General features: G+C 40.8%; 16 protein-coding genes, 3 long non-coding RNA genes and 3 other non-coding genes across 77 annotated transcripts; 10 read left to right on the top strand and 12 right to left on the bottom strand.

The window, feature by feature from the left end:
- Positions 1-476: 476 nt before the first annotated feature.
- LOC145428943 (uncharacterized) lies at positions 477-1868 on the bottom strand. Its single transcript, XR_013909298.1, has 2 exons — positions 1683-1868; positions 477-777 (listed from the first exon to the last, which is right to left on the bottom strand). It is a non-coding gene; the product is annotated as an uncharacterized LOC145428943 (long non-coding RNA).
- Positions 1869-4439: 2571 nt separating this feature from the next.
- Positions 4440-6949, top strand: cd8a (CD8a molecule). The gene is made up of 6 exons (XM_026166445.2): positions 4440-4682; positions 4798-5118; positions 5212-5310; positions 5414-5524; positions 5686-5725; positions 6153-6949. Exons 1-6 carry the CDS (start codon positions 4634-4636, stop codon positions 6202-6204), a joined length of 672 nt encoding a protein of 223 aa, XP_026022230.2. The 5' UTR covers positions 4440-4633; the 3' UTR covers positions 6205-6949.
- A 9-nt stretch (positions 6950-6958) lies between these two features.
- On the bottom strand, positions 6959-38217 carry cast (calpastatin). Of its 43 annotated transcripts, XM_026168567.2 has the most exons (38): positions 37219-37323; positions 36924-37123; positions 36182-36271; positions 21235-21303; positions 18774-18887; positions 18330-18410; positions 17822-17932; positions 17087-17233; positions 16681-16725; positions 16496-16597; positions 16288-16368; positions 15613-15651; positions 14865-14948; positions 14618-14689; positions 14402-14521; positions 14091-14213; positions 13913-14017; positions 13678-13794; positions 13349-13459; positions 13202-13270; positions 12935-13051; positions 12703-12807; positions 12491-12607; positions 12255-12365; positions 11980-12093; positions 11718-11792; positions 11488-11592; positions 11158-11274; positions 10916-11026; positions 10722-10829; positions 10519-10623; positions 10327-10419; positions 9849-9893; positions 9617-9754; positions 9178-9264; positions 8878-8907; positions 8499-8605; positions 6959-8395 (listed from the first exon to the last, which is right to left on the bottom strand). In XM_026168567.2, exons 2-37 carry the CDS (start codon positions 36951-36953, stop codon positions 8507-8509), a joined length of 3387 nt encoding a protein of 1128 aa, XP_026024352.2. In that variant the 5' UTR covers positions 36954-37123; positions 37219-37323; the 3' UTR covers positions 6959-8395; positions 8499-8506. The 43 variants fall into 43 exon arrangements, with proteins under 43 accessions (XP_026024352.2, XP_080158091.1, XP_080158096.1 ...); XM_080301965.1 differs by lacking the exon at positions 8878-8907; XM_080301970.1 differs by lacking the exon at positions 17087-17233.
- Positions 38218-41808: 3591 nt separating this feature from the next.
- Positions 41809-45064, bottom strand: LOC145428942 (uncharacterized). The gene is made up of 2 exons (XR_013909297.1): positions 44930-45064; positions 41809-44799 (listed from the first exon to the last, which is right to left on the bottom strand). It is a non-coding gene; the product is annotated as an uncharacterized LOC145428942 (long non-coding RNA).
- Positions 44691-58374, top strand: pcsk1 (proprotein convertase subtilisin/kexin type 1). Its single transcript, XM_026168564.2, has 14 exons — positions 44691-45119; positions 46100-46204; positions 46291-46413; positions 49246-49392; positions 50476-50552; positions 51334-51422; positions 52315-52487; positions 52914-53126; positions 53218-53318; positions 53408-53641; positions 54805-54962; positions 55048-55181; positions 55334-55495; positions 56277-58374. The coding sequence occupies exons 1-14, from the start codon at positions 44937-44939 to the stop codon at positions 56685-56687; spliced, it is 2310 nt and encodes a 769-aa protein (XP_026024349.1). The 5' UTR covers positions 44691-44936; the 3' UTR covers positions 56688-58374.
- Positions 58375-60236: 1862 nt separating this feature from the next.
- On the top strand, positions 60237-63151 carry LOC113022780 (globoside alpha-1,3-N-acetylgalactosaminyltransferase 1-like). 3 transcript variants are annotated; one of them, XM_080301963.1, is made up of 4 exons: positions 60243-60576; positions 60851-60916; positions 61201-62115; positions 63050-63151. In XM_080301963.1, coding segments are annotated over exons 1-4 (1017 nt in total). In that variant the 5' UTR covers positions 60243-60542; the 3' UTR covers positions 63052-63151. The 3 variants fall into 3 exon arrangements, with proteins under 3 accessions (XP_026024346.1, XP_080158089.1, XP_026024348.1); XM_026168561.2 differs by lacking the exon at positions 63050-63151 and having other exon boundaries at positions 60237-60576; positions 61201-62788; XM_026168563.2 differs by lacking the exon at positions 63050-63151 and having other exon boundaries at positions 60854-60916; positions 61201-62788.
- Positions 63152-63463: 312 nt separating this feature from the next.
- On the bottom strand, positions 63464-66549 carry LOC113022781 (uncharacterized). Its single transcript, XR_003272450.2, has 2 exons — positions 66419-66549; positions 63464-63719 (listed from the first exon to the last, which is right to left on the bottom strand). It is a non-coding gene; the product is annotated as an uncharacterized LOC113022781 (long non-coding RNA).
- ell2 (elongation factor for RNA polymerase II 2) lies at positions 66439-79857 on the top strand. Of its 2 annotated transcripts, none has more exons than XR_013909296.1 (12): positions 66439-66667; positions 69603-69650; positions 70149-70273; positions 70388-70551; positions 72825-73084; positions 73347-73471; positions 74157-74235; positions 74336-74999; positions 75477-75549; positions 76070-76691; positions 76798-76842; positions 77946-77972. XR_013909296.1 is itself a non-coding variant. In XM_026168560.2 (12 exons), exons 1-12 carry the CDS (start codon positions 66536-66538, stop codon positions 78060-78062), a joined length of 2004 nt encoding a protein of 667 aa, XP_026024345.1. In that variant the 5' UTR covers positions 66441-66535; the 3' UTR covers positions 78063-79857. The 2 variants fall into 2 exon arrangements, 1 of the variants encoding a protein (XP_026024345.1); XM_026168560.2 differs by having other exon boundaries at positions 66441-66667; positions 76070-76241; positions 77946-79857.
- A 4413-nt stretch (positions 79858-84270) lies between these two features.
- On the top strand, positions 84271-90514 carry glrx (glutaredoxin (thioltransferase)). The gene is made up of 3 exons (XM_026168559.2): positions 84271-84787; positions 86099-86231; positions 90140-90514. The coding sequence occupies exons 1-2, from the start codon at positions 84581-84583 to the stop codon at positions 86210-86212; spliced, it is 321 nt and encodes a 106-aa protein (XP_026024344.1). The 5' UTR covers positions 84271-84580; the 3' UTR covers positions 86213-86231; positions 90140-90514.
- rhobtb3 (Rho related BTB domain containing 3) lies at positions 89623-118415 on the bottom strand. 4 transcript variants are annotated; one of them, XM_026168557.2, is made up of 13 exons: positions 118295-118415; positions 117040-117271; positions 116017-116209; positions 113688-113845; positions 113299-113407; positions 110211-110406; positions 109875-110071; positions 99544-99653; positions 98148-98253; positions 97299-97472; positions 92657-92823; positions 92406-92502; positions 89623-90281 (listed from the first exon to the last, which is right to left on the bottom strand). In XM_026168557.2, the coding sequence occupies exons 2-13, from the start codon at positions 117208-117210 to the stop codon at positions 90163-90165; spliced, it is 1797 nt and encodes a 598-aa protein (XP_026024342.1). In that variant the 5' UTR covers positions 117211-117271; positions 118295-118415; the 3' UTR covers positions 89623-90162. The 4 variants fall into 4 exon arrangements, 3 of the variants coding, with proteins under 3 accessions (XP_026024342.1, XP_080158081.1, XP_026024341.1); XM_080301955.1 differs by having other exon boundaries at positions 118310-118414; XM_026168556.2 differs by lacking the exon at positions 118295-118415 and adding an exon at positions 117658-117795.
- Positions 118416-120089: 1674 nt separating this feature from the next.
- rfesd (Rieske (Fe-S) domain containing) lies at positions 120090-122615 on the bottom strand. Of its 4 annotated transcripts, none has more exons than XM_080301958.1 (4): positions 122465-122615; positions 121461-121634; positions 121224-121258; positions 120090-120686 (listed from the first exon to the last, which is right to left on the bottom strand). In XM_080301958.1, the coding sequence occupies exons 2-4, from the start codon at positions 121615-121617 to the stop codon at positions 120396-120398; spliced, it is 483 nt and encodes a 160-aa protein (XP_080158084.1). In that variant the 5' UTR covers positions 121618-121634; positions 122465-122615; the 3' UTR covers positions 120090-120395. The 4 variants fall into 4 exon arrangements, with proteins under 4 accessions (XP_080158084.1, XP_026024338.1, XP_080158085.1 ...); XM_026168553.2 differs by having other exon boundaries at positions 120090-120683; XM_080301959.1 differs by having other exon boundaries at positions 121461-121631; positions 122465-122594.
- Positions 122616-123182: 567 nt separating this feature from the next.
- Positions 123183-125967, top strand: nudt2 (nudix (nucleoside diphosphate linked moiety X)-type motif 2). Its single transcript, XM_026168555.2, has 3 exons — positions 123183-123287; positions 125038-125180; positions 125274-125967. Exons 2-3 carry the CDS (start codon positions 125054-125056, stop codon positions 125594-125596), a joined length of 450 nt encoding a protein of 149 aa, XP_026024340.1. The 5' UTR covers positions 123183-123287; positions 125038-125053; the 3' UTR covers positions 125597-125967.
- A 5325-nt stretch (positions 125968-131292) lies between these two features.
- On the bottom strand, positions 131293-138369 carry ube2r2 (ubiquitin-conjugating enzyme E2R 2). 2 transcript variants are annotated; one of them, XM_026168551.2, is made up of 6 exons: positions 137747-138369; positions 137166-137358; positions 133848-133934; positions 133623-133720; positions 132698-132832; positions 131293-132588 (listed from the first exon to the last, which is right to left on the bottom strand). In XM_026168551.2, exons 2-6 carry the CDS (start codon positions 137340-137342, stop codon positions 132303-132305), a joined length of 783 nt encoding a protein of 260 aa, XP_026024336.1. In that variant the 5' UTR covers positions 137343-137358; positions 137747-138369; the 3' UTR covers positions 131293-132302. The 2 variants fall into 2 exon arrangements, with proteins under 2 accessions (XP_026024336.1, XP_026024337.1); XM_026168552.2 differs by having other exon boundaries at positions 132121-132588; positions 137166-137355; positions 137747-138363.
- A 2318-nt stretch (positions 138370-140687) lies between these two features.
- Positions 140688-146524, top strand: ubap1 (ubiquitin associated protein 1). Of its 2 annotated transcripts, XM_026168549.2 has the most exons (7): positions 140688-140856; positions 142606-142652; positions 142769-142893; positions 143082-143924; positions 144480-144638; positions 145162-145263; positions 145395-146524. In XM_026168549.2, the coding sequence occupies exons 2-7, from the start codon at positions 142613-142615 to the stop codon at positions 145533-145535; spliced, it is 1410 nt and encodes a 469-aa protein (XP_026024334.1). In that variant the 5' UTR covers positions 140688-140856; positions 142606-142612; the 3' UTR covers positions 145536-146524. The 2 variants fall into 2 exon arrangements, with proteins under 2 accessions (XP_026024334.1, XP_080158082.1); XM_080301956.1 differs by lacking the exon at positions 144480-144638.
- Positions 146525-148714: 2190 nt separating this feature from the next.
- dcaf12 (DDB1 and CUL4 associated factor 12) lies at positions 148715-160997 on the top strand. Its single transcript, XM_026168548.2, has 9 exons — positions 148715-149140; positions 150820-151110; positions 151365-151643; positions 154114-154174; positions 155688-155881; positions 156429-156494; positions 156664-156826; positions 159731-159909; positions 160028-160997. Exons 1-9 carry the CDS (start codon positions 149081-149083, stop codon positions 160184-160186), a joined length of 1452 nt encoding a protein of 483 aa, XP_026024333.1. The 5' UTR covers positions 148715-149080; the 3' UTR covers positions 160187-160997.
- Positions 160998-166052: 5055 nt separating this feature from the next.
- Positions 166053-178487, top strand: ubap2a (ubiquitin associated protein 2a). Of its 2 annotated transcripts, none has more exons than XM_026168544.2 (27): positions 166053-166181; positions 167984-168121; positions 168428-168505; positions 168671-168781; positions 170886-171048; positions 171136-171216; positions 171300-171363; positions 171736-171833; positions 172003-172061; positions 172157-172227; positions 172377-172536; positions 172651-172921; positions 173044-173348; positions 173554-173780; positions 173985-174270; positions 174660-174699; positions 174823-174997; positions 175267-175318; positions 175606-175924; positions 176047-176138; positions 176254-176304; positions 176418-176511; positions 176590-177006; positions 177109-177213; positions 177287-177354; positions 177442-177633; positions 177736-178487. In XM_026168544.2, exons 2-27 carry the CDS (start codon positions 168026-168028, stop codon positions 177829-177831), a joined length of 3771 nt encoding a protein of 1256 aa, XP_026024329.2. In that variant the 5' UTR covers positions 166053-166181; positions 167984-168025; the 3' UTR covers positions 177832-178487. The 2 variants fall into 2 exon arrangements, with proteins under 2 accessions (XP_026024329.2, XP_026024330.2); XM_026168545.2 differs by lacking the exon at positions 166053-166181 and adding an exon at positions 166343-166719.
- A 794-nt stretch (positions 178488-179281) lies between these two features.
- nop56 (NOP56 ribonucleoprotein homolog) lies at positions 179282-185170 on the bottom strand. Its single transcript, XM_026168546.2, has 12 exons — positions 185053-185170; positions 184294-184383; positions 184095-184209; positions 183595-183759; positions 183191-183389; positions 182322-182509; positions 181810-181961; positions 181513-181613; positions 180806-180954; positions 180475-180596; positions 180070-180189; positions 179282-179825 (listed from the first exon to the last, which is right to left on the bottom strand). Exons 1-12 carry the CDS (start codon positions 185053-185055, stop codon positions 179511-179513), a joined length of 1719 nt encoding a protein of 572 aa, XP_026024331.1. The 5' UTR covers positions 185056-185170; the 3' UTR covers positions 179282-179510.
- Positions 180288-180355, bottom strand: LOC113023115 (small nucleolar RNA SNORD57). The gene has a single exon (XR_003272509.1). It is a non-coding gene; the product is annotated as a small nucleolar RNA SNORD57 (small nucleolar RNA).
- On the bottom strand, positions 182055-182173 carry LOC113023121 (small nucleolar RNA SNORA26). The gene has a single exon (XR_003272514.1). It is a non-coding gene; the product is annotated as a small nucleolar RNA SNORA26 (small nucleolar RNA).
- Positions 182859-182994, bottom strand: LOC113023116 (small nucleolar RNA SNORA51). Its single transcript, XR_003272510.1, has one exon. It is a non-coding gene; the product is annotated as a small nucleolar RNA SNORA51 (small nucleolar RNA).
- mlnl (motilin-like) lies at positions 184292-191156 on the top strand. Of its 2 annotated transcripts, none has more exons than XM_080301962.1 (6): positions 184292-184432; positions 187466-187643; positions 188058-188183; positions 190477-190578; positions 190799-190904; positions 191042-191156. In XM_080301962.1, exons 3-6 carry the CDS (start codon positions 188070-188072, stop codon positions 191047-191049), a joined length of 330 nt encoding a protein of 109 aa, XP_080158088.1. In that variant the 5' UTR covers positions 184292-184432; positions 187466-187643; positions 188058-188069; the 3' UTR covers positions 191050-191156. The 2 variants fall into 2 exon arrangements, with proteins under 2 accessions (XP_080158088.1, XP_080158086.1); XM_080301960.1 differs by having other exon boundaries at positions 188052-188183.
- A 256-nt stretch (positions 191157-191412) lies between these two features.
- Positions 191413-203860, bottom strand: LOC113022770 (retinol dehydrogenase 11). Its single transcript, XM_026168547.2, has 6 exons — positions 203309-203860; positions 195956-196195; positions 193864-193953; positions 193504-193692; positions 192697-192806; positions 191413-191776 (listed from the first exon to the last, which is right to left on the bottom strand). Exons 1-6 carry the CDS (start codon positions 203466-203468, stop codon positions 191597-191599), a joined length of 969 nt encoding a protein of 322 aa, XP_026024332.1. The 5' UTR covers positions 203469-203860; the 3' UTR covers positions 191413-191596.
- Positions 203861-209158: the final 5298 nt, after the last annotated feature.

Here is a 209158-nt window from a genome sequence, read left to right as displayed (position 1 = left end):
GAAGACATTTCATTGACCAAATGGATTTACACTGGCTGAGGATGTTACACATTTAATAAATGGAAATACAAGAACTATTATACAAGAAAATTAAGGAATGCGTTTGAATTCTTGTAAACTGAGGTAACACTGGTTGAGAAGACTTTTAAAAACACATCCTGTATCAGCACTATGCAAAAGTATTACTGCTTCACAGTCAAAGCCAAGTAGACCAAGGTCACAGTACACTGCCACCTTAAGAAAAGCAAAAATGTAAGTATGAGATAATCTTAAGACACAGCAACACAAATCATAAAGGTGCGCCAACTCATTGGGTAGAAAACTTAATATTGTAATCTTTGTAGAGTTTGTTGTTTGTATTTGCTTTTAATTTTAACATGTATTAAAAACTTATAGAACCCTTACACGTTATTATCATATGTAAGTAAATTCATTAAGTTATGTGATGTATGCTAAAAAGAATGGATTTCTTCAGCTTTCTGTTTCTAGATAGATTTATTTTAAACATTGAGACACAGTTGAAACTAAATGCTCACAGATATGATGAACTGTAAACATTATTTTTCTGTTATTTTTCAGTTTTCTGATGTCTCCTTCATTTGTTTCCTGTAATAGTAGAGTCAAATCAGACATACATTTTTTACATTTACTTTTTAAAAAAACAAAACAAACTTGTTTGCAAATGATAATGTTTGTATAATGTTTGACCTGCAAAATAACAATGTCTTTGTGAAGTCTTGTAAACGTCCATTCATCCATCCATCTTCTTCCGGTTATCTGAAAATACACACGATTAATTTTTTGGATTAAATTTTTTTTTTTTTGGTGGGGGGGGGGCAGCATAAATCATGGAAAACAAGTGCTTACATCCCAAAAAAGGGAATTTAATCCAGTACTTTTCTTCTTAAATATTGTAACAGCCATAAACTATAACAGCATGCAATTTTTAATCTAATGATGTGGCAGTGCTATACACTCAACTGTTTGTGGTGAAATCCATAACTATTATCTCATGTTACGTCTTGCTACAGATACAAAATACATAAAAGCCACATATTTATATATTATTTAATTAAATATAGGTAATATGCACATTGTGACACAATTAGGATAAACTAAAATTGAAACTGCAGTTTTCTAATATTAAGTACAGTTTCATGCATGTAATAAGAGTCAATACACAGAAAAATTGAGCTTTATCCTTTCATGTGTACAGAAAGTGTTGTGCACTATTTTCAAAACTCTATTGAAAAGTGCAACAAACAAAATTATTCCAAGCTCTTTAGTAAGAAGACACGTACACGTATTATTTCCAATTTGTCACATTTGTATAAACTATTTCAGCTTCCTTCCCAAAAAATCCCAAACAGTATATGTAAATATATCACGTCTTCAGATAGAGAAACATTTTATATGTAAAATGGCCTGAGTGTAAATTTAGCCCATTCAGGACAAATTTGTGCTGCTTGTAAAAAGCACACAGCGTAGACCTTTTTGAGATATCAGTATCAAGGAGATGTAACTTCTTACTTTGCAATATTTCGACAGTTTACTTAGCAAAAGCCAACAAAGTAAAGCGAAATGAAAGTCGTAACAGGAAGCATTATCCACAAATTATGAAAAAAATTCTGACCAAATCACTTTAACTTTGAAGTCTTTTAGAGCGCTCCATTTCTACTTACTCCAATCCTCTTGATGCTCTTGGTTTCCACTTTACTCCTTTTTCTATAATGCTTGAAACCAGACCAGCCAGTTGAGCAGCAGAGCAATGATAACTGAGCCAAAGTGAACAAAAAAATACTATTCAAATGTGTTTACTGGTAATGAAGGTGGCATTTTCAGAACACAAGGATATTCAGCATTATTGTGCTGAGTACCTTTTTTTTTTCACTGGCTTCCCCTGGTCACCCACCACATAATCACACACACACACGCTCAGGTTTCAGGTTGGAGATCCCCTGTGTGACTAAGATAGGGAAGCCCATGCAGGTGTGTTTGTGAGTGACTCAACCCTGAAACAGAGAGATGGAAAGGTGAAGTGGGCTAATTGTGTGCTTTTTGACTGGGTCTTCCCTTTGATACAATGCATCAACAGAATCCCCTATTTGCTGAAAACAATGCAAGACTGAAACTTGATTTAATTTGTAATAAATATAAAAGTGACTTATTGAAAGCAAAAATAGGGTCAATGACAATCTGAATTTCGAGGAATTATTGTAACAGTTGAAAGAAAGACAAAAAAGACAGACAGACAGAAAGAAAGAAAGAAAGAAAGAAAGAAAGAAAGAAAGAAAGAAAGAAAGAAAGAAAGAAAGAAAGAAAGAAAGAAAGAAAGACGCTAAATGAGATTAACAAACCAAACAAAACTGTGTCCTCTTATTACTCTCACTCCCCCCTCTTTTTCATTCTTTCTGTCTCCTCCCACCCATGGAACAGATCACCCACAAAAGCGCAAAATGTCAGCACTCAGTGCCCATTACCAAATTGCTGCATTTATTTTCCAGCACTGAACCGGAAAAAGGGCTTCGAGTTGCGCCATAGCAGCTGTTGCTCTACTCAGTTTATCTGAAGGGGGTTTCACTTCCGTACAGCTCTTAGACAACATTTCACTTGAAATGATACAAGCTGTAACGCTTTATGGTTGCTACGTTCTTCTTTCCTTTTGCTAGAGTTGTTAGCTCAATATAGCTTTATAAACTGTGAATAAAACTGATAAGATTTAAACTGAAGCAGGTAGGAACACTCTTTGAAATGAATATTCTAGAAATTTAATGAATTCAAATTCCTGTCTTTTCCCATAATGAAAATTGTAGTATCTTTTGTTAGCTCACAAGCGGTTTCCTTTAAATTTTCAGTCCCCCAAGTTCCCCAAGACCGAAAAAAAAGACCTGATAGCCATTATCTTTAAGAATGACTTCATGCTGTTGCTCATGCACAGCATAACAAAACAATAAAAACATTTTTTTTTTAAATGTTACTTTGTTCATTTTTCACAAGATTAAAATCATGCGCTGTACCCTCCATCCAATAGAAGAAGTACTTGTATGAATATGTGTGAATGGATGAAAGAGGCAAGTTAAATAAAGCGCTCTGAGTGCTCAAGAAGAGTAGAAAAGCACTACGAACCAGTCCATTTACCATTCAGACCAATGTCACTGAACATATTTTCCATTACTTGTTTCAGCAGGTGTACACCTGTAATAAAATGAATTATTCAGGTTTGACTAATACTTCAAATTATTTTACATAAGTTTGTGTCTTTGCTCAGAAGTATGTCTTGATGGATGCTTAATCATTCAGGTAAATAAATCCCAAAAAGTTGATTCTGTTCATCTGGACTGGGCTGTGAGTTGATCAGATCCTGACCTCACAGCCCATTGTTCATTCAGGGGACTAGTTTCAGTAATTGTGCAAAGGTACTGTTGACGAAACGTTTCTCCCACTTAAAACGCTACGTCCAGATGAACAGAATCAGCTTTTTGGGACGCTCAGAAGTATGTTTTGTGATTTTGTTCAAGGATTCAGTGCACTGACAGCAACATGGCGCTAAGTCATTTTGCTGCCATCTAATGGTGTAAATATCGGTCTTGTGGAAGCGTTGTAACACTGCGCAATCGCATGCCTAACATTGGATTTTAGGGGTGTTTGCCTGTGCAATACAGTACTTTTAAATAATTTGGAACAATGAAAATATTGGAAATTGTCATAAATTAGTCGAGTATAAAGTATATAAATCTTAAATCTTAAATATAACATTCACAGTGATTATAAATCGAAGAGGACAACAATCTTTATCCAGAACTTGAGAAGATGGGAAATCACTAAAGTGAATATTAGTTTATATAATAATAGTATATTTTATTTTATTTTTTAAAATTAATTTATTGACGTTATATTTGTGTTATATCTTGTGCTTGTTACAGTTTCAAGGCTTTTTGCCCGTATTTCAGAACATGGTGATGTTAAAAACTGGGGTGTAAGATGTAAGATAATGTGAAGTCTTAGAAAAGGCCTCTGAGAGACCCTGATGCTTTCTGTTTTACTCTTAACTAAACTGTTATATTTCTCTAAACTAGTTTAATCTGAGAGATTAAAATATAGCAATGTTTGCAATCTTTGAATGTTTAAATTTCAGCAATCATTCACCAAAGGCAGGTCAAATTCAAATTACATAGCAATGACAAAGTGACTGTTAGGAGTTCATGATGAAACTTCAACAAAGAAAAGTTTGGTATAATGCACCATTTAATTTGTGCAGAATTTGGTGTAGAGTTGCGTGAACTATGTTTGTTGTGCATCGTTTTCACTTCCTATCTCATCCATTTTCAGCCTACATACTGCGCCCTGCTGCATTTGTGTGCCAATAGTTTGTGGATGAAGTAGTGGTGTTCAATGCTTCAAACCAGAGGTAGAGGAGTGAAGTGCAGATCGGGTGGGTTACAAACATTGTGCAGACCACGATCGTGTTGCAGGAGGTCTCTGCAAGACTCTGCTGCAATGGTCCCATTTGACAGAGCAGAAAAGAAGGTTACAGCTGGGGCGGGGTTTCATATCACGCTGAATTATCTCCCAGCAGACTTCAATAAACACGAAAAGGACGTGTTTAGCTCCTATTCTCGTCTGCAAGATTAAAATGGACCAAAAATGGCTTCTGATTCTGGTGATTGTGGTGTCATGTCAGAGTAAGTTGAACTTAATTATTAAGTATTATCTGATTTGTTTGTTTTTTTGTTTATTGTGTATTGTTCGCAGACACAGAATGTTTTTTTTCTTCTCTCATTTTATAAAATCTTTTAGAATTGACTTCAGGGACTTTCAAAGACAAAACAGCAAAGGAAGGGGATAAGATTGATATCAGCTGTACAGCTAAAGACACAACAGGGGCCAGCATGATTGTCTGGTTTCGAGTTCTAAGCAATCACATGGAATTCATTGGGTCTTTCAGCAAATCTGGCATAAAAAAGGCCTCAGCAAAAAACTTTGATGAGCTCTACACTTACACAAATGATCATCTATCACTGAAGTCCTTCAAAAAAAACGACGCTGGCCTATATGGCTGTGCGTCACTTATCCAAGGTAATACACTGGTGTTTGGAGACACAACACAAATATCTGCAGGTAAGTTATGTTTCTTTGTTTGGTTTAATTTATTGTTTTGTTTATTGTTTTAGTAAGTTTACACATAACTTTGACTTCTTCTTTCTTTTTTAGATAAAACTGAAGATAAAACTGAAGCACCACCAACATGCACCACCAAACCGAGTGTGCCCAAAATTGTAACCTGTGATTGTGAAGGCAAGACAGCAGGAGGCAAGTGTTCAAAATCACAGTGATGTGTTATAACATTTATCATATTCATGTTTAAAATTCTGTGAGTAGAAAAAGTTGGTAAACAAGGATGGTTCATTTTCAGAAGGGGAGTCCAGTTCTGCTTTTAATTGTAGTCCAATAATGCTGGGAGCTCTTTCTGGTGGCTGTGGCCTTTTTCTTCTGCTCCTCATCGTCACCATATTGTACTGCAATCGTAAGTGCATCTTCAATATGAAATCTACATGATCTTCACGTGCATAAAATTTGGAACTGAATAATATATAAAATTCTGTCATTTTCTGCACTTGGAAAGCTAAAAACTATTGTAAAATCTATATTTTCACCTCAAGTTTAAATCATTTCAATTGCATGTAGGGATAAGGACACGGAGATGCCCACACCATCACAAAAGAAGGTAAGTTATTCCTTTATTTATTTTTTTAAATTTAACATTATTGTTCCATTTTAGTCTAGGAATACAGTCCATGAATAAATGAGGAATACTTAGTTATTAGTCCAACATCAGGAACCACACCCAGACAGCAAAAATGACATTTTAGACTTTATTTTGTTAATATTGTTCAGCAATTTTCTTTCTTATTTTCATTAATATTTTATTTTTGAAAAAAACTTATGTAATATTAATATTTGAATAACAAAATTAAATACCTATACCCATAGTATATTATGATTGTTGTTGAATGTTTCTCCCTATTTCCAATTACACTTGCAGTCTATTTGAAGAAAACAGTCCCTTTTTACATTAAAAAAGACAAAGGTTACTAATTATTATTTGTATTAATCATCTAAATTTACATCTCTTTTTGTCTTTTAAAATTTAGACCTCGAACGGCACCTCCTGCAAAAGAAGTGATGCCCGGCAGATATGTTTAATCTAAATGGTGAAATTTCAGACACTTCTTTTTTTCTTTAACGCTATTGCTGCATCTTCTCATCCTATTTGCTAAAGTCAGCCTGAAACATTTTCTTTGTTTGTGAAAATATGAGATGGTTTTAAAGTGGTTGTGTATTCAGCGCATAAATGGAAAGCCTTTTATTGCCAACATTGAGTTATAATTTTCATGTGGCTTGATGGCTAACAACACTGTTTTGTCACAGGTAGATTGAACCCTTTTAATGATAATTGTGTGGTTTAAAGAGTTTATTTTGCAAATCCACATCAATTCTTATGGTTACGGGTACGGCTGAAGATGATCCTGAGAAGAATTCATTTTTGTTTCTGAACTGTGAGCAATAATTGTATATAATTCTTTTGAATTTAAATATTTTTTATTTAATTTTTTGGGAAGTTTTAAAAGCAATAACAGCGTGCTTTTGTTTTGCATTCTGCACACACTATTTGAATTGCTGCACTCGCATTTAGTCATCAAAACAATTTAAAGCAGATTTTTTTTTTTGGCTTGTTTAAAATTACACTTACTCGAAAAGCATTTGATTTTATTCATTCACATGTTTTTAAGACTGTAGAGTAATACTGAAAAGAACAAATATGGCACGTTCTTTTGTTTTTGCTTTTAACCGTTGCACATCCTCAAAAAAAAAAAAAAAAAAAAAAATTCTCGTTTCTATTTTCAACATAAAACGCTGTACAAAATAAAAAAAATAAATAAAACCACTCGGACAAGCATTCCTTCTTCAATGAACTGTATTTGACTTTATTAGATTTTATTTTTCCACACATCAAACCCACTCATTTGGATTCCCATCAGTCATTCAGGGTCTTGGCACCAAAGTAGATTTGAGCAAAAGACATTTGTTTTTTAAGCCCCCCCCCCTTGAGTCTAAAGGAAGTGGGGTGCTACAACTGTAAGCAGAGCGCAAAACCACAAGTCAAGAGCGGATAAAAAAATTCTTTCATAGGAGATTACACTCCCACGCACTTTAATACATACACATTTCCCCTTGCACCTTTACAAACACATTGTTTGTTCACCTTTCCTACAATATTTAGTTATTTGCTCCAGCATATTAAGTCAGTTAATGTTATCTTTTGTTTCTCTTTTAAGGTACAATAATAATAAAATGATACTGCATGATTTATTTATGTATTTATTTTTTTCAATTTAGTTAGCATTTCCCCTTATACATCTCATATCTTGGCTTAACTCTACAAAAAAAGGGTGGAATTATAGTGACTAACTTTACAATTGAAAGCAGTAGCCCTTTGCAAATTACAGTGTTGTGTTACGTAGAGCAAAACTCTTTTACAGCTCACAAACAACGGCAGTTTACAAAGCTTGTAAACATCCTGCTTCAATAAGTGCACTTTTGAACGTCTTTTTTTTTTCCTTTCTGCAAACCCAAAAACACAGAAAAAGACCTACTTGACAGATATTGCTCTGTTTAAATGTGAGGCATTTGCAAAAAGCTCTCCAATACAGAATTAATTAGAACACCTCCTGGGAAATCCACATATTCAATAATGTAAACTATGTATTGTTTAAAATATAAGCGAACTAAGCTGTACACTAGTGTCTTATGTAATGGTGTCCAATCATGATAGAAAAACTTTTTGTGTGTGTGTACATCTGGATTGCACAAAACTTCCCGGTGCTATACACCTACTCCATACTGCTCTCACACAAGTTGACAGTCTCCACTGCTCCAACTAATGTCACAACACCAGCAGGTTTAGGTCACCGGTGTTGTAATAGAAGTGTTTTGCTGGAGGAAAAAGAAAAAAACGAAACAAAAAAAACCCCACCTGTCAACTGTGATGTACATGCGTGATTCTTGGCACCCAAAAACGTTTTCCCACAGTTTCACGTCTTTCATTTCCATCCAGTTTTTAAAAGTCTCTTTTATATTCTCTAAAAAAACCCAAAAAGCCCAAAACAAAACTTCTTATCTTTGAACTGTAAAGCAGATAGGTGTTTAAGTGTGCGTGCATGTCCGTTTGTGCTTCTATGTGTGTGCATTGCGTAAATGTTATGGGTATGTGTAGGTTTTTTTCTTGACTCCAATATACATTCTTAACAATTTACAAAAATAGAATCGTTATCCAGAGAGCAGCTCCCTCACCGATGCGTCCACGTGGCCTGGAGGACAGATTTAAAGCGACAACCTGTAACAAGTGATATTCAGCAGTCAGTTTAAAGACTTGATATCTATCCTTCTAATATTCAGGGTTTTTTTTTTTTAAATCACTTAAATATGACAGATCTTACCATGTGACCTAGCTCTTGGCTCCCTTCTTTGTAGAAGTTGGCACAATGTCTGAGCTTCTCTGAGCTGATAGCTGGCCAGGGGCAGATGGTTCCTCTGCTTGTTGTTTCTGGTGTTTTTAACAAAGAAGTATTAAAAATGATAAAGAAGAATTCATGCCTTTGCAGTATTACAGGCTGAAATCAACATCAGGCAAAGCAGCGTGAGGAGCGTGAGCAGCTTGTCACATGCCACTATGTGGAGGCCCCTGCAGAAATTAGAATTCAATAACTGCTTCTGCTGTGAGACTTTGGCTCAGTTATAAGTGCACAGATCCAGTGTGTCAGATACGTTGCTTATTCAGCCTAAATTAGGTCTTCATGCAGCAGACGATTTGCTTACTTTAGATTTTGACTTTGACTTGCTCTTTCCCTGTAACAAAGTCGACACCTTGATTAGGCTCTACAACTCACACTGCTCCATGACGTAGTGAGCACAGACACAGTAACAGCTAGAAAGGAAACCTATAGGGGGCGCCATGTACCAATGAGAAATAAATGTTCTGCAATCATTCTTCTGAAGTGCAGTTTAGTCAGAAGCGTTTTTCTTAGAAGCGTCCAAGAAAAAGATGTACATTTGGTCCTGTTTCTTATAGTAAAGTGTAATATTTAAACACTTCTAAATAGTCATATAGATTTTTACCTTTGGTTTGTCTGTTTTAGATTTGCCTTTTACTGGATCTGGAAGCAGGGTATCAGACAGGGACTCCAGAACAGGACCAGCCATCGGCTAGAAAAGCAAGAATAAATAAAAAACAGTTAATAAACTCAAGAAGATCATAAGAAAGCATTTTCTAGAAGTGGTTTCAGGTACAAAGATGGTATAAAACAACTAAGTAAGGACCATTTTTAACACTGTAAGTAATCATCAGTGATAGTCGCAATCACAGCCTATTAGGTGGCTCTCCCTGGTATGAGCTCATTGTTCCTTTTTCAGGATGAGCAAAGATTAGGATTATGGTCGTCACCAACTATGAGTCAAACCTCACAACGCTCAGTTAAGGTGAGACAGGCACATGTCTCACACCTTGATGGAATTTAGCTAGAAGGAGTAGAAATGGTAGGTTTTATTTCTCCACTACCTTCAGAGGAGCTGAGTCCAGCGCAGGAGGTTCCAACTTTGTTGTGGCAGCACACGAGGTGACCGGTGCATCAGGCTTGGGTGCATCAGAGAAGTCACTGGACAGCATTTCTAAGGCTGTTGTGTCATCCATACTCTTCTACAGAGTGTTAAAAAGGGAATGCTTTATTGTCATCTTTCACATATATCATTAATGTTTATTTTATTTTAGAAATATTGTGTGAGGAACTGACCTCTTTGGGGATGTTGGCAGCTTTTTTCTTTGCTTCTTCCATTTTCTTTAAAATGAAATTCATGAAGTTTAGACTCTCAATAAAGCAACAAATGCTATACTACACTTTATAAATGTCCCTGTCACATGTTGCAGTCTTCAGTAGTGTATGGATGGACTAGTGGACTAATAACAAGATTATATAATGTAAAAGACTTCTGTTTTCACAATATTACACACCGACTGAAAAATACAGTTAAATGAATGAATAGTGTCCCTGATCATGTTTTGTATTGTTATTACTTCACAATATTTAATGTAATTCTCATTACCCAACCCAGCTTGCAGCAGACTATCAAGAGGAAGAACACTCTATATGTTCACATCTTTAAAGTAGGAAAGTTGTACTGAGTAAATGCATGGATTGGTAGAGAAATTGATGGACTGCTAAGTAAATGTACTTCACTTTTAGGATCTCATTTCAAAGGCTGTCAGGTTACCTTACGGTCTTCCTCAGTGGGTCGATACTCTGGTGGTAGTGTGTCATCTCTCTCTCCCATTTTAATAAGCTTCTCCTCAGCAATCGTTTTCTCCTGCAACAACAAGGCAAATCAAAACAGCTGAAGTGGCATGCAGATTTTTTATTATTATTTTAAATTATTTCTATTATTTTTTTAAACCATGCTGGCTACCTTGACGGGATCTTTAACGGGACCTGGGGCGGGCTGAGGAACAGGTTTGATATCCCCCAAGGTGTCTGACAGAGCATCAAGGGCATTGTCTGCTCCAGCTTCCAGCTGAATGTGCAAAAACCCCAGAAAAAAATATGATTTTGATGTAGCTGCAGATAGTTGTATAAAGAGTATAAGTAGATGAGAAACACTTGAGCCTTTACCTGTGGCTTTGTTTGTGTAGGAATACGAGGTTCTGACTTCACTGCCGGTGCAGCGCTGGAGGCAACCAAGTCTCCGGCCAAGGACTTAAGAGCAGCGTCTGCAGAGGCCTGAGGGGGAGACAGAATACAATCCTATGCTTAAAATCGATAATACTCAACTTGAAATTAATACTATTGCTTTTCGTGATTGGTACCTGTGTAGGAGGAGCTGACGAGCAGACGACAGGAGCCTGGACAGCAGGAGCGGCCGAAGAGCTGAAGTCTCCAGACAAAATATCCATAGCATCATCAGTATTTATCTTGGGCTACAGGAGAAGATAAAGAGAGAAAATAAGCCGTTATTTCAATTACTAAATGTACATATTCTTTATGGCTTTTTATCCATTAATAAATATCTAACTTTTGTTGCTTAGAAATAGATTTGCCCTGGGCTCACCTCAGGTTTGGGGGCAGGCAGTTTTTTGAGATCTTCCTCTTTAAATCTGTAATCTGGAGGAAGTGTATCCTCCCTCTCTCCTACACGCACACCCTTCTCCTTTTTGACTTTGCCCTCCTGAAAAAGGGGAAAAGGGTGAATGACTGGCTGGTCCAGACACTCTGTTTCTCCTAAATACAGATTTTTTTTAAAGGGTTCTAAACAGGACAAGTGTTTAAAAAAAAACCCAAATATGTGCACGGATAATTCAGTTGTACTGGTATACCATTACTGGAATAAAATGTGTCACTCATAACAAAACAACACTATATGTTTTTAGGCACCACATACCGAGACAATATCCTCAGGTCTGAGTTTTGGAGACTCTGGCTTTGGTGCTTCTGTTGGCAGTGTTTCGCTGAGAGCACTGAGAGCATCCAGAGAGATGGAGTCACCCTGAGGGGTGAGAGAAGAGGAACTTCATAGGCCAGTTTTAGACAAGGCATGTTATACAGCTCTGAATGATAAATGAAGAACTAAAGCCAAAAGAAATCAGAAGACTTTTGATTCCTCACAGTTACCTTCTCAATTTTGGGCTTTGTCTGTTGTGCGCTTACATCGACTTTTTTAGGTTGTTCCACGGGACAGACTGTTTTCTGCAGAAACGCAGAGATGGAAAAAAGGAGTGAAAACAAAGACATGAATGTAAAAGGGCACAATGACAGCCATGGTGGCAAAAATAAAAACAAAATAATATTTATTTATTTGCTTGGCAGGGAAATCCTCTATGGAAGGAAAAAAAATAGTTTATGCAAAAACCCGCATTCACACCAACAAGTTTACCTCTGGTGGCTTCTTTGATGGAGGAGGGACTGGTGCATGAACTCCAGAAGCCTTAGATGAAGCCACAAACTCTCCAGAGAGTACATCAAGAGCTGACAAATCCTCTACTTTTGCCTGAAAAGCAGAGATGAGAGTTTGAAACAAAGCACTGAAACGATGCAGTTTTATATTTTGTGGAATTTTGTAGGGACTCCAAAAAAAAGATGGAGGCTTTTCATTTTTAGAGATACGTGCGCTGTTTATGTGCAGGAACAAATAACTGATTCACAGTGTACCTGTGTAGGAGGAGCTGAGGAGCAGACGACAGGAGCCTGGACAGCAGGAGCTGATGAAGAACTGAAGTCTCCAGACAAAATGTCCAGAGCATCAGCAGCGTCCATCTTGGGCTGCGGGAGGAGACAAAGTAAAGCTTAAATCAAGTTACTAAATGTTCAACAGTTGTAGATCTACGAGTTTCATAAGCTTAATGTGCTGAAGTTTAACCCATAAAGTAAATTTCCTTCAGTCTCACCTCGGGTTTTGGAGGTGGCAGTTTTTTGGGGTCTTTATCTTTAAACCTGTAAGCTGGTGGAAGAGTGTCGTCTCGCTCTCCAACACGTACACCCTTCTCCGCCTTCACTTTGCCCTCCTGTACATAGAGAAAGAGAACAAAATCACCTGGTGGAAAAAAAAAAAGTTATCAAAAGCTGTGAATTTAATGCTAGGGTGTAGCTTCACTCTTACAGAGACGATATCTTTAGGTTTGAGTTTGGGGGATTCAGGTTTTGGTGCATCTGCTGGTAATGTGTCGCCCAGAGCACTGAGAGCATCCAGAGACATGGAGCCACCCTGAAGACAGAACAGGATTTATCAAACTATTAAAAATAAAATGTCTGTCTAAAGAATATGAAGTGAAACAAGAACAGGAAGAAGGGCAAAAAAGAAGAAAAATGACTTCAAACATCTTATGTCAAACCTTGTCGGTCTCTGGTTTGGCGTCCTTCCCAGCAGCAGGTTTGTGTTCTTGTGCTTTCTTCTCAGCAGAAGGAGCACCGGGCCCAGCCGCAGGAGGAGCTGCAGCTGATTCCACTTTCTACACCACACAACACAGATGGCAGTAAAGAAAAAGCCCAACTCAAAATAAATCTTGCTATTTCACTCAGTATATAACTTATGCCATGATGTACACTGTTATTTTACAGATCTCTTTAAAAAAAAATGATTGGAAGAAGTTCTGCTGTACCTTAGCAGTAGTTGCTGAGAGTCCAGCCTCCACCTTGGCTTTCTTATCAGTGGGAGGAGCGGGAGATTTCTGCAGCAATCACAAAGCACCATTAAAACTGGATATTAGATTTTATACAGTGGTGTCACTGATCGAGACAGAGCTTACCTGCAGAGGAGCAGCTGAGGAGCAGAGAGGAGCCTGGACAGCAGGAGCTGTTGAAGCAGTACTGAAGTCCCCAGACAAAATGTCCAGAGCATCATCAGCGTCCATCTTGGGCTGCAAGGGTCGGGTCGGGCAGATATGACGTAAAGAAAGAGAAGATATTTGACATTCTTCAAGATTCCTGATATTACCCTCACAAAATGTGATGTTATGTGCATACAAAGAAAACAAACCTATAAAATCTGTAACTTTTTAAATATCAGTATCAACACTGGCCTCAAAAATCTATCATCAATGGAGCTCATCGTTAAATGAATTCACTCTGGGCTCACCTCGGGTTTTGGAGGAGGCAGTTTTTTGAGGTCTTCCTCTTTGAACCTGTAATCTGGAGGAAGCGTGTCCTCCCTCTCTCCTACACGTACACCCTTCTCGTTCTTCACTTTTCCCTCCTGTAGAAAGTAAGGGGGACAAAGTGAGACATCGTCTAGCAATGAATCTTATGTGTAACTGAACTAAAGTGACTGCAGAGTTGCTGCTTAAGACAGTGCAGCTGTTTGTGCCTCTTACCGATACAATGTCCTGAGGTCTGAGTTTGGGGGGTTCAGGTTTTGGTGCATCTTTTGGTAGTGTGTCACACAGAGCACCGAGAGCATCCAGAGACATGGAGTCACCCTGAAGAGAGAACATGGCGTTTATGACAAGCTAATGACACCCGTGTTGTTTAACCTCATCTCCTGCATCTCACCTCACTGGTCTTGGGCTTGGTGCCTGCTTTGGTATCCAATCCAGCCTTGACAGAGACATCGGGAGTGGTTTTATCCATCTTGGCTTTCTTATCAGCAGGAGCAACCGCAGGAGATACCGCTTTCTACAAGAGCAAACAGACAAATGTTTTAGTTTTCACTGATCCATGCAGAATAACAATGCAACTTTAATCAGGTTTATTTTCAGTGTAGTAAAATTTTGGCTTTAACTTTAACAGCCATAAGAAATTTACTTATTAAAACATTTTAAGACAGAGCTAAGATCTGTAAGTAACCATTACAGTAAAAGTACCGTGCTGGAAGAAGAGAGTCCAGCCTCCAGTGAGAAGTCATCTGAGACTTTCTCCATCTTAGCTTTTTTATCAGCTGGAGGAGCCGCCATAGGAGGAACTGCTGCAGGAGTTTCAGCTTTCTGCAACAAAAGGGACAGCAAGGACGAAAAGGCATCAGCCTCTGCAGCCAGACTCTGCTGTAATGACACATCAGGGACTTAAAAATGTAAATTTACCTTCACAGGAGGAGGAGCAAAGTTCGCAGGGCCAGCAGAAGAGGCACTTATAGTCTCAACATGTGCCTTTTGCTATTTATTTTATGGATGAAGATGAAAAAAAACACAATGAGACTTTTTAGACCTTTAAGACAAAAATGATATTATTGGAGCCAATGCAGTCTACAGCACAGGTGCCATACTAGGAGTGTGCAGCACATACATCAAATGGAAGTAGCAGCTAAGTGCTTCATGCTTAAAGACTGACCTCTTGTTTCTTGGGTCCAGGCTGACCAGTTGATTTAAAATCAGCTGAAAGGGAATCAAGGGCCGCGTCTGTGCTCAGTGGTTTCTGAAATGAAAAATACTGTGCGTTACACCAACCTAAAATAACTCAGTCAGAAAGAATTGCTCCAAAGTTCCACTAGAGGGCATGAGTGACCAAATCAAAAGGCAAAATAATGCAAACCAGACTTGTACCAACAGTGAAGGAAAAGTACAGACACACCCTTTACATTCCACAGACGCCAAAAACTCAAATACTCTCTCTAAAGAGATGCAGGTGACACAAATCATGTTGACTCCACAAAAATATGACCAACACAAAATTGAAACCATTAAACTCACACAGGAAGAAAGAACAGAAAGACTTGGTGAGACACTGAACCAAAAAAGCTTCTTCGATGCCAGGAGGCCAAAGTGGGAGTCGGCTATGATGCAAATGTGGGTGTGTTAGTAACTGTGAGTAACTATGAACACATTCCTTGGTTTAACTGGTGTATCACTGTGCGCAATGTAAGTGTGCATGTGACAGGGCACATATATTTGTGAGTGTTTGGGTTTGGTCGGACAGGAGCCAACAAGCTCAAACGGAGAAGGTGGTTTCTTAGGACAACACCCAACACATTCTCCACCCAGGAACGGGTAGATTATACAGTGGAAACAGCACTTCCTGCATGTGTGAGTTATCTGGACTACAAAGAACTGATAGCAGGAGTTTGAAAAGCTTTACTTACAGGGACATCCACAGGTTTAGCATCTGCAGGAGCTCCACCCTAGAAAGTATAAAGTAGTTTTACACTTGGTAAGAAAAATAAAATGGTGAAATCATTTAAGATCTGAAAAGGCCTTCTAATTCTAAGTAATAAACATGCCAGTAGTAATTGTTGATTGGTTTGGTTTGTTTGCTTCTTTTTGTTTAACAGGATCATTTTTTAATACATTGCTGATGGATTTGCATGAAAATGTTACCAAAAAAGAAATGGAGCTTGGTTTTTCTTTAAAGCAATTACATTTTGGATGTAATCTGGATTTGAGATTTTGGCAAGATTTTATATTGCAAGGTCAAATTGGACATTTCCTGCCATAGTCTCAGGAATAGGAAAAGGCTAAGACATATCCTCTTGATTTTCACATGAAAACCTCAGACTAATCTGGATCAAATATCCTTCCAGATGCAGGAGTCAGCCACTCTTGCTTCATACTAACAAGTTATCAGTCCTAAAGCTTTAATTTGGTGTCAAAGTCATGCCTGTAAAGCAACTTTGTCTAAAGAACATAAGCTAAAAGTGACAGTTTCCTACCAACATAAAGTAGTCCCTACGAATTTGTCAGCGAAGCACGCAAAAGCAAAAAACAAGGTGAGGTTGGGTAGAAAGTTTAGAAAGCAGTGGAAAGTGGTGCACACTGACCGTATTTTTGAATCTGTAGTTTGGAGGCAGTGTGTCGTCCCTTTCTCCACACTTCTGACCTTTCTCAGAGGTGATGTCATGCTGTGACACATGCATTACACGGTTACACACTAAAGGCCCATGCAGCTTGCTGCTCACTTTCTAAAGCATACACACACACACACACACACTCCAACATGTATGCTTGCACACTGTGGCTATGCTATACCTCTTTGACCTCTGGCCCCGTGAACACAGGCTCTGGGCGAGCGAACGGATCAGTTGATGGTAGTATGTTGGCCAGCTCGTCGATTGCATCCACTGGAGGTGCCTGCGCATGCAACACAGCTCAGCACACAAGCGCAAGCGACATGCTTTTTAAAGGAAACTAGCACTGCTACATTAAGTCTTTACCTGTTGGGCTCCTTTAGCTGCTGTGGATGTAACCTCCGCCTGAACCTGCAACACAGATCCAGAATCAGGCCACAGACCTTAACAACACAATATATCCATTGTGCTATTAGGAGTAAGGCATCATGAAATTATCAGCCATAAAAAAAAGAAATTCCAACTCTTTCTTAGTTAATTGCTTTAATGAAATGACTTTTCTTCTTTAGAATTTCCAGAAAAAAAATGTTTGATTGGTGTGAAAAATTCCTGCTAGCCATGACAACACCTCATCACAACATCCTCATCCATTCATTAAACACAGAGACCGAGAGGATGAATTGAATTGAATGCAAAATCATCACTGTGCAGAGTATACGGAGGGCAGAGTTGACACACAGCCTCTGCCATGTTTGGCTTCAGGAACATCTACCTTTGTTTGCGCTGATTTAGCTTCTTCCTTTTTGCCTTGCACAGACACATTTCCAGCCGCAGCTGTGCCTGCTGCAGCTGGCTTTGATGTTTTAGCAGGATCAACTTTAGGAACATCAGCTTTGACTGCTGTGGCAGCAGTGGCACTCTAAAATGCAACAAGATTTGATTCTATTACAGGCCAAGTTCATGTCAAGTAAAAGTGCAGATCTGCTACATACATGCAAAACACCCAAAGAAACAAATGAAAGACAGGAAGTCACTTGAGGAAAAGAAAGCCTCCACCAACTTCTTTCACCTAGAAGTGTTGTGCAATGAAACTGGGGTCAGAAGGGACATGAGTAAACTGTATGCCTCTCCTCTTCATTTGTTTTTTCCTCACTGACTCGGAGTGATGATGCATGCGATGTTGCAAATGGACGGGCGTCGACTATGACGAAATGCAACAACGAGCAGAGGCATGCTGAGCAAAGAGCTGCAGTGTAAAGAATGAAAGTCCTTGTTCTTCAAAAAAATAAAAAATAAAAATCCGAAAAGGAATTCCAAGGCACTCCAAGAAACCCCTAAAGCTAATAAGGTATCTGGACAGTCTCAAGTAAGCACAACCCCAAAAAACCTGATAAGACTACAAGGAAGAAAAAAAGAAGAGCGAAAGGCAAGTAGGCCTTGAAAGATACACCCCAAGAGTCATGGAGGCAGTGAAGACTCAGAGTGGCATTAGTAGTCAGGCTTATACCTTAGCCGTGTCCTTAGGTGACTCTTTAGGAGCGGGCACAGAAGTGGCTGCTGCAGTGCCAGCAGTGGGAGGAATTGTAGGTGCGACTTTGGCTTGGGAGACAGGTGCAGTCTACAAACATGTCGCCAAATGATTACTCAAAAACACAAGGAAGCCAGTAGATGTACTGACACAGTGTAAATTTTTAAAGTGTTAGTGAAAACGAAGCAGAAGAACATTTACACTGATCACTGGTCAGCTCAGTCACAGTTACCCAAAAGATCTCAAAATAATATGAGGGCTGAGACTGATGACCAGTGATCAGTAAGGGTTCAGATGCTGGAGCTTTTTCATGCCTTAATCACCTTGAACTTTGGGGATTTATTTGCATTCATGAAATATTCAAATACCTCACACACAGTTCACAAAATTTCTAATAAAATAATACAAAAAACATTATCATTTAAAAGATTGTTGGATTAAAGCAAAGAAAAAGCACTAGCTAGAGTTTTGGCCATGATGGCATTACCTTTAACACCTCTCTAGTAGCGCCACTCGCCTCTGCAAACGACATGTCAATAACAGTAGCACCGGCCAGCGTAGTGTTAGTCTACAATCGAGAAGCATGTGTTTAAAGAAAGTGAAAAGAGACAGTTATTCTTTAAGTTAGTGTCACAGTTTGTGAGGAGCATTCATCCCATGCAGGTCATATCAGATCTTTTATGGTGGCACGGTGACAGTCCAGCTTCTGATGCAAGATGAGTGAACGGCCGTGCCAGAAAGACGTCACAGACAGACAGGTAAGATGTTGCGTAACGGTGATGACCAAAGATGAAGCGCGTAAAGAGATGACTAGTGATGAGCACACATGAGGTGCTGAGGCCAAAAGAAAGAAGCAGAGATTCATGTTATGTCACGCCAAAGCGCTGAAAGCCTCCACCACTTTTATTCATACCCGCCAGAGTTTATCTACCTCTGGTTTGGCTTTAGGTGCCGCTTTCCCTGCTGTTGCAACATTAGAGCTTCCTCCTGTTGTCGTGGTAACCGCCCCAGGCTTTGTAGCCATTCCAGATCCCGATGTTGGCGTCTGCAATGCACCAGGTGAGGAGAAGTTGATCAACTGCAATTTTTTACAGCTCTATGGATGCTAGAATTGCCTGTGTGCTTGGCTTTGCACATGAAAGCTAGTTAACTTATCGTCAAGACAGCCACAGAGACTGTGAAACCTACTGTAATATATCTTAGCCTGATATCTTAAAATGACATCTTCTTGGTTACGCTTGAGGGTGGTGAGCAATTAGATATGTTGGTGATTGCAACAATACTCCGTTTCATAACGTAGCTCCGCACATCAGCTGGTAATGTGACTGTGGTTCCATGTTTTATACCTTCTATTGCTTAAAGGAAGGCATCACCAACTGATTTAAGCCAAAAGGACACATCCTCAGCAGAAATACTGATGCGACTGCTAGCAAGCTGGCTAGCAGCATTATCATTTCACGTGCTGTTGTATTGTTTGGCATTTATGTGTGTTAAACTGTCATGCTCACTGTAGAAGAATGTATTATTATGTGCAATCAGGGACTTAATAAGTTAAAAATGTTCACAAGATGCCATGGCTAGCATGACAATCCCAGTCAAATGTGATTGTCATTTCAGGTAATTGCACAACTTGCAACACTGCTATGCCATTACGTGTACTACAGGGAATTGTGGTAACAAAAGTATCCAAATTGAGATGTAGTAAATCTTTCAGCCTTTTTTGCTTCCATTATAACCTGCTTTTTCTGAAAGTCGTTAAACTTGCAGAAAAAGCAACACACAAGTAAGATTCCATATTTGTAAGGTTAATAGGTGAACATTATAGTTGTGTTTTTATGTGACAAGAAACTGGCTAATAGTAATTACCATACATTCTGCAGGGACATATTTTTTTTATAGCACAGTAGATTATCTTTCCCATTGCACATGGACACTGAAACACAGGCAGTTGTACTTTACTGTGGCAAAGCAAAAAGAAGGAAGCAGGGCAATGAGATACTTACAGTGAAGGTTAATGACTGAGTAATATAAGCTCAGTGTGTGAATAGGTCTAAAATAAAACCATGTAATTCTCTCACTTCTAAATATCCGACTAAACCTTATCTCTACAAGCCGGGCACCAAACTATACACCGTCTAAGCCCCGCTGCTGAAAGATGTGTGAAAACAATTCAGGCTGGCACTATGGCTCTGTTCAAACATTATTTGTATGCAAGTAAAAGAGATAAATGACAGGCAATGGAGTGTACTATTACTTTGAAAAAAAATAGTCATTAAAAGTGTTTAATGAAGTACACTTTATATAAAATACAGTTATGGTCAGAAGTTTACGTACACTCATCATAAGCATCAATATTGTGGTCATTTAGTTTGATCGGATATGTCACTACTTTGTCATGTTGTGGAAGAAGACCCAAACTGTCACCTCCAGATGAAAGGGAATGGAGCAGGATGTTAAGGAACAACCTGTGAACCAACAGGCTCAAGCCTGCCTTCAGCTGGAAACTGCTGTGACACCAGTGTTATTGTCCACGGTGATGTGAAATTTATGTAGTTGTCATGGACAAGCTAAATGCCTTCTGGAGAAAGGTTTTATGGGATAAATGAGACTCTATGAGACAAAGATGAACTATTTGGCCACAAGAGTATGCTTGGAGGAGTAACTGCTTTCCTAAAATACTATATCTGCTGTTGAGCATGGTCCTGAAGCAACACACTCCAGAGCTGTTATGGTGCCGGTGGTACTCGTACATTGCATGAAGTAATAATAAAAAATTCAACTTAATCTCAAGTCAACAGCTAGAAGATTGACACAATTGTTGTTTGGAATGAATAAGACAAGTTAACATTAAGCTTCTCAAATGGTCTCTCCAAAGCACCCACCTCATCCCAATTCTTCTTTTTTTTAAGTCATTAAATATATGTGCTGTGCAATCATGCAAACCTGGAAACCGTTTACCAACAAAATGCTGATGTTTGCAACATTTTTTCTACCAATAGAGTTCATATACATGCTAATATAGTTACATTCCACTTAATTTATGAGTTCCTGATTGAAATACTGATGAAGTCTTTTAACATTTCCATTAGTCTTCCCTGGAGAATATTCCAGTCAGCATTCAAGCAGCAGTTTGACAACCTTGGTTTGCGAGCAGCATTAATGGGTTAAACAGGGTGTTACCTGCCTTGAGTTTGAAGGAAGGAAAAGGAAAATGTTCTTTTTGCTATTAATCAAAGAGCTGTGCTGGAACAGGAAAGAAAGTAACAATGCTAGAACAACAGAAAATGCTGGGGGGTCAGGGGTCAAACTGGCAGTCAACAAATGAGTTTCTTTTGACAGACTGAGGGAGGAGAAGAAGAAGTTAAACAGCATTACAGGGGAATGTCTAATACCTCAAACTGTGCAGGCTTTCCAGTAGAGACCTGAGCTGCCGGTTTGGGTGTTGTCTGGCTGGACTGCGACTGCAGAGAGAAAGAGACAGAAGTCAAATATGTGCAGGGAACACAAGAAACCACCCAGCAACATGTTGATTTCACAACAGCAATATTTTTGGAAAACAAAACGTTCCAGAAGACTTATTTCTGGATAAAGCTGAAATCGTAATCGTTACAGGTTCAGGTCAATACAGTCTCCTTTTCAAGTTGAAAACAAACATGGGGAGAAATGCAGGACTGTAAACTGCTCACAAACACACCCATCACACAGCAGTCAGAAGTGTTTGATTCAAGTCCTACATTCCTGACTGTGCGGTGGGACTGTTTGACAGCAGTGCGTCAACGAGACTGTCGTCTGTGGTCACCTTAGAAACTGACAAGAAGAATGCAGGATTCACATCTCCAGCCAGTGGCATCCAGTGCAAGCTGAACGCTAACATAGCTCACATTTTTCTGCTTAAGGAACCAGGAGAGATCGGCCTTTGCCTCCCGTGGCTGAAGACATGCAGCCAGTATTCACACACATGCATACTGGATGGAAGTCATATTTGTTCTGCACTGCACTTCTTCACATAGAAACAATTAGTCATACTGTATCACTGATGCTTTGATCTTTGTCTTAAATTCCCCATAGCTGAGCTGTAATAAAACAATCTATAGAAGCCGTGTTACAACGCATGGGATATTATTACTTTTTATCATGTGTACTAATCAAAGCAAACTTTCCTGGAATGATAGTTGCAGGACCCATGGTTTATCTGTGGGTGCACGGCAGTAGTTTATCATTTAAAACTGTCATCTGAAATATTGATCAGTTATTAGCCTGTTTTTTTACAGTACTGGAAATCCTTCTGCAAGGTAGAATGTCATAAAGATCATTGTTCTTAATACATTTGAGAGAAATATACAGGCCTTCAGAAGCAAATAATGTTTCATTTTGTTTTGTTTTTTTAAACTACAAAAATGTACAAGAAGTAAAGCCTTACACTACTACTCAGTTTCCCCCTGTAAAACATGTGACCTTTATCTGGATAAGGATCGCACGTCAATGAAAAGGTGTTACTGCAAGCAGAATGCACTGGGATTGGAATCTGACCCGATCAGCCCAGTCACATTTGGAGATGGACTCTGTAAAGCCAACTCTCGGGGTCATCTAAATCGCACTCTTTGCGTCTACTCGCACAGGCTCCAGAAAGCTACAGGTAATATATCAGCACAACCTCGTAACGTAGAGCGGAGACAGTAGCACTGCTCCCCTGGACTGTTTTTCCTGTTTGTGCAGTCATTAAATGTGAGGCTCATCCAGACGCCTTGATTCTACCTGTAATAAGCTTCACAATATTGTGAAGATTGTGCTTTTAGTCTAAAATATGCAACCGTGTACAAAAATAAACTTTCTTTTGTTAACAATTATACATGTTGCGCACGTAGTCCAGTATTTTAGAAGCATATACTGATCTCCAGGTGGAGCACAGTTTGCTGCAGAGCCCAGCCCAGCTCTTTTGAAGGTGTGAATACAGAGCAGTGAACCTCCACCCTGTTTAATACTGCTGTCCGTTTCACATTCAGCTCCATATATTGTATGCAGTTGTATCATTGTAGACTCAGACCCAGCCCAGCCTGTCGGCGAGCATTACTGGTTTTTTTTCCATTTGTTCATAATAATAATAATAATAATAATAATAATAATAATAATAATGATCATAATAAAAGAATAAGTGTACAGAAGTATCCATAACAGATTAACAGATACAATTCTGTGGGGAAACCCCCCAACTATATCTTCCAGTTATTATGCTACTTCTAATCACACGTAAGCTTCTGAGCGAGTTAACCAGCTATGCGTCCTCTTTTACAGCTACACAGGTAGGATGGAGGTAAAGCACATATGTATGCTTGTGAATGACAGTCAAGGTAAATAACATACAGAGACAGAGGACATGTGAATCATCTGCATTAGGTGAACTCTGAGTTAGTAATGATTGCAACTTGGCATAATCAATGATTTCCTCACGCGCTCAAATAGTCACACGGGCTCACAAAGTCATAATCCAGGTCGGGATTAGCACACACAAGTCACATGCCTTCTGCCTTTCACACTTTTCAGATATGAACCGACAGCTTTAAGAGTCAACTTCATATTATTTAGATCGAGAATAAAAAGGAAGTGGCACAGAGGAGGAAGTGAGGTCACAAGCAGCCAAGGGGAAGTTGTGTTGATCCCGTTACCACTGTAAATACTGAACGTTGCCAAGTTACTTAAATAACCAAGAAACAGATGAGCTGTACTGCATGATGTGTCAGGCGCATTTTGCTGCATGTGAGACAACAACTCCACAAGCTTGGATTTTCATGACAAAATGATAAAAGTAGCATTGGATATTTGAAGCCTTGTATTCTCATGGCAGTGATCTGTTCTGGAAGCAGAATTTGCAAACATCTATAGAGCACAAGAGATTGCTGAAAACTTCTAGAACTAATAGACACACTCAAGCCATTCTAGTGGCGCTAGCTTTTATTTAGTTTTTTTAATGTGCCTGCAGTGTTTGATTCAACACAGGAATAATTTAAAGAAACAGTGAAAAGCACCTCTAATTCCATTTGATTAAAGATGTTTAGGCAATCACAGTATTGACTTCCCCCTTCTTATCTACAAAAGGTATTTTGATGTGTCATCAGAGTAATCATACTGACCACATGAATGACATCATTACTTCATCAAAACTTTCTTTTGCAGAAGCGTACATTATGGCAAACCCTATAACAGATTTGTGAGTTACAACAAAGAGTAACACTGTACGGATCAGAACAAATGACATATTTCCATATCACTGTATAAATTAGAATCATGTTCATGCGCTTTTGCATTTACCTCATGAGGGATTCTCTGTTGAAACTATTCTTCAAAACCACACGCAAATAGGTGACTCATCACCACTGCAGAACTCCGACAACACCGACAGATGCCACTTGACAAAGGCCAGGAAGCACGACCCGCTTTTATAATTGTACAGTAGGCAAACAGACAGAGCTCTTAGTTCATTTCCAATCGATTAAAAGAAGCAATACACTGAAACATTAAGTAGTAAATAGTTGAGCTCATCAGTATGTTTACAGTGTCAATATCAGACGATCTTGAAAACATTTATTAAAGAGATAAAAGAAATATCCTCTTAAAAGGAAGCCAACACTGGAAGATGATACAAAAGAAAGAAAGAAAGGATTTCTATTGTAAAATAAAAGTGAACAAAGATGACGAGGGCAGAAACCTGCACTACGGTTAGGAATCAGAAAGGTTAAAAAAAAAAAAAAAATCATCAACTTTAACTCAAATAAAATAAAACCTGAAGCATGAAACATTTTGTGGATTAGTCCTACTCACTGATTTAGGTAAATTAAAAACAAATGTTTGTGTGTAACCTCTGTGTTCACCTGAGACCAACCCAAACTCTCAGGAAGTCTGTAGTGACTCCAGACTTCTGCATTCCTACATTCCTCATGACTACGGCAGCAGCAGACGCACACTGCAAGTACACGTACACGCATTAGGTACTGGGTTAAACCCACTTTCGACTTTAAAACTGCCCTAATTTTTCACGCCATTGACTCAAAGAGCTGGAGTTTTTCCCTTTTAAATTTTGATGCATATTGACATGATAGAATCAATATTGTTTCAGAACCTCTTGACAAAGAAAACCCAATTGTGTTCACTCTTATTCGACAACGAGTGGGGGGAAAGGACCACTTTCTTGGTTAACACAAACCACAACGCACCACAGAAAAAAAGGAAGTAGCAACAAGTCTTCCCACAGAGCAGACACATTTGGATCAAACATAGTAGACACAGTTGTTTTCTACAGACCAGGTGTTGCATAAATGTCATGAGCCGTGCTTGACGTGGTTTATAGCAGGTGCTGAGTCTTCCAGATGTGCTCGGTATTTGGTCGACCTGTGGCTCATTTGAAGCTGCCTTATGGTGCCATGAGGTCAGGCAGTGTCAAATGTGGCCCAAACACGATTGCAGATGCTGGCCACATTTTTTCTGGGTTATAGTTTCAGAATAATTTTTTGGGAGGTATTTACTAATTTTACCAAACAACCGGAAGAGGCCTAACATCCACTCTTAGGAAATCTCTGCCGTCTTGATAAAGTATTTATTGTATTGATCTGAGTACATATTGGACTGTGTGAAAGTAAAGTGAAGTTGATGGAGGTGAGTTATAAGCTGTATACGTGGAGCATACTGCATAGCAAAACTTAAAAGGTCCAAATGATCAATAGTGCCTTTATCAGAAGATGCACTCAATAGTAGAACTGACAGTATGCAAGATGTCACTTGCCATTCTGTCCAGCCTTAAGTTTTGGCTCATTCTTTATACACACAACAGGTATACAAGTTTGATAAAAAAGCCAATAGAGCAGAAATAACCTTTGCACGCATCATATATGAAAACTGTGCAGATAATACAAACTTTATGAGACCTTCTTTGGTTGAACCCGTGACAGTGAACTAACTTCTGCAGCTTGTGATGTTGTCTTCTTAAACAGCACTCTGTGTTTCTGTTATGCAGCACAGAAATGCACAAGACAGTAAAAGAAGAGGGGGGGGGGGGGCGTGTCATAAAAATGATGCAGGGTTCCAAATTTAGTCGAAGCGTGGAAAAGACTCAATAGTTAGCATGGATCTGCTTTGCAAAGGACATATTGATTTTGTCAGACACATACAGTACATACAGTAGACTGGGATTCGGTGCAGTTGTAGTCTGAAACACAACAGTGCATATAAAGATCGTGATATGTGAACATATGTTGTTGAATCTTTTATTCCATGTAAGACACATGACGTATGCAAACACTGACATGCCGTGCATGTCCATAGATAGAGCCACTGGGTAAGCAGCGAGGACACTGCCTGACGTAGTTGATAACGGGACACCAGTAACATCATGGTCATTCTGAGAGAGCTAGACGCAGTGCTGGGCATAGTTTAAGTGAGTGTGTCCAAAATAGATGCAGCACTTTAGATCCACACCATTTCTGTCACATGACTTGGGCCAGCAGTGACAGTGTGGCAAGGGCGGCGCACTGCCATCTGAAACCAACAGGTTTTGGTAGTCTTTCAATTTAGCACGACAGGAAACTGCCTGTCAGCTTGAGGTTTATTGCTCAAGTCTTTGTCTGCTGTCAGATATGAATGATAGAAAAACACACGCAGGCATGAAACGCCAAGACTGCACCCCATATTGTGCATTTGTCACTGGTCAAGGAACAATGCAGTACATATATCCAGGCCCTACCAAACAACAGGGACTGAAGCAGTAGCTTTGCCCTCTTATGAAAACTGATGACTAATGCTGGCCCCACCCAACACACCACAGACACGCATATGTGAAAATGGCTGGAAACGACTCCTCAGCTTTCTGTTTTAAAATAGCACTGGCAACTTGTGGAAAAAAGGTCAATAGTGATAAGTGGCTCACGTCTGACCAGTGGTGGAAATGACGAAAGCTGCAGTCAGCTGCATAACAAGGAAAGAAAGTGGAGCAATAGTGTGAAAGTTAAGCGTTTCAGTTTTAGCACAGAGCTGCAGCAGGAGGAGCATTATTGCTGGAGGGCAGATTTCAAGAGAGCTGGGTGAAATCAGGAGTAATGGCGTTGACTAAACGTACTTTAAAAGGCAACCTGTTCTGATGAGGTGGTGACGCATTTAACTGTCACATCAGGCGAGGACAAGAAACAGGACAACCATGGCAAAATTACAACTGCAGCCAAACAAAATCCTAATCATACAAGACAAACAAACCAACCCTTGTGCTTCAGTGTTTGTACTGCATTTTCCCATCAGGATTATTGTATCACACGTTTACAGTGAGAAAACCCAGTATGGAGAGCACAAAAAGATGATATAAAGCCATAAAGAGCCAGGTGTCAACCTTGAATGCCACATACATAAATAGTAATGAAACATTTGATTGCTGGTCGTTCACGTTTACTTGGAACAAAGTTTTTGTTACACTAGCAACAACTGCTCTCAAGGCCCATTTGAGAGAGACTAACACAAAAATCTTTAGTCCTTTAGTTCCATAATTTGAGGCTTAAAGGGAAGCACGCTGATCTTACCACAACATGAAGGATCACATGAGCGATAAACTGTCAAATGCTGATCTGAACAAACGTTCTGCTACACACCAGCCACCAAAGTGATGTGACAGGTATCAAACAGGAAGCTTCTCCACGCAAGCATTTACAAAAGAGCAAGCATAAAGGGAAATACCATCCAGATACATACCATAGGTCAGACTGTGAGTGTGTATCCTCTTTAAATGTTGCTGTGAATACTACCAAGAGGCTCTCTTCAGGCTGCTTAACCTAAGACCCCTGCTTTAGGAACACTTTAGTTCGAACTTTATGTCATGCACACGCACACATGTAAACACATACACACACCCAGCAGTGAAAAACTTGCTACTCCGCCCTCTTTGAATCAGCACAACAAGACGCCGCTGCATCAGGCTCCACCCCTTCATCCAACATGGCAGAGCAGGCTCGGTCGGATTGGGCAGTTGAACACATGAAGCCCCACCCACTGCTCGATGGGTGCCAGGAAAACTGAACAAGCTTTGGGTCGGGCTGGGCTAGGTGAAGACGCATGATGCAGCTCAGCACGCGATAGCCTGCATCAAGCCGGAAGAGGTGAAGAAGAGAGAAAGAGTTGAGGGGTGACGAAGGAAAGTAGATTTTCTGCAGCAGTGCTTTGGCAGGAGTCTGGGTGTGTCGGGTAGACTCACAACTTTGGAATCTAGAATGCAAAGCTACAACAAAGGCAGAAAAGAGGAGAGGGAGGGAGGAGGATCCATCACATGCAGCTCAAACCACACCCTAAGGCAGACAGAGAGGAACATTAAAATGGGGGAGAACGACAAAGTTTAAAGGGCAAGAGCAGTGATGTTCAGACATGTTTGTTTCCATCACAGGTCGTCAAAAAAGGCCCCGAACAACGGAACAGACAGGAAATACCAGCCAGAGGTTACAAAGGAATTTGGGGGGGGGGGGGGGACAAGAGAGAGGGGCATTTAACGCTTCCCCTTTCTTTAAACAGGACCTTTCAGCAGTGGCAGCGTTGATTGGCTGAAAGGTCAATAACTTCTAAACTTCATCCTTATTATGTTAACTTCTTCAAGCACTCCACACCGAAAAACATGTCAAACGCGTTAAGAGGCGAGTGCTCTGGGGAGCAGCGCCCCCTCGTGTCACAAAACACCAAAAGCACATAGATGAAACTTAAAAAGGAGCATTGTGTTCATGTGTGTCATCTGAAACCGTTGTGCATGCCTGTTAGCTTGCAGACTGTTGTTTGGACACAATGTCGGCCTGTATGCGTGTCGTGTTTGTTCAGTCCCAGTACTTTAACGCTGCGGTTAAAATGGGAACTCAAACAGCTCTAAATACTTTGCATTTAGACTTGGCATGAAATTTAATGTTATTATAGATGTGCTAGAAAAGGATTATAGGAAATATTCTATGTGGAAGCTGCTTTGACACAAGCTTCAACAGACTTGGTTAAATATCAGCCGAAGCCAGCTGACAATCAAGCACCAGGATAATCAGCTCGAATGAAGATAAACAGCAGAGCGTAAGCATGATCATGACATATCGCTGTATTCTTCGAGAGCTATAGTCTGGTTTTTATCGGCTTGGCTTCAACCATGTTTCTTTTAAAATGTCTTTATAAGAACAAGCAGACAGACTCCTGATGTCTCCTGCCCTGGCAGAAATTCTTGTGTCTGTCCTGGGACCCTTCAAAATAAATCACTTAACAGTTTTCGCCTGACTGACTCCAAAAACACACCAGAGCCTGCCCCCTTTTCTGAAAGATAACATGCTCGTGTTGAATCCAAATGCCTTAGTTTGCAACCCCTGGTAACAGCTGTCTTTATTGACAACATTAGACACACCCTTTCATGGAGATCAACCAATAGAAATGGTAAACCTAGAAGCTGGAGGTTTCTAGTATAAAAGGTGGGCTCTGTTCATAGAAGTTTACAGGCAAACTTGGTGGGAGGCTGCATGCAAACTAAGACTTTAAGCAAAGACTAATGTGGGATATTTACATTGGCAAAAGTTTGCAGTCAAATCAATTGGAACTCTGCAGAGAGATTAGACTAGTAGAAACGTGTTTTGCCAGAAAGTTCTAGCTGTTATGAAAGAGCGTGTGAATCAGGTCTGATTAGGAGCAGGAGCAGCCATACACAATCTGTGCGCTCAGTTTGAACCAGATACAAGGAAGCACTTAAAAGTGCAAATGGAAAACAGTGAGTGTTGTGCTGACTGTGCACAAACAGCCAGAAAAAAATGCAGAGGAGTGGCCTGAGGAACTTGACAAACCCTAATCGTATATTTTTTAAATAAACACAGTGAAGTCAAATCAAAAGGATGCATTTGCTTTTGTTGAGATTAACCTAACCAAACACAACAGTTTTGCATCTCCTTTTAGCTCATTGTTTTGGCAGCAGTGTTTTCAGGAGCAACAGCCTGCAAGTTTGACCGAGGTAAATCTGAGAAACACACTTTGCTCCCAGCCAGAAGCATGACAAGTGGTCAATGCTAGCAACCAGTGGTTACTGCTTAAATAGCACACTTCTACTCGGAGCACACAAATCATTTTACTACAAGCTTCATACCACAGCACCTTGTCTAACATTTACACACACACACACTCGCACACATAACTTGGGATTTAGTGTCTTGTCCAAAGATACTTCAACATGCAGACTAGAGCAGCATTCACCGGACTTCCAGTTGTAAAGCGAGCCACACTTACTGTGAAACATTTCAGTTACAGAGACATCAATAGGGACAGTTTAAAAAAAGTGAAGCAAAAAAGCTTCAGGGAAAACATTACATCTGCTCAAAGTTGCTTTATTTCTAGGAAAAGTAGAGAAATATTTGTAATAATATTTTTAAAAAATAATATGTTAGCTTGTTGTGACTGCCAACAAACCACCGATTATTAGGTACAGGAAGTGTGCTAAATCAAGTGTCCAGATTGAGGCTATTTTAGCGAGCTGAGCTTCAGTTTCAGACTTGTATCATCTTCAGCACAGGTTTGTTTGCTTCAGCTAAAATTACTTCTGCATTAGCTTATCAGGTTCTACCATGAATTTAAACTTGTGTGTTAGCCATGCAATGATGCTATACTATACTATAACTAGATTTTCAGACAGATTAGCCAGATACAAATAGAAATATCATCACCACAAAAACGACTAAGCTATAAATGTCTCTTGCTTAGCTGCATTTCCACATTATGTCATCAATCTATCCAGCCATCCACTTCAGGGTCATGGAGGGCTAGAGCCTATCCAGAGGAAACAGCTCGACTCTGTCAGCCACATGACAGAATAAGAACAAGAACTACAATAACACGATTTAGTTGGGACTTGTCAGCAATTACCAATAATCATAGCATGCCTGCTAACATTTTTACCTCTCCTGCGTGTTTATGAGGAGCGATACTGAGAATCTCAATCATTGCATCACATTACAGTTTCCAGCAATCGTGAGTCTGCTGCCTTCACATTACTTATCCGGACAAATGTCATCTGGCTCCAAGTACAGGCTGTTGCTCGAGCATTGCAGTAAACAGACAGGAGGACGGGTATACCAAAACGGACATAACAAAATTCAGCGAGCAACATTTAGATGAGGTGTCAAGCCAAACTGAGAGCACAGTGTCAAATCTGAAGGCACGAGTTTTGAGGAGTGATGGAAAGTAGCACCGTACCTACCAACGGGATAAACAACAACAAACTCAACAGGAAATGGAAGGCTGATTTAGCTGAGAGGATATGTGTCAACAAAGTTTCTGTGTATATATATGGTCTCATACACAGTGTGTTCCTCCACTCCAGTGCAAACTGGGCTTTAGTACCGTGGTCTGAAATGATCTTTTTGAGGTGTGGCTTCAGAAGGCAGTCAGAGGTGGTTATGACGTATGAACTGAAGCAATCGGGCACTGTGTGTCATGATGTCATTAGTAACCACCTTAGTTGAACTGTTTGTGATTTGCTGAATATTAAAACATGAAAGATGGAAATTTGAGTGTCAGCATTTTCTGACAGTGGGGGCAGATAGGTGCACGCTTGACATCAGACTGTGATTTAATAACATGAGTCAGTTGTGTCTCACTGTCTCAGTGATTGCTCAATACTTTGTATTCTGGTTGCACACAGTGCTATAGTCCTTCATAACTGAACCGTACAGTGTAACTCACTGTTCAAATGCCCAACCGTAAAACCGAGGGGATCATTTCACATGACTACATCGAACTTAAAGATGAAAAATACATACGGAGGCTGAGACGTCTCAAGAGGATAAAAGTCAAAAACCTAGAATAACAAATACTGCTTAAGCCAAGCTAATATGAATAATACAACAGTAACACAGGTAACTTCAGGCAACAGGAAACAGCATGATATTGTATTTAAAGGTGCCTTATAGCGGTTCTATGAAGTGACACTTTTCATTGGGTCTTAGTTTTGTTTATCAAGCACTAGTAGCCACATGCATGATTCATTACACAGCGTTCCTACCAGCAGGGTTAGATTTTCCAACTAATAATATGTCTCAGAAAAAGAGTTCCCAGTTCTTTTTTTTAAAATAGGTAATTCATCATCGACATTCCTTATTTAAAAATAAAGAATGTGTATGATAACAGTTGTTTGTAGATCAAACTTTTTCTTTGACAAAGCAGATACAAGCTTGAAAAATGCCAGTCCAGAAATCTCTTTTTAGCTCTGTTTTTCATTTCCAACACTATTGTCTCTTTATCTTTGTCCATCTACTGAGAGCAGGTATGAAGCAGGTATTTATAGCATGTTCGGCTACACGTTGCAGCCAAGGACAACAAGACAAAGCTCTGTGAGCGTGAACCAGAACAGTACAGCAGTGAGCCGAGTGACTAAACAATGGACTGAAAGTGAGCCATCAGTTTCTGTTTAGTTTAATTTAAAGATATAAGTTCACGCTATAGTTGTAAAGCCCTCTAATGTACCACACCATGTAAAAACAGGTATGTCATGACTAACTTGCACAGTATCCCCTCCTGCCTGTTTATGCCTTTTTGTCTTTGACTTTGTTGTAATGGTTATGCATGTGCAGGCAAGATATATTTTCCCAGTGGCCATTTCCTGTTAAGTTTTATGATAATGCTGCCAGACCCCAAGGGAGGGTGATCTCTGCAGCCCAGAGCTGGGAAAATGCAACACAACAAAAATGGTCTGACCAGAAGTCCAAAGGCTATCTGTGTGCAGTCAGCCTCCTGGGACACATTTATTCTTTGACCTTTAACACATAAAATGACTCAGAGCAAACGAACACAGCCCTGATAACAGAGCACTGACATGAGGACAGCCAATGCTGAACTGTCACACATCAGCATGCAATCACATTCTCTGCCAGACGAGTGAAAATTTAACAAAAGCCTGCAGCATATGACCTACATTGCATTCAACTTTAACTTGTCCAAATAAAAAACAGAGCACTTAAGCTCATTCCAGCTAAACACACCCTTTCAGACAGCTCCATCTGCAGCTTTGGATTATCACAGGAGAATGCTATTTGGGGTGGGAGCCTTCACAAAGAAAAAACTGGTATATCCTTCAAAACAACCATTATCACTTATAGGAGTCTATCAGTTTCCCATGTAGTTTGATGGTTTAAGCACCTCATAGCAAATACTGGAGGCCTTCCTGCAGCCTTGGTTTAATATCCCACTACAGTAAGAACACTGAACTCACAGAGGCTGACCGGGAGCCTCAGACATTCCAGCAGAGAGAGCGTGTGGCTGGATTTGGACTGGCTCCAAGACAGTTTTCCTCCTTGTGTGAGTTTCCCTTATAAGTCCTTTGTTAAACATACAGTACACAAAAGACTAGGACAGCTAACAAAACAGTAACAGCAGACATGCTTTTATATCTATAGAGATGGGGGTCACAAACAAAACAAAACACACGTGGATACTTTTGTTACTCAGCACAAACCATTACACAAGCACACAGACACACTTTTACTACACACCTGCTCCTCCACTGCCACATCCTGCAGAGCCGGGGTGTCCCGTGGGCCTCGGATCCAGCTCAGTATCTGACCCATGTTGGCTGAACGTGTCGTTTGTGTGAGTGTGTGTGTGCGCGCGTGTGTCAGCCTCTGCCTTGTCTGTCGGCTTGCAGCATGTTTCCCTGCATCAAACGGGGAATGGACCCAGACAGAGAAAAGGGGAGGGCAGAAGGACTAAACTGGGCGTAGTCAGGGAGAAGAGGATCTGATGTGGAAGTCACAACCGGGAGGGGCGTAACTCTCCGGGCTATACTAGGAAGTGAGCTGACCATGGGCTGACACCCACTTAAAAGGGGGGCAACATGTAAGCTTCTGCTTGGGGAAATAGATCCTTTAACGCACACGGGGGCACACATGCAAGAAGATATGCACGCAGTGGTGTTAAAAAATTTACTCAGCATACCTAAAACAGAACCGGTTTTATTTGGGACAATGTTCAAGTTACACATTAGCAAGAACACATTTAGATATATGATAGTGCACGAGCCTTGAGCACACATGGGCGCATACGTCTATCCACACTGCATATATAAAACAAGAGACCAACTTTTATATTCTGCCTGTGTCAGCTATTTTCCATGACAGAAGAGGCCGAAGCTGAAATCTTCAATTCTTTTCTGCATTGCAGTAATAAAATCTGCGAAGGATAATAGCAGGAAGAGATACTGATTAGATGCAGGCTAATCTCAACATCTAGTTGAGCCAAAGAAAACCTGTCTAATGACAACAGAAGAGATTTCATCATGTCTCTCTGCACCACGGCCTGAGCAACAAACAAGGTGTGTTAAAGAGGAATGTAGGGAGTGTCTCTGTGAACACATGACTGAAGCATGAAACACGGGTGTTGGGCTTCTGAAACTTCACCAGTGTGGTCCCTTTTTTTAACTTTATTAATAAGAATTATCCCAGAAGAACTGTGGAAAACATGAAAAGTAAACTGAGAAACATCGGAAGGCAATTAAGTTGCAAAGGTGATGAAAACCAATGAAAGTGCAATCCCATCCATACCTATGGGGCTGTACCTCACCTGTAAAGTGTGAGTTTATCTGTCTCTCTGGGTAGTTCTTGGGTGGGGTGTGCAAACAGTGCAGCCCCTGAGTGAATCACTGTGATGGAATCAGTTTGACAGGCAAGCCTTTCACTTTTTGAGCGTTTTAACGGCACACCTTGGAAAAATATGACAATCACGCACCCTACCACTAATCACTTTAAATCAAACAGACAGAAACTGACACTCCTATTTGATCTGCAAAAAGCTACAAGTGGTGAACCGGCCCTTTATGCACAAAGCACACTTTGAGGATAATCCGCTTGTTTTCAACAATGCAATGCGATACTGATGATAACACTCTCGCCTGAGAAACCCCATCACCTCTTTGTTTTTTTAAAAAGGACATAACATTGTAAATGCATACCATCTGACACTATTAAAAACAGATTAAATCAACAAACACTATGAGCTAGAGACCATCTGTACCTGTGAATATTTATATTATTGTACCTAATATATTATTGGGAAAGTACTCAGGGAGATATGAGGTGTCTCCAGGATCATATTGTGCAATGATGGTGCATGCACAGAGACACACAGGCTGTCCATAACTCATTACACACTCCCTCTGAGACTGACATATCTCTTTCAAAGTGTCAACTGATCAAACCTGCAAAACTAGCTCATCGGCCATGTGAAGCAAACTATCCGTTCCCATAACCTCACAAAAACTGGTGTGAACCTGCAGCGGTTGTGTGGCATGTGGTAGTCTTTTTTTTTAAAAACTCTTTTTCACCTAGACTGAGGTTATCAGAGAATCAGCAGATAGCAGTATGCTCAACATATTTAACTGTGTCAGAAAACAAAATAGCAGATGTTGTCACCAACGTGCTGGTGTAAGAGAGCATAAAGTGGGTAACTGGACTCCCTGTGACCAAAGTGGCATTCATCTTTATATTTAGATCCACGCTGCACTTCAGTCACCTATAAGCTCCTCCTGTCGAGCTGCATCAAATGTATGGACCATGATCAGATGTCGACAGAAGCCTGTATTTTGTTTTTCTTTTCTTTTTTTAGAAAACAAGAATAACAGAATTTATATTGTGCTGCAGCTAAAGATACTTAAAAGTTATTACAGGTAAAAGTGATCCTTGATAAATGGCTTCACGTGTGATTCCTAAAGTTGTCAGTCACAGTAAATTACTCTTAACAATCACAAACATGTACATTTTTTTTTATTTATGTAGCAGGTTAAATAAGCGTGCACGCTCATTGTGTCTCCTGATTTTTGGGTAACAAAAAAGACATGCAGTCCTTAAACATCTGCAGCCAAAAGCAGCACTGCCCTCAGCAGAGGGAGACAAACACAAAGAGTTGAGTTTTGTTCCCATCCATCCTGCAACTCCAACGCTTGACCCACAAAGAAAAACAAAGATAAGATAGATGTGAAATATTCAAAATGTCTGGAAAGATCACAGTCTAATTTTGAGGCTCTGATAGCAACTGCAGCTGAAAATTCAAACTGTAAATATTGTCACCTACTTGTTTGCATCTACATTAACAGGCCAGTGGGTTCAGCGGTGATTCTTTTTTACAGCTACACTTCTACTTGTATCCACTCTCAGTTACTGGGCAGTGTTGAGAGACAAAAATCACACAGCAGCCCCTATCTTTTAATGTATCCTGTGAGGTTTACATGGAGCAAAGTAGCTGACTGCATCCCCGCCCTGTTTTAACCTTGAGCTGCAGAACATTGCTGAAGGCATTGTGTCATTCAGGAGAAAATGAAGTCAGTACCTTGCCATAGTAGGACCCTGCAGTGGGATAGAAGGCTGAAGTCTGTCTACTCTTTTTGACTTCAGCTGTGCAAGGATCTGCTTTTCCATGCTACAAACACACACACACACAACAGTTTGTTAGGGCTTTTAGGGTGAGTCAGTTGTTGGCATTAAATTAAACACAACTTCTGGACAGGAAGCAGTGATTTCAGTCTATTGTGTTACTGTGTTGGTGCCTTATTTTCTAGCTTTTCCTCTTTTTCTTTTTTTTGGTAACATTTTTGTAATATTCTTAACTGTGAAAAAGTTCTGCTCAAATAGATTTTCATAGTTTGTAGCATTAAGGTATGTAAGCAAGGTAACACCAGCTCATTAATTGCATTAGTTAACATGCTAAAATGTTCATTATTGATATGCAACAGTACCGAGACACAATAACTGGAGATAATCCAGATGTGAAACGTGAGGGCTGAAGGCCGTTTAAACAGCCACACGCCCTCATGTATGAATAGTGTTTGACAAAAAGTGGGCGAAGTCTTTTCAGCACTTTATTTCGGTTCTAACAATATCTTGTACAGCCCACAGAGCATCCAGAACCGCTCCTACACTTTCAGACTAGCTGTTCGGGTTTTCTGCAATAAAAGCACACCTGGCGTCTAAAAGGGTGCCAAGATTTACTTTGAAAGTGCTAATGCCAGAGGCTCAAATAAAAGAAAGAGGGAGAAGAAGGTGAAGGGGAAAAAAGAGGGCGATGTACTCACAGTACTGCTCCAGTATGCCGCATACGCCATGAGAGAGCAGGAGGTGAAAACAACTGTCCGAAATAAAACTTCCACTCTGCTACAATGCCGCTCTCTCCTGTCTTCACTGACAGATATCTTTTCTCATACCTTGCCGAACAGAGCGCCACTCCCAGCAGACACCAAATTATCGCCACACACTTCTGTCCGGGGTGCAATTTCTGACTCAGAGAGATTACAAAAGAATTTCACTCTCTAATTTTTTTTTCCAGTGAAATTTTCTGGTTCGCATAAACAAAAACAATCCAGCATTAACCTGTAGGCCTGGCATTAAACCACCCCACTGACTCACATCACCACACACACACACGGTTTTATTTCCAAAGAAGGAACTTCGTAGATCTCTATTGTGCTTGTTTCTGGCTCAGTGGTGCGCGCTACCAAGGGGGGCTTTACGCAATAGCCCATAGTTACAAAAGATGACATGAAAGCCTTATAGGCATTTGGCACCGGCAAATCATTCGCGACGCCGAGTAAAACCAATTACTGACATTATAAATAAATCAACGAGCCCTGAGCAATTCCTCTGCAAACGATGACACAGCCAAGCTCTAACATGTGCAGAACAGTTTCTCGCTTGAGCACATATATGGCAATGGGATGCAGTTTATCAGGTTAAATCAGTATCAACACTTCTGCAGCTTTGTCTAAGAATAATCAGCTGTGATATATCGGAGATGTTTACATCTTTAAACACATTAACTGAATTCCGCATGTCTCTAAAAAACGGAAAAATCCTACCTCGTCCTTTGCTTCCTTTGTAGCTTTATGATGGCCATGGCTTCTCTTCTTATGTGGCATCTTCAAAAATCTAAATGGATGAACTTCTATTCAAAGTTTCGTTAGTGCCCTCAGTTCTGTTTGGGAAATCAAACTCTACAGACTGACACACAGCCTTTGGTTTTAATTAGGCTGCCCCTCCCGCTGAAAGAGCTTTCGTCCTTGATGATTAAAGTAGTTGGCAAAACCAGAAAATTTCTCAACGTGGAGTTTATTTAATCGCGTAAGCATGTAAGGTCTCGTTGGTCTGCTGCTTTTTAGGATTTATAGTGCAGACTGGTTCAGAAACTAAGCCAAAAGTTACCAAAGTACACACAAAACTCTAATTTGATCACGTGAATGGGAAAACTCAGTGTTCAGCGGAAATAACTGGGATCGGTTGGCATTCACAAATGTATTCTTTTGCATTTTAAACAAGTATCCAACACATTCGCTTCAGTTTGGGTGTGTGAGAGGAAACGCCCCACAGCTCCAGGAAGAGTTGACTCACCCCTGGTTATTTTTCCCTTCCCAGCAAGATGTTTTTCTTGACACAATGCTGCCCTCTGCTGGCTAAACCGAGTACAGTCTGGGTCAACACGAAACAACAGCAGCAACAGCAGGTTTGAATACAGTGTTCAGTGACGAAATTAGCCTTTTCTATGGCGATGTTACTGGTTGTCCATTCTGATCTAGTTTCTACGTGACAGAAAAAATGTCCAGTGTTAAAATTTATTTACTTATAATTGCATTTAATCATATTATAAGTAATGCTCTTATTTTGAAAACGCTGCAACGCTTTCAGTATAATGAATAATGCGAATGTTTGACAAGAGGTTTTGGTTTTGGCCTTCACCCGAGTGAACATAAAACATTTAACAGACAACATTTTCAGGGGGGGGGAAAGAACAAAGGCTTATTTTGATTGCTCTGAAAGAATCTCGTTTGAATTTGAATCGGCAGACACCGCATGGCCTTCACGAGGCAATCCTCCGTGAGATTTGTGTCCCTTTTACGGTTTTGTGCCAAAAAGTTCTCTTTAGAAAAAAAAAACTCCATATTTTCTTCTAGATAGCATGTAGTCATCATGTTTTATGAAGGGATTATATATAAAATAAAGAGATGTAGAAAGTATCTTTAAGACTCTTTTTCAAAATCTACATTATAATAAATTCAGTGTTTTTTGGCCATTAAAATTCTTTATAGAACTGTGATAATATATTTTTGGGAATTTCTGCTTCCCTGTTGGCCAAACCTTGAAAAGAAGTGTCAGTGGCACTTCTTATCTGTATAAATAAAGGACAAAATCATGTTGCAAAAAACTGCTGCATCTTTTAACTTGACATGAATATTCTTTCTGGCTCACAATGACTTGATATTATTCATAAAGGATGTGTGTGACTGCTCATAGGTCAACAAGTCATTTACAACAGTTTAAATAAAGGCAAACACTTTTTGGCACAAACTGGGGTGCTTCACATGTAGGGCAAATGTGCAAACCAACACTCAGTCATGTTCAGTAAATATCAGGTGATGGGGCTCCTTCAATGACGTGACAGCATGGAAAAATATTTTGTTTACACAAGCACCAACTCACTAGGGTTTAGCTATGTCAGCTTTTTTCCACCCTTTAAGCACTAAGTTGGTCGTAGCATTAAGAAGGTTACTGATCACACTGCAAATGAAATATCACACAAGATGAAGACCGTTTAAAGATGATCTGTTGAATGCACTTCTCTAATGTATAATATAAATATATATCCTTCTTTGAGAGTTGTTTTTCCATAATAGGCAGTAATGATAACGTTAAAACTGTCAACAATACATACATAGATACATACTGGCATAAACAAAATTTTGTATGCAGCGGACATGCAGATTAGATTAAATGAGCCTGAATTGGATATTCTGTAGTCTCTTTTATCTATTTGCTTTCTCCAGCGACTCCTAATAACACATTTTCTGACGTGCTAGATGTTGAATTTTTTGCAGATTAATGCGAGATTGTTCTCCATACCTAATATGTTCATGTCTGTGACACATCAATTCAAAACATTTCGTTTTAAATGTATGGATCATTACAGGGTAATTTTTTTCAGGACTGCTTTTGTGTTTATGAAATTGTTTACTTTAAAAAATGAGAAACTATCAGAACAGACGATTTGACTGACATCTTCTTCTGTAAATTAAAAGAGACCACTAGATAAGACACCAAAGAAGTCTACAAAGACGATTGCACCCCAATGAGTTGCACTTCCTGTCTAATCTACCCGTCAGCACCAAGCCTTTTCCACATTTTATCTACTTCCTGTAAATCTATGCTTCCCGCATCTCTGTTTTTCAGTGCTGACATCCCTGAAGTGACGTGACTGACTAACATGTCCGAACAACACTCTGATGGCCTTTAGAGACAAAGTCCGTTTGACACCTGCACGTCCCGATAACAGTTTAAACTCCATCACACCCCCACATCAATCAACTGTTTCCTCACTCTATCAATCTCAATCTGTCTGACACCAGAAAGAGAATTTCACAGCACCCTCTGATAGCACATGGCATTTGTGCAGCGTTGATTGAACTTTGGGGACGTGAATGATTTAATCAAAATCTTAACCTTTGCTTTGGTTAACAGTTTAGGTTTTCTTATATTCATTTACAATAGCTAAAAGATTACGCCAAACATTGCGTCAAAATAGTGCAACATTGCCTGCACAAAGCAAGGTTCAGATTGCAAAATGTGGCTGGGGACATTTCTCAGTGATGACTAGTTAAATTGCACTTGTAGTGTTTTCTCCTAATAGCAACACAACACCGCAGTATCTCCTAGAAACCAAACTAACATAGGTAAACTTTTGTTTCGGCCAAGAGCTTTATCTGAAAATCATCATTACAGATTACATTACATTTTGGGATGTTCAGTAGTACATTTACAGGGCAGTATTACAGGTCTTATTAGCTTTTGTCTGCACAGCATGTCTGTGTAAAAATGTCGCACTATTACTTCAGCTAAGCAATAATCTGACCAACACATGACACATGCAATGTAATAAAGGAGACACTTGTGAACTTATTTCAAATGAACTGTAGTCCTTCTAGACAACTTATTGAGACGTGTGGGTGAAGATGTGTCACACGCTTGTAATGTGGGTTGGCATGGCAACCATGTGTCACAGCCTGCAGATTCCATTGGTTACTAACTTGTATAACTTGTAAGGCATCTCCTCATGTCACAAGTATTTGCTTTGTGTTTGCTGCATAACAGACTTCAGCTGAATGGACTATGAATATAATTCATCATTAAACTATTTCATTATTGTTCATTTTTTTATGTGCTTGAAATTTGATCTGTGGCTCTTAAAAAGTAACATGCTCATAAATCACTAAACAACCTAGAATATTGTTGCTGCCACTGAACCATGAGAGGGACAGGAAGTGCAGCTCAAGTCGTCACATCTATTTGCCACGCCTAATTGATTCGGGGCTGAACATTTGTGTGTTGAGGTGGCTCTACAGCCCCCTCTGCGTCAACCTCCAGCTAAAAGCTCCTGCTTTCCGTCACTGCCTGTCTGTAGAGCTGGAAAAATAATTAGCTGACGAAACACGGCGGGACCTTTGACCTCATTTCGATGAACTCATTGTGCATATCTTTTTGGTAAACTGGTGTGAGTGTCCGCTCAGCGGAATAAGGAAAGGAGGAGGAGTAAGCTCACACCACTCACTGAAACACGCACACATCCCAGAGATAAAGGCAGAGGATGCAGAGAATCGATGACAACCAAGTCAAAGATTCAGTGATCTGTAATGAAACCATAATCCCCTGAAATAAACTGCCCAGCTTGCTCATATTCCTGCAGCTCTTCAAGTGTGTGTCCGCCTGAGTGTGCCTCTGTGGTCAGAGCAAACAGTGGTTGCTAGGTAAAGATGGATTATACTGCAGATCTGGTGCAGACCTGTTTGCACACTGCCAGATGACCAGACATATCAGTCATTATCAGCTCTGACAAGTTTAGAGCACAATGACTAACAAGCTCACTCTATAAAAAAAGAAAAAAGAAGGGAAAAAACAGTGTACACTGGAATGAATAAGTCCATTACTATAGTAGTGTTTTTATTTTCATGGTTCTTTTGTGGTTCTTTATTTATACAGTTTGTGTGCCATGCACTGCAGCTAAACAATTTCTATTATGTCCATAATCATGGTACTTTTGCCTCTGGGTCATTGCACCTAAATGCAATCAGAGCACACTAAAACAGATTTTCCATTAGTAAACAAACTCAACAGCATCTGTGGCTATATAACTGTTACAAATAGCTACCTGCAGTCAGTGGGGGCAGAATTGTATTTTTACATGGAAAAACTATTTTCTTTCTAGATTGTGCAAGACAACATTTACAACCCATATGCTGGTTTGGATTTGTTTTAATGTACCTCTGCATGTGTCACACCGTGACGACAGAATCTGAGGTTCACAGGATTTATATTAATTATAAATCTAGCAACTCTGATGATGCTTCACGCAATTATTAACGCCGTTCCACATAACAACAATTCTTTCTATAATACCAAATGTTGCATGGTTTGCCTCTTTTAAAAAAAAATGTATTGTTGCATTATCTTTGACAAAATCTGTAGATAATTTTAGGGACTCAACACTGTCCAGTGTATATGGATGTATTTTTGCCATATTTGCGTTTGATTTTATATTTACCAGACTAACAAATACAATGAACTCTGTAGCTCACAACTAGGGCTGCCACAAACGATTATTTTGATAGTCGACTAGTCACCGATTATTTAGTCGACTAATCAGATCATCATCCACTGGACGTAAAACGTACAGCTTATTGCACCAGCAGCATCTGCTCTATCATTAGCTTACAGCTTTAAGTGTTTAAGGTATGTGCTAACTAAAAATAAAGACATGCTAGTTTATTAAATTTTAATGAAGTTTGCAGATTGTTTAGGTGAAGTTTAATAAATTCAGCCGTCTGCTCCTTGCTATCTAAAATATAACAGGACACCAGAGTATGTTCTCCAGCATCTCACACTTCTGATAATCAGCTGTCTGCTTGATGTTTACTCAGCTGTGTAAGAACTATAACTTTAATCTCAGCCAAACAGATTTACTCAGGAACAAATAAAATACTGAAAAAAGCCAAACAATAACATTTTAAGTTATCTAAGTGACTCATACATCATGTTTGACCTGAGAAGCGAAAAACGATTTGCCGGGAGTCCGGTGTTCTCACGGGCTCTAGTGACCTAGCCCCCGGCTAGCTATCGAGCTAGTGGGTAACAGACGTCTCCGAAAACGTCGGAGCGCTTTTGAAAATATGTGGTGTCTTGATAAACTGAGCAGATATTTGAGGTTTACACAGCTACATTCTCGCCTGAAAATATGTTAAACGTTTATTTTGTGACCCAGAAAGAATAATAAGAGTAATATTAAAACTAACTAGCTGCCGCCATTGTTGACAACTGAGCTGGGCTGCGCTATGAATTCTGGGACAGAGCTACTTCTTCTTCGGGGTTTAACGGCAGCTGGCATCCTTGTACATGCAGTGCTGCCATCTTCTGTTTCAGTCCGTTATTACACTCTTAAATCCTACTACTTATTCCTGCGTCTTTTGTGATCTTACAAAGCTTCAAACTACGCCTCGACTATTAAATCAGTCGTTGACGATTTGACTAGTCGACTAATCGTGGCAGCCCCTCATGTGGCCAAATATACACATATAAAACAAATATTCAGAAAAAGACTATTTAAATCACAACTAATCAAAACTGCAAATAGACACTAAAAACATAACCAGACTAGAATCAACGCACAATAACCTTTAAATATTCTCACTTAATGGCAGCACTGTCAAAACCTTTGTATCATCTGGTTTAGATACAGGGTGAAAAAAACACAAATATGAGAATAATAAACATTTACATCCTGTGTGTGCTTATACCAGAAAGATGCTACTAATGTCACCTGTCTCTGAGCAGCACTGCTGTTTCTGTGACTCTCAGATCTTCAGTAACTATCAGATTTCCTTAGAAGCAGTTTTATATAATATTTATGTAAAAATAATTATAATTATATACAAGAAGAAAGAATTAAACCACGTTATTGTCTCAGCAGCTTTAAATCAGAATATTGTACTATTGTGAGAGCAGTCTCTTATATTTAAAGTATAGCTTCCTTTTAGATTATGATTTCACTCTGCTGTCAATGGACTTACGAAATATGAAACATTATTACTGTTGTTTGACAGCCATGTCCACCTCCACCTGCTGCACTAAAGCTGTATCAGTCATTACGCTGTTATCGTGTAAGCTGAAATAACATAATGCTGAGCTAATAAATAATAAATTGTCTGGTTCCATAAATATAATGTTGGGATTTTGTCCTCAGTTAGTGGAAGAACCATTTCCCCCTTACGGGCAGCTCCGTGTTTGCTTTAGTTTTATCTCCTCGTTCTCTGACGTGAATCAGTGGTGTGGACGAGGAGCTGTCCGCGGTGCTGAAACCGCTTGCGTGTATGTGTGTGTTGGCAGAGTGGGATGTTTCGTGAACTGGGACAGATTTCCCTCATCCACGCTACGAGGTGCATCCAAAAGCACACGAATAATGGCACAAACAAATGCGTGTACGAGAGACTGCGAGGACATTTGGCTCATAAGGATAAGCCACCTTAAAGGGGATCACATAAGACTTCTGTTATTGTTGTTTTCTTCCCGGTGTCTCCTCTTTCTCCTCCTCCTTCTCTTCCTCTGGTTGGGGTGGGGGGGCACTGAGAGATATTTTTAGTCCGAGCCCCCCACCCCCACCACAGTTTGAGTTACATCCTCGGAGACTTGCGCTCACATCCCACCAAAGGTAGACGCCAAATTGACGTCAGAGCACCAGTAATTTGACGTGTGATCACCTCCCTCCTCCCCCCTCCCCCTCCCCATCCCGACCACACGCACACCCATGCAGCGCACAAGCCATCCCTCCCCATCACCAGTATTTCCTCTCCTTGGCGGACCAATAACGCGCAGTTTCACTCTCCCTCCATCTCAGCCAGCGGTTTCTTCAAGAATAAACTAAAAAAGAAGAAGAAGATTTATTTATTATCACTGCACGGCGTTCATATCTGAGAATTCTGGCTGCTTATCCTGTCTTGGAGGGAATCAAAGCATCTTTGTAAATATTTTTCCTCTCTGGTTGAATTACCTCTGACATGGAAGTGAGATGTCGTCCGGTGGTGATGTGCTGTGTTTTTGCCGTTCTCTGCTCCGCGCTTCCCCGACAGTCTTCTTACGGGGACAGACAGTACCTGAACGAGTGGGCAGTGGAGATCCCGGGCGGGCTGTCCGCTGCGGAGGCGATCGCCAGAGAGCTGGACTACGAACTGGTCCGACAGGTAGGCACCAACGCCCAGCGGCAATATGCGTGAACGAGTCTAAAATTAACTGTGTATTGGCAGTTTCCGTATTTGGCAAGAAATGAAGGCAAACTGGAACCAGTACAGAATTGTTGCAGGCTCGTTTTCATGTAACAAACAGCTCATTTAACAGTTAGAAATCTGAAAGCAGTGAGTGAAAAGGTAATTAAACGTGGTGCCGACAGTACAGGCTGTGGGCTGTGCTCAAACAACAGACCAGCAGGATATAGCTCTGCCAGTTACTCTGGTTTTTCTTGGTAAAGCCATTAAAGTTGAAGCTTATTGGTTTAACGATAGCCCTAAAGCACACACTGCATTTTTCATTAGAGGAAAATTATTTAATCAAGCTATGACTCACTGTTTACATCCTTCTGGTAACCCATACCTGGGAGTCAGGGTTTTAATATCCCTGCTGTGTGCATCACTGCTTTTCCTGTTACTGGAGACTGACTAATGCAGACCTATGCAAACATATTACACTGAGTCTCAATTAGAAACTCAATTCATTAATTCTTAGTGATCCCCTGACTTTGAAAAGCAGCGGTCAATGATTAACTGATCTTCCGTGTGTAAATGTTATAAGCAGTGTTCATTTGTGCAGTTTCTCCTACGTGAATTCAGTATGTTAGTCTACACGTTTCCAAAGAAGTTTGAAATAATTGCATTCATCCTCATTGGAAATGACATGTGATTGGTTCAGCTGTGGAACAGACTACGAACAGTAATCAATAAAAGCTTTAACAACCTTAAAGATCAATGTAATGTATCCAAATGTGAGCTTTCATAGCTGTAGGCCCCTTTTCTGTAGGCACTGCATTTTATTTGCTTCCAGCTGTAAATATTAGAAACAAAAAGTGTAAATAGGCTGATTTCTAATGATGCAGTTGGTCACATGCTGTAAAATGAAATAAATGAATAAAATATCACTCCTATCGCACATCTTGTCTTCTCCTCGGCAGATCGGGGCCCTGGAAGACCATTTTTTGTTCAAGCACCGCAGCCATCCTCGCAGAATGAAACGCAGCGCCAGCCACATCACCAGGCAGCTGTCCGAGGATGATAGGGTGAGTGGATTGTCTCTCTCCTAGTCTAACCTTTAAAGACTGAAAAAAACAAAATCCAATGCCTTCATCTATCTGTGTATGTGTAGGTGTTGTGGGCTGAACAGCAGTATGAGAAACGGCGCAGCAAACGAGCATCCCTCAGGGAGTGCAGGGACTGCCCGGTGGACAAGCTTTTTGATGATCCCATGTGGAACCAGCAGTGGTACCTGGTGAGTTACACTGAATTAAGTCTCAAAGTATAAAACATTAAAACATTTTGTACTCACTAGAACTCTTTAAACGCCAGATCTAAGTCGGCAACCACACTTCAACTCACATTGTGTTGTGTACTTTGGGCTTGGTTTGGCCTTCTGTTTGCATGCACCCAGTCTGTCTACCCATGAGACATATATCCCAAAGCCCTGTGAGTGCTGGACAGCTCCCTACAGTTTCTGCTCTGTCCCCACAGAGCCCTTGTGCTTCGAGAGGGGCATTAATGCATAAATATATATGCAAAATTTGCACTCTCCGGTCTACAAAATGAACAGCAAACGCTTCCATTTGTTCCCATAACCTCTGCCCAAAGAGTAGAGGAAAAACATGACAACAGTGAAACAATAGCATGGTATCAAGCAGTTCTTGCCAAAAGAGCCATTTGCTTAATTGGTTATCCAGTCCCTCGTGGAGATGAGAGGGATGGAGAGACTATAATCCAGCGGGATGGTGTAGAGTAGAACATTAGGTCTCAATTTACCCTCAATTGGATGTTTTAGCCCTGTGAGGCCAAGTAGTAGCATACAACAGTAGCATGTCACAGCATCATATCCCTTTCCAGATCCATTACTACCATATTCATTTAAACCCTGAGCACAAACTGACCCCAACATCTTCATAGAGTTTGATCCATAAGTTCAGGACTTTTAGCATGGTTGAATGCAAAGTGCCTACTATTGCAGCTGCTTGGGTTTTTGTAAGCTTTTCAGGGCAAAACACAGCTTTTTTCTTGCCTCTTTTTTAAAAAGAGATGTCTGGCTTTTTTTTACAAAAATCATTCAAATTCTGATTAATTGAATTAATTTTAGCTGATCAATTGAGTCACTGCTTTTTCTCTTACCCAAAAGGAAAAATAATAACCCTTTTTTTTTTCAGAGCGGTCCTTTTATCAGCAAAGTAGGTGAACACAAATGTCGCTGATCATAATAATTAACTGACCCTAACGCTTCTTTAAAGCGATCTGCAACACCTGCCTTACCTACGTCAAAATGGCTACATAACTGTGTGCGGCATATGTGCTGGTGTGTGAGTTTAAGGTGAAAGAAATAGAGAGCAAGGGATGTGCATTACGCTTAGCCCCGACTTTTTTGCACCTGCACTAACTGAACATGAGTCACACGCTTGTACAGAATAAGAAAACAAATTGAGATGAATCATTTTTGCCGATGAGGGATGATGACACTAATGGAATTGGCCTTAAAGTGCCGCTTAGTGTATTTCCACATCAGCCTGTGTCTGTGCTGCTGCACGGCCCACAAGATATTCCTCCTCAAGCATCATGATTTATTCACTTCCTCCACTCAGCACGGACAAAAGCAGAGGTAGACAAAGCGATGGTCTCAGCCACTATAGTATAATATGATTGGGTTTTTTTAGCTCTAGTGTATGCACACACAGACACACACACACACATAATAAGTAGATAATAAGCAAAGAAAAAAAGAGTGCTGAATGGTAATAGAAGGTTGCAGTGTGTGAGTAAAGCAAAGAGGTGCGACAGGTTACAAGACTCGATGATCACTGATGCTGGATTTGAGGTGGAGCTGTGTGACGGGGGCAGAGGCCAGCATAATGGCAGGGGAGGAGAGCTGGGATGAGTGTCGTTATCTATCGTGAGTGGGTGACTGCCTGAATTTAATCAGAGAGTGACTCATACTTGTAGCCTGAAATCCCCCCTGTTTGCGCGGGTGTGTGTGTGTGTGTGTGTGTGTGTGAGTGTGTATCCATGGCTGTACATGTGTCAGTCCACTTTAATTGTGCATCGAGGGATCTTTGTTCTGTGGTTTTAAGTCACCACTCATTTGTTATATGTGCAGTGAGCGTGGAGAGACTTGAGAAAGCTGCTGCTGTGTTTACCATTAAAATCAATGCATTGCAGGTTACTGAAAGACCCCCTCAGCTGCTGTCAGCATCAACAAGTGAGTCATTTGGTCACACTGAGACAGGCGATGTGTAACTATGTGCTGTCTTGGGCGTACAAGCCGTTCTGACAAACTGCTGGTGAACAAATGTTATGTAAAAGTGTGACAGTTGTTGTGTATTTTCTCTGAGATTTGAGTTCTATTCATTGTCAGCTGCAACTGAGAGGATGGGGTGAAAACAGGGAACTGAGGTGGAAGTCGGGGAGGGAGGGGGGAAAAGGGAATATATCACAGGGATGAGTCACATCTTGGGGAAGCGTTCTGCAGTGTCTGTGCATAATGCACAAAGAGCAAAAGAGCAGAGTTCTTTTTTTAGGTTTAACTGTCTCCAGCTCTGAATCATGCTCTTCCCAAAGCAAACAGGCTTCAGCCCTGCTCCCTCTCCATCCACCCCCTGCTGATTTTCCATTTAAAACAGGCTTGATGCACTCCACACTGTGTAATGTTATACAGCCGCAGAGATGGATTTCTAAATATGCCGAATGTGTGTCGAGGCAGGAAAACCAGAAAAACTGTGGGCTGACACACACTTCATCTCCAGATATTGTTAGGCACTTTGAGGGTTAGGCTAATCAGCCGATTTGATGTTTTTGAAAACACAAAAGCCTGAATTATATGACCTTCCCATAGCAATCTGTTTTCAAGTGGCCCAGCAGTGAAAGTGAAGTGACAAAGGAAATGCCTCCAATTCGGTAATGAATTTCGGTAAAGGTCAGTGGAAGAACCAGGAGACTGGAGAACTTTGACTGACCGTTGCATGATAATGCTTTAACAGCCTGACTAAATGAAGTGGTCGTAGATATTTCCCACGTAATCTAATTTGAAATTACTCGTGTGTCATTTTGTGATGTCGTGCCTCTCTTCCAGCAAGACACGCGGACGTCCTCCTCGCTGCCGAAACTCGACCTGCACGTGATCCCCGTGTGGCAGAAAGGCATCACGGGGAAAGGAGTGGTCATCACCGTTCTCGATGATGGGCTGGAGTGGAACCACACAGACATCTACTCCAACTACGTAAGACACCGTTTCCATGGAGACAGCCTCCGTAGTCTGGGTCTGTCGTTTCCATAGCAATGCTGCTGGTGACACCTTGCAAGACGACTCATAAAGGCAGTATTAAATCATCTATATGATAATGCCTACCTCAGAGGAGCTTTATGAGCTTTCATTTCTAGACCCGAAATGGGCGTTTAACTGTAATGATGATTTCACTGCGAATGACTGCACTCCTAGCGAACAAGGATGCAAAATTTGAAAACATTTGTTGTTCCTCCGTGAATGTTTTGACTGTCTCGTAATTATGAGCCGATGAGACTGAGGGCGACTGAAAAGAAGCTCAAAGAGACGTTTCAGTTTGGCATAGTTTCTCTTGTTGAGAAAAACTCTAAAGGCTCCATCTGTGGTTTGGTTTCAAACAGTGCCGTTGCTGTCAGAAGCGAGCAGAAAGCAAGAGAATGAAGGCGGAAGAGACAGGGATTGAGCAAGAGAAGAAGAGAAATGATGTGTGACAGGGGTCATCCACAGGCCTGATGGAAAAGACTCCCACTGTAATCAAGTTAACACTGGTTAATCAACTAGGGCCAATCAAGTGAGACACTCATCCTCAGCGATCAGGGCATATGAGTGGCATGCATTTGCATTTACTTAATGGCAGTCCATTTAAAGATGACAGTCACGGCCATTAAGTTGATGTTAAAGCTGCTGCTGAGAACCAGAAACTGAAAAGAAGCTAAAACAGCTCTGTTTGACTTCCCTTTCAGCTAGAGGATCATTTCTATGATTGACTGCGCTTGTAATGCAGGAGAATGACAGGAATGAGAAAAATGGAGAGCAGATATATCTTGCTATAAATAAAAAGGGCAGTTTGTAAATTCATGCCGCAACCTCCTGCCAAGAGCAATAATTCAGTATGTGTGGTTTCACTGTTTGACCACAACACCTCTTTTCTCTGAACGCAATCATATGTGTTACCATGACAGGAGGTAGGCCATGGCGAATCTGTGTTTGAAGCGTGTGTCGTCACTGGCGTGAACCGACCTCATCCCATCTTTTCAGAAACGCCCCCTGACTGTTGTGTTCCCTTGTCACTTTTTCCAGGATCCAGCAGCCAGCTATGATTTCAATGACAATGATCCCGACCCTTTCCCCAGATATGACTCCACTAATGAAAACAAGTAAGTTAATGGCACTGGTATTCTCACTGCTTCATCTGTCTTTCCTTTGTTTTTTTAACAAAATAGGACTAACTCTTCCTCCTGTCACAACCTGGCTTGTAGAGCCGGGACAAAAAGATGGACACACCGTTTGCCAATTTAAACATTATCAGTTACAACAACTGAAATACAAGCTAATGAGGTGTGTAAATCAACAGGATCAGTGGGGTAGGGTGTGCATGTATGAAAAGATATTGCAAGTGTTGTAAATTTAGTAAATAACCAAAAATGAAAGAAAAACAAGTGCAGCGCACAAGCGGGAGTTGAGAGAGTGCCAGATTTATAGTCTGGAAACACAAGGTCCAGGTGTAGCAAAGACTTGAAACACATGAGAAAAGACTGAAAACAAGGGGCAGGGGTCGTCATACGTAGTTTAGCAGTGTAAATCCTTTCCATAAACAGAGTGTTTCTGCAGTAGCTTCAGATAACGGCAAGAAAATTGAAAAACAGCGCTCACGTTGGACTCACTTTACTCCTGTTTAGGTTAACAATCCTCCCTCTGCCAGCTGCCGCACACGCATGCACATCCACACACTTTATCCTCTGCCAGCAACCCCGAGCTCCTTTGTTATCAGAATACTCCACTCCAGTTCAAAGCCTCCTGGATGAATTGGAGCCAGTCAAACAAAAACACCTCTGTTTTAGCCTCTGCTCTAAATATGAAATTCAATGAGATAAGTTATGTAACTAAACAAGGTAGTGGGTAATGAGTGTTGTTAATTAATTGTGTTTTTCTTCTCAGGCATGGCACTAGGTGTGCTGGGGAGATTGCAATGCGGGCAGACAACAATAAATGTGGGGTTGGAGTGGCCTACAACTCTAAAGTTGGAGGTAAGAGGTTTAGTTTCCCTTTTTTTAGATCCACAGTAGACAGATATTTAGGGGAAGGAGGGAGGGGAAATTTATAGATTTATAGATTTATAGCTAGACTGTTGTAGATCTCTCCTCTAAGAGAGGGGACAAGGCTCATGAGTGCCAAGAGTAAATGATGATATTTGTTCTCTATTCAGGATTAAAACATCACTCTTCCCTTTTAAAATCCCATTTGGGCTTTTTTTTTCTTTAGATTTCCTGATGTTGACACTCTGCTGAGAGATGATTGAGGATTTTTGTCCAATGACAAAAACATTTTGACCCAAGTTTAATTATTCATATATTTATTATAAGCCATCTCTTACAGCATCTTTGTCTTTGTGTGTAAAACAGATATTAACCCAAATGTTAAAAATATACCACGTTAAGAATCTCAACAAAGTTGGAACACATGTACCACTGTGAAGCAATCCCGTCCTCTTTTAATGTTCTTCTTAATGTTCTTAGTCAGGATGCAAAAGAGCAGAAATGGCCGGGGTTTTTTTTCAGTACTCTGGCTGCTATCCTGGGATTTTTGTTGTTTTGGTTTTATTTTAAGCATGTGTGGAGGAAAGACTTCCTGATGGAGGCCTGATTTTGATACCAGATGGTTACATAATGTCAATCTACAAAATTACTCAGCTCCAATCCACTGAAACAATGATCTGCATATTATGGCTCAAAAAATATGAATGGGCAGCAGCAACATCATCTTTAAAATCTAAAGAGAAGAGTTTTATTCATAGCAAATTAATTAAAGTCTTTGACTTTTCTTTCTTTGTTTTAATTAAACCATAATGAATAGTCAGTAACTGACAGTAAGCCCAAGAGTCTGGACACCGCTCTGACCTTCCCGTCTCACTCTGCTCAGGGATTCGTATGCTGGACGGGATTGTGACCGATGCCATCGAGGCGAGCTCTATTGGGTTCAATCCGGAACACGTGGACATTTACAGTGCCAGCTGGGGACCAAATGATGACGGCAAGACAGTGGAGGGCCCTGGTCGTCTGGCGCAGAAAGCTTTTGAATATGGCATTCAGAAGGTATATGATCCAACTGGGAGCTTTGAAACACATTTGGCATTCCTAATAGGAGCTGCTATGTGCAGCAGAAAGGAAGTGTGATTGGAAAAAATCAATATGGACAACATAATTCGTTCCTGAGAATAAAACTGCTAATGACAAAGTGCCATGACTTCCAGTTTATTAGCAAAGATTGGCAGCGGACAGCACTGATTTACTCTCAGACTGCTTTTGTCAAAATAAGACAAAAACTTTTCACATGAAATTTATTACACCCTACACCTCTAAATAATTCATTAAATGCCAACATTTATATATTAGTGTGTAATCCTATATGACAGCATTACAGTGTTTGTACAGTGTCTTATTAGGAGTATAAGCTACAGGGCAATATCTGATAGCACAAACCCAAGCTGTGCTTGCTTTTGTCTTTCATGCCTTCTGTAGGGCCGTGGTGGAAAAGGCTCTATCTTTGTTTGGGCATCGGGGAACGGCGGCCGCCAGGGTGATAACTGTGACTGTGACGGCTACACAGACAGCATCTACACTATCTCAATCAGCAGTGCCTCCCAGCAGGGCCTGTCCCCGTGGTACGCTGAGAAGTGCTCCTCCACTCTGGCTACGGCGTACAGCAGTGGAGACTACACTGACCAGAGGATCGTATGTAACCATGTCTGTTTGTGTCACATGTAAGGTTAGATTGTGGCATGATTTTCGTTTTAACGTCATTTGTTGCCTGCTTGGTTTTCAGACCAGTGCCGATCTCCATAATGAGTGCACTCAGACTCACACTGGAACTTCAGCTTCTGCCCCGCTGGCTGCTGGAATATTTGCCCTGGCACTGGAACAAAAGTATGATCTAAAATTTGAACTCATTTAAAATATATTCATGCCATTGACAGTTTAAGTATTATTAAATGCTGACTGATCTCACTACTCAGTCCTGACCTTACCTGGAGAGACCTGCAGCACATCGTGGTCTGGACATCAGAGTTTGATCCTTTGGCCAATAACCCCGGCTGGAAGAGGAACGGAGCAGGGCTGATGGTCAACAGCCGCTTTGGGTTTGGCCTTCTCAACGCCAAAGCCTTGGTGGACCTAGCTGACCCGGCCACTTGGAAGCATGTGCCAGAGAAGAAGCAATGTATAGTCAGAGATGATTCTTTTCAGCCAAGGTGTGTAAAATTTTACAGCTGCTGCTCCATTTGTCTGCATGGTGTTAGTTTTATTTCATGTTGTAATTTATTTTTTTTTAATTATTAATGGCAACAAAAGGACAAGATTTTTTGATCAAATGATGCATGATGATACTAGCTGTATGACACGTGCACATTGTAACTAATATATCCCGGACATGATCGTGATTAAGTCCACCACACAATCCAACAATCATTTTCAGTATCTAATTTTAGATATACAGAGAGAAAGCTTGTTCCCTTTTGTCCTGACATGTTGATTCCAGCAGAGCAAACAGACAAACCCATCTGTGTTATTAAAGACACATCTGTTACTTGTTGATTCGAGTCATGAGAATATTAAGTCTTAAGCCTGAGCGCAGGAGATTTCTTTGCAATGAAAACGCACGAAAGCCACAGTCATTTAAATTTTATGCCAGCCTTTACCTTTACGTTTACCTGTTTGTTGAGCATTGGCATTAAGTATTCAAATACATAAGCTACCAGCCATGGAGAAAGTAAAAAAAAAAAACACCTTCCTTTCCCTCTATCTCACTAGATGTCATCTTTATATTAACAAGAAATCGAAGAAAATTGATCCGTCATTGAAACTTTTAAGAGCATATTGGAAAGACCGACAGGCAGCCGAGGTCAGCTGAGCTGTGTCTTCCTGAAAGTGTCTGTTCTGCAATTTGCTTTGGATTATAGGACTCAATAGCACCCAGTTTCCCCATTACCGCCCAACATCCATGTTTAATCCCGGGGATTTGGCTTTACATTTCCGTCAATGCTTAGTGGGCTACAACCCCCCCTCCAGCTTTATGCCAGCTTGAACACGGAAATCCTTTCATTCATGTCTGGGAGAGATGGGGATTAGCTTTTTTATTTTTTTTATGCAAATAAACGAGCAGAGGTTTCAAATGCCTCATATGCATTTTATATGTGCATATATATATGTGTCTGAACTAACTATAAACTGATATGCAAGCTGTGCAACTAAAGTAGTGCAGGATTTTGTTGTTGTTGTTGTTGTTGTTGTCGTTTTGCTTGTTTTAGCTGAGTTACCTGCAAAAATGAGAAAATGTCACGTATGATCAATTTTTGTCGTCATGAGGAGCTGTTTGCTGCCTGCTGTTTCACTGCTATTTTATTGCATCCCGCAGGGAGCTAAAAGCAACGGGGGAGATCACTATAGAGATTCCAACTAAAGCCTGTGCAGGCCAAGAGAACGCGGTCCGCTCACTGGAGCATGTGCAGGTGGAGGCGAGCATTGAATATACCAGGAGGGGGGACCTACACATCACACTCACCTCTCCAGCTGGTTAGAGACACGCACACAAACACAAATAACACACGCGAGCGAAATGACAAAGCTCTCAAATAATCCCTTTTGGCTTTTCCCTCAGGGACCAGTACAGTGCTGCTGGCAGAGAGAGAGAGGGACACATCCTCTAACGGCTTCAGAAACTGGGACTTCATGTCCGTCCACACATGGGGGGAGGACCCTGCTGGTACATGGACCCTAAAAATCACAGATACTGTGAGTTAAGAATGTATATATATATATATACTTATATATGTTGTGATGAAAATCTTCTTTCTACATGTATTCCCAATACAAATTCCACTCTCTACTATAAGTAAAATTAAGTCTTTTTTATATATTATATATATTTTTCAAACCTTACCCAGTCCGGCCGCATGGAGAACAAGGGTCGGATTTTGAACTGGAAGCTGATCCTTCATGGAACATCAGAAAAACCGGAGCACATGAAGAAACCTCGAGTGTACATTCCTTACAATGCCGTGCAGAACGACCGCCGTGGTGTAGAACATATGGATGACATGATGGAGGTGAGTGCAAGTCCAACATAAATTAAAACTGCAGGTGAATCCCTACGAAGGTTTGGATGCTAGACGATTGACAGACAGTAATAAGTGCACAAAGGAACAGATCAAAGCATCCATTTAAGATCAACTTGAGTCGAAAGCGCGAAGTTTAAACTATGTACCAGTTTTTAATTCTAATAGTGATTGGCAGCTTGATGCATATAAATCCTACACCACAGAATCGGTTCAAAGCCAACACGATAACCGTGCTTATGTTGTCTATTTGGTCGACAAATCTTAGTGTAACAAACACAGAAGCTTTTCAGATGTTTGATGATGTAGTAATGATCCTGTTAACTATGTAAAAGAATCCATGCAAAAACAAGAAATGTTCTGAATCCCAGTCAGTGTTACATTTCAGATAATCTCAAAAGATGTGTGGGAATTGAGCATTAGACTAAGTTTGAGAGCAATTGTTGGTGCTGCTCTCCCAGCAGCGCGGGGCAGCATTAGATTAGGGTTAGCACATTTGATAACTTAGACCTCAGAGGGTTAAACAATAAGGAGATGACAGGAACCTTGTTTAGATCTGATAACAGATGTTGTTTTATTTCAGCTAGCCTGTCTACATCTGCAAAGCAGTGATACAGGGATCTTGTCCATAGAAACGATTTTTAAACATATTTTACGACCCACAAGAATCAAAACCAAACTTTAGACCTCCTCATTGGATTATTCTGGTATCACTGTGAGTGTGCCAAACTAATGGCTAGCCTCCTTTCTCTCTTTGTGTCTGCTGTTACAGGAACCAACACAGGCCCAACCTCAGAAGACTGAGAATGCCCAAGCCTCTCCTAATAACTCAGAGAAGGAGATCAAAAAACCCTCAAATTCACCCTTCTCCCCCTCCCTTGCTCTGCTGCGTCTCCTGCAGACGGCCTTCAACCGGCAGACCCCAGCGCTGCAGCAGTCTGAGCCCATTGCCAAGGCCTGGAGGAAGCAGCAGCAGCTGGGCCAGAGCTTCTCTCCCCCTGCTACGAGACTCCCGCCTCAGAAGCTGTACCAGGCTCTGGACATGATCAACAAGTACCGGAGCCCTGAGGACAGTGTCTACAGTGACTACAGTGACGGCTTCTACAGCACCAAGCCGTACAGGCACAGAGATGACCGTCTGCTCCAGGCCCTGTTTGAGATGCTCGACGATGCCCGCAAGTGAAAGTCTAACAGAGCAGTGAGGAGATCTAAGTGGAAGAGACTGTTGGTTTGGGAGCTGTGGAACAAGGTGAAACGAAGAAGGCTGAGACCAGGCACTGGGAGAGGAGGAGGAAAAAAGATACAGAAAAAGAGAGAACTCTTCCTGTTCTGTTGTTCCCCCCAAAATGCTGCATATCTGACCTATTAACCTTCACTTGCCAATCACCTTTTGTAAACAGATATTTAAATTCCTTCATTCAGTGCATAATGTCCAAATGTGATTCAAAGCATCTGCTTTATCTCCATGTAGTGAAAGTAAAAAAAATCATTTACACCAGACGAAAAGTGGAGTTGGTGGTGGTGATGGGGTTGACGGTGGCCTTTTCTCTCATCTCTTTACTGCCTGCTGAAGCATGCCACCTTTAGAATCTAAGTTTTGTAATAGTAGCTATATATTATCTATATATTATTCAGAGACATGGATTGTAATATGGATTTGTAATTACATCAAAAATCTTGACATTCTGATTCAAAAATCCCATTTCTACAGACTTTTTTTGGCATTGTCCAAAGTTTATGTCAATATGTTTCTCACTACAAATTTATTTGCTGTAGGGGACAAATTGATCCTAATTCAAATCAACATGAATTTAAGAGTGAAATTAAATTTGAATTCGATTAGTCATTTGAAAAGGTTTAAAAGTGTTGACTAAAGATTTATTCTCAGGGTGTCAGCGAACCTCAACAGAGGACTTTTCAAAGTATTTAGAGAAATATATTTAGTGTGACAGATTATTTAGTGTAAAATGATACAGATGACACGATAATACAGACGAAACATTAAAACTAGAAAAGATTATGATAGCAACAAATGACTGAAAGAGCACTGGAAATCTTTTCAGTTGGAGCGAATTACAGATTAATCTTCTTGTGCAATTTGTTTAATTTTGTATGAGTATAATGCTGCATTAAATTAAATATTTTTCTATGGATACCTTATAGGTTATGAAACAATATATAGAGTCTCAAACTATTTATTTTCTCGTGACACAGTTCAGTAAAGTCAGTGTAGTTATAATCACTGCAAATGAGCACTGCCAAAAATCCTGCTCTTACAAAGAAGCTCCTGTGCAAAAAGCTCTTTAATCAGAATTTGTAATATGCCATCTATAAACAGTTCTGTGAATCCTGGACACAATTTTTTTTTTGCATTATTATTTGCAAATAAACCACTTCTCTGGTGTTGTTTGATTTTAATCAATCTATTGACTGACCAAAAGCTGTGTAGAGTAGGGGCTCTGCAGTACAACTCTTAAGCACATTCATGTTGAACGCCTTAAAATATGCTGTAACACATGTGCATACTCATCTCTATGTGATGTAGGTTGGTTTAGAGATGCTAGTGTAAGTGTTTATGACATAAATAGCTATGAAGTTCTTATGCAGAGTCCCTACCCTCCAGCTTGGAGCTGCCCGCCCCCACTGCTCTGCCAGCACAGTGACAGGAAAACAACAATGTTTGGAAAAACGCTTTACATGCACCCTGTAATTTAGCCATTCTTTAGTGTAGTCCATGCTGTTTCCTTTATGTTTTAGTTTCTGGCTGAGACTTCAGGCCAGAGTTGTTTACACAAACCAATGTTATGTTGTGATATCTGTATGGGTGTACAAAAAATTATTATTATTTATCTTAATAAACTGCAAAGTGACTTCTTGTGTGTGTTTGAGTCTCTGGCAATAGGTTAGGGCCACCTTGCTAATACTGAGTTGGATCTCCCTTTTTCTTTCTGCACTGCTGTAATTCAACAAGGTGCTGCAAAGATTCCTCACAGATTTTTAGTCCATATTGACATGAGAGCATCACACAGTTGCTGCAGACTTGTTGGCTGCACATCCATCATGTGGCTCTTCCATTCCACCGCATCCCAAAGGTCTTCTATTGGTGACCAATGGACTTTTGAGACAACCTGGGTACAATAAAGTCATGCTCCAAAAACTAGTTTGAATTTTTTAAAGGTTTGTGACATGGTGCATTATCCTGCTGAATGCAGATGACTACACTGTGGTCATAAAGACACGATAACGATCGCTGACAATACTCAGGTAAGCTGTGGTGTTTAAACGGTGCTCAGTTAGTACTAAGGAGCCCAAAGTGTGCCAAAAACAGACATTCCTCACACTATTAATTCACTAACAGCAGCCTGAACCATTAATACAAGGCAGGATGGATCCATGCTTTGATATTTGCTTTACAGCTGAACATTAGATAGGTTTCCCAATAGATAATCAAGTCCAGATTATACTTTATGAAATCTAGAAATCAACATAATTGAACACATGAATCACAATTTCAAGGAGGCACTAAAAGCACTGAATTTATTGCCATGTGATTGCGTGCAGCTGAATAACTGTTGAGTGTACGACTACATTGATATTTTGTCCAGAAAGACAAGCAGTGGGTGCAGATTAACCAGCGGATGCACTTTGGATTTTTCTGAAAAGCTTCTCTTTTTGAGGCTCAAAATGAACATTCATATTTTTCTTAATGGAAGTAAATTTAAGCCATACAATGCTAACACTCACTTAGCCATGTTCTGTAAAGAACAGTATTGCTATTTATAGAACATGACTAAATCTGCTGTTTAATCCACAAACCTTCTAAAACCTTCCAATAGTTGATTTATCAATTTATTGTCATATAATTGTGGTTTCCTGAGACTAGAGACTCTGGAATCCCCTAGCTTGTCTTTTAGCACTAGAACTTGCATAAGCAGCTTTTACATTAAAAACTGGTAGAGGCATTTATGATACCCAGAAAATAAATAACTAAAATAAATTAGTGTAGTGTTGCTTAGTCTTCTGTGATCCTGAACTTATAAGTGATCATATCTCAGTGTAGGGACCAAAGCCCTGCATTGACACCTCGCACTGAAATTACAACTTGCTGAGAATAGAAAATCTGAAGGAAATGAGATTTTCATGCACTGTCTGTCTAAAATCTACAATTTCTTTTAAATTAAATAGAAGTACTAATTGTCCTAATAAGTTCTATTTTGTTAATTTGCACTGAAATGGGGCCACTGAGCTGCATATGTACACTGTCCAGATGTGTTTTAAACCTCATAAACATGCATTAAACCCATAAACATTCAAATATTTGCTTCAGTTACTTTATAATAACCCTCTTTAATTGCTTTTTTTTTCATGTGAGAGTGACAATGTTTTGTCTTATTGTATGATACTTGTTGCAACAATGCAACAAGCAGTTAGAGCAGCTTCTGTCACTGGATTTGATATTGAATAGTGCCACCTTGTGGAGCAGAAGGAGAAAGGATAAGGAAAAAATGCCTGATGCCTGCTGTATGACTTATCTGTGCAAATCTTGAGATTTAAAAATGAATTTGAGGAAGTTGTCCTTCTATTTTGAGTATCCTGTACTGTCTAAACAGAGGGGAAGAAGGAAAGAAGTGTGGGTGTAACACTACCTTTTAATGGTTTTCTTGCCCTGTTATGTCTTACTCTCCTCCCCTCATCTCCTCCCATTTCCCTCTTTTCCCTTCACATCTGGCTACTTTGGTTTTTCTCCAGAAGTGAATACTGCAAAAAGCCTGAAGAAGAATGTGAGAGGGGGGAGATGAAGAAAGGTATGTGAAGAAAAAGGAGAGGAAAATATTATAAACGCAGCGAGAGAAAAATACAAACCATAGGGAAGATGTGGGAAAACTGACCCCGAAAAAAAGTCCTGGTGGAAAAACTGAGTTAAACAGTAGATTTCCAGGAAGAGACAGAGTGAGCAACAGAGAAACACAAACAGAGGAGCAAAAAAATAGTGCCTTCGGGAAAGGCTCTGCGTGTTTTACCACCAGCAGGTCACAGTATGGCACTGTTCCCTTTCTGCAAGGCGTCATCAGGTTAGTGCAATATCTATGACCACTGCTCCACCTCTTCGACTGATGTCAAATCTGGTTGTTTACGCCTGATTGATTTGTGCTGTATTTATGTACGCTAAAACTGGATTACTTTTAAGATGAAGAGACTCACATTGAATCAAGCAGAAAGAAGAACAGACATAAAAAACTTGCAGTTTTTTAAACCTATCATGCGATACAGAAAAATGTTAGTTTTATCTCGTGCAGTCCCATGTAATGTCAGTCTTTCTTTGCATCTGTGTGTTTGCCTTTCAAGCAGGACCAATCAGAGTGAGCAGAATACAACTAGTCCTGTGCTGTTTTCTCCTGTCTCTTATCATATGTAAGTGTACAGAATAATGTGTTCTGTTCTACCCCTTTGTGTCACTGCATACACCTAGAAGAGTACACAGTAAAAAACCTCAGCTGAGTCATGTGCTCAGTAAAACACACGCTTTTAATTAATTTCCACAGAAAAATGTTTATTTTTTTGCTTTTGGCTTCACTTGGGACAGATTGCTATGAATCATCTCCTCTAAATATTTTGCGCATAGTACAAGTTACAAAGTAGAAGTATATAAGATCAGTTTGCACTGCACAAATAAGCGTCTGGTGTTTCCTCCTCAGACTACCTTCATGGCAGCAGAGCTGCTGCCAGAGTGCACCCAGCTCACCCTATATTTCATCCCTTGGAAATGGACAGGGGGAGAAAAGTGACAGACATGGAGGTGCACAAGGGAGCAGAATCGCAGACTCCTGCAGAGACGCCATGGGGTGCTCCCTTGGTGTGGGGTGACAGCCGCCACTCGGCATCGTGCAGGGCTAAATTTGCACAACGGGAAATGCGCATTGGTCTGCTGGCCTTTGTGGTGGGGACTTATGCCCAGTTCATCAGGCGTTTCCTGTACTCGGCTGAAACCTACTTTCTTCCTGGTCAAGTAGTCACATACTACATCCTCACAGATAATCCCCGCTCTCTGGATCCCCCCGTCAAGCTGGGGCCTGAACGAGAGATGAAGGTGGTTCCTATTGCCGAGCTGCCCGGGTGGGAAAGGCTGGCTCATCGTCGAATGACCCTTCTTGGTGATGCCATCCGAAAATCAATTGACAGTGAGACTGATTACATCTTCTGTGCTGATGTTGACCAGGAGTTTGTTGCTCCTGTTAGAGCGGAAATCCTTGGAGACCTGGTGGCTACACTGCACCCAGAACTCTATGGGATGCCAAGAAATGCTTTCCCTTATGAGGATGATGAAGGCTCATCAGCTTACGTGGAGGAGGATGAAGGAGACTTTTACTACACCTCTGAGTTTTATGGCGGGGCGGTATCTGAGATGTACAAACTTGCTCTCGCTTGTTCTTTGCTCATTCTTCAGGACCACGCTGATGGGATAACAGCCAGGGGCCTAGAGGAGAGCTACCTGAACCGATACCTGATTGACCACAGGCCGACCTGCGTGCTGTCCCCAGAGTACAGCTGGTGGGATTCTGACCTGTCTGCTCAAGTGCCTGTACATAGGCTGCTGTCCTTGGGAAGGCAATGTGAGTCTTATAATGATAAGCAGAGAGAAGAACACAAATGTTGATTTTTTTTTAAATGAAAAAAAAAGACCCATAAATCTACACAGAGGACTGTTTCTATTGTTATATCTGACTGTGCTGTTATGACAGGACAGATGATGGAAAGAAAAGATAACGGAGGGGCACATACTGCAGTTAACGTCACAATTTCCATTTAACTGTTTGTTCTATAGGCCAATAAATGCAGCCTGCAATCACACCAGAGCAAACTGCGCAATCTGCACTGAATTAAAGATCCATTTGGGGGAACGATCCCCTGCACCTCCTATCTCTGCCAGAGCAGACAAAAAGAAATTGACCTGTCTCTTTAAAAGGAAAGTCCTGTCTACTCCATTAATGTCAGCCTCAGAGATACTGCTCCATTGGCTTTGTGGTCAGCAGCGATAAGAGTCAACAGAGTAAGTGCACTCTTTTCCCCACAGTGGCCAATCATTAACGAGAAGAGCTGCTGTTTCAAGGTTTTTAAAGACCAGGTGGCTGAAAATGGACACAACAGGATGCTGTCTGCCCAGATTGCACGTGTCTAAATTTGAGCTTTGTGAGAGTAAATGTTTTTGAAAATGTTTCAGGATGTACTGAATAGTTTCCACTATAAGCTGGTTTATGACTTGGAGTAAAAAGCAAACTCAAACGACCTGATGGTGGTTGTTTTGTGTTGTCTGTGCCTTGGCCTTTCTCGCTCTCTCTCATTCACACACACACACACACACACACACACACACACACACACACACACACACACACACACACACACACACACACACACACACACACACACACACACACACACGCACAAACATACACCCACATTCTCACTTTGCTTTCTTTTCCATGTGTGCTGTGTTTTAATGGGAGGCTTAAACAGCAGCAGATGTTTTCTTCTCACTGCCAACAGAATCTGTCCTCGGGGCCAGACCGCCACGTGGAGTGAAGTTGAAGGTGGATTTCAAATAATCCTGCAATACAAGCCATCACGGCTTGCTACCTGCATGTTTTTTGACTCATTACTGGTATTCAAATTGGAACAGAATTACTCAGTGGACTTTCTGTCTCATAACACCCTGCTTTCACATATCGACAAATGCACAGAACACAAAGTGATTTCCGTGTGCAGAGTTCCTCAACATCTGGGGCTAGTTTCACTAAGACAGACTGACTGTGCCTTACATCTAAGTAGTCAAATTAATGTACTGAGAAAAAAAAAACATCTTGAGTATTTTTTTTTATCTTTTTTGAAGCCACTATCACTGTGGCTGTTACAATGGAAACCTATTTCTTCTTTGGCTATAAAAAGGGGGAAAGACATGGATTTTATGAATCTGTATTTCTTTAATTAGATCAGCAGTCACCAGAACTATAGATCAGCCTGTGAAACCACTCCCTTGCTTTGAACACCTGCTTTGAAAACCTTTGTTACCAACAGTATAAAGGGTATGTTGCTTAGTTTACCTTTATTCTGTCAGTCTGATCCATGATCAGTGCCCCTTTTTCATTCCACTATGCAAAGCAGGTTAAAGCAGGTTTAGTGGTGGTCAAAGAGAGCATATTTCCAGGAGCAGCATAACCTAAAGCAAAAAAGAGACAACACAGAAATCAGTGATGTGAGAAGATATTAATCTGAATATCAAATCTTACTTTGCTGACAGATAAATCTGTTGTGCTGGATGAATAGGACAAGGGTGATTCCTTCAATTCTTATTATATAGAATAGGGTTCAAACTCATATACTTCCTTGAGTGGGCTGTACACAAATGCAAAATTACCTGTTGAAATGTTAAAGAGTCATCAGTGGCTTGAATTTCTTTGGCTTCCCTTATTTCAATGTAAAACAGGCTTTGATCAGTTATCTCTAAAATGACTTTGGTGAGTGGCTTAATGGTGAAGTATGAGGTTACTCTTGCTGTATACCATTCCTGCACATTTTTATTGCAGGGATAGCCTGGGAAGTGTGCATAAATAATAATAATAATGGACTGCATTTACAGAGCGCTTTTCAAGAACCTCAAAGCGCTGTACAATTCCATTATTCATTCATTCTCACATTCACACACTGGTGGAGGCAAGCTACAGTTGTAGCCACGTCTGCCCTTATTAAATAAATAAATAAATATTATTTATTTATTTAAAGACTAAATAAATAAATAATACAGCTAAATAATTGACATGTGTGATTTGGTATCCACATTGTATCCACATAAACAGACATGTGAAACCAAGAGGCCGTTTGAAGCCTACAGCTCACCCCGCCTACACGTGTCTGTGCTAAAGGAGAAATCTTGAAGCATCTGGATAAAATCCAGTCCAGGATGTTGCTATGAGGCACTGTACCTCTGCCTGCCTATTAGTCTCAACTACAGTTCACTGAAGAAGTAGGTTAAAGTGTCGGAGAACACCGGTGATGATGGTGCAACAAAATCTTTCACATATAAAAATTAGAGCTTTAACAGCTTAGGTCTCCAGGTGGAGAAATACTTCATTTTGTTGAAATGATATTCCAACAGGCCGAGGCAAGTTATACATGATGTCGAAGAGCATCACACTAACCAGCAGCTGGAGAATGAACAAGCTTGCAGTTTATGTGATCAATTAGCTTCTCTGCAACAAAAGCTGTTGATACTTTTATACGCAGCTTTTTAAAGAAAACACATTGTCCACACTATTGGCAGTGTTTATAGAAAGTGTGATAAATAGTTCCAAGCACTAACAATATTGCACTACTTCTTAAAATATAACCACAGACACAACAGCATGACAGAAGCTGATACTTCTCGTTCACATTAATGTATATGAAAACTCTGTGGAGTTTAATGTCTGTTAACATACTGGATGGAGTTTTCTTCATTATTGATATAGTAAAAGAACATGTAAGAAGGAGTATTCAAAGGCTGAGGAATCATACCTCTAAATGTAAACCCTTTGATCTAAGTAGAATAAGTGCATCTTCATCACTCTTCAGACTCCACTCACTAAAACCTCTGTTTGGCATCAAAACTGAAGCCTGACTGGTCAAATCATGCATTCATTAATATCAACACTCAGCTCAGTTTAAACTGTTTTTGTGCTCCAGGTAACAAACTTAAGCATCACGTGTTTAATGTTTAACCTGAAAACAATGGGTGTGTAATTTTTAGGTATTCCTAAGCTTCTACCAGGCGACACTTGACACCTCTGTAAACACAGAAGCTTTAAAATCAAGGAGTCCTATCTTTGTTTAATTGTTTGCACACCAGGCAACCCATCAGATAAAGTAGAGCACGACTTGAGTTGAAACGACCTCACACTTCATATTTGCATGTATTTGATCCAAGAGAAGCCACAGAACAGGTTATGTAATGCTTATGAAGTACAGCTTTCCTCCCAGCCAGGGTTGTGTTTCACTATTGTCAAGCAGATAAAGGTAGCTTACAGTCAGTGGTATTAATGAGCACACTGTTGAAATCATGTTTAAATAAACTTTATATGTGCATATGTTTTCTAGAGAAATGAAAAGAGTTACTTTGTCAGTGCGCTGATGTATAAGTTCTCAATATGTTTGTGTGTGGGCATGCATGCAAGTGTGTGTAACTACTCAAGGGGAAGGGTGGGGTAAAGAGCCATGATAATCTGCTTGATTCACACAAGCTTTTCCCCACCCTGCCTGGGGCTAAGCCAATAATCACCATTCCAGGGGACTGACACTGGGAGATAGTCGTCCAGCTTACAGGGGGGTGAAAACTTGTGCTGATGTTATCTTATATGCCATATCATTAAAGGCACCATATAAAATACTATCAAGCTATAGGCCAGTATGGGTGTTTATAGTTCAGAGAGGTCCAAAAGTAACTGAAATTCAGGATAACAGTGGTAAAAAACTTATTTGAAAGGAAAGGTACTTGTTGTAGACTGTATGTTGCTCCAGCAGCTACCTTTCACAGTTTCGGCAGGTTAGAATCAGTTTCACCGTGTCAGCAAAACACAGCAGGCAGAGGAAGAATGCGCAGCTGAAAGAGGTTATTGGCTTACACAGAAGGGGGATTACTAACTAGTAATTTTTCCTCTTATAGTAATAAGCAATTCCTGCAGTCTCGTTTTATTAAACACATAGCAAGATACAGCTGTGAATTAGGCTGCTAATCATATCTAAGTTATAGAAGAAATGCTTAATATATTATTAATGCCCAAAAGTCTTAAAAAAAAACCATATATATCTTTACGACGTACTTAAAAGTCGCTGTGGTAAAAGTTGAAGAAGGAAAAAATAGCAAGCTGACAAGTGAAGACATACAGAGGTGTGAGTCCTGAGGGCAGTAAGCGTAATCCCTCCCCGTCAGAGTGCGAACAGTGAGCTTGGACTGCTAAATGCTCCAGCCTTCAGAGGGACGATGGTGGAGGGCTGGTAAAGATGGCGGCGCTCTCCGTGGATGGGAGATACGGATTAAATTGTGGCCAACAAAGCGCAGAAAGAGTCACTGTATTACATGTAAAGTTAACCGAGACAGCACTGAGGGCGATAGAGACCTACCAAAACTGTACGGTGAGTAAAACGCCGTGTATTTCAAGAATAAGGACTCAAACTGACACTGCTCGGATCAGCTAGGAAGTCCCAACTGCCACGCATAGCTAAAAGCTACAAAGTTAGCTAAGCTGTTGACAGAGCGAGTTTCAGCTGGGTTTTTTGATCACATTAGTTGGGTGTCGTGAAAGTAATCAACGGCAGAAGATAAATGAGACCTTGGTCTTATATTCTAGCCAGGTTTTACGAACTGACAAATATGATTTAACGTAAAAACCTGTTGGTTGAGCTGGACGCTGATTAGCTAACGCTAGCTCTACGTTATTATGTTGTGCTGACCAACCTAGTCCATTTTTTTTCTTGCCAAACTAATGTTGCTTACCAAATTAGGAAAGTGGTAGGCTCATATCGACGAATACACTAGACAAGCTTCATGAGCATAGCGTTTTAACATTAAAATATTAAATCGCAGTCAAGTAACCTGAACTTTTTTTTCGACGACGTTATATATTAAGAGCAGGAGTGGAAACATAGCAATAAATGAGTGATAATCTAACTTTGATCACAGGTTCGTGCCGTTTGAAGCATGTCGATGACTGGTTAGCTTGCCATATGTTTAGATTTAGCCAGCTGGCAAAACCTAACAAAAACCTGGCAGGGATATGGAGCTCCTAGTCAGGCTCGCCCTTTTTTAACTGTTTAACTTTGTTATAATCTGTTGCAGTCCAACACTAGCTAGAGATACAACTGAGCAAGCATCTCCAAGGTTTTCATAGGACAAATATTTATTTATTGAGTTTCTTTCTTTCTCTCTTTCTTAATTCATTCAATATATATCTTTTTCTAGTTGGCATCAAGCTTCACTGAGAAGAATGAGCCAGCATTTATAAATATGTCTAATACAAGACCTTAAAAAAATGAAAGGAAAGCAAGAAGAACAGCTTATTTTTGTCCTTTTCTCTTTTTTTTTTCTTTTTTTTTTTTTTGCATTAATGTAATGTATTTCCATACTCTTTCTGAACTAATTCAAGCCAGTGTGCTGTAACACAAAGTAGTGCTTTTAAAACTACTGTTTGCTCTGGATCACTGCATGCCTGTGCCGATTAAATATAACTTGTTAATCTTGAACCGTACGAATGGTGTAATCTTGTTGAGGTGAATGCAGGTGGACTAATCTGAACCTCTGCAGTCTTGAATAAGGAGGCCTAAAGCCAGGTTACCTGACTTTTCTCTGCCAACAACAACGCTGTTACGTAACACACTGGCCAGGTCTAGGTCTCCACTCAGGGATGATACATTATAGCTTGCTAGTAGGCTATAGTGTGCTGAGGTTTCTGAGACTTTATCATTTTATTGCATATACACTTACCTGTCCGTCTGCCAGCCACACATTGTATACATTCTTGTATGATAAGCTTTGGCTTATTGTCAGCCCCGTGAGAATTCCTCTTGCAAATATATGTGTTTATAAAATGTGGATATAAAGCAAAATCCAAAATGATTATTCACACGGTTTTGTGACAGCTGGCAGGCTGCGTTATCACTTAGTTGAGGGAATTCTTTTGTGACAGCCCGTGCTACAACCTTATTGGATGTGGTAATGTTGGTCTGTTCTCTGCACTGAACAGCAGCCTGCAATCTCTTGCTGACTGAGCAGCCAAAAACTGCCTGCTTTTTGTTTCTCTCTCCCTCTCGGTAATGTGTGCTGTAGCTAACCCAGTCATCGAACTCTGGAAGCCGGCTATCTTTGTCTTTCTGTGGTGATGTGAAATGTGATCAGAACGGTGCGAGTGGGGGGAGGAGGGAGTATGGCTTGGAGTAGCACAGCTTTTACAACCATGACATATTTATTTCAATGTTTAAAAAAAAAAAAGTGCCCATTTTATCCAGTCACCTACTTCTTGAGTCGCTTTAGGAAGACTCAGCAACGTGGAGAATCTGTTAAAATGCGCATACCTCCCACTCAGACTAGTTCACAAGTCTAGCTGACTGGTTCTTCTGTGTACTTAAGCCGGGTGAAGAAACTGGGAGTCATGTGCTTCTCCCAGCTTATTGTATACCGCTGAAGAGCAGCCACCACATATTTGTGGCTGTCACTCTTATTTCAAGTAGCCACTGGCACAAATGTAAATAAAAGAGATTTAGAAATCTACTATTTAAAAATATCTGGTTTGTTTTTAGTGTCAAAACAAATCATTTCACCTACCACTTAAAGACACAGGTCATTTTGATTTATATAGCCTCTCTCTCTCGCTCTCTCTCTCTCTCTCTCTCGGCCCTCAGGTAAAGATTGTCTTTAAGTGGCTCGCTGAGCATTATATGCTGCAAATCACCCATGGCTTCAGAAAAAAACATGCAAGCTGTCCATACAAGGAAAACTGCAATAATTGGGTGACTGTTTAAATAGCTCTGGCCAGACCGATGTGCTTTGAGCTTTGGAAATGTGAGGCTTCACACTATTTGTCTGATAATTTACTGACCAAACAACCAGTTGGTTAATTGGTGAAATAATCTGAAGATCAGCAGCAGCACTGCATCAGACACAGCGCTGTTAACAAGTTCCCAGTTGCGTGATTGACAGGGATTATCTTTGCTGTGCTGCCTCTTCATTTTTTCTCTTTTGCATCATGAATACTGATTATGACCTAGTTACTTGCTCTCCCACAGACAAAGAAGGCACGTGCTCGTCAGATATCAGCTGGCTGTCAGCTATAGTCCTAGCAGCATGTTTTTAAATGTAGCCTTTAAACAAACATGCAGAGCAAGTGGTTAAGCATTCAGCATTTGTCTGCATTATGATGGAAGCATATGTTATAGGAGGACTGGGAGTAAAGTGTAGTGTAGATTCTAGGCCTTTATTTTCTGTTTTGTTTTTTGTTTTTTAATGCTTATTTATGTCTGTATATATTTTTTGTTTCAGGGGTTAAAGTATATGTGTGTTTCCCATTATTTGCAGAATGTTCCTTCTCTGCGGCCAACGATACAGTTCAAGGGACTACAAGGGGTAAGTCCAACAAGGAAAACAAAAAACCTGGTTGTATTTTAGGTTGTGAGTCTTGCATTAACTGATAAAAATAAGCTTGCCAGTTGTATTCATTGATCCTAAAATCAGTAAAACCACTTAACAATTTCTGGCATTAACTCATTTTAGCACTTGTAATAAAATATAAATTCAATACAAAATGGCCAATTTAATGATTTTAATGATTCAAACGGAATTGTTTATAAAGCAAGATCACTTCTTTTTTTCTTTTTTAATGTGTGTTTTCCTCTGATGTTCCTCTCGATAAAATATCAAGTTAATAATTGGTTCATATATATTTTTGTATGATGTATGTACTCCATAATGGCATGGCTCACCTCCCATTAGATGATAAGAACTTGGGTTGTCCTGTTTCCTCGTAACTCTTAAATTGTTCACATCATCCTCTATAGCTCTACTGCTGAATACACTGTTATACTGTTTGTGTTATACTTAATATGTATGTGAATTATTTGACAGCGCATTAAGATTCCCAAGAGTGACTCTTCTTCAGACGCCTTCCACAATTTTGAATTCTATCTGTCTAATGTGGGCAAGGACAACCCTCAGGGAAGCTTCGAGTGCATCCATCAGTATGCGTCGAGGTAGTGTTAATAGCTGGTCAGCTGAATCAACTGTTACTTTCTTACCACACGTTGCTGGAAGGTAATCCCTCTCTTGCATTACATTTCTCCTCCACACTCCCTCTTTGTCTCTAGCTCAGGGGCCTCACACCTGGCATTGTTGGCGACAGTACACGACAAGGTCACAGTGTGTGCCACCAATGACTCCTACCAGGTGACCCGGGAGCGCATGACCCAGGCTGTGGAGGACACACGAGAACGTGGGACCAAAGTCATCAAGCCTGGTGGTCAGTACAGAGGTAAGACCCTTCCTACAATCTCGCTTATTTCCCACTGCCGCAGTCAAAGGGCGGTGTGGATCCCACATGTCACCATGGCTTTACAACCCCTCTTCTCTCTTTTCAAACTCTGCCTCTTTTGAGAGCCTGAATAGGTGAAAGCTGACAGACTAACTCTATTCAAAGCCATTATTGCGACTGACTAAGCTATTTTGCCGTCTCAGTTTTTTCCAGATTAGGAGTCTGTCTGATAATGACAAATGGTGGCAGATAAAGCTAATGCTGTTTTAGTAATGCATAGCTTGCCACATAGTACACGCTTTACTTTTGTTTTATTGTGTTTAACATTTATCTTTTCAACAAATTATGTCTTCATGTTTTCCTTACACATGAGGGATGTATAGTTGTTACAGTGTTTTATATACAGATAGCTGTTGCTCTTAAACTTGCTGCATGTTTAGAATGACTGCTGGTACATGCAGCTAATCTAGGCCTACATTAGGTATTCCCTGCTTTTCAGATGTCTGACAACAAAAAAAGAATGCGTAAAATTCAAATACTTTGGCTTATGCAACGTTAAAAGATAGTTTGACTGATCACAGAGAGTTGATACTCAGCAATGTAACCAGACTGCATTCACAGGCCGCGCCTGGGTGCCAGCAAATTTAAGAAGACAACTTTGTTGTCTTCATCTTCTACAGTAATCAAGTATTTTAAATTTCACTATAACCCATGGTAAAGAGCTGTTGCCCTGTTCTGTATTTATTTTAAGTTTTCTGATCTCTATCCTGATCTGAATTGTGATGAAATTTTGTTGCTTGCCAAAAAAGAAAAGGAGGGCAAAGTATATCTGTCCCATTTCACTATAGAAATCGCTACAAATCCCAGTTTGTGGTTTAAATGTCATTATTTTCACACATACAAGTAAGCATTTAAAAATGTACACTATTTACTGTAGATGTAGTCTAAAAGCCTTTTATTTTTCTGAGCCCTGGGGATATATTTGTATATTTGCATGTACTGTCACATAGAAACTGGGAATCGAGATGATGTACAGAAAAGGGGGTGGGTCAGTCGTTTGTAGCACCTGGTTTGAAGTAAGTATCATATTTACAGATGTGCCAGGGGCCTTTAGATTCTTGTTTTCGCAGGCTTTTTGTTTCAGATAGCAGCCTCTAACTTTCCCTAATCTTTGTCTGCCTTCTGCAGTCGCATTTAAAAGCAGTAACTCTTAATAAATGTACAGATGGTCTGTACAGAATATCTCTTTCTGAAGAAGAAAAATGTGATGCAAAAGCATTACGCCTGCTAGAATCTGTCACTGATCTCTGTCACTGTTTGCGAGTCTTTTTCCTTTTCTTTGACGAGGAGGGAGGGGAGGAGTTTTTCCTTTCTCTTCCTTTCCCTAACCTTAATCTTTTAAAGAGCTTTAGAATTTCATAATGACCATGAAGAGGTATACAGGGAAGTGTTGACACCATGATTAAGCACATTGCTCAGTAATAAGGTTTCTCTGGCTTTAACGTCAACACTTTAAAATGGGTTCTCTAAGCTGCTTAGTGTAGTTATGTAGTTTGGTATGGTCAGTTTTCTTGCCACATACACTTTCACTGGAAATGGCATTAACATCAGACCATATTGTCACTGGTTTCAAAAACTGAAATCGTGAATGTCACTGACATAACAAAAGCACTCATTGTGTCTCTTATATTCTGTGGTTACAGTTCCTAATGTCAGTTTGAAATAAGGTTTGACTTGAGCAGCTCAGCTTCTTTGGTCTTCCTACATGCCATTGACACTCTCACATGATTTCCTCTCAGAAAGGTTCAACCCATGTGTAGGTGACCAAATCCTGGTTAATGTCATTCACATACAGCAGTGGAGGATTTAGCCTACTGTAATCCATTAGTGAACACAGGTAAAAGAGTATTATGGTATAAGTTATTCCTGGTCCTTTAATATACCTTTAAAAAAAAAAAAAAAAAAATATATATATATATATATATATATATCCCCATCCCCAGTCCATAGGTCTGGCATAGATCCATTTAGCCTAAGCACATTGCCAGGATTGTAATACACTGGTGGAAACCCTGATCCATTTCTTTAAGCTCTCACTATTATAATCATTGGATCAGTCCTAATGTATGTGTAATGTAGATGCAATTGACACCCACTTTTAATAAGAGATGTTAATCAGAAGTTCTTATCTGTCAGCGTAAAAGAATCATCTGTGATGAGCCAGTCTGCCGAGAAGAGAAGTCGTAACTTTCCATTTTCCTTCTGTTTTGCAGGAAAGCAAGTACATATCCGTAAGCCTGCACTATCCACCCCAGAAGTGGTCCCAGAGCGTAAACGCTCCACACCCATCAACCCAGCCAACACTATTCGTAAGTGCCTTTCCAATAACCCTGTATCGCAGCGGCCGTTCAGAGACCGCATCATTCATCTGCTGGCACTCAGGCCCTACAAGAAGCTGGAAGTGCTAGCACGTTTGCAGCGTGACGGTATCAACCAGAAGGATCGCAACTCATTGGGGACCGCCCTGCAGCAGGTATTTCCCAACAGGAGAGTTGCATGAGTTTGAACAGATTTGTCTGTTTAAGAAGGCTAACAAGATTGTTGCTTGCAGATCTGCCTGATGAAATCCTGCTCACTTTATTAATGCTTCATTCATGAGAAATGAGACTGTTAGTCGTTGAACAGTATTTACATACACAGATGTTTAGCCAGCACAGGATGTACGAAGTATCTATACCAGTATTCCTGCTGCCACAACTTAACTTTGAAACTCTGTGTGTTTCTATGCAAATTAGGTGGCAAACCTGAATCCCAAAGACAATGCATATTCTCTGAAGGACTACATATACCGTGACGTCCAGCGAGACTGGCCTGGTTACTCAGAAGATGAGAAGTCTCAGATTGACCGGATCCTGACTCGGTACACAAGCAGCCAGTTCAGCTTTTTATTCTGATTAATTTTGAGTTGCCTTTGATTAAATTAAAAGCAGTCGATATATTGAAAGGAAATGTACAGAACGGTAGGATGTGAAATACAGAGCAGAGATCCTCATGCTTGAATAGAAGCATCAGTCATTTGGTCACATGGCAAAAGACCCAAAATATAGCCTCAATTATGCTCCTAAATGGTCTCCTGCTTGCCTGTAGTGATAAAGCATTTGTTCTTTATGGTGTGTAATTGGGCTAACACTGTTTACACTTTAAGCAGAAGTGGTTTTACATACATGAGCACAGTTTCCAAAAGAACGAATGAAACGCTGAAACTCGTGAGAGAGTGAAGAAAACACACTGTTCTGTTATCTTGGTGTGTGGCTACAGCCTGCAGTACATGCTATAGCTTCTATGAAAACATCGACACTGTTTAGACTAGCTTGTGGTACGGTTTATTTTGACATTAGCTACACTACAGATTTGTGTTTTAGAGCCATTTCTTCTCCTTCTTGTGTTGTGGCATTGGAAAAATGTAAATTAAGCCTCATGAATATGACCAATCCACATTTTTAGCAGGTCTTAGTGTAATGATGGTTGAAGGCTACCCTCTAAGTTGCCCTTTCTTGCCACTTAGACTGTTCCCCACTGATAACACTCTGTCTTTTCTTCAATAGCAAATTAGGTCTTCCTAATGAGATAACTGCAACCTCATCCAGTGGTTCTCCCAAAGACAGCGCTCCCACATCGCCTCAGGTACCTGAACAAAAATTCTCTAAAGCTCAACCCATGGTGTTATATGATTTTTCAGACTAAATTCTGTGGTTGGTTTCATTGGGGGGGGGGGTTTTGGCAGAAGCGTCAGCCAGACTTTGATTTCATTGATCCTTTGGCACCGAAGAAAGCCCGCATCTCCCACCTCAGTAATCGAGGGCCAGCCGCATCCTCCTCGGATCGCCTTGAGGACGAGGGCAGCCTCAGCTCTAAACGCTCATCCCTACCCTCCAATGTCACCTCAGGCCCTCCCACTCATCTCCCCATCTCATCCCACCCACCTGCCCCCTCTCACCAGCAGCCTAGCCCAGCTTCTAACACCAACTCACCAAGCACCCCAGAGGGCTGTGGCACCCAGGACCTGCCCGTGGACCAGAGTTCCTCCTGCAGAGATCCTTCACCCAAGTCCTTTTCGTCCAATAGATCCCTGCAGGATCGCTATCAGCATCCTAACCCCGGTCCCAGACCATCCCCCAGCCCTCCGCCTTGCACCTCACTCACAGTTACCTCCACTGTCATTTCTAGCCCTCCCTTGTCCAGCATCACCAGTAAGAAGGTTAAAAAGAAGTCTAAGAAGCACAAAGACAAGGATCGAGAAAGGGAGAAAGGGAAGCGAAAGGAAAGAGATGGCAGTAGTTCTCATGGTGTTGTGGAGCAGGCTGTAGAAAGTCATAGAGCCAAGAAGAGGCAGAGCCCTGATGAAGAGACCAGGAGAGTTATCAGCAAAAGTTCTCACAAAGATCAAGGTGCGTTTCTGAATCTCTTGTATGGACCGCTGAATCAGATACCTGCAGTTCTGGAAAATTTATGTTGTCACTTTAACTCAGAAAACAGGACAACAACCTTTACATTACAGGCCTCCATTTCTTTGCAGCAGCCTTTGCTTTTTCAGCAGCTGCACCACTGATTTCATGAGAAAAATGGGTTTGTCTTTTCCTATAAAAGCAGTGCATGTCTGTCCATCAGTACCTTTCGGTCCTGATTATATTGAATGAAAAATCCTGTGCTGTGGGTTAATGTCATCATTCAACAAACATTTACATTACTGTTGAAACATCAGGGATCAACTAAAAGAGACCTGTTCATATTCTTTACATCAGAACAAGATGGTTAAAAATAAAATCCTGTTGTTAGACAGTTTTCCATCATAGCAGCGGTGCTTATGTTTAATGTTCATTATAAATTCTGCACTTAGATTCTTGCATATTGCTGTCTCTCCTCAGACTCTTCAGACAAAGAGAGGCCAGTCCAATCCACTGAATTTTCATCCAAAATAGATACACCTGACTATATCCTGTAAGTAACTGTTATAATTCTAAAAGGGTCCATTATCAACAGTCTTTTTTTTTCTTTTTTTTTTTTTTGATTTCCTCTTTTCTCACCACAAATTGTGAAACAATTGCAAAAGAGGATGTTTTGAACAAACACAAGTGAATTAGAGTAGACAAGAATTAGGACACGTGAAATGCTGCTGTAAACACAGATGTGTTTCAGTGTGCATGCTAGTATTCTTTGTTCATTGCTGTACAAGGACTGTTTTGTACTTTCCACATCAGTGGTAATGAGTTCAGGGAATATCTTATCCGTAGCACATTTGAAATGGAGAAGTGCAACAGATGTTGAACTTCCCATATGTCTATAAATGGCATGACCTTTTCAAAGGTGCATTCAGAATAAATAAAGTTTGGAAAGAGCATGTTCATAGTCCAGTGCTGGTATTGGTGTTGTCTGTAACAGCTCTTTCTGGATTGAAATTTCAAATTAAAACTTACTTTGTCACCACTTTAAAATGGATCTAATTTTCCTTTGTTTACAGGAAGTACACAGCATTGGTGTCCCTCGACCAGCGGCAAAGCTACAAGGACGATTTCAATGCAGAGTATGACGAGTACCGCCTGTTGCATGGACGCGTGGAGAACATCACCCGCCGCTTTACCCAGTTGGACGCCCAGTGTCGGAAGTTGGCCCCTGGCACCAAAGAGCATCAGGTCATATTGAAACTTTTTGCTTGGATACATTTTCGATGATGCTGGTGATGACTGCAGAAAGACCACAATCATAGAAATGTGACACAGGCTGTTCTCTCTCTTAATGTGTGTTTTAATCATTTTCTACATTATTATACATTTGTGGTCCTGTTGGCTGTGACAGAATATAATGAAGTCTTTGGCCTTTAACCATTCACAACTGGCTCTTTGTATACTGCTGTCAAACAAACAGGAGGCAGTAATGATGGACAGCTTATTCATAATCAACAAAAAGTAATAGTGTTGTCAAAGTTTCACAGCTGCTCCTCAATCCAGAGACACCTGCAACCAGCAGGCGACAGACATTTGTTTAGAGTGCTAATAGTTTCATTCTGTGCTTTGGTTCAGGGTCCTGCTTTTTGTCCCCAGCTATCAGAGCTTTTGTTTTTTATTTCCTTAAAGTAAATGTAGGTGGGTCAGTATTTCATTTATCTACAAAAAGTGAAAGAACACGTGTTTGTAATGTTTATACATGACGTCCATTGGGAACAACTAATGACTTTAATCATCTTTACAGAAGGTGCAAGAAGAAATAGTGAAAGAGTACAAAAAGATCAAACAAGTAAGTTACACAGGCTGTCATCATTTTAAGTCTTTGTGTGCATTTCTGCCTTTTCCCCTGATATAACCTAAAAACAATGTGAATTCTATAACCAAGTCTTTACTTTTTTGAATGTTTGTTGCATTAAGTTTGGCCAAAATGTTGTCACACTCCATAATCACGCTCATTCTTAAGATCTGAATTAGACACACTACGCATATATGTACTGGTGGCAGGGTGGTATGTGCACACCTGTGTAAATGACACGGTGTTTTAACTGATGTGAAAAGGTGCATTAACGTTAAATATTAAATCCTTCAAATATTAGTGCAGTATTGTTGCTTTATATTCCATGTGCATAAAAATTATTACATAATTGGACATGTGCAGAAGCTCTTTCTGTCCTAAGACCATTCGGAACTGTGAACTTATTAGAGTTTAGAGCCTGATTATTTCTTTGACTCCTCTTTTGCATACCAATCAACTCAATATGGCTATAAAATGTATTAAAGCAGGCTAAATATGAATGGTCACAAATACCGGTAAGGAATGGCAGCTGTGAGAAAGTGCTGAAGTCATGACGGCATGCTGAGATAACTTAATTTCTGAGCAGGAAGACAAAGCACCTCCTCATGGATTTGTATAGGAATGTCAGGCATGTTTAGCTAGTGCAGGCAACGGTAGTGCACTGTTTCCTTTTTGCTGTGTTTGTTCATGAACAAGGTGTCAAAGGAGAGCTTTCTGAAGCGAACTCTCTGCCAATTCTTAACAAAAGTGCCTGAAGTATGCAGAGTAAAATCCGGATAAACTGGAATTGTGGTCAGTGAAACAAAACAGACAAATGTCCACAGTAAAGTTAAACATTTTCATCACAACTTTTAACCTTTTTAGTGTTTCTTGAAAGATGCCCTAAAAGTCTCATAATCTGAAGTGCTCTGTAAGGAAGAGTGCATGCCACGATTGGTCAGAAAATAACAGAGCATTAGCAGGTTGACTTCTTTTATTTTAAGGATGAACAAAATGTGTAATTTGTTCTGCACTTTAAAAAATCAAACCGAGTGCAGCTGAACTGACATTTTCTTTTTTTCCCCCCTTTTAAAAAAAAAAAAAAAAAAAAAAAATAGCACAGCCCCAACTACCACAAAGAGAAACTGCGCTGCGAGTACCTGCACAACAAGCTGGCCCACATCAAGCGGCTCATAGCTGATTTTGACCAGCGCAGAGCCCAGGCCTGGTCCTGAGGGCACAGTAGAGAACAGCTTCACTCATCAGTATTGAGAATGGAGGGTCAAACCAAGAGCATCTGTCCAGCTGTCTCTTAGCTATTGAGACCCCTTCAGTTGCTGCCTTCGCAACAGCTCCTTCCCCTACTTTCCTTACCATTTTTCCTTCTCCTGTTTTCTTGCTTCATTCCTCCTTTTCTTTTTGACCTTTGATTCCACAGGCTTCATTGGTGCCTGCAATCCTGCTTTTCGACTTTACCCATCAATCCTTTGCTTTTGCAGTATTTTTTTTTCTTCTTCTTCTCCTGTGGATTTGACACCACTGGACCAGTGGAAGGGGCTGTCTGCATGTGTGAGCGGGTTTGTCTCTAACTTTTGAAGGACTTTCTCTTCAGACAAAAGTATTTTTGAGCATCAGATATAATATTAACATGTATTTAAGTAAAACAAAAAAGAGGGAGATCTATTTATTTTGTGACTCGTAGTGCAAAGTAAGAGTCTGCAAATGATATATTGTTTAATTTTGTTTTTTAAACAATGCAAAAAAAAAAAATACCACAGGCCTTATGTGTTTTGACTTTGTGAAGCCATTTTGAACGCAGATCCATCTGTCATCTCATCTGACAAAGATGCCTGTCTTGCCTCATTTCCTCTCATCACTTCAAACGGCAGTGGATAACCACACTTCAATAAATTGCTGCCGAAGCTGAATTTGAAGCTGAAGAGGAAGGAAATGAGACAGGAAGAAGAAATCACTTGAGCTGATTAAGAAGCAACAGTTTGTGTGCATGGGTTGTGAATTTAATTGCAATGATGAAATGGTGTTGAACGTTGGCGTAAGCCAACCCCTCCCCCCACCCTGTCAGTAGGGGGCAGTATTTCCCACACCAAACAATATTTAATGTTCACAGTGCATTATGTATGCCTTAAGGTGTTTACATTCGGAAATGTCGAGCTGGGGCTTGGAGTCCACTGGCTGTACAAAGGAACTACAACTGCCTAGAAACAGGTGTGTGTGTGTGTGTGTGTGTGTGTGTGTGTGTGTGTGTGTGTGTGTGTGTGTGTGTGTGTGTGAGTGAGAGCGGGTGGGTGGTGTGCAGATGTCAGTGATCGAGAGAGGAAGGGATGTAAAGTCTGGATGGAGTGTTACAAATTGTGAGTGTAGTTGTATGGATGTGTATTATGTTGAATGAAAGGAAAAATAGAAATGTGGAGAAGAAATGAAGAAATATAGAAAACAAACAAAAAAAAAGCTGCTATAATGTTTAAAACCGGCCAGGAACACTCAGGATCGACCTGGCTGGAGTAAGAGTACCTGATCCTACCTGAAGAAAGAAGGAAGATCCTTATTTGGTTCTTCTCTAGACCCTGCAAAGGAATAACCCCCCCCCCCCCCCCCTCCCCCTTCCTCCCAACCTCTCGAGCTTTATCCAGCGGCAAACAGGTTTTGTTTTTTTGTTTTTAAAGGTTTGAAAGGAAGCAAAATGTTATCATCCACCAGAGGACTTCTCTGTATTATGATGTCAGTGCGTTTGATTCTCAGTTGGAGCTCCACACAGCAATGAAAGGTGTGAGTTGGAGCATTTCTTTTTCAACATGGATACAGATTTGGATGAATGGCTTCTATGAAATTATTTCAATGAGGGAAATTTTATTTACTAAGTTGTTTTAGAATGTTTGCCAAAAAATGTAATTGCCTTTTGTTTCTTTGGTCATGCTTCCATGGAGTCAAATTTCTGATTGGGGCTAATGTTGAGAAGTCATTGATTATGCGATGTCTCTCTTTCACTGAAATAAAACTTCCTTAAATGTAGGGATGTAAAAGAGGAACTTTGTCATTGTGCTGTTGACGTGTGAAATATTTCGCAGACAAGAGTCTGTACTTTGTTTTGGGGGGGCACTGTTTATTTTCATTTCCCACAAAAATGAATATTGTTCTGTCCTGTTTTTCATTATATGTGATTGTGGCATTCTGTCAGATAGTCAGTCTCTGCAGTAGACTGGCTCTTTGGGTTGGTTGTCAGAATCAATTTGGGTTTATAGCAAACTCTCCTTAACTTTTTATTTTGGACAGATAATTAGCACTTGTATCTACAAGGTGTCACAACAACCGAAAAATGTCCATCCCGCTGTGGGGGAAAGGGCTGGTATTTGTACTGTTTTTCCTGGTTGTGATAATTTCCCAGAATTAAGAGCTACAAAGGGCTACTTCACATAACTTCCCTGTAAGAGCTAATTCAGAATATAATGAACAAACAGTATATGAATCAGTGTGGAGGGGTTTAGTAAGGAATACCGAGGAAGTTTTAGATTTCCCAGCAATGTTTAAACAAGAAGCCACAAGTCCATTCTGAAAGAAATCTGATTCTGCCCATCTGAAAATGTACAAGACATTTCAATAAAAATCAACACAGTTTTACCTGAAAGATGTTTCGCTTCCTTTTTAAAAAAAAAAAAATTTTTTCCCCCTTTTAATCACAAAATATAGTTATTATTAAATCGTGTTGGGATTGTTTTTTGTTTGTTTTTTTTTACAAAGGCTTGTATGCAAAAGACAATTAAAAGTAGAGAGATGTATAGTACAAAGACTTAAGAGTGGGTTAGTAATTAAAAGGTACTTAAATATAACTTTTTCTAATGGCATCAGAGAGTGGCTTCATAGGAATGAGATCCAAGCTAGCTGGCAGTAATCCAGTGTTTCAAAATTCAATTTCAATGAGGTACACCTGTCACACGTATTTTAATAAGATTGGTTTTCAGAAACGAAATAACGGTTATATGAGCAGACATAGCTGGACTGGCCATCGGGCATACCGGGCATTTGCCCGGTGGGCCGCTGGCGATTTTTTGTTTTTATGGGCCGATCGATTTTTTCTTTTTTTTGGAAGGGTATAAATAATGAAAGGTGTTGGATTGGCCAGTTGGTCATGATCGACTCTGGGCTGGACCAATTACAGCCGAGGAGGTCGGATGCACCCTCCCCCTTGTTTAGCAATCTTATAGACGAACTAAAGAAAATGGAGAACAAAAAAAGGAAAGAAGGTGCAGAAAAAATTAGGACCAAAAAGAAACGAGCCCTGCCAAATGTGTAAAAAATAACTGAATTGTTTGGCGGTAGCTATGGCATAGCTTCCACAGATTTAGCAACATCAGCAAGTGGTGGAGGCCAGCAGGTGGATAAGGGAAAGGGGAGGCAAGAGGAGGAGAGACCGAGGCGGCCGCCGGTCATAGTGGCAGAGGAACTGAACTTCAGGCAAGAAGTTATGACCTGCTGTCTGTGTCAGATATAAACCAAGTTTAGTTGTAGTTTGTTTTCGTTGTGCTGACTTTTTACAGGCGCTTAGAATAACTGGTACTGCGTACTAGCTAGCATGATGGAGTTTATATACTGCTGGGCGGGTGCTATGAAGTTACTGATAGTAAATTTTATTTTATGCTTTAGGTTAGTTTCTCAAACTCCTCAAAATCTTAACAAATTGTGCCAATCCTTACATGTTGCACCAGGCTGATTTATCATCTAAAGTGGAGAAGTCTGTGACAGGAGACAGGAGAGCAGCAGAGAGAGATGGAGAGATGACTTCATGTCATCCATGAGGGATGCATTTGACATATGTTTCACATATTATAGCCCAACAAGTTACTCATAGCAATTTAAATACCAGCAATCAGTTTTTGGCAGACTTTTTGGCACAACACCGGCTATTGCAGTTAATAATACAACAGCTTCTTGCCATTTTTTGTGTTTCTTTTTATCACTGTGTAACTGAGCTCAATTGAAAGCCTGCATGCGCTAGTACCTCTTGCCACAAGTTCCCAGAATCCTTTGCGGTTTTACCCCTGAATGACGTCACATTTTTGGTGGGCCGGTCTCTAGTCAAAATGCCCGGGCCGATTTTTTGTCCCAGTCCAGCCCTGTGAGCAGCTGCCTACTACTAATGTCTGCAAGCAATGAACACAAGGTAGAACATGAGTTATCTGATACTAGTGTCCTGGTTACTGAGTGGGCCCAGAAAGGGATCATATTTTTTTTGTGATATTCTAATCTAAAAAAATATATAAATACTGAATTTCCCAGAGGAACCCACCCGAGGGATTAATAAAGTTTCGTCTAATCTATTTTGTGTGACTAACATTCAGATGGTGCATTTCTGTTCACTTGATGACAGGGCAGATAAATGCCAACACCTGGGGGTGATGACCCTCAGGAGGTAGAGCAGGTCATCCACTAACTGGAAGGTTGATGGTTTGATCCCTTGCTGCTCCAGACTGTATGTCTCTTTGAGCAAGATACTTGCTTACCAAGTTGCTTACCAGTTTAAATGTTACAAAGGTGTAGAAAGAAATTGCCTGGGTATGTTGTGTAAAGCACTTTGAGTACTCCAGTATAGCAGAAAAGTGATATATAGCAAGCGCTCATCTTCCAATTCTTTCATTTTTTAGCTTCACCTCATTAACATTTTATACAGTGTTGCAACAGCTTCATGCACAGACAGACACACAAACACCTGCTGAAGTCCTCAAAACTGCTTTTGTGGTTAAAGTAAGTGTGTCTAGCAGCACATTTTGCCACGATCATACACACAAAGAGACAGACAAGCTCACAGGGTGTAAACAATACCAGCCTCGGTGATGCAGCTGGTAATAACAGAGCTTAGATGGACTGGTGTATGCAAAAATACCCACAACTGTAAAACAGTTATGGGTACTTATGGGCACACACACAATAAACCCAATAAAAATGTGCAAGATATAATCATGAAACTTTATAACAGAGTAGTTGAGATCAAAATGATGGTTGAGTCTGACCCACAAACACGGAGTAAGGGGCATCATTTATTCTTTTTAATCTGTAGCATGCATCCTGTGACTCACTGTGAGAGGCAGCTTGATCTGATGTTTGAGTATGTTTTAAGATGTGTGGCGTGAGAACTTGTATTCTTCACACCTTCAGTTTCACTTCTTGGAAACAAAAATGCAAACACTTATATATGTTCCACCCTCATCTAAATGCAAAAAAAAGAAAATCAGGCTACCTGTTCGGATATAACATCCCTTGTTTAACAAAGATTCATGTGGTCCCCGGAGTCTCTCATATGCCTGGAAGCTTTCCCTGCACCAGACAAGGAAACAGCTGCATACATAATATGCCTCCGGCCTCCATGTAGCTTGTCCCTGTGGCTTGGGGAAGAAAACCGGTGAGACTCAATTAAATCAGTGACAGATGCCGTTCTGAATTCCAAAATATCACTTTGGTTCTTATTTCTTATTATACTGCTCTCACTATGACAATTCAGCATTCACATGTTCCTACCCTTTATGATGTCTCAAATTTATCCCAGTGGCCTTGCTGACGAGGCATTGCCACAGGCTGAGAAGACATAATCCACAGAGAAGCCAGAAAAGAATAGACTTGGATGTAACCCCTCTGTAATCACCAACGCTGGTGATAACAAACTGGTTATTGCAACATGATTTTTTTAAATTTTATTTTAAGTATTTGAAATAACATGAATTTTTAATCTAACTGTAGAACTGATGTACATAACAAGTTACTTTACATCACTGACTATAAGTTTTTATGCTGTCAGCTGTATTTGAAACACTCATTTGGTAAGTGAGATTTGGGGGAAGAGCCCTAAAAAAATTCCTACAACTTGAACTTGGTGCTTCTGTGAATTGCTGCAGCTGTTTGTGGGTGCCCATGCTCTAATGCAGTCTGCACATAGATAGTATAAAACATTCAATTCAGTTTTATTTATATAGTGTCGAATCACAACAACATTCGTCTCAAGGTGTTTTATACTGTATGGTAAAGACCCTACAGTAACAATCAAATGCTCCCTGTGAGTAAGCACTTGGCAACAGCGGAAAGGAAAAACTCCCTTTTAACAAGAAGAAACCTCAGGCACAACCAGGATCAGGGAGGGACAGTCTCCTGTTGCAGCTGGTTGGCAGTGAGAGGAGGAAGACGCACTGTGGAAGAGAGCCAGAGATGAAAATCGCTGTTCCTATGTCAATAGCAGCAGCGATGTCATCTATTGGTTTGTGGCGTCCGATTATGAAACCTCAGGGAGGACACTGGATGCTTACAGGATAAATGGGCACACCTGCATTCAGTACAGTCTGAAACTACCACTTGAGCCTACAAACTCCAGCGGAGTCGCCCCCTGCTGCCCGTTAAACATAATGCAGGTTTAAGATACTTCTGAACTGGCTCTACTTTTTCAGACACACAAGCAACGTGCATCTTACGTTGTCTACTGGTCTGCAGTAGTGTTTAGATTTGTGTCAGATGACCAACAACCACTTCCCTACTCAGTGGTTTTACTCTTGTGGCTGTCCGGTTCGTGCCCAATCTGTGCGCTGTCTCTTTAAGAAGGAGGGCGTGACTTGGAATGATTGACTTAACCAATGACTGTTGAAAACAAAGAGATCACGTTTCTTCTTCTGCATCGAAAAAATTAATCTGGAAAGAAAAAAAAAGGAAAGAAGTAGGGAACTCCTCACCTCCTCGTCACTTTACCAAGAAACTTAAAATGGCGCAGCAGTTTGTCCAGGCGAAAATTAAAGGCGACAAAGTGGTGGTGTTTCTGAAACCCACCTGTCCTTACTGTACCATGGCTCAAGAGGTTTTGGAGAAATACAAGTTCAAGCCGGGACATTATGAGTGCGTTGATATAAGCAACCACAGCGAAATGGACAGTATGCAGGACTACTTCCTGGAACTTACTGGAGCCCGTACGGTAAGCTTACAGCCTCTCCGTCTCAAGCAGGGCGAGAGCTTTACTCTCGATATTAACACATATTAACACATATTAACACATAAATTCAGTGTTAATATCGTTGTATCTTCAGGGCACTGACACAAAATTTAAAGAACACTTCTACGTATTTGTGGGAAATGAAATGTAAGCATCGTGGCCTTAAAGCATCCGGTATTAAATGGAAAATAAAGCAGATACAGATTTTCCATATAGGATTAAGGTAGATAAAATGTCCAGTGAGTGCAGGAAATGTTCCTCAGCGATTTTGGTCCATTTTGAAATGATGACATTACACAGTAGCTGACATGACATGGCACATTTTTTTCTGCTGGAAGCAGCCAACAGATGATGGTACATTGTGGTCATTTAGAGACTCTTCAGACCAGGCAACGTTTTTCCAAACATCTGTTTTGGGCTGTCAGGCTTGTAGCCTCATTTTCCTGTCAGGAGTGACCAAGTGTGCTCTTCTGCTGCTGCAGCCTGCCTGCTTTCAAGGTTCAACATGTTGTGCGTTAAGAGATGCATACTTCTAACAAGTTACTGTTACCTTCCTACTAGTCACTGAACATTTTCTCTTTTTCAAACCATTTTTTATAAACCCTACAGATGGTTGTTCAGGAAAATCCCAGTAGATCAGACCCTAAGTAAGAATGCCCATTTGATAATCTGGAAATCACCATTATTACATGAATCACAATTTCAAGAAGGAACTTCACCTCCTGATTATGACATTCTTCAAATCCAACACACGCCAGCTACTACAGTTTTTTGTCCTTAAAGTATTATTTTGATTTGATTTGATTTGATATACCTTTATTATTTGGATCTGTTCTGCTTTTTTATTATCTCTGTGTTTGTTTATGCAAAAAGCAAATGTACTGTGGTAGAAGTAACTACTCGAGAAGTGTTCTAGCATATGATTGGTGGCAGTAACACGAGGGAGTATGTAATGAGACAAACAGGAGAAAGAAGTCTGGGGTTGGGTCCCTTCGGGGAAGTTCTGACTGTCACAAGCTTCATAGTCACCCGACTTCACCCCCATCTCTCACTTAAACTGAGAAAATCAAGCGTTTGTAACATGAGAGAAGCTCCCTGTGCTGATTTTGATTGTGACGAGATAAAATGCGTTATCAGATTTTGCTGCTCATGCATGCTGCCTTTGATGCAGAAGCCGTGGCAGACCAACAGTACCACAGATATTCCGATATTCATGCACATGTTTCACAGATCACTGACCCTGTGCATGAAGCTGAAAGGGAATTTCTTCCTTTTTTTCTTGTATTGGTTCAGGTCCCACGTGTGTTCATCGGTGAGGAGTGCATCGGTGGTGGCAGTGATGTGGCGGCCCTCCAGAGGAGTGGCAAACTGGAGGGCAAGTTGAAATCCATTGGGGCCCTGCAGTGATTCACCTGAAGATCTCCAGGTATGGCATGGACTCTGAGAATGTAGCTTCCCTTCACCTTAAACTACAGCACACACCCTGTTACTAATGCTCGAAATAATAACAACCGCTTAGAAAGTGTAAGTTAGGAATACTCAAGGAAAATATTATTTAACAACAAAAAAAGTGGTGATGTTTACAAATCACATTTCGTATTATTAAAAAAATAATTTTATAAGTTATATAGTTTGTTTTACGTATTTTATAAAAGCTGTTACTGGATCTGCTGGAAACTGATGCCAGGAAGCTCCCAGCACACAGTTTCTGTGCTGATATTAATAACATTTGGTGTTTGGCGCTCTGCGGGAATATTTAGGATTTAAGAAATTTCACAAACTGACTTGTTACAGCAGTGGCCTCCTGTTACCACACTTGAATTCAGAGAGCTCTTTAGAGTAATCTATTCTTTCACAAATATAAAGGCAGACAGTACAGCTGGGTGATTTTATTTATTTATTTATTTATTTTGTATATACCTGTGGCCCATCAGGGTTTAGCTCGTCACTAGGTTTGGAAATTGGTATTAATAGGTACTAGCAAACCTGCGCACGTCTTCGTTTAGCACTCAGTTGAACTCTCAAAATGTACAAATATATACGATTGTGGGATTTGTATAAAATATTTGTATACACCATACAGCTGTTTGCAATCACATCACTCTAATATTTATGCAACATTTCATTAAGATCGTTCCACTTATTCAGGAGGAAACATACGCTATGATCATTACAGTATGATTATTAAGAAATTATTAGTGTAGAATGCATAATTCCAGGGAAAGACAAAAAACAAACAAACATATAAGCAGTAACTTGCCAGTGAAGACAGCGATGGAGTCAGCGGTATGTTAAAACATGTCTTTATTTAAAGTCAGACGCCATGTATTCTACAGTCTGTACAGCACAGGCTCAGAGGAGCCATGTGTCTCCACACTAGGTGTGGATGCAGCACTGGGATACACTTTGTTTCACAGTCCACAGTTTCACCTGCTGTTTGCTGATTCGTATTAGTAGGGATGCACCACCAGGATTGTAACGTTCTGGGTTTTTGCCAATGTTTAAAATAACAATTTGGCTGATTTCTGATCCTAGTTAGTTTGATTTATTATTGTGATAGGACAAAAATAAATAAATAAGTGAACTGTTTCAGCGTCTTTCACCCTTTCATCATACTATCTCGCAGTGAGCACAAATTCAGTCATACATATTTATGAAAGTGGATCCCAGAGATGATAACGGCAAACTCTTGCGAACGAAGACATTCGCCAATGTTATTGGTGAATGTCATCTATTTTGGCAATAGGCCGATGTATATCTACAAGGCGACTATCAATCAATAAATCGCTGCATTCCTGTTTATTAGCAGATCAAGATGTATTCGAGGATATTTACACACAGAATTTAGTGGAATTTGTGCAGCAGCTGGTTGACAGTGGGAGCTTGCTTGTACTATATACACAGAATTTCTGTTAATACTGCAGAAATAGAATATGAAAGCATTACACGCCGCTTCCTGATTGATTGTGATCCACAGATTAAAAAAAAACCCCATCTGCTAGCTGTCACTACTGATCGCTTTCACCCTCGCGTAGGTGAAGGTTTATTTAACAAATTGAGCCGTTATGTTCCATTTCCCCTTTTTTTTAAATCGAGTAAACAGCCGTGAAACATTAGACTGGAAAGTAGTGCCACCCTGTTCGTCTCGACTCCAAATGTTAAAAAAAACAAAAATCATGTCCACATACGGTATAGTTTACAAAAATAATTGAGCACCAATAAATCATAATCTCTTTATGATTAAAAAACATTTTAAATTAAAAAAAAAGATAAAAGAAATATTTCGTATTCACCCAGAGGCTTTGAGATTTTTACTGTACTAACTTATGTTCATAATACGGTGCTCTTTTCTTTTTTTTTTCCTCCTTGTTTTTTGTGACAGCAACAGGTCGTTATTTATTATTGCAAACAGAAAAGCATGTTTTCTCATTAACCCGCAAAGGAAAGCGTGTAAAAGTCCGCCTCAGTAGATTTTAAAAAGGAGTTTTGAAAGAAAAATGTTATTACTGTTGCTGATTTGGTTTACAGATATTAATTACAGGCTAGATGCTGTTTGATTTGAGGCTTACATTTGAAGCCTTTTCTCCATGATAGTGTAACTGCTTCATTTGACACCTATGTACTCTACTGTGTGGTTATAAAAATCAGTCTGGCTGCAAGACAGTTTATGAGGCTGTGTCATCGATGTGAAAGGATCGACTAAAGTGTTGTAATTAAACCTGTCCTGCTCATTTTCTTACACATGAAAATACATATGACGCTGCTAACAGCAGGAATTGTGGATGACTTGCATCGGGATCATTTGTTTACCCTAGAGTCAATAATTTATTATTTCAGTGCTGTTTAACTGACTCACTCAAAATACAACCTCACCCAGTTTCTTAAACCTGGGGAGAGGTGAAGCAGAGCCAAAGAAAGAATGATGTTTGGTGCAGATCTGGATTGTTTAAGATTAGGGCACTGGGAGGAATCTTTCATCTGTATTGTCAGGAAATTTTAGGATGTAATTTAGCGCAAAAGGTGACATGAAAACAGTAACAATAACCCCAGAGACTTTTAAAGGCTCTGGATTGAATGGAAAATAAATTAAATAAACACTGAGCTTTTGTTATAGAGATGTTGTACGCAAAGGTTAGCTTCCCTCCCTTCCCAGGTGTGTTTACTAAATTGCTGTGGCCAGTGAAAAGTGGAGTTATTGAGCAAATCTGCTGGAAGCTGACTTGGACACCGACAGTGAATGAACCAGAGTTTAATGACACACAAGGACTGAGTGAATGAGTGAAAAGGTAACTCGGATAGGCCATCTCTTGGTCATGTGACTGAACGGGAGACCCGTACTTCTGTCACATGACTTACTGGTGATAGCTAGCTCACTGTTTAACATTATTCACACAAACTGAAAAGTAACGAGTTGAACAGAATAAAATGAACGTTGCTGCAAAAAATAAAACAAAGTAATATTTCCCATGACTTTTTGTTAGATCTTAACAAAATCTTAGAGGGCTTTTCATTGGGCCAATCAGAAACTTCCCCCCAGGGGCATTAAAGAGACAGGAGCCATGAACAGAAAAAGGGGAGCGTTTCAGAAATGTGCTGCATGCTTTCATGTTGTGGAACAATAAAGTATGTAAACCTATTCTTGAGGAGCCTCAAAATAAAACTGCGAGCCTGTAAATGAGCTATATACGGGCACTTTGAGAAACTGTTTTCACAAGTTCACAATCTTTAGATCAGATGGGATGCATCATGAGTGATCAAGGGTTTCATCTATGACAGAGAGGTCCTGCGTCAATCCTACAGAAGACACACAGAAGCTATTGAGTGTTGAGGAGATCTTCCTGTTTAATCAACCTGAAGTCACATTACCCGTTAATGTAGTTTGAAATAGTTTGCACATGATCCTGGTTGTTTTCCTGACAGATGTGTGGTCATTTGATATATCAGTAATTATACTGAAGCCATTTTGTGTCACTGGTCAATATTGAAATCCACAGCTTTGCACGCCATTAGAAATGCGATCTTTCACAGAGATTCGGCCAGTGGCCAGTCATATTAAAGTCTTATTGGGTTTTATGGATCAGTTTTTTTATTATTGCCCTCGAAGGAATAGTCATATTAGGATGCGCCAGTCAGTCCACTGAGGGAGGAGAGGCGCGTCGCAGCAGTTTAACAAGTCTTTCCTTTTCTTCCTCTGCATCGTTGTCTCTCGATCAGCCCTTCATGCAGCAGGATAAAAAGAAAAAAACATGTCTTCTGTCAGTTTTCCCACACGTCGATGTGCACTGGAATCCTTTCTTTTCTTTTGTCATTGTCTTCCTTTGCTCTTCCCCACAGATGGTTTTGGCGTCCAGGTTTGGTCACATGACAAGGCAGCGGGACTTGCGGAGTTTGCGGCGTCGCTGCTGGTACTCGCTGAGCTCTTGCAGGTAGCCTCTGGACGGCCATCGTAGCCTCTCCACCTGCTCGCGCTCCTCATCTGGACACATATAAACGCAATCACATGTTAGACTAATTTGTACTCTACTGGATGTTTTTGTTCTTAAAATGTTAGAGGAAGATTTATCATACTTGACCAATACTCAGACACATGGAATATGAACTTGTTGGGCTTTTGTTATACTGTTACTATAATATCCGTCCAATGGCCTTTAAGGAGGCTGATATTTGTATGACCTATGATGACAATAAAAAAGTGGGATTGCTACACAATTTTGCTGTTGATGTTGTCTTTATCTACTTTGATGTGGTCAGTAATATGCACAAACATTAAGTATTAAATATAATATAAGGGTAAAGTTATAGTACTGAACCTAGTATGAGGAGTCACTATTTAAAGGTCTGACAGGTCACAATCTAATTTACAAACACGGTGCTTTATGATGCTGTATGGGAGGTTTCCACAGGTTTCCAGGACCATGCTTGATTCTCCAATAAAAAAAAAAAGTAAGTTAATGATTTTAATTTTATTATCTAAAAACAAGTGGATGTTCAGTGTGGTTCAATTTCAATTTACACATAACTGATGAGCACTTTGATTATACCTCATGTAGTTTTAGACGGAGCCCTGACTCAAAAAATAACAACAAATGGGATTATTTTGCAGGGACTATGTTATCTGAGGAAATACTTGTGTTATTTCTTTTTCTGTCTTTCACTTTTTTTCTTTTCTGTTATATTTCACAACGTTAAGTGTACAGGCTAATTATCCCAAATGTACAGATAATCTGTAATCCTTTTCTTCTCTTTTTGTTTATATGTATAAAGGAAAACCATTGTTTAAAAAGGATACATTACATGTATGCAAATGATGTGTATATGTATATATTTCAGTGTGATTATTTATAGTAAAGCAGTTTCTCTTTTTAATCAGTAGATTGTTGTTGAGTTAGGACACATTAATTGCACTGCAGGGCAGCATGTGACGATTAAAAGCTACACTTTAGGTATTAGAAGTAGCACGTGGTCAAAGTAGCCATTAATTTCGCTTGAATCTCTATTTATAATTATTTCCCCTCATCTATGTTCTTACCATGTTAATTATACTTTGTTGTTGAGCCACAGATTTACAGTTGTTGTCCCTCCTGCATTTCTTCCCCACTAAAGCGAGCAACAGTTTCCTATGACTGTAAGGGCTTGTTATTATATATTTTTTTTAAATAAAAGAACAGGGGGCTTCATACTAGTTGTTTCTGGTACTAATGTCGACAGTGCAGATGCTAACATGTTGGTTAATTTGACATGTTTTGCTGCATCTATTTGTAGTTTCTTTTTTCTCTTTTAAGCTCCACCTTTTCACTTTTGTTTGTCCATCTTTACCACTTCTTCCACATTAAACTCTGTCCCTGGCCCATCCCTTACGTCACACAGAGAAGATAAGGGATGGGCCAGGTGTGTTAAGAGATTTTATTGGTCAATGCAAATAAGTGAATGGGTTATTGTGCAGTGGCTGGTCAAGCTGGCCTGTAGTCTGTATAATTATATCGACAAGGAAAAAGGAGAAATCCCAGAGACAGGGCGGGACTGTCTCTGGGTGGGACTGTCCCACCCTGTCTCTGGGAAGTGAAGCTGGTGCTGAAGTGCATTAAATCTGCTTTCTTTCTGTCCAGCAGGGGGACGACTTCTCTGCTGAAAAAAAATTCAGATTGTTTAGAAGTCTGGTAAAACAAACCTCCTGTTTACACTTTCCTGATGAGCTGATGATCTCAATCACTAGTTTGTTATTGAATACAAAATATTAATTTTGTAAATTAGGGTCAAATGGACAGTAAAGCAAGGTATGCTTTAGCACATGGCTATTTTGTGTCACTGTTGTATGAGTGACTAATTCTTAGTTTCTCTCAGATCCCTTACATCTGGTTTCAAAACAAGACTGGTACAGCAAGAAATGCTCAATTTGGGGAATAAAATTGGAAATCTTGATTGATTCTATACAGTCTGTGATTTTGGCTGGATGGACTGGTGTTGGGGGGGGACACCTTCACTTTATTTCAAAGCACTTAATCACAGGGTAGTTTCAACACTGTAAAGGCTGCTCCCTTATTCGCAGGTGATACCTGTAATAGTGTTTAGAACAGTTATCCCTTTAAAATTGCACACTGACCTGAGAGCTCCAGGAAGTCAGGTTTATGACTGAAGATTAGGTAGTTGTTGGCGATGAAGTGGAGGAGCCAGATATAGAGCTGCTCTGCATTGTGGCACTGGAAATCAATAGAGACACTATATGAAATGCAGGTCTTCTCCTAAATGAAATTGTATGAGCATCTGCTAGAGATGGAGCCTAAGGCAGCTGCTGATTAACAGACTATGTTTCAACAAGAAAATATTGCACTGGATACTTTGATACTCACTCACCTTTGCCCTGCGGAGTAGTCGAACTACACTGATGCCTGTTGATGCCAGCTCTCTACTGGGCATGCTCTGAAGGTAAGCACATACGCAGACCTCACACAGATGCTGCAGTCGTTTCACTTGGTACATCTCGGCACAAACCAGCACAGCCATGGCCTGAAGCACACTGGCTGGACACACAAACACACAGTACTGTCTGATATGCTGCTTACTAGGGCAAAGAAAAAAAATCAATACAGCATAGCATTGCAATATTTTGCATGGCAATAAAATATTGATATCCATTTTCTTCCGCTTATCCAATTCAGGGTTGCAGGGGGCTGGAGCTTATCCCATTTGCCTCAGGGTGAGAAATATCAATACATGGGCACCAAATATTGATATATTATTATATAAATTAAAATACTCTGAATAGTATGAACAAAAGGGCTCATCTTATGCACCACCATCCTGAGAAAACTTAGATCAGACTGGTTTAACTGAAAAACCATCCAACAAGGGACACACTTAGCTTGACAAAGCTACCTCCTAATTAAGAGCAAGGTAATGGCTCAGTCACTTAAAATTAGGACAGCGACGTCCTAGCATCGACAAAATTGATTGTATTGAATTCACATACCAGCTGTAACTTGCAGTTACTAAATTGTTGTCGAGAGCCTGAGGTTGTTGCACACTCACAACTACTTTTGATCACAAGGTGATTTCTTGACAGGAAACAACCTTTCTGCAAACAGTCACAGTCTGACTTGGAGTGACTGGAGTCACTCTCAGAGAGACTGTGGAAAGCTTGCAAATATTTTCTGTGTAATTTATAAACAGAGACCGATTACCAACATGTTGCCATCAGTCTGAATAAGTTGTCATCATTGAGCACAACCCAACTCTTGTCTTAGCAGGCTGCGAGCTGGTTGTATTCTGGTTATCTTCTTATAGAACAGGAAGTCTGACGAGTGCAAATTTAATAGTTTAATGTGAATATCTGTCTGTATAGACAGCAAGAAATATGTGACATTTTTACAGTTAACTGCTGTATTATTAGAAACAGATTGCATGTATCAATCACAGGCTGATACCAGATTGATTGCAGACTGACTCAGTCTCATAGCAACATTTATGGCAGGTTTTAGTGGCAGTGTTTGTTTGCTTGGCAATCTCATTTTGCAGAAAAAAACTGAAGTGAGATAACTTTTAACTTTGAGGACAGATTTTGTAGCTGGAAACGGCTGAGAAGTCGCAATATGTTTTACTGCACTAATCAGTAAATCATAAAATGTTAGGTATCACACTGATATATTGTCAAAATATAGTATTGTGGGGTGTCTGGTGATTCCCACCACTACTAGTTATTGTATACATTAAATACTGTGAAAGCATTATACGTATATTAAACCAATGTAAATCCGACTTTGTTCTAGATGTATGCAATAGCTGGACATATTCTCCCTGAAGCTGAAATGTTTTCTTATCCTTCCTGTTCCAAAAATCATTCAGGTAAAGCACCACAATGAGCTTAAATCAATCAAACACGGTCACAATAAAACCGATTTGGGTCTATTTTACACACAATTAGAATCTGAAGAGCAGATTTCTAACACATAAGTGCTATCAGTCCAAACCACTTCCAGCAGAATTTAAACTCAACATTATTTGACATGGTTTGGTTTGCATTTGCACAGCACAGACAGGAGTGATACGGTTGAATGCTCAGCTGCTCCCAAAACAGTAAAACTGCACACAGCTCAAAAATGATCACTCAGCTCTGCTGTTTCTGTAATTTCTCTCAAAGCATTTTAGGATCTTTCATAAGACTGATTTCATTTTAAAGACCACACTTTTGTTTTAGTTCTACAGATGGATTTCATTCACATCCATGCAAATACTTGTTGCACATATAGATCTGATTTTTTTTAAATCAACTGTCATTCCAACTGTTTTTTTTACCTTTAATTATGAACACAGTGTAGAAACAGAGTAGACAAAGGATTGCATGTGAAAACTCCTCTGACATGAGTTTGTTCTCATTGTTTTGCAATGTGCAAATGTTAGCCAAGCACTGGCAAAGTGATTTTTTTTTCCTGTTTATCATCACATTTATTTAACCAAAAATGTGTCTTTTAGGATGAGCTTGAGGCGGCCACTGCAGCGCGTCTGGGCTTGGGGGTGGTGGCAAAGTGATTAAAAAAGCTTAGACACATACAGTCGATGGATCGGACAATCTGAAACCTGTTCCCCTCCCTTTTTTGTTGAGCTCTTAGCACGTAAGCCACATTTCTGAGAAGTATGCGGCTGTCCTACCTGCCGAGCTGTACACAAGGTTGGCGACTAGCTGGATTAAAGAGTCAAATTATTTTAAGGGTCGGCCATAGGTGCACATGTAGAACCTCAAAATAATGAGAAAGTTGCTTTGTGACTGCTGCATGTATAAAGAGATGACTGCAAAAACCGGAGGGGGCTACAACAAAGAGAGTAATAAATAATCATAATGGGAAATTTTAAAGGCAAAATATCGACAAATAATTAAATGAAGCTCTTTAATCACAACCCAAGAATACAAACAAATGTGTATTAATTCAGAACTTGTTTAACATCCTTAACACCCATTATATACTCGCTCCAGCTTGCCATTTTTGTATTGGTGCAACACAGACTGCACCACAGTGTACACATTTCATCATCAGATATTAACATCAAATCTCAGCCGGTTGTGAATTTAAATAAAGCTCCTTAGTCAAATCACTTAATGCTCAAATAAATAATTACTCATCGCTCTTTTTGTGCTGTCAAATTACATGCTTGCATGCAGCAAGCACGAAACAAGCGGTGTCGATCTTTTTCTGTAATGTCAAAATGTCAAATTAAATTACCCCTGATGCAAACAGATTCCCGCCGTTTATGTCAAACACCACCTTCAGCATCCTTCACTCACTCGTGAGCGCTGATCCTCCGCGTGCGTCCCTGACAGGACGCAGCTGAGCAGCAGCAAAACAAGAGGGTTTGTTCTATGTCACTGCACAATCACCCAAATGAACATTAACACAGCATCCCTCATATGTACAGTATACATTGTTTAACACAGGGAAATACTCTGATGGTTCTTTACTTTTGATTTCACACCCTTCTTCTTTCTTTCTTTTTTTGTTGTTGTTGTTGCTACTGGTGGAATTACCTTGATTTGACCTTGAGTGCCGAGCTCTTACATAACACTACAGCGGCTGCAGCCTCTGAAGCAGTTTCATGTCTTTAATTTCCTGTTCCCATGACTCAACCTGGAGCTGTATCTCTGGAGAAAGCTTGCTTATCATACCCTGATCTAAGCTGGATCATAAGGACTGCTTGTTGAATTTTTTTCATCATTTAATTTATTTTTTTTAACCAAAAGATCTCACGCCACAGAATAATGGGATTGTGAGCTGCAGAGAGCTTGTTATTCAAAGCTGATTATTCTGAAGTTTTGCATTGTCTATTCAGCAGCTTTGTTATATAATGCTACAAAGGAGGGTGACAGTCAGTGTTGCAGTAAATCACTCTGCAACTATACATTAAAGTGATCATTTTTATACTTCTAATCAATGAACGTAGCACATTATTCTTTCTCAATTTGTATTCATAAGGTCCAGATTAGATACAAGCTGCTTTAGAGACCCCAGCAAACACACTTATTCACAGCTGCACCGACTGATCTTTTAACATTAGGGGGCAGAAAAACTCATAAATAAGAAGAATAAAACACAAGTTACAAAATATTTTAACTGACCCAGAAGCTGAGAGTTGCAAACATGGAGCAGAGCCAGCCTGAATATCACATAAATATGGTGACGAAGGCATTTTAGAATTTGAATAAAAATGTATGAGTGTTTATTCATATCTTATTCCAAAAGGTTTATATACAATCTGTTCAAACAAAAGAAGAAGAAGAAGCAGCAAAAAGTCCAATATTTAAGATAAAGTTTTTATAATGATAGGGAGTAAGTTCTAAAAATACTGCTTAATGCAGCAATTAATGTTATAGAAGTGCCTCCAGTGTGTTTTATTTCTATTCTTTCCTAAAGCTCACCACCGTCACCAGAGAGAATTACCAGCACTAATTACTTTGAAGACATAACACACAGCGTGTCACATAGCGACAGGAAAACAAAAACAAGACGTCTGGGGCCGTGATTTGGCACCATTAAAAGCAGTGATGCCAAGAGTTGATTTTGTCATCAGTAAATCTAATTTAATTTTAAGCTCAGCGCTGGTTTCAGAGCACCTCCTGAGAACAACACTGGCAGGATGTGGCAGTCACACAGATGGTTGATGGGACTTGTCATCTGCACTTTAGTTTTGGTTTGTGTTGAGCAAGCGGAGCCCAGAAGAGAAGCTGACATACCTCTCTCGAGTGTTTTATGACTGGTAACGCTGATTATTTCCATTTCCAGTTGTTGCTGGGCTGTTATCATTACACTGATCAGACTCGGGACTTTCATCTCTTTCAAAAATCAAGCAAATCTCTGTTCAGATCTATCATCCCCCGTTAAATGGAAGCAATATCTAGGGCTAGTTTCCCATATTTAGCCACCTTAATCATTCATCCTACTGTGTACAACGAGACAGTGGTCATACCAGTGCAGCTATGCCTGCTGCTGACTAAGTGAAGGAAACTCACCAGGACAGCAGGAGTCGGTGTAGAGGTACTCGAGGAAAGACAGGAAAGTGTCTGAGGAGACGCCGTGGATGGGCACCACTCGGCTACGAGCCTCTGCATACTTCCCGCTGAACATGGCGGCCATGACATCACAGCGGGCCACCAACACTGCCCGGTGGGCTGGCAGCACACTCCCTAAATCACACGTGTGGAAAATTAAGATGTAAAGTTGAAGTTTCTATGAAGCCTTTCGGCAGCCACAGAGTGTGAAATGTTTGTGAGTAACATGTTTCATTTTGATGCATCGGCATGAGAAACTTCAATAGCCGCCATGAACACAAGCTGACTTCAGTCAGACATTCCTGCTAATATAGCAGAAGTGTAGAGTATAAATGTAATTTCGGCTTTTAATGAGTGATCGGTCACAACTGCCCATTTAAATGAACAGGAAATTATTGTACAACCTCTCAATGACACAAGTCTCATCATCGAGTACCATTAACAAGACAGATTTTCTCCATGACCTCCATGAAGTTTAGCGCACAGCTCAAGGGCACAAGGACAAGAAAAGCTGGCTGCAATTTTTATGAGACAAATATTGATTAGGAGAGGCTTTTTAGCATTATTTCTAAATTTCTCGATTTCATAGAGAAATGCTGAATGCAAAAGAGATTCTGCTGAGCTGAAACACGACCAGAATGAAAGAGAGCCCATTGCTGGGGCTATTTGATCTTATTTTGTCTCCAAATGGATGATCGGGCCAGGGACGGAGATCCTAATTCAATCACGGCAATAAAATATGACCTTGTTCTGCTGTGTTACATGCATTTGTAAATGTGGGTGTGTCTAATAGGATCAACGTGAACTTACCTTGCACCATGAAGATGACATCAGAGTATAGAGGAGAATTGAAGAGGTTGACGAGAGTCTGGGGACCAAGCTGAGCTGCCCTCGCACTCGGTGTGTCCCTGGTGCCCTGCACACACACACAAACACGCAAACAGTGGAGAAGAAGACAGAAGAATCGGCCAGTGAGAGTTGAAATTCCTCTGCTGCATATCAGGTACTCGTTACCAGCACAATTGCCATTCTGTGCATCTATCCCACATCCCCTGTGGAATACTAATGCCGTCTCTGCCAGTCTTGCTTAGCAGTACCCAAACATGCTCGAACTGCAATGCCAAGAATGTCATGAGTGGAACTGGCTAACACAGAACACAGTGAGAAGCAGACGGCAGTCCAAACTGTCTGTTATCAACACGTTCATGTATTCTGTACTGCACAGCGGGTGAAACTGGTGGAATAAGAAAATCTGTCAATGCGTGTGTGTGTGTGTGTGTGTTTGTGCTTTTTGCAAAGTGTATGTGCACACATGGATTTCAGTCCACAGTAGAGTGCCTTCAAAGCATCCCATTTCCACTATGTGACCTTTCTCAGTCAACTGAAGCGCAAAGAACTCCATAATTTCACAGTGAGAGAGTGAGACAGAGAGCAAAATCAACACACACAGTTCAAGTTGGAGGCAGAAACAAAATCAAGAGGCTTAAAATTTCATAAATCAATCAAAGCTCATGGAAAACTTATGGGAAATTAATTTATACAGGTCTCACAGAGTCAGATTCCCCGGAGGTGCTGGAGATGATGCGATCAAATCATGACAAGACATTAGGCTATCTCATTGCGTTAAAGTGGCCCAGCCGTCTCGGTGTGTCAGCTCATCCCAGCACCGCCTCAGGTAGAACTAGTCCTATCCAGATGGGTTGGTAGACTATGCGTGGTGCCAAAGGCTTGTCAGACACAGCCATGTCACATCTCTTTATCCCACTCTAAATATTAAAGCCTGCTGTTTTGTAACATAGAGCCATGTCATGCTCTCTGAGCAGCTGCAATTACACATTACAGGCGTGACGCTGCAGTTTCTAAAATAATTTTAGTGTGCATGTGTTCTTGTGTTGTGCTTTTTGCTCCTTGGAGGGTATCTCTTGTTTACTTTCTGCTAATTCCCACAGTATCCGAGAGGTGATTACAGGCAGTAATTATGTAAATATTCTAATTATAGCAACATTATTACTGTGCTGTTTCCAAACAAGTCGCACTAATTAAGGCACTCTTAGTCTGCAAATGCAAAACACATGTTATACATTCAAAGAGCAGATTTAACACATTAAAGTTATTTAACCTGTTTATTAAGGACAGACCAGTATCGGTGTCATACACACAGTCGAGCCTTAAACAAGATTTTTATTATTGCGAAATTTGTCCTCACCCTTTCTCTGCCGATGAGGGATCGTATTCGGTCTATAAGCTGAGCCACAGCGAGAGAATTCTTCAGCTTCTCATCCAGGGCCTCCTGGAGGTGGTCCCACTCCCACGCTCCTACAAAACATCCACAAACAACCCAATTCTATGGATCCACAATAGTTTACAGAAACACACAGGCAAACACTTTTCTAGCTGGCACTGTGCTCTGACCACCCACATACCTTACACCAAACACTTGAGGCCTGTTTTTGTCAAAGTTGGCTTGTTCTAAAATTTTTCTGTTTATGTAATCTGTTGTCATTATGGGTGGGGAGCCCAGTCCAGATTCCACCCAGCAAACTCAGAAACAGTGAATAAAAAAGGCATTTGTAGAACAAATCGTAAATCTGCCTTCAAACTACCTGGTTAGTAATTCATATTTTACTTTCATTTACGTCAGTGTACCTGGTGGCAGGAAGAGCTGGGCCTAGAGTCCACACAAGTCCAAAATGCCCTCAACTCACTTGGACTTCTGGGTAAAAAATTTGATTTGGGTATTTAAAGGTCACTGTGATCTCACAAAACACATTTTAGGCCATAATTCAACAATTAATGAAGGTCAATTAATATGGCAAAGTTTTACACAAATGATTAATAGGAGAAAATTATGAAGTGATGACATTTCATATCAAAAAGTTAACACTTTTCTGACCTTTATTCAAGACATAAGTCTGGTACTGAAGGAGTGAATGGGACCATCTTTTACATTTTACTTTACATTTAGTCACATATTAAATTAGTGATCTGCCATCTTCTGTTTTCACAGGCTACACATTTGTTGAAGCATCCACATTTAACATTTTGTAGGTTCTTTGCAGCAAGTAAAGAACCTACAGTGTTCAGAACTGTATTGTATAGCAATCGACCTTATTGAACAAATAAAAATACACCCAGCCACTCATGGACCAAATAGCCTTTAACAACAGGTTCAATAGCCCATGCTACCAGCATACTCCCCACAGACTACCCTGAGAAACAATCCAATCCAATAATACAAGTCCATGTACACTGGCTGGGCAAACTCCCACAGACCTTCAATTATCATTGAGAGGGTGAAGAGCTGATACAGTGACCAATGAGCAAAACCTCATTGTTTCTCCTGGATCTGAGGTTCAACTTATCAGTGGATTTCCTCTCCATTACTCCAGCACAGACTTCCTGAGAGGCCCAGGAGTGTGATCCCAAAATTTGGAGCATACTCTCCAGTTCCTTTTGTTAAAAAGGTGAGCCACCACTCCAGTCTGTTAATCAGACCTCAACACAATGCTGCAGCATATCAGTCTTGAGGACCACTAAAAGTCTTCTCTGCACATGCTATATAAGTCTGGTGAGACATAAATGTAAAAGCACACAATTGAAAGTTGTACCCTCTGTTCATATCACTCTGTCTTCCTGTATAGAAATATTGGCATAGTCCATACAAATCAGAAAAGGTACTAGACATGCTTAAAAAAAAAATCAAAGCATTTTCAGATGTGGCTGGTATAGACAGCCTCAATGACTACAGACCTATAGCCCTCACGTCTGAGACACTATCTGTGTTTTAAACGGATAGTGTCTCAGCACATCAGAGACTGTCTCCCCCCTCCCTTGACCTCCACCAGTTTGTTTACAGGGCAAATCGGTCCACAGAGGATGCCATCACCATCACACTCCACAGAGCGTTTAGCCATTTGAAGAACAGGAAAAGCTAAGTGAGGATGCTCTTCGTGAACCATTCGACACCATAATCCCAGACATCCTCACTCCCAAACTGGACCTTCAGATTCCCCCTGCCACCTGGATCAAAGATTTCCTCACCAACCAGCCTCAATCAGGCCTCACCAATCCCCACCTCTCCTCTCCCTACTGTACGCCCTGTACATCAACCCACCCGACAAACGTCGTAGTCAAGTATGCTGCTGTCTCATCTCTGATGGAGATGAGACAGCATATGGCACGGTGACACATACAGTGGTAGAAAATAACCTGAAGCTGAATGTCCTTAAAACAAAAGAACTCATAATGGACTTCAGGAGGCACAGACAGGTCCACTCCCCTGTCATTATAAACGGAGAAGAGGTGGAATCTGTTTCTGCCTTCAGGTTTCTGGGCACCCACATGTCTGCTGATCTCACCTGGATCCAAAACACAAACGCCCCAGTAAAGAAGACCCAACAGTGGCTGCACTTCCTCCGTGTCCTGAGGAAGAAAAACCTGGACCAGACGTTCCTGCTGGCCTTCTCCCGCTCCTCAGTGGAGAGCATCCTCTCCTACTGCTTGGGCGTTTGTTACGTAGGGGCCACAACTGAGAAGAGGAAGGCTGCACAGAGGGTAATTAACACCTCCCCCAAAAATCCTCTGCTGCTTTCTACCACCTCTAGAGGCCATCGCCAGATCCTCCAGTCTCAGGAAAACCAAGCCCATCACAGGTGACCCCATGCACCCACAACCTGTTTGACCCGCTGCCCTCTGGTCGGTGCCTCAGGTCAATCGGGTCCCACACCTCCGGACTCACAAACAGCTCCTTCCGCTGTAAACAAACACTATTCCCCCACCCCTGCCCACCCACCTCACCAGTGTGAGCCATTGTCTGTGTAACCCTCATCACGCTGGCCACTCATATACAGACTCTATACTCAGACCAAGTCCTTTTGCACTGCTTTAAAGCACTTTGCTCTCCAATGTGCGTCTTTCTATTGTTTTGTATATATTCTTCTTGATTTTATACATTTCTCCCATTTGTTATTTATTTCTGTAGTCTCATTATTTATATTTTATTCCTGCACATTTGGTGTGGAGCACTTATAATTCTGTTGTACATGTACAATGACAATAAGTGGCTATTTTATTCTATTCTAATATTACAGTTAAATCACAAGTGACAGAAGTAAAAGAGGAGCACAGCGGTGCAGTAGGTAGAACTGTCGCCTAATCACAAGAAGTTTTCTGATAAAAACCTGCTGGTGAGCTCAGGCCTTTCTAGGTATGATTGTGAGACTGTGTGGTTGTCCGTGTCTGTCGAGGCTATACCCTACCTCTCGCCAAAAGTCATTTGGCATAGGCTCAAGCCCCCATGATTCTGAACTGGATAATTTGATACAAAAATGGATGGATATATAAGATACTAGTTTAATTTGTGAACCTGTTCTTCACATGCTGTACTGCACAATGTTCCTTTCAGGTAAATGCCAACATGAGCATGCTAACGTGCTTACAAAGTCTTGCATGCTGATGTTTAGAAGGTATCATTTACTACAGTGGCTTGCAAAAGTATTCGGCCCCCTTGAACTTCCCCACATTTTGTCACATTACAGCCACAAACATGGAATTCCAATAAAATTGATTCAAGTGAAAGACCAATACAAAGTGGTGAACACGTGAGAAGTGGAACGAAAATCATACATGATTCCAAACATTTTTTACAAATAAATAACTGCAAAGTGGGGTGTACGTAATTATTCAGCCCCCTGAATCAATACTTTGTAGAACCACCTTTTGCTGCAATTACAGCTGCCAGTCTTTTAGGGTCTGTCTCTACCAGCTTTGCACATCTACAGACTGAAATCTTTGCCCATTCTTCTGTGCAAAACAGCTCCAGCTCAGTCAGATTAGATGGACAGCGTTTGTGAACAGCAGTTTTCAGATCTTGCCACAGATTCTCGATTGGATTTAGATCTGGACTTTGACTGGGCCATTCTAACACATGGATGTGTTTTGTTTTAAACTACTCCCTTGTTGCCCTGGCTTTATGTTTAGGGTCGTTGTCCTGCTGGAAGGTGAACCTCCGCCCCAGTCTCAATCTTCCAAGATTGCCCTGTATTTGGCTCCATCCATGTTCCCATCAACTCTGACCAGCTTCCCTGTCCCTGCTGAAGAGAAGCGCCCCCAGAGCATGATGCTGCCACCACCATATCTGACAGTGGGGATGGTGTGTTTAGACTGATGTGCAGTGTTAGTTTTCCGCCACACATAGCGTTTTGCATTTTGGACAAAAAGTTCCATTTTGGTCTCATCTGACCAGAGCACCTTCTTCCACATGTTTGCTGTGTCCCCCACATGGCTTGTGGCAAACTGCAAACAGGACTTCTTATGGTTTCCTGTTAACAATGGCTTTCTTCTTGCCACTCTTCCATAAAGGCCAACTTTGTGCAGTGCACAACTAATAGTTGTCCTATGGACAGATTCCTCCACCTGAGCTGTAGATCTCTGCAGCTCGTCCAGAGTCACCATGGGCCTCTTGGCTGCATTTCTGATCAGCGCTCTCCTTGTTCGGTCTGTGAGTTTAGGTGGACGGCCTTGTCTTGGTAGGTTTACAGTTGTGCCATACTCCTTCCATTTCTGAATGATCGCTTGAACAGTGCTCCGTGGGATGTTCAAGGCTTGGGAAATATTTTTGTAGCCTAAGCCTGCTTTAAATTTCTCAATAACTTTATCCCTGACCTGTCTGCTGTGTTCTTTGGACTTCATGCTGTCATTGCTCCCAATATTCTCTTAGACAACCTCTGAGGCCGTCACAGAGCAGCTGTATTTGTACTGACATTAGATTACACACAGGTGCACTCTGTTTAGTCATTAGCACTCATCAGGCAATGTCTATGGGCAACTGACTGCACTTAGACCAAAGGGGGCTGAATAATTACGCACACCCCACTTTGCAGTTATTTATTTGTAAAAAAATGTTTGGAATCATGTATGATTTTCGTTCCACTTCTCACGTGTGCACCACTTTGTGTTGGTCTTTCACGTGGACTTCCAATAAAATTGATTCATGTTTGTGGCTGTAATGTGACAAAATGTGGGAAAGTTCAAGGGGGCCGAATACTTTTGCAAGCCACTGTATCTTCGGTTTCCATGTGTGCATACTAAACAGGACTAAGCACAAAGTGCAGCTGTATCTGATGAGAATCTCATTTGTTTTTATGATAAACACACACTGGACATTTTGACTGGGTGATGCCTAACTTTCAATTAAAAGGAAAAGAAGCATTGACAAAAATGTTCAGTAGCAGTTGTGAAAATCTGTTGTGGGAGTAACAAGAAACACAAGAGATTGCCAAAGTCACACTGAGTCACCATGTGGAAAATTTGAATGTCTGCAAAAGAAATCATGACAATCCATTCAGCAGTTGCAGATATTTCACCCTGGACCTAAGAGGTCAACCAACCAACCAAACAAACACATAAATGCGCCAAAATATTCATAGCCACACCACTAATGCAGCTGAAAATGATCGCTCAACAGTAAACAAGGGCGAGAACAGATTGTCAGGGTTTAATGCACAGAGGTTTCTATAAAACAGGATGTAAAATATAACGACCCAGTAATTATCAGCACTGATGAACGTGATAAACCTAAACATAAAAATGCACAAAACTGCAGAAAAACAAATAAAATTCTTCATGCTGCTTCCTCAGCTGAGACATCTGGAGAAAACAGCTGGATTTCATTGCAGTGTACTACAATCTTAAATTGTAGATGCTTTATAAACGCAAAACATTCCTGTAGCTTGATTGGGGTGGCACACTCTGTCTCACTGGGACATAAACAGGCTGTCGAGGAAAGAAGGGAGCTGGTCTGGTCAGGATTTAGCTCATCATTAGTTCATAATGATGGTATTTGGCCTGATAGAGGGATTACCTCAACAAGCGGGGCCGGATAATGAAACTGTGTGGTGCAGACACCTCAAACGCAGGCCGAGAGATTAGCTCAAGCGCTGTCGTGCTTTTACGTGACGCAACTGGACACCAAGACTATGTATTCAAATAGACAAAAAGTGGACAGGCAAACAAGTTGGAGAAGAAATCATGTGTAAACAATTAAAAAACAACAATCACAAAGACATTTCCAAGAAGTTTCATTCCTGGCTCTTAAGTTTAACTTCAACTAAATTCGAATAACACAGCAGCAAGGTCAGCAAATCAAACTTCTAAGATAATTTGAGATAAGATGCCCTAAAAAACAACTGGTCCTGAATGTCCTCACACACACACACACACACACACACACACACACACACACACACACACACACAGATCTGTGTCACAGACATGTACTAAACGTGTTAAACATGCACATACACACCACACCAACCAAGTGACAAATTCAATAGTACAGCAGCACAATACACAAGGAGACAGAGTCTCACAGTGTTAACATCACACAAGCAAAGTCATGGCCTCTGTGACTGTCCATTCACACTGATGTGACAAAAACCCCAAGTTTGGAATAACACCATGGGTGTGTGTGTTTACTGATACATGATATATTGTTATGCAAATTAGCTCTGGAAAGCCAAATAAAATAAGCGACAACTGCCAGTTGTTGAATCACAGTCAAAAAAAAATATCTATCCCATCTCTGGAAAGGCAAAGTACAGCTTGTTGTGGATTTACTGCAAATGAACAAATATTGGCTCGCTGAGCTCTGAATGTTTCTGTGGGCAAAGAAGACGCTCATTCACATCTGATTAGCCAATTCAAGAAAATACACTAGCACACACTCGGTATATGAGGTCAGCTGCTTTAAACATACAGTGAGACCCACCATTTTGAAGGTTAACATTAGTCAATTTTTACACGAGACTTAACACCGTCTCCCTGCAGTCTTTTATGAAAACAGGGTATTCCTAGTCCACTCAGCACACGCACACATTCCTCCTGCTATTCTCTCCAAGCACCCCCACACACACACACACACACACACACACACACATACACACACACACACACACACACACACACACACACACAAACTAACGGTAGTGCTCAGCTTTTTACCATCACATTATCTACAGATGAGCAGGGTCTTACTTTCTTCTCCCCTCTCATTTTCCCCTTGGTCCCAGTTTTTCCACTCCACACTATCCCATCTTCCTCCTCTCTTACTCAAAAAATATCCACACAAACACACAAGGACTATGTACACATGAACACACACACACTGCCCTCCCCTTATTTCAACTGCTGGTTTTCTTATTCTTATTCAGACAGTCACTCAGAGAGAATCAGTCTAACTCTATAATCTTCTTCCCTCCTCTGCTTACCCTCCACCAGCCGCATACACTCTCAGCTTACGTGTTTGTGTGTCTACTTCTGCTGTTGATTTGTTTGTGTGTCAGAGCATCAACGCGACTCACATGCACGTTAACAGGCAGCCAGGAATCAGATGTTTGCACAGCTTTTTTTGCCATAAGGATTTGTGCACACCGTGCAGCCTGTGTTGAAGTGCCAGCTAGCAGGCACTGCGAGCTGACATGCAGCAGGCACAGCACCACAGACTCTAAGCTGTGGGAGCGAGAAGATTTTTTTATTACATTGCTAAAGTTGAAGAAAATATTGCATGCCTGTTTTACTGGCTTCACACCCGACTCGAGAACACACTGGATGCAACTGCCTCAGTGTTTACAGTGCCTCGGATGTTTTGTGCTTGCATGCTTAGTCCGTGAGAGCAACCTAATAGATGGCATTGGAAATTATACAAGACAGGTGCACTTTATCATTTCTTGATGTAAATATAAGCCCCCAGGAACAGGTGGCAGAGTCTGACTCTATCAGCTAATCACATTCACAATTACAATGGTGTACCAGTGTGCCAACCCCTCCTGCTGTCATTCCATAATGTTTAATAGAAATACGCTACGAGAGAGACAAAAGACACACACATGTCCTGAGGGAGCCAAGGGAAGTGCAAGCGTAGCTCCAGAAAGGAGTTCAAGATCACACTACTACAAAATGATTGATCTGGTCCTAGATTAAAATACTACAGTTGCTTGCTATTAAGTACTTTAAACTTGACTGACTTCTGTTCCTCGGCGTAATGGAACATTGGACAAGGCCCAGCAGCAGGAAAACTGCCTTCTGCTGCCACAGGACCATTAATCATCACATCTAAATTATTAGAAAAAGAGTAACTGCTTTTAGGGAATAGATTTCCCTTCCTGTGAATGTCAGTCCAGCTATTTTTGCTCCAGTTGTAATGTACCTAATGTGTCTAAATTAGCAAAACAGGAAACATCAAGGATGCAGCACTGGCTTTGGCAACATAAAAAAATATCACTACAGGACTGCATTGTTTAAATATGTCATAAATGTATACAATGGGGCACGGTGGTTAGCACTGTTGCCGCACAGCAAGAAGGTCCTGAGTTCAATTCCAACATCAGGCCGGGGTCTTTCTGTGTGGAGTTTGCATGTTCTCCCCGTGTTTGCGTGGGTTCCCTCCGGGTACTCCGGCTTCCTCCCACCGTCCAAGGACATGCAGCTTGTGGGGATAGGTTAATTGGATAATCCAAATTGTCACTAGGTGTGAATGTGCGAATGAATGTGAGTGTGAATGGTTGTCTGTCCCTGTATGTTTGCCCTGCGACAGACTGGCGACCTGTCCAGGGTGTACCCCGCCTCTCGCCCTATGACAGCTGGGATAGGCTCCAGCGCCCCCCGCGACCCTGAAAAAGGATAAGCGGAAGCGAATGGATGGATGGATGGATGTATACAATGGATCAAATATTAATAAGCCTGTAGTATTCAGTAAAAATAATCATTTCAATGTGCACTTTCCAGAAATCATGTAGCGCCATGGAAGTGAAATGACTGAGTTTTATCTGGATAAAGTACTTTGTTTGGACTCCAATGCTTGGAGACACTTTTTTGTCTTTTCTGATTTCCAATTTCTGTTTGGCACTTTCTGTGCATGTCATCCTGCTGCCAGGGTGTCCGTTTGGGCAACTCGATGCTGGCGAAATCACAGGCCGCTAATCGGCTGAGATGAGAGGCTCGTCTGTGGTTTATCTGTTGTTTCCATTTAAGCTGGTCCAGCTTTTAACACAGAAATTATTTAGCAACACAAACTACACCACAGTATTTAGATTGCAGTCTAGTATAACTGTTCTTAATTACCAAAAAACTCTCATTTTATTCAGCCACACTAGCAGCATGGCTGGAGGAATGACACTATAGATCAGCTACCTACTTTACACCACAATAAAACGTCATGATGGTTAAAATCCATCAGATTATGGTGAGCCTCTATCTTTCACAAGCACAGGAAAAGCCAACCAAGAGATGAAGACTAAGAATCCTGCCAAGCAATGGTGCAATCAAACCAGGCTCCAACGTTTGTTATTTTAAATTTACTGTCTGCAAACATCTCTCAAAATTATATCCATAGTTTATTGAACAGTCTCTGATGCATAAACTATACAAATCTGCCACAAATCCTCATCCAGCAAATCTGCGAGAACAAAACTCCCTTCAGCTGCCCGCCCCTGGCCAGTCAGCCAGAAAAATTTGCCCCCTTAGTAATGCTAACAACATTTTCATCTTTGGCCTGTGTTCATAATGCCGTGTGAAACTGTAATATTTTCTTAGTCTGTTGCTTAGCACTAAATAGTACATGTCTGTATTTGAGCATCTGTACACTTTAAGGATGCAGGTTGCCAACCAAGCTGACTAGTGTTAGATTATAACTTAATTCTCCAACCTCTCATCCAAATACGGTCATTTCTGGCACCAAAAAAACAGCATGGCAGCTGCCAATACTCCAGCATAAATGCACACTCCAGAAACGAATGAGTGACATCATGATAGCTATGTCAGTCCTAATAATAATTGCTTTACTAGACTTGTTATCAGTGTTACTGCTTATAAATAGCTTTTCTAACTAATATAGGTGCCTGTACATTTACAGCAACACTAGTTTAATGCCCAATCACACATCCATCCATCTTCTTCACTAATTCAGGGTTGTGTGGGGTAATGAAGCCTTTCTAAGATAATCAGACTATAAATTAAAGGTAAGGAAAACAAAACAAAACAAAAAAACAAAACCCTCTTCCTGTCAACCATTTACCTTCATGCATTTTGCTTTTGTCTATATATTACTAATACGAGCAATGAGCAATGTATCCAAAGTGTACCCAGAACAGTTTCCTAGCAAAGAAGGGATTTTTCAGATTACAGAACCTTTAATCTTCAGTCTGCAGCTACGTCTGTGAGGCCTGTGAGTTTTCTGTCAGCTGGTACAACACATACAGTACAGGATATCACACCACTTCTTTTTCTTTTGGAAAAAGAGAGGTTTGTGATATAGCGTTTCATTTTCTTTGACCTTAGAAAACATCCATCAGCTAATTTGTCAAATTGTTCGATTTCATTCAGTCACACTAGGAATCAGGTGGATTTCCACATTCAGTACCTCGAGAGCTTACAAGTGGCTGTTAAATTGGATAAATGGACACGATGGCATTTTCTATAAAGATACATAACAGCAGATTTAGGATAACAGCAACAAATCTTTCTTTGGATGGAGGTTTTTACCTCTATAAATGAACATGAGAGTCTCCCACAAGCACATGCACAGCAGGGGGTCCTTCACCACCAGACGAGTGAGGCGTCCCGTCAGGTGTCCATCTGATCTCGGCATGTCATCAATAATACTCCCATCCCAGGTGGAAAGCAGCGAGTGGGGACCTCCGTCACGCTCTCTGCAAACACACCGCGACTGTGGACGTTCCCTGTCCAACCAGAGATAGAAGAAAATGTTTCAATTACAGAGAAGTTTGCCGAAATAGTTGGGCTCTCGCTGGCTACAGACTCAGGTGGTGAAATAGGATATTAAACCCCATGCTGTGAAGAGGTTAATATCTCTCCTACCTGGTCTTGGGCCCAAGGAGTAGCTGTCTGAAGTACGGGCTGACAGCACACAGCACAGCGGCATGCGCCCAACCCAGCTCTTTCCCAGAATCCCCGGCATAGAAAGCCACATCGGCGAACTGCACGCCACGCTCCAACAACCACTGCATGTCCTGGGAGAAGCTGGACTCCTCCACTCTAATAGGGGGAAGACGAGCTGAACAGAAGAGAGCAACAAAAGAAACGAGTGAGGATGGACAGAGATGATGAGCAATTACTGCTGAAATTCAGTTTGCCTCCATATCAAAGAATAACACAGAATATTGAATGGGCTTGTTATGTTCAAAGCCTCTCAGGAGTGTTTTAGTATTGATATTTGGTGTACTCAATTTTCCTTCAGTCTGCCTTGTTTACTTGTACTTGTGTTTTCTTGGGAGGCTGTTGGCAATGAGTTTTGACAACTCAGAGAAAAATTGGGGTGTACAATGCAGGTCGAGGGAGTGATCTTGTCAGCAACAGCACAGTGAGATTTTAAAGCCAAGAAAAAGAGACAGGTCATTTTTGTCCTTTCTCGTTGCTCATGTTTAAAGAACGGCTTCCAGGTACGTTTGTCTTTGCATTAATAACAGTCCTTAAAAGATGAAAGTAGCTCAAGGCTGCTGCAGTGAAATTCTGGTCTAGTCTGGTCTGGTCTGGTCAGAGACTGAAAAAGGACCTGAAGTTGACCTTTATTTGTCAACTTTACTTTTAAATTGTTTTGGTGATAAAACACTAAAATGAACAGCACACCCCAAAACTTTGGGATTAAAAAGATTTGGAACTAATCTAATAAATGAAGAAGACACAAAAAGGAAAAACCAACAAAAAAAGACAACGATTTGCAGTGAACTGCATGACAAACGTGAATACACAGAAAATTGCAACGAAGAAAAACACAACAAATGGGAGGCAAAGCTGTGCACGCTCAGTGATTCATGCATTCATGAAGTCAAATTAGTAAAAAGTAAAAAAGCACTGAGCAGGGGAACAAAGAAGGCAGGGCGAGGAAGCTTCAGCTTCACTAATCATTGGCCTATTATATTCCTATTGATGCTTAATACTTACTGCACCTCTGTGGAGCTCATCTCCTTTTTTATGAGTGCTCTGTTTTAGCCATGACAACTGTGCCGCTTCTTAATCCCCGTATGTCATTGTTAATGTAAGCTACACCGTAAAGGGAGCTAAGCAGTGTCGAACGACACCAATAAATCCTGTAGGCACTTGCTGCCATTTTTTTGGCAGCACTTAAAAATGTCAGTCAGATTTAAACAGGCAAAGCGGAAACCTGCTCGGATCGATATTTAACACAGGTTTAACAGCGTAGTTTGTGTTAAATATGTTCAGGTGTTTCGGTTTTTTTAAAAGCATGACTTTGCATGCAGGAATGGCCATAGCAGAGAGGAGAAGAAAAGTGAACCAAGGAGTGCAGCTCTGTATTCTAACCCCCTCCCTGAATACAACACCAGACTACTTCGTCTACTCGAGGTCTTGGAGTTGTTACTTTTAATTTCCTGGTTTCAAATTCAGCGCACAGAAAGCTTTCAGTTTGTGGCAACATCCAGCAGCCAGTTGCAGCTTTAATCAGACTCTCTTGTATCCAATTAGGACAAAGAGCGTCCAAAAAAGCAGAGCATTAAGAGAAAGGGAGAGCAGCAGACATGCAGCCACCGAGCACTCCAGCTCAGCCCGTTTCTTTTTCAGCGTTTCTACAGTAATCAAACTCGCTGTGTTAAGCTGTTTGCTGTGTGTCAGCCTTTCTGTGAGGTTTAGCCTCTTTTGATCATTTATCTCCTCATAATTTGTGGTCTTTTGCAGAATGTGACTGGATAAGACGCAGTTTGATTAAGTCTGCAATAAATCTGCAAGGGCCTCAAAAAAAAAAAAGCGAGAGAGAGAGAGAGAGAGAACTTTTAACATGAGTGGCTTTTTGCAGCTTAATTGCAATTTCATCTAAAATTCTGAATTTCAGATAAGCAGACTAAGACTAAATAACATCTTAAGTAATTAGTCAGCAATTAACTGGCAACTTTTTGATTTATAATGGACCATTTGAGTCATTTTGTAGTGTGAGCGACTTAAAGAGAGAACTGGGAGAAACTGTCTGGTCTTTCTTTGTTTTTTTAAACATCCATGATCGCTCTTCTCTAGATCAGCGGTCCCCAACCCCCGGGCCTCGGAGTTGTTTGGTTCCGGGCCGCGAGAGTTGAGGCTCAGGTGTGAAATGTATGGTTTTCAGCGTTATTTTGTTATCGTTTTTATCGTTAACTCGGTTTTCCTGGGTCTTTTCACGTGTGTTATGAATAAATCTTCTTTTTTTCGGTACCGGTACTAGTTTTATTTTGTTGTATTTATCCGCGACACCTTAAAGGCCGGTCTGTGAAAATAATGTCAGGCATAAACCGGTCCGTGGCGCAAAAAAGGTTGAGGACCGCTGCTCTAGATTTTAGAAGCTCATCACCATTGCCTTGACAAAAATCATTATAATCAACACATTTATTTGGTTATAAAGATAATTTTTTGTTGTTGGGGGAAACATATTGTGAATAATTAACTTCAATAATAGGCATGAAAAATTAAAAACACATAACATACAGGACCAAGCGCTGAACTGACAACATGAGAGGGCTTCACTAAAAGATGAGGTTAAGGAGTAATCCCACAGTCTCATAAGAACAATCATTGAGCTGCCTCCACCAAACGCAGGGAACTCAGCTGTTACTGCTTCTGTTTGCTCAGGCTAAAATTGATTCAAATGTCAGTGAATAAAAGTAGTCTACCTAGCTCTTTGTCTTTCCAGTTTGGAACAGAGCGTATTGATCCAGATAAAACCTTTGTGCTCAGCTCTTTTTATGGCTATGTAAGCTCAAAAGGTAACAATCCATCCAGTTCACTGAATGTTTCTAAACACCATAAACACGGCAATTGACAAAAATATATATAATTAAGAAATATATTTTTAAAAAACACACACAGGCTACAAATCTGCTTAAATGAATTAAAAATGGCAGGCATGCATGACACTTGAAACAAAGCCAGGATAACTCATTGCTTGGCATAGTATTTCTCTGACCTGGCTGTTCTAAGTGAGGGGGGCGAAGTTCATTCACTTTATTTCCTCGCCTCTTCTCTGGCCTCTCTTTGGCTTTGTGTTTCAGACACTGAATCATGAAGTACTCCAGCTAAACAACACAAACAACATACATGTTATTTCAAAATCTGTACAAAGATAGTGAAGTTACATCATCATCTTGTTGCTTTAGAAATAACTTCCCGGGACGTCCAACCTGTCACTGTCTCCCCTACTAAACACTGTATCTACAATCTGGAAACGCAGAGTTACTCTACTTTGAAGGAAAAGAACATCGTGAGATGTGTTTTTGTCTTTCTCTTCTTTGGGGACGCTGAGTCAAAAACACACCACAGCATCAACTCTGACTCCAGTGTTGCATCATCACTTACCACGCTGCCAAAGTAGCGACCGACGAAGACATGGTTGAGGGAGGGCAACTCCAGATAGGTGGCCCCCAAGTCCCGGGACAACTGCAAACCTTCACTGTGAGGTACGCAGCTGCTCCAGTCAGAGGCACACAGTGGACACGTACAGGGGGGGCCTTCATCTGAAAACAGTAGAATTCAAGTGTAGGATGAGGTAATGCACACTTTACTAATAACTAGTTTATGTGTGTATATCTGAAGGAATACATGTGCTATTGATGTTACATTATCCTTTTTGAGAAGCATGAACCTACTAAGGCAGTACTAGATCCATGTGTGACTCAGTGAGTTCTACTGAACCACTCAAGCACAGAGGAAGTGGAAAAGAATAACATGCCTGTGACAAAGGAGTAGCAGCGCACTGAAGGGCACTCAGCAAAATTGAACAGATTCTAAGAAATAATTAGATTTAAAATAGTCACAAACACACCCTCCCTTCAGGTGACTGAAATTCCCATGGCAAACACTTAGCCTGTTCAGATGAGCAATGTTCCTCAATAATTACAATAAAAAGTTGTAGAAAAATAAACAATAATAAACAAAAAGCAATGCCCTTACTTCCGTCTTACAGAATGCAAAAGTGTTGTGTTGTTAGTCAGTGCTGCTGGAGCAAAAAATACATTTTGCAAACTAAACTAGAATGGAAAGCATGTTTCACAAATCAGAACATATGAACCAGATGCTACAACCACATGTGGCTTTTATGGTGTGGCCTCGCCCTTTTTCCCGATTCCTCAATTCTTTCTCTGGGTGACTATGTAGAGAGCTAGCGAGGGTTTTTAAAAGGGAAAGCATGCATGCATACGTTTGGATTTTAAAAATATTTCTGCTGCACACCCCAAGCTGCAATTTCTTCAGCAAGTTAATGAGGGGGGGGGGTCAGTAATTGTACAGCAAGATCATATAGATGTGTAAAATCTGCAGTGGCACGTGGACTAGGACTGGCTGTACTGTGGCATGTGTGCACAGGGAGACCACAGAAACAGAATCAGACAGAAAATTAGAGGGATTATCTTGAAGGAGAAAAAAAAAGACTAGAGCAAGGGCTGCACAAAGGAGGAGAGAGAAAGGCAGAATCTGCAGGACATACAGCCAAGTCCCGAGGCACTGGATAAATCATATTGCTAATAACCCACAGGCGTGACACAGAGACGATGGCAGGCTGAGAGCGTGTGAGTGAGTGCAAGGGTGACAGCAGGAAAAGGAGTGTGTGTAAGTGCGCGCGTGAGCATCGGAGCGGCTGTGACTTGGCATATCAGTGGTATGTTTGTGCGAGCAATGGTGTGCGTGCGTGCCCTTGGATAAATCTGTCTGCGCTCCTCCGTTCTTCGCTGGTTTAATGGCTGCATTAATGCACGTGCGGCAGCGCTCCCCCTGCCACAGATGTGCCTTAGGTGGTCTAAAGACAGGAAGCGCTCAGACCTCAGCCGTCATTCTCTGCAGTCACAATGGCGGGGGGGGGGGGGGGGGGGGGGGGGGGGGGGGGCTTGCATGAAACTACTCACAGCAGCTGCTAAAAAGAAAAGAAAAAGAAAAAAAACACAAACACAAACAAAAGCTCTGGTCTACAGTGATCCACTCCCCTCTCGTTTTTCTCTCTCTTCAGACTTGACTTTCACTGTGATCACGCTGCTGCAGTGCTCTGACAGGATTTCAAAGTATGTTGAGCACACGTGCTAAAAATATAACCTGGTACATTTGATGGGCTTGTTTACAGGATTTAATTTTAACAGGGTGTGGGTCACTCACTGAGATGCCAACACATGTGTGTTATGTTAATGCTTATTTTGTTAAGCAGCCTCCAGTAAGGCTGTAAATGTGTGCTCTATCCTGCTGAAGGCACATACTTCTGTTCTGGTGCACTTTCTTTTTTTGCACCACGACAATGAACTCTTGTCTACAAGCAAGGCTTCTTTTTTTTGGAACAGAAAAGCCCCAAAGTTGTACTGTACACTGTACTTCTTTGGAGTGTTTCCTGTGGGGAAGCATGTGAGCTGACAGCCTGAAGGCAGCCAAGAGGAGAGTTAATCATGAGCATCCTCCTCATTGCTGTGTGGACATGCTAGAGGATACAAGACTCACTGAGTGATCTCAGCAAGAAGAGCATAATGCTGTCCCGAAACCAAAACCAACAGCTTAGGTAACAGTCAGCTGACCTGAAATTGCCAGGATATCCAGTACAGTGACAGCTCATATGCAGCAACGATAAACAGTTGGAGGGTTGGCAAGCCATGTTGGCTAAACTAAACTAGGTCCTGCTCCAACAAAAACACAGAACAAAAGGCATCCTCACCATTCAGCCGCGCTCCCACAGCAACGAGGATGACGGGCACGCCCCAGTGCCTCAGGAGTGGGCGGAGTCTCGGAGCATAGCCATTCCTGACCTGCTGGAAGGCCAGCTTGTCAGTGACTGAATATTTAATAACTAAAATGTCCGCCTGCTCAAGAACTTTCCGAACACTGGCCCAGTCGCTGTCCAGCAAGTCCTAGAAAGGCAAGGAAAGGATGACATTTGTAAATAGATGGAGGGCTGAGACCCAAGCAAAGACATACACAGAGATGTATCTACACCCCTGTCTTCACCACACCTCATATAAACCTAACGCTTCCTCTCATGTAAGTACAAATTCATCAGTGTAACTGGGTTTTTTAACTTTACCCCCTAGAGATCTTTATGAGGCTAGCTACTCTAAACCAACTTAATTCAACCCATTAGGAAGGAAAAACACTTCAGAAAGCTTTGAGCATTTTGAATTAAAAATAAAAGGCAGAGACGCAGAATTAGACAAACAGACTTCCACCAGCAACACCCCTGACGGGGTTAGACAGGCCTATAATAGGATGCATACAAAACCCTAACAGTGCATATGCTATTAAGAACAAAAGTTCTTTCATCAGGTTTTTTCTGCAATGCATGTTAAAATAGCGTCCTAAGAATAGAGACGTTTTTATAAAGCCTGCAATCAGCGCTGCAAGGCAAGGGCTGCTGGAAGTTGAAATGTTGTAGAAGGCTGTATCTTCTGAGAAACAGAAGCAGACTGAAAAGTAAACAGCATATACATTAAGTAACTCACATTTTCTCACAGTACTCTGGAAATGCCTTTGATTTGGCATAAAATTTGCAGATTGTTATTTTAAACAAATAAACTATCAAGAGGATGTAAATGTAGAGGAAAAGAGCCATAATAGCACTTGAAGATCAGACTTACAGTGCACAAATACATGCACAAGCCAAAGTCATAATGTAACAGCTGACTCATGCAGGTGTCTCTGCTTCTCTCAGTCTGCTCACTCAAACACACCACCTGTCTCTTACCCAGCTGGGACAATCCCGAACCACTACCGTGACATCTCCAAAGACACGTGAGGTGTACTCCATGAAAGCCGGGTTGTGCATACTGCTCTCTAGGTCGCACGGTCCCACCATGGCTCCCTGACCCAAGTAGCTCCACAGCAACCCCCCCTGCAGCTGCCCCTGCCCCAACATCTCATCTCCTGGACCGACTCCTCCGGGGCACTCGCTGCCCAGCGCCACGATGTGGATGGACCTGCAAGCCAGACAACTCGTGGTTGAAAGTGGACTGAAGGCATCACACAGGTGCCTTCAGTCCACACAGGTAGATGATGGTGATGATCAAAGAGCACCGAGGGAGCGGAGGCTCCTCTCTTTGCACTGGACCTTATTATTCATGTCTCTCACGGAGACAGTGCATCACGGCTATGTCACTGAAAATCACTGAAGAGAAGCTCGCCCAGGCCTTCATTATCACACCTGAGTGGGTATTATGTTAGAATAATTCAGACGGACAAATTATTCCCGCTATCTTTGTGTGTTTTCCAAGCAGTGATATACTGAAAAAAATCAATAAGGCATGCAACCAGGAGCCCCATCTCTTCATAAGCCTTAATGAGTTGCAGCTCCAGAGGAACTTACATTGTGGTCACCGCGGTTTCGTTCCGCTGCTTTATGCTATGGAGCCCGTTTCCCTCTCACGGTGCCTTTCCACGCCAGTCTGCAGTCAAGGCTCGCTTTTTCCGCAATGAGCCGCGGCTCGGCTCCGTCGGTAATCCCTCTCATCGGTGGCTGGCCCCCCGGGAGCCCGGCTGTAGGGGGAGTTTCGCAGTCACGGGCATTTCCCCGTCTCGTTATTCATTCATAAAAGCGGAGTTCGACACCGTCCCGAACCGACCGCAGAGGCGCACCGGACAGCCCAGCCGGCGGAGGAGGAGCAGCAGAGTGTGTAAACAGCAGCGCCCATGGACAGACAGCCAGTGCGCTAACAGGCGAACAAGTTGTCAGTCGGTAGGAAACAATTAACTACGGAGAGGGAGGGTAGCTTCGCGCCTCGGTGTCCAGACTGTATAGATGACGTCGGTGGATGAAACAAAGTGTCGCTAGCAAAATAACAACTGGGAAGGAAGAGAGAGAGAGGGAGAGAGAGAGAGAGAGGAGGGCTGACTGAACCGTGAGCGGCCGCGTCTGACTCAGCAGCACGCACGCGCGGACATACACGCGCCAACACACGCGCACAAACGAACACCCTCACCCGTTTTTGTTTACTCGGACTTACACCTTGTTGCCTCACCGCAGCTTTGCCCCTCTGCACGGCTCGTGTGTGCGCCTGCCACCATTCCGCTGCCCCACACTGTCACCGCACTCCTCCACAGGCGTTCACACAAAAGTTAATTACCTCGAGCTGCAAGCACGGGGCTCAGTGTTAATGACAGGGATGACAATAATGACCACCAAAGTGAGCACGCGACCGGCTATTTGCTGACACTGCGACGACATTTAAAATGCTTAAACCAGCTTTTTTTCGGGAGGTGTTTTGTTGTTGTGGGAGAGGTAGGTAAAAGGTAATAATAAGATCTGGCTGGCCCTCTTGGAAAAGCTCCAGGGCATCCACTGAGAATTGAGGGGAAGAATAGCCTGACCCTTAAAGGCTTAATCAGAGCCTCATGGGTCATTCGCAGCCATTATGAATAATGCATAACATAAAACCAGGGCTTGAGTTTGAATGCCCTTCTACACTGAAAATCTGTGTTGCTTACATGCTCTCCTTCTGGCAGATGCACTGGCCCTGCTAAGCACTTTCCCCACAGTCTGCTCTTTATCTTGACGAACAGCCCACCGCTTGACCTATTGCAAATGACCACCTGCAGACAATGGCCACTGCCTTCTGTCAAGACTCCCAACTTGATTATGTAATTAAACTGCCCCCTTATTCCATGTAAACCATGGGTCTTTCTTGACTGTATCTGAAGAGTCACACAGTACTGAGTTTGCTATAAGCCAGCTAGAGAACAGCATCATTCATGCACAGAGGGGCTCTATACCCCACAGCATTTGTGCTCTCAACCAATGTCACTATTGTACAATTCTGGTACAGAAACAGAGAAATAATCTGAATGTGACAGGCTGCCTTGACCCGTCATATCAAATGGTTAAGAAATGCTACAGCCTCATTCTTTTGCACTGCATGTGAAGTATAGGAAAGCCATGCATTAAGTCACATTAATTCTACTGACATGTGATGAAATAGATAATAATAACACTAACTGTATGTATTTTCCCTGCTTTGTGAAATTGTTAATCCATCCGTCCATCCATCTTCTTTTGCTTATCCAGCTAATGCCTGCAGTTGAGCTACAGCAGGGGTGTCAAACTCAAATACACAGTGGGCCAAAATTCAAAACTGGAACAAAGTCGCGGGCTAACATTAATATTTATTGAAAAAAAATCTTCCTCTAGATATAAGAATGAATCTTTTCTTATGGACTCAAACAAGGTTTGCTGAAAAACTGAATATGGAACAAGCAAAGCTTAATACTAAACAATATATATATTAGCTGTATAATACCAGTAAGCCAGCTCTAATAGTAATTTGGTATGGCTTCGCGGGCCAAATGTAATTAGGCTGCGGGCCAAATTTGGCCCGCGGGCCAGAGTTTGACACCTATGCAATACTGGATACAAATAAAAGTATCCCCAACAAAAACCATACATTTTATACAAAATATGCAGGGCCCCCTCAGAGGCCGCAGAGCCAGACAAATGCGTGCTGTATCTGCAACCCTCCAAGACTTTTTGGATTATCTAATTTCTCAGCAAACAGGTTTTCGTTTTTTGCAGTTACTGGGGGAAAAAATATGTGACAATAATCCCAAATACGTAAATCTATGCAGCCTCTGAGATCATATACTTGCGTTCTAAAGCCATTTGAAGCAATACAGAGACTTGGATACTGCAAAACCACTCCACTCTAGGATCTCATCAGTGCTACTGATTCCTTCCCTGTATGCATACTACACAAAGAGTATTGGATGTCACTGTCCTATATGAGATGGATGACACAGAAATCCAAATTCATCCTTAGAAATGTTTATTTAGAGATGGAGATGATGCTATTGACAAACAGACATCAGTGTTAAATGGCAATGCTTTACCAGTGTTTGAAATAAACCATCACCCAAACAAACGTGTAAATACAGTCAAAAATGACCAAAAGCAAGAGCCACTTTAGAGCTATCTATCCAACTGAGTGCTAATAAATTGACCACAGAGTGCATGTCATCACTAACAACCTTGCCATACAGTCATCATGCAATTATTTAGAGGAGATCAAAGCAGACAAAAAGAAAACACTTGGGTGCAATCTTCATCCATTACTGTCAAGATGTTTCCTTCTCAGACGCCTCAGCTTTGGCTCGTTCTATCTTGCCTTTTTCTCCTTGGTAGTAATCTGATTCGATCCAATTTGGGTTATCGGAGAGCTTGACGTAGATCTCCCCATTGTTCTCTGTGACTGTGTGCGTTCTCTGCTTCACACCCTTGGAGTACCATCTGGGCACAGGTGGCTTTTCCTTGGGGTTGTTGCCTTTGTATAAGCACTCCCCTTTGGCTAGAGTGAGCTTGTACTTATGCTTCGGACAAATTATGCACAGCTTGCCGTTAATTTCCTGCTTGTAGACAAAAGGCAGATAAATGACCTTGTGTGTATGTCATTTTAGGTTTCTTTGCACTATAAAATAATAATACAATATCCTCACAGCCTTAGCCCAGCATTTGCCTTTAGTCATTATTGTGCAGATACAAGAATATGTTAAATCAGGAATGAGATAATAACTTAAGACAAGGCAAAGAAAGTTTATTTATATATCACCCTTAAATGCTATAGTCATTCAAGGTGGTTTAAAGGGGGAGGGAAAAAAGAAATAATAACTATAATAATACAGATACCAGATTACTTAAAAGCAGTAGTGATTAATAACATTTCTTAAAAACAGCCAAAGTTAGAGAAGATCAGTTGAGAAGGTTGAGATGAGGCACTATTTGTTCAAGGCTTTTGTAGTGAATGGCAGTAAATTCAGATATGAAAACTGTGTTAAGTATTCATGTGTTTAGTTAAATTACTGCTTGAGTGATTGTAGAAGATATTTGCTCTGATATTTTGGAATGTTGTCTTGATCTAACCCTCGTAATTTAAACCTGAAACTCACCTCAATGTCGCCGTTGTTCAGCATTCCTCCAGCATCTGCCGAAATGACGGGGTATCAGTGTATCACAAAATAAACAAACATACTAACAGTTTGCTAAAAAGGACACACTTTCCAGATGACATGTGCTAAAATGTTCAATAATTTATTAAATAATGAAGCCCAGTGTTAAAGGTCCCAGTGTATTTCCTCTCTCTGCAGTGACCACTATGAGTTTTTCACTAGAAAAATTGCACTTACGGTAACAGTAAGAATCCATAGCATAGAAGACTCCCTGGTGGTAGATAATCAGTATATCCCGATCTTCTATTGATCTGAAAGACCGCTTTGCTTCAATAAGTTCATCCTTCTTGCCCACGAAATGGAGGCCTCTTGCTGACTGCTCGTTCTCCTCCATGTGGCTGCCAAATGCTGCTTTGAGGTCAAGAAGGTCATATCATCAGTTCTCAAGGTTGTGTGTATTTGTCCCTCCATCATTCTCATATGTGGCCCAAAGTGACTATGGTGTATTTTAGGGTAAAAACTTAACTGAATCCACACACGTAAAAAAGGTGTGGGCTTTGGATTCGTCACTGGGATTATTGTGTTGGCACCTCACCTCACAGTTGTCAGCTTAAATTAAGTCCAGAACAACTCAAGAACACTCATGTAAGAACATTTCTTGGCACTGATCAGCTCTGCTCCAAACACACCAAGGCCCTGAGCTTTAAGCCCTATTATCTGTCTCATGATTATTTGGTATCCATCGTAGTATAGAAAATAAAGCTGCTGTGCTAAACACAAGAGAACAGTGATTTCGCTAAATGACCTACATGAATTGGCACAAACTGAATGGGAAATACAAAAACAAAAAAACTGACAGAGATTCAGCTGTCATCATTCAACACAAGAATGGGTTATCCAAAGATCAGAGTGCTACATCATCTCCACGTCTGATCTCCTTGTAGGCAGCATATACCAAAAATATCTGAATGTGAGGATGATTCATGTTCATGTATAGTGGAGTGGAATAATGAGCCCTACGCACAGGATGAGTAAGCACAGTAGTAGTAGCAGCGAAAGTCACATGCCCTGAAGCCTGTGGCCAAAGCACAGCCAGCTGAAATGAGCAAGCAGGAAATATAATGAAATATCAGGAAGAAGAAGTCTTCAAGTGATCCTTTAAGGACTTTCAGTACCTCTGCGCCCCTCTCTCTGGTGGTTTTGCTTCAAAAATAACTCATTTTACTTTTGCATCGCCTTACCTTGAAAGTCAGCCGCTGTATCGCCTCTGTCAAGCTGAACAAGTGTACAGCTGACAGCCCAGGGTTGTGTGGGAAAAGTGGGGGCTCGTGTCTTTTATCTTCAGACACAAGCTGTCTGTTGGTTGGTCCTACACTGGATACATTACTTATCAGTTTCTCTCAGGCACATCAGCTACAAAGATTGTAAAGAAATGCGTTGGTTTAAGCCTTCACTGGGAGAGATTTCTATCATTTTCTTAAAAAAAAACTAGTTATTTAAATCACATATAAGTACATTTAATTTTTTTTATTTTAGTCCAATGCATTTAACTGCTTTGGGATTCACCTCAAAATTAACATAATTCAAGATGAATTATCATAAGTAAAACGAGCTGTACCGGTGGTGGAAAGTAGCTTTATAAAATTAGGAGATAAATTATTTTTTTTTAATCAAAACTGGCTTTTATACTAGTGTTTTGATTCTACAGCTGACGTTATTGGTAAGAGATTTTTTTTTTCATGTGAAAGAAACATATAATGATATATTTTACATATATGCATTATGCACAATACATTATTATAGACTTAATAACCGGTTTGCATAGTGACATTATATTATAGAGACAACAGAATATATGCTAACAGGAATAATTTAGTGATGTAATGCTATATTAACATACGTTATATAAGCCAATAATAGAATACTTTTTATATTTATTGATTGGTTTAGACTTGATTTGATAATTTTTGTTCTACAAACCGGAACTATCTGTGTCATTCTTTGCAGAGTGCCCGGAGTATTTTCTCGGCGCTCCGCTCTCTCTTCCTTGTCAAATCATTCACTGTAAGTAGTTTGCGCTGATTTCTTGAAAATAATTGACTTATAATGGCCTCGTGCAGTGTGTGAGCATGAGGTGAAGATCAGCAGTGCGTCCGGTGGAGCAGAAACATCCACCATAAAAGCGGCGGTTGAAGCTCATATTAGGCTTCACATCCGATTTGAAAGCTAGCTAACCGTGTGCTGTAAATACTAACACATTTCTTTCCGTCAGTAAATATTTAATCGTCGCGACTGTGTTTTACAAAATAAATCCATAGAATCTGGTATAGAATTAGTCTTTAACTGTCGCTTGATTTTAAAATAAATATATAAAAGAATTAGTCTTCCCGCAAAGCTACATTTCAAAACCTGCACTGAGCTGGTTTAGAGTGTTTATAACTATTTTCACAGGACTTAGTACCACATGTACAATAATAAATGTACCCATCATTAATCTTTGCCGTAACTAACTAACAAAAAGCGATATACACAATTTGCTAGTACTGGATTGAACCCCCTTTGGTTTTCAGGACTGCCTTAATTCTTCTATGGGTTATGGTACATATTGATATGACAGCATGTCAATATAATGTTAATCTCCTGTTCCAGCATATCCCAAAGGAGCTTTTTTGGCCATTCAAATACAGGGAATAGCCTGGCTTAAAACTTGTCGTGCTCAAGAAACCAGTTTGAGATCATTTGAAGTTTGTGATATGGCACAATATCCTCCTGGAAGCAGCCATCAAGAGATGGGTACACAGTGGTCTTAAAAGGAATGACATGCAGGCTGTGAAGTTAAAATTGGTACCAAGAGGCCAAAGTGTGGCAAGATAATAATTCCCACACCATTACACCATCACCACCAGCCTGATGTATGGTTGGATCCATGCTTTCATCTTATTTACATAAAATTCTGACCCTACCATTCAAATGTTGCAGTAGAAATCGACACTCATCAGACCTGGCAACATTTTTACGACCATCTTCTATTGTTCAAGTTTGGTGAGACCGTGTAAATTGTTGTTTCAGTTTCTTGTTCCTGCTTCAAGGTTTGACATGCTGTGGATTAAGAAATGCTCCTCTGCATACATTGGTTGTAATGAACAGGTATTTGAGTCCCTCCTGTCAGCTCAAAGCAGTCTGGCCATTCCTCTGAACTCTGGCATCAGCATAGTATAGTCAAGCAGTGAACTGCCACTCACAGCGTATTTTCTGTGTTTCAGGCCATTCTCTGTGAACCGTAGAGATGGCCTTGTGGCAAAATCTCAGTAGATCAGCAGTTTCTGAAATACTTAAACCATCCCAACTGGAACCAACAGCCATGAAAAGCCACTTAAATCACCTATTCTGACACGTACTTTGAACTTCACTAAGTCGTCTTGACCTTAAAGTTGTGGCCACGTGATTGGCTTATTAAATATTTGGATTAATACAGTTGAGCAAGTGTACTTAACAAAGTGGCCTGTGAGTATATGTACATTTGTCTATGTTAATATTTGTGGGCATGTGCACCTTATCTGTAAAATACACATTTATGTAACAAATGCAAAACATGATGCATAAACAACAAAAAATGACTAGCACTGGACTTTTATTAAGGCACTGTTGAAAGAAATGTTATATTTTAGTTGAGTGCAGGATGCATGAGTTTGTGGTTTGACACTTTAAATTTGTTCTATATCTGCAGTTATAAAATGTTGTCATCATCCAATAAAGTCCTTAGTTTTCTGGAAAGCAAACACACAATAACAGAGGAATTGTGTTTGTGTATAAGTTGCTTTAACAGGAAGATGGTACTCCGAGCTTGTGGCTTTATCATATTTCGCCGTCTAGTCGGCCGCATCCCTCCTCCAGGCAACATCGAGTATCTCCTTCTGCAGACATCTTATGGGGAACACCACTGGACGCCACCGAAAGGTGTGTTTAAGAAACACTAGATTGATTTTTTCTTCATTACAGAAAATTACACGTTAATGAGTCTTTTTTCCCCCCTAATAAATTCACCATAAGGTCATGTGGACCCAGGTGAGGATGACCTCACCACAGCACTGAGAGAGACCAAGGAGGAGGCGGGGCTTGGGGCAGAGCACCTGAAAGTGATAAAAGGCTTTGTTCAGGAGTTGCACTATGAGGTGCGTGGCAAACCCAAAGAGGTGCTGTACTGGTTGGCTGAGCTGAAGGACCCGGGGACTGCTGTGACTTTGTCTGATGAGCACCAGGATTACCGCTGGGCCCAGCTAGAGGAAGCCTGCACTCTGGCCCGGTACAAAGACCTGCAGGACACACTGAGAGCAGCACACAGACACCTAGAGGCATGTCAGGACAAACAATGATGTGTCACAGAGGAGAAGATCATAAATGGGAAGTAACTTCCTGCTGGTATGTGGGATCGTACCATTTTCTGGAAGAGCATCTGTTTTGAAAGCACTGCTCCTAATTCCTTTAACTGAATGAGTCTGACTTTCCCTGCCTTGTCTTTCTTTAAATACTTTCCAGAACCTTATGTAAGAGAAAGACTCCCTTAAGTCACAAAAAATCAGAGAGAAAATAAAATCAACAGTTGAATGCTAGGATTAAATGCACAAATGATGCGTTTATGATTGTAAATAAGCTGTATTGCAGGTTTGTGCATTACAGCTGGGTTTTTTTTGGTCATTTTTTTTCGGTCTGTCTCCAGTTTGAATTAAATTTAGACCAACACGAAGGTTTTCTCCTACCTTTGATACTTACTCAGCTTTACATCATTTCTGAATGGATTGTTTTGTTTTTTCTCTTTTTTAAACATGCATTACAAAGATGCAAGGGGATACTGGGCTAATAATAGAACAGTCAAGTGAAACACTAATGATAAAAATAAACTGTAAACAGCAGATGCTGCCACATGGTGGGGACAAACATTTTTTTTTCCTAAAGCTGCACATTTGATATCAAAAGCTGCAACAGATAACTAACATCATCATTGTCACGAGGAAAAGTTCTACATTAAATATAACAGTTAAAAAAACAACATCTTTGGATCTAAATACATTTATTTGCTCAGAAGCAAATGGTGAGAATAAACATCATCCTTTTCTTGGGTACTGCTGCTCTTTTATATAAGTACAGTTAGACAGTCTGCTCTGGATTTCACGATAGAGGACTATGCCTTTGCTTGAAAGGATAAAATGAGAGTTTTTGAGGAAAAAAAATGTGTGCCTTCAACTCAAGAAGCAGAATGGGAGCGCTTATGGTTTTAATTACCTGTCATCTGTCATTATGAAGACACAAATGGGCAACGGCAGTGATCATGTAAGTGGAGGTCACTGAAACACCGATACATCTACCTTAATATACTAGAAAATATAATATTTACAAAAAGGTAAGTCAGTAATAATTTTTTTATGTCTGTCAAGAGATTACAAGCTCTTCCAACAAATATTAAAAGCCGACTAATGGATTTGAAATTACCCTCACGAGTAAACATTAACAGTGAAGTATGCTACTTTTTTAGCTTCTTTTTATGCTATGGTGCTTCCTAATATCATCTCGCACAGTAATCCAGAACCCCCCTCTGCAGCCACGCCTTGGATCTCTTCAGTGGCAAAACCACCAACTCACCCGAGGCATGTAGTCTTTCCAGCGTGTCCTGGATCTTCCCCGAGGTATCTTCCTGGTGTTCTATGACAAAAACACCTCACTACAAGGTGCCCTGGAGACATCCTCGTCAGAACACCGAATCACCTCAGTGAGCTGTTTTTGATAAAGAAAAGTAGCAGCTCTACTTCCAAATGACTCCTCACTCGATCTCTACGGCTGAGCCCAAACACACTTCAGATGAAACTCACATCTACTGCTTGTTTCTGTGATCTTATTCTTTTGGTCACTAGCAGGAGCTCATGGCTGTAGATAGATAGACTGGTAAATTGACAGCTTCACTTTCCAGTATAAGACCCTCATCACTACCAACACCGCAAAACCGTATTTATCTTCCACTCCACTCCTCACTCGTGAAGGAGAGCCAAGATAATTCAATTCCTTCAACAGCTCCAGGTGCAGATGCTCTTGGGAAGAGTGTTACTACTGGCAATATGAGCCATGCTTTTGTGATGGTTGTACAGGGACTGAATATGACAATGAGCCAGGTGCACCATTCTCCCTAAGCACCCGGACACTCCAAAGGACGCAGTTATATGCCCTCTCCAAGTACACTCTAACAGAGGGACCCACCGCCTCAGTACACTGGCAAGACCTTTCCAGGTGAGCTGAAAAGTGTGATTCCCATGTAAATGTACCACACACAGTTACAAGAATAGTTACAGGAATCCCCGTATCACCGCCCCAGTCTGCTAATCCAGAGTCACTGCTCCAGACTTCCATAAAGACTATGCAGAAGAGATTTAACCAACAAAGCCGCAAAACATCATGAACCTTGAGGAAGTCAGGGTGAATTCCAGCCACCCAGTGGCACAGTCATCCAGCAGTTGTTTTAGTATCTTTGTCACCTTAGCCATAGTGATGGCCCTCACCAGCTTTGTCTCTAGACTTACTTCTTTACACATATAAATTGGGAAAACCCAGGGACTGAACGGGTGATATAAGAAAGATATCGAGTTTAAAATCCTTGAAGATTTTTTAATCCATATCCTTGGGTACAAAGTCTGGAATGAGCAGGCTCGACTGCAGGCATACTTGTGATTCGTAGAGTTTCTAAAACTAGAATAAGAGGCCAAGTCTTCAACTCTCAGGCTCCTCTCCTGTGGAACCAGCTCCCAGTTTGGATTCAGGAGACACAGAGTAGAGACACCCTCTGTACTTTTAAGATGAGGCTTAAAACTTCCCTTTTCAATAACGTTTGTAGAGGACTGGGTCAAATGATCTGAACTATCCCTTAGTAATGCTGCTTTAGCCTCAGACTAATGGGAGAGTTCTCATCATGAGAAGGGGACCTCTCCCCTACTCCCTCTTTTTAGTTAACTTTTATCCACTTTCTCAGTTTGTTTAGTCCTTGTTTTTGACTTTGGTCTCTCACTATTCCCCCCCCCCCCCATTTCACCTCATACACAAACAGTCAAAGCAGATGTCTGCCCCTCACTGCGCCTGGTTCTGCTGGAGATCTCATCCTGTGAAAGGGGAGTTTTTCTTCCCCACTTTTGCCAAGTGCTGCTCATAGAGAATTGTGTTTGGGTTTTCTCTCTCTAAAAGTGGAGGATCTTTACGTTACTATGAAAATCCCTTGAGATATCTATTATTGTAAACGAAGAAGGGAAAGAGAAATCCTACAGTAACACATCTTGCTAAAAACTATACCCTTGTGACTGTGGGTACACCACAAACCTTATTGTAAATGTATGTTGGAACTACATGTAACTAATGAGAATGAAATCCATTTTTACCAATCTGATTATTATACATTGATGTCAAGCACAAAGGCAAAAATCCTGTAGAGCTCAACACTGGTGAAAATCCTTTCAATAGGCTTTGATGACATACTGTTTTATTTCTTATGATTTTCAAACTGAACCACCATTACTATCCATTTGCATATCACTCCTAATTTTAGTCAAAAATCAAACTTGCTGTGTTGTCCATTTTTCATGACATGTGGGCTTAGCAGCAACAGATATCTGAGCCATATTGCAAACAACCCAACAACGTCATGTTCTTTTCTTTCTTTTTTTTAACAATATAAACTGAGTGACATTTGCATCCTCACAAACAAAATGATGGGAAAAAATGAAATAAGATGAAACCGACAAGGACAGCATAAACATCATTAGGTGTGGACAGACTGTGGTACCATTGTGGACAGCTCAATCAGCAGAGTGTGGGACCATGCGAATGTCTCAGGATGACCTCACTGTGTCCACCCACACTTTAGAAAATACACGCTTGTGATTCACACTCACACACAGAGAATAAACAAAGTAAATGATTTCATTCAGTTTTCTATGCAACTGTGTGTGGAATAACATGTTAAAATTATGGATTGCGACTCATTTTATTTAATCTTTTCTCTTTTTTTTTGTTTCTTCATCTTTAGCATTAATAGTCCGCGGCCTTCTTAGCATTTCTCCACCTCCCCTCAGGATAAAAAGAAGGCATATGTTTTATTTAAGAAGTGGAGAGTTCTAATACTGAAGCTGATTAAATTCATCATCAAATTGCTACCAAAAGGGCTACACTAGATCTATTTATTTCTCTAATGTGAATTCAGATTTCTAAATTTTGGGTGAAAGGCAAAAACCTGGCTTTAAAGCATTCGTGACATTTTAGGAAATGCAATTATTTGTTTTTTGTGCTGAGACTGAGACTAGAAGATTGATATAACAGTTCATTTTTACATTTCTTAAAGACGTTTTGTTAAATAAACAAAAGTAATAATTAATAACCTTTGATTACAATCCAAAATTTAGACGTTCTCATATCAATCTTCAGCATCAGAAAGCATGCATTTCCCAAAATGTTCAGCTCTCTCTTTAGCAGACACACGTGAGATTTGTACTTTCCATTGTTTACTACTGAGCTTACTTCTTTCTACGTGGTGATGGGCAAAAATGGTGATCACAACAAGAAGAAGTCCAGAATCTCAATCATATTTCCACCTCCTCTCGTGGCTTGGTATCAAATCCATTCAGTCTTTTAGGAGTGAATTTTGTTTGTCGCCGTTCTCAACAGAATCCAGTCTTTGCAAACCTCCAAAGCACAAGGCCAGGAGACAATACTTCACTCCTTTGGCTTCACATTAAAATCCAAAAAGGTATGTCTCTAAGAGTCTACTCACTCTGCATTAAATCCATTACATGCATCCATTCGTCCATAGTCTTTAAAATGAATGAATGTGGGGCTGGACTTGTTTTCCTTGGCATAAAATCCATCCATTGGAGTCACAACCCCAGTGCTCCACTGTGTTCAATGAGCAACAGGTTCTTAAAACATAGCTCAAAATGCATGGTTTACTCGATGCGGCACAATGATGCTGTTCAGTGTGTTCAAAAGCTTAATACTCAAAATGTGTGTGTTTTTTTTTCTTTTTTCTTAAATCAGTCAAATCCTCAGATGATTCACGCCTCCAGAAACAGCACTTGAACAAAGTGCCTACAAACTGAATGGTTCATCAACTGGACTACTGAAACAAAGGAAAACCCTGACATCATAGTCAATATGAATAGTAAATGTAAATATACACACACGGGGATAACAGGCAATCAGTGTCGTATTCATTCAAATGCAAATGTGTATCTAAGCTGCATGTTGATCTTTGTCCCTGTCGATAAACAAGACTCTGGATGTGGTGTAGCACAGTAACAACATCCAGTTTTCACTAAGTTGCATTGAAGCATCAATTGGGAGTCACAGGGCACAAAAAAAGAGAAGATTTTCACATCTATCGCAACGTAATGCGAGCATTGCATTGGGGAGAAAGAGATGCATTTTGATTTTCTTTACCCTACCGAAAACAGAATGACTTAACGGACGCCAGTCTGCACTAACAATAACATTCAGTGATGTGTAAATGCTTGAAGAGGGATCGGAAACTTTCAGAGCAATCTTAGCCCTCTAATGAGACCAAGTGAGATATAAAGAAAAGGAGGCGGAGGTGAGGAGCAGGTGTGTCTTAAGATTCTCTTTGCTTTTTCTCTCTCAGTGAAAGTCTGAGGCCCTGAGGTTTACGAGGCAGAGAGAGGTGCGGGAGGCGATACGAGAACACTCCCCCCCCCCCCCACACACCCTTAATGAAATAACGCTGCTTTGCCGGAAAATGAGGGTACTACTGAAGGTGTATCCAAGAAGGTGGAACGCCAGAGCCTGCGTTTGCACGTTCAGGTTGATTGCATCAAAGTCGAACAGGCTAGCGTTTGGGACAGAGATATTCTGCTGGGGGGGGGGGGCAGAATGAACGACTGTGACGTGACGAGCCGGCCAACTCATCGACTGGTTAATGAGCCAAAGGGGTAAGTGTCCATTAACCAGCCTGTGTGAGCCTTCTGAGAAAATACAAGTGAAGAATGTGTCGGTCAAATAAACACATAAAAACAGCAACAAGGACAGACACAGTGGATAGATCCAACTTTTCTTCCAACCCAAAACCAAACAATCCGTCATGGGGCTGGCCAGTGACAGCGGAGTTCAAGAGACCACCACAAGGACTATTTGTTTTCATCATTTATCAAAGCTAAGACAATTTGCTTACTTACTTATTCAAAATCAAAGAGTTCTTTTAGCTTTAGGAGATGTGCAGCAGGAAATATTGATATACTGGAAGATTTTGTTTTACCGTGTATCTAGTAGGATTCAAATATATGTGTACACCTACTACACCGTAATATTTATTATGTCATTGCTGCTGTTGGCTAAACTGATTTTCCTAAAACCAAGGTGTGACTTCAACAACTTACTCTTTCTAAAACAAAATGACTGGTTTAGCAAGACAACACTGAAATTTAATGGCTGAAGGCTAAACTTAACCACAACCAAATAACTTAAAGTAAGGTAATATGAGCAACTGTCTAAATGAGATTGTAATACAGCGAGGCATAATCTACTTTGTGACTTGGATGCGATTGAACACATGCTAACAATAAAGAAACACTCTAATGTTCAAGTCTGCAGAAGCACGCCATCTTTGTGGTTTATGGTAATGAGGAAAAGGCCAGACCCTCAAACTCTTCCATGGCACATTTTAAAAATGTGAAACATGTTTTCAAATCAATAAACACCTTCAGGACACTCTCAAACAGTGCTGGAGTAATAAAACGTTCGTTGCCACACAGAGTGCGAGCTGTAATTAAGGCAAACGGTGGAAACGTCAAATTCTGCTTTCAGCGAGAACACTACCTACAACGTTTTGCTGAAAAGTTACGTAACAGCATCAAAGGAATTGCATTTGACCCAACGCTTGTATTAGTTTAATAAATGATGAAAGATTTTTTTTTTTTTGGCAGTAGACTTTTGACCCCATTGTATGTGCAAATATACATGTGCACACATACACACACATACACACACAGAAAAAAGAAGAAGGGTGGTGGAGTTGGCAGGAAGAAGTTATCATCCAGATCATCACGAGTCTTCGTTGCCAGAGTCGTCCTGGTTGTCGTAACATCTGGTGGACGTCCCGCAGTCCTCCACGGCGCCGATTCCCCCGGCTTCACCTACAGACTCCATCTCGCTCTCGTCCTCCTCCTCGTCCTCCTCTTCCATGTCGTCGTCGTAGAGGTCGTCATAGAGAAGGTCTGAACTGCGGTCCTGAGAAGGAACCCGGGTTTGGATGCAGTACTCGGCCAGCGTGGTGGGCACTTTGACGCCGTCGCGCTCCGCCTCTGCTGCTGTTGACATCACTTGCTTCCTGTGAGCAAACGTGGAGGAGGTGTATTATTATTTTTTTTCTCCATGTTGCATAAAATACATTTCTTCAAAGTAACTACACACACTGGTAAGAGTGTGTTCATTTGTACCTGATAATCTCTGCATACTCCTTGTCCTTGCCTTTGCTGTCCCTCCATTTGCGAAACATAACTGAGGCATCCACATTGGCTGGGGAGAAGGTGTTTGGCTCGTTGAGCAGAGAGATCACACTAAGCAGGATGGTCCTGATTACCAGCACGTACACACACATGCCACACACACACACACAGAGAGTCGAAATGAGGACACTGTAATATCAGATGTCGTCGTCATATGAAAGAAAACCTCTACACGAGCTTTTTGAAACCTCAGAAGCTGTATCCCAGCTCGGAGAGAGGTGTTACCTCACCTCTTTCCCCTCGTGGCTCAATTACATTCTACACCCAATCTGCTCAAGTTTTCAAACACAGACTCGGCACTTTAATGCAACTCTGTGTTTCTTGCTGATATGCTAAATTTAGAAGAAATTCAGAAACCTACCCTACAGTGGTGTCTACCGCTACAGATAGAATACAGAACAAAGAAATGGTAGAAGATAATTATATCCAATTCTTAATTTCATTTATGAAAATTAAATAAGACCTAGATCCAATTTTTGTGCCACAAAAAATGTCTAATTTAGCCAAAAGGAAACTGAACCACAGCTAGCTGTTCCTAGCAGCAGCATTTTTAGACTCGATCTGCTAGTTTTTGGCAGAAATCAGAAACTGAGGGGTCTAGTGGGTTCATGCCTGTCTAACTCGTCCCCGCCGCTGAATTCTTCATGTTCAAACATGCAGTATTAAAACAACTGTAAACTGACATCACTTGAGGTAGTATGTCAGGCTTCACACAGCTCCCACCGGTGTTACAGTATGCTCTAAACAATTCTTTTCATGCTTGTACATGCAAGACACCCCCAAGACTTATCAACAGGCCTAAAGGTGTAAAATTAGTGAAGGTGAACTTGGACCAGAAGGTTTGCTGAGAAATTACCTGACATTCTGGGTGGGGTTCCACCTTTCAGAGGGCAGCTCCCCACTCTGAGGATCGTCAACAGGGGGGTGTAAGATCGAGATGCACACATCTCCATTCTGAAGACATAAAGGAACATTTGTCAGGAAAACACAAACGCGGCAGCGTCTTTAAACAAATCCATTTTAAAAAGGAAATAAATGCCAAACTGCAAACACGAAAGCATTAAGATCCTTCAGGACAAACCTCATAGATGTTGGGGTGCCACATCTTGGTGAGGAAGCGAAAGGTTGGTGGGGAGTATGGGTAGTCAACTGGGAACTTGATGTGAGCCTGAAAGAACAAACAGAAGTCTGACTTCAGTTACTTGTAACTAAGCTTCAGCCATTTAAGATTACTGGGGTCTTAACTTCAAGGAGAAAGCATCTGGAATGTGAAAAAACCCCACTATCCAATTAAACTGCACATGTGTGTATTTTTATTTGTGCAATAATAAATTATAATTATCAATGTTCACCAAAAAGTAGGACAAAGGAAACAAAAAGCTACATTAAGTAGATGTTGACAGTAGATTTAAGTTGCTATGGGGACAATTCATACACACATATAAAGTAAATAAAAAAATATATTTAAAAAATTATGGCCCACTCTTTGCATCGTTGCCTAAGTTCATTTGCGACGGCATTGCAACACCTCGATCCTTTTCTTTTTCATCCATTGTGGTACAGATTTGTTGCTGTGCTTGGGATCACTGTCCCATTGTCAGGCAGAAGGCCTCGCATTTAACTCTAGAACATGTTTGTATACAGAGAAGCTCACAGCCAACTCCATGTCTGCAAGGTGCCCAGCTGCTCAGGTTCTGTGGCTGTAAAGCCAGCTCAAATCACCACTACTCCACCACCGTTCTTTATAGTTGGTATCACATGTCTGCCTTTCTGCAGACATGGTGCTGTTCATTATGGCCACACGTGTCAACTTGGTCTCATCTATTAACTGACTTTTTTATTTTTATTTGAATTTTATTTTTTATTTTATTTGTATTCTTTCACTTATTGTTGCATGTGTGTTGTTACTGCCTGTGTTTGAGTAATTTCTGTAACTGTGAGACATCTGCTGCTGCCTATCTTGGCCAGGTCTCCCTTGAAAAAGAGCTTTTTAATCTCAATGGGATCTTCCTGGTTAAATAAAGGTTAATAAATAAAATATTCAGAGGACATTGACCTATGATGCAGCTTTCCAAACTTCCAATTTCTTTTTAGAAAGAAGAGGCTTTCGCCTGACGACCCTTCCAAAAAAAGACATACTTGTTCAGTATTATTCTAATTGTGCTGTCATGAACATTAACATTTAACATGTTAACCGAAGTCTGTAGAATCTGAGATGTAGTTCTTGGGTTTCATGTTTGAGCATTACACAGTCTGACCTGGGGTGAATTTGCTGGGCTGATCTGCAAACTGCAAAGAAATCTTGCTTTTATAGAGATGGCCACACTTTCCGATGATCAGTTAATAAAAAGCATTTCATCAGTAGCACCTGACTGCTATTAATTCCTATGAAAGCAGTACTATTGTACTCAGGTGCTACCGGACTCTTGTGAAAACATGTAAAATATTGATATTCTATGGAGCAATACATATGAAAGGTCTTGCTTATTTAAGCAGGTCAAACGCCAAAGTTATGTTGTTGTAACGCCACAGCCTAACTTTTAGAAGGGTGTTAAACTGGCATTTGGGGCATTATGAAAAAAATATACAAAGTTTAGCAGCTGAAACCCTTTAAGTTCCTGTTTTTATTTACATTTTAAAGAGCATCCTAACTTCTTTTTGGACACGGGGTTTCAGTCAGCCACAAAGTTGCTTCCTTTACCGTCATATTTTAAACCACATCACATCAGAGAAATAGTTACACATCCAGCCGTACCAACAATTAGACTGTGAATCACCCTATATTGTCATCGGTTCCTAATTAATTTCACTGTGACACAACATCAGGTGCTTCTGGCTCTTTCTTTCCAAAGTATTATCAGAGAAAAAGGATGGCAGGCTTGGGTGTGTGTAGCTCCGCCCTAACTCTCACTGAACTGCTTGCCCGTCTGATAGGACTATCATTACTCCACAGCTAGTTACTAAATTACTGCAACTGTGTGACATTAAACACGTAGACGTCATGACACACTGGCATGAGTTCCACTGCTTAGTATCAGTCGCTGAAGCAACATTTCTTTTTAAATGTGCAAACACAAGTTAACAGATTGGTGTCAAAGTAACAGTAAAGTCTAACATGTAGTTGCCTTCATGGGCATCTTTCTCTTTTTATCACTTTGAGCTCGTCTGGATTTCTGGGTTTTATTTATTTTTCTGTCTGCATCACATAGTCTATCCTAAAATTACTTTTGTATACCTTAAAGTGAGGGCAATCAACACAACACAGAGAATTCTGGGGAATGATTGAAAGCTGTTGCTTGACTTTAAATCCAAACACCTTTCACTTTACTCTCAGTATAATTACAGGGGACACTGAAGATATCCCAAAATATCTCATCCCTGTACAAAAGCATGATTGTGTATGGTGTAGGCTGCAGGAACCAGGCAGTAAAAACAAAGTTACACTGAAACACCTGAATTGTACTACAATTCACTTTCACCAGTTTTTCATTAAATGAAGGTCAGCTGCACCACCCACCAGTCGGGCATTTACAAGACTAAACAAGTAATTTATTAATGTCATTAGGCACTGGCTGCCAAAGTATTCAACAAACGAGTAGTATACATGTCCCTTAAAAAAAAGGGAAGTCCACATTTCCTGTTTGCTAGCTATCACATAGACTGGAAAACCAGCCCAGAGTTCACTCTTACTTGTGGCATCTAATCCTGACATTTGTTAGTGCTGATGTTCCTCAAATTTTTGTGGCTAAAGACATGCCAGTTAAAAGAGTATACTACAGCAATACCTGCTCTGTCTTATCCTTCCATTCCCACTAGGCTACAGCATCATCTGCGTAGCACCAAGCTGAAAGCAGGTGCTCTTTATGCTACATTTTCTAAATGTTTCACCGAATATGCAACATATTCAAAGAAAAAAATATAATGAATCTAATCATGTCCCTTCTCTCTCTGTACTCAGGTGCCATTTATATCAGTCTCGTAGCTAAAAATAGCAAGCACAACCATCTTACAGTGAGGTGGGTGAGGGCTGGGTGAGGGCTGGCCGAGGAGAAGGACAGGACAGAACGACTGAAAATGAATAAAATATAATATAAAGCCTAAAAATTCCTCGCCCATTAGAGGCAAACCACGTTTCAATTACAGCTTCAAGAAGTGAAAAAGATCTAGTTTGAAAGTTTGAGTTTGTACAGATTTTAGTAGGAGGCTAAACTACAAAGCTGTGTTAAGAATTGTAGCATGCCCTGACATATATTATATTACAAAGAAATTCTAGCCGATAATATATTTGGTCCCTAAACATATTTATTGTATGTGTTTGTTCGCTAATGAATAGCTTCATATGAACTCTTTAAGTAAGCATGACTTCACATAATATGTGTACTGGAAGTGATTGTCCCACCTTGAAGTAGCCTCCCTCATACAGGGTATTCGGGGGACCAAAGATGGCCACTTCCCAGTTGTAGAGGTCAGACTCCTCCACCAGAGTGATGCGGAAGCCTTCCACTGGCTGCTCCTGCAGAGACTTCAGCTCCATCATGAGGGCCTTCTGGGAACTAGGGGTTGACTGGTGGGCCATGTTCTTTTCCACACTTCTTGACAACAGTTAGCCGCACAGATCAGTGAGAGGAAGCAGGAATTGTGGAGTGGACAGAAATATTACGAGTTTAATGACACTGTCAGGACTCTACTCACTTTTCATGCATTTTTAATATCATGACCAGTTTGACTCAGAAAACAGCTGCAGTGTCTTAGCTTTGCTTTCATTAACAGGAGTCTTTCTAACAAAAACGATAGGAAAAGCAAAACGCTGTGAAATTAAACCCTACATGTAAAAAAACAACAACAAAAAAACCAGGCACACACAAAAACAGCTCATAAACATTCAGGATTTGTGGCCTGCAAAGCCTGATTATGTCAGTGGTTTGGCTCGCAGGCCCATTATAGTGGGGGAAAAAAGCAAAGTTAACAGAAAGTGTTTACCTCTGTCTCCTTGCACTGTGTTCGCTTCCTTATAGCTGAGCCCTGCAGGATAAACTCATTGGCTGTCCATGCTAACCTGGCTGTGCCTTGACAAAGAGACAGTGACAATAGCAGTGGCTTTTTTCCCCTGCTAAAGCCTATGGCTGCTCCTCGTGTTGTGTTTCCGAAATTCTTTGTGTGCCAGTGTTGACAGTTGACATGGAGCAAATATCAGTGTAAGTCACGGTCTCCTGCGGATCATTCTTGGCTTTAAAACAGGACTCTGGCTCTCCCTGCCATCTCTCCGTGCTGCTGGTTCGGTTCGGACAGGCGCCCAGCTGATCTCTGCTTGTTTATGTTTGTTTATCTGCTCACTGGCAGTCTCAACTTCTCCACACGTCAGCTAAACCCCTACCGAGCAACTTCGTTCAAATAGAGCAGATTTTCTGCTCTTTGTCGTCTCTCCGGCACAGTTACAGTGTAAAAGACTGAAAATTTCGAGCCCGCGGTCGCTAAAAGGACAGTAAGTGAGAGGTTTATACTCGCGAATTACAGTGGATTTAATCGATTTTTATTTTCCTCCCATCTATGCTTCCGGCTATCATTGCGCGTGTCTGCAGAACGTAAAGCGCGTATCTGAACGTGACGTGCGCGCACTCGATGTTATTTTACATGTTCGTTCGCGTGACATTTTTATGTTTTAGATTCCAAAAATACATATTTGTAAAACATATTTTAATAATATGTTATTATTTTTTATGTAAGTTGGTTACATTATTTGTCTAAGCTCCCTCGCTCTCTTTCTTAATACTAAATATCTGCAGCGTGAAGTCCTCACACATACATACGGGCATTAATATTAGATCTCAGACATTATTGACATTATTGTAATTTTCATTAAACCTACGTCTACTTCCTGTCCTTAACTATATCCCCATATATTATTACTTATAAGAATGTCATATAAAGTATTTGGTTAGTTGGGGTGTATATATTGACGAGATCACAATTAGTGTTTTTTTTTTCAATCAGTTTCCTTCACTGGCAATTCTCAGAGCATCTACAACACAGATGTCACTTACTGTACATTGTGGGCCATATGACTCTTACTTTGATCTCAAGTGAGAAGGAGCAGTGAAATCCCCCTTTCAATCAGTGCAAACAGGTTTAATTGTACATTTAATATCTGGAATATATCAATATAAGAAAAGAAGTGCAGTTTGAACAGTATATCTCAATTTTGTACATGATAAAAATAGTGCTGCTGTAGCAAACAAAACCAGTCAGCACGACACTTTGGACTTAAATTGTAAGACATAAATGTGTAAAATTACAGAATAAGTTCTGGTAGCTCATTGTTCAGACTGTGTTTTAATTCTTTTTTCTTTTTTATCATGGACCCACTGCAAATACTACTACTACTACTACTACTACTAATAATAATAATAATAATAATAATAATAGTAATAATAATAACAAAAGTAAAATTATATTATTTAAAAAAAAAAGGATATTTCTATATTAGATGATATTGGAAAAAACATCTAATATCTTTTAAAAGCTTATCTATTACTTGATTTTCATTGGCATAGTAGGAATGACCATGGTGGAGGTCTTCATCGGTAGGAAAAATAATAAAACGCTGGGTGGGTGCTATGATGTTACTGATAGTGAACTTTATTTTATTCATAAGGTTAGTTAGTAGAGTTACCAACCGTCCTGTAATAAACAGAATGTCCCGTATTGAGAGAAAATATTAGGCGTTTCTTATTGAGCTGAAAAGGAACGCAGTTTGTCCTGTACTTCAGCTAGAATGGAAAAAGACACAAAGCTGGAGTTATTCTGTCATTACGCTGCACAGCTGCCTCTTCTTCGCTCATTCTCTCCCCTCCCTCTCCTGTTGCTACTTCAATCATGAAACTGATCAATGATCAGCTGATCGGCTTTTCTGTCACAAGTCCCGTCTCTCTTGTTTGTTTATCTCCCACTTTGTGCCAATAAGAAGAAACCAGCGGATGTCGCGCTAAACAACAGCAGCACGTTTAAGCTTGATCAGCTGTTGTTAGAATTTATTTAATATTAATTTCTAGTGTCAGCTGATGCTTGGTGGTGCCACAGCTGTAAAGCTGCTGGTCCTGATATTGGTTTGGATATGTGGTGAGAGGGAAACATGAAGATGAAACCAGGAGATGTCCTTACTGAATCTTCATTGCTGAACAGGTGATGGAGAAACAGCTTTACCTTTTAGGTGACATGAATGAGTTGAAGGGAAGTTATGAACTGTTTCTGAGAGACAAATAACACCAGGATCCTTTTCTACATAGCTTACAGCTGGTAACTGTGCAGGAGTGGGTCTAGCAAAGTTTTGCCAGGGGGCCAGGTAGGGCAGTAACAGGGAAAGGGGGCACAAAGAAATACTTTTCTTTCTTATTCTCATTTAAAATGTCTAGCTTTTAATAGAAAGAAAATGTACTTTATTGATCCCTGTGGAGAAATTCCTCTCTGCATTTAACCCATTCAGTGAAGCAGTGGGCAGCCATTGGGCGCCCAGGGAGCAGTGTGTAGGGATGGTACCTTGCTCAGGGGTACCTCAGGGTAGCTGTTCAGGGGAATCGAACCCCCGACCTTCCGATCATGGGGCCACCTCTACATACACAAGACAGTGTACATCACTGTCACGACAGCTTTTGTTTCATTCAAAGGCTTTATGGCTTTTCCTATAATACCTGGTGGGCCGGTCTCTAGCCGATTTTTTTGTCCCAGTCCAGCCCTGACTTAAATTGATATTTAATCTTTCCATAGCCATACGTCAAATAAGCATTGCGATAATATAGCAACCACTCAACATTGTTATTCTATAACCTGGCTGTGACTGTTTATTAAAATACTCATTTTGTGTAGTTTAAATCAACAGATTTTGTGTTCGCGTGCCTGCCGTTGTGCCGTGCATCCGAGTGACGTCAGACAGGAACCAGTGGAGGGGAGGTTGACAAATCAAGATGGCGACCTACGCTGAAGCAGGAAAGAGGTTTCAGTATAAATAAAACCGAATCGGAGATTAGCTTAAATTGGAGTGGCAGCGATATAAAGCGTCGTTTGGATTTTGAAAGAACAAGACGGAGCAGATACTGGTGAGAGCGGCATGTTCTTTTCTATGAGCTCGGTTTAATGTCAGGGGCGGTGGCAGCACAGGCAGCAGCCTGTCCTGTCCGGCCACATAACAAACAGGCCACTGGCGAAGCTAAGCTTATTAGCATGAATAGTGGTTTACATATTCGCCTAACGTCCGACGGTTATATGGTTCGAGTCGAGGTGGAGACATGCATCCCTTTTGGGATGCGTCAGAAAGGGCATCTAGTGTCTGCCAAATCAAAATATGCGGATCTTTCGTCGTGGCGACCCCGTGTAAATAAGGGAGCCGCCGAAAAAAGGTTTAATGACATTCCACCAAGATAGTTAGCCACTATCTAGTGGTGACTGTCAGCGAGTTAAATAATTTGGCTTTTAGAGTCCTAAAATGTCGAGTAAACTACTGCTATATCCGACGCTGGCTTGTTTAACTATCACCGTCACTGTGAAACTGTTAGTGCGCTGAGCTGGAAGTACCCTAAGAGTGTAGACTGGCTTAGCTTGAAGCTAAGGCTATCATAACTTTAGTGCCACTAGCTTACGAATATATCGTACTTGGGGGAATATTTTATGACACATACGTGTAAGATGGGACTATTGCAATAGTCTGGTTTAACTCATCGCTGTCTGAAAATGTGTTTTCGACTATTATCGCGGTGCTTTCGTTCTCGTTTTAGCTTCGCAGTTAAGTTACTCAAACTTATTTACCTTCATGAGTCAGCCACCGCTGTCTGCGATATTATAAATGACTATAATCGTGTGATTTATAATATCTAATATGTTTTAACTCTAATCGTGGTTTGAAGCAGAAACATTATACCAGAGCCAGAAGGAAATCGTTATAAGATCATTTGTGAAAGTAGATAGAGGACCAATTGACTCGGTGTTTTGTTATATAACGTTATCACCAACTACTACACCCTACCAATTATTGTGGCGCTACTAAGCTAACGTCTTCGTACTTAAGACATCTGATAAAATAGATGCACCCCAATCACGAGATGTCTTGTGATCATGATTGATTTGTCTCAGTTGTTTGGAAGTGACACGGAACTAAAACATGTAAACATCTGTAGACTTGGGTGTTCATTTTCATTTATTCAGGAAGTGCCAGGTAAATTATCCTAGTGTGTCAGTAAACCAGGTGATACAGTGTTTGTGTCCACTTTAGCCTGAGGAAATCTGAAATGCTCTTTCTTTTAAAAACACAGAGCACTTCAAAGTTAATTAAATCGGCTTCAAAATATTTTCTGCTGGAAGCTGGTCTGCACACCAGCTCACAGATCAAAGTTCTCTGTTTCGCAGATTTGAAAACAGTAACGTCTGTGTCCATAATGTCAGGCTTTGTTGCACAGCATTACCAAATAACAGGATTATATAACTTGAAGATACTGGGCAACATAATGCACAAAGGCAAATAAAGCTATTTCCAATCTAAAAGGAATTGCACTACAGTATGAAGGCATGTTATTTCTCTTGTGCTTTAATTAGACATGTCAAATTGGCATTTCTCAAAACAACATACTTTAGTGCAAATATCCCATATTAGACAAAATATTACATATGTTGGCAAACTGGTGGAAGAAAGGCTGTGGAAGTCTACTTTGTGCTGGTTTCATAGTGGCACAACATTTTAAAATATGGTAGCCTATAGCTTATAACCCTTTGCTCTCTTTTATCACTAAATTTAAAAAAAAAAATTCACGGTACTCTCACTGACCAGTAACCAGCATGCTTATTTCTGTTTTCAGACTCTAAATGGCTGCAAGGAAGTCTGGCTCAGATGCATACAACAATGGCAAGGACTTATTTTTAGTACTTTGTTGTCTTACTGTTAGCTCTGTTGGTGCCTTTATCTGCAGTGTGCTTTCTGTAAAGTATACTTACTTTCTCCTTGTTTTTTAATGTGCACAGGACCCATCAGCTATCTTGATGATGTTCCCTTCAAGATAAATGATAAATTCCGTTGTCCAGCCAAAGTGGGTCTGCCTGTTGGTTTCTCTTTGCCAGACTTCGGCTCTGCATTGGCGGACACAAAGGTGGGTTTTTTCCCACAGATGTTAGCTGTGGCATAAATGCAGCTCTGCACATCATTTTTGGTAGTTGAAGATGAGATGCGAGGAAATCATTTGTGTTACTGTTATTCTCAATTTAATACAGTAAATATTTTCTCTTTTACTTTGTGTCCTGTTCACCCCTTAACACCTATCATTCTTCTTTTCCACAGTATGACTTTTCTCTCGAGAAACGTAGTGTGCGCTGGGGGGCAGAACTGGCTGAGGCCAGAGCGGCAGAAGCCAGAGCAGAAGAGGCTGCAGCCAAGCAGGAGGCAGAGAGCAGGAAGCGTTTGGCCAAGGCCCAGGAGGTTGATGGTGGTGGAGGGAAGAAACTCCAGTCTGCTGCAGAGGACCAGGACCTTCCACCACCAGCGCTGAACCCTGTTCTTGCAGGGCTGAGCCATAATGCCATCCTCACTCCGCTGCCTGCTCGAAGCTTTGACCACCGGAACACCCAACCCAGCACTCCTCAGCTACACAGCCTCAATTTAGCTGATTTTGAGCGGGAAGAAGATCCCTTTGACAAGCTGGAACTCAAAACTTTAGACGATAAGGAGGAACTGAGAAACATCCTCCAGAGTCAGCCTCAACCTCAAGCTCAACCTCAGCCACAGCATCCTCCTTCTGTTTCCCCACCAGAGATTTCTCAGCTAGGGCCAACATCACGTGGAAACAGCCCATCCCCACCCAGCATCAACACCAGCCTCTCATCCAAACCAGGCTTTGCCCACAAACCCAACGGGTTGGTTGCCTTGCTAGACATGGACAGAGTTGGGCATCCTGGAAGAGCAGCATTTGACACAGACGATCGCCCTTGTAACATTCGCTCTCTGACTTTCCCCAAGCTCTCTGATTCTGGTGACCCAGAACCACTGAGATACACTCCTCTCCCCACCACCGTTCCTGCTCCCCGACAGAACCTGCCCAATGGCAGCCCACCAACCATGCCCAAGGCCCAGGTTATTGTTGCTCCTGAGCTAGCCAGCCACACCAAGAGTGGTACACCAAAGCCTGTGAGTATAATTCAGTGTATACATTGAACACTTCAGCTGCAACTTCCACTATAATAATGAAACTTGGTTAACCAGGCAAGAGCGTACACAAGTGTTGTGAGCACGCTGCAGAGCTCTACTCTGCAACAGTGAAACTATGCAAGTCTCCTATTTATTTTTATGCAAGGTGAAGTCTATTTTTTCGTTTTTAAAAAAATAAAATAAAATAATAATATGGCTCTATGGGAAATTCTTTTCGCTTTAGGTGTATTAAATAGTCTACCATGCACTTTAGATGTTAACTTATCATGTTACAAAATTTCAATGCTTCTGTGCCATATTAAAAAAAACCTGCAGAATTAAAAATTTAAAAAATGCCCAAACTTTGCTTTGTCTTTGGTCCCAAAACCATACACTGCGTGCGGGCTGACTGTGCAAGTAGAAAACATAGATTCCCCTTCATGAAGACTCGACATGTTTGATACATAAAAATATTAAAAGCGCATATCAAGGGATGGTTAAAAACAGTTCTTTGAGCTGTATTGATATTCATGCTTTTGCCCCCACCGCCATTAGGCCATTCTAGGGTCAGGATCTGCTGGTCTACCGTGTGGTGGAGCCCTCCTCAGCATGACTCCCAGCGAGCGTCAGTGTGTGGAGACGCTTGTGGGCATGGGCTACTCTTATGAAGGCGTCCTGCGGGCCATGCAAAGACAAGGGCAGAATGTGGAGCAGGTGTGACTCCCTCCTACTCCAACGTGCACAAATTTGGATTCATAACCTATTTGCTGCCTGGTGCTTAGCACTTCGTTTTGTCTATATGTTTTTGTCAGTGTGCACATGTATTAAAATAAATGTTTTGCACTCCACTCACTCTTTTTGTGAAAAGTTAAGGCAATAGATCAGGTTGTGTAGAGCTAGTATGAAATACTTAAAACCAATGATACAATGTTTGTCCATGGTTAGATGATTATGAAAATTATGAGTAAATGTGGTATAACTGGTATAAGTGATCTACATTGACCTGGTGAAGTTTGAGTAATGAGGTAGAATTGTGACTCAGTAATGTGAGATGATAGGCTCACAGAGCAGGAATTACAGAGTAAGAACTTTAATATGATGTTATTTCGGTTCACTGTAAAAACTTACAAAACCTATTAGTACCACATTGCTATTAAAGTTGTCTTTTATGTGCGTATTTGAATTAGTTTTTGTTTTACTTCACACATAATAAACATTTACTTATTGTCTGTCCAAGGTACTGGACTATCTATTTGTCCACGGTCGTCTGTGTGAACGTGGCTTTGATGAAAGTGCAGTGGAGGAATGTTTAGAGATGTACCAGTGCTCAGAAGAAAAGGTTTGTACGACCAAATATACATCTCAAAAAGATGAGGAAAAACTGTCAGTGGACCTGAGAGGCTAAAAAGGTTTAAGAATACAATAAGAACAACAACAATGTAATTTCAACATATTTTTCACTCTTCCTAGGCATTGCAGTTTCTTGAGCTGATGTCAAGATTTGGTGAAATGGGATTTGAGCGGGATACCATCAAAGAGGTGCTGCTAGTCCACAACAACGATCAGGACAAGGCTTTGGAGGACCTGATGGCTCGTGCCACGGCTAGCTGAACCTAGCCAGTTGGCTAACCAAAGCTCTACCCAGGGCATGCCTCCCACTACCACCCAACAGCCCCTTTCCTTCCACCCGCCCTATCATACCATGCCCTGTCCTTGCCTTGGCTGTGGAAGGGACTGCTGGGAGACTGTTGTATTTCTCTGTGCTAAACCGCATTGTGTGTCAGCACTTCTTAATGACTGTGCCTAGAGTGGAGGAGGTTAAACTGTAACCATGCTTCTTGAGGGTGTTCCAGGATTTGGTACTGCTAGGATATTCGTGAATAGGAGGAATAACTGAGCTGTGGCAGTTGATGCCATTCTGATTTGCTTCCACTTGGAAGTGTTTATCTGACTGCAGGCAAAAAACAAAACTAAACGCAAAGCCGAATAAGGAGGAGCTGGTTACAAACTCTGGGTGCATCCACGAATGACCAGTTTGAACTTTAGAATCTCTAAAAAAAAAAAACCTGCCATCTTCCACTGCTCACAGCAGACCTAGTAGACAGTGGAGGGGATAGGTGGGCTTGTGGACGCTTTCTTCAAACAGAACAGTTTTACATTAACAAATAAAAACAAAAGAGGGGGAAAAAGCACAGACAGAGAACTGACTCGCAAGGAGTGACCTCTGTGCTGGTGTGCCCGCACCTGTTTCTGTTCTACTTTATGCTTTCACTCATTCTTGTTGGTTTTTACAGTTCATTTTGGGCACTTTTCATGTTGGTTTCAAATTCAGTTTCTTTGCTTTCTGTTTTAGGAATTGCATTAATAGATCATTTGTCATAAGTATGAACACAAGAGTACTACTGCCCCATTGTGCTCTTTGACCTGCACTGGAAAGCCTGCTTGAAGGAGTAGGAGAGGTGTAAGAAATTGAGAAATATCCCATGATGTATTGGCACTGATGTGTCACATACCGCACGGGCACACACCTTTCATAATTATCAACTTATTTAAAATAGAACACTGACACTTTGATTTAAAAATAAAGAGGTTGATATAATGTAAGATATGTTAACTTGCAAAAGTGATGGTTTTAACTTTCACTGGAAAACAGTGGGGGGGGGCGGGGTTTAAAGAAAGACAGAAATGTGAGGGTTGCTTTTGCAGCCACGTCACAGTGCAATAGAGTCATTTCATATTGTTTGACTTTTGACTTGGCACTTTGAGCCTCAAGTGATTTTGGGAGAGGAGAAATGGTCTGCTGGCCTTGCTGGAAATTTTACCGGAAAAGCTTTGATTTTAGAGATTTCTGTCATTCACACACTGTTTTTTTTGTTTGTTTGTTTGCTTTTTGGATTTCATACCACAAACGCAAACAATACTTTTTCTTGGTTCACTGTTTTTCCCTACGAGTAAGATATGTGTTCATTCAGATTTTAGTTTGGTCGACATCTCCATAGTCTTAAACGGAACATTTAAATGAAAAAGTCGAAAACATTTTCCATGATGTCAATTGGGTTGAAATTGTTTAAAAGAATTCCTCTTTTATCTTTTATACACGTGGTAATGGACCTGCTGAGTTTGGTATTAAAAAAGTGTGTCTGGTTTGATGGGGATTGTGAAAGGCATGGTAACAATTAAGGGCTTAATGTAAGCAAAGGATGACTCAGAGAACTGAAACTTTACTCGGACTAGCTCAAATGAGAGGAGACCACTTCTAACCATCAGTCTGTTTGGTTTGTTTTTTTGGTTTATTTTGCCAATAGGGAAATTATTTTACTAAGATATTAGTGACAAATGTCTGAAAAATACACGGTACCATTCAAACAAAGATGAACACGTTTGCAGTAAATTCCCAAAGTGTTGGGGTGGTTAAAACTTTGCATTATTGGTTTCAGCAAGGCGTTGCGTCATCATCCAGCCTTTTGAAACTGAAATGTCAACAAGTAAGTTTCAGTTTTTTATTTTTAACTTTTAATTGCCTTCCTTTCTATTTACCAAGCTAAAGAAGACATACAAACACACAAGTGGTATTATAGTGTCCGTACTTGACTTTCGCGTAGCTTTGTTAATTATAGGTAAAGCTGGTGTCCACTTGCCTCTTCTCTGACAGCCCCACACCCTGGAGAGATTATAGAAAAAAATCTAATCTGAACTTCCAATTGACCTTTGCTTTCATTCTAACATCGGAGTTGTGCAAGGATGAAGCGCAACTGGTTTCTCATTTAGGCGATCATATTTAAGCATTTATATATTTAAATCTCCATCGATGATCAGTCTCCATCTAATGAACATTGAAATATTTTAATATTATAATAAATGGTGGGTAAGTGTCTTTCCCAAAGTCCTACAATGTGATTCAGAAAATGTTCAGTTTCCTCATTATCATTTGGAAATGATTAAATGTGCACATCCTTTGAGTGGTGAGTTGGCTTTTTTTCTTTCTTTTTTTTTCTTTTTCTCAGGTTAGGAAACATGTCTATATTTATTTTCTCTCTGTTTAGAGGAAGAGACAGAGTAAATACAGAGAATTGGTATTGTCACTAGCAACTGGAAACATCCAACTCTGACGCCTAGTCAGCAGAGTATACAACAGCAGAGAGGCCAAACGTATCCTGCCTGCATTTATCAAGGTATAAAAACGGACAAGACTAGAGTTCAATGAGTTAAAGTGCTTATCAGCTTTGTGATTCCATACTTGGGTGCTCATGCCAACAATAAGTCAACTTCGGAAAAATCCAGTAAGCCGCCTGTAATGGTGAATTGTCTGCTTCTATACAGTGCCTTTTAACATTGTACAGCTCCTTTTGGGGCTCTACAAAGGGCTTTACATTCACACACTCACACACATATAGGGTGTTTGTCCACCAACAGGAGCAACTCGGGGGTTGATTTCTTTCCCAGGGATGCATTGGCATTTGAAGGGTAGATGGCCAACTCCAACTGGAGAACAAGCCACCCTACACCACTGTCTCTGTCATAAGAATGTGTAAAATGTTTAGAAATACCATCTGTGAGCAAACAGAATATGTTTCAACAAACTATTAATAGCTATTTCAACCAAATTAAACAGTTATAGATATCAGCTCTATATTATTGAACATATATTGAATATAAATTTAAATCAATGTTAAAATACCCATATTAAAAACAACAACGAAAATACAGTAGTAATCTAGTGTGTCAAACGACAGCTCTGACGTCACATGATCGGGTCAATGGTACCACGCAGTTTAACGTGAACGAGCACGTTTGACGTTCTCGTACGACCTTGTTTTTGTTGATGTTTAATTTCAGTGCGGCTGCGCGCTGCCTTCGCCGTTGCCGCTGACGCGACCTGACAAGGAAAAAGAGCAAGCTACTAGCTCGGCAGTGAATAGTTTACACGGACTGAGTGCAGAGATTTTTGAGAGGCGAGTAAGTACGCTATCTGAGGACGTTCGGGGATAATTTTAGTTTGCGATTTAACGAACCTCACCCGTATGTGATCGCCTTTCCTCTTCGCTGGACGCTGCCTTTGAGGGCCAAGGAACAAAATAGACATCGCCATTATATGATCCAGTGTCCAGCGTCACTTTTACCCTCCATGTGGGTGAGGGAACTGTGTGTGTCAGATTATGGCGAAGAAAACAGTTAGCAGGAAAAGGAAGGCAGGAGAGCCCAAGGACCAACAACAGGTAGGCGGAAACCGGTGCGGGTCCATATTAGCTAGCTAAACTGTTATGTTGGGATGCTAATTAGCAGTGAGTTAGCCAGATTTAGCTGATATAAGATGTTATGACAGATTTTTACTTGCATTATAACATTTAACTGCTTCGCTATATGGGAAAAGCATGCAACAAACAGTAACAATTCTGTATTGTTTAAAATAACATAATATATTTCGATTTGAAAGTACCCGCTTATATTAACATATCGTTAGCCAACGGCAGTCCGTTGTCAATCTGACAGCTAATGTTAGCCACGTTATTTGTGCTATTATTCTCTTTATCAGATTTGGCTGGATACTGCTGGCAGTCCTTTTCTCTAATATTGCCGTCTCTCGTCACCTTCCGATCAAAAATAAAAGCAGATTTGATCTTATAAATAGCTCAGTAGTGTTATCAGGCATAGATAGCTATACAGCTAACGCTAGCTGAAACGTTAACTGTTAAGCTGACTAGCCATTTCCCGTATGTACGGACTAACCGTAGATTGGTTGCGTCCACGCCCCGAATTGGACGTTTGTCGACAAATGAAATACCGTATCGAGTAGGCATGCCAAAATAGCCAGTACTGAGTCCAGCACATCAGAAAAAAACGTGTTTGACCTGAACCAGAACGTGTGAGACTGGTCACAGTAATCACGACCTGCTTCTAGTGCACCTATCAGGCCCATGGAGCCACCGTCATCGGTAGATTTGAGTCAGATTGTCAGAATAGTTTTCCAGCATTGAACAAAACCGGCAAAATGTTCAAACAGTACAAGAAAGAACGACAAAAACAACATGGCACAATGGCTTCCTTTGACATACAAAGTCATAAATACTGAGTGTTTTTCTTCCATTGTTCAAGACCTGTGATCCGGCTTATAATTGGTTTGCTTAGTGTGAGAGAATTATTAATCAACATTTGTAATTGTATTGGATGGAAAATGAGATGATTTATTTTTTTTAAGTAGTCTGATTTGCCACTAGTGTGTACTTAATAGCAGTGAGAATGATGTCCTGGGGACCCTGTGCCTCTATATGTTTACATATTAGCCCATATTCAGGATCTGAAATGCCCCAAAGCAATCGCACACAGTATGAGTCTGATTCTGTTTCTGTTTATTTAACATTTTAAGCGCTGAGGTTGTAAACTGTAAAATGTGGATAGTGCTTTAATCATATGGCCAGAGTTTAGTATTCATTGGCCAAGAAAGCCACTAATTGTTGCAAAAGTTAAATGAATGTATTAATGGACAAACATCACACAAACATGACATGATCAAAACCCTTTTAGAAAAGTGTTTATCATCAGTGATATTACAGTTTGTCATTAGACCCCACAAAAACCCTTTGACTTTGCAACCGTTTTAGACAGCCAGCTCAACACTCGATGTTCAAATGTAAATGCTCTGATAATTCTCTCAAGTCTCTGTGTACAAGCTGTGTCCACAGTCATGTGGGAGATAGATGGGTATGGCTCAGCATGAATAAGCTGAGACATTGAAATAGGCACGAAGAAGTCTGAAATTCACATACATTCAAATCTCATTTGTTTTGTGTTGGTAATAGTAATCCCTTTGTTTTTATGATTCAATCTCCAAAATTGCACATTCAACATAATAACTAAGACATTTTGTTTTTAATTTTATTTCCCTCTCTTTTCACAGCTGGGTTGGTGTCAGGCGCCACACAAGCGAAGCCGTGTTTCTTGTTCTTCACGTCATGCCCAGCAGTGGTGGTGCAGTCGACGCTCTGTGGTATGTGCTCTGCGGGGGCGGGAGTTCAGACCTCAACAACAGCATGAGTTGAGGCTCCAGAGGAGCCTGCGTGGCTTTGCAGCCGGCAGGCTCCCCGGCATTCTTAAGGAGAGGGAGTTTTCTCTCGGGCGGCTCAACAAAGTGTTTGCCTCACAGTGGCTCAATCATCGGCAGGTGGTGTGTGGGACAAAATGCAACACGGTAAGATGCCCTTTTTATTTGTGATCTATATTAGCTAGTTAGGCTTTTCCATATGTTATAATAATGTTTGCCAGAAATCCCACTTAATCAGTAGGTTTACATGACCTCATTTAATTTCATTATAAAGAGATAAAGATCGATCTTAAATCAGCTCTAAATCAAGTAAACATTCTTGAGTGAGCTTAGTCAGAATTTTTTCAATTGTCCTCACACATTTTTGGCCAACTAGCTGTATTTTCTTCATGTACTTTCAGCTTTTTGTAGTTGATGTACTGACAGGACAGATCACACGCATTCCCATGCTGAAAGACAGGGAGTGTCGTGATGGAGGCTCTGGGGAGGTGGGTCCAGTGGTGCCTGGTCGCAATTATCACTTAACAGAAATCTCCCATACCCGGTTGGACCAGCAAGGCTGTGGGATCCACGCTATTGAACTCAACCCCTCGAGGACACTGCTTGCCACAGGAGGAGACAATCCTAACAGCCTGGCCATCTATCAACTCCCTACACTAGACCCTGTTTGTGTTGGCGATGTAAGTAGTTTGAACTGTTTGGTTGTTTCCTGACATTTGGTTATTGATAATAGTGATTAATCCACTTTTCCTGCTTTAGAAATGATATCAAACTTTCCATATACCAGACAACATTCATTAAACAGTTCTAGCGATTTTAGGCATTCAAAATTGCTGAGATGCTTTAATTCCACTTATTCAGTAGTATAATGAGTAGTCATTGTAATGACAGTAATGCTGTTTTCCTTTTCCATGTCTGCTCCACTCTGCATGGTACCCTCTCCACACAAATGGAGTGAAGTCACTGTAAAATAAAAGGTTAATTGGAAACACATAATTGCATTAAGCTTCCCTTTTAAATCCAACGTTTTGTAATACCACTCTGCTCATTTGTACTCGTTTCCAAGATTGCAGAGGTGCGATCACGTAGTGTCTTTTGAGATGTCAATAAATCAAGTAGGTCTGGGATTGTGTTGACAGATGGTTTTCTGTGTTGATTGGCAGGCATGTCATAGCAGTCATTAAGCTACAGATGTAGATTCTAAAGAAATGGTGAGGAAAATGGTTAGAACTTTAATGGACATTTTTGTTTTTGGCCATTAAAACTATATAGAGTTAAGTGTTACAATGTCTGAATGAATGAATATAGTCTAATGAAGTGACAAGTCTGTCTGATCATCATATCTTTTTAAAACATGAAGCCAACATAACATGTTACAACTTATGTAAGACCAAAACAATTTACTGATTAAATACTTCATATACAGGCAGTTGTATGTAGAGGAATGTATAGTGAGCTATTTAACAAAATGAAAAATATATCTTGTCACTACACTGATCATTGTCTCTTCGTTGTTATTTGCAGCACAATTATCATGTCTGCTGCACAATTGCTGTTGTCAGTTTGTCATGTTTCCTTTGGCACAGTGACTGATGGTATGCAGTGCCAGGATACTGACAACTAGTAATGTGCTACTTTTTGGGTCCCGTTTTTGCTTTCAGAACTGCTTTATTTCTTTGAGGCACGAGTTCAACTATGTGCTAGAAATATTCCTTACAGATCCTTGCTGTGCATATTGACATGATGTGAATCTGCTGATCCACCACATCCCGAAGGTGCTCTATTGGATTGAGATCTGATGACTGTGGCTCCACAGTCACCAGATCTCAATCCGTTTTAGTACAGTGAACTCATTGTTATGTTTAAGAAACCAGTGTGAGATGATTTGAGCTTTGGGGCATGGCACATTATTCTGCTGGAAGCAGCCATCAGCTGATGGGCACACTGTGGTCATAAAAGGTCAGCAACAATACTCTTATAGGATGTTGCATTTAAACAATGCTTAATTGGTACTAAGGGGCCCAAAGAGTGGCAAAAAAAATATTCAACACCACAATAATACGATCACCAGCACCCGAAAGCATTCATACAAGGCTGGATGGTTCATGCTTGTTCTTTACTAGAAAATTCTCATTTTTTGAGACAAGGCAATGTTTTATTTGTTTGTTTCTTCTTCTTCAATTTTCTTTTGTCTAATCAGGTTGAAGCAGTGTGGCGATTTTTCTTTTGTTATTGTTTTTAGATCATTCTCAGTCAACCCCAGAGCTGGTTTTGTGGGAAAATCCCAGTAGATCAACAGTTTCTGAACTACTTGGGCAATCGTGGCTCAAGAGTTGGGAGTTCGCCTTGTAATCGGAAGGTTGCCGGTTCGAGCCCCGGCTTGGACAGTCTCGGTCGTGTCCTTGGGCAAGACACTTCACCTGTTGCCTACTGGTGGTGGTCAGAGGGCCTGGTGGCGCCAGTGTCCGGCAGCCTCGCCTCTGTCAGTGCGCCCCAGGGTGGCTGTGGCTACAATGTAGCTTACCATCACCAGTGTGTGAATGGGTGGATGACTGGATATGTAAAGCGCTTTGGGGTCCTTAGGAACTAGTAAAGCGCTATATAAATACAGGCCATTTACGTTTTTTTTTCTTTTTTTTTTTTACTCAGCCTAGGCAGCCAACAACCATGCCGTGTTCAAAGTCACTGAAATCGCCTTTCATTTCATACTCTGTTTGATCGTTAGCAGATCGTCTTGACCATGTCTGCATGACTTGATTAGAGGTTGATTAGATATTTGTCTTAACAAGCAGTTAAACAGGTGTAGTGGTGGCCAAGTGAGCGTAGTATACTCACATTACTTTTAGAAGGCACTGTAAAAATGTTGAACTCACTAAATTGTTCACTATACACTGATTAGTAAGTAATTTTAAGTGTGTATTTGAATGCTAACAGCCTGTGCCTGAATATTGTGACATGCTAACTGTGAGCTTTTCACTTCTGACCTTGCAGGTTCCCTAAGGTTCTCTTTCCTTCAGGCACAGAAGAATGAAATGCTGAAATAATGTTTTGCTAATACTGTAGCAGTGTTTATTTGGAAATCCAGCCTCAAACGTACAAGCTTGTATATCTTTGACATTGTAGCTGTTTGTTTTTGTTTTGTTTTTTCAGGATGGTCACAATGACTGGATATTCTCAATAGCATGGATCAGTGACAACATGGCAGTTTCTGGTGAGTTAGCACGATTGACATTGGAGGGAACATGGGTATTAATCAGTTTACTCTGTAGGGGCATACTAGGCGTGTGTGTGTGTGTGTGTGTGTGTGTGTGTGTGTGTGTGTGTGTGTAGGTCAGTAGTATAGGCAATAATAGACCCTGTGCATGAGAAAATGCTAACTTCCTGTTTTAAGACCGGATGTAGGGTTGTACATTTCCAGTAGCTTTATTTTGCAGTCAATTGCTACTGCGAAGGTGGACTCAAAAGTCATGTCTAAAATACAAAAATGGAAAGATTACGTTAAGTTACAAAGAGCAGTGGGTGGGAACGCTCACCATTGCTATGTCATTAAAAAATCAAATGATCAATTTTGATGTTTGAAGAGCGTAGATCGATTGTTTGTTTACATCACTCAACACAAGCAGAACTGCATTACTGCATGCAGAAGACACATCGTCCACACTCAGAAGCACAGTATAGTGACAGTTCTTATGATTTAAACAGGAAATGTCCAGCATTCAAAGTACAGGCGAACAATAGTCAAAGCCAGATGTTTCCCCGTTATGTCGATATCAGTACACACCTACACAGCATGTCAACAAACCGTGAAAAAAAGCCAGAGGATATAAAAAATACATAAATGATTGCAGGTAAGGGTCTCTATATGTTAGTATTTACCAAGGGTATGTTGTGACTTATCTTCACAATTACAGTGGTCCCTCGCTATAACGCGGTTCACCTTTTGCAGCCTCGCTGTTTCGCAGATTCTTTTAGTGCAATTTTGCACTGTATTTTATTATTTTATTTTTTTTACCATACCGCGCACTGGATTATAAAGTGCATTAAGCTTAAATTAAGCAATGACGCTTAAAGTTAAATTCATTTGTTCTAAAATCTGTCATTATTATTTATAGAAAAACAAATAAACTGTTTGTTTATTTCTCAAAAAAATGTTTGGGACTGAAAACAGGTTTTGATCTTTGGTTTCATTCTATAATGGACTTTTTTTTTTTTTTTTTTTTTTATGAAGGTTTGAACTTTGAGAGTTTAAGCAAGAGAGAAAAGTGTGAAACTGTTCATGCCTGTCTGAGAAAAGTGTATAAAGTGTGTGTAGTGATGGGTTTTACAGCCTTAAAACATCTAAAATAATTGTAAAAAATAAAGCTGGCTATTTCACCTATCGCTGGTTATTTTTGGAATGTAACACCCGCAATAAACGAGGGAACTCTATATACAAGTACTGAGAAATTTCAATCCCTTCTCTCTTTTGCTCTGAGGCGCAAGGGTAAAATATCGATGAGCATCATCTACAGATATATTCGGTAAATGCCCAAGACATCTTGAGAAATGTAAATCGCCGCTTGATTCATCCATTTGGTTGACTTTTCTTGGAAAATCTGACCGTAAACAAGACGCGAATATCACACCGGAAACGAAGCGCCCTACAGGAGTTTCCCCACCGGAAGTAGCATATGGTAAGGTGCACATAGTCTATAGGCATGAGCTCTGTTTGTCTTAATCTGTAGGGTCCAGAGATGGCTCCATGGGACTGTGGGAGGTTACAGAAGAAGTAATGAGCCAGGCTGAGAGGAGTCAAAATGAGGAGACAGTGCCCTCCTATGCCCACATCTCCCACCGTGCCCTCAAGGACATCCCCAAGGAGTACACCAACCCATACAACTGTAAAGTCCGTGCTCTGGCCTTCAATAACAACCATAAAGTAAGACTCACCTACACGACTGTTGTGTGCAACAAAGTCTCCTTTTGCTGAATTTGCTCTTTAGGACGACAAAAGATTGGATGCACCAAACTTTTATATATTGTTTATAATGGCTATAATTTTAGCTAACCTAACAATTATCTTTCCTTAAAAGTTAAAAATATTTTTAATGAAACGCCTTTGCTCTAAATTTTTACATGTAGTATAGATTTATCTTGTTCTCTCAGCCTCACATCACCAAACAATTTCTTTTCTTTGTGGACTTTAAGGTTATTTAGGTTAATAAATAAACTTGAATCTGAGGTTTGTCAAATTGCATCTCAAAACAGTATCTAATGGCATCTAAAACGGTGAACAAATTTACCCATCGCTAAGTCAGGGTAGTCATTTATGAAACGAAGACCGACAGCTCTTAGAATTCTGAAGCCTTAGGTCTAGAAAAACTGACACACTCCTGTGTGTCAGTTTTTCTAGACCTAAGCCAATTATGACCTGCCTTTTCCTTTTGCATTTCCTCTTTTTCTTTTTTTTTTCTTTTTTTTTCCAGGAACTGGGTGCTGTTTCCTTGGATGGCTATTTCCACCTCTGGAAAGCTGAGCATAACTTGTGCAAGGTACAGTACATAGATTGACAAATTATAGTTTTATGTATTGGTAATTCTTTTTCCAATAAAGTGCTAGTTATTTTTAATATGCGATCAAAATGATAAATAGTTCTCTCATAATGCTAGGATTTTGTAATTCAGTTTCTTCAGTGTTAACAGTCTGTGTTGGTTTCTCTAGATACTGTCCACCAAGCTGCCTCATTGCAAAGAAAATGTGTGCCTGGCATATGGACAGGACTGGTCAGTGTATGCTGTAGGCTCTCAAGCCCATGTTTCTTTTCTGGATCCACGGCAACCTACACACAGCATCAAGTCAGTTAGTTCAAGAGAGAGAGGAAGTGGTAAGTCACCTGTTGGCTTTTGAAGTGAGCCAGTAATACAATCAAAGATTAGTTGAGCTATCTAAAACGCTGACTGAAGTTATTTATATGTTGCATGTTGTAGAACTAAGTGTGCTTTCAGTCAGGTTAGAAAATGTCATTCTGGCACTGAGAGTGGTAAAGTTGTGATTTAACATATTTTCCATATTGGCGGCAATAAATTTACAGTGGCGTGAGCTTGATTTAGCATTTTATCAGCCTGTTTACTCAAAGTACTTGACAAACTATTTTTCACACATACATATTTCTACAACACTTCATTCTGTGCACTTATGCTACAGTAACACTTGGGGGGAAAAAGAGGTTGGAGACCATGTGGAACAAACTCATCTGCAACGGCATAAAGTCTGTTGCTGTCTTGAAAGTGACTGTGGTGCATCAGGATGGAAATAAAATGGAACTAAGTGGAAGTGTGTGATGATCAGGTTGTGTTTCAATAGGCAGAAATCGTCCATCAGCATCTGTTGCTGTCTGCATACACAGAAATTCACTCTACAGTGGCTTGCAAAAGTATTCGGCCCCCTTGAACTTTCCCACATTTTGTCACATTACAGCCACAAACATGAATCAATGTTATTGAAATTCCAGGTGAAAGACCAACACAAAGTGGTGCACACGTGAGAAGTGGAACGAAAATCATACATGATTCCGAACATTTTTTACAAATAAATAACTGCAAAGTGGGGTGTGCGTAATTATTCAGCCCCCTTTGGTCTAAGTGCAGTCAGTTGCCCATAGACATTGCCTGATGAGTGCTAATGACTAAACAGAGTGCACCTGTGTGTAATCTAATGTCAGTACAAACACAGCTGCTCTGTGACGGCCTCAGAGGTTGTCTAAGAGAATATTGGGAGCAACGACAGCATGAAGTCCAAAGAACACACCAGACAGGTCAGGGATAAAGTTATTGAGAAATTTAAAGCAGGCTTAGGCTACAAAAATATTTCCCAAGCCTTGAACATCCCACGGAGCACTGTTCAAGCGATCATTCAGAAATGGAAGGAGTATGGCACAACTGTAAACCTACCAAGAAAAGGCCGTCCACCTAAACTCACAGGCCGAACAAGGAGAGCTCTGATCAGAAATGCAGCCAAGAGACCCATGGTGACTCTGGACGAGCTGCAGAGATCTACAGCTCAGGTGGGGGAATCTGTCCATAGGACAACTATTAGTCGTGCACTGCACAAAGTTGGCCTTTATGGAAGAGTGGCAAGAAGAAAGCCATTGTTAACAGGAAACCATAAGAAGTCCCGTTTGCAGTTTGCCACAAGCCATGTGGGGGACACAGCAAACATGTGGAAGAAGGTGCTCTGGTCAGATGAGACCAAAATGGAACTTTTTGGCCAAAATGCAAAACGCTATGTGTGGCGGAAAACTAACACTGCACATCAGTCTGAACACACCATCCCCACTGTCATATATGGTGGTGGCAGCATCATGCTCTGGGGGCGCTTCTCTTCAGCAGGGACAGGGAAGCTGGTCAGAGTTGATGGGAAGATGGATGGAGCCAAATACAGGGCAGTCTTGGAAGATTGAGACTGGGGCGGAGGTTCACCTTCCAGCAGGACAACGACCCTAAACATAAAGCCAGGGCAACAAGGGAGTAGTTTAAAACAAAACACATCCATGTGTTAGAATGGCCCAGTCAAAGTCCAGATCTAAATCCAATCGAGAATCTGTGGCAAGATCTGAAAACTGCTGTTCACAAACGCTGTCCATCTAATCTGACTGAGCTGGAGCTGTTTTGCACAGAAGAATGGGCAAAGATTTCAGTCTGTAGATGTGCAAAGCTGGTAGAGACATACCCTAAAAGACTGGCAGCTGTAATTGCAGCAAAAGGTGGTTCTACAAAGTATTGACTCAGGGGGCTGAATAATTACGCACACCCCACTTTGCAGTTATTTATTTGTAAAAAATGTTTGGAATCATGTCTGATTTTCGTTCCACTTCTCACGTGTGCACCACTTTGTGTTGGTCTTTCACGTGGACTTCCAATAAAATTGATTCATGTTTGTGGCTGTAATGTGACAAAATGTGGGAAAGTTCAAGGGGGCCGAATACTTTTGCAAGCCACTGTATCTGCTTGCACTCAGAGGGCAGCCAGAACTTCAGATTTGAAACCGAAATTGATAATTTCCTCCACAAGTAATGACATTTACTGTAATAATGCGCTTTAATCACAACATGACAGTGCTCAGCAGCCTTGCCTTTATATATAAAGGTATCCCGAATACCACCAGTTAGAAACCAGTTGAGGTGAATCCCCTTTTACAAAGAGACATGTCACAGATGAGTTGCGTTCAGTGATGCAGACTGACTCAGATTGATTGTAGTATGCTGGCAACCTGTCTGGGTTTATAAAATAGACGCAAGGTATTTGCAAACCTTGCAATTGAAAGAGGTGGCCAAAAGGGCAGAGGATGTTCCACACTCAGACTTGTTGGTCAATGCAACTAACACTAGTCTTTGACAGCGAGGGGGAAAAAAACTTTTTACTTTGCATTTTTACTTGCAGCCAATGTAGTTAACCTACCATGCACATCTTTGGACTGTGTGTGTGAGATTGACCTGGTACCACTACCACTGGGGTGTGTTACTGGTTTCTCCTTTAAGTTAGTTTTCAACTGATGGCACAATATAAGTCACCTTCATACTTGCTTAGTATGAAGTTTAAATGATGATTGCCTTCCAATGTGTCAAACATATCCATAACAATTGTATTTTTCACCGTGATATAAAAGTTGTAACATACTCTGTCTGGTTAGAAATGAAAGCAGAGTTCCAGAGGATTCCGACAGCTCAAACGGTGGGAGGGTAGATGTTGACTGTGTAGCTTTACATTGGCATGTCTTTCTGTCTGTGCAGGCATCCGTTCAGTGAGTTTCTATGAGCACATCGTGACTGTGGGTACTGGCCAAGGTTCTCTTCTTTTCTATGACATCCGGGCTCAGAGATTCCTGGAGAACCCTTTTAATCCAAACGGAGGGTATCGGAAGTGCCCTGGAGATGGCATCCTCAAGCTCACTACGGGAAAAGGCTGGCTGGTATGCAGTTTTGTTTTTTTGTTTTTTCCAAATCAAGCAGTGAACTGTGGTCAGTCAAACTGTAGTTGGTGTACATGTGCAATGTCTTTGCCCACTTACCCTCTAATATTCCTTTCAGAATCACGATGAGACGTGGAGGAGTTACTTCTCAGACATTCATTCCTTCCCCAATGCAGTGTACACCCACTGCTATGACGACTCTGGCACCAAGCTGTTTGTAGCAGGTGGACCGCTCTGTTCTGGCCTGCACGGCAACTACGCAGGATTGTGGAGCTAGCCTCTTCTTCTCCCCCATCACTTTGTCACTACATCTTCGTCCAGACCTTTACTCATCCAGTCCCTCCATCCCTCTTCAACTTCCAACCTTCTCTGTTTTCGGTGTACCTTTTGTCACCCTGTTTTGCTCACACTTGGACTCAGGAGCATGATATTTTCTTCATTTTATCACGGCTTTCAGTATTATTGTTGTGTATATTTGTCCACCATTCCACCGTTCTTTCTCCTTAAACAATTCCTTTGCACTTCAGCTACTTTTTTTTTTTTTTTGTTATTTGTTATTCTTTTGTTTTTTTTTAATATAAATATATATATATATAAAAATGTACAGACTATTACTAATTTTCAATTGCTGCAAGGTCTGCCACTGAGGATGTCAGAAGAGTTCTGGAAAACATTAAGAATAAAGTTCTCATTGTCTAAAGGATTTACATTCAACCTGCAGGGATTAGGCTGTGGTTTTTTGCTGGTTTGCTTTTGTACATACAGATGGCATTTTACCACTTTCTCTGTGAAAAATGACCATGTCTTTAAACAGACAGCAATAAGGTTGAGAGAGGGTGAAGGGTTGGAGAGACTATTAATATAAATGGACTGAACCTAGAGAACTGTTTGATGTTGGAAAAGCCCACAACAATCACAAAGAACTTCTCCAGTCAGAAGTATAAAAGAAGGATCCAATCAAAGTGGGATTGTGTGTTCATCTTATCCTCACTGAGATGATGTAAAGGAGATATGTTCAAGCTTGCTGAATGCAGTGTTGTTCTGTTAGGAGGGGGGGGGAAGGGCATATTAAATTTTTTTGGACTGTGTGATTAGACCAGCACATCCCTGCTGATATTCTGATTTGCTTTGTATTTATTTTTCCTTGTTTTTTTTTTTTTTAATCCCCCCCCCCCCCCCCCCCCCCCCCACCTCCAATGTTTCCACTCCCTTTGATCAAAATTGTACAAATCCTAACATGTAATCACTCTTGTGTTACTAGAGAGTTTACTCTAAGATTATAGGTTTTGGTAGCGAGTTAAATATCATCCAGTATGATGATTAATAGACAGAGGAGCCTTTAATGAGTGAACTCAAACCTCGTGATTCTCGGGCTCCTCAAGGAACTGAGAAGAAGCTGTGTAGTAGCTCAGTTTGGTCTTCTCAGCCGTCCAGCTATGAGGATGCAAGGAAAGCTAATGAGAATTTGAGCTATACCCTGGAGTTAAATGCTGCAGGCACATACACTTGTTGTCAGTTGTAAAACTTTTATTTCCTCTTTTTTTTTTTTTTTTTTTTGTACTGAGGAGCGGGTGAATCTGCTCTTCTTCTTCTTTTGTTTGGTAGAGGCAGGGTAGGCTTGAGTTTAGTTTTTGCCTTCAAGTCTTTCTGTGAAAGACTGCCACAGGCAATCATAGGTTTCCTGTTCATGGAACTTTTCTCCAGTTTTCATGATAATGATTGACAAAAAAAAAAATCCTAATTACGACCAATTGAACAAATAACCAACACTTTTGAAGTGTATTTTATATATAAACGTGTATATGTATGTGTAAAATACATAAGGACAATTGCATACATTTTTATGTACGTGTCTGAGAAAGTGTGGATTGATGTGTCTACTTGGTGATGCCCCCCCCCCCTTTTTTTTTTTTTTAAATATATACACACACCTCATGAATGTTTTTACAAATGGCTGAATTTGAGGATATTGTAACATAAACATTTCGGGAAAACAAGCTATTAAATCTTTAAAATGAATAAATAATAAAAAAAAAATAGGATGTATATTGATGTAATGTGCTTTTGTGTTTTGGGGGGGTTGTACTTGACATAAGTACCTAGAGGATTTCCTCTTGACGTAAAGGGTGCAGAAAGGTCACTTACTGCAGCAAAAAAAGTTAAAGATAAAAACGATCAGAACTCATGAGATTTAGTGACAATATTTAGTAACTTGTTTGTGCCAGCACAAAATGCAAAAAGGATAACTTGTGATAGAAACTGAAATTTAAAACCTGAATTCTCAATGAACTCCTCGTGAGTTTTGGGGAGAAGAACCAACAGGACCAAGCAGTTATAGAGGATATGCAAGTAATGATTAATGAAGCACTGCACCTACAGACATAGGAACAACAGGAAGAAATGCAAAGAGATGCAAATATCCAAGATTTTAAGAAGAAAAATACAGATTTGCAAGTATTTTACAAAGAAGGACAAAAACAAAACAACAACATTGAAATCAAGAAACAGAAAGAACACCTGAAGGATCCAAGGACTGCATAACAAAGTACAAGAGAGAAACACTGAAATGCAGGAGGAGAAGCGAGGATGGGCATAAACACTTAAAGATGCTCAGTGTACACATGGAGAGGAGGAAGCAGGAGTTATAAGCCATCTGTAAAAAAGTACATCAGAGATATGAAGACATGCACAAAGCAACGAAAGTAAGAGCAATATTAAAAAAAGAAGAAAGAGCGTTAAGATAAAAAATGTTGAAGCACAGACAAAAGATCCACAAGAACTGTGCTTGAAAATGATAAGCAGCACTTTGCTGCTTCTTCAGCTCAGTCTGGACAAGAGTAGCCGCCTCTCCCTCCACCCTCTCTCTCCATTTACCCTTTCTCTTCTTCTCCTTCCTCCCATCCTCCTCCATCCTTTATTAACCCTTTCCCCTCTCTTCTTCATCCTGTCTCCCTTTGTTTTCTTTGAAAAAAGTTTTCCCTTCCCACTCTTGCCTATTGCTTATTCATAGGGGATTGTTGTTTTTCCCCTCTACTTTTTATTCCTTTCTTCACCCTCTTTTGCCCTTCTACCCTTCCATTACACTTTTATGTTGTTCTTTTAATTTCCTCTATAACCCCCAACATGTTTCTACGTCCTTGTGAACAAAGGGTGGGGAGATCACTAAACACAGTTAATCATATTTCTACATATCTCTGCCTCTCTGCATAATGTGTTAAGTGTATAAGAAAGTTCAGTCATATGATGTATTTGCTTAAAGCTATGTCAACCAGTCATGCTGATCATGTTGATAGCAATAAGCAAGAAAAGCCGAACAAGTTAAACTGAGCTTTACTGAACGTGACTCCCTGTGTTAAGATGATACAGATAGATAAGGGTGCTAGTGGTTTCATTCAAGAATAAATCACCTTTATTAGAAAATAAAAATTCAAGAAAAGACTCACTTTAATCATTTACCTTGATTTTATTATGAAATACATGCATTAGTGTTTACTCATCCTATTTCTGTGGCATGATAAATGGCAAATGAAGAAAGTACAAGAACAGGAAAGTGTATGCAGAAGAGCCTCTGTGATTGAAATAATGTCACACCTAGAAAACGATGGGGGACTGCATCAAAGAACCACACCAGGTGGCACTCTTGTCAGCTGTTAGAGACTTGTTTGCTTGTGATAGTGTTAAAGGACATTATCTAGGTTGCAGTTGGTGGTTAAGTAAAAACATGTAGTAAAGCAGGCAGAGATGATGAAGGATGATGCAAATGGATGTTTTCCATTCCAGACTGGATTGTTGTGCAGATTTCACTATAATATTCAAAAGAAGCCTCAAGTATGGCTGGCTTGTTCTTATTCCTGTAACTTGACTCTTAACCCTGGAAGTATTGGCAAAGCTTTATAGAATCCTCATACATGAGCGCTGGCTTTTCAGTTTTTCCAGCATTCAACAGTTTTCATTTTCACAGTTTTATACTCCAGCAGACTCCAGCCAAGCCAAAACAGTTATTTTTCACCACTGAAGAAGCAGCAGCAAACGCTCTATGGTCCTGGTAGGTATGGCAATGGTTTGCCATTGTTATCATGATTGTGCATCTATGGTTAATTCCATCAAGACAGTAAAGCTAAATTAAAAACAAAGTTAAAAGGAGCCACTAATGGTTGTTCATTTGTTGGCTATGATTGTGAAATAAAGGCTCCTATATATATTTGACATTTATTCCAGTTATTCACTGTACATTAAGTTTTACTTCAAGTTTTAGCATCTTTCTTACCTTTACTCCAGAGTCACTTAGCCAAGTCAGGCATTGTAGCTTTAAGGAAAACCATCACTAGAACCCTGCAAAGGACTGGACTACGAGGTTGCAGACCAAGAAAAACTCCACTTCTGCAGGTGAGACACCTTCAAACCAGACTCAAGTATGCTAAGGTCAATCTAGAGAAAGATTATGCATAGTATAAAGTGTGTCCTTTGGCCAAAGAAATGCTGCTGATGTTTAGAGAAAGAAGGGCAAGCAACCCAAAGAACACCGTCCCCACAGTGAAACACAATGGTGGGAGTATTATGGTGTGGAGATGCTTTAGTCAGTCTGGAACTAGGAATCTCGTCAAGAAATAAGGAATATGTGTGATGAACTGAAGACCAAGGTCCATGCCAGAAGACTGTCAAATCAGGAGGAACTTGAGAGAGTCACCAATGAAGAATGGACATGTTCATATGGGGGGGATTATTTACCCTCAGATCCTGAGCCCCCTGTTACTGTGCGTAAATACACAATGCTCTTGTTTTTCTACAGGCTGTGTGAGGCTGATGGAACTTATGAAGTCAATTTTGCATATTTTAAGAGTGATGCATTAATCCAACACACTAACACAGTCAAACTTTGCCATATTTGCTATATTTTGACGGATTCATGGTATTTATGGGTGTGACAGAGAGAAGTAAAAAAAAAAAAAGCAGACAACAACAACAAAGTACATGTAAATTGCTCTTTGTGCGCACTCCTGAGACATGCATACACGTTTGAATTCTGAATTAAAGTAGGCGAGAACTAAAGTAAACAGGCTAAAGTAACCTACGGGTATTATTAATGAAGGGCAGAAAGGGAGACAGCTGTAAACACTCAGCGTTTGGATTAGGTGAAGTGTTACAGGACAGAGCAAAGGTTTAGCACTGTGTTCACAGCTATCAACCTGTCACAATTACGCACTCTGATAACATTTCCCCCTCTCATTAAAAAGAAATGAACTCTCAAGCTTTGACGAATATCACAAACAAAGTAACATCTGCTTCTTTCAGCGTTAAATTGAGTGTTAGGCAGTGTGCAGCAAACCAGTAAATAAGGGTTGTGTGAGTCATTTAAATATTTTCCTCTCAAATTTCTGTGCCGTTAAAGGGAAACTCTTACAATTACACATACAATAAGGCCAACCACCAAAATACCTGCTGTGCCAGTAATAGTTATTTTTACAGCTCATGTGTATTTGTAAGATTTGCACTGTTTAAGATTTTCAGTCAAAAATCGTTCCATATTGAACATAAGTGAAGTCATACAGCTCAGTACAAAACACCACACTCGTGTAGTTTGCTTTCTTCTTCTAATATTCAGCAGTGAAATGTCTGTCAAAATGCTGTAATTAATGGAGCTCAAAAAGATCTACAGTATGTCTAGATTGATGTCTGAATCTAACTTTAAAAGACACCATTGCAAAGAGGAACAGTTTGCGTACATGGCACAGTGCGTAAATGCGCATATGGATGAATTCTGCCTCCACATTAGCTGAAAAATGAGAGATGACGTTAACTCTGTGAAAAATGGCAAATTGAAAATTCTCCAGATAATAAGTGAGGGAGAGAAATCAAAATCAAAGAAACACAGGCAAGAGATGTAAGCAATGTGAAAGTGCAGACGCTTTATGCCCTTAAATCCAGCCTTACATTTGATCACTTTCGCTCAGTTATAGCTTAATAATGTAAACTTGACACTCTGGCGAGATTAATGCCTTATAAACAAATATGTCAAACGTGTAGGCGATTGGCAAATATCATTGCACTTATGTACATTATCATAGCATTATCTGATATACGTAACTGTGTGCGTCTTCAAAAAGCACACCACGATTAAAAATCCAGTAAATCTGCGTTTTTGCTGGACATCGCTGATGGTAAAACCTGAGAAGTTTAGTTGTGACCTGGAGACGAGAGATGAGCATCCACCGCGGCACCACGCGTCACGTGATCATCCTGTCTGCTGCTGGCCGAGTGAAGCGTGTTAGCAGGTAATAAAAACATATTTTCTTGCGATTTTCAACTCAGGTTTGTGTGTTTTCGGGTATTTTAATTACGTGCTTGTTGTCTTTTTTTGGTGACGCACCGGGTCGCTGGCTTTTCTGTTTCGTTTTCTCGAGGTTGTGAAGGATGTTTTTTTCGCAATTTTTCTGTTGTCTTGTTTCCCGGCGAGCAATGTCGGGATGGGATTGTGCTTCGCTACGAGGCCTTTGCTTTAGATTTCGTGTACCTTTGTTGTTAGCTTGGTTAGCGTCTAGTTTACATGTTTGCGGCACGTCTGGTTTAAAGGCAACTGTCATAACATGGCGGTGTGGACCTTTAAATGCCTATAAAGCTTAAAGAAGCCAGTTAGACCGCCGTTGGCTATCAACTTGGACCAGATTTAGATAGCATCGTTAGCTATCCGCGATCCCACTCCATCGTTTGCTCACTATCGACGCTACGGTCTCAGCGTTAGCAAGCTGGTAGCTAACTTCAGTTCTTGCTAGCGAGGACAAAGGGGACCATAACACCAAAGGCACAAAGTCGGTCAGTATTCAATCTAAAACGATGCTACGTGAATCTGATTTATTTTTCAAAGAGCGATATGGGATGTTAGCCGTTACCAAAGTGTCTCATTGTTAAACTCGAAATATAAGTAACAGCAGCGGGCTAATGTTAGCATTGGTTCAAAACAACCCTCCGCTTCCTTCGTTACTGGAATAATAACCTGTAGATAAATATAATTTAGACATTTGTAAACAGATATAAGTTAATGTGTATAAACACGGGGCTTCGTGGAACTTGTCTCTGATTTGATATTTCTGGTTGCCAACATAAATATAGTAGGAATTGCGAAATACTGTTAGTGGATTATTGTTTTGTTATCGTTTGTGGCCATGACTGTCGATACCCGTAATTGCGATGTAGTAATATTTTTATCATATAGTTTTTTATTAAATATTTTTATTATATATACTTCATATATTCCCAAAGTCAGAAATATATTTATTTTTTCTTGCTTTTTTAAAAGCTAAAATTCCTTTTGAAGCTTGGTCGTCCTTGTGCGTTAAGCTTTGTTCAGTCCAGTAGCCAATGGCAGCTTTGTATTTGCAAACGTCATTCAGGCACTTGCTATTGTTCTCTGACATAAAACAAAGTGGGAGAGTGGGAACATCTGTAGTCGTCCTTATGATGGACACTAGTGAAAATTCACTGGTAAACGTTGCAGTACAGAGTACTGAGAAGTCACATTGGCCGTATGCTTATGGGTAAATAAAGCCCTCCTTGTGGAAGTGATTCTGATACTGTTTACTATGTGCTTTTAAAAACATGTTAGCTGGTGCCAATGTAAAACAAGATCTATATTGCACAGGACTATAGAAGTATAGAGAAGAATTCAGTATTTCACTGCAGAAGTTTGGTGCTTGGAGTGTGTACAACAAATTTGCTTTAAACTGTCTAGAAAAGCAAGGGGTGTGGGGTCAGGGTGTGTAGTGTTTGTTCTGCCTCGCACACACAGAGTTCTGTGCTGTTTGTAAGAGGACACTGGGTTGCTTTCCCTCCTTGACCCAGATTTTCAGCAAAGCTGTTGCGTCACCAGGCCAACTGTGGGGCTTACAGCCTCCATAAGGGGAGTATTCATATTTGTCCAATAAGGCTTAGGTATACCCACAGCACATACTTTTGGCATTCGGACTTATTCAAGAAAAATAAAAACAAACACTGACGCTCTATTCTAGCAACACAGTAACTGCAGTGTTATTTTCCTTTCCGTTCACTCATCAACACATGTTGTGTTTTCCTTCTGCAGATTTTTCTATTTTGTACATACAGAGTTTTGTATATACTGTATATGATGAGCTCGCTGGGCGGCGACAAGGCCCGGAGCCCTCGGGAAAAAGCGCTGCCAGCTTCCGCTCACACATCACAACCACAGAAACAAATACAGGTGAGCCACTGCATACCTAAAACCACAGTTCTTTGAAATGCTGACATTTTAAGAGGAAAAAAAGCAAAAAAAAACAAACCCCAACACAACCATGACAAGCAATTTATCTGATGATCAGTACTGAAAAGTATTTTCTTTTGTTTTGATTGCAGCTTCACAATCATGCACTTTATATTGTGACAATATAAAGTGATTTCAGACAATTCAAAACAAAACAAACATTTGAATTCATTCTCTTTATATTTCACATACTTTATTCCTCATTTTTCTCTTGGTAAAAGCTGTCCAATTGTTTCTGTGTTACAGGCTACTGCTGAGCAGATCCGGCTTGCTCAGATGATCTATGACAAGAATGATGCTGACTTTGAGGGCAAAGTTAACCAGGTTAGTGACCCTTAAGTAGTTGTCAGACTGTGTGGGGCTTATGTCAGACTCTTAGGGAGAATCAGGCTATGTTTTCATGTTCTTCCGTTAATCTACATTGTGCAATTTGTTTTTATCATTTGACATTACTAATCTTGTTTTCTAATGTTTTCTTTTTTAACCAAGCTGATGGAAGTGACGGGGAAAAACCAGGATGAGTGCATGGTTGCGCTCCATGATTGCAATGAGGATGTCAGCAGAGCCATCAACTTCCTCCTGGAGAGCAACACAGACATGGTAAATGACAACTTTAGGTGAAATAAACTGAATAAATGCAAAGTACACATATAGAGCCTTTAATCTGCTTTTGACTGTTCATAACAGCCTCTGTTTGATGGTTTTTGAGATGTATATATTTTTTCTTTTATTGAGAAAAAGTTGCTGAAACTTTAAAACAAATGAAACATGAACATTTTGGTGTCATTTAATGGCATCATCAGGGTTTGCTAGCTGCTATCATTGTGTATACTCAGGCTGTATAGTGAAATGTTCAGTACTGTCACTTTCAAATTTTCATGTACTCTTAAAGTGGAGTGTGAGCCATTGCTCTGGATTTGAAGAGAACCTTATTGGTTAAAATAGAATTTAAGTAGTGTCATCTGAGCTCTGTCAGATATGCACATATCCACTAACATCAGTCTCTAAGCTGCGCTGTGTCCCTGTGAATACTTGTGTGACTTTTTTTTTTTTTAAATCATGAACTGTTGTACAAAATTTTTCTTGGTCTTCTGTTCCGAGCGCAAGGTCAAACAGGCCACTAAATGCCTGGCAAGCACTTGGGTGTTGTGTCTGAACGTCTCAGCAGATTTGAAAAATACCAGCTGGCTCAGATGTTGAGGAAAGACTGTCAGGCTCGACTATCAGTATTGTTTTTGCTTTCATGGAAGCCCAAAAATAGCAAATAGCTGGTTTTCCATCTTACCTGGAAGTCTCTACTGTAATGCTATCATTGTTACGTAATCTGAAACCTGTACTGTTCACTATGTCATAAAGAAAGAGATGCTTCTGAAACATTTTTCTTATGCTGTAGGAGTAGTTTCACAATAAGGAAAATTGTTCTGGTATTTATTGTATTTATTTACACGTCACTGCATAGGGGTGGTCAAAAATCGTCAACATCGCAGCTTTCTTTTTCATGTTTTTCAGTGCCCTCTAATATCTGGCATGGCATGTCTTGGAGCAAAATACACAAGTTCATGTTGGGTTACCATTAGGCCTGTGGCATATCATATCATCTGCTATAATACGACAAAAGTGCCATATCACGGTACCAGTGATATGAGGACGCCGTGAATTAGGTTTCCCAGCATGGACAAGCAGACAAGCTCAAACATGTCTGACAGTGAGAGGCTTTTAGTAAGAAAGGGAACTACTTTGGTAACTTCCAACAAAGCACAATGCTCTGGCAAAATACTCAAGAAAAAAACTGTTCCCGCTAAAGGTGGGAACAACAAACTTGTTTCATCACTTGAAGCAAAAACATACCATTGAGTAGAATCAACCTAAGAAGGCATGTGTGACTCAAAAGTAAACAAACAGTTTAACCAGGCATAGCCGGAGCACTCGCTAACTGCACTCCATTTGACGGGAAGAACAAGAGGGGATTGCGATTACTAATTCAGTTAAGTGGTGGTGAAGGAGGGCTGTAAGCAGCTGATTAAAGAGCTGGTTAAAATACCTAAAACCTCAATTGAAAACACTACCTAGGAGTTACCTTTTAAATTGGGCAGTCTGCCATCAGTAGCTCATTGGAAAAGGATGTAAAATACCCTACATTTTATTCACAATAATAATTGCTGCTGTCTGCAGCTGCAATCACAGATAAAATGTTATTCAGTATCTTTTGTTTTGTTTTGTTTTTTTCCTTTTTCCTTTTAAATTAAAGCTGCTTTTGAATGCTTCAGTGCTGGTATCTTGTTTTACCCCACCATATCTCTTTGATATGGTACAGGTCTCCATCCCATCCCGGTGCCTCAGATCCTCCTCTTCTCTTCTTCTTCCTGTTCCTTCCTTTTGTCTTATTACTACCATGGGGGGCAGGGCTTTTAGTTGCTCTGCCTCTCAACTTTGGAATTCCTTACCCCCTGACCTCAGAAACATCACTTCTTTCCCCCGTTTTAAGTCCACCCTCAAAACTCACCTGTTCAAGATAGCCTACTCTGTATAACTTCTCCATGCTCTTAAACTTTGTTTTGTTATTGTGTTCATTTCCTGTTTTTATGCTTGTCTTATTTGCTCGGGTGTTTTGAAATAAAATGTATTATTATTATTATGTTATTAATCCAGTACTGTTTATTTAAGGTGTCATTGTTTAATTAAAAAAATCCTTTTCTGTGTTCAGACCTCATGGGAAACAGTGGGAAAGAAGAAGCCCTTGGTGAAAGAAGGCCCATCAGAAAGCAAGGAGAACAAGGAGAACCGGGAGAAGAAGGGCGAAAGGGAGGCTAGCAAGGGTCGTGCCACTGGCAACCGCAAAGGCAAGGGGGCCAGTCGGAGCCGACAGGGTAAGGAACTTCAGTTTTTCAATTTTCAGTATTGTTTGTCCTACTGTTCATGTTAGTCACTTTTCTTTTTTGTTTCTACATACATAGCACGTCCAGAGGAGAACGGTGTTGAGGTGACACCAGTGGACAAAGGCTCGGATCGAGGTCGGAGGGTCAAAGGTGGAAGAGGTGAGCAGATGCACCAACACAGCACTGTCAATATAGCGAACACTTGAGGGTAAGTTGTTAACCTTTGTGTGACTATCACACAGGATCTGGAGTTCGAGGTCGAGGGAGAGCACCAACAGGAAGCAGGTTTTCAGCCCAGGGGATGGGGTATGCTCGAACACACACACACACACACACACACACACACACACACACACACACACACACACACACACACACACACACACACACAGTTTCATTCTTCTAAGAGTTTTAGGTGAAAATTAATACGTTTTCAATGAGAATGAAGATGTTTCATTTAGAAACTAACAGGATAAATGCATTCTGACAGAAATCTGAAGGCCAAGCAGCCAGGAGGGGGAAAAAAGCCTGTTGTTAAGGTTTTTTAAAACCCTGTAACTATGCACATTCTCATCTGGCAGTATTTTCTATTACTTCTATTACTAGAAAACCACTTTTTGTGTGTGTGTGTGTGTTTGTGTGTCTGTCTCAGTATTTGTCTCCTTAAATCTTCTCCAGGACTTTCAATCCTGCTGACTATACCTCAGAGGCTCGGACAGGGACCACACAAACAGAGGTTTGGGACACAACGACCAACAACAGCACAGATGGAACAGGTGAGCTCAGGAGAACACACATTCACATACAAACAGCTCATGGCTTATATATCCAGGTGTGTGCCCACAGAGCAGACAGGACCGTTATCCCTATCAGAGTTTGCATACTGCTTCTTGTACACCTGCTTATTCTGTCTGCACTTCTCACTTATTACTGGTTGTCCTCTAGTTGCCTGGAGGAATACTTTGGAAGACTGGGCAGCAGAGGATTGGAGTGAGGATGTTAGTGTGAGTTGACACAGTGTCACACATTACAGACTGGTAGTAGCAGGTATGTTTTGATGGTGTAACAATTGTGTGTCTGTCTTTGTGTCCTTCTGCAGCTCTCAGAGACCAAAGTGTTCACCTCCTCATGTGCACCTGCTGCTGAGAACCACATCACCCCTGGGCAAAGGTGCGTAACTTTATATTTTACACTTTTCTTGGGCGGGGGGGTCAAGAATTTCCTGTTAAGAGATGTTATATTAAATTTTTGCTTCTTCTTCTTCTTCTTTTTTTGCTGTAATATATTTTCTAATTGGCTGAATGGACTCTGTCTGTTAGTCTGGACCTCGCTTCTCTGCTGCAGAAGCCTGTGGTTGGAGCAAGAGAACCACCTTCTTCTTCCTCTCAGAGTCTGGTCTTTACCAACTCCCATCATCACCAGCAGCAGCCCCACAGCCGCAGTGCCACCAGTAGCACAAGCTACGCACATGCTGCTCTGGTAAAAATACACTCTACACTCCTTCTCATGTCACATGGTCTTTGATCTGCCATGTGTTGTACAGAGATCCAGAAACAAAGATTGATGACTCTGTTTTCTCCTCTTCTGTGCCAGTCATCAGTGCTGGGAGCTGGTTTTGGGGACTTGGGCCAGGCTAAAAGGACTCAGGCCAGCCCTGGAGCTCAGATACTGGAACAGCTGAAGGGTCCTGGCTTGGGTCAGCTTTCCTCATCCCAGGCAACCCCTCCTGTCAGTAGCCAAGGAAGCAACACTTCTATTGGTCGACTGCCAGGCCTGGGAGCACCTGTACCTCCACCCTCCTCCTCTAGCTGGGACATGAAGACTTCAGAATCCAACACCACCTCACTGTCCTCACAGTACAGCCGTAGGTGTACAAATGGAAAAGTGGTGCTCACTTTTTTTTTCTTTTTTGTTTATTACATAAGCATTTATATTCACTTATTTCAAATCTGTTCCCGGCTCCTTCTGGTTGTTGTGAATCCGCAGGTGAGTTTGGTCTGCAGCCAGAGCCTTCTCTTGTGCTGAGTCAGCTGGTTCAGAGGCACACGGGCCCCTCCTTGCCTTTGGCGCGTCAGACGAGTCCACAATCGCAACAGCAAGCACCATCTGCTTCAGCCTCGCCTGCTCCCCAACACACCAGCACTCCAGCACAGGCAGGCCCGGTGATGGCTCCTGCTGGTGCTAAACTTCTTGCCCCGAATGCAGGGCTGGACCCTCAGGGCAACAGCACGACACAGCAGCAACGGGTACAGCTCAAAGGCCAGAAACGAAGGATACCTCCCACGTCAAAGGTAAACAGATAGCAATGGCCTTAAGCTCTCAGATAAATACTTAGTTACTCACGAACCTTATGGCCCGCATGGGGTTTTATTTTTATTCTTTTATCCTTAAGTGTGCTGTTATTATTAGAATTTTAATTTTGAGTCAAACCAAAGTCATCAGTTTTACACACTTTATATCCAGGTGCTAAAACTTGTTTCACTTTCTTTCTGAAAGATCCCATCCACTGCAGTAGAGATGCCAGGCTCAGCAGATGTTCCTGGACTGAACCTCCAGTTTGGAGCGCTAGACTTTGGCTCGGAATCGGCGTTGCCAGAATTTGGAGTCGTGGATAATTGCGTGAGTGCAGCATCGAGGGAGTCCGCGTCGGCCCCTGCCTCAGCACCACCTGCAACAGGACCGGGGGCACAGAGCCAGACGAGCCTGTACTCTAAACCGCTCAGGTACTGTGTCGCCTCTGATCAGTTATTAAATCTTTCTAAAACAATGCAAGAGCGACGCATTTAACAAGATGTATCCCCAAAACACTGTGTATGTCAGATACTGTGTAAAAGATGGATTTAATCATAGATGACTCAGAATGGAAAATGGTACATAAAGTTTTAAACTGTCAACCTATCTGTACTTTTCATTTTGGTGCCTTGCAGTGAGTCACTGGGCAGCCCTCTCTCGGTGGCCCTGTCTTTGCCCCTCTCCTCATCAGAGCCAGTTTATCACTCCTCCACAGTGGCTTTGCCGAGTCTCACCTCCTCATCGTTAGGGACCGCAAGCTCAACCAACACTCCTTCCTCCTCTTCAACAACCTCAACCACCTCCGCCTCTGTACCTTCCTCATCTCCCTTCTCCACGGTGGGGGGGAGCTATGATGGGACCATGCCCCCTCACACAAGACTGGCATTTTCTCAGAACAAAGAGGCCACGGGGCCAGTGATGGTGAGTAAAAGGGACTAATGAGCAGTAGTTCACAAAATCTGTCCTCAAAGGTGGTAATCTTTGAATGGAGAGGGGGGATAAATTAATCTTTGACCATTTTCTATCTTTGAGGTCATTGGTCATCAACGCAACCAGACAGTATTACTTCCTGTTGTAAAAACAGTGTCACTCAGAAATTACAGGTCATGAGTCATTTGCTCAGTCTCATACTAACTTCCTGTCAAACATGATAAATTTGTTTAGGGTTGATTTCCACTGTCTTGCCAAATAATGTCAACTCTGAATTGAATTCAAGTTTTGTTGATACAGTGTGTTTGTAGATGCTGTAAACGTTCTTATCTGTTATCAGTGAATGAAAACACAGCTGCTCTATATTTTCTTACCACCAGAACGGTTTGAATGGTGTGAGGACTTCTGCTGCTCTGGACAGTGAGTTACTTTTGATTAATTGGTCAGTTGAATGCATATTTGTTGCTCTTTACAAATGTCAACATTCTTCATTTGGCTAAGCTCATTCAGGTTATTTACACGATTATGTACTCCCAATCTCAGCTTCATCAGCTTCTTCTACACCAAAACCAGAGTCACCCTCTATGAACATCAGCACCAACGGCGCCTCAGCTCCTTCCTCCCATTTACCGTCTACCATGCCTCCACACAGCTCCACCACGCTCTCCGGCCTGGCAGCGGACCTGCCCTCAGTCAGCCAACTCAACTCACTCAACAGGTGACACACTTACACACACAGTAACTTAGTATAGCTTTAATTTAGACATTTGTGTTCCCTACTCCGAAAGAGAATACATACTGTTTGGGTACCCGTTACCATCTGCCTGCTGTTTCTTCCAAATGGTTGAAAGATTTTTTTTTTCTCAGTGTGTCATCTTTAAAAAAACAACAACAAAACAAACGAACAAAAAACCAACCTCTTGACTTGTAGTGCCTCCTTGTACACTTGCTAATGATCACACATTCCACTGTGCCTTCCCTCTGCAGTCATGTCAGCAGTCATTCCTCAGTTTCAGCTCTGGGCTCCAGCTCTCACACTGTAAGTACCTGTTTGTTCTCTGTGTGATTTCCTCTGCAGCTTAATAACATGGAATTATAACAGGCTGATGTGCCAAAGTCCTAATAAAAATAAAGCCAAAGTAGGCTTAAAAGCATAAATGTCTTGATTATTTGGGGAGGGGATCCTAGGTAAAGGACCCCCTGCCATCTGGGTGTCTCCAGTTTAATAACCAGTATAGGCAGCATGCCTTAAGAAATGAAATCTGCAGAATAAATCGAATAGAACTACTTCAATTCAAGCCACTTCTTTTTTTTCTTTGTCTACAGTACACCAGTGTTGACAGCAGCAATGTGAGCTCTCTGGCTCCCTCATCTGGCTCTTACACGTCATCCCAACCCACAGCCTCAGCACTCCACTCAGCCCACAACAGCAGCAACAGTAGCAGCAGCATCAGCCACCTGTCCAACATGCCCAGCATGGGCAACAACATGAGCAGCACAGTTGGCGGTATTGCTGGTACGAGCGGACTTCACTCAGCTGCTACCGCCACCAGCAGTACAGTACTGGGACTTGGCTCCAATGGAGCTACTGCCACATCCAACCTCTCTGCTCCAAGGACTACACCCCTGCTCTCCTCCTCCACTGGTAATGCATTAAGGGCATTGTTTTCACCTATACCACTGGCTCCATGATACCACCTTTTTAAGTGGCTCTAATTGGAGCCCTTAGATGTACATTAAAGTAAATGTGTGTTATTGTATTGACAGGTAAAGCTCCTCCTAACCTGTCCCAGGGTGTGCCTCCTCTACTGCCCAACCAGTACATTATGGGCCCGGGGGGGCTGCTACCTGCTTACCCAGTAAGTAGACCTTCTAAGATCCAGAGTCACTTTTGTGTGCTTGGGCTTTTGTATTTACACATGCAGTATTCTGTAGGATGTGTGACTGAGCCTTCTTGTTTTTTGTGCCTCACAGCAGATCTATGGCTATGAGGACCTGCATATGCTCCAGTCGAGACTGCCAATGGTGAGATGAATTGTTACGCTTGTGGGACAACTCTTTGTTTGTCATCTCTTTAGTGCTTGTTCAGATTTTTAGGTTGTCGTGGATCCTCTCCTGATCCTCTTCTCTTCCTTTAGCCCTCTTTGCAGGATTACTATGGAATAACATTCCCTGGCCCCGCAGCAACTCTTTCCGGCAGAGACGGGAGCCTTGCCAACAACCCTTACTCAGGTAAAGCACCTTAACTCTTGGCTGAAATCCTAAAATCCGGTGTTTATTCTCACTTGACTTCTCTCCTGTTTTTGCTAGGTGAAGTCACAAAGTTTGGCAGGAATGACTCCACCTCCCCAGCTCCCCCCACAAGCCTTGCGGCGCCGCAGCCTCCCCAGGCTCAGAGCCAAGGACAGAACCAGGCGCAGCCTCAGCCTCCTCAGGCCCAGCCTCAGCCCCAGGGCCAGCCACAGCACCACAGCAGTCAGCAGGCCTTTCTGCCGCCAGGCTACAGCTACACAGGCCTGCCTTACTACCCTGGAGTGCCCGGTGCCGTACCTAGTGCTGCTACCTTCCAATATGGCCCCACCATGTTTGTTCCTCCTGGAGGGCCAGGACCAGCTTCGGCCAAGCAGCACAGCATGGGCCTCGGCCTGGGAAACCCTTCGGCTAGCCCCTTCCAGCAGCAGACACAGCAGCAGCCCAGCGGCTATGGCCAGCACACCTTCAGCTCAGGTTCCTAAAAACCGATGCCAATGCCTGTCAGCACTGGCAATTCGAGCAGGGTTGTTACTGTGATTTGTTTGACAAGATGAGACAAGATGTTTTCTTTTCCAGGGTACGAAGAGCTGACAGCAGGGCCGGCGGGAGTGGAATACAGTAAAGGGTACAACTCCTCTTCACAGGCACAAGCCAAATCTGCTGCTACTGGCCCCGGGAAAGGTACAAAGAAAAGACACTGTTGCTAATTTGAATTTTTAAAGTCCAAGTTTTAATTGTACTGTTTTTCTACCAGGGGTCTCAGTGACATCCAGTAACTCCGGTGTGCCAGACATCAGTGGAAGTGTTTACAATAAGACCCAGGTGACAAATGTCAGCTGCACACCCACCCTGTTGTGTTGCTGTGCTGTTTGTGCCTTTACTAATAAATCATCTCTTCTCTATCTGCAGTCTTTTGATAAGCAGGGTTTCCATGCAGGAACCCCTCCTCCCTTCACTCTGCCATCAGCGCTGGGGGGTCCAGGGCCTCTGAACCCTGGAGCAGCTCCTGGAGGCTATGCACCTGCCCCATTCCTCCACATCTTGCCTCACCAGCAACCACACTCACAGCTGCTGCACCACCATCTTGCTCAGGATGGACAGGTACAGATACTTCCCAGCAGTCTCCTGGGTTTCATCTTTGTCACTTCATACATGTTTATCTGTTTTGGGATGTTTACCTGTTTATTTATGTTTGATGTTCAGGGTGGTCCGAGCCAGCGCGGCCAGTCCAGTAGCCTGCAGCAGAAGAGCCAAGTCAACAAGTCGGGCTACGGCAGCTCCCCTTACTGGGCCAACTGAGAACGACTACACCTGTGATGTGTGCGTGCACCACACCAGTATATCTGACTGACAAGATCATAGAGGGACAAACGATTTACAACACAAGCTAAAACACACACACTACCACCACCCCCCTCCCCTTTGCTCTGTATATCCCCTTTTCAAATTTATGGCTGTTGTATGTAAAATATATTTATGTATGTATTTATACAGTATATATGTATTGGTAGGACATAAAATGTGGTTTTCTGCATTTTTTTTATTTTGAAGGACATTTTATTTCAAAATAATGGAAAGATGAGAATGCTAAATCATGGAGATGAAGATGGTGAATATACTTGAACACAAGCATCTTGTGATGTGGATTTTTTTTGTATGCATACATGAACTGAGAATGATGTACATAGATTATACCCATCATTTTCATGGCAAAAGCCTTTTTTTAATTTTAGAAGAAATATTTTTTTTGTAACTTTGGTCTCCCGCATCTGTGAATCCTTATATCGAGGGTGACTTGAGTTGATAGCTACTTTTCTTTTACCCCGTTTCCTTCCATTTGTCTCTCATTCCCTGACTCTTACTAGTTGGTTGGCTTGACCAGCCAGGCCTTGGATTTGATGTCATTTTAACATTGGTTTAATCCTTGTTGTCCAAATTAAAATTAATGAACAGTTTCTATCGATCTGGCATCAGTATTTGCTTACTACACTTGGAGGTTATGAATTCAGACTGATACTTGGAAAGTATGACAACAAAGGACTGTTGATGTGTAATCAAACAATGTTGCTCAGGGCTAACATTTAACAGGAAGTATGGGTATCGGCACCGTTTGAAGCAGTTCAGCAGAAACTAAGCATTTTTGTTCCTTGTTAAATAGATTACTGATCTTACAACACAGTGGCCACACTCTGTTTTGACTTTCAGCAACTTTGAAAGTCCACAACGGTTTTGCCACTGTCCAGACCTGCGCTTACAAAAGTGCACCCTGTATAAATACACACTGCAGTTGTTTCAGACCTAAAAATTTAATATGCTAAGATCTATAGACAAGAGTACATCAGATTTTCTTCTTGCATTAAGTTATGATTAAGCTTCAGTTAGCCTCTGCACATAATTGCCAAAAACTAGCCTTTCAGAAAGTCTGTGCAGGCATGACTATTTTAGTTATGTCAACAGTCCACACGAAAATGTGGACTAGCCTCGATGAGCAGTGGTGTATTGAAATGTGCCTGCCTCCTCTCCATACCGATGAGGACATTCAGTACAGTGACTTTTAAATGCCAACTTATATAATCAAGGTCATGTGTGCCAGGTGAACCGACTGGACGGGGTATGTTACAGTAGTACATGACTACTTTTTTTTGGAAAGCTTCCCAATGATGGTTTTCAGGAAATATTACCTGTTAACAGTGATGCTGCTCCCCCACCCCCCCCCCCCAAAAAAAATGTTTTTAACAAAAACAAAAAATCTTGAGAGGCAATTTATTTTCAGAAGTGCAGGTAAATTCTACCGACTCCAAGGCACAGTTATAAGCATTCATTAGCAAAATAACCTGCATTCATACAAAAATAAGAGACAGTACAACAAAGCTACTGATATACTAGACATACAGTTAACGCCCTTATGTAGGGGTTATCTGAATTAAAGCAAAAACTGTACACAAAAATAAGAATTTTATTGTCCACACATCCATTCTTTACTCTGCAGCATCTTTTTTCTTCTTTTTCTTTTTCTTTTCAGTCACGGGTGTTTCTGGGGTTTCCTCTGGCTGTGTGTCCATAGCATCAGTTTTTCGCTTCTTTTTCTTTGCAGGAGTCTCAGTTTCCTCAGCTCCATCCTCGGCATCTGGAGCTTCCTCCGACTCTGCTTTTCGTTTCTTTTTCTTCTTGGCTGAAGTCTCTTCTCCATTTTCTCCAGAGGGGGCCTCCTCTGCCTGTGCCTCCATCTCCTCAGCTGCTTGTTTCTTCTTTTTCTTCTTCTTAAGAGTGTTGTCCTCTTCTCCATTCTCCACCTTCAGACAATAAATAAATAAATTTAAATATCAGAAACACTCTTTTCAATGCTTGGAAGCCTGAAAGCCCAATGGCTGTGATACAGCTTTAATGTACGACTCTCTTCAGTGATCAAGCCCATTGATTAGGACCAGCCAATGGTTCGGAGTCTTCTTATATGGCATGCCGTACACTGAGAAGAGACCATGTTTGGGTCCCATCTCAAATCATAACATGCCAAGGCCACAGAAAAACAACACATACCTCTGCGTCACCGTTAGCGTCTCCATTTTCTCCAAGTTCTTGTAACTTCTTTTCACGCTTCTTACGTTTCTTTTCCTTCTTCTCTAGTTTGCGTTTGATCTCAGCTGCAACATCAGTAGCCTAAGATGAGGAGAGAGAAAAAAAAACAAACAAACCCCACGACAAATTCAGTTAAATCAGGGTAAAACAATGAGATTTTCCCCAGAGGTCCAGGGGCTGCATCAGGCTCATTAAATCAGCTTTTACCCTCACTGAGATGTCAGGGAAAGATGTCTCATCACTTACAGCATACAGAGATTGAAAGAATCAAAGATACTTTTGAAATGTCTTACAGGAACTTGATTCTCCATTTGTTAGGCCTTTGACAAGACATTTAAAAATCAATAATAAAAATCTCAAGCTAACCTCTTTGAGAGCCTCTTTCATGACATCCACATTTTTCCGTGGTACATCGCCGGTCTCATAGAAAGACAGCCGCTCTTCTACCTGTTCACGCAGCTTGTCACCAAACACGCTTGTGGGCAACTCTGTAAGAGAGCGAGAAAACTTCAGCTTAATCAACAAGCAGCGGATTATACTTGACTAATCAGCGTCCCTAAAAGACATGTGGCTCTGCTCAGGAGAAAGCTTCTCAACACCAACCCTAAGGCTGAATACTGTTGACGAAAAATATGAGCATCACTGCAATGATGCCACATGTATGTAAGCCGATGCAGGCGTGTGGTGGGTCACTCACCTGAGAAGCAGTCTATACGTGAGGCGATCGTGCACTTGTTTGCCAAATATCTGGAGATGCGGCCTTTGTTTTTGGCAGCGGCACGGCCGATGAAAGTCGAGTGGAAAATGAGGCCGTACTTGGGGGTGTTTCCACGCGTTTTCAGGGCTCTGTGAAAATACAGCTGCTTTCATAATCAGGATGAACGGCAGGTGTGAAATGTTACCTTTTCACAGTCTATTGGTCAAAGTCTATACACAGCAGTTAACCGGACTTGAAATACGCAGGTTTAACATGCAGTTTATCAGGAAGGACAACTACCAGTGACATGAGGTTCAGCCACATCCAAATGGCAGTACACACATTAACATATAGAACTAATATGCCAGCAACTTAACAGCTCCCTCTTGTGGACAACATTAAAATATGCACATTGGAAGGCACTTAAAAGAACACGTTTCATACGACTTAACTTTGCAGCTACGTGGACGCTATCGCTAGAATTTAGTTTTAGACACTGTTGATGGTAACTTCAAACATTCTGTACTGTTAGCCAAATTTCTACCTCTGTGCTGTGAGTGGGTGCTCAGACTGTGGGTGTGCATTTGGGCGAGCAGGATCACTCCAGAGGAGACTGGGTCTTCTCCAGTCACCCAGCTCTGCTCCAGCCCAGCCCTGCCATCACTGCAGCCACTTTTTTCCCCAGCAGGGAGGGGGTGCCCCAGTACCTGAACAGGGCCTTCTCTGCTCCCAAGATCTGAACCGTGGATGCTGGATACTTGGCGAGGTTGGTCAGACTGCCGGCGTGGGAGATCAGACGTGCTCCAACCTGGAGATAAGACAATCTGTTATGGCCCCCTTAAGCAAAAAAAAATAAATCACAATTTTGACACTGGATGCACAACACAGTATGAGGACCATCAGCACCGAATACATTTTTCATCACACTGGCTCAGTGGATTGACAGATTTTGGTATAACATCATTGGTCCGTGTGTCGGGGTTAAAAATAAAACTTCGACTCACCACTTCTCCAATCAAGGCTGCCAGGTTTGGAGCCACTTGGCTCATCTTAGACCGCAGATACTCCTGCAGCTCCAGCCGGTAGGCAGCCAGAGACACGACACGACTCGAAAACCTCTCGATGTTAATCAGGTCAATGGGAGATATATCCATACCTGAAGACCAAACAACCAGAGGATGATCAGCATTATATTTTTAGCAGGTGCTGCATTTGTGACATTTAAACCAGTACATGGCATGAAACGTGAGATTGTTTCTCCCGACAGGATCCGCAGTGAGGATGCATGCCTTCACTACAGGTTTATGAGAGAACTACTCTACCCCCCTGTGTTAGACACCAAGGACACTTGTAGTCCAGAGTGGGCAAAAAAGGGGCACAATGTGGAGTATGTGGATGAGCCAGAGTCAAGCTGGCATAAATTAACTTTGGATATGGATGAAATTAACTTTGACCCAAGCGGGATGTGTATTTGTGAAATTATGCAGCACATACTCTGAATGTGTGGTGTACTCACCCATAGAGGAGCGTGATGCATCCAGGATGGCCTGAGCCTTGGCACTGTCCATCACCACCTCCTCTAAACTTTCTAGGTTCTCCTCTGACAACTCCTTCCTGTTTCCAATGAGCTGAGCCAGGCGGCAGTACATCGAGTTGTCGGACACAATTTTGATGAGCTCCGGAAAGTGGTAGCCATACCATTCACTGTAGATAAACAAGAGGGTGTTAAAACTTTGAGTGCAGGATTTTTGGACTAAACATTTAAATGCTGAACTACCCATTAAGATGGCACAAAGTTCAAGACTGCTGGAAAAATATCCCTTTCAAAATTACAGCTTCTCCTTCTCTTTAGATATCCAATTCTATTCACAGAGTCCTGTATCAGTAGGAAAAGCCTGGAGCTTTTAAGACTTGAATGCTAAAACTGACAATAACTGATGCCTAAATGTTCTAGATGATCTTGCACTCTGACAGTTTGCACCAGGATATTTCACACCAAAATGAATGCATGCGCCACAAAACAGCTACAAGATGCTGAGCTAGTAAATATACACGATGTTCCACCCAACAGTGTTGCCTCACCAGATAACAGCTGGCAGAACAGAAGTGTTGGGAGTAACTGATGTACCTCCTGTTTCTATACAGTCAGCACTCTGAGGTGTGCTGTCTGTGGTAAGCATTAGGAGGACGCCCCAAAATGTGCGATACCCCGAACTACAAAAAGCCTGATGCAAATCTGTCAACAGAAAAGCCACAAAACTAGAGGTTGACATTAAAAAGAGTGAAAGATTAACAGCATGAAAGTTTAACATGTTCCCTAAACTGTTTAATTTTATGCAAAAACCAGTTAACCAGTCCTTTTACTGTGTGATGAAAATTTCCTACCGAACACGCATGGAGAAGGTGTTGATGTCTTTGTCCAGCTGATCCAACAGAGCAATGGACTGGATGATCATGTTATCTACCCTGTTGACATTAAACTTGACTTTAGCTCTGGAGTAGCTGTGGCCAAGACCCAACTGTGCCTTGGAGGCAGCCAGGGCAGTCAGACCTTTCACCAGAGAGTGGAAGTGCAGACGCAAACCTGACGGGACAGGACAGATTGAGAAGGTTTGCTGAGTGTTAAGAAGAACACCAACAGAAAAGTGCAGGTCCAACGGCTGTTCAGATTTTCAGTATGAACCTTCACGAGTTTCAGGATCACAAGCTCACATCACAACAGTCCACATTATTTTATAAACAGTATCGTTTTGCATATTTCGAAATAACTCTCAGGTAAAAATTCTCACCTCGCGTGATCTCAGCCACCACCCCTCCAGTTTGGATTGAACTGCTAAGTTCTTCTTGTAACGCTGCTCCAATCTTGCCATCAGAAACCCCCAACACTGATTTTTTCTTCCCAGACTGGGGCAGATTGGTCTCTAGGAACAGCTTCAGGTCAGCATGAACTACACCTGCAAGGGATGGAAGAGTTATATCTGTAGACATGTGGTTGAGATGGAAAGCCATCTATAAACTGCAACATGGACTATTGTGATATTATTATATTAAAGCCCGATAATTTGCCATCTCAGAACAAATTGGATATATAATTAAAGTAGTCTCATTAACAATTATTACAGATAAAAGAACAAATCAAAATCTGTCCATGTCTTTCCTCAGGTGTTCAGGGTTGATATGAAACTGTCAGCACAATAACTCAGTGGATTGACAGATTATAAAAACATCATTACAGCTGAGAACTTTTCCACACAAGATTTTTAAAGAGAAAAATGATAATCATACATACCTTCAGAGATGGCGTTCATGTTCTCCAGGGCAGCCTGGGCCGACTTAAAGGGGAAGAAGGCGGCTAAGCTCACCATGCTATTAAACTTTCCGAGGCTCAGCACGCTCGCCTCCACCTGACACAAAAGCACAATTATCAGTGCTCTGCTGAAAGAGCACACAAAACAGATAGTACACAGGAGTTAGGGAAGGGGACGCACCTGGGGCAGCAGCATGCCGATCTCCTCCACTTCTTTGACGGCGAATAGCGCATAGCCCGCCGCGTGCTCGAACAACACGTGCAGCAACACCTGGGGAAGGTGATCGTGCACAATCGAGTTAGACGACAGATGTCAACAGGTAACACTTGCAGCCAGCAAAAACAGGAAGGTGTTTCTAAAACTACGTTCAGATCAAGTGTTTATTAGTCCCCACGTGCTGACCAGCGAGACACAAGCTAACTTCACTTTCGACTAATTCCTAAGCTAAGATTGCAATTTTAGGCATAAATGTGCAGTAGCTTTTTCAAAAGTGTTTTTCTACTTCAGGTTTAGTTACCATTGCTTTGTCGTAACTTTCACACGTAACCACGTTGCAGTCTCGATGAACCCACGTGTCGACCTAGGCCCGCGAATAACGTGCTTGCTAAGAGCTAGCTTGTGCTAACACGGCCCCTAGAAAAGTACAATACCTGCTACAGCACTGTCAATATAACAGTGCTTCTGGTACGACTGCGACTAACACAGCTGGACACATCATTAGTCACTTTAAGTCTTTAAAGTAAGATATTTTTCCAGCTAATGTCAGCACTAGCGGAACTGCTCCCCAAATGTCGGAGGGCCTTTAGCTCGACAGAAATGAACTAAATCTAACTAGACATTTGTACTCTTAAAACCCAACTAACTGCAAAGAAACTTAAAGTGCATAGTTTAATGAACAATTTGCAGTCATGCCAAAATATCCAACCCCGCTCAGCTTACCATGATTGGAAAATCTCCGCGGCAGCACGCAGTTCGTGTCTGCTATGCTGCTTCACCTCAGCAAAAAGACTGCATCCAAGCGTTTCAGCAAACTGCAGCGCCGCCCCAAATCCCGCGGTAGCAGCTTTGACATCGCGAGACCCGACCGAGAAAGCTTCAATTTGCTTCCTTTCCCCAATTTCCTATGCTGAAGAAAAAAAATATTAAAATATAAGGTTCTATTACGGAAGCGTAGAGCTACGGAAGCGTAGAGCTGCCACCCAGGCCAAAGAAAAATACAAGTGTATCACGTACGTTATAACGTGAAAAGTTTATTGTTCTAACAAGATACTTTTCCTGTTTGTACAATATACATTGTACGAACGTGATAATTATGTATATTGTAATAACGTGATATTATGTTGTTCAAACGTGAAAAGTATATTGTACAAACATGATAGTATATTGTACCTGGGTCGTGCCTGGGTGGCAGCTCTACGCTTCCGTAATCTATAGCCAGGGACTGTAGTTTAAAAAATACAGACTACCACATCGGCAGACTACCACAATTGATTCCAAATCTTACAATTAATATGCGATTTTGAAGTCCAGTTCAGTTTTAATTAAAGGCGCTTAACAAAAGCATTACATTAGCTGTTTAGGAGTTACAGCAATTTTTTATACAGTGTCCCCCCGGGTTAAAAACTAACTGTACAAAGTAGCATCATTTTAAATAAGATTTATTTATTTTTAATTGAAGGAAAATCCTATCCTGAAGTCTGTAAACCATAAATATCACCAAATGCTTTTTTCTTCCTTGAGATGCTCTGTTATGCTGGCACTCTTGCCACTTTGGTTGCTGCTTGTGTGTGGGTCTTTCTGGATTCAGATTTGTGTTTAATTACTTAAAAATGCTATATTAGGTTGGGATCAGATAAATAGGCAATTGAAGAATATCCCATTTCATTGCCATGGCTCACCAGTTGCTTTTGCATTATCCCTTGGGTCATTATATATTTGCACTGTGAAGTGTTGACTAATCAGTTTTGCAGTATTTGGCTGAATATGAACAGAATACCACCCTGTGCACTTCAGAATTACGTCTTTAATAATCATTAGGTATTTCTCTCCATATTTTTCTCTTCTTGTCATTGTGGTATAATTAGTCAACATTTACAACACTTACTCAACTTTGCAGGTTCTTTATATGTTTAATGGCATTGTTCTTGAGTGTACCTAGTGGTTTGCACCTTATTTTTATCCATGAACAGCTCTCTTGATCGTAGACTTGTTACAATGACATGGTTACCAAATCTAACCAAGTCAAGTGTTTTGTGAATTTGCTGGTCCCCCCACAGTGTCCCCCCACCTCAATTCTGGGAGAGTGAGTCTTAAGCTGCTTCTGCTCAGCTCTGCTGAGAATCATTAGTTATGGTTGGAATCAATCAATCAATCAATCAATCAATCAATCAATCAATCAATCAATCAATCAATCAATCAATCAAGAGTCCAAGAGTAAAAACATGGCATTGGAAGTGAGATTTTCCCCCTTTAAAGGGAAAATCCCAAATTCAGTACCCAGTGAGTGATGTCTTGAAACATTTGCTGTGGTTTTTGATTCTGTACACCAAAGTTTAAAATGTAGATTTGAAAATATACAGCATGGTTTATTTTAAACTGTTTATACATATTCTTTACTAGTATTATAATATAAAGGTTATACAATTTCCATAATTTATCCCAAAGACTCTAAATCTCTAAATGTTACTTTAAAATACATACTCTAGGTGTTAGAAAAATGTAAGAGTCATAGTGTGTGTCATAGTGCTGGTGTTATATAAAGTGCTAGAGAAGGCATACAGAGCTTCATCTATGCATTTAAAATGTAATAAACCACATAGAACAATAGCAATGCCTGTAATAAACACTCTTGCTGAGTATTCTGACAACAAAATAAAAATAAATTGCAGTAACATTTCGCCATCGTGCAGGAAATAAGTCATGAGGTTTCCAAGGCACAGATGCATGTGGTTCTGTATGTGCACAAACACAAATTAGTAGCAGGTCATAAATGTCAGAATGTGTTAGATAATTACTTGGAGCCAAGGATATATGACTGACTTCTTTGAATAGACTGTCGAAATTGTTTCTATATTTAACTCAGTGCCTCAAACGAAAGTCACATAAAAATTGAGATTTACTTCTCAGTTTGCAGTTTGTCTTTTGTAGGATGTGTTATATACATACATGAGTTAATTCTACTTCCTGAAATGAGTAAAAATAAATGATTAAATGACTACTTAGATATTTTAAAAACTCTGCACAGTATACATTCATCTTATAATTTATACATACCAGTGAAGATTAGGTGAGCATACTAACCTAATAAAAAAAAAATGAGCCAACCGTTCCTGAGCAATATTTGTGTTTCCAGGACTATGCTTGAAGGAGCTTGTTGAGGAGCGGATGTGAGGGAGGACAGTGAAAAGCTTAGGGATCAGGAGAGGGCTTGATATAAAGGCTGACAGCGACAAGCTGACACTCAGACCACTGGAGCTCTGCTCATTTTAAAGCACACTTCCTCAAGCAACTAACCAACGCTGACACAGCACGTGAGTAACTCCTGGCTTCTTGTGCTCCTGTCTCTCTCTGCCTCTAGGTCTTTCTCGTTTGTCTTTCTCTTTGATGTTCTGTTTTCATCTACTCACATTTGTGCACAGACCTATCATGCTGGTTGTAAATATGACTCCAACCTCTTATCTATCTCTTATCTATCTTGCTCCTGGAGGAGTTTGTTGTTCTACCCCCCCCCCAGTCTTCTCCCTCCCTATCTCTAATGTATTTCCCAAATTCTGTATTACATAAGCATGAGATTCCTTGTGTTTCTTTGTCCGCTCTTGGTTACGTGCTGCATGTCATGTCAGATGTCGACCACAGCAAAATAGAGCCCCTTGGCCACCTTCAGACTGTATTGTGTGTGAACTTTCTGCTCTGTATATACCAATGTGTATGTTTCTAAGGGACAGAGAAAATTGAGCATGCGTGGAGCAGTTGCTGGTTGTGTGGTGCTGGTGTGCCTGATGGCGCTGCTGGTTCAGAGGACGGAGGGACACATCACGTTCTTTAGCCCAAAAGAGTTGATGCTGATGAAGGTAAGCAGCATGTGTGCACAGCTAGGGCTAAATTAGAGCTGAAAGAATTGGTCAATCCAGACCACAAAATCAGTCATGATTTTCAGTCATGAATCAGCTGTTTAGCTCATTGGTGTATGATCCCAAACTTTTCTGAAGGTTAGGATTAGTTCCTTTTACATACTGGTAAACTGATTACTACTGTTCCTGAAAAACCAAAAGGCTCTGTGAAATAACTGAAAATATTGTGGAATATTGCCTACAGACTTTTTAATGTAGCAAATAAAGAATTGGCCTATTAAGTTTTTGTTGTTGTTTTTTTCCCTAGCAAATAACACAGTAAGTACAGTCTATTTATGTAATGAGCTTGCAAAGAAAAGCGTCTGGACTTCTTTAAGTTACTTGAAGACGTTTCACCTCTCATCCGAGAAGCTTCTTCAGTTCTAAGGTCAAATGGTGGAGAGTCCCAGATATAAACCTAGTGTGGGTTCACACCTTGGCTCAGGCGATTAGAGGATCATCAGGGGGTCCTTTTATCCCTCTGTGGGGGGTCACTCCCACTAGGTTTATATCTGGGACTCTCCACCATTTGACCTTAGAACTGAAGAAGCTTCTCGGATGAGAGGTGAAACGTCTTCAAGTAACTTAAAGAAGTCCAGACGCTTTTCTTTGCAAGCTCCTTTGACTACGATGACCTGGATGACTGAGAACCTTCACAGACATATTTATGTAATGCTTTTTAGTGACAAGAGTCACAAAGGATGAACAACATTTAAAAGTTAAAATTAAAATCAATGGAGAAGCATATTAAAACAGAATAAAAATAGATAAAAGCATAAATAACTAAAGAATGTCAACAAAAGGCCTCACTAAACAGAAAAGGTTTAACTTTTTTTTAAAGGACTCCACAGAGTTGGATAAACAGAGCTGGAGTGGTAAACTCTTCAAGAGCTTTAGTGCCACAGGCTGAAAGGCTGTGTCTCTTCCTAGTCTTTAGTCTAGTATGGGGACCAACTGGTAGAGCTTGTGAGTGAAAACAGCAAGCAGAAGGGTGTTTAACAAGAAGTTGCATGTAAGTGTGGGAATTTTAAAACAAATTCTCGACTCAACTGGAAGCCAACATAAAGAGAATAAAATTCGGGTAATGCAAATTCGCTTGCAGATGTGAAAGCGATGATTTATCTAACCCGGTAAATAAGGTGTTACAATAATCTAGGTGTGGTGACACAAATGCATGAACAATTTTCTCTAGTTCAAAGGTGTGGACCATACTTTGCGATTTAGAAATGCTCCTTAAGTGAAAGTAACAGGAATGTGAGATAGATTTTATGTGTGACTCAAAGTCTGAGGAGTCGAATGTTACACCATGATAACGAACACTGGTCTACGCAGATGAGCGAAAGGAAGCAATCACTTGACTGATTCTTGAATGTATTTCAAGAAGAGCCATAATCATGGCCTCAGTCTTGTTAGTTTAAAACAAGGCAATTACCGAAGCCACTGACTAATCTGTGATGAACAGTCAGCTACAGTGGACATCTGAATATCATTAGCATAGAAATGATACAAATTCCAGAAAAAAAATTGAATCAAAGATCGATGCATGCTAAAGGAAGGATGGAAAAGGAAAATAATCATGGATCCAGAATTGCACCTTGTGGAATCTCACACGGTAGAGAAACAGTCCAAGTGGAGAATTTGCTCACTCACTGAGCTTATGTATAGTTTATGGCATCACTTTACTGCATTTTGACTGTCATTTTTCACTCTTTTCTAGAATTTTTCAGTTTTGTAGTTCTTGACCCTCAGGAAAGATATAAAACAAAATTTAGATTGAAATGAACTGCGATTTGTTTCACAAGATGAATAAAGGTTATTTTAAACTGTGACTTAAAGACAGAAGACAAAGCTTCTTAAGAAATTAAAAAAAGCAGCTTGTCTCATTTTGTTCATCATTTGGGGGCGATCGTGGCTCAAGAGTTGGGAGTTTGCCTTGTAATCGGAAGGTTGCAGGTTCGAGCCCCGGCTTGGACAGTCTCGGTCGTTGTGTCCTTGGGCAAGACACTTCACCCGTTGCCTACTGGTGGTGGTCAGAGGGCCCGGTGGCGCCAGTGTCCGGCAGCCTCGCCTCTGTCAGTGCGCCCCAGGGTGGCTGTGGCTACAATGTAGCTTGCCATCACCAGTGTGTGAATGTGTGTGTGAATGGGTGGATGACTGGATATGTAAAGCGCTTTGGGGTCCTTAGGGACTAGTAAAGCGCTATATAAAATACAGGCCATTTTACCATCTATGCGTGCATGTGTCCGTGCTGCAGGAGCGAGAAGGGAGAAAGGACATGGAGCCTCGATCAGAGGATGGCCAGTTTGAAGAAGTCACCGTCCAACAGGTTCCTCAGACAGAACGTGGTGGAAATCCTGTGAGTGCTTGCGCACACAGACAAACAAATTGCCTTCACAACTAGTGTAATATTTTCAATCCAGTCACAGTTAAAACACTTTTTTAATTCAACATAAGACATTATTTTTATGTTTTATTTAACCTTTATTTATACGGGTAGTCCAATTGAGACTCAGTGTCTCATTTATAAGCGAGACCTGTTTCAGACAATAACACTTATGTGTGCATATTCTGCCCAGGAGAAGACCGTGGAGATTTCTGTCCGTCTTTCACCAAAACAGCTGGATCACGTGACTCCAGTGCTCGAAGAGATCATCCATGAAATAACCCAGGGGCGTCAGAAAGGTATTTGATTGGTGCAAGATAATTGGTGATAAGTCACATTTTTGAAAAAGCCACAATATGATCTTATCTAAAGAACCTTAATACATGCATGCAAATCTTTGTTAATCATAATGTTCTCTCACTGTCTGTCTCTGCAGCAAAGTAACAAGGCTGATAGCATGAGGGAATGAACGCTGTATAAATTCTTCGAAAAGCACAGAATGATTGTGTCTTACTGAATTAATCAATAAAGGGAAGTGATTGTGTCACTCATTCTAGTTTGCGCTGTAATTTCTGTGAAAGCATTTTGGCTTGTTGGCCACAGGGTGTCAGCCTCTTTCCCAGGAGAAACTGATTTCTCTCAGACCTCAAGGAAATTCATAACCCTTTATAGCATGATGGTTACACAGACGTAATGCATATTCTGAAAAATCATTCAAGCTATTTAGCAATGATCCCAAGGGACACAGACACAACTTGTAAGATTTCACTAAATGTTCCTTTAAAAAGAAAGAATTGCACTGAGTGGTCACTGTTGGTTAAACTTTATTAACAAAAATACAGTTATTTAAAGAAAATGTGCATGCAAATTACTTAAGGCAAAATAGTAAAAATCAGACATTGTGGTGGCAGAATTGCATAGGCAGTAGGTGCAGTGTGAATGACTTTGGAATTTGACCCCTCTTGTTATCAAACCCTCCCAGCTAGTGGTTTCAGAGCTTTGATGTCAGTCTTTCGCAGAATTCAAAGTCCTTGACCGCGAGGGCAGCATCCCGAGCTAAAGGGATAGGCAGAGTCAGGGAACAGTCGCTATCAACATACTTTCCGGTTACACCCTCCAGCTCCTCTGCTACAGCACAATAGATTGTGCTCACTGCCCCTGCTTCTGGTGACTGAAAGGGAGATTAGGAAAGGTGGAGAGGAAACATGAAAATTAAGGTCAACAAACATCCTTAGAGCTACAAATATGCAGCTGGAAAACATGTAATCCCAGCCCTGTTTTGTGCCTAGTTAGAGCCAGTTGTTGAGCACTGGATGACACCACAGATACAAGTCACAGATGAATAACTTTCCCTTACAATATATTGTAAGGTAATGTTAGGGGGTGCAAGTATATAATAATTCTGCCTCTACACACCACCACAGTGAATGCTAAGTCAATGTCCGACTGAAGTATTAATTCAAGGGGGTGAAAATCCTTGGACATTACCAAATGCACCAAATACTGCACTGGGTAGGCTCTTTAGAAGTTTTCTGGCAAAGCCGCATTTGGCCTTGCTAAAAGCTACCAGTGGTTTGTATTGTGCTGTAAACGTTCTGTATTTCCATTCCAGGTGTCTCTTGATTGTAGACTTTGACAATGATAGGAAAATGTAAAAGTCTGCACTTCAATCACTTCAGTTGTTTAATATGAAATCTATTTTGGCGATTGAGAGAGGTAAAGTTACAAAATTGGTGTCACTGTTCAAAAAGTTGTGGACCTAACTGTAGTTTTCTTTTCCCACTTTGCAGCAGATTATCCCATGTTTAAAATGTCAATATAAATGCGAGAACAGATGTATACATCTGAGAGACAAGGCTAAAAATGAAAGAGATGAGGATACAACCACAAGGGGAAAAAAGCAAAGAATAAGAACAAAGGATTCCTAAGATTCCTACAGCAGGAAAGCTTCATTTTATACTTAACCACAGATATGTGAAATGTTTTAGCGCTTGAACTTGTTATTCTAGTTTTAGCAGTTTGGTTTGTGCCATCATTGAAACAGTCTGGATTTGGTATCTTATTTTAGTTTGGTTGCCTGTTTCAACTTACCTTGAAAAAGAAAAACCCAATAAGGTTGAAAATCCAACGGACCCAAAACGAATAGTGTCTCATTACTTCTGTCATCACAATACCGGGGTGGACGGAGTTTGCAGTTACATCTATGTAATGATAAAAGTACAACAAAAAACAACACTGAGACGGTCACTGAAAAGGTAAGCACTGAGGGTTTGATAGGATGTTGAGAAATTAATTTTATCCTAAGTATTAGAGGCTGGAGTGGGTGAAGCAGATGGAGCTGGCCTGTTTTTGATGGTACAAACTGAAGTTCACAGTTTGTCCACACACTCCCACAGCCTCACAGGATGTAACATTCTGTAATGAAATAACATCATCCAACAAGCCACCGTTCAGCCTCTAATGATTGCTAGAGATTGACTTTCAGCATGATGCAAAAACTGAAAATGAAAGTTTAATACTTTCTAGAATCTAGAATCTCTCAGTATTTTACCAGCATATTTTATGAATATTCAAAGCCAGTTTCATCTTTCAGATTTCTTAGAAAAACAGACAAACTACTGTATAATGTATGGGGCAAACAATACAAATACAGAGAGGAGCAGGAAGCCCAACAAACAAGGGTCCTATGAGAATAACTTTTAAAGACTGATCATCATCAGAGTGCATTATTATTTAAATCACATAAAGCCATGGCTTATGTGTATTTTTAAATCTGAATGTGATCATCATCCATCTTTTGTTACTGCTTCTTATTTTGTCATTTATTTTCTTTCAGTGCTCTTCCAATGGCAGAGATCCCTCCTGTACATTCATAATATTTGCTTTCCTGTAGCCTACCTGTGCCTTTTAGTCTGCGTGCTAGCTCGTTGGTACAGATGATATTGTGCAGCTTAGTGTTGTTGTAGACTTGATCCATGCCATAGCTCAGGTTCTTGCCGTGAAAATGAGAAAAGTCCACATTACCCCTCTTGTGGTTGACTGAGCTGACGCTGACGATACGGGATGGAGACGAACTCTTCATCAGGTCTGGAAAGAATATGAAACACGTTGTGGCAGTAAGGATACGATGAGAAGGGGAGACACCAAAAAAATGGCAGATATTTAGGATGACCTGACAATTGCAGGCAGTAGTGTATTATGCATTTCGTTTTCTCAACACAGTACATCCCCTGTGTTAAATAGACCCCACAGTCTTACCCAGCAGCAGGTTGGTGAGAAGAAAAGGTCCCAGGTGGTTAGTAGCAAAAGATTCCTCAAATCCATCTTTGGTTATGTTCCTTGGTAAACCTGATTGATAAAAAGTTAAATCCCTAGAATTAAAAGTTGATCTAAAAGTTGACGTCATAAATCAGACTAGGTTTTCTAAGGTTGATGTTTAACACAAGGCTAGCACACCGTGTACCACTCTCTGGTACTCTGTGTGGTGTTTTAGTACAAGACAACTTCAGAAAGTTGGAACACTGCTTACATAATGCAATGATTTACAAATCTCCGCTTTGTTTGGCAATGGAACATAGAACATAGTGGTGCTAAAAAGAAACAGATGAAGGAACATGATAACATGAACGGGAATAAAAATAGCATCTTAAAGAGGCAGAGGTTCTCAGAAGTAAAGATGGGAAGTGTTGAAAATATTTGGCATATCATGAAATTAGCAGCTAGAATACTTTATCAGACAAGAATGGGACAACAATCCTTGCCAAAAAGTCTAGCAGCTCCGCAGTTTGATGCATTCGATGTCCCCAGACATTTACAGACTGTTGTTAAAAGAAGAGTGGATGGTAACACCCCCCCCCATACTTTAAATGTTTACGTGTTCTATCTTCTAAAATAAAATATTGGTTTATGAGATTTGCAAATCATTGCACTCTGTTTTATTTACATTTTACGCAGCATTCCAACTTTTTCAGAATTGTACTTGTAAATATTTGCGTTGCTGCCCTGCAAAGTCTGCCATACAAATTCGAGATCGGAGATGTCAAATTGATTTTAGATCGTGGGACACATATGTGCCACTTTAATCGTAAGCGACCATCAAAACTCCCCTTTATGTCAGTGTAAAGTAGTTCAACTGCACATTTAATCTCTGAAATATGGCAATATAAGATAAAGATGTGCTAATTAAACAGCGTGTCTCAGTTTGCTTTACATAAAAAAAAGAAATCCTACTGTAGTAAAAGAAAGAAATCTGTAGAGTTGTAATGTAAAGTAATGTGTAAAATTACAGAAAAAGTTCTGGTAGCCCATTGTCTAAACTGTCCAGTAATTATAAAGCAGAAAGTTTTTGTTAATTCACAGACATTTGTCATATTTTATTTATCTATTTATCTATTTTACTGCGGACACACAAAATTGTATAGCTGTGAAAAAGAAACAGGAGCTTTTCTGTGGTTTATTGTTTATCTATTACTTTATTACTTTGGTGTGGTATGAATGGCTGTGGATGAGATCTGTATAAATGTGTCAAATTGATGAAAATACAGTTTAGGTGCAAAATATATGCCATCCTTCAAATTTTCCAAAGACGTCCAGCAGACCTGGTTGGAGTCTTTATTAGGCTGATTTTGGCTTCCGGGCCTTATGTTTGGCACCCTGTTCTAGATTGTTTAGCTATTGCGAAGCGTTGCTTTCTGTATCCAGTCACGACAATGATCCATTTGTTTAGGCCCCTGATTTCTGTGTGCATCTCCTCAATCCCTGCTGTCATGCTAGATGAAACTGTTGTTCAATGATTCACTCACTAAACAAAAAAACCCAAACAGACATGTTTTTGTGTGTTTTTGTTTTTGTTGTTATGCATATTAGAGCTGGCTTTTAATTTTCGACAAATTAAATTGAATATAGTCCCTGGCCAGCTGATGTGTTTTACATTAGAACAAGCCTTGCTTGCTGTTTGCTCGCCAACTTTAGTAGAACTGCATTTTCATTGATAATTTATAATAGCTAGCTTTTTTTGCTACATCTCACAACATTGTGTGTTAGATTACTATTTTAACACAAAATGTCCAAATGAAACGCTCAAATTGTCTCAAATTCTTCCAGGTTTGACCTTGTGATGTACAACAGTGTTGCTTTTATCTTGTAAAAATGTTGCCATTAATCTTTAGAATTTAGATTTTTTTTCCATATTTGAATATATTTTCCCCAAACAGTTTAAAATAAAATAAGAAATGTAATTCATTTGCCTATTTCTAGTTTGTGTGTATGTGCTCATCTTCATTTAGTTATGAGCAGTGAGCGTGATTTGGTGGTTGTGTTGAAATCCTCGGACCGGCTCTGCTTGTATCACCTGATACTCCAGCATTGTTGACGAGGATGTGCAGCGCCTTCTCCTCTTTAAGAATCCTCTCAGCAAATGCTCGGACAGAGTCCATACTGGAAAGGTCCACCAGACGCAGATGTACATCCAAGTTTCCTGTTTTTTCCCTAATTTCGTTAAGTGCTGCTGTGCCCCTTGCCTCGCTCCGACAAGCCAAGATAACACGAGCCCCACGACGTGCAAAGTCCAGGGCAATGAACTTTCCAATCCCTAGCAGAGTGGAACAAAACAAAACATTACTTGTTGAAATATGCTTAAATAACAGATTAATCAAAAGACAGATTTACATAAGGTCTAAAACCTAAAACAAACGTTATGATTTTATTCTAAGTTTAAGCAGTTTTCACATTATCTGGGCATTTGTTCTGTGTTTTCTTGCATTTGCTTGCAGATATGCAGCTTAAGCAGAGTGAAGCAGATCTTTATTGCTCAGAAACTGTGACATGTTTTATACACACATATATGTATGTATATCGCATATTAGTGGTTTTAAAACATATACCCAAATAGGCGAAGACCCGAATCTTTCTAAAAAAAAAAAAAAAAAGCGAGGATGAACGTGAGGACAAACTACTAAAAGATAGTTGTTCTTATCTCACTCACTGAGGGAAGGTTCACTGATATCATGAAATGATGCAATCTTTAAACGGTTCTCCATTACAACCAAACCCCTTTAACATTTAGAACTGAAAGGAAAATATTTCCTCTCCTAAACCTTAGAGGGAAACAGTTTTATTTGAGAGCATCATGTCAGGTTTTTGTTGCAACTAAATTCAACTTTATTATTTCTATAGTGCCATTTCACAACAACAGTCATCTCAAGGCAATTTGAACTGATCCTGGAGTGTCGAAAGAATCCCCAACAATAACACAACCACCTCCGAGCAAGAAGTTGGCAACAGTGGGAAGGAAAAACCTTGTTTTATTATTAACCAGGTTCTGAGAGCTAGCTGCTGCATCACGTTGAGGGTGAAAGGAAAGAGGAGAGAGCAGAGAGAAATAGCTAAAAGGTAAACCATGGAAGAGGAGGTTATAGAGTTCAAGGTCGCCTGATCAAGCCCTAACGATAAACTTTCTCAAATGCAAACTTGCAATTGGTTTCACAGTAGAGGTCTTTAAGACCTGCAATTTGCATCCATTATCAATTTGTGTAATTCTACACAAATTGATGTAGTAATTCTACATTACTACACAAATTCTACTCTTTATTAAGAGAACATTACAGGACAATTACATTTCACAGTTTAGAATTCCCAATTAGTGTAAATCAGCATAAAAGAAACTAGGCTTCTAACACTAATGCTAATCCTGTCACGATCCTGGATCATAGACCCAGAGTTTTGTGGACTTTGTTGGGTCATTTATTGTTATATTTGATTTTCATGCATTTGGATTTTTTAGTTTGTAGCTTCTGTTCATTTCCATTTGAATTCTTGTTAGCGTCGTTTTAGTGTAGTTGCTTATGTGATTCCCCCCCCCCCCCCAGCTTTCTTCCCCCATGTCATTCTATGTCAAGTCTTAGTGTCACATCTGTCTATTTCAGTGATGGCGTCCTATTTTATTTTGGTAACTGGTTGTGCTCTTTGTCTTTTTATACATAATTAATTCAAGCTGTTTCACATTCCCCACCTGTTTCCCATGACTACCCTCAATGTGTCTTCGTATAAACAGTGCCACATGTGTTTCACTATATTGCCTGGATACTGTTACTATGTAAATGGGACATTTTAGTTTCTATTCTGGGTTTTTGTTCAGACGATCTTCAACTGAGATATGTGGCTTGCGTTTTGTTTTAGATTTGGTCTTTGCATTCTGCATTTTGGGTCTTCGCTTTACACACTCTAAATCACGTTTTAAGCAAGTCCCAATTCTTACGGTTTCCCACAACTCCCACTTTCCACGAACGTCTGGTTGGTGGATGACTTTGATGTTCCGGTCAGGAACTGTGGAGCTGAATTATCTCTTCTTTTGCTGGATGATCCACTGCAGCTTATGGGCAAACTTGTTTTATTAAGCAACATTTTTTTTGTCATCTTCATGCACATGTTATCATCTGGGATAATTTACAAACGGGCCTCAATTTCGACACCACATATGCTGAACACGTGTGCTGAGAGGATTTTTAAAAAGGTACACACTCAGTGAGATATCTTCCTTTGAAGTCATTTAAATTAGCAGCAAGGAAAACTTCAGAAAGACAAATCTAAACCACAAACACTTCCACATTTCCACTAATTGTCATTTGCTTTCAATTATCCATCATAGAGAGTGTATCAGCGTAGCAGACACACACACACACACACACACACACACACACACACACACACACACACACACACACACACACACACACACACACACACACGGGAGAGACTTCTTTGCTAGCTCCATAGTTACGTTGTGTGGAATCAGTTTGTTTAAATTTAATTAAACACACTTTAGTCAGAAATATGTTGCTAAGTTTTTTTATTAAATAAGTCATAAGCAACGCTACATCAGGTAATAATTGTCATCAGTAACTTTGATTTAGAGACTCCTATAATGACCAAAATGACAAAAACCACAAATAATACAGTGAGTCTTTCCCACTGTGTCTGATTGTTTATCTGACAGTCCGGTGTTAGTACCTTCACTGCACTGAACTAAATATTCTACCTCAGTCTTTTATTGTGGTCACAGTAGCATTCGAGCATTCCAAAGAGCTACGAAAGCACCTTTAACAGTGGCGTTGTCTTTGGGTCACTTTGCAAGTGCAAATTCAGAGTAAAACTGTTGGACAGACTCAATAAGCAGGTTATTTATAACACATCTCCCAGTTCACAAAGCGAGTATTACTGTTTTCAGTGCTTTCACTTATTCCCACGCTCTTATTCCCGCATAACTGGAAAATGTGTTTTAATTCCTCAGAAGCTGGAAGATGGGTGTTTAAGTATACACATATTTGTATATTTATATACACAGAGATAATCCATTGTGTTAGACTGAAATGGTTGCAGTCTTTTCTGTGTTTCTACTCTCTTTCTACTTTGAAAGTGTTCTATTGTGTTTCTTTGACTGTATTCTAAAAAAACCCCAAAACATATTTGGGTAATGGTAAAAAATGAGGCTGTTGATAATCAGACATTTCCCAGAATTTTTTAGCTCTTTGTGGAATAATCTTGTTGTTGCACACATACACATTTATGCCTGACAGACTGTGCTGAATTTGGCATTTTTTTGCATCCATTTAACCAAAGAAATGGTAACAGATTATATGGCTCCTAGTAACAAAGTGGATAAAGTTACAATTTAACCCTCATCCTACTGAAATATTTAACAGGCATAGACTACCAACTGCATAAACTTCCTTGGGACATCAGAATAAATTACCTTAAGAACAATAGCAAATAATATATAATAGTGTTTTCTTTTAAAATGACTGTACTCCCCTTGATACTGTGTGATGCTTTAGTTTAACATCCATGCCAAACATTAAGTGAAGAAATCCATCTTAAGACTGCGTAGGGATATGGATACTTTTGACTGAGGTCCTCAGGGACCCCATGATATTTGTATTTTTTTAAAAACACAGGAAACAGTGATGTGATCACTCCAGACTGACAAAGTCATAAAACATTTGGACGTGTCATGGCCTCTGGGTTACTGATCCAGGATTTTGAACTCAAAACACAATGCCCTGGGGCAATGACCCAGGGCATTGTGTTTTTATTCCCTCGTGTTTCCAAATTCTGTGTTAGGGTCCTACTCTTGCCACAAGGCTATACATCAAGCCCTAGAATGACAGGAAAAACAACTGTGATATAATGACAAAAAAACCCCAACAAAAAACAAAACAAAACAGAAAGAAAAACCAAAGAAACTGAAAGGGTCTTTTTGACATTTGTACAAACAATTGCAGAACCAAAGAGTAAGCAACCATGCTCACCATGAATGTTCAGGGTGCTTACTCAAATCTTTGGCTCTCGGAGGAGGCGGACGCACTTTTTCTCCTCTCCCTTATCTTCCCTGCTAGTTCTTATGTCCTTGTCTAGTCTCGTGTCTTTTTTTGTATTACTTTCCCTGGAACACTCTCTCACAGTCTGTGTCTAAAACCTAAAAGAGAATTATGGATTTGATCAACTGGTCTCTGAATGCTATTGACACCCTTTAACGAGAAGTCTGGGCTCGGGAGAACCCGAGTGCCCTGGATGGACTTTCCCTGCCGGATACACGATGGACGGGTGGCAGAGGATCGTGTGCCTGGCAGGACTGTCGATCGAGGACGCTGAAGATATCTACCTATTTGGAACCATGATAACAGGGTTCTTGCTGATCGGAGCTGGCTTGGCCCTGGCTTATCGGAGAATTAAGAGAGCGGAACCGGCTGTTCAAATCCCCACAAGGCTGCCCGCTGGGATTGGAACGACAGGTGCGACTTCTCAGAAAGGGCTCACTGAAGGCAGCATGGTTAAGAGCTTGGAGGCGCTTACGACTGCAGTGAATGCTCAGAATAACACCTTTGAGCGTATGTATGTTGGATTACATCAGGAAAGAATCAACTCAGAACAACATCTCTGGTCGGAAGCTGGATTACACCTCGGATCAGTTGGCTGCGGTCGTGAGGTCTCAGAATCTGCTATGTGAGCAAAAAAGAGTGACAAGACCACAGAATCGACGGCTAATAACTAGAGATGGCACGATACCACTTTTTTATGTCCGATACCGATACCGATATCATAAATTTGGATATCTGCCGATACCGATATGAATCCGATATAGTGTTTTTTAATCAACAAAACTGTTTTTTAAATATCTTGCTGCATTTTGTATAAGTTCATACTCAAGTTTAAAACAACAACTACACTAAAGCTATTCTGTTATACCTGTATGCAAAAAAAAATATTTCATAGTTCAGCAATACTGATCAATCTAATAAACTTAAACCTACACCATCCTCCCTATTCTGGTATTTTAAAGAGTACTTGGCATAAATATTAAGCAACCTAACTAATAGGGTTCCAACTCCCAGCAACAACAAAAATAAATAAATAAAAAATAGGGAACCACCCCTCACGCTCCACCTCATGATGCTTAATCGACGTAATCAACCTTAATTTGATGCAGTGTGAAAAAAAATGCACAGAAATCAATTATTTTTCAAGAAATATTAAATAGATTCAACATCTTTCTTCAACAAAATTGCAGACTGCACAGATGGTACCTTCCCAAAGGAAAAACTACTATAGCTTACTAGGGTGTATATATTAGACTTAATAGTTACTATATACAGTAATTGACTTCTATTCATTTTACATCAAATTAAAACTTTGGGTGTCAGATAATTATTTATTAAAAGCTAGACATTTTAAATGAGAATAAGAAAGAAAAGTATGTCTTTGTGCCTCCTTTTCCCTGTTAATGCCCTATCGGCCCCCCTGGCTAAACTTTGCTAGATCCGCCCCTGCACAGTTACCAGCGTCAGCTGTAGAAAAAGATCCTGGTGTAGAAAGTTATATTAAATAAATTCTAACAACAGCTGATCAAGCTTAAACGTGCTGCTGTTGTTCAGCTGCTGGTTTCCTCTTTCTGGTGCAAAGTGGGCCAAAAGCAAACTAGAGACAGAAAAGCCGATCAGCTGATCGTTAAGCAGTTTCATGATTGAAGTAGCAGCAAGAAGAGGCAGTCGCTCCATATATCGTTTGGTAAGCTTAACGCAGGAATGCTTTACAAACATTCAGAGATGGACTTACACACTTGCTTTACTTCTCTCGGGGATAACTTTGTCGGAGATGAAATGCCGGGTTGCTAGCGAAGCTCCACATGCTATCCAGACCACCGACAGGTCCCGCATGCCACAGCCGCTCTATCACGTGATGCATACTGCTCCGACGTGCTAACGTTCTGAGGTGAGTTACGGCGTGTTGCAAGTTTTGTGAGGTGCTTTCGTGATATTTAATGGATCGGATTACATTTTTTATTTTTCTCCGATATCCGATCCAGTAATTTAGGTCAGTATCGGACCGATACCGATACGTAATATCGGATTGGTCCATCTCTACTAATAACATCACGGAGAAGCTCGCAGCTATTAACGGGAGATTGAGAGACCAGTGTCGGAGTGTTAAAAACAGTTTGAAATTCTCAATTACCATCATAATGCGGCTACCCCTTCGGTACATTTCAATGCACATTCCAATTTTTTTTCCCTCACTACCTGGCCTGACCTGTCTCCCCAAAGGTCTGTCATCTCGGTTGTGGGCAAAAGATCTCATCTCATCATCATCTCAAATATTAGGTGATGTGCTGGGCATGAAAATCCAAAGCATCAAACATTTTGACGGCACATAAAAGGTGTGTAGCTAACATTGAATGTCTCCTTCCTAATCATTGTTGCCTCTACCTCCTACATTTTTACTATACTGGTTTTAGTGCTTCTCCTATTCTCTAAACAACTCTGTTACCTTTAGATTTAATAAAGGCGCAAGAACTCATAGGTTAGATTGTTAGTCCTTGAATAAATGTTTAATGTAGGTGAAATTTTTGATGACACTTTGTTGAACACCCTTTGATCTGGAGTAATAAAAGGAATTTTTTGATTTTTTTTTTTAACTTCCAAGTAAACAATTAACATGCTTCAAGGTCACCTTATCTATATTAGTGCAGCACTGCAACTCCCGAAGAATGAGATTTAGCATTTTAGGTTTAGAATGACTTTAAAATAGATGCATATAGATAGATGCATAGATCATGGTACTGGTCATGATGAACAGCAATGGGAACTATATTCTAAGACCACAAAAACCTCCTAATAACTTTAAACAGCAGGGATACTGAATGCACACATTTAAGTGTCTGAGAGCTGAGAGGAATGAAAGCTGGAGTTAGAACCACTCCATTTTACCACAGAGTTTTGCCTCGATTTACGTCGCGGTCATGCAGAATCTTTGACAGATTTTTACACGATCTTATCAAAGCATCAAAGCATGTCGGCCGCTTTTCAGTGTAATACTTTTTTTTTTTGAAGTGCAACAAATACAGCCTCTCTTCATGTTCTTGCTGCTACCTTGTTATTTCCTGTAATTCCTGCAAATGAGACCCTCAATTTAGTGATGACACACCCTGGGATCACAATTGGTGGATAACCCTTCATAGCCATGGAATGTGAAGCCCCCCCCCCCCCCCACACACACACACACAAAATAAATAAAAAAATAAGAATAAAATAACCCCCAAGCCCCCCAAACAAACAAACAAACAAACAACAAAAAGACCTCAAGAATTCAGAATTTTAACAGCAAAATTCGCCTGCAGCTCTGTGTTAGTGGCTCTTAATATTCAACCAACCAGTATTGGCTCCCGTCACTATGGCAGTCTTCCCTGTCAGCCGCACGGCGCAGGCTTGTGGATTCCAGCGGTTTCGCATCTGCAGGCGCACAACAGCAGCCAGTAGCGCCGTCGAAACAGCCCAGAATGGGTGATAGAAGAAACCCAGCCAAGCCATCATCCTGCCGATGAGTCTAACGTCCGCGGGAAAGAAATAGACTGCTTTCCCTCCTCTCACCGCTTTAAGTAGGCGTGTTATGATTCAACTATCCAAGCACGTGGTTTAATCTTATATCGGAAGAGGAGTTGTTTTGTTTTTTCTTCCTTGCACTGTATAGCTTTTGTTATCGTCTCTCTATAAACTTTGGAGATTTGTAAGAGGAGAAAAAGCCGTCAGGTTTAGTCTGCAGAGCTAGCTCGGAAATTACATTTAAACAGACAACCTCTTTATCCATATTCAAACCATCTGGGCTGGTGAACAATGGAAGTGTTCATTTATTCAAATTAAGCTTGATTTTTTGGAGCCCTGATCGACATGGAGTGGGGATCTCACCAGTTTGCAGAATAAGAGACAAGTAAGCAAAAGTTCAAGCATATGGATGTAATTGCTCTACCAGATGCAGTTTTAATTCAAGCTGAACACATGGTCCTATCCATAGCTCTTCCATATGTTCCATGAGCTCACATCAGTGAGAACAAATACATGACCCACTTTAAATCATACACATTTGGCATCAGGGACGTGCAGAGAGGTTTAAAGGGGCGGGTGCTCAAAGTTAAAAAGGGGCACATTGAACCATGCTGAATAACAACAACACACATTCATCAAGAATCTAATATGGGAAGGGCAGGGCTGTGTTGATCTGAGACTGTAGACATTAAAAAGTCCACAGGAGAGATGGTAGCTGATTAAACAAGTGTCATGAGATAATAACAAAATGCAAAGATTGGTGACAGCGCTTGGAACCATAAGGCAACGAAAAACTGTGACATAAACTCGGCTCTGCCTGTGAATCACTCTTTGCTTCTCTTCTTCCTTCCTTCCCATCATTTCATATATCACTCTCCACTTGCTCTCTATCTGAGAACAAGGCACAACTTGCTATTGCAATAAACTATAATCTAATTATCCACACCTAACAACTCTTGCACTTAATCTATAATAAAATGATGACAGAAAAATGTTATAGCACTGCCTTTAGTAGCCTCATACAGCTCCTACTGTTTCCTCCTCATGTCCTTACCAGCCATGTCTGCACAATGTTATATCATGAGTAATAATTTAAAAAAATCTATATACATAAAACACACACATGCACGCACAGTGACATTTTAGACCTTCTTCAGAATACTGTATATACTATGGGCATCCTTACATTATTATTTATTACTAGAGCTACAATAATAAAGCAATGAGGAGGGGGAAGTAATAAATATGAAATAATGTATTTATGCTGATTCCATTTGTTTCACTATCCACTCTGTGCAGGGCAAAGCTTATTACATTTTTAAACTGTAGAGATACAATCTTTTGTCTTATTTAAAATATAAATCTAATATAATCTGCTTCTTAATGTATGTTCTTTAAAATACAGCGTGTGTTTTTTAATATATTATAATTATAATTATTATTATGTGGACATGCATATTAGATCGTTTTTTAGTGAAATATAATCCCTCCAGAAAGGCAGGAAATGCCCAGAAACTTACTTTAAAACTAAATATGTTCCCTAAAACGGTGACAGAGCTACAGACCCATGACAGCCTTACACAGGTAGCCAGCAGCTGTGACCAGCACTACTTGTGCAGTTAATAAAAGGACAGGTAATGTTTGTCGCGCTGTTGCACACACAGCACGCTCGTTTGTTTCAGTTCGTCAGTTGCAACAAGACAGCTTACCAACGTGTACGTAATAAGCTAATACTCCTGTGTGCTACACACTACAGTGTGCGCTGTACACCTACTTACTGGGTTTGTCCATCAGTCTGTGTCTCTGAGTTAACTTGTGTTTCTCCTACAGCTCCGGACCGCAAAAAATGCGCGTGCTCTTTGTGAGCTCGTTCCCGGCTCGTAACCAGCGCGTTCTGCCGTCGAGGGCGATCATTGGTTAAATGTGATCATGTGACTGATGCAAGCCAGATCCTTTTATTTAGCAAAACTATGATTAATAGTTAAATATTATTGTTGAGGGGCACAGACAGGACTCCGCACGCACACACACATAAAAAATAAATAAATAAATAAAAAAAATTTAAAAGTTGCCTCAACAAAAGGGCACTTTGGGCACTCATCAGGAAAGGGGCGGGTGCTCAAGCCCCTCTAGCCCCCCCCTCTGCACGTCCCTGTTTGGCATTAGGTAGTGTGAGATTATTCTCTTGTCATATGTTATCTTATACACTGAACAAAAATATAAACGCAACACTTTTGTTTTTGCTCCCATTCCCCATGGGATGGACGTAGAGACCTAAAATTCATTCCAGATACACAATATAACCATCCCTCCCAAACAGTGGTCACAAATCAGTCCAAATGTGTGGTAGTGGGCACATCTGCTATATTGAGATAATCCATCCCACCTCACAGGTGTGCCACATCAGGATGCTGATCTGACATCATGAGTAGTGCACAGGTGTACCTCAGACTGCCCACAACAAAAGGCCACCCTGGAATGTGCAGTTTTGTCTCACAGCAAAATGCCACAGATGCCACAAGCAATGAGGGAGCGTGCAATTGGCATGCTGACAGCAGGAATGTCAACCAGATCTGTCGCCCGTGCATTGAATGTTCATTTCTCAACCATAAGCCGTCTCCACAAGCGTTTCAGAGAATATGGCAGCACATCCAACCGGCCTCACAACCGCAGACCTCTTGTAACCACACCAGCCCAGGACCTCCACATCCAGCAGGTTCACCTCCAAGATCGTCTGAGACCAGCCACCCAGACAGCTGCTGGAACAATTGGTTTGCACAACCAAACAATTTCTGCACAAACTGTCAGAAACCGTCTCAGGGACGCTCAACTGCATGCCCGTCGTCCTCATGGGCAAATGCTCACATTCGATGGCGTCTGGCACGTTGGAGAGGTGTGCGCTTCACGGATGAATCATGGTTCACATTGTTCAGGGCAGATGGCAGCTGAGAATGTCCCAGTTCTTGCATGGCCAGCATACTCACCGGACATGTCACCCATTGAGCATGTTCGGGATGTGCTTGACCGGCGTATATGACAGCGTGTACCAGTTCCCACGATTATCCAACAACCTCGCACAGTCATTGAATCAGAATCAGAATCAGAATGGGTTTATTGCCAGATGTTGAGGTTTACAACATTAGGAAATTGCTGCGGTGCTTCAGTGCAGACAATAAGAATTAAAGTGCTATGTAGAAGGAAAGATATGTGCATGAGATATACATGAGAATAAGAATTATGAGTGCTACGTAGAAAGATATATACATGAGTGCAGGTGGTGGAGTGAAGTGGAGTGGACCAACATTCCACAGGCCACAATTGACAATCTGATAGACTCCATGCGACGATGTGTTGCACTGCATGAGGCAAATGGTGGTCACACCAGATACTGACCGGTTCTGGGTCCCCAGACCCCCAATAGCGCAAAAAAAATGCACATTCCAGGGTGGCCTTTTGTTGTGGGCAGTCTGAGGTACACCTGTGCACTACTCATGATGTCAGATCAGCATCCTGATGTGGCACACCTGTGAGGTGGGATGGATTATCTCAATATGGCAGATGTGCCCACTACCACACATTTGGACTGATTTGTGACCACTGTTTGGGAGGGATGGTTATATTGTGTATCTGGAATGAATTTTAGGTCTCTACGTCCATCCCATGGGGAATGGGAGCAGTAACAAAAGTGTTGCGTTTATATTTTTGTTCAGTGTATCTGTAGTTAAAGTAGTTGAATTATGTTAACTGCTGTAGGTCATATAATATCCTTTAGTCTAGATTGTGTGCTGTGTATGTAGCTTAGTTTCCATTATATTTTTGGGTTAAAAGAATGTGACCATTTTTGGATTTGTTAGAAAGGTGTACATTACCCTGTACCCTTGATCTGCTGTGAAGGTGTTACACTGTTTCTTGACATGTCAAACTGAAGAGAATGTTGTGTGCAGAGGACCTTGTGCCGATAATAGAAGAAACAGACCACATTCCATACCCCCACCTTTACAGAGAGCAGAAAAATAAGGAGCCGAGGTCATAACTTAGGCCCCGTGTGAGACAAAGAATGTGAATGTTCAGGCTTTTACAACTAGGTGGGGGCCACTAAAGGCTATAAGAGCTTGAGTAACCCTCCACCAGTTTGAGATTTGCTGTGACCCTCTTCATGCATGTCTCCCCATCCGGATGGCTTGTGCTCATAAGTGTTGAATTGTATGGGAATAAAGAATTGTTGATTGAGCATTATACACCGAGTATTGTCCTTCCTTCAGCCCAAAGATTAAAAGAATTGGGAGATCTTAACAGTAGGTACACTTTCTCTTTAACAAGTTGTTTTGGGTCATTGCAAAGATGGTCCCAGACAAATATTTTAATTATGATTTTGCAGGAACTGAACCAACATAGGGATGCAAGGTCATTCAACTGCAGGGCTGTCAAATTCCTTTTACATCTTGGTGGGCCTCATACAGCCCACTTTGATATTAAGCATACCGAACTAGTGAAACTTGATTTTTTTTAATTGAATTGAATTTTTTTTTATTTCAGTCAACAACAACAACAGATTATAATTTTACATAAAAGTACTCAAACAGTAACCGAAAAAGGAATAGGCTGAAGCCTTATGGCTCAAGGTTCAAGGTTCTTTATTTGTCACATGCATAGTTATACACAGTGTTGGGGAGTAACGGAATACATGTACCGCCGTTACGTATTTAAAATACAAAAATGAGTAACTGTATTCCGTTACAGTTACCGTTTAAACAGGTGGTATTCAGAAAACAGTTACTTTGTTGAAATAAATGGATTACACTGCGGTACTTTCCTGTTTCATTTAGTCGCGGGTCAGGACTGTTTGGGTTTTGTTTGACAGCTACGTTCTGTTGTTCCAGGCGGCAGCGTTACGGTTGCCATGGTTACAGGGCAACGCTCTCTCTCTCTCTCTGCGACTGCGTGTTTCCTGGGTGAGAGAGCGCCTTTTCGTTGTTGTTGTTGTTGTGCTAAGCTAACAGGCAGAATGCTACAAGCATAGCTCTAAAGAATGTAGCATCATGGGCAGTGTAGTCCGTGTTTCAGGGAGAATGGACTGCCATACACGTTATGGGTCTGTGAGCGCGAGGAGGGAGAAAAAGGGGAGCGGAAAGGTACGAGTTGTCATCGAGCAAAAACGGGAGCTGGAAGCATGTAAATATAATAATAACCACTTCAGCCAAGAAGAGTGCCTGACGAGCCCAGTTGTAAGTAAGCTATTAAGACTCGACTGTACACCGTGTTCGTGTTTTCCTCCGAAAACAATAAGTTCTGTTGGAGCAGCCTTTCAACGCCTCTCTCTGTCTCTCGCAAGAAAAGTTGACCCACACAACAAAGTAAAGCTATTTTTCGGCTACGAGCCGACAGGGACCCCACCGTATTAGTCAGAGGTCCCTTTACTACAGTTCGGAGTCGCGGGCCTTGAGTAATAGTAATAAATCACACAGCAATAGTACATTCACGTTGTTGTAAAAAGAATGATAATATATTAAGTAATCCAAAGTATTCAGAATACGTTACTGTCATTGAGTAACGTAACGGAATACGTTACAGAATACATTTTGGGGCATGTATTCTGTATTCTGTAATGGAATACATTTTAAAAGTAACCTTCCCAACACTGGTTATACAAGTATAACACACAGTGAAATGTAGCCTGACAC

The sequence above is a fragment of the Astatotilapia calliptera genome, chromosome 5 (genome assembly GCF_964374335.1).
Source record: "Astatotilapia calliptera chromosome 5, fAstCal68.1, whole genome shotgun sequence".
Classification (NCBI taxonomy): Eukaryota; Metazoa; Chordata; class Actinopteri; order Cichliformes; family Cichlidae; genus Astatotilapia; species Astatotilapia calliptera.
Note: the sequence above shows the minus strand (reverse complement) of the source record. Positions and strands in the feature narration are given on the sequence as shown.

What these genes read in the sequence shown, in the direction of transcription:
- cd8a (XM_026166445.2), top strand. Translation starts at nt 4,634, where the DNA reads ATGGACCAAAAATGGCTTCTGATTCTGGTGATTGTGGTGTCATGTCAG. An exon ending in CACCATATTGTACTGCAATC is followed by an intron (nt 5,525 to 5,685) that starts GTAAGTGCATCT and finishes AATTGCATGTAG; the next exon opens with GGATAAGGACACGGAGATGC. An exon ending in CCACACCATCACAAAAGAAG is followed by an intron (nt 5,726 to 6,152) that starts GTAAGTTATTCC and finishes TTTAAAATTTAG; the next exon opens with ACCTCGAACGGCACCTCCTG.
- cast (XM_026168567.2), bottom strand. Translation starts at nt 36,953, where the DNA reads ATGGCGTATGCGGCATACTGGAGCAGTACT. An exon ending in CTAAACCTGTGGATGTCCCT is followed by an intron (nt 14,949 to 15,612) that starts GTAAGTAAAGCT and finishes TTTTCATTTCAG; the next exon opens with AAACCACTGAGCACAGACGC. An exon ending in GACCTCAGGACATTGTATCG is followed by an intron (nt 13,795 to 13,912) that starts GTAAGAGGCACA and finishes TACTTTCTACAG; the next exon opens with GAGGGAAAAGTGAAGAACGA.
- pcsk1 (XM_026168564.2), top strand. Translation starts at nt 44,937, where the DNA reads ATGGAAGTGAGATGTCGTCCGGTGGTGATGTGCTGTGTTTTTGCCGTT. An exon ending in CTACAACTCTAAAGTTGGAG is followed by an intron (nt 51,423 to 52,314) that starts GTAAGAGGTTTA and finishes CACTCTGCTCAG; the next exon opens with GGATTCGTATGCTGGACGGG. An exon ending in TTGAATATGGCATTCAGAAG is followed by an intron (nt 52,488 to 52,913) that starts GTATATGATCCA and finishes TGCCTTCTGTAG; the next exon opens with GGCCGTGGTGGAAAAGGCTC.
- LOC113022780 (XM_026168561.2), top strand. Translation starts at nt 60,543, where the DNA reads ATGGCACTGTTCCCTTTCTGCAAGGCGTCATCAG. An exon ending in TTTCTGCAAGGCGTCATCAG is followed by an intron (nt 60,577 to 60,850) that starts GTTAGTGCAATA and finishes TTGCCTTTCAAG; the next exon opens with CAGGACCAATCAGAGTGAGC. An exon ending in TCTCCTGTCTCTTATCATAT is followed by an intron (nt 60,917 to 61,200) that starts GTAAGTGTACAG and finishes TTTCCTCCTCAG; the next exon opens with ACTACCTTCATGGCAGCAGA.
- ell2 (XM_026168560.2), top strand. Translation starts at nt 66,536, where the DNA reads ATGGCGGCGCTCTCCGTGGATGGGAGATACGGATTAAATTGTGGCCAA. An exon ending in GCCTGGTGGTCAGTACAGAG is followed by an intron (nt 70,552 to 72,824) that starts GTAAGACCCTTC and finishes TCTGTTTTGCAG; the next exon opens with GAAAGCAAGTACATATCCGT. An exon ending in AGTACAAAAAGATCAAACAA is followed by an intron (nt 76,843 to 77,945) that starts GTAAGTTACACA and finishes AAAAAAAAATAG; the next exon opens with CACAGCCCCAACTACCACAA.
- glrx (XM_026168559.2), top strand. Translation starts at nt 84,581, where the DNA reads ATGGCGCAGCAGTTTGTCCAGGCGAAAATTAAAGGCGACAAAGTGGTG. An exon ending in AACTTACTGGAGCCCGTACG is followed by an intron (nt 84,788 to 86,098) that starts GTAAGCTTACAG and finishes GTATTGGTTCAG; the next exon opens with GTCCCACGTGTGTTCATCGG.
- rhobtb3 (XM_026168556.2), bottom strand. An exon ending in TTCGGGATTGTCCCAGCTGG is followed by an intron (nt 116,210 to 117,039) that starts GTAAGAGACAGG and finishes TTGCCTTTCTAG; the next exon opens with GACTTGCTGGACAGCGACTG. An exon ending in GACTACTCCGCAGGGCAAAG is followed by an intron (nt 92,503 to 92,656) that starts GTGAGTGAGTAT and finishes ATTGATTTCCAG; the next exon opens with TGCCACAATGCAGAGCAGCT.
- rfesd (XM_080301958.1), bottom strand. Translation starts at nt 121,617, where the DNA reads ATGGAGGAGAACGAGCAGTCAGCAAGAGGCCTCCATTTCGTGGGCAAG. An exon ending in TATGGATTCTTACTGTTACC is followed by an intron (nt 121,259 to 121,460) that starts GTAAGTGCAATT and finishes TCATTTCGGCAG; the next exon opens with ATGCTGGAGGAATGCTGAAC. An exon ending in TGAACAACGGCGACATTGAG is followed by an intron (nt 120,687 to 121,223) that starts GTGAGTTTCAGG and finishes TTTGTCTACAAG; the next exon opens with CAGGAAATTAACGGCAAGCT.
- nudt2 (XM_026168555.2), top strand. Translation starts at nt 125,054, where the DNA reads ATGGTACTCCGAGCTTGTGGCTTTATCATATTTCGCCGTCTAGTCGGC. An exon ending in CCACTGGACGCCACCGAAAG is followed by an intron (nt 125,181 to 125,273) that starts GTGTGTTTAAGA and finishes ATTCACCATAAG; the next exon opens with GTCATGTGGACCCAGGTGAG.
- ube2r2 (XM_026168551.2), bottom strand. Translation starts at nt 137,342, where the DNA reads ATGGCCCACCAGTCAACCCCTAGTTCCCAGAAGGCCCTCATGATGGAG. An exon ending in ATGAGGGAGGCTACTTCAAG is followed by an intron (nt 133,935 to 137,165) that starts GTGGGACAATCA and finishes TTGTTCTTTCAG; the next exon opens with GCTCACATCAAGTTCCCAGT. An exon ending in GAGTATGCAGAGATTATCAG is followed by an intron (nt 132,589 to 132,697) that starts GTACAAATGAAC and finishes GTTTGCTCACAG; the next exon opens with GAAGCAAGTGATGTCAACAG.
- ubap1 (XM_026168549.2), top strand. Translation starts at nt 142,613, where the DNA reads ATGGCTGCAAGGAAGTCTGGCTCAGATGCATACAACAATG. An exon ending in CTCAGATGCATACAACAATG is followed by an intron (nt 142,653 to 142,768) that starts GCAAGGACTTAT and finishes TAATGTGCACAG; the next exon opens with GACCCATCAGCTATCTTGAT. An exon ending in CTGCATTGGCGGACACAAAG is followed by an intron (nt 142,894 to 143,081) that starts GTGGGTTTTTTC and finishes TCTTTTCCACAG; the next exon opens with TATGACTTTTCTCTCGAGAA.
- dcaf12 (XM_026168548.2), top strand. Translation starts at nt 149,081, where the DNA reads ATGGCGAAGAAAACAGTTAGCAGGAAAAGGAAGGCAGGAGAGCCCAAG. An exon ending in ACCCTGTTTGTGTTGGCGAT is followed by an intron (nt 151,644 to 154,113) that starts GTAAGTAGTTTG and finishes TTGTTTTTTCAG; the next exon opens with GATGGTCACAATGACTGGAT. An exon ending in CCTTCAATAACAACCATAAA is followed by an intron (nt 155,882 to 156,428) that starts GTAAGACTCACC and finishes TTTTTTTTCCAG; the next exon opens with GAACTGGGTGCTGTTTCCTT.
- ubap2a (XM_026168544.2), top strand. Translation starts at nt 168,026, where the DNA reads ATGATGAGCTCGCTGGGCGGCGACAAGGCCCGGAGCCCTCGGGAAAAA. An exon ending in TTTTCAGCCCAGGGGATGGG is followed by an intron (nt 171,364 to 171,735) that starts GTATGCTCGAAC and finishes AATCTTCTCCAG; the next exon opens with GACTTTCAATCCTGCTGACT. An exon ending in CTGTACTCTAAACCGCTCAG is followed by an intron (nt 173,781 to 173,984) that starts GTACTGTGTCGC and finishes GGTGCCTTGCAG; the next exon opens with TGAGTCACTGGGCAGCCCTC.
- nop56 (XM_026168546.2), bottom strand. An exon ending in CATGAACGCCATCTCTGAAG is followed by an intron (nt 183,760 to 184,094) that starts GTATGTATGATT and finishes CATCCCTTGCAG; the next exon opens with GTGTAGTTCATGCTGACCTG. An exon ending in TGCATCACGCTCCTCTATGG is followed by an intron (nt 181,962 to 182,321) that starts GTGAGTACACCA and finishes TTTGGTCTTCAG; the next exon opens with GTATGGATATATCTCCCATT.
- mlnl (XM_080301962.1), top strand. Translation starts at nt 188,070, where the DNA reads ATGCGTGGAGCAGTTGCTGGTTGTGTGGTGCTGGTGTGCCTGATGGCG. An exon ending in AAGAGTTGATGCTGATGAAG is followed by an intron (nt 188,184 to 190,476) that starts GTAAGCAGCATG and finishes TCCGTGCTGCAG; the next exon opens with GAGCGAGAAGGGAGAAAGGA. An exon ending in CAGAACGTGGTGGAAATCCT is followed by an intron (nt 190,579 to 190,798) that starts GTGAGTGCTTGC and finishes TATTCTGCCCAG; the next exon opens with GAGAAGACCGTGGAGATTTC.
- LOC113022770 (XM_026168547.2), bottom strand. Translation starts at nt 203,468, where the DNA reads ATGATGGCTTGGCTGGGTTTCTTCTATCACCCATTCTGGGCTGTTTCG. An exon ending in AGTGACGGGAGCCAATACTG is followed by an intron (nt 196,196 to 203,308) that starts GTTGGTTGAATA and finishes CCACTCTGCTAG; the next exon opens with GGATTGGAAAGTTCATTGCC. An exon ending in CAACAATGCTGGAGTATCAG is followed by an intron (nt 193,954 to 195,955) that starts GTGATACAAGCA and finishes TTTATCAATCAG; the next exon opens with GTTTACCAAGGAACATAACC.